This window comes from Mobula birostris, chromosome 7 (assembly GCF_030028105.1).
Source record: "Mobula birostris isolate sMobBir1 chromosome 7, sMobBir1.hap1, whole genome shotgun sequence".
NCBI lineage: Eukaryota > Metazoa > Chordata > Chondrichthyes > Myliobatiformes > Myliobatidae > Mobula > Mobula birostris.
The window spans coordinates 130101863-130390220 of record NC_092376.1 but is presented as its reverse complement, the minus strand read 5'-3'; the positions used below and the strand labels follow the sequence as shown (position 1 = coordinate 130390220).

Below are 288358 nucleotides of genomic sequence, written 5' to 3'. Positions count from 1 at the left end.
CAAGTAACACCAGTTTGGAAGACTGCACATTAAGCATGCTAATTGGTAGCAGGTGAGGTATCATGACTGGGTATAAAAGTAACGTCCATCAAAGGCTCAGTCTTTGCAAGCAAGGATGGGTCGTGGCTCACCCCTTTGTGCCAAAATTCATGAGAGAATTGTTAGTCAGTTCAAAAGGAACATTTCTCAATGCAAGATTGCAGAGAATTCAGGTCTTTCAACATCTACAGTACATAATATTGTGAAAAGATTCAGAGAATTCAGAGACATCTCAGTGCGTGAAGGGCAAGGTTGGAAACCACTGTTGAATGCGCATGATCTTCGAGCCCTCAGGCGGCACTGCCTAAGAAACCGTCATGCTACTGCGACAATTATAGCCAACTGGGCTCGGGAGTACTTCGGAAAACCATTGTCACCCAACTAGTCCGTCGCGGCATCCAGAAATGCAACTTGAAACTGTATTACACAAGGAGGAAGCCATACATCAACTCTATGCAGAAACGCCGGTGAGTTCTCTGGGCCTGAGCTCATCTCAGATGGGCCGAAAGACTGTGGAACCGTGTGCTGTGGTCAGATGAGTCCACATTTCAGCTAGTTTTCGGAAAAAACGGGCGTCGAGTTCTCCGTGCCAAAAATGAAAACGACCATCCAGATTGTTATCAGCAAAAGGTGCAAAAGCCAGCATCTGTGATGGAATGGGGGTGCATCAGTGCCCACGGCATGGGTGAGTTGCATGTATGTGAAGGTACCATTGACTCTGAGACATATATTAGGATTTTAGAGAGACATATGTTGCTATCAAGGCGACGTCTCTTCCCAGGACGTCCATGCTTATTTCAGCAGGACAATGCCAGACCACATTCTGCACGAGCTACAACAGCGTGGCTTAGTAGACACAGAGTGCGTGTGCTTGACTGGCCTGCTGCCGGTCCAGATCTATCTCCTATTGAAAATGTATGGCGCATCATGAAGAAGAGAATCAGAAAACGGAGGCCACGGACTGTTATGCAGCTGAAGCCTTATATCAAGCAAGAATGGACAAAATTTCCAATTGCAAATCTACTACAATTAGTATCCTCAGTTCCAAAATGATTAAAAAGTGTTATTAAAAGGAAAGGTGATGTAACACAACGCTAAACACGCCTCTGTCCCAACTTTTGTTGAGTGTGTTGCAGCCATCAAATTCTAAGTTTGTGTAAATTTACAAAATACAATTAAGTTGGTCAGTAAGACTATTGAAAATCTTTTCTTTGTACTTTTGTCAGTTAAATAAAGGTTCACTTGAATTAAGATATCACAGATTTTTGTTTTTATTGCATTTTGGAAAATATCCCAACTTTTCTGGAAATGGGGTTTGTAGAAGGAATAAGATCATGTTCAGGATGATATGATCAGGAATAAGATATCTTTCATAAACCCACTGATTCTCACAGCTACCTGACCTATACCTTTTCCCACCCTATCTCTTGTAAAAATGCCATCCCCTTCCCTTAATTCCTCCATCTCCACCACATCTGCTCTCAGAAAGAGGTTTTTCATTCCAGAACTAATGAGGTGTCCTCCACCATGTCCACATGTTGTGTTGAGGCTGCATCTCTTCCATTTCACGCAGGTGAATGCTTTCCTGATGTCATTGATTATTGATTACCTGACTGGCAGACTACAGTACGTGTGCTTGCAACACTGTGTGTCCAACAGAGTGATCAGCAGCACTGGGGCTCCACAGGGGACTGTCTTGTCTCCCTTTCTCTTCACCATTTACACCTCGGACTTCAACTACTGCACAGTCTTGTCATCTTCAGAAGTTTTCTGATGACTCTGCCATAGTTGGATGCATCAGCAAGGGAGATGAGGCTGAGTACAGGGCTACGGTAGGAAACTTTGTCACATGGCGTGAGCAGAATTATCTGCAGCTTAATGTGAAAAAGACTAAGGAGCTGGTGGTGGACCTGAGGAGGGCTAAGGCGCCAGTGACCCCTGTTTCCATCCAGGGGGTCAGTGTGGACATGGTGGAGGATTACAGATACCTGGGGATACGAATTGACAATAAACTGGACTGGTCAAAGAACACTGAGGCTGTCTACAAGAAGGGTCAGAGCCATCTCTATTTCCTGAGGAGACTGAGGTCCTTTAACATCTGTCAGACGATGCTGAGGATGTTCTATGAGTTTGTGGTGGCCAGTGCTATCATGTTTGCTGTTGTGTGCTGGTGCAGCAGGCTGAGGGTAGCAGAAACCAACAGAATCAACAAACCCATTCGTAAGGCCAGTGATGTTGTGGGGATGGAACTGGACTCTCTAACGGTGGTGTCTGAAAAGAGGATGCTGTGCAAGTTGCATGCCATCTTGGACAATGTCTCCAATCCACTACATAATGTACTGGTTGGGCACAGGAGTACATTCAGCCAGAGACTCATTCCACCGAGATGCAACACTGAGCGTCATAGGAAGTCATTCCTGCCTGTGGCCATCAAACTTTACAACTCCTCCCTTGGAGGGTCAGACACCCTGAGCCAATAGGCTGGTCCTGGACTTATTTCCTGGCATAACTTACATATTACTATTTAATTATTTATGGTTTTATATTGCTATATTTATACTTTATTCTTGGTTGGTGCAACTGTAACAGAAACCAATTTCCCTCGGGACCAATAAAGTATGACTATGACTATGACTATGTCTGCGCTCATCCATCCACCCTACTACCCCATCAGCATCTGCATCCAGCACATAATTCCCCAGAACTTTCGCCATTTCCAATGGGATCCCACCACCAAGCACATCTTTCACTCCCCCCATTTTCTTTCCCAGGGATCACTCTCTACGTGACTCCCTTGTTCATTCATCCCTCTCGAATGATCTCCTTCCTAGCACATATCCTTGCAAGCCGAACAAGTGACATACCTGCCTCTATACCTCCTTCCTCAGTAACATTCAAGGCCCTAAATCGCCCTTCCAGATGAGGCAACATTTCACTTATGAGTCTGTTGGGGTCATCTACTGTATCCGGTGCTCCTGATGTGGCCTCCTGTGTATCTGTGAGACCTGACATAGATTGGGAGACTGCTTTGCCAAGCATCTACTCTCCATCCGCCAGAAAAAGTGGGATCTCCCGGTGACCACCCATTTCAATTCTACTTCCCACTGCCATTCCGACATGTCAGTCCATGACCTCCTCTATTGGCATGATGAAGCCACACTCAGGTTGGAGGAGCAAAACCTTATATTCCATCTGGATAGCCTCCAACATGATGGCATGAATATCAATTTCTTGAACTGCCAGTAATTGCACCCCCTCACCATTCTCCATTCCCATTTCCCTCTCACCTTACCTCCTTCCCTGTCCATCACCTCCCTCTGGTGCTCCTCCCCCTTCCATTACTTCCATGGTCTTCTGTCCTCTCCTATCAGATTCCCCCTTCTCCAGCCCTTTATCTCTTTCACCAATTGACTTCCCAGCTCTTCACTTCATCGCTCCCCCTCTTCCAGTTTCACCTATCACAAAATACCTTGTACTTCTTCCTCCCCTCCTCACACTTTCTTACTCTGGCTTCTCATCTCTTTTTTTCCAGTACTGATGAAGGGTTTCGGCCTGAAACATTGACTGTTTACTCTTTTTCAGAGATGCTGTCTGGCCTACTGAGTTCCTTCAGCATTTTGTGTGTGTTGCAGATTTTCTCTTGCTTGTGATGGAAATATCTGATTAGTTACTATTTTATTTAACTGATGTTTGCAAACTATAGCCATCTTCATTTCATATAAACACATTTTAATCTTCGCATCAGTAACTATAGCTTAAGTATTTATTCAGCAGTCCATTAAACTAACAAAGGCTAGAATATTTTCTTAAGTAAATGGCACAGAGAAAGCCAACTATAAATGATTTAACCTCCTGTTTTCTATTTAAAGCTATTCCACAAAATTGCATAAAAAGCCACTTCATCTTGCAAATGGGAAAGGTCTTTCAATTTTAATTACTTTTACTTACATTGATTAAATAAAGTCATGAATTAAGTTTAATTTATCTTCACATTTTGGGGAAAGGTAACTTGTTGTATATTGGCTATTTACGTTTGAAAACAGTAACATCTCAATCAATGAAAGGTTATATAGAAAATTATAACAATCAAATGCCTATTTCTAATTTTGTATAGATTGTCAGGTTAATAATAAAGTAGTTACCAACTATTCCCAAAGAAAACAGGTTATTAGAATATTTTAGGAGAAATTTCGATGTCTAGCTAAATGTAAATATAATATCTGAACGGAACAAAATTAATTTGCCTTGGTTTCTTCTACTGCTGGCTTCCTTCTGTGTGGGCGTTTTTCTTTAATAGTTTGGTAAAATCTACCCACACTACATCCACGGTTTTAGGTATTCATAGTGACAGACCCACCAGCTAAAGTAAGGAAGCATATACATTACAATCTGAAAAGATAATGAAATAGAGTTTTCTCCTTGTGATGAAGCTACCATTGTTTGATTTTGAGTGATTATCACTAGATGGCAAACTCATAGATAAAATGGTATTTCCTTTCATAAGAGATAAAAAAAAAGTAACTGGGGCAACAGAACAAGAGCATAACAATGCGGCTGGCCTGGAAATTATTTTATATATTCTAGTGTTTTTACAATACACAGAAAAATTAGAAACACCATCTACTTTGTGAGTAAGTACTACATTTCCATATATTGTGACCTAGTCCATTGTAAGTACCTCAAAGTTGCAGAGCACATGCAGGAATACTAATTGTCAAGCAAGGCATCAGCGATGATTGCTGCACATTTTTTTCCAGCTCTACACAGGTTGTAACTGGATGGTTAAGGTTTGCTGCTGCAATTAGTAAGGTTAAGGTTCTAATTACGCAACTGTTGTTCCTGAAAGATCCTTTTCTCTTCAGATCCTCAATGTTCTTCTTGGCAATCCTTTACAATTCAAGAGTAGCTTGCTTCTACTCCAGTTCTCTGTTTCTGTGTGGTTGCTGAACCAATGTGGTCTTGACAGACAGGGCTTAAAGTAGAGCAGGAGGGTGATTTAAGGGGTGACACACTCCTGCCATTTATGCTCTGCTTCTGAGGGCTCTTGACAATGGAATGCAATTCCAATCCAAATGTTCTTTTCTTATTTTGAGAGATCTTATGACTGAGTGGGACTGCTATATTTTCTCAAAAATACTTTAAAAACATCTTCTTTGAACCTTTTCCTGGGGTCGGATTGGAACAGACTGTCTGTTTTGGGAGTCTGGTATGAGACTTGCAATGACATGGGTTGCATATTAGAGATGACAGTGAAATCAAAACTCTGAGTCTTGGAACTTTGTCCATGGAGAGGACTGCAACAATAGTTGGCATTTCCTATCAATCGTTTTGGGGAAAGTTGCAGTAATAGGATTGGCAGCAGCTTATCAGAGCTCTGAAGTGTTCCCCGCATGTTGTCCAGTCTCAAGGTATAAAGAGGCACAGTTTCCTTTTGTCCAGTTGATTTTGAGGATTCTGTCTGGTTTGAGGTCTTGATTTTCAAACAGTGCTTTCTTTAGATAGCTAAAAGCTATACCATCATACTCAAGGTAACTGTGAACTTTATTACTAATACCTGTCTTCATTGATAAATAGCTCCAGAGATATGGTCCCTATTTTCCTAGGTCTCTTTGTAGACCTTCATAGTAAATCTTCATTGTGCAGTAGGAATAGATTGCTGAGGACTTTTGTTTTGTGGGTGATTAGTGCACGGTCCCTCCTCTGGTATTCTTGAGTAAATAAGTTGATCATTTGGAATTGATTTTTTGACTGTTCATAGCCCTAAAGAGATAGAGCATGGAAGCCAGCCCTCTAGCCTGCCATGCCACCCATCATCATCATCAAGTGCCATGCACAGTTTGAGCTTTGACTGCCACGGCCCACACACTCCTGTCTTGGGTCAAGTAGATCAGTTCATTGGTATTCATTTCCAGTTCTCTGGCTGCTGTCTCCATCATCATTTGTCTTTGTCTTCCTCTTGCTTTCTTTCCCATAATTACCATGCATCCTAACTCCTCTTTCCTAATCACATGTCCAATGAAGTCACATTGCCTTTTCATGATCTCTATCATTATTCCTCTTTTTGTGTTTGCTCTGTTCAGACATCCTCGTTAGATATTCGTTTCGTCCATGATATTCTTTGCATCCTCCTCAAAAACCACATCTCTGCTGCTACAATTCGTTTCCTCATGTTACTAGATATTGTCCAACATTCTGAGCCATATAACATAACTGGATAAACATAACATTTCAGTACTCTGAGGCGGGTTGTCATGCCTAGTTTAGTATTGGTCAGTATACACTTCATTCTGGTAAAGGTGTCTTTTGCCATCCCTATTCTTCTTTTGATGTCCAAATTGCACCTGCCATCTGATGTCACCCAGCTTCCTAAGTAGCAAAAGTTCTGTACTTGTTTTATGTCTTCCCCATTTATTCTCAGCCTGCAGATAGGATTCTCCTTCTTTTTGGATATCACCATACATTCTGTCTTTTTGCAATTGATAGGTAGACCCATTTTTGCACTTTCTTCAACAATTATATCAATTAAGTTTCGTAGTTCTTCCTCCGTACTTGCAATTAACAAATTATTGATGTTTTCACCGCCAACTTTGATTCTCAAGATGTCTCTTACTTCTTGTAATATTGTTTCACTGTACACATTAAATAAATCAGGGGAGAAAACATACCCTTGTCTAACGGCGAATCCGGCAGGTTCTGTAACTGAACTTATGACAGAGAAGGCAGATGAGCTAGGACCTCAAATGTCAATGGCTATAGTATAGGCGGATGAACATTTGGGAAGAGAAATGGCGATTTCTTTAGTTTGCTCAACGGTAGGCAACAGCAAACCACCATTGCTATTTGCTAAGAAAACCATGGTCAAACTCACAAAATGTATCACACAACAACAGCATCAAGAGGATCTTCAAGACAACTCTGAAGATGTTTCGCTCAGTAGGGTTGATTCTGGTCAGCAGGGGATCCCCGACTGTCATCAATCTACTGCTCATAAAATTCAAGTAACACAAAAGAAAAGGATTGCCACTTGGAATGTAAGGACCCTATATCAAGCAGGAAGATTAGACAATGTGATAAATGAAATGAAAAGACTAAAGATTAACATCTTGGGAATTAGCGAAGTTTGTTGGATGGGTGCTGGAACATGTCAGATTAGAAATAAAACACTAATTTATTCTTGAGGAACATCCCATACTAATGGAATAGGAATTCTTATGGATGAAAAGATGGCAAAATGTGTTTTAGGACATTGGGCAATATCAGAAAGAGTGCTCCTTGTTAGATTCAGAGGACAGCCATAGATTTAGCAATTATACAGGTATATGCACCAACAACAGATGGAACAAATGAGGATATAGATAAATTCTATGAAGAGCTTGAACAAGCAAAGGATGGATGCAAATCTCAAGATATTGTTATTGTCATGGGAGATCTAAATGCTGAAGCAGGACAAGGTGCTGATGGAAATATCATAGGAAAATTTGGACTAGGGGAAAGAAATGAAAGAGGTGAGAAATGGGTAGAATGGTGCAAGATGGGTAAGCAGGTCATTATGAATACCTACTTTAAAAACCATCCAAGACACTAGTGGACCTGGAAAAGTCCAGGTGATAACACTAGAAATCAAATTGACTTTATTATTATGCCAACCATACTTAACTATTTTTACAATACTCCTACCCCTCCACACATTCCCATAAACGGTCCCTCGCCCAGATTCTCCTACTCATATACATTTGAAGGGTAATTTACAGTGACCAATTAAGCTTCAACTTGCATGTCTTTGGAATACAGGAGAAAACCCACCAGGTTGCAGGGAGAATGTGCAAGTTCTCCATTGAAAGCTCACAAGTGTGGGGTCAAACCTGAGTCACTACAGCCATGTGCCAATGGGTCTATTAGCTGCACCATTGGACCACACAGGGATTATGTGCACTGGAGCTAGGTAACTGAGATTGGGTTGATCTTGGCTCTGGACTGATGGCAAACTAGTTTGAACAACCTCCCATTTATTCTGGAAATTAGATCTAATTCTGCAGGAGCCTTGTTTGGAAAAGTAAGTGCAGCACTGCTGTCAGACAAATTGATTGAATTGTTGGGCCAAAGATGCAGGAGAGTGCAAGCAAGCAGTGGGTGGAAAATGAGGAGGAGGCCAATCTGGGAGATAAAGGCTAGGGACCCAAGAGTGGGAGGAGAAAGGGACTAAGAAAGATAGGAACCAGCAAAGATGGAGTCAGGAGGAAGGGCAACTGAGGAAATGCTAAAACTGAGTGAGGCAAGTTGGAGACTGGAGAAAAAGGGAGAGGGGACTGAAGGAGGGAGCGTATCAGGTAGAATGAGACAAGGGAGGGCAGCCAAGAAAGACAGTGAGTGGGCAAGGTCAGGCATGTATGCGTCACAAGATTAATAATCTGCTGACTCGTCACTATATTCTCCCACACTTGTGATCAATCTCCATTTCCTCCTGAATGACTTCCATGGCCCTTCCAAACTCTCCCTCCGCATGCACTGCTCTCTACCTGCATGCACTCCATCAATCTCCCTACAATCTTTTCTGGTACTCCTGAACTCCTCCTTTACACCATCAAATTTCACTTTGGCAATATTTCAATTTCTTCGCTGATCACTCTTAGTGCTCAATTCCCTGCTCACTTGGCTGCACTGCCCAGCTCCCTTTATTTTCTCATTTTCCAATCACCTATCCTGCTCCATCCCCATAATCTCACCTATACTTTCATGGTTCTATTCTTCCCTCTCCTTGGGTTGTTACTACAAGATCTTGCATGAGGTCTGTGATAAATTAAGGAGGGGCCAGAACTACTTGTTCAAGGTAGTGACGTAATGGGTGTTGTGTCTGTAAGTCTATCATCCCCTCGCAGATTGACTTCACTCCTGGTATAGTGTCCATTCAGTGGATGAAAGCCCATAAAGAATTTCGAATTCATAGAACCTGTCAACAAAATAATTGGCCCAAACACATTACACAAAGAATTTAAAATAAAGTACTCTGGCAGAATATTTAATACCAAATCCTTCTGTCATCACATTTACATCAGGCAGAACCATCTTAAAAGAGACAGTTTACTACTATGTTGTATAATGGACTGACAATAAATACATTTACTTTATTATTTCTCCATTATCATTTTACACATTACGAGGCAAATTTCAGAGCAGCCTGGGAAACAGAGCTACAAAATGTGTGAACAAAGGATATCTCTGGAGAAGCTATATTAAGCTGTTGGCAAGAAGTGCAGATGTTGTGGCTGGAGCTGCCTCTGATCACCCTGTGTCTGAGAAATGGCTTTTGTGCTTTCTTTGCTTTCAGTAATTAAGAAAAGGCCAACAGCAGACAAACTTCCCAGCAAAATCAAGCTGAGCTTTGGAGAATACTTCTTAATTTGGAGTTTTGACTCCAGTGGGACAGGATTCAAAACAATCATGCCTGAATATGCTAAATGAGGAATCATATTTAGAGTGCCATTTAATAATAAACACTTTATTAAATACTTGAAATTCTTCTACAACAATGGCTAAGCAATGTTTAGTTGTTGCAAAGTAAACCATATAAATTGCTGTTGTGCACATAAAGCTGTGGATTTATAATATATCATCAGCAGGTCATGTATGGTATTGTTCATGTTGAACCAATGAACTTAAGGAATTGGCATGCTGTGTCATCAGTATTATCAATATTGGAAATGACTTGAAAGTATTCAATTTCATTATGTTTGCAATTTTCATGTAATATGCATTAGTTTGACAATGCTTCAGGAGTTTTTTTTACACATAAACAAGAAGCAGAAATCCATCCTCTGAATGTAGTCACTTTATTTTCCTTATTCTTTTGATCATTATGTGCCATGTTGTATGATGTGGGCAATTATGGTCCTCCCATGACCATGATTGTTCTTGGCAAATTTTCTACCGAAATGGTTTGCCTTATCTTCTTCAAGGCAGTGTCTTTACAAGAGCAGTGACCCCAGCTATTATCAATATTCTTCAGAGATTTTCTGCCTGGCGTCAGTGATCGCACAACCAGGACATGTGATATGCTCTATCTGCCCATAGAGTGACCCACCACCTGGCTTCATGTGACCCTGATGGGGGGAGAGACTAAGCAGGTGCTACACCTTGCCCAAGGGTGACCTGCAGGCTAGCAGAGGGAAGAAACTCCTTACACCTCCTTTGGTAGAGACATAGCTCCACCTGGCCACCCGCGTCCACTGGACTCGAGCAAGCAAGAACAAAATGTACTCGGCTCTTTTTATCTGTAAAGCATCAGTAACCTCAATATCTTACTTCCCAGCAGAAAGCAAACAATAACATGTATTAGAATCTAGAATGTTTAGATAGATCCTAAACCATCTAATTATTTCAAGTAACACCACATTGATATTTTGATTTGTTTAGACAGGAATAACTAGTTCCAAGCTATTCCTCCGCAATAAAGAAAAACTATACAGTATACAACCATGGTTGTATAGTGTATGGTGAATCCTCAGGTTATCTATTATCTCTTTCACACAAAAATCTAATCGACTGGGCTCTTATTCTGAATTAGGACCACCTATATACCCTTTCTTCACATCTGCATACACAAGATTATAATGTAGCAGTCAATAAATAGCATTTAAAATCTTAGTGTGCCCCTTCCCAAACATATGTTATTTCCTGCATAAGCCGCTCATCAGCAGTAAACACAAGGTTGCAATTCCTGAGCTATTTCAAAGCATCCTCAGAGTACCATTTCTAAACAGTGCAGCTAGGTGGCAATCAACTAATTTGACTTCATTGCACCTCCTTGCTCAGATCGATATCACTCAAAAATCTAAACATTGCAAGTAGGCATTGATTACGCATTCTGAACTATCAATAGGAAATATACACAAGCATAAGCAAATTATTATTATTGGTCTATTTCGTAAAACTGTTGTTAGTATCTTCATTCTAGATTCTGTGAGTTCCAGGAATAATGGTTCATTGCCTCAGCCATAGGTAATCCAGCGCAGTTTTGACTTTGTTTCTGTGGTTGCATTAAATGTCATATCTTAGTGAGGACATCATTATAAATTTGCAGATGTTGCTAAAATTTAATTTCATATAATTCAGTGCTAATACAGTAAATCTGATTCTGAAATTCCACTTGAAGAACTAGAAATCACTAGCTGGTTATGATTTCCTGCTGAGAAACCTTTCCCTCCTCCAAATCTTATCCTGCTCAGCATGCCTAATGATTATTCCAGACATACAAGAGTTTAAAGTTCAAGGTAAATTTATTATCAAGTAAATTTATTGTCACCATATACAACCCTGAAATTAATTTTCCTGTGGGCATGCTCAATAAATCCAAACAAAAATAACCATAACAGAATCAGTGAAAAGTCTCATCAGCTTGGGTGCACAACCAGTGTGCAAAAGACAACAAAATGTGCAAATACAAAAAGAAAGGTTAAAATAATAAGATATATAATTAAGCAATCAATACCAAGAACAAGAGATAAAGGCTCCTGTATCTACTTCCTGATGGCAGCAGTGAGAAGCAAACATGTTCTCACTGATGGGGTCCCTATTTATGGATGCTGCTTTCCTGCGACAGCATTTCATGTAGATGTGCTCAATGGTGGGGATGGCTTTACCCATGATAGACTGGGCTGTATCCATTATTTTTTGTGGGATTTTCTGTTCAAGGGCATTGGTGTTTCCATACCAAGCTGTAATGCAGCCAGTCAATACACTCTCCACTACACATCTACAGAAGTTTGTCAAAGTTTTAGATGTCATGCCAAATCTTCGCAAATTCTAAGGAAGTAGAAGTACTGCTGTACTTTGTAATTGCACTTACATGCTGGGCCCAGGGCAGATGCTCTGAAGTAATAACACTAAGGAATTTAAAGTTGTTGACCCTCTCCACATTTGAGCCTCGGATGAAGACTGCCTCATGGACCTTTGGTTTCCTTCTCCTAAAGTCAATAATTAGCTCCTTGCAGACATTGAGTAAGAAAGAGATTGTTGTTATGGGACCACTCAGATTTTCAATCTCCCTCCTATATGCTGATTTATCACCACCTTTGATTCAGTCTACAACAGTAGTGTAGTCAGCAGACTTGAATATGGCATTGGAGCTGTGTTTAGCTGTAGAGTTATAAGTGTGAAGTGAGTGGAGCAGCCTTGTGCAAACAGCCTTGTGGTGCACTTGTGTGGATGGAGATCGTGGAGTAGATGCTGTTGCCAACCCAAACGAAGTTGGGACTGCAAGTGAGGAAATTGAGGATTGAATTGCGCAAAGTAATATTGAGGCCAAGATCTTGGATGATGACATTGAATGCTGAGCTGTAGTCAATAAAAATCAGCAGATATATGCACCTCTGTTGTCCAATGTCCCACAGTTGAGTGAAGAGCCAAAGAAATGGCATCTGCTGAGGACCTGGTGCTCCTGTAGACAAATTGACATGGATCCAAATCGCATCTCAGTCAGGAGCTGATAAGTATTATCATCAGCTTCTCAAAACACTTCATCACTGTGGATGTAAGTGCTACTGGGTGATAGTCATTGAGGCAGGTCACCACATTCTTCTTAGGCAGTAGTAGAATTGAAGCCTGCTTGAAGCAGGTCGGTACCTCAGACTACCAAAGTGAGAGGCTAAAGATCATTGTGAACACTCCAGCCAGTTTATCAACACAGGCCTTCAGTACTTGGCCAGATACCCTGTCTGGGCCAGATGTTTTTTGTGAGTTCACCCTCCTGAAGGCAGCTTGCATGTCAGCCTCAGAGACTGAAATCACGGGATCATGGGGAGCTATGGGAGTTTGTGACGATTCCTCCATGGTTTGACAGTCAGTGAACATAGAAGGCATTGAGCTCATCTGGAATCAAAGTCCTGTTGTCACCTATGTCGCTTGATTTAACTTTATAAGAGGTGATAATATTCAAGCCCTGCCACAACTGTTGAGCATCCTTCATTGATTCAAGTTTGCTCTGAAATTGTCACCTTGCCCATGAGATGGCTTTCTGGAGCTCATACTGGACCTCTTGTAACTTTCCTGGTCACTATACTTGAATGCCTCAGATCTGGCCATCAGCAGATTGTGGATCTCATGGTTTATCCAGAGCTTCTGGTTGGCGAAGACTCTGAATGATTTTGTGGGGACACATTCACCTACAACTGTTTTGAATAAAATCCATGACAACCATTCATTCAGATCCACAGATGAGTCCTTGAACACAGCCCAATCCACTGACTCAAAGCAATCCCAATCCACTATTCTGCCTCCCATGACCACCTATTTTTCCTAATTTCTGGAGCTTTGCTCTTTATCCTTTGCCTGCATGCAGATAGGAGAAGGACAGTCAAGTGATCCGATTTACCGAAATGTGATCTCAGCATGGAACGGTAGGCACTGCATATCTTAGTATAACGGTGGTCTAGTCCGTTGGGACCTATGGTGCTACAGGGTATATGCTGATAGTAATTGGGCAGGGTCTTCTTCAAACAAGTGTGATTGACGTCCCCGACTATGATTTGAAATGCGTCAGGATAGACTGTTTTTCATTTGGAGATGGCATAGCGGCACCTGCTATGAGCTGCTTATGAATTTCTGCATATCTAGAAAGAATTACATATTTGTAAAATAGCATTATAAATATTTGTAAAAGGCATTACATGTTTTTAAAAAATCATTCCCACTGCAAAACAAAAGCAAACATCATCCTTCCTTCTGGTATGATAGTATTGGATTCACTGATTTCAAAGCCCTAAGTACATAAGGAGAATTTAAGCCCTCTCTGAAATAGGCATCTATGAGTATCCTCACTATAGGGAGGCTATACTGTATCAACCTACTCTGTAACAACTAACTTGCTTCCCTGTCTAATCTCTGCAGTGAGCTCTTGCTGCCAGTACCACTGTTTGAGAGGTAGGTCCCCCCTTCTTACCAAGGAGGAGAAACTTAAAGCTATTGTAAAATGATTTTATTTTTAATGATCCACATTTAAATTTAGACAAATAGTTCTTAATACACATTTAAAACTCATAGAGGATTTCTAACTGATAAAAGATTTATAAACTACAAAGGATTTCTCATTACAGGTACAATTCTTATATACAAAAAGAACGTACTAACGAGTTGCAGACTAACAAGTCATCTGTCACAGAAACCAATGGTTGAGGAATAAATTCTGTTTTCTCTTTCTGTCATTCCCCTTGTCCTTCCTAAATCACCAATGTTTTCTATTATTTATGTTGTTCTGCTACTAGTTGACATTATCTGCAAGTGATGTTTTTCAGTTACCTTTGCTGGGACAAAGTAATTCACACAGATGGTCTAATAATGTCTGGGGATAGAGGTCCCCAACACTCAAAATTCATGCTGAGGGCATCCCAACTATTGATTGATCATTGATACCTATGACCATGTTTGATGTGCTAAGTGACAATATCATTTTGGTCTGCAAGCCTCTTTGAACTCTGTCACAATGATGCAAATAACTTAGCCGGTGGTGGTGGTCCATGTTGCATGGGGTGTCCAGAGAGGCGTAGCACCTCTGGTGAAAGGGCTTGTCATGTCCATTTTAGGTTAGCTCACTCACCCTTGTTCCCCACCAGATATTCAGCTGTCACCTGTGGCAACAAATTCTACAGATTCACCACTCTATGGCTAAAGAAATTCCTCCTCATCTCTGTCCTAAAAGGATGCTCCTCTCTTCTGAGGTTGTGTCCTCAGGTCTCAGACCTTCTCACTATAGAAAACATCCTCTCCACATTCACTCTATCAAGGCCTTTCACCATTTAATAGGCTTCAATTAGGTCATCTTCAACCTTCTAAATTCCAGTTAATGCAGGCCCAGAGCTATAAAATGCTCTTTGTATGACAAGCTGTTCAATCCCGGAATCACTTTGTGACCCTCCTTTGAACCCTCTCCAGTGTCAGTACATCCTTTCTAAGATAAGGGGCCCAAAACTGCTTGCGATACTCCAAGCGAGCCCTCACTAATCCTTTATTAAGACTCAATATTACATCCTTGCTTTTATATTCTAGTCCTCTTGAAATGAATGTTAAAATTGCATTTGCCTTCCTCAGCACAGGCTTAACCTACAAGTTGGTCTTTAGGGAATCCTGTACAAGGATGACCAAGTCGCTTTGTGCCTCAGATTTTTAAATTTCTCTCCATTTAGAAAATGATCTACCCTTTCATTTCTTCCACCGAAGTGCATGATCATATACTTCCTGACATCTGCCACTTCTTTGTCCATTCTTCTAATCTGTTTAAGTCCTTCTGTAGCCTCTCTATTTCCTCAAAACTACCTGCCCCTCCACCTCTCTTTGTATCACCTGCAAATTTTGCAACAAAGCCATCAATTCTGTCATCCAAATCATTGACATATGACGTAAAAAGAAGTGGTCCCAACACAGACCCCATGGAACACCAATAATCACTGGCAACCTACCAGAAAAGGCTCCCTTTACTCCTTCTCTTTGCCTCCTTCCAATCAGCCACTGCTTTATCTATGCTAGAACCTTTCCTGTAATCCTGTTGGCTCTTATTTTGTTAAGCAGCCTTGTGTGCAGCACATTGTCAAAGGCTTTCTGAAAATCCAAGTACAGAACATCCACCAATTCTCCTTTATCTATCCTTCTTATTATTTCTTCAAAGAATTTTAACAGATTTGCCTGGGAAGATTTTCCCTTGAGGAAACCATGCTGACTATGGCCTAGTTTATCATATGCCTCCAGGTACCCCGAAACCACATCCTTAACAATTGACTCCAACATCTTCTCAACCACTGAGGTCAAACTAATTGGTCTATAATTTCCTTTCTTCTGCCTTTCTCCTTCTTGAAGAGAAGAGTGACATTTGCAGTTTTCCAGTCAATTGTAGGCCAATTAACCCCATTGTGTTCTGTTGATTAAACATTTGTCAACAAGACCTCACAGTATACTTGTTTACAACAGAAGCTGGGTAAGTAATCTCGGTTTGAAGTTTAATTTTGTCACAAACAACTCTGATCAGTCTGTAGGCAAAGTATTTACTCGGGTAACATTTCTTGTATAACTCACACCACAATACTGTGTATACAATTCAAGCAAGTTATGAAGAACCCCAAAAATAGTATTAACAATTCTGATGCATTAAAATATAAATAAATGCCTGATTTTTTTAAATAAACCTTCTGATAAAATTATGTGTTCAAATACTCAGGTACAATAAATTTCCCATTACCAGCAGTGAGCCTCAATTCATTAGGTGAATGTTTTTGGAAATATCCTTAAAATGTGAAATTTCAAACAAATTATTTTCTTCAAATTCCCACCTTTATTAATCCAAAAGTTCTTTCTCTTTCTTTTTCTTTCTGTGCTTGATTAATCTGTAAACTCACCTGCTCTAATTAGTATTTCCTTTTAAGTAGTTGGATTCGGTTATTATCGTTCAACCTGATCAGTCAAATAGACAATCCTGTTCACACAGACCTCAGGTACACTGTAGAGGGCGCCACCTCATTCCCTCCTCAAGGCTGTCAAAGTGCTTGAATCTTACTTTAATTACTTAGGTACTTTAGTCTTTTTTTCCAATTTATTTTGATATTTTACCCTCTATATACACTTCCATGTTTTTAACTTTTAATTGAATCAAATTATAATAAAGAATTCTGAACATCTGAGAAGAATTAAGCATTTTAAGTATTTGAAAGCCTCTGAAAGTTCCATTTAAGCCAAGAGCTACTGCTTGTTTTTACTTCCCTTTGTTGTGGGCTGGATTTCTTTGAACCCCTTGTAAATGCATCACCGCACATGGGGTTCTCTCACTGTAGAAGAAGTGGGTTTCATCACTACAGGTACCTTCCAATTTACCACAAGATCCATGATGTGGTAAATTTAAATATTCTTGGTTGGTGCAACTGTAACGAAACCCAATTTCCCTCGGGAACAATAAAGTATGTCTATCTATCTACCTATGTAGAGAAATAAGTATTCTCGTTCATAATATTTGTTTTTGAAAAGCTTCAGGGAATAACTTTACCTTTAGCCATTAACACTGAAAACTTGAAGTCAGCTCAACAACACGTTTACAGGTGAAGCCAACAGGTAGTAATATTAAAGTCACCAGAATAGAGAAACACATTCTTAAGCCCTTTATGTCCATAAACGATCATCATGTAGGTTTCTATGACAATCCCAGTTATGAATATTTGAATATTATCTCTAAAATTTATTACTAACAATTACAGATATATTGTCTTCTCCCAGTGTCTATTTTATAAATTCTTCTCCACTCCACAGAAAAACAATATCACCCAATTCCAACTAAGCAGTGAGGTCATTTGGAGTATAGGTCAATTCTTTCTTCTAAATTATCTATGGGGTGTATTTAATTGATGCCTTCTGCAGACACAGTGATATAATTGAGGTTTGCAACCTTGACTTTTATGTTGATGCACATTGCAGCTGGAGAAATCAGTGTCATCTTTCATGCCAGATCGGTTTCTGTTTTCCATGTTATGTTAATTGTTGAATAGATATGCCTGCTTTTTCCATTGCTCGCTCTTGCAGATGAATGTGTATACAAATGCTCTTTCACAAAGCATCTTGACTGCCTTTCCAAAAGCCAGCCAGTCACCATCCTATTGACGCCAGTGACTAATGAAGGTCTGTTGCTGTGGCAGAGAGTCAGCTATTGCGTTTATATATAAACAGATCACTGTTCTGAAAAAGCACATTACCAGTTCCTTGAGTCTTAGAATGTCTTTCTTTCTCAAAATCAATCTAATTATGTACTGATCTTTCTCCATGAAACAACAATTTAGCAGTTTTCACTGTGTGGTAATTAGTATTTAAAGTTGAACTGAAATAGTATGATTTAAATGACAACCATTCACATTACAAATCTACACAATGGTACTATAGCAACAAAACCAAAATAATCACCAGCAAGTTTACAATATTGACATTCCAAGACCTTGGTGGAAATCTAATTCATCCAAACTGAACAATGAGGTGTGGTTCAATCTCTGTATACTGTGTAATTTTTACAAGCATTATGGGCGTTGCTGAGACATTTATCAATGTACAAAATAGTTATAAAGTTATCCTGCCCATTCCTCCCCTCCACCTTCCAGCATTCACACAAAAGAGTTAAACATGGTCTCTGGGGCAAACGAGTAACCATGTCCATATTACAGACAAAAAATATGTCTCTATTTCAGCATCTCTTCAGAACTGATTCCTTGAGAATAACAAAATAAACATTAATTTTTCTCCTAACAAAAAGGCAGCATGTCTCTGATTTTTAGAGAATGGTTTACTGCATTACACAAAGACTGATTGTAGATGCAGTCTGTTTAGGTACACACTTGTGAAGTGGAGCTGTTCTAAAATAAGGTGGGCACACTTCACCCTTAGTTACTAGAAAAGTACTTCAATCTATTCCTGCGTATGCTTCTCTTTCCAATAGCATGTTTACACAACTGAGGAGTCATATTTCTGTGGGCTCTTTTGTGACTCACGCTGTGTTAGGCAAGCGAAAAAGAAGGCAAGAGAAATTATTCTGAATTTGCGTGATCTGCGTCTCAGTCATTCCTGCAGGTAATCACCTCTTCCAAAACCACTCATTTGTACAAAATGGGACCAAAGAATTCCCAGGTTAGGGAATTAATTGAGCAGTTAGTGCTCAGGATTAGAGTAAATATATTTGTTGACTGACTAGAAGAAGCAGTATGTCCTTGGAACCTCAATCCTGAGTTCTGACAAAGAATCTCACAGTATAAGCGTGTTGGAAAATCATCTTGCTTGTTAGTCAGTCTGCATCTATTCAAAATTTCATAATGGAGGGTCTTCAGTGTAATGTTCATTTCTTCTCATTCTCTGCAGGTCCCACTATCAGTGTCCAAGATGTGCCCATGGAGGAACAGTGCCCATGAGAAATATTTAAACTGAGAAACCTCTCCCTGACCCTTGCCTACTGTAACACAATAGGAAGTAGCGATTTCTGATATATGGGTCCCAACAACCAAATTGTGGTGAAAAGGGCAAAGTTTTGCTCAAAATTCATGCAACACGCCTTATAGTTGCATCGCCAATTAACATGGATGAAATTCAATGGCTTGCGATGGATGGGTGATCCTGATTGAAATAATGCCATTTGGTTTAGCAGAAATCTGTGCTGGCATGAGAAAGGAACTGGAGTCAAAAACAAAAGAAGCACAATAGTGGCTTACAAAAACAGTGCAGATGAGAGCCTTGACTCTAACTGTCGACTGTTCATTCTCCTCCATAGATGCCGCCTGACCTCTGAGTCCCTCCAGCACCTTGTTTGTGGATTCCAAGAACGTTGTTTATGTATGACTCCACGTCTAAACAAAAAGCAAGGCTTTATCTGAGAACTTGTTGTTGTCTCAAACAGACAGACATGACAATCTCAATTACAAGAAGTATTATTATTTCAAGAGATGAACATCTGACTGCACATTATAGTATGGTGCCTTCTGAAATGTTACTGTTCAGTTGTTTCATTCTTTGCTTCCTAACTGTTGTCCCTTCAAAGCATAGTCATTTTATTGGTCACTTTATTTGTCTTTCTCTGCTAAAGTCCAATCAAAAGCAGCTATATTGCTGCTTCTCTGCATCCCCAAAGTGCACAAGCTATATCTCTCACGTTTGTCAGAGAGAATTGAATAGGCCGCTGTGAGCACTGAACTTGTATTCACATAAGGAAAGCTAACCTCCAGTGATCTTGGTGTTATTCCTCCATCTTAACACTGAGATTCCTGATCTTGCAAACACTGATTTCAAATTATTACCAAATGCTCAGAAAGAAAATTCAATTAAATGCAATAATGGTGAACGTGTCTCTCCAGAGCACATTACTTGGACTTATCAAACTTGTGGAAAGTAGGTATGGGTTGGAATGGGCTTCCAACTTTTAACAATTTAATCAGTGCATCACTCAGCCTTCTCATTTCCTGTCAACTGAGATATTAAATTCTATTCCCCCCTGCATTACCCCACCATCCTTCAATGTTTAGAATTGAAGAAGAAAAAAGGAGCCAAGAGTAACACACACAAAATGCTGGAGAAACTCAATAAGTCAGGCAGCATCTAATTATGGGAATAAACAGTTCACATTTTGGGCCGAGATCCTTCATCACGACCAAGAAAGAAGCCAAGAATCTAGCATCAATGTACTGAGCACCTACCAGGAGCAGTGATTTAACTGCATGAACACTTACCAAGGAAGTACAAACAATATCATTCTTGTTCTATTAGTTTTGATATAGACTAATATAGTTTTGTCATAGTCCATGTAGGAAAGACTGCAAATTATTCCATTATATTTGGGGCATATTTCTAAGACAATATACTTTAAAGAAGACAAGGAAATTGTCCACACCAATCTAGTAATGAACCCCAGTTAGTTAAAAATATGATAGGGAAGGAGGGTCTTGCATATAGATATAATGGTACGATTGTATTAATATTAAATTTGGCAGGAAAAGGCCAGTGCTAAATCAAAGTTATAAATTTAAGAGCAGCAAACTTTATAAGACTTAAGGGTCAAACCACTGTCAGTAGATGAGTTAAATTGTTAATGGGTAAACCTACAGACAAACACATGGAAATGTTTCAAGGAGTATCTAGTTTAATTCAAAACTAGTGTCTAATCATAGAAGGCAAAGTTTTCTTGTGTAATTAAGCAACCCTGGTTAACAACTGAGGTAAGAGACAAGATTTACATAAGTACAAGGAAATGTGGAGAGGTTTGAACAAAATGATACTGAGGTAAGAGACTAAAAGACAAGATTTACATAAGTACAAGGAAGTGTGGGAATCAACAAATCTGAAGAGGTTTGAAATGAACTAATAACTGTTGCAAAGGGGGAAACCTATGCCAGTCACAATTAACTTTCATATGAAGAACACTTGTAAAAATTAAAGGAAACAGCAAAAGCTTTAATAAATATATTTTGAGTAAAAATTAGTTCAAAAGAACACAGGTGAATTATGAATCGATGCAGTTGAAAATATAATAACCATTAATAAACAGAGAGCAGCTTAATGATAAAATTTCTATTTGTTGTCATGGCTGAACTAGAGTGCGGGTATTTAGTGGTTACTCAATGGAATTTTTTTTAAAAATGAGGAAAACAATAAAGAATTAGAAGAAACCATGGTGTTCGCCAGTTGGTGAACATTGTTGTTACAGTGGTTGCTGGCAGGACTGAACGCAGGTGCAAAAGAACAACAGACTCTGTCACAGTGAGCACTGGCAACGACTCAACCCAGGTGTGGAGGAACAAAAGACTCCCATGTAGAGGTAGGAACAAAAGGTTATACATAGCAATTCCAACAGAGCATTAATAGCAAGGCTCGGTGACACCACAAGACAAATCATTCTCCACTAAATCACTACCCAAGAGTCCCCTTTAAGTAATCACAGAATGTGGGGAAACGCATGCCAGTCAGAATTAACTTGAGTAGATTAAACAGAAAGCACAAGGGCTCAATGATTCTTGTTAAGATAATTAGTAAATACCGGTGCTCAAGAAACCCAGAAGCCCAATGCTCAAAAGCAATTGAGGTAGTTGACTTGAATAATTCCTGGGGAAGTCAATGTAAGATTAACCAATGCCCCAATCACTATAATATGGGAAATGTAACAAACATATGCAACTTACTGATTTAAATAAATGAGACATCCAGCTGTTTCACCACTTTAGTGTTCATTTGTCACATTCATCAGCATGAGTCCTGATATCATTAAAGGGGAAGTGTATTGTGACTGGCATGGGAACTGATTTTTTTCTCAAGAGTGAAATTGTCCCACAATTCTATGAAGAATAGCTAAGCTAGAACATTTGCAAAGATTTCTAATAATGTGTTGAAAGGGATGAAGGAGAAATGTCTTCTATCCACATGGAGGCCAGGAGGATCTCCAATCAGATGTTTAAGAGTAGTGAGAAGGTGTTGCACAAACGTCAAAACCAGAAACCTGATGCAGCACAGAGAGGAGCTTAATGATATCACACAGGTTGCCAAATAAAGCAAGTTGCTCTTCAAATAGAGTCTTGGAGCTGTAATGTGTCCTTCATGCCATCCAATATGCCTATCTATGCTACTCCAATGTTCTTGGATTCAGTCCATATCTCCCTGTTCCTTTCCTTCCATGCATTTGTCCATATGCTTTATAAATGCTATTACTTTACCTGTCTCCACCAACTCCTGTGCTAGTTTGTTCAATATAATCTCCACCCTCTGTATGAAAAGCTTGACCCTCAGATCTCCTTTGAATATTTCCTGTCCCAACTTAAACCTAGTTTTAGATTCCCCTACTCTTTCAAAAATACTGTGACCTTATGTGTCCGTCATAATTTTATGAACGTCCATTAAAGTCACTCCTCAATCTCCTGTGCTCCCAACTGAGCCAATCTTTCTTGGTAACTAAAGCTCTCCATTCCAGGCAACAACCTAGTGAATCTCTTCTGCACTTGTTCTAACACTGCCACATCATTTGTACAGTGTGGTGACCAGGCCTACAGCAAAATTCCCAGCGTGGTGACCAGGCCTACAGCAAAATTCCCAGTGTGGCCTAACTAATGTCTTTTACAGCTGGAATGTGATGTCCCAGTTCTTATACTCAATATACCTTATTCACCCATATCACCATATCCAGAGCACTAAAAACCTTAATGCCCCTCTGTACATCAAAGCTTCTAAGTTTCCTGCTATTTCTTGTATATGGTATTTCCAGTATTAGATGACTTAGATAGAGTGGATGTGGAGATGATGTTTTCAATAGTGGGGGAGTCTAGGACCCGAAAGCACAGCATCAGAATACAAGGATGTTCCCTTAAAGCAAAGATGAGGAGGAAATTCTTTGGTCAGAGTGTGGTGAATCTGTAGAATTCATTGCCACAAATGGCTGTGGAGGCCAGTTACTGGGTACATTTAAAAGAGGAGTTGTTGGGTTCTTGATTAGTAAGGATACCAAAGGTTATGGGAAGAAGGCAGAAGAACAGTGTTGAGAGGGGAAATCAATCAGCCATGATAAAACTGTGGAGTAGTCTCGATGGGCTCCTATGTCTTATGGTCTAATGACCAATGACCCAAAATATAATAACTTACCAACTGAAGACTGGCTCTGCATAATGCTCAACTTATTCCTTGCCCATCACTAATCTGTGGACAATCCCCAACAGATAACAGCTTGGTTCAGATGCTTTACTATTTTCTCACATGCTCAGCACTACCATGAGCTTCACATCCACAGTTCTTGTACTATTAACAACAGGATCCAAAATAATACTCACTGGCAGATTTTTCTTTCTATTGCAGCAAATTTGTCCCACAGTTGGAAGCATTAACATCTTCTCAGAGTACCCGCTTGTCTTAACCCCAGGAAGATGATTATGATGGCCATCATTTGGATGCTGAATTTTTAGGGAGGTGATGAGGTTGAAACTAATCTTCCTCCTCACATCCTGGATCCTTCTCATGCGTTGTCTCTTCAGACACCACATTCAAATACTGTATGCACAAACGCAGCAATATTTTGTCTATGTGAACATTCCAAAAGCAACACTATATCCTGCACAGAGAAAATTAGACCTGACTAGACTTGTTTATCCCGTCGAGTTTCTGTTCCTAAGATTGGGCATAAATAAGACTTCCATGCATTGTACGTCCATGTCTAAATTCTTATGGGTTCCAGATGTTTTGTTTCAACCTGTTACAATTAAAAATGAGGCTGAACTATTGTACAATAATTCTGGCTACATTCCATATCATTTTTCTTACACCATTGTGATCATTTCCTCTAGTGAAATCTTTTGTTTCTTTTACTTTTGTTAGATTAGTCCTGTTCTGTGTTATTTTAAACAAAAATGTTGCATTTCATTTTTGTTACCATTTACTTATCATTGCTACAGTCAGTGTATTTTATTATTTCAATACTGGTTGTCACAGAAGCTTTTAATTCACTTGCTATAAAGTGACAAATTCAAGTGAAAATACCATTAATATGGTATATCAATATAGTATGTCCCAAATTTGCACATAATATGTAGTATTTGGTGGTTCCTTCAGCAGGAGCTCAACTAACACTTTTCATCTTCAGTATTTTATGTTGCAAATGCATTGTTACACTGGACAGTGCATCTACAGATCTGTGATTGTGCAGCCCTATTAACAAACATACAATTTGTAGAATTACCTGTAGTCCAGTAGGGCAAATCCACCTGCCTTACTCTAACACTCCTCCTGCTTGTCCCAAGGTACTTGATATACATAATAAATCTTCTGTTTCTTACAAGCTCCGCAGTTATCTTCCCCACACATTACTTAATTTCTTCCTCCACCACTTAACGAACCTTCAGGTCAATGTTAAACAATACTGTGGCAGAAGCTGTGCTTTCTGAATTTTTATTTCCTTAAAATCTGTGTGTGGTTCCTTAAGGTTGTCATAATCGGAGGGGGTAGTGGGGATAAGCTCGACTACCTGTTAACCGTTCCCAGTAGCATGCATCTCAAATAGCCTCTGACAACCAAGTCCAGTTCCTGGCCTTCATGTGTGGCTTAGCTATGAAGAACCATTTCTACTGCCAGGAGAAGGCGCAAAGGCTTTTAAAACCAGACACTTCAGGCAGATAGTGCTTGTTAGCTGTAGTTGGCAGCTCGTCTAGGAGAAGGAAAACTCTGATCTCAAACCTCTGCTGCCTTGCGGCTATATCCACTCATGGGGAAGGCTTCAGGAGTAAATCCTGCTTAAAAGAACTTGGAGCTGGAGTCCCTAGGGTAGACCTATGTTGAGTTCAACAATGAATAGCAACTCCTACGACACCGCTAGTGCCAAAAGGTATCTGTCTCTGCCATTCCTTTGGTTCATCAGCTGTATGGGGAGGGGAAGCCTGCAGCACGGGCAACAGCTTGCTCCATATCGTACTGGCCTGGCTTGCGTATTTACTGAGCATAACTATCTAGGAGGCGACATCCATGGCTGACCCCGACCAGCAGAAGCCTCTCAAAATCTGTGCCAATTTATTCCACTTAACAAATGTGAAATTTCCTTTAAAGTAACGGAATTATGAAGTAAAACATAATAAATTGTATTTGCTTTCAGTTTAGCGCAAGTGCAAGGACGTATCATTTTTTCTCGGGTTGCTTTCTGGCAGTTTTGGTGTAGAGTAAAAGAAGGCATAACTTACAAGTCAGTCCAAAGACGCTGCATTACTCACTAAACAACTACAGACAGCATAGAATTTTGTGGATTAAGGTAGCTCTAACAGTATAATTCTTCTGAAATATCAGGGCACCTCATATAGAAAAGGTACCAGAATTTAAAACTAAGATCTGTCAAGGTCAAAAGTTTCAAAAAAGTTCAAAGGTTCGTTTACTTTCAAAGTATTTATGCAATATATAGCTCTTAGATTCCTCTTCTCCACATTGCCATGATACAAAGAAAACTACAGAAGTAAATTCAAAGACAAAAACAGCAAACCCACCACACCCCCGCACGAGAAAGAAGAATGGCAACACAAACATCAGCCCTCCTTAATCCCTCCTCCCTGTACAAAATGCAGCAAGAACATGGGCCCCTCATTCCTCCCTCCATGCAACAAAAGCACAACAAGAACATCTACAGCCTTCCAAACCTCCCTCTCCTCACACAGAAAAAAAACAAGAAAGAATGGGCGACAGCGTAGAATACAAAAACCATAAGACTGACAAAGTCTGTAGTCCAAATCCATGGACACAGAACCTTGGTAACATCCTCTGACATCATGGAAAGAGACAGACACAGCTCGAGCACAGAGGCCAATCCTCCAAGCACAGCGATGGGCTACACAGTAAAGCCTATGGCAGCAGAGGGATCAAAAGGCAGGTAGTCAGCTCTGAACCTTCAGTCACCTTCTGCATTTGCCTCGATGTTTCAGTCTTCCTTGTCGCTTTAATCAGCGATTAATGGAGGCTTTAATCAGGGAAATAGAGTCATCATCAGCTCGCATCCTGTCTCAAAGTTTCTTTGCCTCGAGGCGTCAAAGGTTCAAGCTTGCTTCCCGGAGATGGCAATTACTCAATCAGTCTCCAAGCTGCAAGTATCATGGTCAAATATCTGAAAACAACATTGTAAGATGCAAGGATCTTTTAATCAAATAATCATAAAGGCCAACAATCTAGGTGGTGGAGTGACATTTGGAAGTAAATATACAATTTGAAGTGAGAAAAAAGATTATCTGAAAAGATTATGTGCCAGAATTCACTGATGTTTCCATTCACATCAAAGGAAATTTGCAACAATGGAAACATTTCTTCGAGTGATAAAAACAGAATGTGCTGATAACACTCAGCAAGTCAAACAGTACCTGTTGGTAGTGGCACAGAGTTAACATTTCATGTGGATGCCTTTTCACCAGAACTGGAAATATTTGAATGTGCAATAGAAGTCTTTACTGTGGAAGACACTAGCAGTATGCCTGATGTTGTAGTAGGTGAAGGAAGAGAGGTGGGTGCAGTTACTGTTACAAGAGAGAAGGTGCTCAAAAAGCTGTAAGACTTAAAGGTACATAAGTCACCCAGACCAGATGAACTGCACCCTAAGGTTCTGAAAGAGTTAGCATTAGAGATTGTGGTGGCACTAGAAATGATCTTTCAAAAATCATTGGTCTCTGGAATGGTGCCAGAAGACTGGATAATTACAAATGTCACTTCACTCTTTAAGAAAGGAGGAAGGCAGCAGAAAGGAAATTATATCCAGTTAGCCTGACTTCAGTGGTTGAGAAGATGGTCGAGTCAATTGTTAAAGAGTATTTGGTGACACTGGACAAAATTGTACAAAGTCAGCATGGTTTCCTTCAGGGAAATTCCTGCCTGACGAACCTGGCAGAATTTTTTGAGGAGATTACAAGTAGGATAGATAAAGGGAATGTATTGGATGTTGTATATTTGGACTTTCAGAAGACCTTTGACAAGGTACCACACATGAGGCGGCTTACCAAGTTAAGAGCCCATGATATTACAGGAAAGTTACTAACATGGTTCGGGCATTAGCTGATTGGTAGGAGGCAGAAAATAGGAATAAAAGGATCCTTTTCTGGTTGGCTGCCAGTTACTGGTAGTGTTCTGCAGGGGTCGGTGTTTGGACCACTTCTTTTTATGCTGTATATAAATGATTTAGATAATGGAATAGATGGCTTTTTTGCCAGATTTGCAGATGATACGAAGATTGGTGAAGGGGAAAGTAGTGTTGAGGAAACAGATAGGATGCAGAAGGACTTGGACAGATTAGGAAAATGGGCAAGAAAGTGGCAAATAAAATACAGTGTTGGAAAATGTATGGTCATGCACTTTGATAATAGAAATAAATGTGCGGACTATTTCCTAAACAGGGAGAAAATCCAAAACTCTAAGATGCAGACAGACTTGGGAGTCCTGGTGCAGAACACCCTAAAGGTTAACTTGCAGGTTGAGTCGTTGGTGAGGAAGGCAAATGCCATGTTGGCATTCCTTTTAAGAGGTCTAGAATACAAGGGCAAGGATGCAATGCTGAGGCTTTATAAGGCATTGATGAGGCCTCATCTTGTGTATTGTGAACAGTTTTGGGCCCCTCATCTTAGAAAAGATGTGCTGGCATTGGAGAAGGTCCAGAGGAGGTTCACAAGGATGATTCCAGGAATGAAAGGGTTATCATACGAGGAATGTTTGATGACTCTGGTCTGTACTCGCCAGAATTCAGAGGGATGGGAGGGGGGGATCACATTGAATCCTTTCGAATGTTGAAAGGCCTAGACAGAGTAGATGTGGAAAGGATGTTTCCCATGGTGGGAGAGTCTAGGACAAGAGGGCACAGCCTCAGGATAGAGGGACGTCCATTCAAAACAGAGATGCAGTGAAATTTCTTTTGCCAGAGGGTGGTGAATTTGTGGAATTTGTTGCCACGTGCAGCTGTGGATGCCAGGTCATTGGATGTATTTAATGCAGAGATTGATACGTTCTTGATTGGACATAGCATCAAAGGTTATGGTGAGAAGGCTGGGAAATGGGTTTGGGGACGAGAAAAAAGAGGATCAGCCATGATTGATTGGCGGAGCAGACTCGATGGACCAGATGACCTAATTCTGCACCTATGTCTTATGGTCTTATTGTCTAAAAGCAGAGGGGAAATCTACAATGAAGTTATATAGGAGAGACACATTAAATAAAAGAAATAGCAGCACAAGATAATCAAAATGCTGTACAAACATTAAAATTATCAAGGAAACTGGAAGGGATGCTGGAAGTTTAGAATTGAAATGCTTATTATTTTCCACACAGAAAGTATGTTTGGGCTCTGGTTATTAAGAAGGAGGAAAATAAAACAAAAGGGGCATTGCATCTCCTGCATTTGGCTTGGGGAGTGTAGTGAATACTGTTGGAGATGGCCAAGTGCATCTCTTGGTATTTCAGAATGTTGAAAAGACAGTTGGGAGTAAGATACTGTGGAGGGGTGTCATATTGGAAATAACAAAAACTGAAGGAGGGAAGGAAAATGATCCATTGAACGCGAAAGTTAATGAAATGAAAACTAATGACAAGTGAACCCTATTTTCATTATGGGAGAGGGGGAGGGGGTGAGAGCAAAAGTGCATTTAGTGGAACAGAGATGGCTATCATCTATAGGGAAGAGAAAGGAAAGCAGACTGGAAAGACTGGCACAGAATTAGCAGAATGGGCGCAGAATGGAGAAATTAAAAGGAACCATAGAGTCATACAGAGTAATATAGGACAGAAACAGGCCCCACAAGCTGACCAACGTGTCCAGCTAAGCAAGTTCCACTTGCCCACATTTGGCCATATCCTTTCCTATCCATAAACCTTCCCATCCATATCTGTAAAGTCCTAGTCCTCACGGAAGCATGGTAGATGGAAAGATATTATGAAAAGCTGTATGAATCTGTGGGCTTGTGGGAGATACTGGTCACTAACCCATTGCATGGAACAGAGGTAGGGAAGTCAGAAAGTAAAGCAAATTATTAACAACGTGAAGGTGAGAACAGAGTGGAAAGTATAACTTTCAATAAAGTTCTGTGAAAAGGGGAGAAGGAATGGACACAAGTAAGCCTGAAAATATTTCTCATACCACAAAAAGAAAAGAGGATAAATTGCAAACAACAGGAATTCTGCAGATCTTGGTGCTGGTGAACACAGCAGGCCAGGCAGCATCTCTAGGAAGAGGTACAGTCGACGTTTCAGGCCGAGACCCTTCGTCAGGACTAACTGAAGGAAGAGTTAGTAACAGATTTGAAAGTGGGAGGGGGAGGGGGAGATCCAAAATGATAGGAGAAGACAGGAGGAGGAGGGATGGAGCCAAGAGCTGGACAGGTGATTGGCAAAAGGGATACGAGAGGATCATGGGACAGGAGGCCCAGGGAGAAAGACAAGGGTGGGGGGGGGGGAACCCAAAGGATGGGCAAGGGGTATAGTCAGAGGGACAGAGGGAGAAAAAGGAGAGTGAGAGAAAGAATGTGTGTATAAAAATAAATAACGGATGGGGTACGAGGGGGAGGTGGGGCATCAGCGGAAGTTAGAGAAGTCAATGTTCATGCCTTCAGGTTGGAGGCTATCCAGATGGAATATAAGGTGTTGTTCCTCCAACTTGAGTGTGGCTTCATCTTTACAGTAGAGGAGGCCGTGGATAGACATGTCAGAATGGGAATGGGATGTGGAATTAAAATGTGTGGCCACTGGGAGATCCTGCTTTCTCTGGCTGACAGAGCGTAGGTGTTCAGCAAAGCGGTCTCCCAGTCTGCGTCGGGTCCCACCAATATATAGAAGGCCACATCGGGAGCACCGGACGCAGTATATCACCCCAGCCGACTCACAGGTGAAGTGTCACCTCACCTGGAAGGACTGTCAGGAGAAATTGGTTCCATTTGTGCCATACCAACACTCCTTATTTGGGGAAGTGAGTGGATGCAAAGAAGTTATTTACTGTGAGATGGAATTCATCTGTGCAGATGGAGGGTAGTTGTAGAAATACCATGGGCCTCTGCTCAGAGAAGTAAAGGGGCCTCCAGTCTCTGCTGGGAGATGGCGGTATAAAGATAATTGGTAAAATGTGGTAAGAGTGATAGGTGAAAGGTTACTAAACCAGAAACTCAAATCAATTACAATGGCACAGATTTCAGAAGTATATTTCATATAGGGAAAAGGAGATTTGCTATCTGGATTCGGCGGCGTCTGTGGTGAGGAAGGCAAATGCAATGTCGGCATTCATTTTAAGGAGTCTAGAAAATAAAAGCAAAGATGTAATGCTGAGGTTTTATAAAGCAGTGTGAGTCCTCTCTAAAATGGTGAGCAGTTTTGGGCCCCTTATCTAAGAAAGGATGTGATGGCATTGGAGAGGATTCAAAGGAGGTTCACAAAAATAATTCCAGGATAGAAAGGCTTTTCGTATGAAGAGTGTTTGATGGCTCTAGGTCTGTACTCACTGGAATTCAGAACAATGAGGGCTGACCTCATTGAAACCTATCGAATGTTGAAGGAGTGGACATGGAGGTGACGTTTCCTGTTGTGGGGACCACAGAGGAAGCAGCCTTAGAATAAAGGGACATCTTTTTAGAACGGAGATGAGGAGGAATTCCTTTAGCCAAACAGCAGTGAATCTGTGGAATTTGGTGCCACGGGTGGCTGTGGAGGCCAAGACCCTGGGTATGTTTAACACAGAGTTTGATAGATTCTTGATTAGTCAGTGCTTGAAGGAATATGGAGAGAAAGCAGGAGATTGGGGCTAAGAAAGATAATGGATCAGCCAAGGTGAAATGGTGGAGCAAACTCGATAGACAAAATGGCCTAATTCTGCTCCTATAGCTTATGGTCTTATGATTGAGAACTGGCTTGCCGGCAAAAGACAGAGGGTAATGTTTGAAAGGGCTTATTCTAGCTTGAGGTCTGTGATTAGTGGTGTTCTGCAGGACCTGTGCTGTTTGTAATGCTGTGGACAGCATAGATGGCCAGCAAAGAATACAGAGTAACATTGATCAGTTGCAGATATGGGTAGAGCAATGGCAGATGGAGTTTAACCCTGTCAAATGTAAACATTTGCACCCTGGTAGGTCAAATGTAAAGAGACAGTATATTGTTAACTGCAAGACCAATAACAGTGTTCATGAGCTGAGGGTTCCTGGGGTCCAACTTCATAGCTGCCTGAAAGTGGCTACACAGGTTGATAGGGTGCTTAAGAATGCATATGACATGCTTGTCTTCATTAGTCGAGGCATTGAGTTCAAAAGTCAGGAAGTTACGTTGCAGCTTTATGAAGAACAAGATAAGCCGGATCCGGAGCATTGCATACAGTTTTGGTTGCCCCAGTATAGGAAGGACGTTGAGGCTTTGGAGAGGGTGCAGAAGTGGTTTGCCTGGATGAGAAGCACATGTGCTATAACAAGAGGTTGGATAAACTTGGACTGGTTTCCTTGGAAGGGCAGAGATTGAAGGGAGATCTGATAGAGGTTTATAAAATTAAGAGAGGCATAGACAGAATAGATAGGCAGTATCTTTTTCCCAGGGTTGAAATTTCTATAACCAGAGGCCATGCATTTAAGGTGAGAGGGAGCAATTTAAAGAAGGTGTCAGGGGTTTTCACATAGTGAGTGGTGGGTGCCTGGAATGCACTGCCTGGGGTGGTGGTAGAGGCAGATGCATTAGAGATTTCTCAGAGATGTTTAGACAGATACATGAATGTGAGGAAAATAGAAGATTATGGACATTGTGTGGGCTACGAGGATTAGACAAATTGGCCATTTGATTACTAATTTATTTGTCTTGGCTTAACATTGTAGGCCGAAGGGTCTGTTCCTGTGCTGTACTGTTCTATGTTCTATGTGCTCTGAGATTGGACAAGGAGTGAAGAGCAAAAGCACAATGAGGAATAAGTTTTTCAAGCTAAGATAGGGTTGAAATAATGAGTCTATCCAGACAGACCTCTTTCCTGATCTTAAAGGGTTGGTAGACGGAGACTGTGGATGTTTAGAGAGCTATGAGGTTAAAGATTTTGATCCACAATATAATACAATAAAAACACTTGTGAACCAAAGCAGCTAAAGATTGAACTGGAGTTCTGAAGAAAGGCCATTGAAATGAAAAGTTAACTACTTCTTTTTCCACAAAAGCTGCCAAACCTGCTGATTATCTGCAGGATTTTCTGTTTCTATTTCAGACTTAGAGTACCTGCAGTGTCGTGCTTTTCCAGTAAAAGAAAAAAACAGGCTAAAAAAAAATCAGCAGTATATGAATGAAGACTTACTATAAATATACAAGAAAATTACATATGTTTAGAGAACAGTCAGTCATCTCTGAAGTACAAATTTTGATAAAACAAAACTAGATAAAACAAATAAGATACAAACTTGCAAGTCAACAAAACAAAATAAATAAACCATGTTGCTGCATTTTCTTTTCAAGTCAAGGTCGATGATCCCATACAAATGGATAGATTGTTGTGTAACAGGCAGTCAGATCACTTGGTTTCCAGCCTCTAGCTTGCTTCCCGTTTAAATCTTACAGCACAGTCAGGGAGGACTGAAGACCAAGGGCCCGATAGCATTTGCTTACTCTTGCAGTTTTAATAGTTCACCATAGCTCATTTTGGTAAAATTGAGAAAACCCTTGAGGCAGAGTTGGTAAAAGTGATATGTTGCGGTTTATGATCCACCACATTGAAGAGGTCATCAATATTATACCCCAGATTGAAGTCATTGCAATGCAAGGGGAAAATGACCACAATATCCAAGATTTAGAATCAAAAGCTAAGAGTTAGGCACATACAACAGGAATTCTGTAGATGCTGGAAATTCAAGCAACACACATCAAAGTTGCTGGTGAACGCAGCAGGCCAGGCAGCATCTCTAGGAAGAGGTACAGTCGACGTTTCAGGCCGAGACCCTTCGTCAGGACTAACTGAAGGAAGAGTGAGTAAGAGATTTGAAAGTGGGAGGGGGAGGAGGAGGGGGGGCTCTTACTATCTCTTCCTTCAGTTAGTCCTGACGAAGGGTCTCGGCCTGAAACGTCGACTGTACCTGTTCCTAGAGGTGCTGCCTGGCCTGCTGCATTCACCAGCAACTTTGATGTGAGTTAGGCACATAATTTCAATGGGGTTAATGTGAATGAATTTGCCATGGAAATGAATTGTTTGGGAGTGATTGTCCAGGTTTAGAATAAAGCACCAGTGTACATCAGCAATTCTCTGCAGGTCGCAGGAAATTATACCATTTTTCCTCTTAAATATACTCCTTTTAAACTACTTTTGCTGCAGTCTGCAGGATGCAAATTTCTTCTTAACGATGTACTACGAAACTACATCAATGATCTCCAGATCTCACATTTGATGGTTAAATGTGGAACAGTTAAGCACAGCACATTTAAGGGTCAATGTCAAGGCTGAATCTGTGGCAGGAGAGGCGGGGTTCAAGCGTGGGGGGTGGGGGAGGGGTGAGGCCCCCTCTTCTGAGCATCTTGTTGGCAAATGTACAGTCACTTGAAAAATAAGATTGACTGTATCAGAGGCAGATGAGGCTGATCTCAACTGCTCATTGCATTGAGACCTGGTTAACAGCAAACATGCCACATGCAGCTATCTGACCAGAAGGGTTTATGACTTTCAGAATGGATCAAACCTCGAGTTCTGGTAAGGCAGAAGGTGGAGGCACAGGCTTCTTAGTCAATTCTTGTTGGTGCATGGACATTGGAGTTATGTCAACTTCTTGTTCCCATGACTTTGAGCAATTAGCGATTAAATGTAGACCATCCTACTTGCCTGAAGAGTTCTCGTCGTGATCCTGACCACAGATTACATATCACCATCAGCCAATTATAAGCAAGCACAACACTGTCTATAAACAAGAAACAGCCCATCCCAACACATTTTAAATTATAGTTGCTGGCTTTAACCAGGCCTGTTTGAAGAAAACACTGCCTATTTATCACCAGCATATAAACGGTAGCATCAGAGGTCCTAACACACCAGATCATTGCTGCACTACAATAAGGATTCCCTATCGTCCCTTCCCAAGAGCACATTTTGGCAAGTTGGATCATTTGGCTGTACTCCTGCTACCTGCATACAGACAGAGCCTATAGAGCATGGCTCCAGAGATCGAGACAGCTAAGGGGTGACCGTGGGAGGCTGTAAAACAGTTATAGGCTTGCCTTGAGTCGGTGGATTGGGTCGTGTTCAAGAACTCACCTGAGGTCCTGAATGACTGCACCAGGGTCATAACAGACTTTTTTAAAACAGCTGTGGATGAGTGCTTTCCTACAAAATCATTCAGGGTTTTCCCCAGTCAGAAGCCTTGGATGAATAATGAAATCCGGAATCTGCTGAGGGCCAGATCAGAGTCATTCAAGTCTGGAGATCAAGAATGTTACAAGAGGTGCAGGTATGATATCTGGAAAACCATTTCACGAGTGAAGTGGAGATTCCACTAGACTGAAATCAATGAGGGATGCTCGACAGCTGTGGCAGGGTTTGATTGCCATAACCTCCTACAAAGTTAAATCTTGTGACTTAGGGGACAGCAGAGCTTCACTTCCAGATGAGCTTCAATGCCTTCTATGCTCATTTGACCACTAGAACAGGGAGGAAACATAGTGCACCCTCATGTCCCCTGATGAGCCTTGGTCTCAGTATCTGAAGACAATGTGCAGGCTGCCTTCAAGAGAGTGAATCCAAGGAAAGCATCCAGTCCAGACAGAGTACCTGGCCAAGTACTGAAGACCTGTGCCAACCAACTGGTTGGCGTATTCACGGATATCTTCAACCTCTTGCTCCAGTAGTGTGTGGTACCTATCTGCTTCGAGCAGGCTTCAGTCATACCGGTGCCTAAGACGAGTGTGGTAACCTATATAAATGACTATCATCCAGTTGCACTTACATCCACAGTGATGAAGTGTTTTGCGAGGATGGTGTTGAAGAATATCAGCTCTGAAAGTCTGAAAGTTGACCTGGATCTGCTCCAATTTGTCTACTGAAGCAATATGTCTACAGCAGATGCCATCCCATTGGCCCTACACACAACTCTGTAACATCTGGACAGCAAAGATGCATACAACAGGATGCTCTTTATCAATTACAGCTCGGCATTTAACACATCATCCCTTCAAGGCTAATCAGTAAACTCCAAGAACTGAGCCTCAATACCCCCTTGTGTATTTGGGTACTGGAATTCCTCACTTGTAGACCCCAGTCGGTTCAGATTGGCAAAAACACCTCCTTCACAATCTCAATCAGCATAGGAGCAATGTAGGGATGTGCACTTAGCCCCCTGCTCTACTTGCTCTACACCTATGTGGGTAAGTACAGCTCCAACACCACATACAAGTTTGCTGATGACACCACTGTTGTGGGCTGTATCAAAGGGGGTGATGAATCAGCATACAGGAGGGAGATTGAAAATTTGGCTGAGTGGTGTAATAACAGCAACCTCTCACTCAATGTCAATACGACCAAGGAACTGATTGTAGACTTCAGGAAACCAGAGATCCATGAGCCAGTAATCATCGGAAGATCAGAAGTGGAGATGGTCAGTAACTTTAAATTCCTAGGTGTCACTATCTCAGAAGGCCTGTTCTGGACCCATCACATAAATATTATTGCCAAGAAATCACGACAGCGCGTCTACTTCCTCAGGAGTCTGCGGAGGTTTGGCATGTTATCAAAAACCTTGGCAAACTTCTATAGATGTGTGGTGGAAAGTGTGTTGACTGGCTAGATTATGACCTGGTTTGAGAACAGCACTGCCTTTGAACAGAAAATCCTGCAAAAGGTAGTGGATTCAGTCCAGTACATCACGGGTAAAACCGTCCCACCATTGAGCACACCTCCCTGAGACATTGCCATAGAAAAGCAGCATCCATCATCAAAGATCCTCACCACCCAGGCCATGCTTTTTTCTCACTGCTGCCGTCAGGCCTTTGAACAAAAGGGTTAACTACACTCATTTAAGGTTCTGTTATGTTGTTATTTCATGCTCATTACTTATTGCTATTTATTTATTATCTGCATTTTCATGGACTGTTTACAGTTTACACTTCCTGATGTTTGCAGTTACTATTCTACAGATGTGCTAAGTATGATTGCAGACAAAGAATTTCAGGGTTGTATGTGGTGACATGTATGCACTCTGATAATAAATTTTCCTTTGAACTTTGAACATCTTAGTTACAACATAACAGTACAAACTTAACTTCAAATTTAAAAGCAGCAAAATATATTTAATATCCAGAAGCCCAGAATAAATCAGTCGGACCCTTTCAGTTAGGAAGTAAAACTGAAAAAACTGACCTCTGCCGATCCTGTGATGGAAAAAGAGAAAAAGGGATTTTCTTCTAGTTGAGCATGAGAACATGCACATCACAAAGTGGTCCAGATTTTCCAGAATAATCACTGACAGTGTTCAACATCATTACCTTGCATAACTGACTGCAATTTCTGCAGTTCCAAACACACATACAGTACAAGGAAGTGGAAATCCAGAAATTACTGACAATGATTCACCATTAAGAAGACTGTGCTGCAAATTTAGATTCCATGTGAAGCTTACTGTGGGAGGGAGACCTTGGGTGGTCTACATTTGCATTCTTTACTGGTAATGAAATTCTGAGCCAAACCAAATAGGTACACAGAGAATTTTCCCTTTGATATGAATGGAAACAAATATCCTTACGTGAGAATTAGTGATGTGAAAAGATTCTTAGGTACTTTATTGTTTTAATCATAAATGTTTTTTTACAGACTTTTAAATTTCAAATTTGTTTGCAATTTTGTTGATTTTTCTAAACAATTTTGAATGCTTAAAACCGTTTGGACACGGATCTAGTGCTGTCCTGGTATATATAATGAATAAAGTCTTCTCAGGCTTCCAGCCAGACACAGGTATCGATTATAACCAACATTTTGATGACAAACTCTGCCATCTGTTTCAGGGATGATGTCCGGGCATGTCTAGTGGTATTTATACCCCTGTAGTCCATACCTCCTGATTGGTTAGTCCTCATCCAATCAGGTTTCCTCTCTCTCACCTTGTTCACAATCGAATTCCAGTTCCCACTTAGAGCGAGACCTTGTCTTAGTTAAAATTTCTTTCCCCTAGTTTTATTTCAATGGCTTCCTATAACAGGCAGTCCCAAAAGCTATTGGTGCACCACAGTAGTTTTGTGCCATCAAGGTTAATCCTATGGTCATTGTGAATGCAGTGTCCTGGTACCACCGATTTCCCTGGCTAACCCACCATGCGACCGATTTGGCAATACATGCTGCTCTGCATTCACAGGGCATCCTGTAAACTCTTGCCAAACTGGGTCCCAGGTCATCTTTGACTAGCATAAGCTGTGACTTGAGCTTCCTTACGGGTTTGTAGGTGGTATTAATTCAGTATTTCTTCAGGATCCCGGTGATCCTTCCAGAAATCGGGGATATACAGGATAGAAAGGTGGTAGCGATGGGCTCCTCCTCATTGTTAGGTTTCCTAGTTTTTCTGTCAGCCCCTTTAAGGGCCACAATTGATTTCTTTCACCTTGTAGCCATTCTGAGGAATGTTGTGCGTAATTATCTTATTTCCTCGGGGAAACTCTCCAGGTCCAAAATAGGTTTTGCATAGTTAATCAAAGTAGAAGGAACCGCTCTACATTGGGAGGTGTGTCGGTGACTGTTATTGTTGAGGTATAAGTCTGTGTGAGTGGGTTTCTGATGGATGCCAAGTCCGAGGTTACCATTTGGTTTCTGTCGTATTAGAATGCCCAGGAATGGGAGGCAACCATTCTTCTGCAACTCCATCGCAAATTGAATGTTTGGATGTATGCTGTTCAGATGTTCGTGGAACTGTTGGAGTGCATGGAGACCATGAGGCCACACTACAACGGTGTCATCAACACATCTGAAGAAGCATTTGGAGCACAAGGGGATGAACTCAGAGCCCTCTCCTCAAAGTCCTCCATGTAGAAATTAGCAACAGTCACTGACAGGGGCAATCCCATGGCCACTCCATCTGTTTGTTCATAGTAGTTCCACTTATAGAGGAAGTACGTTGATTTAAAGGCGTGTTCAAAAAGGTCAATGGTACTCTTCACACATCTTAATTGCAAGAGGACCAACTGTCCTTAATAGGTACTCTTGTGAACAGGGTCACCATTATGTCCCTTGGGGTCAGCTGGATGTTGGTTATGGCTTTTATGAAGTCAGTCAAATGGAGACAGTATGGTCGTTAGGTGCTTAGAGAGGTAGTAAGTTGGAGAATCTATCACATCGATAATAGGCCTTGGGGGGTTGGGGGGGAACCCTCCTTGTGTGTCTTGGGGAGCCCATAAAGTCTTAACCTGGGGCAGAACTGTCTTGCATATGTCTGTTGCATTACATTACCATTATCCATTACATTAGATCTGCTCTGGACATCAATGCGAACAGACAACTGTCCCTTCACCTGGAATTGGCAGCCCTCTTGACTCCTAGTCATTGGGAGTACATTAACTGGTCTAACGCTGCCCAAGGTGAACTAATTTCATGAAGGAACACTGTGAGGCAGGTCAGGAAAGATAACAAGTTATCCCAACAAGGTGCAGCCATCCCACCATTGGACCCAGAAAGGATTGTCATCAATCAAACTGTTCAAAGCATTCACAAGGTGACTAGATCAGTCCTCAACAAGGGGCTAGAGAATGCTTCAGTCCCCAGAGCTATGCCTTATTAGGACTACATTGGAGTAGAGAAAGCAATCCAAAAACTGCCACCAGATACCCCGGAGGAGGTAAGGAAATAGGTCTGCATTGCCTTCAGAACAGCCCTTTTGACAAATCTGAACATTCAAAAGCAGTCACTGGCCCTTCAGGAACTACGGCAAAACCCAGCCATCATTATTTTACCAGTGGACAAAGGAAATGTGATGGTCCTGATGTTCTCAGAGGAATACCACAGGGAAGTCCAACAGATTCTGAATGATTCTGCTTACAGATTTCTAAAGTCGGATCTCACGAATTTGATTGTGAGGATGACCTCTGCTTTACTGAAGAAATCCGGACTGCCAGCAGACATATGCTAAGCACTCCAACAGTTCCACGACCACCTGAACAGCATACATCCAAACATTCACTTTACGATGGAGATGGAAAAGAATGACTGCCTCCCGTTCCTGGACATCCTGATATGGCGCAAACCAGACGGCAACCTTGGGCATGGCACCTGTTCAAAGCCCACTCACGTGGACTGGTACCCCAACAATAACAGCCACCATCACACCTCCCAATGTAGAGTGGTTCCTTCTACTTTGATTAACTGTGTGAAAAGTATTTTGGACCCAGAGAATCTAATCTAATCTAATCTAATCTCCACGAGGAAGTAAAATGATTATGCATGACATTCCTACAGAATGATTACAAGGTGAAGGAAATCAATCAGTCCCTTAAGAGGGCTGGCAGAAAAACCAGGAAACTTAACAACGAGGAGGAACCTGTTGTTACCACCTGTCTTCCCAATATTTCCACGGTTTCCGGAAAGATCACCAGGATCCTGAAGAAATTGCGGATTAATACCATCCACAAGCCCATAAGGAAGCTCAAGTCACAGCTTATGTAAGTCAAGTATGACCAGGACGACTGGGGTTTGCAGGATTCCCTGTGAATGAGGAGCAGCTTATATTGGCCAGACAGGACGCACAATGGAAACATACATCAAGGAGCACAGGGAGTGTTTGGGTTACACAGAAAAATCGGTGATAGCAGAACACTGCATTCGCAATGGCCATAGAACCAGCTTCAACGATACAAAACTACTGTGCCATGCCAGTGGCTTTGGGACCACCTGGTAATGGAAACCATTGAAATAAAACTAGTGGAAAGGAATTTTAACAAAGATGAAGGTCTCGTTCTAAGTAAGAACTGGAATTCTGTTGTAAACAAGGTGGGAGAGTGGAAACCTAATTGGATGAGTACTAACCAATCAGGAAGGATGGACTATGGCGGTATAAATAACACCAGACTAGACATGCCCAGGCATCATCTCCGAGGAAGATGGCAGAATGTGTCAATGAATCTTTGGTTATAATCAATACCTATATCTGGCTGGAATCCTGAGGAGAGTTTATTTGTTTGGACATGTTTTGTGTTTCATTGTTGTTGAGTCTTTTTTTGTGAGTTTTAAAATATCTTCTAATACTAAAATTCATTTTTGCTTTGACCAGTCCATGTGATGTTGAATTTCATGCAAAAAAATTCCTCCAAGTGCAGTACCTCATCACAGAGAATTTCCCAGCACCCTCACACCAACATATATGATAATTCTAATGTAAAGCAGTTCTCCCCATGTTTGCAACCATATTGGTGGATAAAGTGAAGGCAAATACTGTTGGTCATTATAAAACTATTTTATTAGCCTTGACAATTATTCTTTTGTATCTTCTCAATAGTTTTTTCTGTCTATATACACAGTGCCACACTATAGGAAGGATATTGTTATGCAGGAGTGAGTAATGACTAGGATATTATCTAGACTTGAGGACTTTAGTTATGAAGGCTGACTGGATAGGTTGACCTTATTTTCTCTGGAATAAAGGAGACTGAAGAGTGATGTGATAGAGATGTATGAAATTATAAGAAGCATAGATAGTGTAGACAGTCAGAATATTTTTTCTCATAGTAGGCGCACCAAAAACAAGAATGCACAGGGTTAAGGTAAGAAAAAAGCATCTTTAAAGAGGATTTGAGGGGCAAGATTTTTTTATATCGAGTGTGAAACTCACTACCAAAGGAGTTAATGGAGTCAAATACAATCATTAGATTAAGAGACATTTAGACATCCACTTAAAGAGGCAATGCGTAGAAGGACATGGATGTAATGGAGACAAACATAATTAATGTAGATGGCCAAAAGGGTCAGTATGGATGTTGTGGGCTGAAGGGCCTGGTTCTGTGCTGTAAAACGCTGACTCTATGCTACAAATACTTTAACTATCCTTCAAAATCAATGGTGTCATATTTTCCTTATCTATTGTGTTTTGCAAACTAACTTATCCATTTTGGGCCCTTCAAAACCTCCTCCTTCCAAGACTCAGTAGATTTAAATAGTACAAGGACCACCAATCTAAGGTTCCATCATAGAGGTCCTAGATGTGAGGAAAGATTATCAAAATGATGGCTTTTGGGGTCGAAGGGATATTATTTCATTGAGGTACAAGACTGCAAAACTATTAGAAATGGTATAGCTACTAATTAATTTAATCTATAGAAACAAAGGGCAGAGTTTTAAATAAATAAAGATCTTTACACTTGACAAGCATATTATTTCTATTACACAAAAGAATTTCGTTCTAGTATTTAATTTTTAAAAATGTAAATATATATTGTCCACATAAAGGATTAAACCAAAGTATGTACCTAAACTTTTCATTGGACTAGTACTTTTGAATGATACTTTTAGCTTGACAGTTAATTTATGAATATATTACATTTAATTCGCTCAAAAGGAAAAATATTTGCATTTCAAAATGGCACTAGTATTTTGGGGTATACACAGCAATTAAATGAAACCGCCTCTGTTGTATGTTTAGTGTTTGCAGAACTAGAAATGAACTGTCAACAAATATAATTAAATAAAACTATATTTCAAAATTATTTCTGTGCAAGGAAGTTCAATCTGGAAATATTTTCAAATATGTTATTTGTTCTTTTCAGTGTCCGGCTGATAGCTAGCATATTAAAAATGCTGTATAGACTTCCTGCTATCTAATTTAACCATCTTCCCAGCACCCATTCTGAAAATAAAGAGTCAACAAATGGAGATGACTAGACAGAAAAACAACTCTGTTTATTTGCCTGGAATCCTCAACTCTATTATGGCATAATCAGGAGTCGCAGTCTGAGCTATCATTTCATTATCAAGATCAGTTGGAAGGCTAGTAATTTACCAAAGCATGAAAAAACTGCAACTATTCAATGCAACGTGTCTTGAACCTATCCAATGCATATGTACTCTAAGGTCTGTGTCAGCAAGCTCAAACCTGCATATAGCTCAGGTGTGGCCAACCTTTTACATTTCATGCGTCAATTTTTTCACTCCTGGGTTCAGATGCGATTTTTCTCACACACGAGTTCTGTATTAACATAGTTTTACAGGAATTGAATGGGGATACAAGAGTTGTATGGCGCAAAAAATTGACGCATGGAATGTAAAAGGTTGGCCACCCCGATATAGCTGAACAAAACAGTAAAAGTAAGTAAGTATTAGGAGACAGAAACTAGTCTGAAAATCAGGATTATAATCATCTATTTTTCTTGTTTTTTTCCCAAGGTCTACAGGAGGGATTGTGAATCATCCTCATCAGATCAACTGCTCACAGAAATTCATCTCATAACCTCCACTTGAGACTTGATAACTTGGCAGCTACAAATAATGGGTCGACATCAGAACCAGTTTCTGCATAAGCCAATATCAACCAAGGCTGTGCGATTACTATGACACATTTTTCAATCACTTTCACTACAATACTTCAGTATGAATGGGGCAACTTGATAGGACTAATGGGAAACTGTTCAACCTATGTTGCCTCCAACCCAAAAAAATATCAACCAAACTTTCTGGTTGATCTTGGTAAGCATGAACTACTTTGCATATCTTGCGAGCCACATCTTAATGAAAATAAACATTAATGTCAAAATTCAACATTGCCTCTCGTGTGCCAACACAGACTTTTCTCTGACTGAGGAAAAGCGTGCTTTAAAATGAAACCTCAAACTCTGCACAAAGCATGAGACAGAGGTGATCACTACCCTTCTGTAGGTTAGTAAGACTTGAATTATCTATGGCAGACATTTCAAAGCACATAAAGGAAACCATCAACACTGTCTCCATAAATTCCTCCAAATACACTGGAAAGACTAACAAAAATCAACATTCTCTGGCAAGCCAGCATCTCTAGCATCAAGGCCTTATTTGCACTCTGCCAGATCCATTAAGCAGGCAACATGTTTACGTTTCTGGATACCACACTCCCAAAACAGTCGCTATTTTGAGTTGTCATGAGAAGCAATTGCTAGATGGACAAAGGAAAACATTCAAGAATGCGCTTCAACCATCCTTAAAATATCTCACTGTCCCTGGAAATCCCTGACTGATGACTAAAGTGAAATAGAGATATTTCAGATTGCATTGAAAACCATGTATTGGGAGTGCACAACACATCATTGTAAATGATGGGAGGATTGCAAATAAAATACATATCCATCCAGTCAGGCATGTTTAGGTGCCAAGTTGGCCTCTTTGGTCACCACAAAACGCACAGAAGGAGAGTGGGAACAAGTCATCCTCATTCTCAAAGGACAGCATTAGATAAAAGACAGAAAGTAGGCAGCAGAAGTATTCAGACTTTTGGAGATGTTTGTTATACTCAAGCTAATAAAATTTGACTACTTTCTACAGGAAATATACCCTGGGCGCAAGCAGATTCAATGGAAATTACACATGTGTAAGAGTTGTTAACAGTGTAATGAGAACAGGCCACATAATGGGAACAGAATGTGTTTAAAAATAATTTTGAGAGTCAATGCTACATTGCAAGTAAATTGCCTGTAGTCTCAATTTCCTCTGCATTCACAGGCATGGACAAAAAACATCCCAGTTAAACTTGTGAGAGTGCATGGTGGGGGTGGGGGGATGTGCAGGGAGCCAGGGAGTTTTCTTTAATTGATCAAAATGGACTTCATCCTTCCCTGAGAAGTCCCAGTTTTACCTGGTGTCAACATTTTTGCTTGTAGTCAGAATTTTCTATTGCACAAGGCCAGATATTTCTGACATAAACAAAGCATTTATTTGGATCTACAAGAAGTACAACAGACTTTAACCCTACAGCTATCATTTTGCTCATGTTACTTTCAGATGTTTGAAACTGTTTTAACTTCATACAGATTTTGTTTTCTTAAGATCAAACTATTTTAAAAGGATATGGACATTTTTAAATGGATCTGCATTCTGTTGTTAAATTGATATACTGCCAAAAATATTGCTCTTAGATATTCTTTCTGCCTTGCTAAAGAACTACATCTACTGACTTGAACATAACATACATCTTTACATTTATAGCCAATTAAAAACAACATATTTAATTTATCTGATTGGCATCGATAAGATTCTTTACAATGCAAATAAGTGTAATTGCCAAAAAGAAATTGATCCGAGGCTAAGATAGATTTTCCTACCTAAAAAATTCAGAGAGTTTGGTGGAATTTTAAAAAAAGACAAGTTAAGTAACAAAAATCTAAAAACAAAATACAGTAGACTGTGGTAATCTGCCTGTCAGGTAAATGCTGGAAATAGTCAATGGATCAAGCAGCATTTATTGAGAAAAAGGATAATAAATACTTCAAGTCATCACAAATATAAGGCAAAATTGGAGCAGGGAAAATGAGGAGGGACAGAGAGTACAGAAAGGAGGAAAAGAGGAGAAAATAGAAAGCAGAGTGCTTCCCACCATTATTCCATCCCAAAAACATCTAAACTCATAATCCCTCTGGAATAACCCCTCAATCAGATGGACTGGAGAGCTCGGCACGTAGCCATTGGGGAGAAGGAAGATAAAGATATGACATATCAAATCTGTAACAGAAATAGTCTCTGTAATTCATTTGCTTTATCCTCAAATAAATGGACATACTGAGAAATTGACTCTGAAGTCTATGTTGTTAAATAATTTTATTTTACAGTATTTTTTTCCAAATTAAGATCAGGAATCAGAAGCTATTATATTACTTTCCATTGAGTTCTGAATTCATGCTGATTAATTCCCCAAATCATTTCTACATATTATCTTTTTCTGCTTTACACAAGGTTTTAAGGTGCCTACCTGAGATATTTTAGTGAAACCTTTGAGGATGGTGGAGATTCATCAAACAAACCTAGACACTGTCACTGTGGATCTCAGTTCTCGTACCCTTATCTTCCTTTGACAGGGCTCCTGGACACATTCATGTGCTGACACTGAAAGCGATCTCCCTTCTCATGGGCTCATTAACAGTATGATGAGAGGTAGGATCTTGTGCTCATATCTATTGTTTGCAGAATTTGTGGTTTTTTTCTCTTTCTCTGCACATTGGGTGTTACTTTTTACTTACTTACTTACTTAGTTAAATTGGGTTCTTTTGGGTTCCTTCCCTGCTTTATGGCTACCTCTGAGCAAGTAAATCTCAAGGTTGTATAGTTTATACATGCTTTGATAACAAATGTAATTGATTCTTGAATTTTGAAATTTATTGACTACCAGTTTGGTTGCGAGCAAATTAAGACATGGAAGACTGTGAAAATATTATATTGAGGCATCCATTAGGCCATTGCAAATGTTATGTTATCAATAACTTTAATATCCTTCTTCGGTATCTTGCTGCCACACTTCTACATGAAGTCGTTGATGACTAGTGTATGTTTTTTAAAGCTAAGCCCATAAATATGAATGTTTTTCCAACTTTTGTGAAGCTATCCATGTTCCAATGCTAAATGTACATATTTAGTAACGCTAAGTTAAAAAGTTTTTGACTGGCTATATATATATAGTACATTTTTTTCCAAGATGGCGCCAGCGAACAATGATTCCTCAGGTGACATCTTTCAGTTAGTCAATTTTTTCACCTTTCCTACACCTTTTACTTATTGTTTTTACCCTAATCATGTTTCAGAAACTGTTGGAGCCTGTGACTTATGGACTGGAATTCAGTCGAGTGATCTAGCGCTTTGCTGTTCCCAAGAAAATTCCAGGAGAGGACTACAAGAATGAGCTGTTCTGAGCAGGAGATCAGGGTCAGGGCATGGAGCCATGACCAACAACATTTCTCACTGATTGAAGCATCAAGGAAGACTGAAACATCGAGGCAAATGCGGAGGAGGCTGGATTGGCGGTCACCCTTAACAGGGTGGGCCGGGGTCTGAGAGGCCGCGATGGGCCGGAGGTTGCACCCCACGGGAGGCCATGTTGGGCCAGAGGTCACTTCCCACTGGTAGCCATGTCAGGCCGGAGGTTGGGAGGCCATTTCTCGGTGGATGAAGGCTTCACGGATGGATGGAGTTCGTGTTGTTGATCTTCTCGTTGCTGACAGAGGATATTTTCGAAATTCAGAGACAAATGTGCTTATCCATGTGGACTGTAGTTTATATTAGTCTCCTTCAGTTATCTGTGTTTTCCTTCATGTTGCCAACTTGTTTTTGGGGTGAGGGAGGGGTTGGTATTTGATGATATTGTCGCTGTTTTCTTTGCATGGGAGGAGCTTGCGGGTTAGGGATGTGATGTTTTAACTGCTGTGTCCAGATGGGTGATCTGTTAGTTTTTGTGCGAGGAAGAGTTTGGTGGGGGGGGGGGTGGGTTGGGGTTTGCGAGTTTTGTTTCTTTTTCTTTTTCATGTCGGGGGGGGGTCCTCAATGACTTCCATGGTTTTTCTGTATTTTATGGCTACCTAGAGAAGACGAATCTCAGAGTTGTAATCTGCATCCATACTTTGATAGTAAAATAAAACTTTGAACCTTGATAGCTAGGATGCCTAAGACTTTGCACAATGCTGTGTATTATATTTTTCGAGTTACCAAATAACACATAATCTGACTTGTCACTTTAATCAGTGCAGAAAAATGAAGCTGAGCATGGGCTTGTTCTCCACTCTTGGGCGTTGATGTGGTGTTCACCCCCAGCGATGGCTGTACCTGCATCCTTAAAAATCAAGCTCGCTGAATCCTTCACGAGATCACTAGTTTGTTTAGATGATTCAAAAGTACATTTCTTACAGGAAATTACAGGCTGCAGATTGCAGTGATCATAATTTAGAAGTATACCTGGTAGAGTATCTAGTAGTTTTGTGAACATCACCATATGGTATAGTGCCATCATGGATAACCACCCCAATGCCATCTTGGGTAAAGCTTCAATTGCCTGTCTGTTCCTTTAAAATATTTCCTTCATGTTCCAAGCTATTTCAAAGGATGTTAAAACCGCAGAAGTATGTTTATACGTTTAAATGACCACAAGCTTCTTAGAAAAATACAAAGATTTAATTAAATTTCATTTAAAATGTTTCACAATTCCATGAAGAGGAATGCCACTTCCACGTATTATTGCTACAAAGTTGTTACAACACTTCAGTACTTTGTGGCAGCTTGTGCTGTGTTGAAAGTTTCGTTCTCAGCTTCAGTCACCTGCCTCTATAAACTGTTTCTGTTCTCAGCGTCCAAGAGCAATAGAAGTTCATTGTTTTTTTGGCAGATGACTCACAATCATACCATCACCTGTCGCTGGCCAGTTATATGTCATACATAATTACCAATGTCATTGACCTCCATAGATGAATATTGGATAAGATATATCCAATGTTGTATATGCCCTACATAAGTTGAACTTCTTCCCATTCACTTTGTCCTTTCGTTTAATAAATGTGGCATTGACGAAAATGTTATTAATCCATGGGACTTTCCACCTACGTCCACTCTTGGCGAAGGTTTTATTTTGCTCTTGAGCTGCTTCTGTTACCCAAGAGACACCAAAAGAAGCAATAAAACAACAGGAATTCTGCAGATGCTGGAAATTCAAGCAACACACATCAAAGTTGCTGGTGAACGCAGCAGGCCAGGCAGCGTCTGTAGGAAGAGTTGCAGTCGACGTTTCAGGCCGAGACCCTTCATCAGGACAAAGAAGCAATAACCAGTTTACTTCCGATACCAATATCTTTTCCTTCCTTCTGCAAATGCTACGCCATTCAGAAGATAAATTACTGATCTGACTTCTCCATACTGTTATTGCTGATTTATCTTTGGGCTGTTCTAACACAATGGTGCTCAAGAGCACCTGTAACTGATTTGCATTGACAGTACAGTACTTGTACAAAGGCATGCCTCAACAAATTATTGAAATCAGACAATTGTCCATGTTAGGACAACTAAAAGTTTTTTTTTGAACTGAAGAAGGTGTATCAGTTGGTAATCATTTTTTTTTTTACTATTTGACATTTGACTATTTTACAATTGCTATTTTTATCCGCAAAGGTTAAAGCATTTTTTGTCTTCTTTAAAATGGAAGCTAATTTAATTAAATAATCTAGCTAAGTAACAGGGAATTTAATTTTAAACTATCTTCAATGTAAACCTACAGAACTATTAAAACCTTTATGTTATGAATCATCAGAATAGGAAAGACACATAACATTAGACTTAACTTCAGGTCTAGTCTGTGCTGCATTTAAAATAAAATTACAAGTCTGGTGTTCACAGGGATTTACAATATATAATCAATTCTTTGTTTTTTATTTTTAAGTTTCAATTCATACATGACACTATTTAAAGTATTGCATATAGGCCTATTATCGTGCTAATAATGGTTATGGAGTGCATGTGACAAATCCACAATGTGCAATGCCAGCAACACAGCCATCAAAAATGGAATTGTTTGAAATCCCGGAAAATTTTCATTGGAGAATTCAAAATGGATGAATTGGTTAATAACTTAATGCCAGAGCTTCTTTTTTCATGTGAATAGATTGGTAATGCAAAAATAATAATATTGTAAAATATGACTTGTTTTTAAACTTTGATTTATCTCTCGGAATGTTGACACCACAGTTATTTTACTTGGACAAATTCAATGCTCCAGAACTCAAATCAGCAAAACCCTCAGCTTGAGACAAATTTCAAAACAACAACTTTAATCATTTTTAATTGGGCAACACTGTATTTTTTTAATCTTAATTTTAATTATTTGAAGGAAATTATCAGATAATTACTTCAATGCACAGAGTATTAGAAGAGGAAGTTCTAAAACTATCTCTGACTATGCTGTGTTGCATTGTACCCTAGCAACATACAATGAGCTCAAGTGCAGACTGGAGAAAAGAGAAAAGTTTGGTTTGCAATTTTTGTATGGTAATGTGCAGCATCCAATTGTCCTGCTGGATGAGGGCTTCAGCCTTGATGGTCAACTCATGTTCATTATGTTAGGAACAGGTCAGGAGGCCCACTGTGACATGTCTCTGCATACTTTCTGCCGATGGAGGCAATAGACTAAGAAGGCCTCTGTTTCCAAAGGAAATTTAACTTATCCAGCTAAGCAATTTGCTTCTCCTCTCCTGTTTGGTGCCCTCCTGAATGATCAGTCTCCAACAGTCAGAGCCAATGCCCACCAAATTCATGGGGTCAGTTTACTTGAATGAAATTCTGTCTGTGATACTTAGATAGCTTGCTTCTATAAAACCTGCTTTTCATTATCTGAAAGATGTGGTGAGCAACCCTGAAGAATGCATAGGAACATTTGCTAAATGTTGCCACACAGAAGAGGTCAAGTGACATCTGCTCTCCTGTCCTGCCACCTCCTTAATTTCACAAGCGATTGACATGGGAACACTTGGTAATGTTTCTCCATTTTGTTCTTTTTAGAATAAGAAGTGAGCTCATACCTCCCTCACCCCAAGAAAGGACACAGCCAAGAAGTATCACCTCAGATTTCCTGTCAATCATCTCTGAAGAAGAAAAGGTTTGGAAATATTCCAAAATACATCAAGTATTTATAAATTAGTGAGGACAGCTCATCTTCATTTGCCTGCAAAATATCTTTACTGTGTTGGCATTTTAAATAAACAACTGCATATGAAAAATTCACCAATTCTGTCCCTTCCCCACTAATTGTGTATTTTGAGAATTCCACAGTTAGCCATGGACCCTGGATGAGTTCACACGAAAATTTCCATTGCTGTACCCTGGAGAGCATTCAACTGCCTGCATCACCATCTGGTATGTGGGGGACACTGCATAGGATCAAAGTAAGCTGCAGAGAGTCGTAAACTTAGTCAGCTCCATCATGAGCACTAGCCTCTACAGTATCCAGATCATTTTCAAGGAGCGATGCCTGAAAAAGGTGACGTCCGTCATTTCGGACCCCACCACCCAGGTCATGCCTTGTTTTCATTGCTATCATGTTGAAGGAGGTACAGGAGCCTGAAGGCACACACTCAAACAGCTTCTTCCCCTCTGTCTTCTGATTTCTGAATGGACATTGAACCCATGAACACTAGCTCACTACATTTTTTATTTCTATTTTTGCACAACTCATTTAATTTAACTGTTTAATATATATATTTTCTTACTGTTATTCACAGTATGTTATTATTAGGTATTGCATTGTACTGCTGCAAAGACAACAAAGTTTACTACGTATGCCAGTGATATTATCTGAAACCTGTTTCTGATTCTGATTCAAATTCTCCCTCAACAAGAGGAAGACTTTGTCAGTGCACAGGAAGTCAACTGGTGACCATCCTGCTGATATTACCACCTTCTGGCACCAACAGTATACCAGGCAAGGGACTGAAAACCTGTGCCATACAATTGGATCTGGTATTGAATGATATCTTCAATCTCTCAGTGCTGCAACCATATGTTCCATCTTGTTTCAAAAGAGCACTACTCATACTGGTGTCCAAGAGCAGTGCAAGCTGCTTCAATGACTTTCACCTGGTTGCACTCCTATCTACTGAGATGAAGCGCTTTGATAGGCTAGTCTTAGCAAGAATTAACTCCTGCCACTGCAATTTGCTTACTATCATAAGGGTTCAGAGGAGGTTCACAAGGATGATTCCGGGAATGAAAGGGTTATCATACAAGGAACATTTGTTAGCTCAGGGCTTGTACCCACTTGAATTTAGAAGGATGAGGGGGATCTCATTAAAACCTTCCGAATGTTGAAAGGCCTAGACGGAGTAGATGTGGAAAGGATGTTTCCCATGGTGGGGGAGTCTAGGACAAGGGGGCATAGCCTCAGGATAAAGGAATGTCCATTTAAAACAGAGAAGAAGAGAAATTTCTTTAGCCAGAGGGTGGTGAATTTGTGGAATTTATTACCGCAAGCAGCTGTGGAGGCCAGGTCTTGGGTGCATTTAAGGCAGAGCTTGATAGGTTCTTGTTTGGACACAGCATCAAAGATTATGGGAAGAAGTCTGGGGAGTGGGACTGAGGACGGGAAATAAGGATCAGCTGTGATTGAATGGCAGAACAGACTTGATGGGCCAAATGGCCTAATGCAGCTCCTATGTCTTATAACAGATCTATAGCGGATGCAATCTCACTGGCTCTTCACACAGCCTTGAACCAGCTATTCAACAGCAATACCTGCATCAGGCTGCTGTTTATTGATTACAGCTCACATTATCATCATCATCATCTCCTCAGTACTAATCAATAAGCTTCAAAACCTGTGCCTCTGTACCTCTCTCTGCATCTGGATCCTTGACCTCCTCATCAGGAGATGACTGTCAGTGTAGATCAAACTTAACATCTCTTCCTCACTGACAATCAACTCAGGCAAACCTCAAGGATGCGTGCTTAGCCTGCTACTCTACTCTCTGTACACTAATGACTGTGTAGCTAGGCACAGTTCAAACAGCATCTATAAATTAGTTGATGACAAAATTGCTATTGGCAGAATCCCAGGTGGTGACAAGGAGGTGCAGAGGAGTGGGATAGATTGGCTGGTTGAGTGGTGCTGCAACAATAACCTTTCACTCAACATCAATAAGACCAAGAAATTAATTGTGGACTTCAGGAAGGGAAGTCAAGGGAACACACACCGGTCCACATTGAGGGGTCAACAGTGGAAGGACGAACAATTTTGAGTTCCTGGGTGTCAGAATCTCTGAAGATCTACCCTGGTCCCAACATATTGATGAATTGTGAATAAGGCACACCAGGGGCTATATTTCATTAGGAGTTTGAGGAGATTTGTTATGTCACCAAAGACTCAAACAAATTTCTACAGATGCGCCGTGGAGAGTTGTATCACTCTCAAGTTTGGAGACACCACTGCACAGGATTGATAAAAGCTACAGAGGATTGTAAACTCAGCCAACTCCATCAAGGGCACTAGTGTCTCCACCATCGAGAACATATTCAAAAGGTGTTGCTTCAAGAAGGCAGCGTCCATTATTAAGGACCATCACCATTCAGGACATGCCCTCTTTTCATTTCTACCATCAGGGAAAAGGTACAGGAGCCTGAAAAATAAACACACAACATTTTAGCTTCTTCCCCTCTATCATCAGATTTCTGAATGGACAATGAACTTACAACAACCAACAACCTTTGTCAGGATGAAGGGTCTCGGCCCAAAACATCAACTGTACCTCATCCTAGAGATACTGCCTGGCCTGCTGCGTTCACCAGCAACTTTTATGTGTGTTGCTTGAAATTCCAGCATCTGCAGATTTCCTCGTGTTTGCGTTCATTATTTTGCTCTCTGTTTTGCCCTACTCATTTATTTTCATATTTCTTATGGTACCTTATAGTAATTTATAATGTGTTAGACTGCACTACAACTGCAAAATAACACATTTCATGATACACGTCAGTGATAAAAAGAACATTTCTGATTCTGACCACCCAGTAGCTAGTTCACCATGCAGATTATCTTTGGGAATATGCCAAACCAAAGCAAAATTTATTGGTTTAGTATCTATCCTCGGCCCTCTTCTGCTATTCCCCACTCTGGCCTCTCGCCTCTCCTCCTCACCTGCCTATCACCTCCCCTGGTGCCCCCCTTTCTACCCTTTTTCTCATGGTCCTTTCTCCTCTCCTATTAGATTCCCTCTTCTCCAGTCCCTTACCTTTCCCACCTGTCTGACTTCACCTACCACCTTCTAACTATCCTCCTTCCCCTCCTCCCACCTTTTTACTCTGTTATTTTCCCCTTTCCTTTCCAATCCTGAAGGAGGGTCTCGGCCTGAAACACCGACTGTTTAGCTACTTCCAAAGATGCTGCCTGACCTGCTGAGTTTCTCCAGCATTTTGTGAGTGTTTCTCTTTATACATAATATTCTTTTTTTAAATTTATTTAGAGATACAGTATGGTAACAGCCTCCTCCAGCCCAATGAGCCCACACTGCTAATTACACCCATCTGACCAATGAACCTACTAACCCATATGTCTTTAGACTGTGGGAGGAAACTGGAGCACCTGGAGGAAACCCACACAGTCACAGGGAAACAAGGGGCATCTGCCAAACTGAGAATTGATATGTCACTGAAGACACTCGCAGACGTGGACAGATGTGATGTGGAGAGGATTCTAACTGGTTGCATCACTGCCTGGTATGGAGCAGCAACCGCACAGGATCGGAAAAAAGCTGCATAAAGTTGTAAACTCAGCTAGTTCCATCTTGGGCACTAGCATCCAGGACACTTTCAAAAGGCGACGCCTCAAAAAGGTGGCATCCATAATTAAGGACCCGTATCACACAGGACATGCCCTCTTTTCATTGCTAACATCAAGGAGGATGTACAGGAGTCTGAAGACATAGGCTCAATATTTCAGGAACAACTTCATCTCCTCTGCCGACAGAGTTCTAAGTGGAAAGTGAACCCATGTACACGTCCTCTGTTTTCTTTCCTCTCTTTTTGCACTAGTTATTTAATTTAATTTATATATACAGTATATATACTTCTTATAGTGGTTTATAATTTTTATTATTATGTATTCAAATAACAAGCCATGGGTAACAAAGGACATTAAGGACATCCTGAACACTAAAAAGAGGGCGTTTAGAGATGGAAATAGGGAGGAGCTGAGGGCAATACAGAGTGACCTGAAAGCCAGGATCAGGGAGGCTAAAGACAGGTACAGGAGGAAGCTTGAGTGGAAACTCCAGCAGAACAACATGAGAGAGGTCTGGAGGGGGATGAGGACCATCACTGGACAGGGCCAACGAACTTAACCTGTTCTTGAACAGATTTGACATTGTGACCCCTGCCCATCCCCCACATGAGTCATCTGTTGTCTGCCCCCAATCAACACATATTCCACTTTCCCCTCCTACTCCTCCTCACAGTCCCCCACCCTGCTCTCATGACTATACCCCTTCCCCACACGAAACCACCACAGTGGGCTTCACAGCTGAACAGCTGAGAAGACAGTTGATACGTCTCAACCCAAGCAAGGCTGCAGGCCTGGATGGCGTCAGTACCAGGGTGTTCAAAGCCTGTGCCCCTCAGCTATGTGGAGTACTTTGCCATGTATTCAACCTGAGCCTGAGGCTCTGGAGTGTTCCTGTGCTGTGGAAGACATCCTGCTTCGTCCCTGTGCCGAAGACGCTGCGCCCCAGCGGCCTCAATGACTACAGACCGGTGGCATTGACCTCCCACATCATGAAGCCCCTGGAGAGATTTGCTCTGGAGCTGCTCCGGCCTATGGTCAGGCCATAATTAGATCCCCTCCAGTTCGCCTACCAGCCCCGACTAGGAGTTGAGGATGCCATCGTCTACCTGCTGAACCGTGTCTACGCCCACCTGGTCAAGCCAGCGAGCACTGTGAGGGTCATGTTTTTTGACTTCTCCAGTGCGTTCAACACCATCCACCCTGCTCTGCTGGAGGAGAAGCTGACAGCAATGCAGGTGGATACTTTCCTGGTGTCATGGATTCTTGATTACGTGACTGGCAGACCACAGTACATGTGCTTGCAACAGTGTGTGTTCGACAGAGTGATCAGCAGCACTGGGGCTCCACAGGGGACTGTCTTGTCTCCCTTTCTCTTCACCATTTACACCTTGGACTTCAACTACTGCACAGAGTCTTGTCATCTTCAGAAGTTTTCTGATGACTCTGCCATAGTTGGATGCATCAGCAAGGGAGATGAAGCTGAGTACAGGGCTACGGTAGGAAACTTTGTCACATGGTGTGAGCAGAATTATCTGCAGCTTAATGTGAAAAAGACTAAGGACCTGGTGGTAGACCTGAGGAGGGCTAAGGTACCGGTGACCCCTGTTTCCATCCAGGGGGTTAGGGTGGACATGGTGGAGGATTACAGATACCTGGGGTTACGAATTGACAATAAACTAGACTGGTCAAAGAACACTGAGGCTGTCTACAAGAAGGGTCAGAGCCATCTCTATTTCCTGAGGAGACTGAGGTCCTTTAACATCTGCCGGACGATGCTGAGGATGTTCTATGAGTCTGTGGTGGCCAGTGCTATCATGTTTGCTGTTGTGTGCTGGGGCAGCAGGCTGAGGGTAGCAGACACCAACAGAATCAACAAACTCATTCGTAAGGCCAGTGATGTTGTAAGGATGGAACTGGACTCTCTGAAGGTGGTGTCTGAAAAGAGGATGCTGTCCAAGTTGCATGCCATCTTGGACAATGTCTCCCATCCACTACATAATGTATTGGTTGGGCACAGGAGTACATTCAGCCAGAGACTCATTCCACCGAGATGCAACACAGAGAGTCATAGGAAGTCATTCCTGCCTGTGGCCATCAAACTTTACAACTCCTCCCTTGGAGGGTCAGACACCCTGAGCAAATAGGCTGGTCCTGGACTTATTTCCTGGCATAATTTAGATATTACTATTTAACTATTTATGGTTTTATTACTATTTATTATTTATGGAGCAACTGTAATGAAAATCCAATTTCCCCCGGGATCAATAAAGTATGACTATGACTATGATTATGACTATTGCACTGTACTGCTGCTGCAGAACAACAACGTTCATGACGTATAGCAGTGATATTATATCTGATTCTGATTCATATTAAGGTGCACCCAATTCTAAAAGTGGTCTTGGACTTCAGGTAAATGCATTCAGCTAATATCAGATAGAGGGAAATCATCCTCTGAGGCTTCGGCCATGGTAAGTAAGTCAACTGCATTGTGAAACTCCTCCACTGTGGTTCAGTATTTAGCTCTGATGCGACAGCTAGTCTCTTTTTCTGTTTAGATCCTTCTCAGTGGTGATATTTTCCATAGAGAACAGGTCAAGGCTGCATTCCAGCCTCTCCCATCTATTTAGTGCAATTGGTAATAACCTCTCCTGCCTCTGTTTTGCATGATGCTGCTTTCTCTGCTGTCACCTTTTGGCTTCTGATCCCACCATGCATGCATCTTCCATACCTGTGTCAGAGAACAACTAGATGCTCACTGGCATAGTGCCTGGCAGTCTATTGGACTTCAATCTGACCGGTTCTTATTGCAGAGTCTTCTTATTTGAGTTCTGCATGTAGTTCTTGAGAGCAGATCATTTTGCTTCAGTGACAGGTTCAATGACAGGGATGTTGGCCTTGAACCAGTCAGAATACTTCCTTTCCTGTTTCACATCTGTTGAGATGGCAGGGTTGCATATAGTGCTATCAGCTAAATTCCAATTTACTTATACACTCTCCACAGCAATGCCAGAGAGAGCTTGTTCAGTGGAATCCAGGAACCGTTAATTCTTATCCAGCAGGCTGTATGGCTAATTTTGATGCAGAGAAGGCCAGACAAGGCATTTTTGAGGATGTTGTGAAGAATGACACCTCTGAAATCCAAAAATGCACACATTAACAATTTAAGAATTTTATTTCTATTGAATACAAGTAATATTTTCCATATTCCTTGTTTCCTTTTGGGAGAGGGAGACCATACGGCCAATCAAGTCTTTGCCAGATCACAGAGCATTCCTATTTCCCCACTAATTTTCACTGCAACTTAATCTTCCTACATTCCGATCAGTTTCCCCCAGACCCTACCCCTTTTCAGCACAATAGGGGCAATCTACAGTGACTAATTAACCTACCAAACAGCATAGCTTTGGATGCCAGAACTAGAGCACCTGAAAAATCCTGTGCCATCATGGAGAACATAGAAAAGACATATAATAAGGGCAATGTTACAACAGTGATGGGGGATTTCAATATGAGATTGAGAATAATCAAGTTGTTGCTAGATCCCAAGAGAGGGAATTTGTAGAATGCCTATCAGAAGCCTATTTAGAGCAGCTTGTGGTTGAGTCCACTAGGGGAAATGCAATTCTGGATTGGGTGTTGTGTAAGGAAACAGATTTGATTAGGGAACCTAAGGTAAAGAAACCCTTAGGAGGAAGTGATCATAATATGATAGAATTCACCCTGCAGTCTGAGAGGATGAAGCTAAAGTCAGTATTACAGTGGAGTAAAGGGATTACAGAGGTATTTGAGAGGAGTTGGCTAAAGTTGATTGGAAGGGTACACAAGCAGGGATGACGGCAAAACAGCAATGGCTGACATTTCTGAAGGCAACTCAGAAGGCACAGGATAGGTACATCACAAAAATGAAGAAATATTCTAAAGGCAACTGTGGACTGAAGCTAGAGGATTGGGAAGCTTTTAAAAATCAAAAGAAGGCAATTAAGAAAGAAATAAGGAGAGAAAAGGTAAAATATTAAGGTAAGCTAGCCAATAATATAAAAGAGAATACCTAAAGTATTTTCAGATATTGTGAAGAGTCAAAGGAAGCCAAGAATGGATATTAGATGGCTGAAAATTGATGCTAGAGAAGTATATTGGGGAACAAAGAAATCGCAGATGAACTTGATAAGTATTTTGCTTCAGTCTTCACAGTGGAAGACACTAGCAGTATGCCACAGATTCAAGTGTTGGGGCAGGAGTGAGTATAGCTGTTATTACTAAGGAGAAGGTGCGTAGGAAGCTGCAAGGCCTGAAGGTAGATAACTCACCTGGACCAGATGGACCACATCCCAGTGTCCTGAAAGAGCTAGCTGAAGAGATTGTGGAGGCATGAGTGATGATCTTTCAAGAATTCTGGAATGTTTCCAGAGGACTGGGAAAATTGCATATGTCACTCCGCTCTTTAAGAAGGAAGGGAGGCAGATGAAACAAAATGCTAGCCAGTTAGCCTGACCTCAGTGTTTGGGAAGATGTTGAAGTCCATTATTAATGATGAGGTTTCAGAGTATTGGAGGCATATGATAAATCAGGCCAAAGTCAGTATGGTTTCCTTAAGGTAAAATCTTGCCTGAAAAATCTATTGGAATTATTTAAGGAAATAACAGGCAGTATTGACAAGGGAGAGTCAATGGATATTGTTTATTTGGATTTTCAAAAGGTCTCTGATAACGTGCAGCACACGAGGCTGCTTAACAAGATAAAAGCCCATGGTATTGCAGGAAAGATACAAGCATAAATAGAAAATTGGTTGACTGACAGGAGAAAAGTGGGAATAAAAGGGACCTATTCTGTTTGGCTGCTGGTGACTAGTGATATTCCATAGAGGGTGAGTATTTGGATGCTGGAATTGATGGCTGTGTGGCCATGTTTGCAGTTGATACAAAGATAAGTGGGGAGGAAGGTAGTGTTGAGGAAGCAGGGAGTCTGCAGATGGAATTAGACAGATTGGGAGATTGGGCAAAACAGTGGCAGATGGAATATTGTCTAGGAAAATGCATAATCATGCACTTTGGTAGTAGGATTAAAGGCGTAGACTTTTCTAAATGGGGAGAAAAATCAAAAATCAGAGGTGCAAAGAGACATCGGGGTCCTTGTGCAGGATTCCCTAAAGGTTTTAACTTGCAGGTTGATTCAGTGGTAAGGAATGCAAATGCAACGTTCGTACTCATTTCAAGAGGAGTGGAATCAAGGTGCAAGAAAAATGTTGAGGCTTTAGAAGGCATTGGTCAGACTACACAGAGTATTGTGAGCAGTTTTGGGCCCCTTATCTAGGAAAGGAAGTGCTGGCATTGGAGAGTGTCCAGATGAGGTTCACAAGAATGATTCTGGGAACAAAAGGGTTAACATATGAGGAATATTTTATGGCTCTGGGCACTGTACTCACAGGAGCTTAGGAGAATGAGGAAGGGATCTCACTGAAACCTATTAAAGATTGAAAGCCCTAGGTACAGGGGATGTGGAAGCATGTTTTCTATAGTGGGTGAACCTTAGGCCAAAGGGCACAACTTCAGAATTAGAACAGGGGTGATGTGGAATTTCTTTACCCAAAGGATGGTGAATCTGTGTAAGTTATTTCCATGGACAGCTATGAATGCAAAGCCATAGAGGATATTTAAAGCGGAGATTGATAGAGTCTTGATTAGTCTGGGTGTCAAAAGCTATGGGGGGAAGGAATGCTTACCATTCCATGCCTGGACTGCATTTTAGGGAATCTGATCACTTGGCTTTCCTTGCCTGCCTACATACAGACAGAGGCTAAAGAGCAAATCTTGCGAGATCCGGACAACAAAGAGGTTACTGTGGGAGGCAGAGGAGTGGCTGTGGAATTGCTGGACTGGGCTGTGTGTAAGGACTCATCAAAGGATCTGAATGAATACACCATGGTTGTCAGGGACTTTATAAAAACAGTTGTAGATGAATATGTACCCACAAAATCACTCAGAGACTTCCAGACTAGAAGATCTGGAAGAACCATGAGTTCCGGAACCTGCTGGGAGCCATTTCAGTGGCATTCAGTTCTGGTGACCAAGTAATATTCAAGAAGTTCAGGTATGATCTCTAGAAAGCCATCTCACACATGTAGTGGCAATTCCAGAATAACATTGAATCACTGAAGGTTGATCAACAGCTGGGGCAGAGCTTGAATGCTATTACCTCTTACATAGTAAAACCAAGTGACAGAAATGACAACAAAGCTTGATGCCTTCTAAGCTTGTTTTGACTGTCAAAATATGGAGAAACTTCCACAAACTCCAACAACCCCCGGTGACCCTGTGATTTCAGTCTCAGAGACCGACATGAGAGCACCCTCAGGATGGTGAACCCAAAGAAAGCATCCAGCCAAGATGGGATACCTGGCTGAGTACTGAAGATTCGTACTGATCAACTGGCAAGAGTGTTCACCAATATCTTTAACCTCTCATCTCAGCAGTCTGAGGTATCTATTGGCCTAACATAGGGCCAACTGACTGCCTCTTTGAGCTCATCTGCAGAAACAGCTTAAATTCCTCTCTTTAATGTCTCCCTTTTCACTTTTCAAGGTGGCTGGGGTTCTATCGAGGTTCCTGACTTGCAATGGCACTCAAAACTGCATTTTCTTCACAACAACGAGTTCCCGTTCTTCGAGCTCACCAACCAACCAGCCATTTTCCGACATTTTCCAGGCACGGCATGGAAGATGCAAGGGAGCTTCCTTGCATGGACCTGTGGACGACCGATTGCAGGCCCCTACTGCTGACTGAGGCATTGCAGGAGAAGGAACGTCAGAATTTCACAGCAGCTGATGAACGGACGGAGGTCTCTGTAGTCAAACGACCGCTCTCTCTCTCTCTCGATGGTGGGAAGAGTTTGCTATCGATTCTCGAGTCAGAGAATCTCGGAATAAAAAGCGACACCGCAGACTGTAACATTTTAACAGTGACTGTTGGTCTCCCCTTTCGCTGGAAAACGTGTGACATCTCTCTGTCCCTTGTTAGTGAGAGGAAGATACTGTGGCATGTCAAACTGTCAGCTGACAATAGTTTTTGTTGACTGCAAATCATGGTCTCCTTTTGGGTGCTTTGCTGTTGAATTGTGGGTAGGGGACAATGACACTTTTTGCTGAAAAATGGTGGATCGAGGGGTGAGGGTTGATGCTTTGCTGCTGCTTGCGTGGAGGAGAGGAGAGGGGGTCTCAGAGTTCTACCATTTTTCTGTCAGTCATTCTTTTGGGGTTCCTCTGTTTTTCCATAGATGTCTGCAAAGACCAAGTATTTCAGGTTGTATACTGTATACATTCTCTGATAATAAACAGGACCATTTGAACGATATGCTTCAAGCAGGCTTCAATTATATCAGTGGCCAGGAAAAACATGGTAACCTGCCTCAATGACTATCATCCAGTAGCACTTGCATCTAATATGATGAAGTACTTTGAGAGGTTGATGATGAAACATATCAACACCTGCCTGAGAAGTGACTTGAAACCTTTCCAATTTGCCTACAATCACAACAGTTCCACAGCAGATGCCACTTCATTGGCTCCTCATTCAACCTTGGAAAGCCTGGACAGCAAAGCTGCATACATCAGGATGCTCTTTATCGACTGGAGCTTGGCATTCAATACTATCATCCCATCAGAACTAATCAATAATCATCAAGACCTAGGCCTCAATATCTCCTTGTGCAATGGAATCCTCGATTTTATCACTTGCAGACCCCAGTCAATTTGGATTGGCAACATCTGCTCCACAATCTCCAACCGTACAGGTGCAACACAAGACTGTATGCTTGGCAAAGCTCACTTTATAGCAATGACTATGAGGCTAAGCACAGCTCTAATGCCATATTTATGTTTGCCGACCACTCCACTGTCATTGACCGAATCAAAGGTGGTGACAAATCAGCATATAAGAGGGAAACTAAAAATCTGGCTGAGTGGTGCCCCAACAACAACCTCTCCCTCAATGTCAGCAAGACCAAGGACATTGTTATTGACTTGAAGAAGCAGAAACCCGAAGTCCATGATCTAGTTCTCAGCAGGGGATCGGAAGTGGAGAGAGTCAGCAACTTTAAATTCGTCAGTGTTATTGCTTCAGAGGATCTGTCCTGGGTCGAGCACATAAGTGCCATTATGAAAAAAGCACGAAGGTATCTCTACTTCCTTAGAAGTATGTCACCTAAAATGTTGACAACCTTCTATAGATGTGTGGTGAAGAGTATATTGACTGGCTGCATCACGGCCTGATATGGAAACACTAATGCCCTTGAGCAGAAAAACCTAGAAAAAGTAGTGGATATGGCCCAGTCCTTCATGGGTAAAGCTATCCTCCCATTGAGCACATCTACACAGAGCACTGTTGCAGGAGAGCGGCATCCATCAACAAGGACCCCCACAACTTAGGCCATGCTCTCTTCTTGCAACTGCCTTCAGGAAGAAGGTACAGGAGCCTCAGGGCCCTCACCACGAGGTTCAGAAACAATTATTATCCCTCTCTTGAACCAGAGGGGAAAACTTCACTCACCCCATCACTGAACTGTCCCCACATCCTATGGACTTACTTTCAAGGACACTTCATCTCATGTTTTCAACACCTATTATATAATTATTATTTTTCATTTTCTTTTGTATTTCCACTTTAGTTGTTTGTCTTGTTGGGTCTGGTGTTCCAATGATTCTATAGTAATTGGATTTATTGTGTTTGCCTGCAAGAAAATGAATCTCAATATTGTCTATGGTGACATATATGTATTTTGATAATAAATTTACTTTGAACTTTGAAGCCAGCCATAATTTTTCCTTTTGTGTAAGTAGAAGAATGTTGCATTGCACAGCATGTTGGTCTGGTTGATAAGCAAAGCAGGTAAAAAAACCACATTCACTAGAATTTTTCTTAACTCTTAATACAAGTAGTGGAGGGTGAGAGAGAAGGTAGGGTCTCCTATACTATTAAAACAATTGAATGGCAAGTAATCAAAATACAATAGGCAGAGCCTTATACTCTCCATACTCTCCATACCCGGTCACCACCCATGGTTCTTGTAATGTGTGTAGTATTGAGGCCTTGAGTTCAATTAGGCCTCCAAATGTGCAGAATATATGTTCTGTCATGAGAAATGACTGGGTCGTGGGCATAAGCAGAAGACTGCTTAAAAACTAATTATTTCTATGCTATTATCAGTTGCACAGTGTTCCCTTTCCTCTGTTTGTGTCACAGTTCCGACCGTTAATTCCCCATTTCCTCCTAATTTCCTTTGATGGCGGCACACCTGGTTTTCATCAAGACCTGCAGCATAAGAACCCTGGCTTTGCACCCACTAGTTGCCAGATTGTTTTTTTTTGTCAGTGTGGTAATTAACGTTTCCCAGCCGCTTAAGATTGTGTGTACCAAGATTTACCTGTGAAACTCAGTCTCTCCGTGTCAAGATAAGTATTCTAAGTTTTACTTCAGCATCGAGGGTTACCTGTGTAACTCCGTCTCTCCGTGCTATGAAAAGTTTTGTCTGCCGTTTTCTCTTCTACGCTCCTTGTCAAGATAAGTTCTGCTTGCCTCCTGCTTTCCTGCACTCCCTCCTGTTTGCCGTTCAACGCCCATGCCCGCATCTGCATCCTAACTCAATCTCCTTGTCTGTGTCCTGCATTTGGGTTCGCCTCGCTCCCTGCAACAGAACGATCTGGCCACCAAGGATCCAGCGGACACGAATACCCTTCAACAAGCCCCCTCCAGCCAAGGTATACAGGGACAGCATGACCAACTCCTCCGGCAGGTCATAGAGAACCTCTGTTCCCTGTCTGCTCACGTCACACAGATCGGTGATCAGGTGGACCGTGTATCCACTCATTTTACTCAACCCACTCCTGGAACCCTGTCTAACCAGCCCAGACAGCCTGTAGCAGCAACCCCCCATGTGTCAGCAACATCCCTGCCAAGACAGCCTCACGTACCTGAACCGGAGCATTACGCTGGAGCTTTGGGGAAGTGCCGGGCCTTCCTTCTTCAGTGCTCCTTGGTGTTCAAACAGCAGTCATCCATGTACTCCACAGATAAGTCAAAGATTGCTTATATCATGGGGTTGTTGCAGGGAAGTGCATTAGTGTGGGCCACAGCTGTTTGGATAACCAACCAGATATCTGCTCTTTCTTCGCCACCTTTATCGCGGAAATGAGAAAGATCTTTGACCACCCTGTCCGTGGTAAAGAGGCCGCTGAGCGTCTACTCACTCTCCGCCAGGGCTTACGCAGTGTTGCCGAATATTCTGTGGAGTTCCGGACGTTAGTGTCCAACTCGGTGTGGAACGATAAGGCACTCCAACGGTACTTCGGAATGGTCTCAGCGACACGGTGAAAGACAAGTTGGCAGCAAGAGACGACACCGACAGCCTGGATTTCCTGATCTCCCTAGCCACCAGGTTGGACAGTCGCCTCTGAGAATGCCTCAGAGAAAGAACAGATCGCCCACCACCTTTGGCCACTCCTCGGCACTCATTACCGCCTCCCGCCAGATCAAGCCTCTCTCCTCCTACTGCACCCCGAGTAGGTCCCAGCCCTGTCGTTTCCACTGCCCCGGGAGAGGAACCCATGCAGCTGGGATGGAACCGCCTTTCTCCTGCTGAACGACTCCAGAGAATGAGAGCGGGTGAGTGTCTATATTGCAGCCAGTCCGGTCACTTCCTTGCCACCTGTCCCTTCGGCCAAAAGGGAAGGCTCACCAGTAGCAGGAGGGACCCTGGTGAGTCAGACAACATTCCCTTCCGTACCCCGACCCCGGATGCAGCTTCAAGCCACTTTGTGTTACAACCAACAGTCCCTGCCTCTGTTGGCACTAGTGGATTCCGGCGCTGAGGGAAACTTCTTGGGTGAAAACTTAGCCTTCCAAGCCGGAATTCCTCGTGAGCAATTGAGTACCCCCCGGATGCCCGGGCACTGGAAATTAGACTCCTGGCCCGAGTTATGCACTGCACAGAACCCCTGCCTCTCCTTCTCTCCAGAAACCATCGGAAACAGGTACGATTCAATTTAATTTCCTCTCCTCAAGCCCCTATAGTTCTTGGTTACCCCTGGTTAAGCCGTCATGACCCCCACATTGACTGGTCCACCAGGAAGATAGTCAGCTGGAGTTTGTTCTGTCATTCCACTTGTCTACAATCAACCCCTTCCCCAGTGGGGGTCACCACGACCTCGTCCGCCTCTGAACTCCCTGACTTATCCAAGGTTCCAGTAGAGTATCACGATCTGGGAGAAGTGCTTAGCAAGCAACGGGCTCTTTCCCTGCCTCCACACCGCCTTTACGATTGCACAATTGACCTTCTCCCCGGAGCCTTTCTACCCACCAGTCGGCTGTACAACCTGTCCCGACCAGAAAGGGAAGCAATGGAGGCTTACCTAAATGACTTTCCCGTGGCTGGCATTATCCGACCCTCATCTTCCCCTGTAGGCGCAGGTTTCTTCTTTGTGGGGAAGAAAGACGGCTCACTGCACCCCTGCATTGACTACCGTGGCCTGAACAACATCACCATAAAGAATAAGTATCCCCTGCCCCTTATCAACTCTGCTTTCGAGCCCCTTCACGGAGCCACAATTTTCTCTAGTTGGACCTGCGGAATGTCTATCACTTGGTCAGGATAAGGGAGGGAGATGAATGGAAATCAGCTTTTAGCACCCCCTCAGTCATTTCGAATATCTGGTCATGCCATTTGGTCTCACCAATGCCCCCATTGCCTTCCAAACCCTGGCAAACTACGTCCTCAGGGACCTTATTAACGTTTCATTTTTGTTTATTTGGACAACATCCTAATCTTCTCCTGTAGTCTCCAGGAACACACCCACCGTGTCCCTCAGGTTCTTCAGAGGCTTTTGGAGAACAAGTTATTCGTTAAGGCAGAGAAGTGCGAGTTCCATGCCTGTTCTGTCAGTTTCCTGGGGTACATCTTTGAGAGCGGGCAAGTGAGGGTGGATCCCGAAAAGATCCGGGCAGTGGCAGAGTGGTCAAAACCCACGACGCTCAAACAACTCCAGCAATTTCTGGTGTTCGCCAACTTCTACCGTCACTTCATCAGGGACTACAGCCGGGTGGCAGCATCCCTTACTCAGCTCACCTCTCCTGCGACCCCTTTCCACTGGACCCCCAAAGCGGACTCAGCCTTCTCAGAGCTGAAGAGGTGTTTCACCTCCACTCCCATCCTGGTCCAACCTGACCCCTCTCACCAATTCATTGTGGAAGTCGACACCTCCAACTCTGGGGGTGAGAGTAGTCCTCTCCCAACACTCCGTCCCAGACCGAAAGCTCCATCCCTGAGTCTTCTCCTCTCGCCGTCTGTCCCCTGTTGAATGGAACTACGATGTTGGGAACCAGGAGTTGCCAGCCGTCAAACTCACCTTGGAGGAGTGGAGGCACTGGCTGGGGAGAGCTGAACATCCATTCATCGTGGATGGACCATAAGAACCTGGCATACATCCAAACCGCTAAATGCCTGAAGTCCTGCCTAGCCTGTTGGGCACTATTTTTTGGCCGTTTCAATTTCACCTTCACCTATCATCCTGGTTCCAAGAACGTGAAGCCAGATGCTCTCTCTCGTCAATACGTCCCCGAGGAGGGTCCTTCCAACCTTGATACCATCCTGCCACCATCCTGTGTTGTGGCTGCCCTCACCTGGGAGAACGAATCCATAGTCAAAAAGGCCCAACGGACCCAACCTGACCCAGGCAATGGACCCCCCAATCACCTCTTCGTGCCTGACTCTGTTCGGTCTCAGGTTCTCCAGTGGGGGGGCACACTTCTCGTTTCGCCTGCCTTCCCAGAATCTATCGAACTCTCTCCCTTCTGAAGCGACATATCTGGTGGACCACCATGAATGCTGACACTTGCTCCTTCGTCTCTGCCTGTTCTGAGTGTGCCCGCGGAAAAGGCTCCCATTGACCACCTGCTGGGTTGCTTCATCCCCTGCCTGTCCCTGGCCGCCCTTGGTCCCACATTGCTCTGGATTTCATCACTGGACTACCCCCTTCACATGGTAACACTGCTGTACTCACCGTGGTGGACCATTTCTCCAAAGCTGTGCTCTTCATAGCCTTTCCCAAATTCCCTACAGCCTGTGAAACAGCCAACCTCCTTGTCCATCACGTCTTCCGCCTTCATGGAATTCCCTCTGACATTGTTTCTGACCGGGGCCCCCAATTCATCTCTCAATTCTGGAAATCCTCTGTCAAGCCCTTGGAGCCTCAGTAAGTCTGTCTTCTGGTTTCCATGCACAGACTAACGGTCAAACAGAACGAGCAAACCAGGATTTGGAAGCAGCACTGCGCTGCATATCCACCAACAGCCCATCATCCTGGAGCACCCATCTCACTTGGGTAGAGTATGCCCACAACTCCCTGTCAGCACCGCCACTGGAATGTCTCCCTTTGAATGCTCCCTCGGCTATCAACCCCCTCTGTTTCCTGCCCATGAAGACAACATTGCTGTGCCCTCAGTTCAGGCCCATCTCCACCGGTGCCGCGAGGTCTGTAAGGATGCACCACTCAGCTGACCGCAACCAAAGGATTGCTGATCACCATCGAATCCCTACGCCAAACTATCGGCCTGGTCAGAAGGTTTGGCTCTCTTCAAAAGACATCCCCCTCAAGAATGAATCCAAGAAACTCACCCCTCGTTACCTCGGACCGTTCGAAATTGAGAGCATCATCAACCCCTCAGTGGTCAAACTCAAACTGCCCAGATCCATGCACATTCATCCCACGTTCCACATCTTCCAAATGAAACCTGTGTCTGTCAGCCCTCTGTGCCCTCCTGCTGAACCTTTTCCACCCACCCGGGTCATTGAGGACAACCCAGCTTACACCGTCCAGCAAATACTGGATGTGTGCTTCCGAGGCAGGGGTCTCCAGTACCTGGTTGATTGAGAGGGATACGATCCTGAGGTGCACACCTGGATTCCCTGCTCCTTCATCTTGGACCCTTCCCTCATCCGAGATTTCCATCGAGACAAGCCGGGGAAGCTTGGTGGTTTGCCTGGAGCTCCCGTTGGGGGTGGGTACTATTACGGTCCCAACTATTAATTCCCTATTTCCTCCTAATTTCCTTTGATGGTGGCACACCTGGTTTTCATCAAGACCTGCAGCATAAGAAACCCGGCTTTGCACCCACTAGTTGCCAGATTGTTGGTTTTGCCAGTGTGGTAATTAACGTTTCCCTTAGGATTGTGTGTTCTAAGTTTTGCTTCAGTACCGAGATTTATCTGTGAAACTCAGTCTCTCCGTGTCAAGATAAGTATTCTAAGTTGTACTTCAGCACCGAGGTTTAGCTGTGTAACTCCGTCTCCCTGTGCTTTTCTTAAAAAGTTTTCTCTGCTGTTTTCCCTTCTGCACTCTGTGTCAAGATAAGTTCTGCCTGCCTCCTGCTTTCCTGCACTCCTTCCTGTTAGCCGTTCAACGCTCACGCCGTGTCTGCATCCTAACTCAACCTCTGTGCCTGTGTCCTGCATTTGGGTTCACCTCATTCCTTGCAACAGTTTGACTCTCACTATTGTTCATTTCTTCCAGATAAACGAAAGTCCTTCATATTTCTTTGCTTGCTTTCAACTACAATTTTCTCCACTTTGCAATGGTGTGATCATGCAATACTGGTATTTGTTTGGAGACTACTTCTAAAGCTAAACTAGCACACAAACCAGCACTTTAGAGGTAGAGTAGTGTTCTTATTAATATCGTGATAAATTCGTGGCTGTAAATGAACTCAAGAATTTAAGCCACTTACTAAAGAAGCTCTTGTCTTTCATGTTTTTAAAAAGGATGGAATATTGAAGGATGTATGTTGCCTGAGAATTTCTTCATGACTTCTCTCTAAGATATCACAAAGAGAAGTGAAATTTTTCTGCTGTGATGTCCCACCAAACGGACATTGGGTGATTGCTTCTTAAGTTGCTGACTCACCTTCTGGTATCCTTTTTGGCTATATACAAGTGTTTAGTATGGGGAATCCAATGACTGCTGGATCCAAAAGGTCTCTTATTTTTGTGTGTTAACCTCCATGAAAAACGTTGTGTTCTTTAGGGGGCATCAGTGTTTTTATAAGTTGTTGTTGAATATAATATGCAAAGCAGAATAACATATGACAATAACTTATAGTTACAAAATACCTTCTGGAATCAAAATATCCTAAGATATTTCATAAGAACATTACTAAACAAAATTTGACACAGAGCAATATCAGGAATTAGTAAAAGAGATGACAAGATATTTGGGGAAAGTGCTAGGTGTTAAAGTAAAGCTTAAAGAACTAAATGAGGTGAAGATAGGAAAAGATGGAAGAAAGGAGTTACAAAACTTAGAAGTTACTCAAATGAAGTCATGATCATAATTGGTGGAGTAATTGAAATCAGGGGTGTACATAATCCAAGAAGGGGAAGAATACAGTATTCTCAAGAACTAATGGGTTTGGAGAAGTTTATTGGAATAGTCAGCCAAAAGATGATGGGTCTCACTTAAAATTGTTTATTCCCTTTCATAGATGCTGCCTCACCTGCTGAATTCCTCCAGCATTTTGTGGGTGTATGTCAAAAGCAATATAGAGATTTTAACACAAGTTACTATTAAATAGTAGTTTTCTATTAAAATAGTAGGAGCAAGAGTAGGTTAGACAGCATATGGGTAATCTATACAATGGGATTTTGCATATAAATCAGAATTCAGGTCACAGCGTGGGAGTTTGGCTGATGGAAACTAACCAGAGGACCAATGAAGTAGTCGAGATTCAAGTTATAGCAATTATAAAAAAAGGTTTTTAGCAGCAGATGGGTTGAACAGGATCCCCTCATAATCTATGCACATGCCTGGTTTTAGCATAAATTTTTCTATGCATATATGTATATTACCTTGCATTCTTTAATGCATCTAACTCGGTTATTTTCATCTCCAGGTGACCAATGAGTTAAAATGAATCCACAATATGAAATGAAAGCAGAAATACTACGAGCATACAGTAATTCAGGCAATAGTTATGGAGAGAAGCATTGGATTAATGTTTCAGGTCAATGACATCTTACCAGAACACAAAACATAAGCTGACTGTAACATTACTTTCATAAACTTTTGAGATGTGACAATTTAAAAATTATTGTAATGGGGCAAACTGTGATACAAATAAGTTTTTATTTTTAATTGTTCAGAATATTTGTTATTCTTGAAGATATGGAGATAAAACTCTGAAGAAGGCCTTGCTGGCATTACCATTCGTAAATAAAATATTGAAGGTGAAGGTTTCTGTTCATCCAATATTACTGAGTAGTGAAGGTCAAAAATGCTTTTCTCCAGTTTTGCTCCCTGTGAAGATTTTGCGCAGAGACACTCAGATGTACATTCAGAATGATGGATGATGCATGCAGAGCGCAGTTTCAAATACTCACTCTTCTTACTTCCTGAAAAGAAACAAGGATGTACCTTCAACAATTTTGTTGAAAGACATTGTGGAGACATTTCATTGTAAATATTTTCTTGCATTCAGTTGAAAGCCTGCAGTCAAATAAACAAAAGATTTGGTGCTGTTTGAGACTTCATTGTCCATTTTCAACAGTTTTTCTCCTGCATTCTATTTCTGTAAGCACCTCAGTTGATACCTAGTGCAACGTTAATATGCAACAGCAGTGTCCATTCCTCGGGGTGTATGACTCATCTTTGTAAGAGCTCAAGATGGTTATTGCAAGCCTGTCTCTCACTATGAGCTGCAATGTACAGTACATCCTGTTTTAGAATATACACATTAAAACTGAACTAGCTTTGCTGCTGCATTGAGAAATTCATGAAAGTGATAGCAAAGTGACAGTTGAAAGTTGAAAGAAACCACTAACATTTCAAGAGAGGCTTACGTCTTGAGTCTGATCAAAGCTACACCTAGGGAACTGTTATGACAGGAAGATTGAGAGAGATTGTGAGAGAGAGAGAGAGAGAGAGGGGGAGAGAGATTGTGTGTGTGTGAGAAAGAGATATTTAGAAAAGAGCTCTATGTGAAAGAGGAACATTAAGGAAGTCAAGTACAAATTCTATCCTACGCCGCAAGTCTTTGCAAACATTTAAAAATCCCTTTGTACCTGGCAGATGGATTTCCCCTTCTTTGCTTCCATAAATTTACTAGAAACTTTATTCACATCGAGAGAGAGAAGCCCTGTATAAATTCACCCAGAGAAGTTTTCAAACTGTCTGAATATTCTCAATTTTTGACAGGAATTCTCCCCTTCAGATATGGTAATCCTGGAAGGTGATTAATGAGAGACTTATTTGCCTTTCTGCACAAGCGATGCAAATTATTGGAATTACTATATGAGGAATTTCTGATCCAAATGGCAAATAATGACTGCTACAATAATCAAAGCTGAAACTGGAATTTACAGTATTATATAGATGGTGTTCATCACCGATACGATGAAAACAACTCAAGAAAGTTCAGCGAGGTCAATGGCATTGACTTTCCATCGTTCAGTGTGACTTTTGCTTGTGGTGTGTGTGATATCCTGTTGAAGGACATCTCCTGGTCCAAGATAGCCAGGCAGGCATCCACCTACCTGTTCTGCATGTGGACATGGGATATCACACTCGTGCATAACACAAACTTTTGTAGATGTACTCTCCAAAATGGGTTTTAGAGAGGGAATCAAAAACTAGATTTAATTGCTCTACATGGTGCAATTTAAGTCAATGGGTGTGAGACAGTTTCCTCTTTCCCCAGGAAGGATAAGAGCATAAGAGGGGTGACGTTGCCAGGCAGTGGAAGCACAGAAGTCAATACCTCTGTGAAACATCATCATGGATGATGTCACCATTTTCTGCTTGCATCCACTCTCAGTGTGTATATGGATTAGCATCTGCAACCAGTTCCATTCAGCATTGGAGCCAGGTTGAACCACACAAAGATCGAGGCCATGCTCTCTGGGAACTGTTCTGACCAACCCAATTCCCCCTTCACCATTAGGCCCAATTAACTGAAGGTGCTGGAGATCTGGTTCAGTGGGACAGAGGCGTAACAAGAATTGACTGGGGTGGATTTGGAAGGTAAAACAAAATGTGGGTTTATAGAAATGGTGTTCTCTGTCAATAACTGTGAAGAACTTGGTCAACAGGTGTGAATTCTCTCAGGGTGGGGGTACTTGGCAAAGGCGTGGTCTGGTCTATACTCCTCTGCCAACGTAACTAGTCAGTGCTGCGTAAGTTAGGCATGGTCCCTTGACCACATAAGGCTACAGTCTGCTGAATGTTGTTGTACTACCTATCCATCATGGAAAAGTTCTTTCAAGTAAACACCCTTGTCCACAAGTTTGTCAGGCAGTGGCCATTACAGGAAGTACTGCAGAAATCGCATGACAGGGTCACTATGGATTCTTTGGGTTTGTTCTCTGAGTATATTTCCAAACCGTATAGCAAGATGCCTCATCACCAAATTTGACCAACAGGCACCAAGACCTCACTTAGGTAGTGATGAACCTTGCTCTCACAGTCAGAGCTTTCATTTACAAACAACATATCAACCACAATATACACTGCCCTCAGGCTGGCTGCAGTGGGGAAGAATTGATCACCTGTTTATTTGCAGACTGTATTTTCTGAGGGAGTATGGAGATGGATGTAAGGGTCTGTTCCGAATTCATCCCCAGCAGTCACGTAACAGAGGATGCTCTGATCTATAGGCAGACGTCATGTACCGCTCCTGCTGAACAATGTGTACACCTAGCCCATGCTGAGCAGGAGGCTGGCTGTCCTCCAGCAGTTCCTGCCACTGCTGGCAGTGTCCCAACAAGTCGTTCAGCCTGGTGACCTCAACTGCATGGATGCGGCTGGACAATCTGGTAGTGCTGACAGGGGACTGGGCAGCAGAGGTGTCCATACTCCCAGTGAATAACACAGAACACAAATAAAGAACAGTACAATGCAGGAACAGGCCTTTTCGCCCACAATGTTGTGTTGGGTTGGGCTAATTAATTTGGTAATCAAATGCTCAACTAAATGAATCCCTTCTGATTACACGTTATCCATATCATTTTATTTCCTGCACGTTCATGTGCCTATCTCAGGGGCTCCTGAACAACTCTAGTGTACTTGCTTTCACCACCACCCGAGGCAGCACATTACAGGTACTCGGCACTATCTGTGTAAGCAAAACAAGTCCCACACATCTCCTTTGTACTTACCCCTTCTCACCTTAAAAGCATTACCTCAAGTATTAGACATTTCAACCCTACCTAAAAGATGCGAATCGTCTGTTCTATTTGTTGCTCTCAGAATCTCATAAACCTCTATCAGATCATCCCTCAGCCTCTGCCGCTCCCAATAAAACAACCCAAACTTGCCAAACCTCCCTTATAGCATATGTGCTCTAATCCAGGTAGTAGCTGGTAAACCTTTTCTGCACCCTCCCCAAAACCCCGATATCTTTCCTAGCTCCAAGGAGAAAGAGCTGTTGCAGGGAAACAGCATGCATCATTTAGGATCCTCGCTAATCAGGCTATGCTTTCCACTCACTGCTGCCATCAGGAAGGTGGTACAGGAGGCTTAGGTCCTGCACCACCAGATACTGTCTCTCAACCATGAGGGCCCTGAACTAGAGTAAGTACATCACTCATCCAACACGGAATTGATTCCACAACCTATGGAGTCATTTTCAAGGACTCTGCAACTCATGTTCTCAATATTAATTAATTATTGTTGTTTTGTTTCTCCTTTTGTATTTGCATAATTTATCGTCTTTTCCACGTTGCTTGTTTGTCAGTCTTTGTTTGTGTTCAGTTTTTCATTGATTCTATTGTGTTTCATTGTATTTACTGTGAACTCCTGGAAGAAAAGGAATTTCCGGTTAGTATATGGTGACATGTATGTATTTTGATAATAAATTCACTTTGAACTTTGAAAGTTTTTTTTGAGGGATAATAACTGTCCCTGAACCTGGTGGTGTGAGTTCTCAGGCTCCTGTAGCTTCTTCCTGATGGCAGCAGCGAGAAAAGAGCATGTCCAGCATGATTGTGGTCCCTGATGATAGATGTTACTTTCCTGTGACAACTTTTCATGCACATATGCTCACTTATAGGGAGGCCTGTACCTGTGATCGACTGGGCCATATCTATTACTTTTTGTAAAGTTTTCCATTCAAGGGCATTGGTGTTTCCAAACCAGGCTGTGATGCAGCCAGTCAATATACTCTGCACCACACATCAATAGGAATTTGTCAAAGTTTTAGATGTCATGCCAAATCTTAGCAAACTCCAATGGAATTAGAGGCGCTGCTGTGCTTTCTTCATAATTGTACTTACGTGCTGGGTCCAGGACAGGTCCTCCAAAATAATAACACCAAGGAACTTAAAGTTGCTGACCCTCTCCAATTCTGATCATACAATGAGATCTGGCTCAAGGACCTCTGTTTTCCTCCTCTTGAAGTCAATAATCAGCTCCTTGGTTTTGCTGACATTTAGTGATAGGTTATTGTAATGGCACCACTCAGTCAGGTTTTCAGTCTCCCTCCTTTATGCTGTTTCATCACACCACCTTTGATTTGGCTGAAGACAGTGGTGTCATCAGCAAAGCTGAATATAGCATGGGAGCTCTGCTTCTTCACACAGTCATAAATGTAAAGTGCGTAGAGAAGGAGGCTAAGCACACAACCTTGTGGTACACCTGTGTGCACTGATGGAGATCATGAAGGTGATGTTATTGCCAATCCGAACTGACTGGGGTTTACAAATGAGGAAACCAAGTGTCCAGTTGTACTAGCAGATATTGAGACCAACGTCTTGGAGCTTATTGGTTAGTTTTGAGGGAATAATGGTCATTGAATGCTGAACTGTAGTTGCAAGGAACATCCTAATGTATGCATCTTTGATGTCCAGATGTTCCAAGGTTGAGTGAAGAGCCCATAAGATGGCATCTGCTGTGGACCTGTTGCTTGAGTAGGCAAATTGGATTTGTCATTAACAGTGTATTGTCTCTTTACATTTTATCTCCCAAAGGGAAGCATTTACATTTGCCTGGGTTAAAGTCCATCTACATTTCTCCACCCATATCTATATTTGATCTATATACCTCTGCATCATTTGGCAGTCTTCTACATTATCTACAATATCACCAGCAAACTTACTAATTCACATTATATACAGTATATGTTTTCCATGCATTTTAATCTTTTGGATGAGCTCCCATGAGAGACCTATTCCAACAATTTACTAAAATCCATGTAAGTAACATCAGCGGCTATACCTTCATCAATCATTTTCATCAGCTTCTCAAAAATCTCAATCACGTTAGTAAGAAATGACTTGCCCTGCACAATGCCATGCTGACTGTCCCTAAGTAGACCATAGTTTTCCAAAGTTTCATGAATCACATCCCTAATAATTATCTTCAGGTCGGTCCCTACCACTGATGCGAGACCCATTAGTACATAGCTTCCAGGATTAACCCTATTTCTTTTTTTGAATAATGGAACAACATTAGCTACTCACTAGTCCTCTGGGACTTCAGTCCCAACAATCTCATCATTTGCCTCTCTTAAAACATGGGGTGCATTCCATCAGGTTCTGGATGCTTATCTGTGAGGGAGTATTCTGGAGTTAAGTGAATATGGCAGATATTAATTCAGGTGGGAACCAGTCTTCAGTTCTGAATGTGGATTGTAAATTGCAAGCAACAAATTGAAGTTAAAACCATGCTTTTGGATTGTCTGTGGAGCATAGGCTGTCCACAGATGATAAGATATAGTTTGCAAAATGGTGACCATGAGATGTTTGCACTTGCATTAGCAAAACGTTAAGACAATGGGGGTTAAGTTAATTGGCTTGCATCGAACAAAGCAACATGCACCTCCAACGGGATCCCACCACTAAGCACATCTTTCCCTCCCCCCCCTGCATTCCACAGGGATCGCTCCCTACACAACTCCCTTGTCCATTCGTCCCCCCCATCCCTCCCCACTGATCTCCCTCCTGGCACTTATCCGTGTAAGCGGAACAAGTGCTACACATGCCCTTACACTTCCTCCCTTACCACCATTCAGGGCCCCAAACAGTCCTTCCAGGTGAGACAACACTTCACCTGTGAGTTGACTGGGGTGATATACTGCGTCCGGTGCTCCCGATGTGGCCTTTTATATATTGGCGAGACCCGACGCAGACTGGGAGACCGCTTTGCTGAACATCTACGCTCTGTCCGCCAGAGAAAGCAGGATCTCCCAGTGGCCACACATTTTAATTCCACATCCCATTCCCATTCTGACATGTCTATCCACGGCCTCCTCTACTGTAAAGATGAAGCCACACTCAGGTTGGAGGAACAACACCTTATATTCCGTCTGGGCAGCCTCCAACCTGATGGCATGAACATCGACTTCTCTAACTTCCGCTAGGCCCCACCTCCCCCTCGTACCCCATCTGTTACTTATTTTTATGCACACATTCTTTCTCTCACTCTCCTTTTTCTCCCTCTGTCCCTCTGAATATACCTCTTGCCCATCCTCTGGGTTCCCCCCCCCCCGCTTGTCTTTCCTCCTGGACCTCCTGTCCCATGATCCTCTCGTATCCCCTTTTGCCAATCACCTGTCTGGCTCTTGGCTCCATCCCTCCCCCTCCTGTCTTCTCCTATCATTTTGGATCTCCCCCTCCCCCTCCAACTTTCAAATCCCTTACTCACTCTTCCTTCAGTTAGTCCTGACGAAGGGTCTCGGCCTGAAACGTCGACTGCACCTCTTCCTAGAGATGCTGCCTGGCCTGCTGCGTTCACCAGCAACTTTGATGTGTGTTGCTTGAATTTCCAGCAACTGCAGAATTCCTGTTGTATGCCTATGTTATTGTGACTGAGTACAAGCAGGCAGACCAGGCTGATGTTGTCATTTAGCATGTCAAACCTGGTCACAGGTATAGTTGCAATCAATATCTGGTCTAATGTGTACTGTGGCGTCTGCATCTCTGTCTTCAGAAGTTTTTAGGATATTTGTGTCATCGGGGTGTTTGAACATTCAGAGGTGTCTCCCTCTGTAGATATGTAATTCAAAGGAAGCATTGTCAATCCAAAATATTGGAGCAAATTATGTCATTGTAATTGTTAAGATTGTATTGAATCACCTACTGTTACTTTTGATCTTATGGGCATAAAAACTTGGTGTAATTTTTGATTTGAAAGTGTCTACTGAGAGTGTCTCCAGAAGAATGCCTGCTTCATGTGATGAAAAAAGTCTTCTATATCAGCAGCTTTAGTGTCTCTCAGGTGACTTTGATCACAGTCACAACAATATCTACCTTAATATTCTTTAAGAGACCCAACACTCTCTCCTTTATCTCAAAATGCCTGAGAATATTAGCACCCTCCACACTAATCTCCCTATCCCCTATTGTCCTTCTCCATCATAAATACTGATGCAAAGTTACTCATTTAGGACTTCGCCCACATCCTTTGTCTCCAAGCACATGTTCCCTCCTTTATCTTTTGGTGGTCCTATCCACTCCCTTGGACTAGATAGACCAAAGGGCCACTTTCTATGGTCTAATTTTCTATGACTCTATAATGAAATATGCATACTTCAACCTATCCATCTCATTGTGTCTATTATCTTGCTCTTATTTGTTCTGACTTGACTTTACCTTCCTCTCAATTCCCTCCACTTTCTGTCCTGGTGCTTTGGTTCACTAGTTGAAGCACTCCCAAGTAAGTATCGGAAGAATCAGAATCAGAATCAGGTTTATTATCACCGGCATGTGACGTGAAATTTGTTAACTTAGCAGCAGCAGTTCAATGCAATACATAATCTAGCAGAGAAAAAAAATATATTAAAAAAAATAATAATAATGATAAATAAACAAGTAAATCAATTACATATATTGAATAGATTAAAAATATGCAAAAATAGAAATATTGTATATTAAAAAAAAGTGAGGTAGTGTCCAAAGATTCAGTGTCCATTTAGGAATTGGATGGCAGAGGGGAAGAAGCTGTTCCTGAATCGCTGAGTGTGTGGCTTCAGGCTTCTGTGCCTCCTACAATAGGCAATAGACAATAGGTGCAGGAGTAGACCATTTGGCCCTTCGAGCCAGCACTGCCATTCACTGTAAACATGGCTGATCATCCACTATCAGTATCCAGTTCCTGCCTTATCCCCATAACCTTTGATTCCGTTATCTTTAAGAGCTCTATCCATCTCTTTCTTGAAAGCATCCAGAAACTTGGCCTCCACTGCCTTCTGGGGCAGAGCATTTCATATATCCACCACTCTCTGGGTGGAAAAGTGTTTCCTCAACTCCATTCTAAATGGCCTACCCCTAATTCTTAAACTGTGGCCTCTGGTTCTGGACTCACCCATCAGCAGGAACGTGCTTCCTGCCTGCAGCATGTCCAATCCCTTAATAATCTTACATGTTTCAATAAGATCCCCTCTCAGCCTTCTAAATTCCAGAGTATACAAGCCCAGTTGCTCCAATCTTTCAATATATAACAGTCCCGCCATCCCAGGAATTAACCTTGTGAACCTACGCTGCACTCCCTCAATAGCAAGAATGTCCTTCCTCAAAGTTGGAGAACAAAACTGCACACAGTACTCCAGGTGTGGCCTCACCAGGGCCCTGTACAGCTGCAGAAGGACCTCTTTGCTCTTATACTCAATTCCCCTTGTTACGAAGGCCAGCATGCCATTAGCTCTCTTCACTGCCTGCTGTACTTGCATGCTTGCTTTCAGTGACTGATGTACAAGAACACCAAGATCTCATTGTGCTTCCCCTTTTCCTAACTGGACGCCATTTACATAATAACCTGCCTTCCCGTTCTTACCACCAAAGTGGATAACCTCACATTTATCCACATTAAACTGCATCTGCCATGCATCTGCCCACTCACCCAGCCTGTCCAAGTCACCCTGCATTCTCATAACATTCTCCTCACATTTCACACTGCCACCCAGCTTTGTGTCATCGGTAAATTTGCTAATGTTACTTTTAATTCCCACATCTAAATCATTAATATATAGTAAACACTTGCGGTCCCAGCACTGAACCCTGCGGTACCCCACTGGTCACCGCCTGCCATTCGGAAAGGGACCCATTATCGCTACTCTTTGTTTTCTGTCAGCCAGTCAATTTTCAATCCATGTCAGTACTCTGCCCTCAATACCATGTGCCCTAATTTTGCCCACTAATCTCTTATGTGGGACTTTATCAAAGGTTTTTCTGAAAGTCCAGGTACACTACATCCACTGGCTCTCCCTTGTCCATTTTCATAGTTACATCCTCAAAAAATTCCAGAAGATTAGTCAAGCACGATTTCCCCTTCGTAAATCCATGCTGACTCAGACCGATACTGTTACTGCTATCCAGATGTGTCGTAATTTCATCTTTTATAATTGACTCCAGCATCTTTCCCACCACTGACGTCAGGCTAACCAGTCTATAATTCCCTGTTTTCTCTCTTCCTCCCTTCTTGAAGGGAGGGACAACATTAGCCACCCTCCAATCCACAGGAACTGATCCTGAATCTATAGAACATTGGAAAATGATTACCAATGTGTCCACGATTTCTAAAGCCACCTCCTTAAGTACCCTGGGATGCAGACCATCAGGTCCCGGGGACTTATCAGCCTTCAGACCTAACAGCCTATCCAACATCATTTCCTGCCTAATATAAATTTCCTTCAATTCATCCATTACCCTAGGTCCTTTGGCCACTATTACATTTGGGAGATTGTTTGTGTCTTCCCTAGTGAAGACAGATCCAAAGTACCTGTTCAACTCATCTGCCATTTCCTTGTTCCCCATAATAAATTCACCCGCTTCTGTCTTCAAGGGCCCAATTTTGGTCTTAACTATTTTTTTCCTTTTCACATACCTAAAGAAACTTTTACTATTCTCATTTATATTCTTGGCTAGTTTACCTTCGTACCTCATTTTTTCTCCGCATATTGCCTTTTTAGTTGCCTTCTGTTGCTCTTTAAAGGTTTCCCAATCCTCCAGCTTCCCACTCATCTTTGCTATGTTATACTTCTTTTTTATTTTTATACTGTCCATTACTTCCCTTGTCAGCCACGGCCTCCCCTTACTCCCCTTAGGATCTTTCTTCCTCTTTGGAATGAACTGATCCTGCACCCTCTGCATTATTCCCAGAAACACTTGCCACTGCTGTTCCACTGTCATCCCTGCTAGGGTATTGTTCCATTGAACTTTGGCCGGCTCTTCCCTCATAGCACCATAGTTCCCTTTGTTCAACTGTAATACTGACACTTCCGAGTTTCCCTTCTCCCTCTCAAATTGTAGATTAAAACTTATCATATTATGGTCACTACCTCCTAATGGCTCCTTTACCTCGAGGTCCCTGATCAAATCCAGTTCATTGCACAACACTAAATCTAGAATTGTGTTCTCTCTGGTAGGCTCCAGTACAAGCTGTTCTAAGAATCCATCTCGGAGAGACTCCACAATCTCCCTTTCTTGGGGTCCAGTACCAATCTGATTCCTCCAGTCTACCTGCATGTTGAAGTCCCCCATAACAACCGTAGCATTACTTTTGCGACATGCCAATTTTAACTCTTGATTCATCTTACACCCTACATCCAGACTAGTGTTTGGGGGCCTGTAGATAACACCCATTAGGGTCTTTCTACCCTTAGAATTTCTCAGGGTACCCATCTACCTGATAGTAACAGTGAGAAAAGGGCATGCCCTGGGTGCTGGAGGTCCTTAATAATGGACAATGCCTTTCTGAGACACCGCTCCCCCAAGATGTCCTGGGTACTTTGTAGACTAGTACCCAGGATGGAGCTGACTAGATTTACAACCTTCTGCAGCCTCTTTCGGTCCTGCACCATACCAAACAGTGATGCAGCCTGTCAGAGTGTTCTCCATGGTACAACTATAGAAGTTTTTGAGTTATAGAAGTTGTTGGTTTTTTTTTACCAACAAACCTCCTGGTTAGGATATTGGTTCTCCTCTAGTTAAGGTGCAACCATTTCTTCTTGTACAGGTCACCTCAGCCCCAGAGGTTCCAAAGATCCTAGAACTTGAAACCCTGTCCCCTTGACCCGTTCCTCAGCCACACATTTCTTTGTTCTATTCTTCTATTCCTGTTCTACCTAGTACATTGCAATGGAGTAGTACAGAGATTATTACCTTTGAGATTCTGCTTTTCAGGCTATTTTCTAATTCCCTATATCCACAATGCAGGACCTTTTCCCCATTTCTACCTATGTCATCATTTCAATGTGCACCACAACCATTTGCTGCTCATTTCCCCCCTTGTTCTATAGCTGCTCAAAGATATCCTTGATCCTGGCATCTGAGAGGAAACATACCATCTTGTAATATCTTTTGTGGTCACAGAATCTCCTCTTGATTCCTCTATCAAGTCTCCTATCACTGTTGTTCTGCCTGACCTTTTCCTTCCCTGCTGAGCCTCAGAACTGGCTGCTCATACTGTACCAAGAGATAATCTTGCCCAACAGTATCCAAAGGTGTATACATGTTGCTGAGAGGAATGGCTCTTCCCCTTAGCTCTCCGGGTTGTCATTTAATTATGTGCAGCCTGTACCTGAGAAGTGACCACCTCATTAAAATTGTTATTTATGATGAATCAGCATCCCAAATGATTCTAAGTACATCCAACTCCAGGTTCTTCACAAGGTTAGCCAGGAACTGCAACTGGGTGCACTTTCTGCAAGGTGAGGTCTCCAGGGAGACTGGCAGTCTCCTTGATCTCCCACACAATGCAGAAGGAATATACCACTGCCCTAACTGATACAAAGATGCACAGTTGTGAGATACCTTCAGCACCCCTGAAGTAACTCAGTAATTGAGAAGAACTTGGTCATCCCAGGGCTGCTGCATTTGGTGCAAGTGTGGCCTCTTTCCTCTGCCTCAATAATCGCGCAGGCTATCTTCCATTTTACCTGGCGATTCAAGATGTTGGTCCTGATGGGCCATAATGTGCAAGTTCACAGATAATAGGGGCAAAAGTGTACCCAATATTATCCTCATTGTTATCACCCTGTGTGAGCCTGTTTCAGGATGTGTGAGGAGCTCAGATCAGATGGAACTATCCGTCACTACATGCTGAGGTTCTATGTATCCCTGATATTGTGGAGGGTAGTCCTGGCCCGGTTAGTGCGCAATATCTCAGTCAGTATCGTGGAAGATTTCTTCCAGGCAAACACGTTTGACCAGAAGTCAATCAGGCACTGGCTAGCATGGAACATCCTGCAGATGGTGCAGAGTAGGGACACTGTTGGGTGTTTGCTTGAGTAACCTATCCAAAGCATCTGGCAGAATGCCTCATCACGAGAATTCACTAACAAACACCAAGACCTTGCTTGGGTGACAGTGAGGGGGGCTCTCAGAATCAGATCCTTTCTGTACGGTCAAAATAGCATTATTATGGTATGCTGCCCTTAGGACAGCTGTAGTGGTGAAGAGACATTGACCCACCACTTTGCAGACAGTGGATTTACTAAGTGTGTGGAGAATCTCCTTGTCTCAGTTTATCCCAAGCAGCTGTGTAACGGAGGACTCACTGATCTACGGGCTGTTCACAGGGGCATGCATTAAGACAGACACCAAGTGGTAGTGGAAAATTGTAAATTCAATGCAACACACTCTTTAATCTGCCGGAATTTGTTGGTCCTCCGGCACATCGAGATGTCCATAATGGAATGCACAGCACATGCTGAAGCTTGGTGCAGGCAATGCAGAGGCTCTATGGGTGGAGTACCTCAGCCTAGGTTCTTGTCACTACCACACATGGAGGGACTGTCGGTGGGGGGCGCGGGAAGGCGGCACGGGGGTGGGTGGGTGCAGTATCACTCCAGGGAGCCACATGAATGGCAATGGTTTAAAAAGCAGTTAGCACTTGTAGAAGGCGTATACCTGTTTTCTATCTGTATTGTATTCTGTGTTGCACACTCATTATGTTTATTATGGTAGTTAGTCATGTGGGTGGGGGCGTGGTAAAAGCAAAGGGTTTAGTAATGTATTCATACCAGGGGCCAAATCTGACTCGTGACAACTGCAGGCTCACATTCAGATATTTTACCATTCACTAGCTCCAAAGTATCTTTTGCAGTAAAATATTTTATGCAATCTCATACCATTGCATTCAATGGGTGGAGAACTGTAGGCCTTGGAAGCACAGCTAATGAGACATCTGAGATCTCTGTTTATATAGAGGAGTGAAATTTAGTAAAAGGGTTGTAGAGAGAATTGTGAAGTGAGGGTGGAATCAGAAAGAGAACCAAGACCTTGAAATGATGATGAAAACTGAAAAGGTGTGTGCTAAAGGACTGGGGGAGTTGATAATGGGGGATAGAACAGGGATAGTTGGGACAGAATGTGGAGCAATGGATAAGCAGAGAAGAAAATTAAAAAGCGTATTTACCAGATACATAATGCAGATTGCTTGGCAGAGCCCTTAGGTTGTGCTATAATTAGTAATGGCTTCAGCACTTTGGTTTTGTGTCCTCAGTGAACCTCAATATGCAACAGAATTAAATTTAAATTAATGTGTATACCATGTCTGTATTTGACTATGCTCCCTGTTACATCTTATCCATTGCAGCGGTGGCAGATGTTTTGGCCCAAGATGTTCTGCTCTGACCCAAGAATGGTCTTCCAAGCACAGAAGCTGAGTGAGACCAACTTCATGCAAAAGGTTCAGGAGAGAGGGGTTGTTCAGTGGTAATCATAACTCAATTCAATGTTAATAAAAATTCAATTGCGTCTCATTCAATGAGACATTAAAATGTATAAGATGTTCACGTCTAATTATCAGTTTACTGCTCACTGGATGTGCAGCTTCTGCAACAATGCACTCTGTTGATTACCAGGGAGTCAGCATCAGTAACTTCCAGCACTTAGTTTCTGACAAGCTAACATCAAACTATACTGTTCATTTTAGACGGTCGTGATTGTGAGAACTGATGACTTTACCAAACACACATCTGCAAATTTAGAACCAAAGTTATATAAAGTAGAAAGTTTAGTGTGATTAGCACCTGCTGTGAAAGGGTCCTCCTACTGACTTACAGACAAATGTCCACCTTATGCTTAGAAAATTATGAGCCCTAAGATAACAAGTGTTAGCAGTTGGTTGTTGGAATTTGTGCAAATAAACACATACTCACAATGGTTTCTTTGAATGGGTTGCAGAGAGGCAAATGGTTCCTTTTGAAGTTTGGATTGTCAACTCTGGTCAAATTCTTTGAGGGATCAGCATAGAACTGTTTTTCTTATCTACTTGGGAAACAAAATTGCTCTATGTATTATTTTAAATTATTGTTCATTGCCTCTTATAATTTTTCTCCTGGACTGTTTGCATTAGTATCCTTGAAAGAAGTCTTGAATTCATGGTGAGGACCAGCTGGATAGATAGCAATCCAAGCTGAAGCTTAATACTTGTTCATTGTGTTGCAACATATGTACTTGACTTGGTAAGCGTTCCGAACCAAATTGAGTCCTTAGATCTAAATCCCTGGAGGAGCCCAGAGTAAGCCTAAAGCCTCAGTATTCAGTTCATCATATTAGCATGGCAAATCACCACAAAGTTCGCAGACATGAAGCACAGCCACCAGGGGCTGTGTTACAGCATTAATGCCGTGGAGGGAGAAGCCCCCAGATTATCTGGGCCAGCGTTTCAATTGTCCAAACCTCGCACTAGGACTCGGCTCCACTGCCAGTGAATCGTTCCAGGCCTAGATTTCGCTGCTGAAGGAGCTGTTCTCGACCTCTCCAAATCGGCTCAGCAACCAGAACAATCAAACCTGGTCTGACTCTGGACACCCTGCCTTTACAGTCTGCATGGGCTGGCATTTGGATTTTCCGAAGAGTGTATTGTGCTTCACATCAGGATCTGGTCCTTGCCACCGTGAATCACTCCAGGCCTTGTAGACACCTCCCATTGGCTCGCTTCAGACTGTCGAAGAAGCCATTCTCGCCTCTTCAATTCGGCTCGGTGTTTAGAGCGATCCATCCTCAGACCCAGGTTGGTTCGATAGGCATCAGAGCTCCTCTGACTTGTCTTCCCGGCCTAGAATCATTCACTCCTAATAGCACGGCTCCAACTCCAATTGCATTGATTTTGCAGCACACTAGCAGGGCACATCCTGCGAATATGCTTTGCCTTCGCGTGCTCCTTCATTGTTTACGGTGATAGCTTACCATAATTTACTTTAAAAAAAGTGTTATTAAGAATGGCTTTAATTGAATTCCTTTGCTTTCAAATTACCAGTAAGCTGTTACTGTCTTCAGTAGCACCATCTTAAACCGGAAGCTTTAATGAACTAACTTTTCAGCATTAATAATTTTAATAGCTCAACAAAAAATTTCTTGTATAAAGGAAATAAAAGTACTTAAAGGAATAAGTAGGTGTGTTTGGAGGCTCTTAGTCATTTTCCAAATACAAATCAACTGAAGCATGAGATTAGAGGTTGTCCAATGAGGAAAAATTAAGTTTTGATTCGCTGGAGATCAGAAGAATAAGTTTCTGACAGGTAGAAACAGAGGGTGTTCCCCTTGGTTAGAGAGTGAAGTATTAAGTTCAAAGTTCAAGTTTATTATCAAAGTATATATATCAATACAACCTTGAGGTTCTCCTTCATTCAGGCAAAACAAACATCTGCAAAAAAATCATGCAAATAATAAAAAAGTAAGGAAATAACGGACCAAACATGAACAGAGTACTCGGATATGAGCCCACAGCAATGGAGCCAATTCAACACTGCAGCTGGTCCAGGCTCGGTGCTGAGGTGAATGCAGACGGCTGCAGGCCACAGCTACAGAGTCAGTTCAGTGCTGAGGTGAGTAAGACCTCACGGAGTAGTGAGCTGAACACCGGTGCACCCTTCGCCCTCGGCCTCGATACCTTAATCTTTTAAATCTGGCTTGGTACTTAAATCATCAACTCATTTTCTGCTCTTGGGCACGGGCCCTGGCACTTCAGACTGGCTGTTTCAGTCCGGCCCAAAATCCACTCCAGTGACGGCCACCACGGCCATGCCTGCGCTGCCAAGGGTCCAGTTCACCAAAGCCTTCAGGATGCCACAAAAAAAAAATCGCAAAAAAAAAATAAGGAGGCCACATTTAGGACTACCAGGAGGAATATCTTCACACAAAAGGATTGATTCATTGAAATTCTCTACATTAGGGGGTTTTTGACCTGTGTATATAAATGTGTGTCTTACAAAACTATGTGCACCTAAAGAACTGTCTGTGCCATGCTAGATCAGACAACACCATCAAGTGAAAGGTTACTAATTGTTCTAGTTTGAAGCTATTGCATTAAACATGAAAGAGCCTGTAGCTATTTCCTGGCATCAAGATTGCAACATTGCTACCTCAGCAGCAAAACCACGATCCAGTACAAGGTTGATAGATTAATATAGATCAGAGATCTCCAAGTGATGGTGATATGCAGTAAATGTGGGGAATATATCAGTAACGATGATACACTTGAATAGACTCTGGCATTTACTCTGCATATGGAAAAACTGGGAACAGTCGTGAAGAGAAACAATAACATTGAAGTCTAAGGGGAGGACATGGAAGAGAGTAATAGGGACACACATAGGAAGAGAAGGGTAACATCATTGCTGGTAGCAAGCAGGTAATTCTAGTAGTGCCATAAGCTACAGAGAGAAAGAAACATGTGAGTCACGTGAAAACCTTGAAGGTACATTTTAAACTTACACCACTAGGGTTTTATGAGATCTACGAGTTTGCAACTCTGATACGGACCAAAGGAAATGGCTGCTGAATATATGATCAAGCTGGAGACAATGACATAGAAGTAATTTCCAGAGCTTTATAGATTTTCGATTAGTTAGCAAATGAGAGAATCCAAACAAGATTATTCAATACAACTGTCACAAGGAAGCATACACAATAGTGACTGTAATGAAAAATACATTTCATAATGTAGCTGTTTTGTTCAGGACATGATTCCGAGATGCAAGCAGAGACAAGTCCACAGAGATAGAAGTAATGGGATGGTCTTCATCCATGCAGCGTGATCATATTGATTCTACATTGGGCTTGGCAGGAAGCCGGTGGTCACATGAATATAAAACGCAAGAAGTCTGCAAGGTATTTGGGTGAAGAGGGTAAAAGGTCTTGCTGTGAATCTTATGGTAAATATCAAAATGCCCATTCAGGCGAGCCTCTTGTTATATGTAACACAGGGTAGAGCATATTGCACAGGCACTTAGATTGAATAAGGAGCAACTTTAAGTATGTGCATTGAAGCTACAGCATGTCAGTATGTTGGGGACTGAGGAAGATGAGGACCAACATTGGAAGTAATTCAACCAGTTTCATTTCGTGGTGGAGCATCACTGCAGCTGGACCCACCAAATTATGGGGAAAGCTTGGCTGTGGAGGGACTTGGTTCCAGTTACCTATAATAGATATGTGCCAAGGGCACATTCCAGCTATCACATGCATGAATTAGATCATTCAAATGCGGTACGACCTGTTTGAAAGGATTGTATGCTTTTCAAAGTAAAACATTTTAGAAACCACTTATGCTTCAGAGAGAACTGATCCCACCCAAATAGACCAGTCACCTGTTCACAAATAAAGGTAGACCAGGATAACAGGCTACAGCAGTTATAAAATACTACTGGAAAACAATGGTTGAATGATGATTATGCAGCTACCTTGGATAGTGGGAGAAAGTTGATCTAGATGATTAGGCAATGAATGAGAAATTGTAGTCTCAAAAGTATTTATAGTTACCAAGGTAGAAGTAGCAGCACACTGGCATCATAGCTATTTCATCATGAGTAGGCAAGTGGATTATGCATCACCATGGGACAGAAATGCCAAAGCTGATGGTATTCAATACAGAAGTACTTGCAAAGAGAATCATGTAGTTGAAAAACAGACCTGCAAGGTAGAAAGCTAGAAAGAGAAGTAGACCATGGTGAGGTATCCTGGGGTGGGTTGTTCTGAGTTGTGTCCGGTGAATACAGTCTATCATCGCAAACAACAGGAATTCTGCAGATGCTGGAAATTCAAGCAGCACACATCAAAGTTGCCGGTGAACGCAGTAGGCCAGGCAGCATCTCTGGAAGAGGAACAGTCGACGTTTCAGACCGAGACCCTTCGTCAGGACTAACTGGACTAACAGTCTATCATCATAGCCTGAGTCAAAGGTACCACATAAACATTGAGCTGGCTGTTGCAGATCAATGGGACTAATACAAACCTCGATGGCAAGCACTTCAGGGGAGCAGTCCGTAATCTGTTGGAACAGAATTAGAACGTCATTCCACAAGAGTTTCAGCACAACAGCTACACCATTTAAAAAGTCCATAAACAAGGTAAGAATCACAAGGTTAATGAGGTCCAGGAGTAATACCAATTAAATCTGGCACAGAAACTATTGATGTAGGAAATGAGCATTGTGTTCTGGATAAGAACAGAGTCTGCAGGACTTTTATTATTTTCAGAAGTGCTGAATGACCTCTATCACAGACTGAGATGGATGCTTTAAGAAAGGATTGCTTTGCAACACACAGCTTGCCCGAGATGTGAGATGCCACTGCAGATATAAACTTACAGAGAGTGGCAAGAAAACTGATAACGGACGAAGACAGAAATAAGAGCTTTGGAGATGATCCAGAAAGGGAAAATCTGAGATGCTTTGTACTTAAAAAAAACAACGGAAAAAATTGGAAAGATCCAGTAAGTCGGAGTGGGAGTCAGGTTGCAAGATAGAATAAAAATAAATGCAAAAATTAGACAGCCTTAAGAAGCAACTAAAGTAGAGTTTGTTATTATTGAGTACTCTGTGTTTTGAAATGTACTATATACACTGTGTTGTTCAGATTGATACTGGTAGGTGTTAAGTTTTATTTAAATAGTTCGCAGTTTACAGATGATACCAGGAAGATGATGCTTACGTCATAAATGTCATTCTACATATATTTAGTCCATCTGAAAACCAATCTCCCTTCTGTTGTGTTTGCTGATACGTTCCCTTGCCTCAATAACCAGCCAACATGATCTAGGACCCTTCCCAGCCTGTTCATTCTCCCTTCTTCCCTTTTCTATCAGACAGAAAGTACAAAGGCTTGAGAGCATATACCACCAGAATCAAAGGCAGCTTCATTCCTGCTATTGTCAGACTCTAGAATGGGCTTTTCATGTGCTAAAAGATGCAGTCTGCATCTCTCAAACTACCTCGCTGCGTTTCTTGCACTATCTGTTTACCTGGTGCTGAAGCCGTGGGCCTGCTCCGAGCTTTGTGTCTGAGGACTCACTTTCGTCCTAAATGCTATTTGCTTACCTTTATTGTTTGCATGATTTTTTCCCTTTCTCTCTCTCTGCACATTGGGTATGTATCCATCTTCTTTTTACTAAATGTGTTACTTGGGCTCCTTGCTTTGTGGCTGCCTGTAAGGAGACAAATCTCAAGGTTGTATAATGCATACATACTTTGAATATAAATGTACTTTGAACTTTGTACTTTCTCTGTAACTGTAAACTGAATACTGCATTCTGATTTCCTTTTTACTTCCTCTTTGTACTTACAATGATCTGTCTGGATGGCATGCAAACAAAAGTTTTACATTGTATATTGGTACATGTGATCAATAGAACTTAATAATAATAATCAATAGTAATACCATACAAGTAGGGGAATGTTGAAGCCACAAGTGCTAAGCAGGAAGTAGGACTAGATTTTCCTGAGGCTCAACTAAACAAGTAATCAATTAGAATTATCGGAGCCTGCAGTGGATACTTCAGAGTTGTCAAGAACAGTTTACAGTGAAGAATTCAATGAACAAAGACGTGCAGTAATCAAATAAATTTGTGATTATATATTGATGAAAATATTTAATTGGATCTTATCATCTGTGCAAGGCTTGTATTTTAATCTGCAGCATTAAAAACTGATTATACCAAGTGATATGAATTTTGATATATTGTACTAGATACATCATTCAGAACTAAAGGAGACAGATTAATTTATAGCAATTGCACTTCAGACCATGAACACTCAAACATCAGAAATTGAACTGCAGTAGGAAGACCTCACCACTGTTCCCTCTATGCGTGGTTGCTCAGTAACTGAAATGCTCCCATGCACATAGCCTTTGTTGCTGTGCAGCTGGAATTTCCTTTTATTTAATGTTTTATTAAAGTGACATGCAATTTTCAGGCCGTGTACAAATTTCCTGCTCAGAGCAATAGTTGGTCTGTGCAACTGTACAAAAAAATTAGAGGGAACATTGAACCTTACATATAAGGTTAAAGAGTGAGCTCAGAGATATTATTGTTTCATTCACTGAAGCATACAAGAGAATGGGACTTACTCTTGATATCCACAAGCCGTGGGTTCACTAACGATCTGTTCTTCCTACATCATGTGGCCTACAGCAATGAAGATTGATGGCACGATTCTAGAAAACATGGACCCCTACCCACATCTTGGAAGTTTTCACTTAGTAAAGTAGACATTAATAATATAATAGACCAGCACAGCCTTTGGTAAACTGAGGACCTAGCAAAACACTAACCAGGCAGCAATGATCCTTGTCATCCTATATGCTTCTCTGACCTGGACTACATACAACAGGCATCAGAAAGCACTGGTAAAAGACTACCAACGTGTCTCTGTAATGTCCTTTAAATTCAAGCCGACTAATGCTAGCATCTATTCCCTGGCCAACATCCCTAGAATCACGTTCTGTGTCAGGCAGGACTTCTTACTAATATAGTTAATGCTAGACTCCTGAAGCAGTTACTCTATTTTGAACTCTGTTGTGGAAGGGGATTTGCAGACAATTGAGAAAAAGGTTCAAGGAAATGTTCAATCCTCCTTGAAGAAGTGCAGACTATCCACAGACTTCAAGGAAACTGTGGCCCGTGACTGTTCAAAGTGAAGTAATGCTTTCTAGATGGCATTGTGAACCTGGAGGCCATGGGATGGGAACTTACAGAAGCCTTGCTTAAGTAGCAGACTAAGCCAACCACCTCCCAACTTGCTACCCATCCATCCTGTCAATCACTTCCTGTCCCTTCTGAGGGAAAGTCAGCCAACTTATTTAGTGTATTCAGAAAGGTGTTTTTATTTCTTTAAAAGATGTAGAAGAAATCAAAGGCTATGAGGAAAATAGAGTGAGAGGGAAGATCAGCTATTTGATCAAAATGCAGAGTAAGCTTCAAAGACCATGTAATCTACTCTTGTTCCTGTTTCCTATGTTATTATATGTTTAGGTCACTAAGCTCAGAATGTTCTAGCAATTGAGATCCTCAGAGTTCATGCAAATACATTTGGGTTGAACTCCTTCACATAATAAGGGTAACGCCCACTAAAAATTATACTCTTTTAGATTATGACAAATATCTCAATGTTGAAAATTAGTCTAAACAGGCATTTGGTTTTGTTGTGAGGTAAGTAATACAGTAAAAATTTACATAAAGGATTAATAGAATATATGTTTCTGAAAAAATCCATCAAAGAGCTGACTGAACAAAAAAAGACAACAAAAGTGTCTCTACTCACTTTACTGTGACAAATATGAAGATGATGTAACACTACGTGATTGAAATCTATGACTAGACAATTTCCTCACTTGCAGACCCCAGTCAGAATGGACTGGCAACAGAATCTACTCCACAATCACCATCAGCACAGGTGCACCATAAGTGCTGAGCACCACCCCCACCCCCACCCCACCCACCACACTGTTCTGCTCACTTTTCATTTATGACTTTGAGGCTAAGCACAGCCCCAATTAAGTTTGTTGATGACACCACTGTTGTCAGTCGAGTCAAAGGGAGTGACAAATTAGTATATAGGAGGGAGACTGAAAATCTGGGTGAATTGTGCCACAACAACAATCTCTCACACAACATCAGCAAAACCAAAAAGCTGATTATTGACTACCGGAGGAAGAAACCGGGGGTCTATGATCTGGTCCTCATTAGAAGATTGGAGGTTGAGAGGGTCAGTAAGTTTAAATTCCTTGGCATTATTATACATCTACAAGGAGCACCGCTGTCGTCACTTATCTTCAAGGACCCCATCATCCAGGCCATGCTCTCTTCTCTCTGCTGCCATTAGGAAGGACGTACAGGAGCCCTAGGTCCCATATCACAAGGTTCATGAACAGTTACAACAGCTGCAAATATGGATAATTTCATTCACCTCAAAACTTAACTGATTTCACAACCTATAGACTCCCTTTCAAGGACTCTGCTCCTCATGTTCTCAATATTATTTATTTAGTTATATATTATTATTTGTTTTTTTTCTATTCTGCCTTCTTTTGCACAGTGGTGGTTTATCAGTCTTAGTGTGTAATTTTTAATTTTTTCATTGATTCTATTACATTTCTTTGTTCTACTGTGAATGCCTGCAAGAAAATGCATCTTCGGGCAGTATATGACGACATATACAGTATGTACAATGATAATTTACTTTGAAATTTGAGAATGAAACTGTTGCTTATTTCCCATTTTTATTTCCCCCTAAAGCTTGGTTTTTCTATTTCTTTGTCTTCTTTCATCTATTGCTTCTTTTGCACTAACCATAACTATTTAAAATTATCTGGACTGTTATCTGCAAAGCAATCTTCAAAGAATAAAATATTGCAGAAGCTGGAAATGTGAACTAGAAGCAGAAAATAGTAGTTGATTTAATATTGTTACAAGTCCTGAGATTCAGTAAAATCTTATTTTTGCATAGTATGCAAGTATGCATAGTATTTCTATAGTATGCAAACATATCATTCCATGCTCATCAAGACAAGACAAAGGGGGTAAATGAGAATGCAGAATATTCTGATGAATGGGGCTACATTGACCACTCTGCAATTTCTTGCGGTCTTGGGCAAGATAGTTGCTATACCAGACTGGGATGCATCCAAGTAGAATGTTTTCTATGGTACATCTGTAAAAGTAAAAATGTCGAGAGGCACAATAGTATGTTTTCTTGGTTCTTGCCTCTACGTGGATAGACCATAAATCCTTGAAACAATTAGCAAGTCAGGTGCCAATTAGTGAGAAACAGAGCTATTGTTTCAGACCAATCCTCTTCCCCCGTTCAGTAAATTATGCCTACTAGTAGATGGAGCAAATTTTCTTTTATTTATTATTAATATTCTGGTATTTATTCTGAAATCTAAATCTGATGTTTGCCCACCCCAGTTTTATGCAGTAAATTTATGGAAGCAATATTTGATAGAGAACTTCAAAAATATTGTAGATATTAATAATGAAAGATAGTTAAAATACTTGCAAAATTTACAACATATCTTATAAAATTTGGTAAGAAATTATATCTCCAAAAGGTCAATCTAATTACACAATTGTTTGTAATGCATCTATGAATTAGACAGGTATAATGATAATATAAAAGTACTTTTTTATATTTAATCACATAGAATATTTTGTAACATTTGTTTATATTTCTTTCATCTCTTACATGTATAGCACAGTTGTTGAAGCTGTCAGTTAAGCAACACTCTCCAAGGATATTTTTAGTTTTTTTATATATAAAGGCCCAGTGACTGACATCTGAACAAATGAAGGCTTGCTGTGGTCTTGGTTGGCTGACATTGGCTACAATGTTGAGGTCAACATCAAAGTACCACATGGACTTTCTGCCGTGACCCATTGTAAATATCAGCTTCTTCAGCATTCTGATACCTCAATATGTTTAACATCTTCCAAAACTTATTGCAAATGTTGATTTATATATTTTAATTTTAGTCTATCACCTCAAAAATTACTACTTGAAAATTTGAAGTGTGTGGATGCTAGCTTTATGAAATAACATTCTCAGTAGTTACAACTAATCAGTTCTTTCCTTCCAGTGTCACTTTTTCAAGGTCTTTGATCTGAAATGTTCGGTGCAGCATGGTAGCATCGTGGTTAGTGCAATGCTATTAAGGCGCCGGTGAACCAGTTTCAATTCCCACTACCGTCTGTAAGCAATTTGTGCTGTGTGGGTTTCTTCCGGGTGCTCTGGTTTCCTCCCACATTCCTAAGACATACAAGTTGGTAGGATAGTTAGTCACATGGGTGTAATGGGGCGGCATGGGCTCATTGGGCTGGAAGTGGCTGTTATTGTGCTGTATCTCTAACACAAAACATTAATTGTTTCCCTTTCTACTGATGCTGTCTGATCTGCCAAATGTTGCCAGAATTTTCTGTTTTTTATTTCCTCTGCAACCTCTTGCCGTAGTGTACTCTGGAGGTCATGGAGGAAGTGAATTGAGTACCAGATTCACTCTGGTAGAGGGGGAGATAATCAGCGATAGTGCTGGGTAAGTGAGGAGAAGGTCAATGTGTTGATAGGATCATGATAGAAGATTTCACCTGTGGAGTCGATGATAAGGTTTTGTAACTAAGTGGGGACAGAGGTTTGTTCAAGAATATTATCTGAGGATATGGTCAGGGTGATGATCAAAGAGGTTTATGGAGAGGATCAGAGGGACCATCAGGGGCTTGATGACCATAAACATTCAGGAATAGAGGGGTAAGGATCATTATCTTCGAATTGTCTCCATTCTTTCACTGCAGTGCAGGAGCCAATAGCTTTCACACTGAACACCTGCAAGGTAACAGTCCTTTACCCGTGTATTACCATTACACATCAATGCATCCCAACCATCAATATTCAGGATGAGTCCCTGGATAACTAGTGTCACCAGGCTTACCTCAGTAGCTATCTTTGAGCAAGATCAGCATCTACCACTCCTTTCAATGCACTGACGCAGCTTTTGATCACTTGAGAGAAAGTGCATTTCCAGAGCAAGATCTGAAAGTCAGCACCAGGCTGATGGTCTACTGAGTGACTCCCATTCTCCTGTATGCTTTGGAGCCATACATGCCTGTAGTAGATATGATTTGAGCACCGAAGAGACATTACAAATATTGTTTTTGCAAAATCTTCTCTATCTACTAGCAGAATTGCTGAACAAATACCAGTATATTTTCCCAGGCCAACACTCCTGGGATCAATACTTTTTATCACCCTCAACTAGTTTTGATGGACAGGCCATTTCCTCCACGTGCTAAACACTCGATTTCTGAAACAAGTAATTTGAACCCCATTATAATATTCAGACAGACTGAGAAAATATTTCAAGAATGTTTTCAGGGAATGCCTCTCTGATGGAAATAAGCGCAAAGTTTAAAGTACATTTATTATCAAAGTACATATATGTCACCATATACAATCCTGAGATTCATTTTTGTGTTGGTATACCCAATAAATACATAATAGAATAATGACCATAATAGAATCAATGAAATTCCACACCAACTTGGGAGTTCAATCAGTGTGCAAAAGACAACAAACTGCGGAAATACAAAAAGAAATATATAATGATTATAAATAAATAAGCAATAAATATCACAAACATGAGATGAAGAGTCCTTGTAAATGAGTCCATAGATTGTGGGAACGTTTCAATGATGGGGCAAGTGAAGTTATCTGTTTCTGTTCAAAACCTGATGGTTAAGAGGCAATAACTGTTCCTGAACCTGGCGGTGTGAGTCCCAAGGCTTCTGTACCTTCTTCCCGAGGGTATCAGTGAGGAGAGACCATGATCTGGGGTTTGCGGGTTTCTGATGATGAATGCTGCTTTCCTGCAACAATGCTCCACGTAGATGTGCTGAATGGTGGAGAGGGCTTTACCCATGAAGGGCAAGGTAATATCAGCTATTTTTGTAGGGATATTCCATTCAAGGGCATTGGTATTTCCATACCAGGCTGTGATGCAGCCAGTCAATATACTCTCCACCACACATGTATAGAAGTTTGTCAAAGTTTTAGATGTCATGCTGAAACTTTGCAAACTCTGAAAGAAGCAGAGGTGCTGCTGTGCTTTCCTTGTAATTGTACTTATGTGCTGGGCCCAGCAGAGGTCCTCCAAAATAATAACACTGAGGAATTTAAAGTTGGTGACCCTCTCCAGCTCTGATCCTCCAGTGAGTTCTGGCTTATGGCCCTTTGGTTTCCTTCTGCTACAGTCAATACTCAGCTCTTTAGTCTTGCTGACATTGAGCAGGGTTGTTGTGATGGCACCACTCAGCCAGATTTTCATTCTCCATCCTAAATGTTGCTTTATCACCACCTTTGATTGGCCACGGCAGCAGTGTCATCAGCAAATTTAAATATGACATCGTTGCTGTGCTTAGCTACACAGTCATCAGTGTAAACTGAGTAGAGCAGGAGACTAAGCACACAGCCTTGTGGTTCACCTGTGCTGATGGAGATCCTGGAGGAGATGTTGTTGCCAATCTGAACTGACTGGGTCTGCAAGTGAGGAAATTGAGGATCTAATTGCTTAAGGAGGTATTGAGGCCAAGGTCTTGAAGCTTATTAATTAGTTTTGAGAGGATGATGGTAGTAAATGCTAAGCTGGAGTTAACAAAGAACCTCCCGATGTATGCATTTTTGCTGTCTAGATGTTCAGTGTTGAGTAGAGAGCCAATGAGATAACATCCACTGTGGACCTTTTGCGCCAGTAGGCACATAGGAACAGATCCAAGTCACTTCTCAGGCAGGAGTTGGTATATTTTATCACCAACCTCTCAAACACGTCATTACTGTGGATATAAGTGCTACTGGACAATAGTCATTGATGGAAAGTACAAACAATGGAAGAATCACACAGAAATCCATTAAAAAATCCACTTATTCTTCCAGTCTAGCATCACCTCTATCATCTGTAGCAGATACTATGTAGGACTCATGAGTCACTTCAAAACCCACAAAGGTTCTGTCTAAGATAGAGTGTGAGATAATTTATTAAGTAACTTAAAATAATGAAAACTGAAGTGTCCAGATAGCAGTTTCTTCCACACCCATTTCACCATATTTTCCAATTGTACTCTTTGGAAGTCTGAAATATAGCTTGTCTTTGTGTGCAAAAGGTGTGTTTATGTTTGTTGAATAACAAGTTGATCGACACACCCTCCTCCATGCAAAATAGGTATTTTGGATATCTCCAAAATGCGTTTGCTATTATATGATAGCCCTAACAAAGTATACACCCAAAGTAGAAACACAAAGTTCTCTAAATGTTCAACTATGTATGTAGAGAGAAATTGTCTGTTATTACTCTAGATTGGCAGTTTTTTTTAAAACTATAATTCAGACCTTTTATAGTATGCTGATGAAAGGCCACAGATTTGAAATGTTAACATTGTCTCTACTCCAAAGTTCGTGCCTGTTCTGAGTATTTAACAGCATTTTATTTCAACATCCACATCTGAAGGGATCTACCATTACTGGCCTATAATTTCGGATATATAGTTTATCTCTGACCATCAACACACAAATTCTGAACCTTCAGTCAAACGGAATTTTGTATTGCGTGCATCTAACGTCAGCTTAAATTGCTCTTTAAAATAATTTTCAACATGTCTGAAGGTTGAAATTCTAATTGAGTACATTCTTTATGGAACAGTTTATATTTTGCCACAGTGATGTTAACTTAATCAGTTTTACCTATTTAATTTTAAATAGGATCATTCATCTTTTCTTGTCATTTGAAGCCAATGAGATGTCTGCATTGTCTACAGGGTGCCCAACAACCAAAGTCCTTTCGTTTTCTGAAAGAGTATTTTAATTAAACTTTTGGATACCAGATTTATCTATTACCCTATAATCTGAAGTCTTGCACTGCCCTTTTAAAGATCAAGTGACTCGAAAAGGGGGTGATTACGAAAAATAATATGCAGTGTTTAAATCCTTATTTCATCTCGAGCGATTGCCTAAAAAGATTTTTGTTTTTGCTCCATTTGCTTTAAAGCAATAACAGAACTTTAAAATAATATTTAATTCTCCCTCCATAATTTTCTTTATCTTATTTCCTGTTCAGTTAAAAAAAGCTATCCGTTTTCTTTATTTTGAACTGTTGCTCGTACTTTAAAGGGAGACACCTACTGATGTATGTATTATCTTCACTTGATAATCCGAGAACATAAAGTGTTCACTAGTGTGACAGTTAGAATACTCTTGTACTTTCACCCGTAGAACGCGACCCTGATTCGCGATATCAGAGAAAACAACTGTTCACTTCCATCCGGTAATAAACTAGTTTGCTTTTTAGGAAACCAGCACCAACGAATCCCAGCCTGCTAAGTAGGGACCACCTCCCCCAGCGCAGTGTTGCATTTACGCGAGCAGGGCTTGCAGTACCGCTACTGTCCACCCACCATGGCCAGGGGCAGCGGTGAGCCCGATCTGCCGGCGAAGTGAGGATCGCAGCAACTGTGTCACACAGCGCGGGAAGATGGCGGATTGCTCGCTCATAGATGAAGACTTCTCCTCATTCGTCTTCAATTATCTGACAGAAAACGCAGAGTCTCAGGTAAGAAGCCACGCTCAGCCGGCTACATGCTTGGCCACGCACCTTCGCTCACAAGCTAGATGGCAGCGCTGCTCCTCCGTGCGGATGCCGATGCTCGAGCCGCAGCTTGTGCATTGCCGGTCTCTGGAAAGTCATGTGTATGTAGCGGCGGCGAGCGGAGCACCGGCTTCACGTGGAGCTGGCGCTCGGAACTCCACCGGCTCGCGCGAACGACCGCCGAGCGCTGCCGGGGCGCCGTTTGCTACATTTGTTAATACATTGTTGTAAGTGTCACTGCACGGGCTGGCTTCCTTCCTTCATTCATTCCGCACACGTGGGTGCCCAAAGTTATAGGAAATAGCTCATATTCTTCTTTCGGTGGGGCACTGATTTGTACCAAGATGCGTGTGCAGTACGGGCACCAGAACAAAATCAACTCCTACTTCATGCCTTTAAAAAATCTGCCGATCAAAGCCATGCTAAAGTCAAGTAGAAAGGGGGAAATTAACAATTTGTGTTTCCTCTTTGTGGTTAATTGGACCCTCGTGTATTATTTTCACAATTGTTTCAAAACAGTGGATCAGATTGATTTAGCAGTGTGGTTGCGTAACGCGGTATATTTCTTACACAACATTTATGATTGGATCTTAAGAAGATGGGATACAGCAGCAAACTCGGGTTGCAGCCACTTTACAATTGGTGACATGTCTCTTTTTCTGTCCAAACTCGCATCGTTTTCTTTAAGTGCCGTACTGTGAACATCAACGGGGTTTCATATCAGGCACACAAACCGTACTTTCCCATTCTCAGCATGTTGCATAATGTACCTAGCAGCAACTTAGTTTCTTAAATGCGTATTTTTTTTAAAAAAATGATGTAAATGTTTACGCAAGGGAGTTTTTATTTATGTTTTAATCGAAAACATTTACCTAGCTACCGTAAGAAATTAAGATATGCTAATCATGTGTAGTATATCGTTTCATATCATTAAAACTGTAACTGCCGATGATGTACATTGCGTAAGGAATGCGAGCATGGGTTATGAAACAGTTTGATAGTGTCACATGAGAGCTTGCTGCACCGACGAGTGCTGACGTCTCTGCTTTACTACTGGGAGCTGAGAATGAACCCGATGCCACTGCATTTCTGGCACCACACGCTGCGCATCTCAAGTAGTGTGGCCATATAACGCGTACTTTCCAGTGACATGAAAGCAAACCTCTTATTTTGATTGTAGGATGTAACTACGTACGGCAATGCCAGGTGATCGCGCTTGACTATAGTCAGGCAAACTTGTGCTTGCAGTTTTTATAGGTCCTGCGAAACAGCAACGCTCTTTGCGAAATGAAGGCAAAGAACTGCATTCCCATAATATGAAATTGTTTTGGCATGTTTTAACTTTATAAGGTGCGGTCCGAAACAATTATTATACAGTATTACGAGAAGGTTTGCGAAAGCTTTTTAATGGGTCACCTCAGTGTGACCCTTGACACTGCCATCTAGTGTTACAGTTATATTTGGATGAGGCTGCATCTGGATTGTAGCAGCAGCTGAGAAAAGCAACGGCAAGTCTTGAAACAATCACGCTAATATACACATGATGTGTGGCCACAGTAACAAAGCAGGTTGGGCAAGTTCAATTTAAAGAATGTGCTTGGATGGAAAAGATTGGAAAATTACACTTTTCTGTTTGGCATTGGTGAAATAGAGGATAGTGTTTAGCTTTGAAATAAAAAAAAGAAAAAATATTTTATTAGTAAGACTCTTCAATAGGAAATATATTATCTTTGGTGATCTTTAAATCTGCTGAAGTGGAAAGAAGAGTCTTGGCTCCTTCCATATTCGTAAACAACTTCTCATAACCCAAGAAATATCCATTAGTAATGACAAGCCTGGAATTCTCAAAAAGAATCGTTCAGTGTTGATGTTTGAGTGAACCTGTGGGAAATACCTAGAGGTACCAAGTTCAAGTTTAATTGTCATTCAACCATACATGATTTCCCATGAATACAGCCAAACAAAACAGCGTTACACTGGGGCCAAGGTGCAAAACACTGTACCAACTGTCATTCACACACACATAGTGCAAGGAACATATAGCACATCTAAGATATCAGTAAAATACAGTCTCACTAAAAAATATGGTCCAAGACCCTGAGTCCATGAATATTGCAGCACTCTGCAGTCAAACATCTTGTCCTCTGCTGAGCGAACACTGGGGGGCAGCACTGACTCCAGCTTGAATGCTGCACCACACGGCCTCTGGTGGAGTGCACAGACTCCAATGCCTCTCTCCTGGGTGGCTGTAAACAGGCAACACCGTGGCTTGAGGCCTAGTCCTTGCTGTGACTGGGGCTGCATAGCTCCCCTGCCATCCACCAGTAAATCAGTGAACTGGACTTACAGCATTCTACATTAACAATGGCCAATGTAATGTGATGTAAAACTTGGCCTGAACAGAGCTTTGGCAGAATTAATCAGTTTCTTTATTGATATCACTCCCCAACCAAAATCAGGCCTCTTTCTCATGGACTATTAAAAATCTCTCTTCCATAGCCCATAACTAATAGTGGCCCAATTGTGCACAGCCTGTTTCTATCTCTCTCAAACAGGATTTCTCTGATAAATCCATTCTTTCTGCTTCTTCTTGTCTGGCTGAAATTATCTCCTCAGAGCTTCACTCCCCTTTTCTGGACATTTCCCACTTACATCTGTGACTCCTTCCATAATTGCAACAGTTTACAATTCCTTAGTCCCAACCATCTCATCTATATCATAGCTGCCCAGTCTTGCCACATGTCCTCCCTCAGCACAGGTTTACAGTGTCACATTGTGGATTAGTTTGTAAGGTGCTACTTTCACAGGCACACAATTTTAATCAAAGCTCTTGAGTTTTATTCTGTATACCAAATAATTAAAAAGGACCGATGATTGTGACTTCAGAGGTGAGTAGCTTGCATCATTTGCTATCATGACGTGGTTGAACAGTGGCCTTAAACTCCAATACTGCTGCAAGCAGGAATGCACACAGAAAATGTTAGAGTTATCATGTCAGGTATCATAGTGGAGAAAGAAACAGCTAATAATTTGAAAAGATTATTGGGCTTCTCTGCTTTCATCTGCTTCCTGACTTGCTGGGTATCTACATTTCCTCCTTTCTCCACATACACAGTCTCTTCAGTGCTTTGCTTTTGATATCACACACAGTGATTGTGGGAGGGGCTATGATCCAACAGTTCTGGGGTTAGGACAGATACCCAATTTACAGTAGTAAGTGTGATGAGAAAAATCATTCAAGACATCACAGCCCCTTCTTTTCTTCATTGTATTTGCTGAGTTTCTTCCCTTGGAGTCCTGCTTGATGGCGCAATAACATCAGCTCCGGACTCCGGAGCGAAGGTTCCCGAGTTCGAATCCAAGTCGGGTTGAGCGTCGAGCTAGCAACTTGGCCTCATTAAAAACAAGAATAGCTTGCTACAGAAACACTGTCATGACGGTGCACCGTTAACTCCACTGCCGAGTTAAGGGCTATTCTTCTTCTTCCTTTGGAGGGTGAGGTCCCTACACTTGGAAGCTTGCACTGCTTGGAATAATATGAAGCTTTGCTGCTGCATTCATGAATTATAAAAGTGACCATATTCCTCTGCTTGTATGATCTTTGCTTGGAAACAGAAAAGTAACAGTAAATCAAACCTTGCCATGGCCTAAGGAACTCCAGATATAAATGTCTAATCAGGGGTTCCCAACCTTTTTTATGCCAGGACCAATACTATTAAGCAAAGGGGTCTGTTTACCCCAGGTTGGCAAGCCCTGGTCTAAATACTTATGTTAACACAGATCAGCTTAAAAGGAATGAATGAAATTAGATTCTGTTTTTGAAGTGGGCTGCAATGGAGATTTTTACAGATCTGGATTCATCGTTCTTTTCCATTATTAAAACCACTATTCTCCCTAAAGAAATACCCTTATTCTGTATGTTCTCAAGCTGGAGTTATGTGAACAAGATACAGACTCATCCTTGAATAGTGTCTCTAATATTACAGGAGATGCCGGACCCTTGGCTGGAAATAGGGAAACAAATAGATTATATGAGTTTACAGTTGTAAAGAGAGAACAAACAAGCTTCAGTTGGAAGTTTGAATAAGATAGAGATGGTTTGAAAAGAGAGTCCATGGATGTGATAGCTCACATTCTTTTACATCCATGGTGGAGCAGAGTGGAAAACTCACAGCTTCAAGAACAGAGTGTTTGCGCTGAAACGTGCGGTCAGTGATACCCGGTAAACGAGGGTGTGATGGTGAAGAGGTCCTGTGGGTGTCACAGGTGCAATAAGTGTCTGGAACCTAGTACAACATTGTGTATCACAATGGAGTTCTCACTTACACTTGTACTTAGAGAACGCTATGTGACCATTGCAATGAAGAGTAAATTTATTATGAGGACATTGACTGTCATCTCCGTAAAATTTATATGATCCTTTGGCTTAGCAGTTGCACTGACAACCAGTAGGTGTAACCTTTCATCACATTGAGGACACTTGCTCTGTGATACAAAGTATTGATCAGATTGCTAGTAGAATCTGTATGAAATTACACTAACTACAGGTTAGTTAAGACACAAGGAATCAATAGGCAGCAGCTATGTCCTGCTGAAAGGTGACTTCCTGTATCCTAATAGTGCAAACAGAAAATGCTAAAGGACTTGGTTCAGCTGAAGTACAGATGTATATCATACTTTATAGCAGGTATTACTGCAGAATAAAATTGTTTCACCACAGTTAGCAAGTTCCCTGCTTGCCTTACTTACTTTGTGTAAAAAGCAAAAACTGGATCTATTGTATACTCCACCAGTAGGGGGTCTCGAACTTGTAGTAATACATAAGGTTTATTATGTAATCTGTTTAAAAAGGCATGCAGGTGTGGTCATCACCAGATGTTATATTCTTGAGTCATATTGGAAAATTGTAGAAATGTTTTGAAACTTGATTTTTTTCCCCGCACCCCCCATTCCAGTTAAACAATTGCTTGTTTTCTTTACCTGTGCATATTTAAGGTTATCTTTTTGTCTTGAGTGGCAGGGTTTTTTTTTAATCTATCATATTATTAAAATATTTTTACCATAATAATTGATGTAGTATTTAGTAGGAAAGCTCAGAAACATGCACCTCAGATAAACAACCAATACACCCACTGCTGGCATATTTGTAGAATGCAAATGAAAGTGATCGAAAGAAGGAATGAAAAATAATTAATTTATTTATCAAATCATTTACAACTTTCATTATGGCTGAACTTTGCTTCGAAGTCCAAAAAATGCAAATGACTATCTCCATGTGGAGCTTGTCATATCAGTCATTTGATATTCCCTCCAGTCCTATGGTTTTGGTGAATTTTTGAAGACTTGCGATGCTGGATGCTGGATTCTGCCTTTCATCTAATCTAAAACCAAACATCTCTGTCAGTTTGCTCAAGGAGCCAGTGCAGCAGGATAATGGAAGTGACATGGTGTGTTTCTATTTAGACAGCAGCTTGCATTTAATAGTGATGTTGAGTACACGTATCATGGTTTAGCCCAGGTGAAGTGGTGTTGCAGTACCATTGATGAGGTATATAATTTTGTGCCATTGAAGCAGTAATCTGTGACATTGGTCTTTGACAAATTGTAGAGTCTTGTTTTAGAAACATGGAGCACCACAGCACAGAAACAGGCCTTTCAGCCCATCTAGTCTGTGCCAACCTATCGACCTATCAACCTGCACCCAGACCATAGCCTTCAATACCCCTCTCATCCGTGTACCTATCCAAACTAGAAGTGTTGCAATTGAACCTGTATCTATTACATCCATTAGCAGCTCATTCCACAATTGCACCACCTGTAAGTGAAGATGTTTCCCCTAAGGTTCCTGTTAAATATTTCACTCTAAACCCATGACCTCTACTTTTAGTCTCACTGAACCTGAGGGGAGAAAAGCCTGCATTCATTTACCTCATCTATACCCCTCATAATTTTGTATACCACTGTCAAATCTCCCATCATTTTAATTCCACTTCCCACTCTCATTCCGACATGTCAGTCCATGGCCACCTGTACTGTTGCGATGAGGCCACACTCAGGTTGGAGGAGCAACACCTTGTATTCCTTCTGGGTAGCCTCCAAGTTGATGGCCTGAACATCGATTTCTTGAACTTCCAGTAATTCAGTTCCCCCCCTCCACCACCATTCCCCATTCCCATTTCCCTCTTTCACCTTATCTCCATGGCCTTCTATCTTCCCCTTTCAGTATCCCCCTTCTCCAGCCCTGTATCTCTTTCACCAATCAAATTCTCAACTCCTTACTACACACCTCCCCACAGTTTCACCTATCACCTTGTGTATCTTACTCCCCTCCGCCCACCTTCTCACTCCGACTCCTCAGAATTTTTTCCAGGCCCGAAACGTCGACTGTACTCTCCCATAAATGCTGCCTAGCCTGCTGAATTCCTCCAGCGTTTTGTGTGCGTGTTGCTTGGATTTTCAGCATCTGTGTGTTTTCTCCTGTTTGTGATTGGTTCCCTCATTGTCGTACACTCCAGGAAATAAAATTCTGGCCTCTTCAACCTTTCCCAATAACTCCAGTACCCAAGTCCCAGCAACAACCTTGCCAATTCCCTCTTCACTCTTTAAATATTTTAAGGAAGTCAAGCCACTTAATGTAATTTGCTTTAAAGTGTGGCTAGTTCAAAGTGTGGGAACACACAGTGACACCCTGCTTGTTAATTTGTGCTTTTCATTTCTTGCTTTAATGTGGCCCTTCTAAAGTTCTCTTGATGAAGGCAGCCATTGTACACTAAGACTTGCACTTGTCTCAAGCTTACTAATTTGGAAATATAATGTGTCATGAGGTTATATTTTGCAAAATACCATTGTCACATTTTAATTCTTAGAAGGACAACTACATGTCTATGTTTCACTTCAGTTTTAACATTCTTTAGGCAATACTAAAAATGTTAATGTTGTGAAATGCAGTTTGAAACTATCGTAGAGCTTTATCAATACACTGAAAGACAGATTTCATAGGTTAGAGAGATAATGGTCTATTATATGTTGTTAGATATTCTTCAAACAAACTGTAATGCATAACTTATCTCATTTAAAAAAAGTTTATTCAGAAAAGATTCCACATATGGTAGTAGCTGATGCAATTTCTAAGAAGCTTGAGCAATTCTTAGTCTAAGAATTCTAAGGCAATTATGTTTTCTGTGTGGTAACACGAGCAGGATAAAGTATAGCTAATTGAATCTCTGTGTTTTTCTCTCTCTTCCTGTAAACCTTAATGAAACAGTGAAGACTTATTTGTGGAAGGAAAAGATCAACTTTTCTTTGAAGTCTTATGTTTAAAGTACCAAATGTCAGTGGCAGAAGTTGGGGAAGAGGAAGTTACCAGTGAACTTGTCCCCTTTGTGCATGTTAGTGTAATGACAATACAACAAGAATTCTGGGAGTTCTTAATACCGCAGGCATGTTTTGATAAATACCGAGGCCCCAGAAATGAGAGTAGGGCCTGGAAGCCCTCTCTGTAGCTTTCCTGAAGAAGAGATAAAGCCAGTTCCGTCGGTGAGCTACAAAATCTGGGAAGGCACTTGCATCCTGCAGCCCTAAATATCTTGAACAACGTCATGTGTAACATTTCCCGTCCAATCACGTGTTGTTAAAGAGAAGTAGAAATAGTGGGGTAAAAACCTAGCCTAATTGAACAAACACTAAGAAATATTTCTCTGATCAAGAAAAGTCCAGGAGGTTACATTGTCTTTCATTTACATTATTAGTCACTTCTTGAATAAAATTACATTTTTCTCAGGTGTAGCTCTTTGAATATACCAATACTATTCCAATCTGGACTCCATTTCAATCATATTTCCCAAAGTCCATATTTTTTTAAATAAGATCAAGGATACCTGTCTGGGTAATGAAATTTTTTTACTTTTTAACATTTGATTATAAAGTCTGCACTGCAGCCTTTTATAAGAAATATATAAATAATTTGGCTTATGTAATCAACTTTCCAAAAATAATGGGAACTCAACTTTTCTTCTCCTGAAAAGCTGCTATCAAAGGAATATAGATCATTTGTTGTACCAGGTTTGAATAAGATTGGCCTGTAGTTTCTTACAGAAGTGACTGTGATAGTGTGCGTTAACTAGTGAATCATTTGTGTTGGACCAATTCACATATCCCCATTTCTGTTTGGTTTGCTTCTGGCATTCAGTACAGTGGGTGCTGTGGTATGAGCATGTGACTGACAACTCCTTTAGTTTGGAAGTTTGTGCTCAGCTGTGTTGCATTAGTGTTCTGTAAACAGTTTGACAATGTGGCATACTTGGCTGGAGCTCATGCTTATTCCATATATGATCTGACAGACCAAGGAATCCTAGATATCCTCAGAAAATTCTTTGTCTAGCTTGTCTCCATTTTTGGTTGTTGTTCAACATACTTCCTTTTACAGTGCTTAAACTTCCTTGTATAACTCCCTACATGTACTTTTATGTTAAAAACTATAAAAACAAGCCTAACCCTTCTCCCATTTCCAGCCCTCCTCCTCTTGGATATCCCACGCTGATTCTCTGCCTTCACTGGACCTTTTCATCTCTAAATGCTGATGAGCCATCAACTGGCTCAACTTCAGCACTCTGCACTCCTCCTCGAACCTTGTTGCTCTCTGAATGCATTGCTGTGCACTCTCTCTGCACCAATCCAAAGCCTACTATCAAACCCGCAGACAAAGGGGCCGCTATTTTAGTGGCAGACTGCCCTCTATCTTGCTGAGGCCAGGTAGCAACTCTCAAACACCTCCTCCTATCAAACACCTCCTCCTACCTAACCCTGGAAGAGGACACCATTTTGGACCATTAGAAAACTGTCTCTGATACCATCACTGACCTGATCAACTCTAGGGAACTCCCATTACTGCCATCATAGTTCCCTTACCCCGTACTGCTTGTTTCTACTTCCTACCCAAGATCCACAAGCCTGACTGTCCAGGTAGGTTCATTGACTCTGCCTGCTCCTGCCCCACTGAACCCATGCCCTCGCACCTCAAATCCATTCTATCCCCATTGGTTCAGCCCCTTCCCACCTACATCTGTGACATTTCTCAGGCTCACAGTCTCCTCAATAGCTCTCAATTCCCTGGCCTTGGCCATCTCATTTTCACCATGGATGTTCAGTCCCTATACACCTTTATCCCCCATCAAGAAGGCCTCAAAGCTCTCTGCTTCTTTTTCAATAAAAGAACCAAACAGATCCCCTCCACCACCACTCTCTGAAACACAGAACTGATCCTCACCCTCAACAATTTCTCCTTCAGCCTTTCCCACTTTCTCCAGACTCAAGGGGTTGCCATGGGCACCTGCATGGTCCCAGCTATGCCAGCCTATCCATTGGCTACCTAGAACAATCTATGTTCCTAGCCTTCCCTAGTAATGCTCCCCAACTCTTCCTCCACTGCATTGACTACTGATTTGCTGCGGTTTCATGCACTCATGCTAAGCTCATCGCTTTCATCAACTTTGCCTTTAAGTTAAACTCTGCTCTTAAATTTACTTGGTCCACTTCTAACATCTCCCTCCCCTTCCTCGATCTCTCTGTCTCCATCTTTGGAGGCAAACTGTTGATCAACAGTGTTTATAAACTTACCGATTCGCATGGCTATCTTGAATGTACATCTTCCCTGTCTCCTGTAAAAGTGCTATTCCTTTTCTCAGTTTCTTTATCTCCACTTCATCTGTTTCCAGGATGAGGCTTTTCTTTCCAAGAAATCAGAGACGTCCTCCTCATTCAAGGAATGGGGTTTCCCTTCCACCACCATTGATACTGCCCTAGCCTGCACCTCCTCCATTTCCCAGACATCCACACTCATCTCTTCTTCTTGCTGCCTCAATAGTGACAGTTCTTTTTGTCCATATCTACCACCCCAGCAGCCTCCATATCCAACATATCATTCTCCGCAGCTTTCACCATCTTCAAAGGGATCCAACCACCAAACGCATCTTTACCTTCCCCAATTCTCCGCTTTCTGTGGGGATCGCTCCCTCTGTGATTCCCTTGCCCATTCGTACCTCCCCACTAATCTCCCTCCAAGCACTTATGCTTGCAAGCAGCCAAAGTGCTACACCTGCCCATTCACCTCCGCCCTTACCTCCATTCAGGGCCCCAAACAGTCCTTCCAAGAGAGGCATACTTCACCAGCAAATCTGTTAAGGGTCATCTTATATCTGGTACTCCCAATGTGGCCTCCTCTACATTAATGAGACCCATAATAAATTGAGGGAATATTTCTTCGAGCACCTTCACTCCTGTTGGTTCAGTCCCTTCCCGCCTACCGACACTCTCATGTGCGCAGTCTCCCCAATAGCTTTCATTTCTCTGGCCTTGACCATCTCATTTTCACCATTTTTGGAAAGGGTTTGGAAATTGTCAGGTGAGGAAATATAGACAGGCCGGGAGGACTCCATATACCATGCATATATGAAGTATATGAGGTTGCAACTGCTGATGGAATATCTGAAGGGGCTGCTCCTCAGGTTTTGGTTACATTTCCAGCCGCTTGCTGCGTATATATGGGCGCCCGGTAAGGAAGGGAGCGGGTCGCGAGGAAGATTTAATCAACACACATCAAAGTTGCTGGTGAATGCAGCAGGCCAGGCAGCAAGAGGTACAGTCAATGTTTCGGGCCGAGACCTCTCGTCAAGACTAACCAAAGGAAGAGCTAGCAAGAGATTTGAAAGTGGGAGGGGGAGGGGGAGATCCAAAATGATAGCAGAAGACAGGAGGGGGAGGGATGGAGCCAAGAGCTGGACAATTGGCAAAAGGGATATGAGGGGATCATGGGACAGGAGGCCCAGGGAGAAGGAAAGGGGGGAGGGGGGGAAAACCCAGAGGATGGGCAAGGGGTATATTCAGAGGGACAGAGGGAGAAAAAAGGGAGAGAGAGAGAGAGAGAGAGAGAGAGAAAGGAATGTGTATATATAAATAAATAATGGATGGGGTACGAGGGGGAGGTGGGGCATTAGCAGAAGTTAGGGAAGTCAATGTTCATGCCATCAGGTTGGAGGCTACCCAGACGGAATATAAGGTGTTCCTCCAACCTGAGTGTGGCTTCATCTTTACAGTAGAGGAGGCCATGGACAGACATATCAGAATGAGAATGGGATGTGGAATTAAAATGTGTGGCCACTCAGAAATCCTGCTTTCTCTGCGGACAGAGCGTAGGTGTTCAGCAAAACGACCTCCCAGTCTGCGTCGGGTATCGCCAATATATAAAAGGCCACATCAGGAGCACCGGACGCAGTATATCACACCAGGTGAAGTGTTGCCTCATCTGGAAGGACTGCCTGGGGCCCTGAATGGTGGTAAGGGAGGAAGTGTAAGGGCATGTGTAGCACTTGTTCTGCTTACAAGGATAAGTGCCAGGAGGGAGATCAGTGGGGAGGGATGGGGGGAACGAATGGACAAGGGAGTCGCGTAGGGAGCGATCCCTGCGGAAAGCAGAGGGGGGAGGGAAAGATGTACTTGATGGTGGGATCCCATTGGAGGTGGCGGAAGTTACGGAGAATAATATGTTGGACCCGGAGGCTGGTGGGGTGGTAAGTGAGGACCAGGGGAACCCTATTCCTAGTGGGGTGGCGGGAGGATGGAGTGAGAGCAGATGTGCGTGAAAAGGGGGAGATGCGTTTGAGAGCAGAATTGATGATGGAGGAAGGGAAGCCCCTTTTTTTAAAAAAGGAGGACATCTCCCTCGTCCTGGAATGAAAAGCCTCATCCTGAGAGCAGATGTGGCGGAGACGGAGGAGTTGCGAGAAGGGGATGGCATTTTTGCGAGAGACAGGGTGAGAAGAGGAATAGTCCAGATAGCTGTGAGAGTCCGTAGGCTTATAGTAGACATCAGTAGATAAGCCGTCTCCAGAGATAGAGACAGAAAGATCTCGAAAGGGAAGGGAGGTGTCGGAAATGGACCAGGTAAACTTGAGGGCAGGGTGAAAGTTAGAGGTAAAGTTAATGAAGTCAACGAGCTCAGCATGCATGCAGGAAGCAGCGCCAATGCAGTCGTCGATATAACGAAGGAAAAGTGGGGGACAGATACCAGAATAGGTTTGGAATATAGATTGTTCCACAAAGCCAACAAAAAGGCAGGCATAGCTCGGACCCATATGACTTGTTTGTTTTAACACAAGTGGCTAAAAATGAACTGTTGCTCCTTCATTTCTTCAAGCAATGAAGAATAGTTTGTTTGCTTATATCTGAATTGTTTTAGAAAAAAATTCTTAAGATTTTGGTTTTGCTCAAGTTTTTAAAAATAATTATCTACTTTCAAGTACTGGGCTCCATGACCAAATCTGTATGTGAAATACAAACACCTACTCCTGTGTATTTTTAAACAATACTGTGGAAAGCACTATTGTGATACACAGATGTGAGAATTATTACAGTTAACATTCAGTCTAGGATATTTTAAAGGACGGATAGTGACTGAAGATGTGTTAAAATTGTCTAAGGGCCAGGAACAAATGCTACAAAAATTGAGTTCAATTTTAAGTAAAATTTTGTATTTGTTGATGTAACAGTGATGCTGCATTCCAAGTATCATCTGTGAATTATTGTTCAGAAGCCTGAGGTATAATTTTAATTTATGTAAATTTCATGTCATTCTTAAGATTATTTAATAATAAAATGTTAGTTGTCACTACAATTGTTTCATCTTATCAGCTTCTATCTGGTTATAACTGACAGAATGTTGCACTGTCGCATACTTTAGTGTTTGGTAAGCTTTCATTGTACTATAGGTTTCCCCCGCCATCTGAAGGTAGAGCGTTCCTATGAAATGGTTCATAAGCCGAAATGCCGTAAAGCGAAGAAGCAATTCCCATTTATCTTTATGGGAAAATTTTGCGAACATTCGCAGACCCAAAAATAACCTACCAAATCGGCCCAAATAACACATAAAACCTAAAATAACAGTAACATATAGTAAGAGCAGGAATGATGTGATAAATACACAGCCTATATAAAGTAGAAATACTTTTCCACAATCATTACTGAACTGTTCTCCGTAGCGAAAATCTCACACAAGCGCCGTCGGCAGAAAATCTCACGCAAGCGCTGTTGGCATAAACACGCTCTCCAGTAACCTTTAAGCTATGAAGCTGCCAAATCTACCAAATAACACGTAAAAATACACAGCCTATATAAAGTAGAAATAATGTATGTACAGTGTAGTATCACTTACCGGAATTGAGAAGACAGCACCGAGGACGCTGATGATGGTGTGTTAGGCTGAGTCGGAGTTTGGGTGGTGCAGTGGCCCCCACCCTCCAGGCCGCCGAGTGATACATTGCCGCGAAACGTGCAGGGGTGCAGCGGTAGCCGGGAGGCACACAGCACATCCTTAAGAAGAAAGCTGAAATAAACATGCTAATTAATTAGGTGCCGCCTGGCATGTAATTGTCGGCCCAGATCAGTGCCAATTTCCGACTGCGTCGTCTCTGATCTGGGCTGACAATTACGTGTCGGCAGTACCTAATTAATTAGCATGTTTATTTCAGCTTTTTTCCTAAAGATGTTCTGTGTGCCTCCCGGCTACCGTTGCATTCTCCGCAAATCGGTATCTGTCCGTGGCCTGGGGGTTGGGGTGGTGTGGCACTGGGGTGTCATCTCGTCATCATCTGTTTCCAATAGGGCAGGCAGGTCATCTTCTATCTCTGCCCGCCTTGATGCCGAAGGTCGAGGTTCGTCGTCTGCTGTGGCTGACGTGGAAGGCTTGCTTGACTGCTGAGCCTCGCGCATTTTTCTGTCACACAGTTCTTTGTAAGGACTCAAACCATCCTGCAAATATCACCTAAACTGACGTACCCTTTCAAAATTAAAGTCGTACTTTATCATTACTCATTCGGTTTCAATTGTTATCCTTTTTTCTTCCAATTGCATCAGCTCTTCATCTATCAGATCTTGGTCATGGGATGCCAAAACCTCTTCAACATCATGTTCGTCCGCTTCCACAAGCCAAACTCACTTTGTCCTTACTTCGTTCACCACGATCAAAACACTTAATTATGTCTAGTTTTACGCTAAGCGTAACACCCTTATGAGCTCTTTTAGGCTTTTCCAATACCATAGAGCTCATCCTGCTAACGACTGCTCACAGGCACGTGTTTAAGCAATGCTGGTGAGAATGCAGTTCCGAATCCGGGGGAGAGTGGCTGCTCGGGGTGTGCATTGCCTTTTATCGCGCGCTGATTTCTTTCGTAACAGTGAAAACACCTTCTGAAAGCGAAAACAGGGTACTAATGTAGGTCTTTTGTAACAGTGAGGTTTCGTAAAGCGAACGTTCGAAAAGCGGGGGACACCTGTATTGATATTGTAAAAATTTGTTACCATGGTTTTCACGAAGTAATGTTTACTCCCTACAAAATTCAGAATTTTGGAAAACATGACAATATTATTGTACCTGCTTTTGTTTGTTTGTTTCTGATGCATTCACTAAAAACATGCTAGCTGTTCTAAGATTCTTCCTTCCAGTATGCTCAGAGATGGACCAAAGAGCTGAATTCCCATAGAGTGGTCAGAGTGACTTGGCATTAAGGCAGCTTTTGATTGGAGTGTGGCAACTGGTAAAACTGAAGTAAGTGGGCATGAAAGGGTAAATGCTCCATTGACTGGAGTCATACCTTACACAGAGAAAGATAGCTATGGTTACTTGATGTGAATCATCCCAGCCTTAGCATGTGGTAGCAGCTGTCGTAGACACTGCAGTCTTCAGCTGCTTATTCAGTGAGCTTGCTTCCATCATGAATTCACTGAAGAATTGCAGAATATTCAATAAATAAAGTTGTGCATGCTTGTGTGCTTTAAGACCGAGACAACATGCAGTCATGGAGGAGTACTTTGTGGCTTATGTTCCAGGCAATGATCATCTCTAATGGGGAGAATCTAACTGCATACCCCTGAAAATTAATGCATTGCACTTGTCGAGTTTTCCACTGTTAAAATCCTGGGTTGTCATTATTGTCCCAAAGTTTAACTGGACCAGCTGCATAAATGCTAAGGCAGTAGAGCAGGTCAGCTGACTATGCTGCGGTAAGTGACATTCCTCCTGACTCGTTGAACTCTTTCTGCCACCTCCAAGTGAGGAGCGTATGAAATACCCTCCATTTGTAGAGATAAGTGCAATTCAAAAATATTTTAAAAGCTTTGCACCAGGCAGGACAAGCTGCTGGTTTGATTGGCATCCTGTATCTTACTAATACCATGAGACATTTAAAGGGTAATTAATGATAGTAGAAATATGCCATTGACCAACTGGAATGAAATTATTTCATATGTAATTCTTTATTACCTGCAGTTATATGCAATTGCTATTGCTGATACTTTAGATTTTAGACAGACCTTTGAGATAAAAATCCATTGTTTAACCTACTTCGCTGGTTTTTTTTTTGGGATGTGTTGAGCAAAAATGGGTCAATATTTCAAGCCACATTGTATTTAAAACTCATCCATAAATATTTCCCTTTCTGTTTGACACTATTATGATATATTTCTTATTTTTAACATTTAGTTTAAGATATGAAACTGCTTTGAAGTCTGTGCAAAATGTAAATTACAATCAAGATGTTGTGTTTCACACATGTAAGCTGGCACCAGTTTTCTGCTTTCCATCTGTAGAATTATGCTGCATTTACTCTGTGGTCCAGTCAAGTATAAAGTCAGCAACTTGTCACAAAGGAGGTAATGTGCATAAATCTGTTCAAACACCTCAACCCTAAATAACTTGCTTCATAAATGTTAAGCAGCTTAATTGTACCAATGTTGTAGAGAAACACGGTGAGAGTAACCAGTTCTTTGATCGTGTTCCGAACTCCATACTTTGTGTTTGATCCGAATCCTTTAATCCCTTAATGGAAAAATTGTGGTAATCTCACTCTTAAAATTTTCGTGTAATCCAATACTTCAAGATATCAATTATCCTTAAAGTAAAAATATGCTCCAGGTTTTGAATAGCCTGTCAATATATGAAGAACATCATAAAGAAATACAGGAATGGAATTCAATCCTGCATCTGGACTACTATTCAGTTAGATCAAGGATAATATTTGCCTCAGCACCATTTCCTGTACTTATCCCTTGGTCTCCTTGATGTCGCAATATCTACTTGATGCAGCAAGTCCCTATGAAAGTTCGCTCATCCATTTCCACCGATACTCACTTGTCTAAGGTTGTAGAAGGTACATTTGTCCCTACGCCTTCTCATTCACCTCTATTCCTTGACATAAACAGCCCTTCCAGGTCAGGTAAAGATTTGCTTGCACCTCTTTCCACCTCGTCTACTGCATTTGGTGCTCTCAATGTTTCCTCCTCTGCATCAACAAGACTAAGCGTAGATAAGTGACTGTTTTGAGAACACAGTGGCTATCTTGAGCTCCCGGTTACATGCTATTTCAACTCCTCCGCTCATTCCCACACTAGTCTGTTGTTCCTCATCTTTCTCCATGGGCAGAGAGAGAAGTCAAAAGCAAACAAGAAGAGCAATATCTTGTGTTCCCTGTGGGGTTTATAGCCAATAGTATGAACATTGAATTTACCAGTTTTGGTTAACCTGCATCCTTGTGTTCCTTTCTCCTTCTGATTGGTTCTCCCACACATTCTTTTTCCAATTGTCCCAGCCTGTTTTCCAGATTTGTTCCCCTTCCTCCCCTGCATGCATTTCCCCATTATCCTTTCTTAGCTGTCGGATTCTTGCAGACTCTTGCTTTTGTTTAGCATTTTCCATCCTGGGTCTTTTAACGCTACGTCCATCTTCTCCTAACTTGGCTCCATCTGCCCCCTTCCTCTCTTTCTGTCTCCTTACCTTTCTCCACCTTTCACCCACCAGTTGTTGTCTCCCAATTTCACACCTCTCCTCCGCTGGCTTCATCTACCTATCATCATCTTCACTCGGTTCCACATTTGGCCTACCAGCTCTGGTCTCACCCTTCCCTCTCACTCCTTTATGCTGGTTAACTTCTCTCCGCACCTTCAGTCTTGATGAATTGCCTAGACACTGAAATGTTGACCATCCTTCTACCTTCACAGTTGCAACCTGGCCCATTGAATTCCTCTGGTTTTTTCTTTCGTTTTTCTTTTGCTTCAGAGTACAGAGTCTGCAGTACAGTGTCTCTACTTAAAAAATGCTTCACACTTAAAAATATTTTCAGGTGGCTTCATATTTTCCGCATCATATTCTTTTGCCCACTCACACAGCTTGTCTATCTTCCTTCTGTATCCTCTTCACAACCCACATTCCTACCGAGTTTTGTTACATAGGAAAACTTGGATTTATTACACTTAATCTCTTGAAGCTAGTGACTAATATAGATTGTCAACAGCTGGGAGTCCAGTACCAATCTCTGCGCTGTCAACCACCCACAACCTTACTACCCAGAATAACCCATTCATACATTTTGCCTGGAGTCATCCCATCTTTAGTCTATGTCATTATATCACCACTATCCACTTCAATTCTGTTTTCTAACCTCTTGTTTGGCACTTTATTTATTATAATTATTCTGAGATACAGTGCAGAATAGGCCCTTCCGGCACGAGTCGCACTGCCCACCTATTCAACCCTAGCCTAATCACTAGACAATTTACAATGACCAATTGGTCTACTAACAGGTCCGCCTTTGGATTGCGGGAGGAAACTGGATCACCCAGAGGATCCATGCGCTCATGGGAAGCATATGCAACCTTCTTACAGATGATTTGGAATTGAACCCCTGACTCTGACACCCCAAGCTGTAAGAGCGTTGCAAACTGCTATGCTGCTGTGGTGCCCATGTACCATGCAATCTCAAAAACAACCCATAGATTTGTCAAGCATAATTTAATTTTCACAAGACAGCGTTGACTTTGCACGATTCTATTATTATTTTCTCAATACCTTCTGCTTGTTTAATCAATTTTCCTCACAAATGAGTTTAGGCCAATTGCTTGTAGTCCCCTGTTTTCCATCTGCCTTTTTTCTTAAGTGGTGGGGTTGCATTTGTCACCTTCAGTTTGCGAGAAACATTCTAAAATCTATAGAATTTTGACAGACACTAGGCTGTACAAGTACTATTTGTATAGCCACCTTTTTCAGAACTTTGGGTTGCCGGTCATTGGGTCCTGGGGATTTATCATTTTTTCTGTCCAATTAATTTTTCGAATACTTTCTTATTTGCTACTGTTAACTTCAGTCAGCTCCTCGATCACACTGAGCTGTTGTTCTCCAATTTCTCTGCGTGATTTTCTGTGTCTTCTATGGAAAGAGACATAAACTATTTGTTCCAGTTCACTTACGTTTTCTTATTCCTCAATATACTAACTTCCATTTCATTCTGGAAGAGATTTGCATTAACTGCTGATCTGTTTTTGTTTAAATCTATCAATACTACTTCTGTCTATTTTTATATTTCTCACTTCGATATTCTTATATTTTACTTCCCATTTTCTTATTAATATCTTGGTCCTCGCCAAATTCTGAAAATAGTCAAAACTCACGTTTTTTTTGAAACATTGTAAGCTTTTTCCATTGATTCAAAACTTTGTTTAACTTTTGTTAGCCAGCTGGACCACTTTTACTGTAAAGTTTTTGTGCCTTTAAGGGAAATATATTTGTTCCAGACTACTTGAATTGTGTTCCCATTGTTCATTTACTTTCATATTATTAATGAGGTTTTTTAATCCGACTCTTTCCTCATACCTTTGTAGTTTCTTCTGTATAGATTTCGTTTAATTTTCAAGAGTCACATTCAATCTTTATATGAACTTACATCATATTTTATCCCTACTTTTCTAAGAAAAGAGCTCTTCCTGTTTCATTAGAATAAAGGCAGAGGTTTATCTTTCAATAGTGATGATAACAAAGGCAGTTTTGGAATAAAAATGGAATATACTGAGTACAGACAACAGGAATTCTGCAGATGCTGGAAATTCAAGCAACACACATAAAAGTTGCTGGTGAACGCAGCAGGCCAGGCAGCATCTGTAGGAAGAGGTGCAGTCGATGTTTCAGGCCGAGACCCTTCGTCAGGACTAACTGAAGGAAGAGTGAGTAAGGGATTTGAAAGTTGGAGGGGGAGGGATGGAGCCAAGAGCTGGACAGGTGATAGGCAAAAGGGATACGAGAGGATCATGGGACAGGAGGTCCGGGAAGAAAGACAAGGGGGTGGGACCCAGAGGATAGGCAGGAGGTATATTCAGAGGGACAGAGGGAGAAAAAGGAGAGTGAGAGGAAGAATGTGTATATAAAAATAAGTAACAGATGGGGTACAAGGGGGAGGTGGGGCATTAGGGGAAGTTAGAGAAGTCGATGTTCATGCCATCAGGTTGGAGGCTTCCCAGGTGGAATATAAGGTGTTGTTCCTCCAACCTCTGCACCTCTTCCTAGAGATGCTGCCTGGCCTGCTGCGTTTGCACCTCTTCCTAGAGATGCTGCCTGGCCTGCTGCGTTGCACCTCTTCCTAGAGATTCTTCCTAGAGATGCTGCCTGGCCTGCTGCGTTCACCAGCAACTTTTATGTACTCTGTCCGCCAGAGAAAGCAGGATCTCCCAGTGGCCATACATTTTAATTCCACATCCCATTCCCATTCTGACATGTCTAGCCACGGCCTCCTCTACTGTAAAGATAAGCCACACTCAGGTTGGAGGAACAACACCTTATATTCCGTCTGGGTAGCCTCCAACCTGATGGCATGAACATTGACTTCTCTAACTTCCGCTAATGCCCCACCTCCCCCTCGTACCCCATCTGTTGCTTATTTTTATACACACATTCTTTCTCTCACTCTCCTTTTTCTCCCTCTGCACCTCTGAATATACCCCTTGCCCACCCTCTGGTTCCCCCCCCCCCCGTCTTTCTTTCCGGACCTCCTGTCCCATGATCCTCTCGTATCCCTTTTGCCTATCACCTGTCCAGCTCTTGGCTCCATCCCTCCCCCTCCTGTCTTCTCCTATCATTTTGGATCTCCCCCTCCCCCTCCAACTTTCATATTCCTTCCTCACTCTTCCTTCAGTTAGTCCTGACGAAGGGTCTCGGCCTGAAACGTCGACTGCACCTCTTCCTAGAGATGCTGCCTGGCCTGCTGTGTTCACCAGCAACTTTGATGTATACTGAGTACAGGTTTCCCCCGCCATCCGAAGGTAGAGCGTTCCTATGAAACGGTTCGTAAACCGAAATGTCGTAAAGTGAAGAAGCAATTACTATTTATTTATATAGGAAAATTTTGTGAGCGTTCGCAGACCCAAAAATATCGTACCAACTCATGCCAAATAACACATAAAACCTAAAATAACAGTAACATATAGTAAAAGCAGGAATGATATGATAAATACACAGCCTATATAAAGTAGAAATACTTTTCCACAATCATTACTGAACTATTCTCCGTAGCGAAAATCTCACATAAGCGCCGTCGGCAGAAAATCTCACACAAGCGCTGTTGGCAGAAACACGGCGCAAGCGCTCTCCAGTAACCTTTAAACTATGAAGCTGCCAAATCATACCAAATAACACGTAAAAATACACAGCCAATATAAAGTAGAAATAATGTATGTACACTGTAGTGTCACTTACCGGAATCGGGACAGCGCCGAGCACACTGATGTTGGTGTGTTAGACTGAGTCGTTGCAGGTTGGGTGGTGCAGTGGCCCCCATCCTCCGGGCTGCCGACCGATACATTGCCGCGAAACATGCAGGGGTGCAGTGGTATCTGGGAGGCACCCAGCACATCTTTTAAAAAAAATCCGAAATAAACATGCTAATTAATTAGGTGCTGCCCGGCACATAATTGTTGGCCCAGATCAGTGCCGATTTCCGATTGCGTCGTCTCTGATCTGGGCCGACAATTACGTGTCGGCGGCACCTAATTAATTAGCATGTTTATTTTGGATTTTTTTCTTAAAGATGTGCTGTGTGCCTCCCGGCTACTGTTGAATTCTCTGCGAATCGGTATCTGGGTATCTGTCCGTGCCCTGGGGGTTGGGGTGGTGGGACACTGGGGTGTCATCTCGTCATCGTCTGTTTCTATTAGAGCAGACAGCTCATCTTCTCCTATCTTTGCCCGTCTCGATGTCGAAGGTCGAGGTTCGTCGTCTGCTGTGGCTGATGTGGAAGGCTTGCTTGACTGCTGAGCCTCACGTATTTTTCTATCACACTGTTCTTTGTAAGGACTCAAACCATCCTGCAGATATCCCCTAAACCGACGTACCCTTTCAAAATTAAAGTCATACTTTATCATTACTCATTCGGTTTTGATTGTTATCCTTTTTTCTTCCAATTGCATCAGCTCTTCATCTGTCAGTTCTTGGTCATGGGTTGCCAAAACCTCTTCAACATCATGTTCATCAGCTTCCACAAGCCAAACTCACGTTGTCCTTGCTTCGTTCACCACGATCAAAAGGCTTAATTATGTCTAGTTTTACGCTAAGTGTAACACCCTTACAAGCTCTTTTAGGCTTTTCCGATACCTTAGAACTCATCTTGCTAATGGCTGCTCACAGACACGTGTTTAAACAATGCCGGCGAGATTGCAGTTCGGAATCCGGGGAGAACGGCTGCTCGGGGCGCGCGCTGCCTTTTATCGCGCACTGATTTTTTCACGTGCTGATTTTTTATCGTGCGCTGCTTTTTTTTCGTAACAGTGAAAACACCTTATGAAAGCGAAAACAGGGTACTAATGTAGGTCTTTCGTAACAGTGAGGTTTCGTAAAGCGAACGTTCGAAAAGCGGGGGACACCTGTATTAGGTTAGAGAGCATCAGCTGTGAGGGAGCAGTTTATATTTTAAATAGTGCCACTTTAAATTAAGTTGGTGCATCATACTTTTGAGAGAAATATGATGTGAACTACTCTTATTACCAAGAATTCTATTTTGTCACAAGAAGAACTTGTTGGTGGGACCAGGGATTGGCAGATACGAAACATTGTTTGTAGAGGATATTATCACAATGGTGAAGATGTGCCTAAATGTCCTAAATATCAAATGGTTACTTTGGTATCGGAATTTTTCATTGCTGGCTTCCAATGTATGAATTATGATTAATATATAAACACAGTGTGAAGGGTGATGGGGAAAAAGGAATGGTGTTTCTCTCTGTTGTGTCCTTTGGAGTCAGGCCAGAGTCTCACCTATAAGAAATTTTGTTCATTAAAGAATTTTTTCTCGTTTGGAAACGTTAATAGGGAAGGTCTTGCTCATGCAAAATTTGAGGGATAATCGAGTATTTGCATCTATTTGGCGAGGGGAAACTTATTGGTGTTATTTATGGCTTTCATTGATTACTACCTGTGAATTACCAGCCATTAAAGAAATAGGATTTTATTACACATTTTATGTGCAATTGTTCCGTCACAGTGATCCAACTGTTAAATTTTTATAGGTATTTAGATGACTCAATTTAATATCTCCATGTTTGTAAGTATCTTTATATGGCATATTAATTTTATAATACCTTTCGTATTATATTTCAGATATTTAATATAATCTTTCAGATGAAATGCTGAAAGTAGTAAACAGCTGTGTAACATTAGCTGTGGTATCAGTTGAATCTACAGCATGCTCATTTTAAGTTTGTTTACTTGATATAAAAGGTTAAGATAAAGTATTTTTTTAGGGATGGTGTTGTTACTTGTGGGTGCAGGGTTGGAGATATATCTGTACCAAGGGTATCTTACCCCTGCTAGTCTGCGGGTCACCCTTGGCCAAGAAGTAACACCGTCCTAGCCCTCCCATTCATGGTCACGGGAAGCTATGGGAGCACGTGGTGGATGGTCGCATGAGCAGCTGGTGCATATCAGAAGTCCTGGTTATGGGACCACAATCTCTGAAGAGTATTGTAAAGACACTGCCCAGAAGAAGGCAGTGGCAAAGCACTTCTGTAGGATTTGCCCAGAACGCTCATGGTCATGGACCATGATCACCCATGTTGTATGAGATGGTGCATAATGATGGTGTAGTTACTCGTAATCTATCCTAATTAACAAACAAAATGGAAACATTTTCAAAGTCTCAGAATTGATTTGTGAAGATTGTAATATAGTTTCCTGTCTTGGGAAAATTTCACTGACTCATGTGCTTAAAAACCTAATCTTGGAGATTAATTGTGTCTGTCAGTGATGATTGCAAATTTTCTTTAAGAATAAAGCAGCATTCTAGCTTCTGTTACACATTTTTGGTTGATGTGATGGGATTTAATGCATACTGTTTGCTTTTGAGCTAAATCTCTTGTGACCTGCTGTGCTTGATGGTGGTGACTTCTAATTTTTGGATTTTTGTACTTGGAGCTGAGGGAAAGGTTTTAAAACCAAAATAGTTCTGGAGATCTGCTGATGTGAAGAGTCAACATTATCTGCGACAGAACAACCCCAGGTATTAAGGTTTAAATGTGATTGGACAAGCTAATTTTCTCATAGTTTTTTAAGCTATTGACTAAAATGCTTCAGGAAGTATAAAGTATTTGGAAAATACATGGTAAAATGCTTTGTAATGAACAGTGTGGTACATTGAATTATACACACTATTCATAAAACATAGAAACAATTAAATTTATGTCTCATCATGTCTAGCATACTATTCAATAAAACTGTAGCTTATGTTACATTTCCATATATTACTGTTATTCCTTGATTACTTTGCTGTCCAAAAGATTTTAGCTCTAAGTAGACTCATTGACTGAGAATCCTGAGTATGAGATTTCCCTTTGGAAAGAATGCTCTCTCAAAGAGCACATGAAAAATGATAAGATATTTTTTGCTGTTATTTTAAGAAGGATGTTGAATTGGGAATTGGAAGCCTTTCATAAGCTTCAGGTATTGCTGTGGATTCTTGTACATAGTTGAGTAGAGATAATTGTCATGGCTCATCAAACTTTTTCCTCTGTACTGCACTGAATTCTCAGACTATCAGAATATATAATAACACCCTCTCCCTCAGAAGCAAAAGTATTGGAAACCGAGTCTCAGCGGAGAAGAAATATTTAGAAAATTGCATTTTAATAGCTAGAAGAGCTATGATCAATATTTATGAAAGAACAAACTGGAACTCTGATTAAGTTCCTGGAAATATCCTACAGGCCTGATAACATCTGTAAAGAGAGAAACAAAGTACCGAAGAAGAATTATTGAGCTGAAGCTGCCTAACCTGCTGATCTTTCCAGTGCTTTCTGGTTTAAGTTGGCATTCATTTTTTGTTTGCTCTTTGCAACTTAGCAAGTTGTAATGAACAGTGGTCTGAACAGTGATGCCAGAGCAGCATAGCAGTTGGTGCATTGCTATTAAAGTTTGGGTCGTCAGGGTTTGGAGCTCAATCCTGTTGCCCTCTATAAGGAGTTTGTACATTCTTCCCATGAAATGCATGGGGTTTCTCCGGGTGCTATGGTTTCCTCCCATAGTCCAAAGACATACCAGATACTAGATAATTGGTCATTGTAAATTGTCCCATGATTAAGTTAGGGTTAAATTAAGGGTTGTTGGGGTTGCTTGGTAGTGTGGCTCGAAGGGCCAGAAGGGCCTATTCAGTGCTGTATCTCTAAATAATTAATATTTTTTCTTGTGTTGATCTATGATTCTCGCTGGCTGCTTTTTGAATGTCATGCCTGCATCTATGGACCATTACCTGATTGACGTCATTAAGAGAGCCAAGAAAATGCTGAGACAGCCGCTTAATTAGCTTCAGCTGAAATACGGGCCGTACCTGTTCCATCTGTTCACATTAATGGTGCTTAAATTGATAATGTTTTGTCTTGTAATTGCCATTAATAAAAATGTCAGTGGACCATCAAGTAAGAAAAGAAAAATACAGCATCAGAAATAGTATAATCGCATAATAGCTACAGCATGAAAGGAGGCTATATGCCTAGTTGATTCCACACCTGCTCTGTGCTAGAGCAATTCACTAGATCCATATCCCCAACCCTCCCATATCTCTGCACGTTCTTTCCTTTCTGTTGGTTAACTCGGTTCCCCTTTGATTGCTTCATTGAATGTGACTGCAAAGCCATATATCAAAAATGCTACCTTGAAAATATTAAGGAGATTTTATTGATCATATTTTATTGAGGAGATTCGATGTAAACAGAGGAAATAGTGGACTTTAAACAATAGTGTATCATAATCACTGGATGTGCAAAAAAAAAGATCTAATAGAATCCAGCATTTTAGATTGAATTTGATCTTCTAAAATCTCACTATTGCCCATTTAAAAAAAAAAAAAAAAATTTTATTAGTATTTTTCTATTATCATTTCCTGGGTGCCAGCACCTGCCATGCTCCCAACATCCCTCCAACCCCATCAGCTTTTTTTTTTCTCTTGCATTCTGTATAAAAATCTTTATTACTATCAAACTGTATTCTGTGATTCATTCAAACAACGTGTAAACTCAGATACTGCAAATATCAGATTTTCACTTAACGTGTTTTCAAGTATTTTCAATAGACAGTGAGGTGAATGAAGTGTATGATTTTTATGGGTTCCCTATAGTAATATTTCCAATTATATCCCACCAATTGCCCTTTATTTCTTAATCTCTGCCCTGAGCCATAATTCAACATTTCTGAACTTTTGAAGCAGATCACTTGCAAACCAATGTTGTGCCTCTTTTTTTCTTCCTGAAAAATTAGAAATCAATGACCTGCAAAAGTGAAAATGAGGTCAAAATTAACTAAAAGGTGAATATAATTTGAACTTACAAAAATAGCCACTGATTTTAGTTCAGTTAAAATTTATGGTTCAGATTTCTGGATTCATTTTTGTGAGCTTGTTCGGAAGAGGCAGGAACCAAAAAACAGCGATACTGTAGTGTTATGAGTTTTACAAGTGACCAGAGATCAGCATTATCACTTTTGAAATGTGTTATTTTTAGAAAGTATTATAGCAAGAATAGCATGTATCAGTGGAATATTTGAGGCCTATTCTCTCTGATTTGAGTCTAGATAGATTCTCCATTATGAGATTGTAGATCTCAATGGGGTCCCAAGCTGTTTTCTTTCTTTAAAATAAAGTATTCCCCAGTACGTCATCTGAATATAACATTATTGCAGACAGGTATATAGCCTTTCAATTCACTAAATCACTAGAGAACAGAAAGAATTATGGAGGAATTTTATTCTTGTTTTTTTAATACTATATAGTTAACTTCATAGTTAAATTTAACTTTGTAACAGCATTATGAAGGACCCCACGCACCCCTTATGCAAACTCTTCTCCCTCCTGCCATCTGCCAAAAGGCACCAAAGTATTTTGGCTCTCACGACCAGACTATGTAACAGTTTCTTCCTCCCAAGTTATCTGACTCGTCACCACCCAGCCTGGACTGACTCCAATTTACTGCCCTCTACTGTGCCTATTGTCTTGTTTATTATTTATTGTAATGCCTGCACTGTTTTGTGCACTTTATGCAGTCCTGGGTAGGTCTGTAGTCTAGTGGAGTTTTGTGTTGTTTTACATAGTTCAGTGTAGTTTTTGTATTGTTCATGTAGCACCATGGTCCTGAAAAACGTTGTCTTGTTTTTAACTGTGTACTGTACCAGCAGTTATGGTCGAAATGACAATAAAAAGTGACTTGACTTGACTTGCACTTTGAGGGCAGCTTCTCATTGTATGGTGTTTCCAAAGTTTAGTTGCATTGAAATTAATTTGCAGCTGCTACTGTGATTTGCATTTTGTGTCAACAGTCAAAGACATATTTTACTCTTTGCTCTTCTAAGGTCATAAACAATCTTTCAACATATACATATATCCAGGCATCAAAAAGCAAATACTTTGATGTATTTGTTTCCATATCATACATAAATATTAATAAAAGCTATTGTATGTATGCATGTGGGAGAAGAAATTAATTTCTGTTCCTCCATAAAACAAACATTGCCTTGCTATTTGTTTCTTGAGTGGCAGAAGTGACTGAGAAGAGTTTGGTGGTTGACTGTTTCAGTTGTAAAGTTAATATTTGAAATGCAGTATTATTTTTGAATTTTGAGTGGATTATTGCTCAAATAAGTGATTAAGAAGGCCAAAGGTTATGATGTATCTTTAGAGATCAGGATCAAGGAGAATCACATGGTATTTTATACTTAGATTAAGGAAATTAAGATAACTAGAGAGAGAGTAGGGTTACTCAAGAAGGGAATTTGTGCTTGAAGTCAGAATAAGTGGCTGAGGTGCTAGCTGAGTATTTTGTGGCGATATTTCCTGAGGACAAGGATTTGTAGAATAGTGAAAGCAGAGTCAGGCATGCTAATGTGCTGAGACAGTTCGTGATTAAGGAAGAGGTATTGCTGGGTGTTCTGAAAAGCATTAAGGTGGTTAAGTCCCCAGGACCCGATGGCATGTATCCCAGAATAGATGGTTTCTAAATACAGATAGGAGAAATGTAAAAATTACTGTAAATGCTATCTGAAAGGTCAAAGTAAATTTATTATCAAAGTACATATATGTCAGCATATACAACCCTGAGATTCATTTTCTTGTGGACATGTGCAATAAATCCATAAAAGATTATTAACCCTAATAGAATCAATGAAAGGCTGTACCAACTTGGTCTTTCAACCAGCGTCCAAAAGACAACGATCTGTGAAAATGCATAAATAAATAAACAAACAAACAAGCAAGCAAGCAAGCAATAAGTTTTGAGAACGTGAGATGAAGGGTCCTTGAAAGTGAGTCCATAGGTTGTGGGAACATTTCAATGAAGGAGCAACTGATGTTGAGTTAAGTTATCCCTTTTGATTCAAGAGTCTGATGGTTGAGGGGTATTAACTGTTTCTGAACCTGGTGATGTGAGTACTGAGGCTCTTACATTCTTTCTGATGGCAGCAACAAGAAGAGAGCATGACTTGGGTGGTGGTAGTCCCTGATTATGGATGCTGGTTTCCTGCAGCAAGGCTTCATGTAGATGTGGTCAATGGTGGAGAGGGCTTTACCTGTAAAGGACTGGACTGTATCCACTACTTTTTGTCAGATTTTCCCTTCAAGGGTACTAGTGTTTCCATACCAGGCTGTGATTCAGCCAGTTAATATACTCTTTACCACACATCTATAGAAGCTTGTTGAAGTTTTAGATGTCATGCCTAAACTTTGCAAACTCTTAAGGAAGTAGAGATGCTGCTGTGCTTTCTTCATGATTGCACTTATGTGCTGGGCCATGACAGGTGCTCCAAAGTGATAACACTGAGGAATTTAAAGTACAAGTTCAAGTTCAATTTTATTGTCATTCAACTATACACATGTATACCACCAAGCAAGACACCGTTCTTCCAAACCAAGTTGTGCAACACAGTACATATAACTCACATACATAACACATAATGTAATATTACCACAAATAAACTAACAAATAATACGGTGCATGTTTAGAAAGTAAACAGTATAACGCCTCTGGTGCTGCTTATGTGATGAGACCTGGATGGTGTCAGGGAGTTTGGTAGTCTTACGGCCTGGGCGAAGAAGGTGTTTCTCATCCTAACGGTTCTTGTCCCAGTGCTACAGTACCTCCTACCTGATGGTAGGTATCAGAGATTGTTGGATGAATGGGAGGGACCATTGACCATGCTAAGGACCCTGTGTGTACAGTGCTCCTGATAAATACAGTGCCTTGAAAAAATATTGAACTCCCAACCCTTTGTTCACATAAAAGAATTTTGATCAATTTAGCTGAGAATCTTTGCTTGTGAATCACATGCTCCTTTTTTCACTGTAGAGCCGAAGAACAGAGAAAATTATAAAGCATGAGAAACTAAAACTTCAAAAGTATTCATCCCCCTTTGCTCTGTACTTGGTTGAACCACCTCTCACAGTTATTATAGCCAGTAGTCTTTTTGGATAAGTGCTATTAGCTTTGCACAATGTGATGGAGCAAGATTTGCCCATTTTTCCTTGCAAAATTGCTCAAGCAGTGCCAGATTAGTTGGGGAGTGTAGGGGGCCACATTCTGAGGTCATGCCAGAGATGTTCGATGGGGTTAAAGGCAAGACTCTGACTGGGTCGCTCAAGGATATTAATTTTCTACATTTGAAGCCACTCCACAGTTGCTCTGGCAGTGTGCTTTGGGTCATTGCGCTGCTGAAAGATGAGCTTCCTCCCCAGTTTAAGCTTTCTGGCAGAGGCTGGCTGATTTTATCCAGGATCTCTCTCTATTTAGCAGCATTCATCTTGCCATCAATCCTGACCAGATTTCCAGTCCTTGCTGCTGAAAAGCATTCCCATAACATGATGCTACCTCCACTATACAATAGGGATGGTGTTACCTGGATGATATGCAGTATTAGATGTGTGGCACGTGTACCACTTTTTAAAAAAAGAACATCCTTGCCCATAAAGACTTTGCAAAGCTTCACTTAGAAGATACTGTAAAGATGTGGAAGAAGGTCTTGTGGGTGGATGATTCTAAAGTGGTACTTTTGGCCTCAGCATTAAGCTTTGAATTTGAACCAGTTTGGTAGATGGGGCATTTTTTTCACACAATGGATATTCAGAATCACCATCATCTTTTACTGTTGAAATCTGGCAGAATTCTTTCTCATAATTATGGAAGCAGTACTTTCAGCTCAGGAGACAGTGTGGATTTTGGAAAGTCTTATTATTTGAATAGAGATATTCAGCTACAAGTAAACTTGTTGAATGTGAGGATCAGAGTCAGTCTATGAGAGCAGGAGTGTTGCTGTCCCAGACTAAGTCAGTATTGCTCCATAATGCTTACCCTCATATATACATTTCTGCAAAGGATTTTATCTTCAGTGATAATTGAGATGTCAACCCAGAGTGAGCTCAAGAAAAGTAGGTATTTTTTTTCTGTGCAAACACGAGGAATACTGCAGATGCTGGAAATTCAAGCAACACACATCAAAGGTGCTGGTGAACGCAGCAGGCCAGGCAGCAACTTTGATGTGTGTTGCTATTTTTTTCTGTATTTTTTGCATTTTCACTGAGTTCCTTTGAACTGAAATTTCTTACACAAATGCAGTTGACTAAGAGTAGTTTCTACCTCAAAATCTTTAGTTATTTGAGTAAATCTGGTTTTTATAGTTTTTCAGGTTTGTTGAAACTACATAAGTGCAGGAAAAATCCTCCTTTCATGTCAGTCCATGGCCTCCTCTTGTGCCAAAGTGCATAGCTTCCAACCTGATGGCATGAATGTCGGTTTTTCCTTCTGGTTAGGACAATCTCTTCTCCCCCACCCCCACAGCCCTCTTCCTCTATTCCCCACTTTGACCTTTTACCTCTTCTCACCTGCCTATCATTTCCCCTGGGTCCCTTTCTCCTTCCCTTTCTCCTGTGGTCCACTCTTCTTTTCTGTCAGATTCCTTCTTCTCCCACCTTTGACCTTTGCAACCCACCTGCATTCTCTTGTCACCATCCAGCTAGCCTCCTTCCCCTCACGCACCTTTTTTTTATTCTGGCATCTTCCCTATTCCTACTGAGTACTGATGAAGGGTCCCAACCTGAAACATTGACTGTTTATTCATCTTTCTAGATTCTCCCAGCATTTTGTGTGCGTTGCTTTGGATTTCCAGCATATGCAGACTTCCTCATGTTGATGATTACAACCTCCTTTCATAATTTGTTTTTATTAGCAAATAAAAATTTCACTGTGGAGCTTTAAATTCATTGAGCTTGGATAAGACCATAAGACATAGGAGCAGAATTAGCCATTCAGCCCATCGAGTCTGCTCCACCATTCCACCATAACTGATCCTGGATCCCACTCAAACCCATATTGCTTTCTCGCAATATCCTTTGATGCCCTGACCAATCAGAAAGCAATCTACTTTTGCCTTAAATATACCCACCAACTTGACCTTGGCCTCCACTGCAGTGTGGCAGAACATTCCACAGGTTCTGTACTCTCTGGCTTTAAAAAAAAATCCTCCTTACCCCTGTTCTTAAAAAAGATTGCCCCTCAGTTTTGAGGCTATGCCCACTAGTTCTGGATCTCCCCACCACACAAAGCATCCTCTCCACCTCCACCCTATCTAGTCCTTTCAACATTTGGATAATTGGTGGTAGAAGCAAAAATAAATGGAGTCAGGTGTTCTTGCTTTGTTATTTTTGGGACATTATAATATATACAGTACCTGCTGACCTTCTCTTCTGAAATTCTGGAAACAAATTTGAATTTGGAGGTAAAGGAAATCCGAATTCAGAGACAAAATGCTATGATACAGGGGATGAGCCACTACCCCAGAGTATTTTGTGCTGATGTTTTACTTTTCGTTGGGTTTTATATGGCACGTGCAAAGCACCAGCTGTAGTGCAGCGGAAGGTAAAGCTTTGTGCAAATAAGTAGTATTTATTTTGGAGTGCGCGCTGGAATTACTGAGATTTCTATAAAAAAGCTTGAATATTTTTGTATATATTTAGTGGCTGACATGTTTTACCACTTAAGTGTCATCACTTCATTAGTATTGAGGATTTCCAATGTGACTAATGGATTTTTTTGTTAATTGAGTTTTAATCTATTTATTCAATACTGAATATTCACTCCAAAGTTAGTTGTTAATTTTTTTTGAGCTGAATAGTGAAAACCTGCATGTTAATGTGTGCAGTATCTCTCTCTATTTCAGTATATCATGCTCATCACATAGATTTTGAACAGAAATATTAGAGAATGTGTATTACTTTCCCCTGATTAAAGAAGTGTCATGACTCAAAATGCCAGCTTTGAGGAGTATTGAAAGAATCAAACTCAATCAAGCCACAATGGTATAATATCTGCATTATTTTGACCGGGTTTCTTCTTGCTAATAAAAATACTGGACGGGATTTAGAAGTTTTTATTTTGAGAGATTTTCATTTTTAATTTTGTCTGTCATCGAAGAGTGCAAAATATTATGGACCAATGACAGATGATGCTGTATCTAGACCAGCACTGTGATTTCAAAATAGCTTTTTGCCATCTCAAGGTCACCTGGTGATTGGATTATGACAGCAACAATAATGTAAGTATTTTAAATGACTGCAATTTACAAACTCTAAGGGGAATGCTAAGTAATGCATTACAATGTTGGTTGAAATTAGAACTTGAATATCTTATATTTTATATCACACAGTTCTCAAAAGAAAGCACTAACTTTTGCTTACAAAGTGTCTGTTGCAAACTTTAATCTTTTAAGTGAAATTAAATACAGGTGATTTGTACTTTGTTGTAATTGTATCTTTCAGTTAGCCTTTGCTTCATCCTTTGTCTGTGATTTTATTAATCAGTTCCTCTATTGATTATATACACTGGCTAATCTTATTGTATAAATGTTGTATTATGCATGCTGATCAAAACCCATGCAGCCAAAATGTTCATAAAACCAAGATTTCTTTGCTTTAATAATATGACTATTCCACTGCAGAAATAACTGAATTCAGTGAATCGATTTTTCTGTGAGATTGGCAAAATGCTTTACGCACAGTACTCTACAGTAAATTTACTTGCAACACTGTTATCACAAATACTAACTGGTTATTAAATGATTCAATTAAATAAGTTCCTCTGAAGTTGTATGATACCATCATTTGCATTTACATTGTATATTACATTGTACTGAAATATTATTTGACTTAAAATTATAAGTATGCATTCTTATTTTTTTATCATATTTTCATGGATTTGTCAATGGCTCAGGATAGATATGAATTATTTTGGGGAATAAACCCATCAGCTGTCATATTACGCAAGGACAGGAAGAAAACACTCTCTCCAGAGAGGTAAGATTGGAATTAGGTAATTCATCGAAATAAATATATAAAGGTTGGTGCAGATACAAATTTATATACAGAGAGGAGGATGTTCAGTACTCTCGAAAAAGTATAGCAGGGGAAAGCAGATACATTCATTAGTGGTTTAACTTTTATTTTATAAAAGTAAAAAATATGGATTTGGTGATCGAAAGGAGCCAAACATAGAAAAAGCAAAATTTGCTTTAGTTGCACTGAGATATTATCAGTAAATAGTTGCAATAAGTAGTGCAATAAATAGTTCAAGTTTAATTGTCATTCAATCATACACATGGATATAGCCAAACGAAATAGCATTTTATCTGGGGCCAAGCTGCACAACAGAGTACCAACAGTCACACACAGTAAGTCTTGAGTGGAAGTAAGAAAGAAAATAATCCTTCAGATTAATGGCATGAGGAGAGATGTGCTTTTCAGCAAATTTTGTTGGGAGTAGTATTATCTACCAGTTACAAAAAATGTTGTGGACAAGTTAATCAGATATATTATCTCAAAATTTGAGCATGTTACTAAATTCCATCAGTGTGAGGTGATGCAGTTTTGGCAGGTGAAATGAATGTGTTCAGTTCCAGGAGAAGCTGATGCTGTGCAGGCCATGCAACCAGCCTGAGATGCCATTAGGGGCCAGAGTTAACTGCACGCAGAGTAACCATGCTTTCAGCAACTGACCCGACCAATTCAGTGTTTCCTTCACCGTCAGGTCTGATTACTTGTAGGTGCTGGGGATCTGGTTTGGAAGGGCTGAGGCAAAGAACAAGAATTGGCTGGAGTGTTGTGAATTATGGGCGTGGCCCTGTTGCTGTGCTGTGTCCCAGTCAGCTGTGGAAAAGTTCTTCTGGACCAACACATTTGACCACAAGTCCATCAGGCATGGAATGACTTGCTGATGCTACAGGGAGGACCTGATAACGTAGTGGGGTGGTTCCTTGAGCGGACTGTTGAAACAATAAGTCAGAATGCCTCATCGCCACTCCTCAGCAATAGGCACTAAGACCTTGCCAGGCTGGTGGTGAGAGGAGCCTTCCCAGTCAAACTGTAGTAGGGAAGAGACAGGTGCTCACCTCTTTGCAGACTGTGGGTTTGTGAACAAAGACGCAAGGGCTTGTATCATGGTTTATCCCAAGCAGCTGCATGACAGAGGACACTCTGACCTTTGGGCTGTTCCCAGGAACATCAAGGGCAGTTGGCTGATCATCAACTTGGTGAAGGACTTCTTTGGTCTTCTGCCCAAACGTTGTTGGTCTGCCAGCACACCGAGGAGTCTGTGGAGGAATTCTGCTGACTATCACATTCCAGATGTGCTGATGGGATGCACTGAACCTTGGTGGGAGCCTCTGCAAGGGATTGATGAAAAGGACCAGAATGTAGGGTTCTTCTGCTACTGGAGAGAGAGTCCATTGTGTTACTCTGGATTTCTATTTCTGTTTTTTCCCTGTCTGCAGTTTAATAATTTATTCACATTCATTGAGTGACAATAGTTAATTTAAAAGTCATGTTTTATCAGTTCTGTTGAATGTTTAGGCAATTTCTATTCAAAAAGATAAGTTTCTTTTTTCAGTGAAGTTACTTTTTCAGATTGCTGTGGAAAAGAGAAAGTTATTCCCACGTGTGGAGTGAAAAAGAGCATAAGTCCCTTTAATTTGAATGTAATTTGCTAACTAGCCCCATCCATCTCCCCATCTTCCCTGCTCCCCATCCCACCTCATACCCACCTGTAGCCCCTTCCCCAAACCAGGTTATGGCTGCTTTGCTTTAGTAGCATTAATTTTAATCTGCATTATGTTTTGAGCAATCAAAAGAAAATAAATTGTAATTTAATGTAATCTTATTTTATTTTAAGTTTTCAATTATATTACTGGCTGAATCACTGAGAGTTTTAGTTTCATATGCAGTTGCAGCTAATATCTAACCATGAAAGGCTGCTCTGGCATTGACTGTAACCTGCTTTGGCATGGTCCCAAAGAACATGATCTGAGTCTCTAGGCCACATAGTCAGCTGATTGCTTCAGTCATTGTGATTCCTATAAAGCTTATTCATCTGATTACTTATATGGTATCTAAGGATCAGAGATTTAGAGGAATCTTTATTTGCATGTTGCACAGACATCTGAACCAGTGAGTAGAGAGGCACAATATTAATACTCAGGATCTACATTTGCACAGAGAAACACATCCTGGGTATTCCTTCAGTTAGTCCTGACGAAGGGTCTCGGCCTGAAACGTCGACTGCACCTCTTCCTAGAGATGCTGCCTGGCCTGCTGCGTTCACCAGCAACTTTTATGTGTGTTGCTGGGTATTCCTTCTTTTCTACCCAGCTTTGTTTTTGGGCATTTAATTCTTCATATACTGTACATCCAGTGATGGGTGTATTGTCTTCAGTGCTCAATGCCACTGCAATAGTCCATGAATAATATTTATGGTATCTTTGGTTGCTTGTTGAATCATTGTTATTCTGTCTCTGCTCAGTGCTGGACCTTTTGAAAATCACTTCAACTTTTCCAAACCCCCTTGCTCAATATTTTAACCTTGCAAAGTTTTTCTTTCCAAGTATCAAGCCAGTTCTCTTTCTAAGGATATTATTGATTTGCTTCCACAGCCTGATCATGGTGATTTGTTTCAAAAGAGAATCAATTCTTCTCACCCCTTATCAAGTCGGACAGCATCTATGGAGTGGAATGAACAGTCAATATCTTTGCTTGAGATCCTTCATTAGGATAACACACAAAATGCTGGAGGAACTCAGCAGGTCAGACAGCATCTATGGAAAATAGTACAGTTGATGTTTTGGGCCGTGACCCTTCATCAGAATCCGGAACATCGACTGTTTTACTCTTTTTCATAGATGCTGCCTGGCCTGCTGAGTTCCTCCAGAATTTTGTGTGTGTTGATTGTGTTTCAGCATCTGCAGATTTTTTCATGTTTGTCCTTCATCAGGATGATAAAGTCATGATAGTTGTCAACTATGGATTCTCATCCACAGATGTCTGATCTCCTGCGTTCCTCCAGCATGTCGTTTCTGTTGTTCAAGATATCCAGCGTCTGCAGAATCTAAAAGCAGACACGAGGAAATCTGCAGATGCTGGAAATTCAAGCAACGCACACAAAATATGCTGGTGGAACGCAGCAGGCCAAGCAGCATCTCTAGGAAGAGGTACATTCGACGGGGGATCTCCCCCTCCCCTTCCCACTTTCAAATCTATTACTATCTCTTTCAGTTAGTCCTGATGAAGGGTCTCAACTGAAGTGTCGAATGTACCTCTTCCTAGAGATGCTGCCTGGACTGCTGCATTCCACCAGCATTTTTTGTGTGTTTTGTCTGCAGAATCTGTTGTGTTTATGATTTGCTCCTTGTACTTCTAGTTCAGAATCAGGTTGAATAGCATTGCTATAAGTCAAAAAAAATTGTAGTTTTGGGGCAGCAGCAGTACCTTGCAATACAAATAAAAAACTATAAATGACATTAAGAAGTACATATAAAAATAAATGGTTCAAAAAGAGAGCAAAAAAAAAAGAAAAAAAAACTCAGTGAGGTAGTGTTCATGGGTTCATTGTCCATTCAGAAATGTGATGATGGAGGGAAAACTTTGAGTGTGTGTCTTCAGTCTCCAGTAGCAAAGAGTGGCATGCCCTCGGTAATGGGGCTCCTTAATGCCAGATGCCTTTTGAAGGTATCCTTGTTGCTGCGGAGGCTAGTGCCCTTTGTGCAACTGGCTGAGCTTACAGCTTTCTGCAGCTTTTTCCGATCCTGTGCAGTGGCCTGCCCATGCCTGATAGAGATGCAACCTGTTGAATTACTCTCCATGGTACATCTTTAGAAATTTGCGAGACTTGTTGTGGTGACATATCAAATCTCCTCAAGCTCCTAATGAAATATAGTAATTTGTAATTTTCTTTATAGTTGCCTCAATATTTTGGGCCCAAGAGAGATCTTCAGTGATGTTGACACCCAGGAACTTGAAACTGCTCACCCTTTCCACTTCTGTTCCCTCATTGAGGACTGATGTGTGTTCTCTCAACTTCCCCTTCCTGAAGTCCACAATTACTTCCTTAGTCACACACTGACATTGAGTGCAAGGTTGTTGCTGTGACATCACTCAACCAGTTGATCTATCTCGCTCCTGTAGACCATCTCATTACCATCTGAAATTCTGCCTACAATAGTTGGTTCATTTGCAAATTTATAGATGGCATTTGAGCTGTGCCTAGCAACACAGTCATGGGTGTACACAGAGTAGAGCAGTGGGCTAAGCATGTGTCCTTGAGGTGTTCTGGTATCGATTGCCAGCGAGGAGGAGATTTTATTAATGATCCGGACTGATAGTGGTCTCTCGGTGAGGAAGTCAGGGATCCAGTTGTGGAAGGAGGTACAGAGAGCTTGGTTTTGGAGCTTGTTGATTAGAACTGAGGGTATGATGGTGTTGAACGCAGAGCTGTAACCAATAAAAGCAGCCTGACGTAGGTATTGCTATTGTCCCCCACCCCCCACCCTGGTCAGCCGGACCGCAAGAATATTGTCAATATTAAACCAGTCCGCAGTGCAAAAAAGGTTGGGGACCCCTGCTGTAGACCTATTGCCACAAATTGCAAGGGGTCTGGTCTAGGTCCTTGCTTAGGTGGGAGTTGATTCTGACCATGACCAACCTCTCAAAGCACTTCATCACAGTGGATGTAAATGCAACTGGGCAATAGTCGTTGAGGCAGCTCAACCTGCTGTTCTTGGGCACTAGTATGATCGTTGCTCTTTTGAAGCTGGTAGAAACCTCTCTGTCAGCAGCAATGAGAGAATGCAAGTGTTCTTGAATACTCCCACCTGTTGGTTGACAAGGTTTTCAGGGCCCGACACCTTGCAAGGAAGTGTTCACCCTCTTGAAAGATGTTCTGACTTTAGCCTATAAGACAAATCCCAGGGTCACCAGATGCTGCAGAGATTCACATAGGTGTAGTTTTATTCTCCCTTTTAAAGTGTGCATAAAAGGCATTGAGCTCATCTGGGAGTGATGTTAGGTTTCCCCTTTTAGGAAGCAATGGCCTGCAAGCCATGTCTGAGCTGATGTGTATCTGGTTCCATCTTGTTTTCGCACTTTTAAAATAGTCTTCCTGAACTTGAATGGTTGTGTATGACTGGTCTTGAATACCACAGGTCTAGCCCTCAGCAGACTATGAATCCCCTGGTTCTTCCACAACTTTTGGTTTGGGGATGCCTGGTGTGTTTTTGAAGGCACACACTGAAGTACAACCAGATGATTGAACTTTCCAAAGTGTGGGTGTGGGATGACACACTAAGCATTTTTGACAGTGTTGCAACAGTGGGTGAGTGTTGTGGCTCCTCTAGTTCCATAGGTGATATGTTGATGACAGTTGGTCAGAGAATTCTTCAAGCCTACCTGGTTGAAATCTCCTGCGATGATAGGGAAGGCATCAGGGTGTGCATTTTCATGCCTGCTGATTACAGAGCTTAGTTCCCCCAGTGCCCGTCTGATGTTGGCATAAGGTGAAATGTCCACTGGTACCAGGATGATTGTGGAAAACTCCCTTGGTTGATAAAGTGGATGACATTTGACTTCTAGGTGTTCCAGGTTGAGTGAGCAGGACTGATACAGAAATGTAACATCTGTGCACCATTATGAATTAATCATAAAGCATGGCACATCTCCCCTACCTTTAGAAGGCTGAGATGTCTTTACAGAGAATGGTAAAGCCATGGGACTGCAGCGCTGAATTGGAAATGGCAGTGGTTAGCCATGTTCCCATGAAGCAAAGTACATTGCAGTCCTGATGTTCTCTGGTACTGCATTCTTTTTCCAATTACCTTAAACCCATTTACATTCCACGACACTTCTGTTGAAGTTTGTCAGATTTTTTTAGATGCATGCCAAATCTTTGCAAATTTCTCTAAGAAGTTAGAGACGCTGCTGTGCTTCCTTTGGAATTGCACTTGTGTGCTAGGCCTCAGACAGATTCCCTGAAATGCTAAAGGAATTTAAAGTTGCTGATCCTCTCCACCTCTGATCCTCTGATGAGACCCCTGGTTTCTTCCTCCTGAAGTCAATAATCAGTTCTTTGGTCTTCCTGACGTTGAGTGAGAGGTTGTTGATGGTAACACCTCTCAGCCGGACTTAATGCCAATGAAAATTGTTACTCCCTATTTCCGCTTTCAAAATCTGTCTTAACTTTGAATACTTCTGTTAATTGTTTCCTTAATCTTCTCTGCTCTGGTAATTTAACTGAATTTCTGATAGTGAAGATATTTTGAGATTTGTATGATGCTGACAAATGTGAATATGTTAGAAAGAGGAAATGGTGTCATTTATAAAGCAGTATTTTTTAAATATCCTGAATTGACTGCTGTGTTAAAAGTCATTTCAAAAACATGACTGCCCTAGAATTTTGTATCTGTCAGAATACATTTCCTGTATGTATTTCCTGTGTACACTTCCTACACTATTTCTCTGTTTGTCATTGATTTCTTCAATCATTTACTTGGGAATGATTTTAGTTTTAGATGGCTTAGAAGGTGAAAATATAGCAGACTGACTATAAATTAATGTTCCTCTGAAATTGTCTTGTTTAAGATTCTATAGAATATAAATTTTTGGTAGAATTATGGATGAAAACAATCATGTACATCAAACTTAATCTCATTACAGTCTGGTTTTAAAATCTAATCTGAAGAACAGCTTGCTCTTGTATTAGACATGCCATCATTTATTTAATGGTGAATCAAAGGTGATGCCGAATCAGCATATAAGAGGGAGATTGAAAATCTGACTAAGTGGTGACACAAAACAATCTCTCACTCAATGTCAGCAAGACCAAAGGACTGATTATTGACTAAAGGAGGAGGAAGCCAGAGGTCCATGAGCCAGTCCTGATCAGGGAATCAGAGATGGAGAGGGTCAGCAACTTTAAATTCCACGGCATTTTGGAGGATCTGTTCTAAGCCCAGCACATAAGTGCAATTATGAAGAAAGCACCACAGTGCCTCTACTTTCTTAGAAGTTTGTGAGGATATGGCATGTTATCTAAAACTTTGATTAACTTCTATAGATTTGTGGTGGAGAGTATGACTGGTTGCATCATAGTCTGCTATGGCAGGGGTCCCCAACCTTTTTTGCACCGCGGACCGGTTTATTATTGACAATATTCTTGCGGACCGGCCGACCTGGGGGGGAGGGGGGTAGGGTTGCCAACAGACAAGAGTAGCAGTCACATATGTTGTGTTTACCCCAAGAAAGACTATCATGACCCTGAAGCCTTGCGCAGGCACCTGTATGCGCATGCGTGTACATGCCAATTTTTTTTTAATACAAATCGTTTTTGGCGATTCTGTTCGGGGGGTGGGTGCGGTGGTGTTAATCACGACCGGAATATAGGCGATAAGTGGCTAATACACTCAATTTCGTTTCTAAAAGGGTTTATCTAACAAATTTAATATTAAACACACAGCGCATATTTTCCTCGCATGAATATAGTGAAGGTCAATTATAAGTCAATAGCATCATAACATTTTAAGTAACGTTTGGATATTAAACACACAGCACATATTTTCCCCATATGAACATATAAAATCATTGCAACACACCAATATCACTGAATCAGTGGGAGCCCTGGGCTTGTTTCCCTGCAACAAGACGGTGCCATCGAGGGGTGATGGGAGACAGCGATACTCGAAGGGGGTTCCTTGTGTCCAGTCTATTCCGCAATTTAGTTTTCATTGCATTCATTGCAGAAAACCCCGCTTTGCAGAGGTATTTTGGAAATGGAAGCAACATTTTCGGTGTTTCGTGGCTATCTCAGGATATCTAGCCTTGACTTTGATCCAGAATGCCGGCAGAGATGTTATGTCAAACATATTTTTCAGCCTGTCGTCATCTGCAAGCTCGAGGAGTTGATCTTCTTCCCACGCTGACATGGATGACGTGTGTGTAATGACGTCACGTGCGTTCAAGTTCCAACAGTGGACGTGACAGGGAATGAGGAAGGGTGCAGCTGACTCATATCGTTACATATCGCCAAAGCATATCGTTTCCTCGCGGCCCGGTAGCACATGCTTTGCAGCCCGGTACCGATCCGCCGCCCAGTGGTTGGGGACTGCTGTGCTATGAAACACCAATGCCCTTGAACAGAATATTCTACAAAAAATAATGGATATAGCCCAGTCCATCATGGGTAAAGCCCTCCCCACCAATTGAGCATATCTACACGAAATGCTGTCACAGGAAAGCAGCATTCATCATCAAAGATCCCACCATCAACATGCTCTCTTCTCACTGTTGCCATCAGGAAGGAGGTCCAGGAGCCTCAGGACTCACACCAACAGGTTCAGGAACAGTTATTACCCTTCAACCATCAGGCTCCTGCACCCTAGGGGATAACTTTACTCCACTTCACTCACTCATCACTGAATTGTTCCCCAAAGCCTAAGGACTCAATTTCAAGGACTCTTCTTCTCATGTTCTTGATACTCATTTTGTATGTATTTGGGTATTATTATTTCTTTTTTTCTTTCTGTATTTGCACAGTTTGTTGTCTTTTGTACAGTGATTATTTGCCCATCCTGTTGGGGGCAGTCTTTCATTGATTCTATTGTGTTTCTTGTATTTACTGTGAATGCCCACAAGATAATGAGCTTACCTTGAACTTTATTCTTCTTAAGAAGGAATGGGGTGAATAGATTTTTACCACTTCTGTTCTACGTATGCAGAGTTTTCAGGAATCTGAGGCAACTCTCTGACCTCATGACCAAATTTTATCACTCATCAGTCATTTATATTTAGTTTCTGTTATAAAATGTAATATATTTAAATCTGAATGAAATAAGAATAATTTTATCTGTATAAATGGAAGTTCAGTGTGAAGAGGTGTGGCCTGACTTGCATATTCTGTATTTAACTTGGATTTCCAGCATCCCAGTTTTCTTTTTGAGTTTTACTTGTTTTGCAGCTTCACCGTGATGAGCTGAGAGTATGAATTTGAGAGGGTGTTCTGCTACAAGGGCTTGGCATTATCTTCACCTCAGTACCCAATATTACTCTTCAAATCAGGATCTTTAGCAATAAAAATCCTAGCTGATATTTTTGATCTACTAGTCTGTCAAACATAGATTCTATTTCATTCATATTTAATGAAATGTAATGATGAAATGTGCACCTGCCTAATTTTTATAATTGGTAGCATATGACATCTTAAAGAGAGGTTCACTGTACAACATTTGTTAGATTATCACTGGGTATTAACTCTAGAATAGGCTTGTCAAGCCCTGTCACAATAAATCTTCAGGATTTGTGAAATATTTGGATTAAATTCAAGTTCAACTTTTCAGTTGTTCCACTATATTCATGTGTACCACTAAATGAAACAATGTTCCTCCAGATCAAGTTGTACAACACAGCACACGCACAACACGTAAAGTAAGATTGCCTCAAATAAATTAACAAATAATAAAATACATTCCGGAAGATTAACATTTATCATAAGGTACATTTATGACACACGTTTGAAAAGTTAACAGTATAATGTGACTAGCGCTTCATATGTGTTGAGACTTAGATGGTGGCAGAGGGTTTAGAAGTCTCATGGCCTGGGGTAAGAAGTTGTTTCCCTTTCAAACAGTCCTTGTCTTAATAATATGGTAACACACACAAAGGTGCTGGAGGAACTCAGCAGGCCAGACGGCATCTATGGAAAAGAGCAAATAGTCAACATTTCATGTTGAGGACCTCCTGCCTGATGGTAGGGGGTCAAAGAGACTGTGGGATAGATGGGAATGATCATTGGCAATTCTAAGGGCCCTGCATCTACAGCACTCCTGATAAATATCTTTTATGGGTGGAAAAGATTTCCCATTCCTCTTCCCACTACAATCATTTGATAACTTATCTAAGATGCATAAAATGGACAAATTGGCAATCACTGGACAGTACTGGCAAGCACCGAAGCCATTATATCTCTCTAAAAGATGGTAATAATGAGTTTGTATGTTTTGCCAAGCTAATCTACATTTACTACATCATTTTCTATATTTTGTATACTTTGGCACTATCCTTATTGCTGATTAAATTTTATTTGGACACTATGCATGAATTTTTAATGCACTTTTTGTTTCTGGTGGATTTGAGTGGGCATCAGGGAGGAAAACATTGGCACTTTGCAAGACATATGCGACACTGGGTGAATTTTTTTTTAAACCAAATTATTGTTCTGATCACCTCTTTGAAGATTATTTCAGCTTCAATTTTGGATTCAATATACTATTTTCTTAACTTCCTAAGTATTGTATTCTGCCATCAATAGTAAGATTTATTGTCCTGTGCTTGAGGAAAAGTGACAATTTGCGTGCTCTGTAATCATGTCTCTCCTTTGTGTTGGATTGCTAAAGTGAATCCTTCAGAATAAAACTTGTTCAGCTAGTATGAGTTGTGGGAAGACTTTTCAGTGCACTTAAAGTGCAAGAGTTTCATCCACTGTGTGTAATTAAATGCAAACAATAATACAAAAAATATTCTAGTTGCATGCCCTGTACAGTATACATAAACCTGCAGCCCGCCTGCATTTCATCTGTGGCTTAAGAAACGTGCTCTGGGTGCTTCAGGTTTTCCATTTTTGAATTGGAATTTGACACTTGGAATGCTTCAAATCTGAGATTCAGCACTCTTGTTATCCATTAAGAAAAAGGAAATATGTATTACTAGGAAATAAGCTAATTTATAAACAGGTTAAGAACATAAAGCAGTGGTCCCCAACCACCGGGCCGTGGACCGGTACTGGGCCGCAAAGCATGTGCTACTGGGCCGAGAGGAAACAATATGATTTGGCGATATGTAACGATATGGGTCAGCTGCACCTTTCCTCTTTCCCTGTCACACCCACTGTTGGAACTTGAACGCATGCGAGGTCATTACCCACGTGTCATCCATGTCAGCGCGGGAAGAAGATCAGCTCCTCGAGCTTGCAAATGACGGTGGGCTGAAAAGTATGTTTGACATAACATCTCTGCTGGCATTCTGGATCATAGTCAAAGCTGAATATCCTGAGATAGCCACGAAAGCATTGAAAACGTTACTTCCATTTCCAAAATATCTCTGCGAAGCGGGCTTTTCTGCAATGAATGCAACGAAAACTAAATTGCGGAATAGACTGGACACAAGGAACCCCCTTCGAGTATCGCTGTCTCCCATCACCCCTCGATGGGACTGTCTTGTTGCAGGGAAACAAGCCACTGATTAAGTGATATTCCCCCCCCCCCCCCACACCGTTCAGCCGGTCCTCAAGAATATTGTCAATATTAAACCGGTCCGTGGTGCAAAAAAGGTTGGGGACCCCTGACATAAAGCATAGAACAGTAAACACAGTACAGGCCCTTTGATCCACGATGAGCTTTTAACTTATTCCAAGATCAATCTAACTTTTCCCTCCCACATAGCTCTCCATTTTTCTTTCATCCATGTGTCTGTTAAAATGTCCCATGGCAGAACGTTCCAAGCACTTATCATTCTCTGAGTGTGGAAAAAAAAAAAAATTGATTTATAAAACTACCTCAGATATCCCCACCCCTATACTTTCCTCCAAATGTCTTAAAAGTTATGCACCCTTGCATTAGTCATATCTGTCCTGGGGGGAAGTCTCTGATTATCCACAAACACAAGAGATTCTGCAGTTGCTAGTAATCCAGAGCAACACACACTCACACACACGTGCTGGAGGAACTCAGCAGATCAGGCAGCATCTATGGAGAAAGTTTAAAGTTTGAAGAAGGAAAGGAAAGGAGTCCTGATGAAGGGCCTCAGCCACCAGAGACAACCCTAAGATTTGTTTTCTTGTAGGCATACTCAATAAATCCATTAACTATAATAAAATCAACAAAATACTGCACCCAACAGGGCAGATAAACAGTGTGCAATAGACAACAACCGTGCAAATACAAAATAAAACAAATAATAATAATGAACAAATAAGCAATAAATAACAAGAGCATGAGAGGGACGAGTACTTGAAATTGAGTCCATAGGTTATGGGAACAGTTCAGTGATGGGGTGAGTGAAGTTATCCCCTCTGGTTCAATCACCTCCCTGCTTCTCACTTCATACACCATCCCCCACTCGCCTACCTTCTCCCTCACCTGGCTTCATCTATCACCTGCCAGTTTGTACTTCTTCCCCTCCCCTCACCTCTATTTCTAGCTTCTGTCCCCTTCCTTTCCAGTCTGATGAAAGGTGTCAGCCTGGAACATAGACTGTTTTTCCCTCTCCATAGATACTGTCTAGCTTGCTGAGTTTCTCCAGCATTTTGTGTGCGTTACTTTGGCTGTCCTCTCTATCTTTGCCTTTTATCAACTGGTACACCAGATTACAAGAGAATATTCTTGGGGGATCATCTAATGAGCCCTTTTGGGTAGAGCTTGGAAATAGGAATGGGATGGTCACCTTGGTAGGGCTATATTAGAGACGACCTCCCTCCCCACACCCTCACCTCCCCACCCCCAATAGTGAGCAGGAACCTGAGGAGTAGATGTGTTGGAAAATTGCACGTAGTTGTGAGAATGGTAGGGTAGTACTAGTGGGAGATGTCACTTTTCCCTTATTGTTTGGGCCAATGCAAAGGGCTCGTATGAATGATAATTTGTGCAGTATGTTTACGATCATTTCCTCACACAGTATATAGAAGAACCTACTCAGGAGGGAGCAATACTGGACCTCATCTTAGGAAATGAGTTGGGCCAAATAACTGAAGAGGCAGTTGGGGAGCACTTTGGGTCTAGTGATCAAATTCTATAAGCGGTAGAAAGGTTAAAGAAAAAGATAGAGCACATCTACAGGTTAAAGTCCTGAACTGTAATTGGCAGGGCCAATTTTGAGGGCATTTGGCAGGATATAGATAGGGTTGACTAGGCGACTGTATTTAATGGTTTTGGAACAGTTCTCAAATTGGAGGCTTTTGAAAAGGCCGTACCACGAATTAAGACCATAAGCTATAGGAGTAGAATTAGGCCATTTGGCCCATTGACTCTGCTCCAGGGGCAGCATGTTCCTGTAAGAGTGAAGTATAGGTATACCGAGTTCAGGGAACCCCGCCTGACGAGAAATTATGAGGACCTAGCCAAGAAAAAGATGGAAATATTCAGCATATTTGGGCAGCTGGATACAAATGAATTCCTTGATGGATAAAAAAATTGTTTAAGAGCAGGCTTAAGAGAGAAATCAGGAGAGAAAGAAAAGAGTACGAGGTGGATTTGACAGGCAGGGTTAAAGATAATCCCAAGAAAATTTTCACTAGGGAAAGACTAGCTCTTAAAGGCCATCAAGCACTGCCTATATTTGGAACTGCAGGAGATACAAGAGATGCCTGATACCTTTTTCTCCTCAGTGTTTATTAAGGAGAATATAATGGATGCCAAAGAAATGAGGGTACTAAAAGGCGAAGTCATGGAATATATGTATGTTATGAGGAGGGAAGATTTGCTGCCTTGAAATGCATTGGGGGGGCAAATCCCCATGGCTTGATCAAGTATACCCTTGGATCTTATGGGAGTCTAGGAAAGTAACTGCAGGGGCCCTTCAGATATTCGCTTCATCATCATTAGCCACTGGTGAAGTTCCAAAAGACTGGAGAGTGTCTAATTTTCCATTGGTCAAGAAGGAGAGGAAGGACAGGCCAGGAAACTACAGGCAAGTGATCCTGACTTCATTTGTAGGGAAGTCACTAGAGGAATTCTAATGGACATGACTTGCCACCTCTTGGATTGTCAAGGCCTGAAGTGGAAGAGTTGGCAAGATTTTGTGTGTCGGAAGTCATGTCTGATGAATCTTTTGGAATGCTTCCAAGAGGTAACTAAGGGATAGATAAAGGTAGGGCAATGAATGTTGTCTATATGGACTTGTAATGAAAAGGTCCCATGTGGCAGGCTGATCCTGAGGGTTAGATTGCGTTGGATTCAGAATTGGCTTAATGATAGGAAGCAGAGTTTGAAACTCTAATTTTCCAACTGGAGCCCTGTGACAAGTGGGGTGCCCTGGAGATTAGTGTTGAGACTTCTGTTATTTATTATTTATGTAACTAATTTGGATGTGATGATACTAAATGTTTCTCAACTTAAACCTTATGAACCTGCATTTCCTCTCAGTACATCAGTTTAAAATGCCAGACCTAATGAATAAATGTAACCTGCTAATTTTCCAAGTTGAAGACTGCAAAGGTGTTCATAGCACCTGTAACATTGGCACCTCAGTGCCAGTTGCTAGTGACCAAACTTCGTTCTCTAAAACGATGTGAATTCCGTTCATCTAGAAGTAAAATCCACATGATATTCGCCATGTAACAAGTCATGGAGAAATGCAGAAAGTATCATCAATCATAGATGGATTTTTTGACCACAGTGCCTTTCATTTTGACAACTGAGAACAGTTGTGGAGAATCCTTCTTGTATTTGTTCATGCTAAATATGTGGCTTTCAAAGCAAAACTGCTGTATCAAAATCATAGTCTATACGTGAAATGCAGTTAACATTGGTCATTTGGACTAATAATGCACTTATTTCTTCTGTCCTTGTAATGGGGGCATCTTAAAGAAATCAAATGCCCAGTCTAATCACATGATTAGTATGATTCTGTTGTAATCAGACTTTTAAATTAATAACGTAAACAGGAGGAATTCTGCAGATGCTGGAAATTCAAGCAACACACATCAAATTTGCTGGTGAATGTAGCAGGCCAGGCAGCATCTCTAGGAAGAGGTACAGTCGATGTTTTGGGCTGAGACCCTTCGTCAAGACTAACTGAAGGAAGAGCTAGTAAGAGATTTGAAAGTGGGAGGGGGAGGGGGAGATCCAAAATGATAGGAGCAGACAGGAGGGGGAGGGATGGAGCCAAGAGCTGGACAGGTGATTGGCAAAAGGGATATGAGAGGATCATGGGACAGGAGGACCAGGGAGAAGGAAAAGGGGGAGGGGGGAAAAAGCCCAGAGGATGAGCAAGGGGTACAGTGAGAGGGACAGAGGGAGAAAAAGGAGAGAGAGAGAGAGAAATAATATGTGTATATAAATAAATAACGGATGGGGTACAAGGGGGAGGTGGGGCATTAGCGGAAGTTTGAGAAGTCAATGTTCATGCCATCAGGTTGGAGGCTACCCAAACGGAATAACGTCGACTGTACCTCTTCCTAGAGATGCTGCCTGGCCTGCTGCGTTCACCAGCAACTTTGATGTGTTGTTTTAAATTAATAGCTATTTTTGTACTTAAAATCCTTGAACATTGTTCCAACCATGTAATCTTATGAGGTATAATTAGGAAGCATTTAATATGATATTGTGTACCCACCTGCATGGAGACTGACAGGTACCGCAGCAGGGGCAATTCAGGTTATTGTTGCAAATTATGAGAAGAATCCAAAACATCATTTCAAAGACAATGAATACAGAGGAATATCACTTTAATTGCAAAATTTCCAGTAAATTGTAGAAAATTAATTGATATTTGGCACCAGTTTACACTTCAAATTGTATCACAGTAAAGTTGCTACAAGGTTGATTTCTGAATGGAGCATTTCAAAGTACAGGATTTGGTTAATTTTTAATATCTTTTATGTGATCTTAGATTGATTCCTGGAAGTTAGAGGTTTGGAGAGATTACATCATACAGCATTGCAGGAAAACCTTGAACCTTTTCTAAGGAATAAATTTTCTAGTACTTATCTGGAACAAAATGCCAAAACAAAGATTGTTGAAATGGCTGTACCGTAATCTAAATAATGAATTATGATAAAAAGACTAGCTTAAGCATTTACATTTTGCTGAAGTTTATTTGATTTTGTTTGCAGTTGCATTCAAAGGTTCATTGAAAGATTTGGAGTTCAATCAGCACTGATATAAGCTCCAATAAAGCATTTTTTAATCGGTTATCAGTGTTTTACTGCATTATAATTGTAAGGTTGTAGTACAAAAGGGTAAATTATCACATAAATGAACATGAACCAGGCTTGCTTATTTAGATTACTCTATCTTCTAGGGAGAAATGTTTCAGAGAGCATTACTGGCAATAAAAGGCTCACTTACAGACGCTTGGTGTACTATGGAATGGGAACTTGGAGATACATATTTGACTGTTGGCAGACCATTGTCACCTGAAGCATTAAACATTACAGGGATTTTTAATCTCAGAAGTACATGAGTCATAGTTAAAATTTACTAGTTTCTGAAATTTGTGATATGCCTCTTAACATAATCAGAAATGGGTTCCTTTATATGGTAAACCAAAACTGAAAAATATATTGTTACTGTTTGTTTGTGGGTTAAACATTTAGTTTTTTACCAAATGGCTACCCAACTGGGTTTATTTAGTGTTGGAAAAAAATGTTTGAACTATAATGGAGATATAAAAGGGCAATATTAGAGACATTTGGCAGTGAACAGAATTGAAAATGTATATATTATAGGATGCTTTACAACTGCATAATACAACCCAAGAAAGGAACCTAAACAGAAGATATTGGTAGATGTAGCATACAATAGAACATATTACATAGTCACTTGTTTTAAATATGACATACAGAAGAACATATTATGTAGTCACCTGTTTTTAGTATATCCCTACACACTATGAGTCTTTGTTCTCAGTTGTCATTTAATAATAAACCTAGTCAGAGCTTTAAGGTGCTAGTATAATTGAAGAATATATGGAAGCCATCTACCAGTTGAATTGCAGTGAGTCTGGAGTTGACTGAAGTTCACTATATTGCAAGCTACCCTAGGGCATACTCCAATAGAAATGATTTGCACCCCACTGTGTAAGTGGGATAAGGCTGTGTGCTTCGTTCTGAACATCAGGTGATAATCATTTCATTACACTGTAAGTCAGAATGTGACTTTAATCTGCCAGTCTTTACACTACTTAACAAAAGCTGAATGTAAACAGTGCAGAATGGTATACTGACCTATATAGTGTAAGTGTCCTAGGTCAGAAATTTAATACAGGGTTAACCCTGGTAGATTATCTGATGAGCCTGACAGAATAACTGAGTGATAGACAGTCATGTATTCTTAGGTGTGTTACTGCAGAAGTGAAACAATTTGTCTGTTTCTTTTATGTAGGCTCTCAAGTAGGCCATTCCTGCTTATTGTACCTCTTCTGGCTTTCTGTTAACCCCATGGCTAATCTCCAGCTCAATTCCATTTTCTTTTCTTATCTTTTGAAAACTTACCTGACAAAATCCTGTGGATTTCGGTCATAAAACATTCGCTTAAATTAATGTCCGCAGCCTTTTAAAGACAGAAATATTGTTTTTATTAAAATTTTACCTTGATTTTACACTTAAAGATATGTGCTATAATGCAAAGGGTAATGCACCCTTGTTCTGGATTTCCTTCTCAGAAGAAAGAATCAGTCAATCACCGCTCATACTATTTACATTCAGAAGCATCCAAGCCAGTTTTATGCACACTGCTTTCATAAATTAACTCTTTAAGCTCAAATAGCAGTTTGGTAAATCTGTTCTCTATGCCCTCAAGGCTAAAACACTCTTACTGGGAATACAGTGCTCTGGTCCCTTGTACAGTATTAAGTTCAAAGTTCAGTGTAGATTTACTGTCATCGTATACAACTCTGAGCATTGTTTTCTTACGGTCATACTTAGTAAATCGAAGAACCATAATAGAATCAATGAAAGAGCGCACCTAACAGGGCAGACAAATGACCAATGTGCAAATGCAAAAGAAAGAAAGAATAACAATAAATAAATAAGCAAAAAAGTATTGTGAACACGAGATGAAGAGTCCTTGAAAATGAGTGCATAGGATGTGGAAACTGTTCAGTGATGGGTCAAAGGAAGCTGAATAAAGTTATCCCCATTGATTCAAAAGCCCGAAGGTTGAGGGGTAATAACAGTGGTGAGAATCCTGAGGCTCGTGCACTTTCTTCCTGATGGCAGCAGTGAGAAGAGAGCATGACCTGGGTGTTGGGAATCTTTAATGATGGACATTTCTTTCTTGCGACAGCACTCTGTATAGATGTGCTCAGTTGTGGGAGAGCTTTACTCATGATCCATTGGGCTGTACCCACTACTTTTTGATAGGCTTTTCTGTTCAAGGGCACTGGTGTTTCCATACCAGGCTGTGATGCAACCAGTCAATCTACTCTCCATCACACATCTATTGAAGTTTGTCAAATTTCGGATGTCATGCTGAATTTCCGTAAACTTCTAAGGAAGTAGAAGCACTGCTATGCTTGCTTTGTAATTGCATGTGCATGCTGAGCCCACAAATGCACATAAGAAGAATACAAAAAACCATGCAAGCTGGCTTAACAGTTGGTCTGGAAATAGTTAATTTGATGAGGGGGTGATTGGGTCTTTAACACTATTAAAACACAGTTGTTTCAGATAGTGCCTAGTGACAAATGCATGTCAGAACAACTTGACCTACTTGATATATGACTTGCAATTTACATTGAAAAGCATTCAAACTGGTTGTAGTAAAGGAGTGCATCATCCCACTTGTACCTAATGCCGAAACTGCATCATCTGTGCAAGTACGGTTCACACCCACAAATATGAAGTTGAATTCTTGCAATTCAACCAGAAAATCATCATAGGCATATTCCTCTTTTTAAAATCACTATTTTTTTTTTGTTTTGCAGACGTATTGCATGTATAACTAGCCTTGTTTGAATTTCTTAACATCTCGTATGAAAAGATGTCTCTTAAACATTTTTGGGGTAGAATGGAAAAGGGAATATAAAACATGATTATTCAGAAATTATTTGTTTCACTGCCAGTCGTGAACCAGCTGATGTAGGCTTGGCCCATCCATAAAGTTTTGGATGATTTTGCATCTTCCAAGAATGAAAGGCGTTATGATTGGGATACTGGAAAATTACAGGAACAGTTGTATGTGATGACAGTATTCTGCAGTCAATCAGTTAGAAGTAGGAGCATGTGGGGAAGATACAGAAGAAACTGTTTATGTTGTCCCCTTGGCATCGTTGGAATACTGTACAAGATGCTAAGGGTGTACATTTATGGAAAATAGTTTCTTAGTAGCCTATACAGACCATTCCACAACTCCATTTGCTCTCTGCATTCAGAATGAAATAGACATCTGTTTCCTTGTATTTAATTAAAAGCTAGTGTTCGGAAACTGTATGGCGTTCCCAGGGAGTACTTTCAGGAAATTTTAAGTCGACAACATAAAAATGGTGGAATTCAGATGTACCTGGACAAACTGAAGTAATGCAGGTCACAAAGTCGTGTGGGAAGACCAGTTTAAAAAGCAGAACTTGTTCAAAATTGGTGTCACTTTGAAATAGGAAATTTAATATTTGAGTATCTTCAAGTGCATATTTACTTCATTAATACTGCTGTTCAAACACAGTAAAACAGAAAATTCAGAAGACTGCCAGGCTCCTTTCATTGCAATACAGCCTTTATTATATAATAGCAGTGACTCAGAATTATATAAGTAGTGTTATTGTAGAAAAGAATCATAAGGCATGTCACACGGATGCAAGGTAAAAATAGCCAAGCTAAAAAAGAATTTGTAGGAGAGGTGCCCAAAAACGGCCAGAAGTGATGGCTTTTAAATGAAAGGAAGGTGGAGCAACAGACTGGCTTAATGAGCAGAGTGTGAAATTTGAAAGCAAGGCTGCCATTCATAATGCAGTGAAGAAGGGAGTCGCAGTCAAAAAGAAGACATTGGAGCTGGAATTGCAACTTCTCTCATAAACTTATAGGGAGGAATGAATCTATAAATAGATGCACTATGGAACTGAGTAGTAGAGGTCACTTTTACTGAGGAAATATTATGCAAACTATTAAAAAAAGACTATTTTCTAACTGTGATGTAGATTAAGCCTACTGATTTTTATTGATGTGTACACTTTTCAGAATCAGCTTTATTATCGTGACATGAAATTTGTTAACTTAGTAGCAGCAGTTCACTGCAATATGTAATACAGAAGATAAATAATAAAAAGGAAATAAGTAAATCTTCAGTATACTTTATACAGTATACATATATTGAATAGATTAAAAATTGTGCAAAAACAGAAATACTATATTTTTTTTTAAAGTGAGGTAGTGTCTAAGGGTTCAATATCCATTTAAGAATCGGATGGCAGAGGGGAAGAAGCTGTTCCTGAATTGCTGAGTGTGTGCCTTCAGGCTTCTGTACCTCCTACTTGATGGTAACAGTGAGAAGAGGGCATGCCTTGGGTGCTGGAAGTCCTTAATAATGGACGTTGCCTTTCTGAGACACCATTACTTGAAGATATCCTGGGTACTTTGTAGGCTAGTACCCAAGATGGAGCTGATTAAATTTACAACCCTCTGCAGCTTCTTTTGGTGCTGTGCAGTAGTCCCCCCCATACCTGTCAGTGATGTAGCCTGTCAGAATGCTCTCCATGGTATATCTACAGAAATTTTTGAATGTATATGTTGACATACTAAATCTCTTCAAACTGTTGAGACCAGGTTAGATCCTCAGAGATCTTGACACCCAAAAACTTGAAGCTGCTCACACTCTCCACTTCTGATCCCTCTATGAGGATTGGTATGTGTTCCTTCGTCTTACCCTTCCGGAAGTCCGCAACCAACTCTTTCGTCTTAGTGATATTGAGTGCCAGGTTGTTGCTGTGGCACCACTCCACTAGTTGGCATATCTCACTCCTGTACACCCTCTCATCACCACCTGAGATTCCACCAACAATGGTTGTATCGTCAGCAAATTTATAGATAGTATTTGAGCTGTGCCTAGCCACACAGTCATGGGTATATAGGGAGTAGAGCAGTGGGCTAAACACACACCCCTGAGGTGCACCAGTGTTGATCGTCAGCGAGGAGGAGATGTTATCACCAATCTGCACAGATTGTGGTCTCCAGTTAGGAAGTCAAGGATCAAATTGCAGAGGGAAGTACAGAGACCCAGGTTCTGCAACTTCTCAATCAGGATTGTGGGAATGATGGTATTAAATGCTGAGCAATAGTCGATGAATGGCATCGTGACATAGGTGTTTGCGTTGTCCAGGTGGACTAAAGCCACATGAAGAGCCATTGAGATTGCATCTACCGTTGACCTATTGTGACGATAGGCAAATTGCAATGGCTCCAGGTCCTTGCTGAGACAAGTGTTCATTCTAGTCATGACCAACCTCTCAAAGCATTTCATCATTGTAGATGTGAGTGTTACTGGGCGATGGTCATTAAGGCAGCTCACATTCTTCTTCTTAGGCACTGGTATAATTGTTGCCTTTTTGAAGCAAGTGGGAAATTCTGCTGTAACAGTGAGAGGTTGAAAATGACCTTGAATACTCCCACCAGTTGGTTGGCACAGGTTTTCAGAGCCTTACGAGATACTCCATCAGGGACCTTCGGCGTTGTGAGGGTTCACTCTCTTTAAAGACAGTCTAACATTGGCCTCTGAGACAGAGATCACAGGGTCATCAAGTGCAGCAGGGATCTTCACAGCTGTAGTTGTATCTTCCCTTTTCAAAGGCGGGCATAGAAGGCATTGAGTTCATCTGGTAGTGAAACATCGATGCCATTCATGATACTGGGTTTCGCTTTGTAGGCAATAATGTCTTGCAAGCCCTGCCAGAGTTGTTGTGCATCCAGTGTTGCCTCCAACCTCATTCGAAATTGTCTCTTTGCCTTTGAAATAGCCCTCTGCAGATCATACCTGGTTTTCTGGTACAGGCCTGGATCGCCAGACTTGAATGCCACAGATCTAGCCTTCAGCAGATGACGTACATCCTGGTTCATCCACAGCTTTTGGTTTGGGAATGTACAGTAAGTCTTTGTACGCACACATTCATCCACACAGGTTTTAATGAAGTCGGTAACTGCAGCATACGCATCCGGGTTCGAAGATGAATCCCTGAATACAGTCCAGTCCACCAATTCAAAACAGTCCTCTAGCCAGTCCTGTGCTTCCCTTGTCCATACCTTCTTGGCCTCACTACTGCTGCTGTAGTCTTCGGTCTCCGCCCATAGTCAGGGAGTAGAAGTACAGCCAGGTGATTAGACTTCCCAAAGTGAGGGCGTGGAATAGCACAGTAGGCATTCTTGATGGTGGTGTAACAATGGTCCAGTGTGTTGTTTCCTCTGGTATTGCAAGTGATCTGTTGATGGTTATTGCTTAGTGATTTTTTCCAGACTAGTCTGGTTAAAATCTCCCAAAACAATGGTGAAGCATTAGGATGCATTGTTTCATGCATGTTGATCCCATTGCTCAGATCATGTAAAGCCTGCTTGACATTGGACTGAGGTGAAATGTAAACTGTTACCAAAATGACCTCAGAGAACTCCCATGATAGGTAAAATGGATGGCACTTAACTGCTAGATATTCCAGGTCTGGTGAGCAGAATTGAGACAGTGCTGATATACTTGTGCACCAGGAAGAGTTGTTCCTGAGGCATTATCCACCACCTCTGCTTTTGTGAGACTCTGTAGATCTATCCTGATGGTGTATAGTAAACCCGTTGATCTGAATCGCTGCATCCGGAACGGAAAGGGTTAATCAGGATTCCGTGAAACAAAGAACCCACGCGGTCCTAATGTCCCTCTGATTTGGCACCCTAGCTCTGAGAGCATTGATTTTATTCACCAGAGACTGCACGTTTGCCAGCAAGATAGTCAGTATTAGGAGTTTAAAACCCCATTTCCTTAAACAGACTTGTAACCCCAATCTACAGCCACGCTTCCTCCGTGGGTGCTTCCGTCTACAATCAGAGTTGTTTCCGTCAGTTTTAAGCAGTGATACTTTGTTTAAATGCATTAAGACATCTTTGTTGACTGTGTTGACCTTGGAAGCAGTTGTGCTTTATAGCTGTATCAGGCTGAAAGGAGGATATTTAATCATATACATTGAGAGTTTCTCGAGTTGCCCCTAAGCACCCCAGAAGTAAATCCGGGGTAGTGAAGCTTCGCTGCCACTCATACTATTGGGTTTCACTTTGTAGGAAGTAATGTCCTGCAGTCCCTGCCAGAGTTGCTGTGCATCTGATGTTGCCTCCAGCCTCATTCAGAATTAATTGTCTTTTGGCTCTTGAAACGCCCTCCACAAGTCATACCTGATTTTCTTGTACAGACCTGGGTCACCAGACTTAAGTGTCACAGATCTAGCCCTCAGCAGATGATGTACCTCCTGTTCATCCACAGCTTTTTGTTTGGGAATGTACAGCAAGTTTTCAGAAGCACACACTTATCCACACAGGTTTTAATGAAGTCGGTAACAACTGCGGCATATTCATCCAGATTCAAAGATGAATCCCTGAATGCAGTCCAGTCCACCATTTCAAAGCAGTCCTGTAGCCACTCCTGTGCTTCCCGTATCCATACCTTCTTGATCCTCCTTACTTTTGCTGCAGTTTTCGGTCTCTGCCTAGACTCGGGGAGTACAGCCAGGTGATCAGACTTCCCGAATAGCATGGTAGGCATTCTTGATGGTGGTGTAACAATGGTCCAGTGTGTTGTTTCCTCTGGTATTGCGAGTGATCTGTTGATGGTAATTACTTAGTGATTTTTTTTTCAGACTGGCCTTGTTAAAATCTCCCAGAATAATGGTGAAGGCGTTGGGGTGCAGTGTTTCGTGCAGGTTGATCCCATTGCTCAGATCTAAAGCCTGCTTGATATTTTGGCCTGAGGTGGAATGGAAACTGCTACCAAAATGACCCCAGGGAACTCCTGTGGTAGGTAAAAATGGATGACACTTTACTGCTAGATATTCCAGATCGGGTGAGCAGAATTGGGACAGCGCTGATATATTTGTGCACCAAGAAGAGTTGATCAAGAGGCATACTCCTCCACCTCTGCTTTTGAGAGACTCTATAGATCTATCCTGATGGTGTATAGTAAACCCATCAATCTGAATTGCTGCATCCGGTACGGAAGGGGTTAACCAGGATTCTGTGATCCTTCCATGCGATTTTCTCCAGTCCCACCAGAAGTTCTTTGAATTGCCCATCATTAAAATGGAAAGCATTCAAGGATGCTGTTCAACATTTTCTTGGCAACTGGAGAGCACCAACAACATGCTTCAAGCATACAAGACCATGAAGTGCAACATGTCACTTAAGTCCTACTGAAGGGTATCGGCTCCAAACATTAACTGTGCTTTTTTCCATTGATGTGTGCCTTTGTCACAGTTTCATGTTTTCCCGGGTATCAGGCAGACCACCTCTTTTTGTACCCAATAATCAACTCGCAGAACAGCCACTATGAGTTCCACGGTGGCAAGAGATAAACAGGAGCAGAGAGGAAATGTTTAAAAAATGTCTTGAAGATTCACCGACTTACTCATTGAAATTTCTGACCGTAGATTATTTAATATTGAGTAGCAGCTTCCATTACTACATGGAAATTCTTGAGTTTCTTCATGGTGACCATTTGAAGATACAGTGAAAATAATGGAAAGAATGCACCACCTCCAAATTATCCACCCACATGACCAGTCAAGCACCTTGCGCTCTATCTAAAGCATAGGTTGCTGGGCTGATGTGACATTGTCAGTGACATCAGAACCCATGGAATTTCCCAAAACAAGGCAAACACCTCATTCTGAAATGCTAGAAGTTCTAGTTTTCAGTTTCAACTAACCCACCACCCCATGTTCTTTTCCCAGTCTGACTGGTCCACATAGACCCTCTCCCTCTTTTCCTTTGTTCATTTTTTCTATAACCCATTCTCTTGTTGCCTATGTCATCACCCTGCCACACCTGTTCTTTCTGCCCATCATGTATATACCTTTCTACTTGGGTTTCTTCTCCCTTGGTTCACCTTTCCTATCTCCTACACCACCTGGTTCCATCTACTCATCATCCCTCCATTACCTGGTTCCATGTTTCACCTACTGGCTTCTGCTTTCACCCTTTCCTCATCCACTTTGCTCCATCCTTCTCATTTTTTCATCTTATTTTTCCATCTATCACCTTTGTCTCAACAACTAACTTCCCTCACTGCCACTTGTCACCTTCTTTTCATCAGTTTCTACCTGTCATCTACCATTCTTGTGTCTCACCCCTCCTACATTCTGGCTATCTTCCTTCTGCACTTTTGGGCATTTTGCTGGGCCTCAATCTGAAATGTCAACCATCTCTTTGCTTCCACAAATGCTGCTCAAGCTGCTAAATTCTTTTAGCAGTTTATCTTGCGCTCCAGAGTTCTGCAATCTGCAATAGTTTATATTTCAAGTTACTGTGAAGGTTTACCTGAAAAAAGATTTTGGGCAATAGGGTCTATAACATTAGATATCAAATGTGAACTAGGAGTCCGCAGCTTTACACTCTGTTAATCTAATCTGCTTGCAGAATTTCAGGAATGTGTTAAATTTAAGAGGGGCCATGTGGAATTATAGTTGCAAGAAGATTTGTTAATGAGATGCATGCAGCTGTGCTCAGAATAATTCTTCCCCTTCTTCTTTCACTGATTTATCTTTTACCAGTTTGCAACAGCTGACAAAGATTTGACCTTTTCACTTCAAAGCAAATTTAATGTGCCAGACAATAGTTTACTCATATTTGTCACTTACTACTGTGGTTAATAAATAGAAAGATCGCATTTAAACGTATATTTAAAGATTCAGAAAGTCATATAGCAGAGCAACAGGCCTATCAGATCAGCATGTCCATGCTCAACAAGGTGTCTTCCTGAATAAATCCATTTGTCTTCTGTTTTTCTGTATCCCTCTTAACCTTTCCTATTCGCTGACCTATCCAAATTTCTTTCAAGTATAAGTTGTACCTACCTTCTATCATATTCTGGTAGCTTTTCTCATATACACACCACCCCTCTGCATGGAAAAAGTTGCCTGCTGATCGCCGTTAAATCTTTCTCTCTCAAAGCCCTTCCAGATGCAACCCAACTAGAGTTTTTATAAAGCTGCAACTTCTATTTGTAACCCTGAAATCTCCCTGTTGTACAACGCTCCTCAGGCCCTTTCGTTTGTTATATAAGTTGTGCCCAAAGTGCATTACATTTGCATAAATGTTCTCGTTGCTTAAACCACATGGAGCTCAGTAGGTAAAGGATTAACAAGCTCATTCTTTCACTCTGAACTGTCTGCAAATAACACTGAACAGCAAATTTTTTCTGAAGTGTTTTCTCCTCTGAATTTTTTTTGTTTATAATAGACTGCTTGAAGCTGAACACATATAATTTCAGACTACTTGTTTCATGTAGGGATTTGGAGAAACAAGAAATTAACTTTTTTTGAAATAATAAGTTTAATTGGATAAGGGTGCTGATGCTTTGCAATGGTTCAACTAAACTAAAAATGTTTTGTTGATAATGTTTGTTTTTACTCAGTGTATGAGGCTTCTCACTTGTGTCCAACAATAATCAGCCAGCATTGATGGATTCCAGTTGCCCTGATACCGTTTTTCCGTGACTGCAATGTCCTCATGAAACCTTTCACCATGCTTATTACAGATAGTACTAAGATTTGCAGCGAAGAACTCTAAATGGGAATGCAGAAAAGGAATCTTTAGTGACATGCAAGAGAAAATCTGCAGATGTTGGGAATTCAAGCAACACACACAAAATGCTGGAGGAACTCAGCAGGCCAGGCAGCATCAATGGAAAAAAGTGCAGTCAATGTTTTGGGCCAATGCCCTTCAGCAGGACTTTAGTGATGTGTTGCACTTCATGGTTTTGTATGCTTGAAGCATGTTGTTGGTGCACTGTCGTTGCCAAGAAAATTTTGAACAGCATCCTTGAATGCCTTCCATGCGGTTTTCTGCAGTCCCAACAGAAGTTCTTCGAATTGCCCGTCATTGATGACCTGTTTGATTTGTCAACCAACAAAAATGCCTTCCTTAATCTTGGCATTAGTTTTTCTGATTTGAATTATGAATTGAAATAACAAATATAGACAATTTCAAAAAATGGTGCGTGATAGGGAAATTTCATGGTGGTTTTCATTATCAGCAGCCCAAAATCCATAAGATACACCCAAAAGTATTCAGAAAGCAAAACCTCTGCTCTCCAATGTAATAAGCTAACCTGCCTTTTTTCTTGTTTAAATGCTTCATTTGTCCATCTCTTATACCCAACAATTCACTGGAGTTTAAAACAGAATGGGGTGTTAAGTCAATCCTACTCAACTGCCTGACAGGTGGGTTTAGATGAGAATAACTGCTGCTGTGTTTGATCGTTCTAATTAAGTTCACCATAACTTAATTATGATATAATTAAGCACAGTATGGTAGCGTAGCAGTTAGCACAACCCTATACAATGCCAACGATCACCGATCGGGGTTCAAATCCTGCCACTATCTGTGAGGAGTTTTGACTTTCTCTCCATAACTACATGGGTCTCCTTAGGATCCTCCGATTTCCTCTCAGTATCAGGTTTGGGGTAGTTGTGGGCTTACTACGTTGGCACCGGAAGCATGGTGACACTTGTGGGCTGCCCCAGCACATCCTTAGACTGTTGATCGTTGATGCAAATGATGCATGTTTCGATGTAGGTGTGACAAAGAAAGCTAATCTTTATCCCTAAGCTCAATGAGTGGCATTGATCTTTCTGCTTGGTAATTTGCTGTTCTGTGTGCTTAGAAATTAGGTGAAAAGCTTTTGATTTTACTTTATGTTGGTCAGGCACAAGTAGTAGTGTGGAATCAAATCAAATTAAATTCATGTTTAGTTATCATTCAGCCATACACGAATACAGCCGGATGAAACCGCGTTCCTCTGGGGCCAAGGGGTAAAACATACACAGCACATTCAAAAAAGCGAGCAAAAAAAAGAACATAGTCACATAAAAAAATGCATGTATAGTCCAAGACGCTGAGCGACATGCCCTGCAAATTGACTGTACAGATTCCTGCCAGTGCGTAGCCACTGCAATCCAGTCTGTCATTCCTCCGATCAAACACTGGAGGTCAGCAACAACAAGAGACCAGCCCCCAACCAAGCACAGACGCCACACTACACCGCTTGCGGGGTTGCCCCTTCTGGACTGCAGCAACAGGCAAGCACACGGCTTGAGGCCTAGTCCCCACTGCAACCGAGGTCACACAGCTCCCGCGGCGACTGTCGCACCACCAAGCAAGGGAAATACGCCTGTAGCATCTTACATTATCAACGTCCAGCAGGGTTTTACGATTGCAAGAGAAATGACTGAGCCAATCACTCATGGTTTCACTGCACACTGCCCTCGTGCACTAACCCTGATGCCTTTGAGTGGTGAGCAGTTCCTCCGAATCTAATCTCACTCCTCTGACACGCTGGCAGGCTACTGCAACACCCTGGACACCCCGGCTGGCTCCTGCAATCAGCGAGCAGCTCACTCATGGGGTAGACACACAGCAGCTGAATTTCTTGAGACCCAGCATCATATTGTACTAGTAAATAACACATTTTATATTAAAAAAAAAAGTAAGCACCTTTGGTTGGCCCTTAAGAGGCTGCTACACCCAGGTGCACCACCATCTTACTGGAATGGATGTCATGATAGATTATTGACTGGTTAGTGCATAGGATGTGGATCATGTTGTGGGAAATGAGATATCTTTCCTTTTATTTCTAAATGCACGGTCACCCACTGCCCACCTTGCTTATGCCCAGACTTTCTATGTCACTAAATGCTTTCAGTTTCTCAAGAGAGCACCCATTATTCTCACAGCAGTCATTTATCCATCTAATATTTTTTCATTACATCATTCTCTTTTTGTGTGTGTGTGTGTGTATTTCTCTCCTTCCCATTCTTTTAGTAACTTTTTACATTTTCTGACAGAGAGGCTATATCTGACACAACCAATCTCTTCTACTCATTAAAACAAATTTAACTAGGGAATATTTCCATCATGTTTCTTTTATTTTCTGTTCTCAGTGACTCTGCGTTCAGAGTAAAATAACCTACTTGTAACATCATTATGATCAGCTTGTTAATGTTTGGGATATTGATTCTTATTGCTTCATCTGAATGTTTTGATAGTTTTACCATCACCAAATTGTCCAATTTTCCCTGTCTTTCACCTATAATGCAATACAGATGGAAGGATTGTTTGACCACAACCAATCAATAATTGCGCAGAATCACCAACATGGAATAGAACAAATCTTTGTTGTGAGGCAGTGATTCTCTCATCAAAAAATAATCAGCTAACTTTTAAAATAAACAAAATGATGCAGTTACTGAACACAGAAGCAAAAACAAACTGCTGGAAATAACCCAATGAATGGGAGTAGCAATGTGCTCATATTTTTCAAGTGAACCTTCTCAGAGTTTCTTCATTTTCTGATTTTGTTTTGAATTCTGGAGTTAGACTATAGTTTGATCTGACTTACATGTGCGCATAGCTGCTCCCTGACAAGCTAATTATGTCAGTATTCATATCTCTTGACTCTTCTAGTGACTATGATGTCTTAAACCAATGTAAAGCTGGATATTAGTAAATGCAGTAAATTAGAAAGAAAAATTGAGAAATCACACAGATTTAAGGATGTATTTGCATGTGTTAATTTATTTATCCTGTCCTGTCAAAGCTGGAAAATAATTTGCCTCAGGCTATTTAGTGATAGTTCTTTTGCAGTGTTTTATATTTTAGATCTTAATATGCAATTCTTTCTAAACAGCGAGCACTTGCCACTGCTTTCAGTTTACTCCTGAGAAAAAGTGAACTTGTCTGAAACAATTGGCAAGGGATAAGTTGCAGATAAATGTAGAATACCTCAGTGAATCTGGAATTGTGCTGAGTGCACTTGTGATTGTATCACATGCGCATACTGGCTCACAACCAATTTGGGACTCCATCCATGTCAGTAATTTACCCCTGACTGTCCTTTCTGCTATATATAGTAAAATTTTCAGCATCCAACAAGAACACCAGTCAATGTTAGTGCTGAAGAACAACCTTTCTTTTCCCCAGTGTTGCATCTAAAGACAAAGATAATAAATACAAGCATGCATTCAACTATTTAAAATCAAACTCTCATGATATAATTGCATCTAGCGTCATTCAACCCAGGAAGATAGATGCATCTACTTTGTAACAATTGAACTCAGACACGTCAGCAGTTTTAGAATTGGCATTCCATCGTTCCGCAGTAGGAATTTCACACTCATTTTTTCAAAGATGAATTCCCAATACGGAATTCTGTGGATCTGACAAATGGAGTTGCTATATTTAGACATGCCTTGATTTTTCAGCAAAACTATTATTAGTTTTCAGCTTCAATCTAGATTTATGTCATTAAGTGCACTTGCTCCAGCTGCTGCTGACACGAATTTCAAGGAAGGATTGACCTTATTGTAGTCCCAAATTTAAATAATAATCTTAACATTTAAAAATGCTTTTTGCAATATATATTTCTTTTCTAAATTGCAGTATGTGCAAAATTAAAGAAGTTACCCTTCTTCCATTCAATAATTTCTTTTACTATTGAACATTATGCATCAAGTGATGATTTCAAGATTTTGGCCTAATTGGTTTGCCTCATTATGCGTAAAATATTTAAGGATGGACCCATTTTTATGAAGTACATACGAGGTGACTGAGGGTGAAATCCCATAATCAACAATGTAGTAATGACAGAGAATTTTACTCATTAGGGTGATTGAAGGATAAATATCAACTGGGACCCTGAGAAGATTTCTTCTGCTAATGCTTTACAGCATTAGCAATCATCGATCGGGGTTCGATTCCCACCACTGCCAGTTAGGAGGTTGTATGTTTTCCCTGTGACCATGTGGGTTTCCTTCGGGTGCTCTGATCTTCTCCCACATTCCAGAGATGTACAGTTTGAGTTAGTGAGTTGTGGACAAGCTATGTTGCTGCAGGAAGCATGGTGGCACTTGCAAGTATGCTACAAGGCTAGATTGAACTGTACTGACCTGAACTGAAAATGGCTTGTCTGTTTTGATGACTTGTTGTTTAGTGTTTTATATTCAGTTTTTTTTGCTGTGGCAGTTTTGATGTTTTCTTTGAACAGGTTCTATGATTTTCTTTCTTTCTTTCATGGCTGCCTGTAGGAAGACAAATTTCAGGGTTGTATACTGAATGAATACGTACTTTGATAATAAATGTACTTGTATTTTTTAAATTTCGATTTGATAATCTTTTTTCTTTGAGTGTCATGGGGTCATAAGGCAATCTGGGAAAATGTGATGGAGCCTCAGTTAACAACTACTCCAGGATATTGTACTTTTGAAAGTGCACCATGTCAGGCCGTAGACTGCATTGGACCCGGAAGGTGGCTCTTGAGTACAATGAAAGGCAAGCATTAAATACTAACTAGACTTATCAGCTCTAGTAATACTATGCAAGTTTTTTTTTATTGTTAATAACTTAATTTTGTATTCAGTTCTCTTTGGTAAGACTTGGAATTGTACTTTCTGACTCTATGAGACAACCACAGCTGATATATTTGATACATTCGCAGGTACGAGCTTCTCAGCAGGACTTATGAAGCTTTGATCTTCGGTCACCAATGCAAATAGAAAAGCATGCATTCTGCTTTTGTTTGACTTGCTGGTCTAACTGCAAAATGAAAGGCTTAGGGAAGTGGTAAAGAAACTTCTTAGCCTTTGACATTGGGGGAGAAAAATTGTTTTAAGAAAGTTTTATTAATCTAATAGAGCCATGTGCAAGACTGTTAGCAAATAAATATTGAAACAGATTTTGTCATAACAATAGAACAGGTTTGAAATTTACAGAAGTCCAGACAGCATGATTGAAGATAGAAACAGTTAATGTTTTAAGTCTGAAGTGATAGAATTGAAGACAATTAAATAATAAAATGTTTGTCTTCACATGAAGAACAACTTTTCAATAATAATATAAAAATATGAAATGTTATTTTAAGGATGCTCTGCACATATTAGATATCCATGGACAGGTTTGCTGTCAACTTGATGCTGAGCTGGATAAACATCCTTCATGTATTTGTTGTAATCCAATTCAGGAAAGGTTTAATCAATGTAAACCTGTATCAATGTATTGAATTAAAGGTGATGTAATCTGCTATACCCAGAGCACAGTATCACATTTTCAATTCAGTCAGCAATTACCGTTAAAGTAAATGAACAACTTGGAAGTTACATACATTGAGACTACAGCATTTGCATAGTTATACATGTACAAAATTAGAGTAAACTGAGACCTTTAAAAAAAGACATTTTGCCATATCTGGAAAGATATATTAACATGTTGCCAAAGTATTGTAAGATGAAATGTCAACATTTTTAATTTATTTTGAATATTGCCTTTGTGATTTTGCTATTTTTCACAATTAGTGTTACTGTTTCTCATGATGTGCAATTAAAATGCATGTTAACTACTAATGGTTCAGTTAATGAACACACTTTATCAAGGCTACAGGTGGTGCATTTGCTCTGTATAATTGAGCAGGTCATGATTCACTGGCATTTTTAGAATATTTTGGTGAAGTGAAAAAAATTGATAACTTACTAAGCAACATAGGAGCACATTTGAGAAGGTAGCTTATTAACTCACTGAGCACCCCGCTGAATAATGTAATTGTTAAAATTATTGCTGACGTGTCACTTTCACACTGAATAATTGTTGTATTGATGATTACAGGCAATTAAAAATATTCTTGAATTCTTCCTGAAGGTAAAGATTAACTTTATTTATTGCATGTCCATCGAAATGTACAGTGAAATGTATCTTTTGCATTAAATCAAATCACCGAGGACTGTGCTGAGCAGCCTGCAAGTGTTGCCACTTCTCTAGCACCAGCATAGTATGCCCACAACTCACTAACCCTAACCCATACAGCATTGTGCAAAGGTCTTTGTCACCCTAGATTTTTAACATGAATTTTATCTTAAATGTTTATTATTTTTTTGCCTTCTGCATCAGTGTGTCAATAGAAAAGAGCAAATTTCCAAACATTAATTTTCCAAAAAATTAAATGTTACAGAGAATTGTTTGTATTTCATTAAAGAAATTAATATATTAAGTAACAGACCACTTTTCAAATAAAAACTTGATTATTTTGTAGATATACAGCCCAGTGCATGATTAAACGAAGATAAACAGATGCTAATGATCAATGACATAATGAGTTGAATAAATTACACTGATTAACTGAAACAGAAACGGGTGTAGAAGGAATCAAACTGGGCGAAGGACAATCAAACTAAAAGCTGAAGGTGTGGCAGTTTGTGACTCTAACCTTCAAATCATTAATTCTTATACCATGGCAAAATTCAGCATGGCAACAAGACACAGGGTGGTCACCTTGCATCAGCAAGCTCTCTCCAAGCAGAAATTTCATGGCAGACAGGAGTTCCAAGATGTGCTGTCCAAGCTCTTCTGAAGAAGCGCAAAGAAACGGGCAAGACTAAGGACCAGAAACGCAGTGGTCAGCCTCGGAAACTGAGTGCAGCATTTGAGAAATATATCAAACTGACGACCCTTCTAAATCAGAAGTAGTTCAGCGCTGCTAACAGCTCTGAACTCATATAAAACACTGGAACCCACTTGTACCCCTCTATAGACTGGAGAAGTCTTGTCAGAAGTGGTCTTTATGGAGGAGTTGCTGCCAAAAAGCCATTCCTCTGAAGTGGAAATGAAGCCAGAGACTAAGCTATGCACAAAGCCATTAGGACTGCGGTGCTGGACAATGGTACCAAGAGCAAATGATGCATTTCACTGTACATTTTGAAGTTTCGGTTTACATGCAATAGATAAAGCTGATCTTTTTCTTTAGGAAGAATTGAAGAATATTTTTATTTGCCTGTAATCATCAATAGAAGTAAGCCCAATCTTGTCCTAAACCAGTGACTACATGTGTATTCATTCAACTGCAATTCCTAAAACAACGCTGGAATTTTCTGACTCACATATTTCTTGAGGGGTCAGAAAATATTGGCAATATATATTCTTGGCATAAAGATTGCAAAAAACCATAACGATTTGTTGGTGCAACTGAGATGTTTACTTGCTTGGTATGGTTGATAAGTGACAAACACATTGCACTAGGTCTGGAGCTACATCAAGGCTCTGCTAGGTAATATAAGCCAGTAAATGCCAGAAGTACTCAACAGATCAAGCAGCATCCCTGGAGGACAAAAGAAGGAGCCAATGTTTCATGTTAAATAGTCCTCAGCAGAACCTGCAAAGTGTGAAAACAACTGTGTTTTAAGTTTCAGGGAAGGATGTGTGAAACGAACAGATGGAATGCCAGTGTCAGTGTGCCGACCAAAGTTATGAAGCTAACAATTGCTTTAAAAAGCAGTTAGAGATGGAAGAGGTAATTTAAAAAAAATTGGAAACTGAAAAAGATGGCCATATCTGGGGAGTAAAGGAAATGGTGGTTACCAGAAGCTGAAATGATCAGGACTTAATGTTGACAATGCATCTAGAATGATGATGCGATGCTGTTTCTTGGAGCATATCCTCGATATCACTGATACAGGAGGCCAAAAATAAAGAGGTCAGTGTGGGCCAGATTGGTTGGTTTCCATCTCTGAAGAACAAGTGCGAAACAGATAGGCTTTTAATAGCTTCTCTCTCTTCCTCAGTATTATCCACCAGTTTTCCCTTTTGTATGTGATTTGGCTTCTGGTGCAATTCCATTGGCATGCACGTCTCACATATTTGTGAAAATAGTAGCAACGACTCAGGTATGATAGCAGAAAAATGGAGCATTTATGCTGCAATTTTCATGCGTGTATTATCATGGTTACCATTAATAATGAACTTACAAATTTAAGTATCAAGTCCGTAGTGGTGGAATTTGAACTTGTATACAAATGGTCACTGAATCGTAGTCTAGTAACTAAACTACACTGTTTTGTTCTAAGTTACAGTCCCTCACAATGTATTCAGCCCAGAATACTTTGTTCACGTAAATGAGTACCATAACCAGGGATTTTAATCAAATTAACTGAGAATTTTTATTTGTGATTCACATGCTCCTTTTTACACAGTAGAGACCAAAAAATGGACAATTCTCAAGCATGAAAAAGTAAGAATTTAAAAGCTGAAATGTCAGCAGCTTATCCCCATTCATACCCCTTTGCTTATTTGAACCACCTCTTGCACCTATTATAGCCAGTAGTCTTTTAGGATAAGTGTCTATTGGCTTTGCACAATGTGATAGAGCAAGATTTGGCTACTTCTCCTTGTAAAATTGCTTAGGCTGTGCCCGGTTAGTAAGAGAGCAGCAGAGGACTGCAATCTTGTGGTCTTGCTAGAGATGTTCGATGGGGTTAAGGTCAGGACTGAGTGACATTGTGTGGCTCCTGACTGGTCCACTCAAAGACATCAATGTTTGTCTGTTGAAGCTATTCCATGGTTGCTCTGGCAGTGTGCTTTGGATCGTTGTCAAGCAGAAAGACGAACTTCCTCCCCAGCTAATGCTTTCTGGCAGAGCTAGCAGATTTTTATCTATGGTCTCTCTGTATTTTAAACCGGCTGGTGGCGTAGTGGCATCAGTGCCGGACTTCGGAGTGAAGGCTCCTGAGTTCGAATCCAGCTGGCTCCCCTGGCACGCATTCCATCCGTGCTAGGTTGAGTGTCGAGCTAGCAACTCGACCTCGTAAAAAAGAAATTGCCTGCTACAGAAACATCAACAGCAAAAAGTTGATGGCCTATGCTCCTGGTGAGTTTAAAAGACAATTTCCTTTTCCTTTCCTCTCTATATTTTACAGCATTCATCTTCTCATCAATCCTGACCAGATTTACAGTCCCTGCTACTGAAAAGCATGATGCTACCTCCAGCATATTTACACAGTGTTACCTAGCTGAAGCGCAATATTAAGATTTACACCATATGTATTGCTTTAGTGTTGAGGTCAAAAATTTCCACTTTAGTCTCACCCAACCACAAGACCTTCTTCTAGATTTTTACAGTACCTTCTACATGATGCTCTGCAAGATATTTAAGATATTTACAGGCAAGGATATTGTTATTTTTTTTTAGCCAGGGCTTCTTCCTTGCTACTCTTCCATAAGTACTCTTTTTGTGCAAGGCCTTGGAAATTGTGGAGCCACGAGCTTCATCTCGAGCTTCAGCCACTGACTACGGCATCTCACCCAGAGTGACTGTTGACCTCACAGTAGCCTCTCTTACAAGTGCAATTCTTCGGCGACTAAGTTTAGAGGGGCAGACTGACCCAGGCAGTGTGGCTGTGGTTTAATAATTTTTCTACTTTTGAACAATGGTTTTGTACCCTTCCCCAGATTTGTGCTTCTCTATTATCACTTCCCTGACTTGTCTTGAATGCTCTTTTGTCTTCATTTTGGTTTGGTCTGTTGAAAATCTACCAGACTGTTGGATCTTGCAGAGAGAGGGTGTATTTATTCTTGTGAATGCATGGAAAACAGGTGATCCTCAAATTTTCTTCATTAATAAATTGGATGACTTGATAGGTAAAGCTACTGAGGAAAGTCAGCGTAGTAATTACAAAAGGAATGAATACATTTTCAGCCTCACAATTGTGATTTGATTTTTTGTAAGTTGTTGATGAGTTTTGGCATTTTTCTTTTGATTTGACAGGATAAATAATGTTTTGAAGATTAGCTCAAAAATCGTACTTCAATATATTTTAAATTTAGAAAATGAGGCAGTAAAATGTGAAAATAGTTGTGGGAATTGAATGTTTTTTCAAGGCACCGTAAATGTTGTAATTTGTTTATTTTAATTGCACAGAAAATGAAAGGAAAGATAAGGTATACAAACAACATGCAAAATAAAATAGCTTCTAATAAGTTATGAAATAAAGTATGTATCTTCAGATGATGGATGACATTGTTTTACAGTCTGAGTTTGCAAACTGGCAGTATTTTCTGTGCACTCATTAACTAGGAAACATGTCCTTGAAGTGGTATCCTTAAAGCGTGACTTGGAGGTTGGAGGAATTGATCCAGAACTACCCAGACAAAACTTTTCTGTACCTTATGCTTAACCGGTGAATGTTTCCTTTTGCCTCGCCCTGATGTGAAATGAATTCACCTTTTTAAAGTGGTTTTTATATATTGTATTGTTTTGTTTTTTGAAAATGCTTTGAGTCTGGAAAGCATGGTAGTAACTTGAAATTATAAATAGTTCATATTACTATACAGTTCATATGCAATAAGACAATAATTATAGATAAACTTTGAATAATTTTCTGTTTCTTGAACTTCCTGCATGAATACCCCTGGTCATAAAGAACAAGGAACCATGTTGAGAGCCAGTTAAGAAGCGTAAATCTATAAATCACTGCCAACCAGCCCCTCCACCACTATCTTTTTGACAAATTTAGGGGTGGAGAAAAGCTTTTCATGTAGTCATAGAGAAATACAGCATGTAAAAAGACCCTTGTTGTTTAGTACACTATCTGAATCAGGTTTATTAGCACTGACATATGTCATGAAATTTGTTGTTTTGTGGCAGCACTACAGCAGAAAACATGAAAGCTATGTTACAATAAGAAATATAAAAAGAAAGAAAGAAATACGTAGTGTGAAAAGTCGGGTAGTGTCATGGGCTTATTATGGTCCATTCAAAAATCTGATTGTGGAACAGAAGAAGCTGTTCTGAAAACATGGAGTTTTTGTTGTCATTGCTCTGTCCCTCCTCCCTGATGATAGCAATGAGATGAAAGAACGAGGGTCCCTAATCATGGATGCTGCTTTCTTGAGGCATCGCCTTTTGAAGAAGTCCCCCATGGTAGGGATGTGAGTACGCATGATGGAGCTGGCTGAGTTTACAATGGTCCTCCATGGCTATTCCCAGTCCTGTGCATTGAGGCCTCCATACCCGACGGTGATGCATCCAGTCAAAATACTCTCCATGGTGCATCCATAGAAATTTGGTGACATACCAAGTCGTCTCAAACCCCTTATGAAGTAGAGCTGTTGACATGTCTTCCTTATGAACGCATCACTGTGTTGGAACTAGGGTGTATCTTCAGAGCTGTTGACAACAAGGAACTTGAAGTTGCTCGCTTTTTCCCTTGCTGGCCTCTCAGTGAAGACTGTTATGTGTTCTCTTAACTTCTCCTTCCTGAAGAACAATCAGTTCCTTGGTCTTACATTGAATGCAAGGCTGTTGTCTGGGTGTTCCAAGGCCAAGTGGAGAGCCAGTGAGACTAGATCTGCTATAGACCTATTGTGCTGGTAAATGAATTGCAGTAGGTCCAGGTCTTTGCTTAGGCAGGAGTTAATTCTAGCCATGACCAACATCTCAAAGCAATTCATCACAGTAAGTGTGAGTGCTACTGAGCAATAGTCATTAAGGCAGCTCACCCTTCTCTTCTTGAGCTCCGGTGTGATTGATGCACTTTTGAAGCAGATACGAATCTCCGAATGCAGCAGCAAGAAATTGAAGATGTCCTTGAACACTTCAGACAGTTGGTTGGCACAGATTTTCAGTGCCCTGCCAAGTAAACCATTGGGCCTGGCTCCTTGCAATGCTTCATCCTCCTGAATGTTGTTCTGACGTCAGCTTCTGAGAAATATGTCACAGGTTTGCCAGATTGCCAGATGCTGCAGGGATTCACACAGGTATAGTTCTATTCTCCCTTTCAAAGTGTGTATAAAAGGTGTACAGCTCAGCGGGGAGAATGAAGCATCGCAGCCATTTGTACCAGGTATCAGCCATCCACTTACACATTCTGATCAGCCTCTCTCTTATTCTATCACTCACATGCACACTAGGGAGAATTCTCTTAATCTACCCACTAGAGCTCCTTTGGACCTTGTGAGGAGACCGCAGTATTTAGAGGAACCCCATGCAGTCACAGTGAAAACATGCATACTCCACTTAGACTGAATTGAAATTCAGCACTGAAACCTGCAGTTAAAGGCTTTACTAGCTGTACTAATGCGATCTTGGGGTTTACCTTTCCTCTATGGGGAAAAAAAATCAATTGATTCAAATTTTGAAACCTATGTTACAATTATATATTTTCAAGATAAGTAAAATATAAACCACCGGGAAACAGCTGACATCAACCAGTCATGCTTTGAAAAATAAACATAAAATTCTACCAAGACTCAACCATCAAAAAACAAGCAAAGCAACCAACCAACAAAAAGAGATAACTATGCTGTATTGAGATGTTCCCACAAGCAATGATCTTATTTTGAGGACTACTTATTCTGTTATTTCATGTTCTCGTTGTTTATTGTTATTTATGTATATTTATATTTGCAGTTTGTTGTCTTCTGCACTCTAGTTGATCTTTCATTGATCCTGTTACTATTCTATAGATTTGCTGAGTATGCCTGCATGAAAATGACACTCAGGATTGTACGTGGTGACATGTATGTACTCTGATAATAACATTTACTTTGAACTTTGACTAATTCCATTAGACAAATGTACCAACGTACAAGTTGCAAAAATGTACATGTCTCCCCCTTTGTTTTCTCCTTAGTCTCTAACAAAAATCTCCAGGAAGTACACTTGTATAACAGTTGTTGCAAATAAGCTGAAATTTGATTGTTAAATATGGTGAAGAGGTATATTATATATTTAAAAAGGTAATCTGTTTGCTCTGAGATTAAGATATAATACTAGTAGAAATAAATATGTGAATATCTATAAAATAGTATTGGCATGAAGTATTGCCTTCTGATGATTATTTCATTTCATTATGAGTAAGCTATTAACATTTTCATCAATGCCAATAGCAAATGAATTCAACTGACTAATAATGGCATTGATTCTAATCTGGACAACTGGGCATTGAACTTAATGTCTCATGTAAAATTCAAGCCATACTCTTTTAGATTCATGCTTGAAATACACCTCAGTTATTGCAGCAGCAAATCATATAATCCATTTGGTAATAACAATCATGTAGAGAATCATCTGGAATCATAAATGTTATAGTGATATAACTCATCTAATTTGGAAAGTGTCGGATATAGAACATGGATAAAAATTGAAAAAGCTTTGTTGACATGGTGGGATGGTAACTTATTGTAGTCTTTTATGCTTTTGAAACTGTGGGAAAATGGTATGTTTTTAATGCCAAATTGAAGGACATATGGTCAAATTGCCTGAAAGTTATGCCCTGCTTGTAGGATGAAAGGAGAGGGGTACATTTAGGGATTTTGTTTTTAAATAATGCAAGGTTGGAGGTTATTGCAGAGATGAATTTAAGGTATATTCAGTGTATAGGTGTAGGTTAGTGAGAAGAAAATGCTGGAAACGTGGTTTTCTACAGTATAGAATGTTGTGACTAAGTTTGCATACATTAGATTAAATGGGATTGATAAATGGAAGGAAATTGGGCAAATTGAATTTGAAGGAAACAGAATTGTGAATGGGACTAGCCCAAGTGATGGATGTTGTAGAAGTGTTCATATATTATATAATAATATATATAATAATAGACAAGAAGTGATGATTGAAGCTTTTTCATGTCTGACTGAGCATGAATGAAAGTTAAAGGATGTAAATAAATTTTGTTGTAGGGGTTTGGAAATGAGAATACCAGTCCCGATATTTAGGATTTTAAAAGTATTATTGTAATAATTTGGTAACGTGGGGTGCGTGGCCAAATGGTTGGGGCTTTGGACTAAGGATCTGAAGGCCGTGAGTTCAAGCCCCAGCTGAGGCTGCGTGTTGTGTCCTCGAGCAAGGCACTTAACCACACATTGCTCCAGTCCACCCAGCTAAAAATGGGTACCGGCAAAATGCTGGGGGTTAACCTCGTGATAGACTGGCGTCCTATCTGGGGGAGAGTCTTGTACTCTCAGTCTCTTCACGCCACGGAAATTGGCATAAGCACCGGCCTGATGAGCCTATAAGGCTCGGGATAGACTTTAGCTTTTAACTAATTTAGTAATGGCAGAGCAATGTTAGCTGAGGAGTTGCGGACATAACTATGACCAGCACTTTATACTAATTGATATTGAGAAGTCCTTTTCCATTTATTAGTGCTATCAACCTATTTTTTTTAAAGAGAAAAACTTCTGAAATCTTGGATATTTAAGCATAAATGGATTGGGCAATTATTGGCTGGGCATGATTGCACTTTAAACATTTTCATATTGGTTTTAATAAAGTGGTTATTTTCTCCTGAGATTTAATAAAGTGGTGGATTGGAGAATTTTTTTTACACTGTTCATCCAAACTGTGAAAATACCACTTATCGTAATTGCACTATTGGGAATTGCGAAGCTTACTATGGTTTTATGTAGTAAATGAGAAAATGGTGAAATGGCACTTCAAATTAAACCTGGATAAAGGAACAAAAGCACAATTTTTTAGGAAAATTTAACTTGGTGTTTGAAACTTCTTTCTCATAAAAGTAATTAATGTGTAATGGGCTTCTGGTAGGTAGTAGAAACAAAGCCTTAGGTTGCAATTGGATCTTCGGCTATCTGCCCTCTTTCTTTTCAGTCCTGATGAAATGTCGACCAGAAATGTCAATTGTCCATTTCCCTCTTGTGTGTTGCTCCAGTCTTCCAACATCTAGAGTCTCTCTTGTGATACAAATGGTTGCACAATTTTTTTTGTGTGAATCAATAAGCAAGACTAATCTAAGTCAATCTTTATTAATCTTGTGAACTGCAATGACTTGGCAGTATATATACTACAGAAACTCTATATGGTGTTAACGCAAGCCAACTAATCAATTTCCTGACTTTTTACATGCATTGTTATGGTAATGGTAAGTAAATTTTCTAGTTGTATATTGTAAAAGTGTCAAGCCCCCAACCCTTTGTTCACATAAATGAGTAGTACAACCAGGAATTTTGATTAATTTAACTGAGAATTTTTATTAGTGATTCTCATGCTCCTGTTTTCACAGTCAAACTCCATAAACTGAAAAGATCGTAAAACATAAAAAAAACTAAAAATTCAAACACTGAAATGTCAGCAGTTCAAAAGTATTCAATCCCCCTTTTCTCAGTACTTAGCTAAGCCACCTCTTGCAGCTATTATACCCAGTAGTCTTTTTGGATAAGTCTCTGTTAACCTTGCACAATGTGATGGAGCAAGATCTGCCCATTCCTCCTTGCAAAATCGCTCATACTGTGCCAGGTTAGTTGGGGAGCAGCAGTGGACAGCAATCCTGAGGTCTTCCCAGAGGTGTCTGACTAGGCCTCAAATTTCTTTATTTGAAGCCACTCCATGGTTGTTCCAGCAGTGTGCTTTGGGTCGTTGTCCTGCCAAAAGACTTCCTCCCCAGTTTAAGCTTCCTGGAAGAGGCTAGCGGGTTTTAATTCATGATCTCTCTGTATTTTTGAAGCATTCATATTCCCATCAGTCCTGACCAGATTTCCAGTCCCTTCTGCTGAAAAGCATCCCCATAGCATGATGCTACCTCCACCATACTTTACAGTAGGGATGGTGATACCTGGCTGATGCACAGTGTTAACTTTACTCTACGTGTACCACTTAGTGTCGTGGCTAAAGTATTCCATCTGACCACAAGACCTTCTTCCATAACTTTACAGTATCAGTGCCGTTTTTCAAAGTTTTTACAGGCAAGGATGTGCTTTTTTTTTCTACCCATATCTTCTTCCTTGCCACTCTTCCATAAATAACCTTTTTGTGCAAGGCCTTAGAGACTGTGGAGCCATGAATTTCATCTAGTTGCAGCCACTGACTTGTGCAGCTCATAACAAGTGCCATTCTTTTCCAGTGATTGGGCAGCCTGACCTAGGCAGTGTGGCAGTGGTTTAATATTTTTTTCATTTTTTTGTGATGGACTGCACTGAGCTCCAAGGTATATTTGGTGCCTCTGAGATGGTCTTGTACCCTTCTCTAGATTTGTGCTTCTCTATTATTATTTCCCCAACTTGTCTTGAATGCTCTTTTGGCTTCATCATGGTTTGTCTGTTGAAGATCTACGATACTGTTGGACCTTACAGAGAGAGAGGGTATTTATTCTTAAGAATTAATTGAAAGCAGTTGATCTTCCAAGTTTCTACATCAACAAATATGGTGGATTGGTGAGGTAATACCACATATTGCATTTGAGGAAAGTTGACTATTAATGGCAAAGGGGATGAATACGTTTTCAGCCTCACAATTTTGGTTTTTAATTTTTAGTAACTTGTTGACAGATTTTGGAATTTTTCTTTAGATTTGACCTGATGCACAATATTCTGTAGATTAGCTCAAAAATTCTACTTCAAAATATTTTACGTTTAGAAAATAAGACAGTAAAATGTGAAAATGGTTGTGGAGGTTGAATACTTTTTCAAAGCACTGTAACTCTAATGATTATGTCCTGCTAATTAAATTTAAACTTCTGACATAGACATTGGGTTTGGAAATGTCAACATCAGCACATTTCACTTCACAACCTTCTATCAGTTTGCCATAAAGAGTAAATATGGATTGCATTGAGTAAACAACAAACATTAGACACCATACACGGGTAACAGACAGGTTCACTTTTCAAAGCTGTCCTAGTGTGGCTTTCGCTCGTAAGCCAGAAGATATGCAAAAACCGCCTGTAATGGTAACCATACCACCACAATATTATGATGCATGGCATCAAAATCACAAAAGACTGATCAGAAAGGACTGTCACTAAAAAAAAGAGAGAAGGATATCATGTAGCAATTTTGAGGAACAAAAGTAAGTTAGACATTTGAATGTCACAATATACTGGGAGCTTGTTTGTCTATAGTGGGTGTCCATATGTGGACAGATGTAGCGTATAGAAAACTTTATTGTAAAATATTTTATTTTCTTCTGAATTATTTTCATGATTTAATCCAGGTTTATCCTGTCCACTAATTTTGTCTTTTATTTTTGGTTTCTAAAATATTTGCATTTCTTTTAAGGTTGGTTTCCCAAGATATTTTTCAACCTGAGTATGGAAAATATCAGAACAGTAAATTGCAGTAAAATATAGTTTATTTCCAGCAAGTGATATATTTGGAGAATGACGCAGTTTTCCATCTATTTTTCCATCTTCAGGTTTCTCATAAATTCATTTTGTAGTTTCTATCTTATTGATTGCTGCAGTGTGATTACTCTGAGTTCAGTTTCAATAGTACTTAAACACCAGCATCTGAGTTACGAATAATAAAAACACTGGCTGAATTTCCTGTTTCTCTCAGGAGCACGGGGATTAATTGTAACATCCTTTGTTTTATCTTTACTAAAGTGCACAGATTCACTTCAGTATGAGAGAACTACCAGTGCTGTTTAGCCAGCAGCTCATAATATGGTGCAGTAGACTATCAAGTGATATCTTTTGATTATAGCTTCATTATCATTAGGGCCAGTTTTGCGGTTCAGTCTGCATAATCTATATGTGTGCTTTTGATAAACATCTGGATAATTTGATTATTCTTTGTAGTCCCTCGAGATATAGGTGAAGCCTATAAGTTAGTAAGTTAATTATTTAGCAGGTATGAAGACATAGTAAACATGGATGCTACAGAGGACTGCACTTAGCTTAATTTTCTATGACAGGCAAAAGCTTTATTATGCATTGATAGTGGTAAGTGCATAGTAATGCTCAAACCTAACAACAGTAATATCATTTATCCTTCATATAAAATATGCACTTAGTCTGATCTGAAATTATGACCCAATATTTATGAGAGTAACAGAACTCAAATACTGTTCGTACATGAGGCATTTCAGCTGAAGGAAGATATGCAGCTAAATATAAATAATCCATAAATTGTTGGCTGAGGTAAATTTGTTAAATTAGTAATTTGGTTTATTGTTGCCTTATGCACACCATTCATACAGTTCAATTCATTAGAATAAAACACTGAGGTAGTACAAGGTAAAGCAATAACAGTGCAGATTAAAGAGTTAACGGTTACAGAGGAAGTGCCCTGCATGTATATACTAAGGTGTAAGGTCATAGAGGTATTGATGTCAAGAGTCCATGTTATCAATCTTATTAGCCATTCAATAGACTTATAACAGTGGGATAGAAACGGCTTTGAGGCTGGTGGTGTATGCTTTCAGGTTTCTCTATCTTCTGTGGGACGGAAGAGGGGAGAAGAAACAATGGCTGGGTTGGGTGGCGTTTTTGATTATGCTGGCTGCTTTACTGAGACCGTGAGAAGTGTAGACAAAGTCTTCGGAGGGAGGCTGGTTTCTGCGATACAGTGAACTGTGTCCACAACTCGGGTTACATGCGGTCAAGGACAGAGCAGTTTCCCCACACCATGCCATGATGAATCCAAATAGGATGTTTTCGATGTGCATCAATAAAAATTGGTGAGGGTCAAAAGGGACATGCCAAATTTCTTTCTCCTCCTGGGTAAGTAGAGATGCTGGTGAGCTTTCTTGTCAATAGCATCAATGTTCTTGGATCCGGACAGGCTATTGGTGATGTTCACCCCTAGGAACTTGAAGCTCTCAACCCTCTACTTCAGAACTGTTAATTTAAATAGCAGCAAATGCACCACGTCACTTCCTGAAGTTAGTGACCAACTCTTTTGATTTTCTGACATTGAGGGAATGGTTATTATCATGACACCTTTCACAGGGCTTTCTGTAGACTAACTCGTCATTCATTTAGATGTCTCCCGCTGTGGAGGTATTATCTGTAAACTTGTAGATGAAGTTCGAACAGAATCTGCCCACACAGACCTGAGAGTTTAGGGAGTAGGCCAGAGGGCTGAGAAGGTGTTGAGCTCTAGGTCTAGGGGTTTGGAGATCAGTTTGCTAGGAATTGTAGCATTCAAGGCGGTGCTGTAGTCTAGAAACAGTAGCAATAATGTAGGTGTCTTTGCTGTCCAGATGCTGCAGTAATGCGTGAAGGAGCATGGAGCTGGCATCAGATGTAGACCTGTTTCAGTGGTAGGTGAATTGCATTGTGTCAGGGTAGTCTGAAAGGCTGGAGTTGATGTGTGCCATGACCAGACTTTTCATGATGGTGGATGGCAGAGCCACTGGATGGTAGTCTTTAAGGCACATTACCTTATTTTTCGCAGATAGCAGGATGATAGTGATCTTCTTAAAGCAGCGAGGAAACAGAAGGTTAAAAATGCCTGTCATTACCCCTGCCAGCTGATCCGTGCAGAATCTTAAGTATACGGCCAGGAATACTATTTGGGCCAGATGCTTCTGCAGCTTCACTCTCCAGAAGACTGATCTTGTGTCCCCAACATTGACTGTGGGTTCAGGTGCATTGGAGTCTGTCAGGACGTGTGGTAATAATCTGTTCCCCTTCTATTCGAAATGTCGATTAAGCACTGGGAAGGAATGTGCTGTTGTCAGTAATGCTGCCTGACTTTGTTTTGGAGCCCATTATAGAATGCAAGCCCTGCTACAATTGATCACTGTCTGGGGCTCAATTTTGGACTGGTATCCTTTACAGCCTTACAGAGATTCTTTGTAAAGGTCAGGGTCACCTGGCTTGAACACCACTGTAATAGACTTCAGTAGGAAGTGGATCTCCTAGTTCATCCATGGTTTCTAGTTTGCGAATGCCTAGATTGTTCTATTTGTTACACAGTCCTCAACACACTTGCTGATAAAATCCGCAATGATGGCAAAATATACAGGTAGGCTAGCTGCTGAGTCTTTGAACTTTGACCAGTTACTGACCCAAAGCAGTGGCATAGAATCTTATCTGTTTATTCAGACCAACACAGTAAGATTTAATGTACTGGCTCCTCACCTTTCAGCACCTGTTTTTATGCAGGGAAAATGTGCGCAGTCTGGTGGACTAATTCACTGAAGTATAATCAAGGGTGGCTGAGGGACGTCTTTTCATGGGCATCTGAGAATCTAAAAGCATGTCACTTAATTTTCCCTCATTCTTCAAAACTGCAGCAAATACAAGTCCAATTAGTCCAACCTTCTCTTAAAAGACAACTCATCTATTCCAGATATTAGTCAAATTTTTTTTTTTTGAAATACTTCTGATGTATTAGCATCCTTCCCAAAATTAGAATACCACTAATTTTCACAGAACTCCAGATTTGGTCTGACCAATGAATTCTTAGCTGAAGCACATAATCTCTTTACATTTTTATTCAGTTCCTCTATATTAGTCTTTATTACAGCAAAGAACCTCTGGCACTGATCTCCAATTGTTCATCTTTTAGTTGAGTGAGATTTTTTTTAGGTTAGATTATGAGGACACGCAGTCCTCTTTTATTGTCATTTAGTAATGCATGCATTAAGAAATGATACAAAGTTCCTCTGGTGTGATATTACAGAAACACAAGACAGACCAAGACTGAAAAACTGACAAAAACTACATAATTATAACATATAGTTATAACAGTGCACGCAATACCGTAACTTGATGAAGAACAGGCCATGGGCACGGTAAAAAAAGTTCAAAGTCTCTCAAAAGTCCCATCATCTCACGCAGACGGGAGAAGGAAGAAAACTCTCTTCCTGCCATGAGCTACCAGTGCCGCAAACTTGCCGATGCAGCATCCTGGAAGCACCCGACCACAGTCCGATTCTGAGTCATCCGAAAACTTAGAGCCTCCGACCAGCCCTCCGACACTGAGCACCAAGCACCACCTCTGCCAAGCGCTTCGACCCCGGCCCCGGCCGCCAGCAACAGGCAAAGCCGAGGATTCGGGGCCTTTCCTCTGGAGATTCTCGATCGCACAGTGACAGCGGCAGCGAACCGGGCATTTCAGAAGTTTCTCTAGGTGTTTCTCCGTGCTTCTCACGTCTGTCTCCATCAAATCAGAAGTGCGCATGGCCCCTGTTTGACAAATATGATATCATTTCACTGGAGAGGCCACGCGCACTGTGTTGCGCCGCCGTCTTCTCCTCCTGCCTCTTTTCAAAATTTTTTAAATAGTGCCTGGATTTTCATGAGAAATACTAACAATTCCACATGAAACAGCTACCATTATTATCTGTAGCTGTCAGGAAGTTCAGAACTCCTGAAGAAGCCTCTGTGAGGATAATCCACTATACTCTGACCTTGGATTCTTCATGAAATTCTATTATGTTGGGAAATTTGCCTGCCCTCAGAACCAGTGCCGGTTTAAGACCGTTGGAGGTTCAATAACTCCTGTTCATTTTCATGGAGAAGAAGAGCTGTCAGATAGAGAGGTAAATTTGTAATGATTTGCATTTTTCTGGATTATTTGAATTTGATAGCTTTTAAATGTTTTTAATAATTTTCTATATTATGTCTCAGTATTACTGAATATTAGAGTTTTTGAATCTGTCTGAGATTCACAAATAATTAAAGTTGTTTGACAATGTTGATAAGTGGTTCATTTAATAGAGGAACAGACTTGCCTGAAAGGGTACTTCATTTTGTTGGAACAGCCTTTGAAACCAATGGTCAATAGAGATATGAATTGAATATTGTATTTATACCTACATTTTGTACTGTAATGTAATCTCCATAAACTAAACTTCATTTATTTATCTGTATTATGGTGCATTTCATTTACTGTTAATTGGAACATATGACTGGGAGCAGAATTATACCATTCAGCCTTTCAAGTGTTCTGTGCAATTTATCATGGCTGATTTATTATTCTCTCTCAAATCTTATTCTCCTGCCTACTTCCTGTAATCTTTGGCAGGATCCATTACTAATCAAATTCTGCTTTAGTTATACCCAATAACTAGGTTCTATAGCAGTCTGTGGCAATGAATTCCAAAGGTTCACTACTCTGACTAAAGAAATACCTCCTCATCACTATTCGAACTTCACCAATAACCCAAAATCTATTTTGGTATCAACTTTAGCTATTTCAGTGGCCATATCATTATTATTTCTAATTTTCAAATGCTGATGCCATGTGGGTAAACACCCAGTCCATGAAAAACTAAAACAGGAAGATTTTTTTCTCTTTGGATCCATAGGCTGGAACTTCACAGCTTTTTACTGGATGAAATATTCTGGTCTTGACCTGTTAACCTGGATTTGTTTTTTACTGATGGTGCTTGCCAGAAAGCACTTCTTTTTTGAGGACAGCCAAATGAACTGATTGCCCTTCCCTGGTGAACATTTAATAGCATGGAGTGGGTTCTAAGTAGAGTGTGTGCTTATCCCAAGCTCCTATCCATAGAAATCACTGTACCCCTCAGATTTTCAGTACAAATCCAAATATTGTCACTTGTAGAAGTTCTCTGATGACTCTGCGGTGGCTGGGTGTATCAGAGATGGACAGGAGTCGAAGTACAGAGGACTGGTGGAGTGGTGTGGAAGGAATCATCTGCTCCTGAATGTGGCAAAAATCAGGGAGATGGTGATTAATTTTAGAAGAAAGAGGGCTATTATGAGTCCTGTATACATTCTGGGAGAAGTTTGCAGTGGTGGAGGAGTACAAATACTTGGGTGTTCACCTCGACAACAGGCTTGACTGGAAAACTAACAACAAGGTTGTTTAGACTATTTTCTAAAGAAGGTGAGATCCCTCAATGTATGCAGCAGGATATTGTAGATCTTTTACCAGTCTGTTGCAGTGAGTACAGTCTTTTTTGCAGCTTTATGTTGGAAGCAGCATCGGTGCTGGTGATGCAAAAAGACTAAATAAACTCATCAAAATAACTGGATCCGTCCTTGGCTGCAACCCGAACTCTCTTGAGTTAGTGGTGGAGAGGAGGTCACTATGTAAACTGTTATCTATTATGAACAATCGGGCACATCCCCTCTATGGCCTACTGAATAAGCAGTGGAACATCCTTTCGAACAGACTCATTCAGCTCTGCTGTCACAAGGATTACTACAAAAAATCTTTCCTTTCAAATGCAATAATCATATACAACAGTTCATCTCTGTGTGACAGGAGAACCCACATCATTTTACAATAGTCTCTGTTTTATTATTTCATACATTACTATTGCTCATTATTGCAGGTAGTGCACATTGGCACATTATTATTGTGGGTGTTATTATTCTGTACTTTATATTAGCTAAGTCTGCACACTGCTAAGTGTTTTTAAATGTTGCTGCTGTAACTCGGGATCAATAAAGTATTTAGTATTATTATTTTATAACTTTTGACAGCTTAAAGACTATAAGTAAAATATAACATTTTTGAAATTTGCATTGCAAACTAGTGCATAATTAAAATAAAGTAAAATAAATAAAAATGCTAACCTTTATCCACAATAAACTTGAATACATTCCAATTTATTGGGGTGCATTCAGCTGAATGGATGCACCATTTATACGCCAGCCCTCCCAGGAACCCAGAGGGGTGTGGATGCAGTTCACTGATCCACTGCTGGATTTGATGTTGAATCTGGACAGTCAGATGCACCAGCATTCATAATGTCTTGGACTTGCACATTTGATGGACATCCTTGTAACGTACAAAGAGTTTCGGAAGTAGCTACTAACCAGCATAATTGGTCCATCATAATCATTCTACAATTTAGAACTGATTCTATCTTTTCTTCCACTTGAGGTTAATCAATTGTGCTGATAGATTTAAAATTCTTTTATTATCTTTCTTGAGTAACGTGTATTACTTTGTGCGGAAGACTAGATATGGCCTGCTTTATCTTATTTTAAAATGTCTGTTCCTTAGTGCAGACCACTATAAAGCCATTTCATTTGATTTTGGACCTAACTCTACTAGAATGCTCTTTTCTGACTGTCAATATTTTTATTCTTTTATTAACCAATTAACTTGAAACAAGCAACATATCAATGGTTCAGTGTAATGCTTCAGTCACTGTAAGGCAGATTTTTGATTATCAGTGTCAAAACTTTCAGTGTTTTAGCCATTAATCCATTGATATTAAAATATTCTCCTTGAAGCATTTTAGTACTCAGGGTCCACTCAAACAATAACATTGCATAAAGAAGCTTAACAGTGTAGTGCCACAAACTGAATATTATAGTTGGGGTAAGGATTTCAAAATGAATATTAATATTACTAAACAGATTACATTTTGCTGATGTATCGTTTTCCTTTACCTTTTTGATAAATTTCCAAATATTTTTTGCTCTGTTTTTCAGAGGTTCTTTAATTATTACCCAGCCAGGAAAGATCGAGTGGAAATATTTGTCAGATTTACTGCTGATTCAGTGGCAACATTCTAGATACTGACATTAAAAACGTTGAGCTATCAGCATTGGTTTCTTGTACGTGGGCATCCAGAAATAGTGTAGTTAACTCTGCTCTCTTCAAATGAGAAAACCATGATTGTTAATCAGGTTTAGACAATTAGATGGGAGCAGTTTGTTTATATTTTTGTCCAAACCAGCATTTGTGCCTTTGTAATCATAGAGCTTATTAATGTAGAAGGTAAATAAATCATTAACATTTAAATTTGGCAGCACATTCTACTTTAAAATCAGATGAAGGTGCACTCTGTATGTGACCTGATTCACTAATGAACAAGATGGTCTAGTTACATCAGTTTACATGGATTAGTTGAAGTGTTACACGTCCTCCCCAGCTTATGAACACTCATCTTGCGTGCAGGTTGTATATACGACAGAGTGCTTGGGAGATCAGTGGGATGGATTGCCCAGTTGCTCTTCTGTCATTTGGGAGTTCCACAGTCACATTTCTGACTTGTGCTTGGGCTATAAACGGTTCACAGTAATGGACCCCTGCTATAAACTGGGAAGAAACTGTAGTAATTTTATTGTGGATTATGCATTCCCTATAAACAATCTGTCTACATGTTCATGAGATGCCACAACAAATAATAGCCCCGTATATTCTGAATACCTATGATGAACATTTTTGTAAGTGGCACAGTTACTTCATTGTTTTGATTAAACATTTTTCTGGAATTTTACTGACCATGTGTTTCACTCTAGTACCCACTTATCCTGCATTTATCTAGTTGCAACTATGAGATTGAGTTTGCTTGCTCTGAACCCTAATGTTTTCTTTAAATTTAAAAAAAAATCTAATATTGTTAAGCACAGTTATAAATATTTAAAATCCTTGCTGCCAATAATTAAAATAAATGTAACTCATTTCAGCTGTAAAACACAATTAAAATGAATGAGCTAGTGGTCCTGGGCCAGTTTTAACTTCATTCAAGGTCTATAAGAAGATTCCACAGCCTAAGCAGTATACTGTACATAGTGTTGGAGCAAACTGAAAAATTCCCATTAGGAATCTGTCACCACATTTAAGAATTCCATATCTAGGTACACATCTGCTAGTCCTGAATTTACTTGCATTTAAAGATTAGTTTTATTTAGCAGATGTATACTGAAACTTTAAAACATACAGTGGAAGGCATTGTTTGTGTCAAATCAAATCAGCGAGGATTGTGCTGGGTAGCCTGCTAATGCAGCCATGCTTCTGGCACTAACATAGCACGCCCACAAATCACCAACCCTAACTGTATGTCTTTGGAGCATAGGAAGAAAGCAGAGCACCTGTAGGAAGTCCATGCAGTCACGGGGAGAACATACAGATTCCTTACAAGCAGCGACGGCAGTTGAACCCCCATCGGTGATCATTGCCGCTATTCACAGAGGTGAAAGCCATCAATTTGTCATCGAACTTCCAGCAACTTAACTGAAAGATTGCGTAACATTCAGCATGGTCCTGAGTAATTATTCTTTGTGATCCCACCAGACAAGATGACGTTTGCAATAAATCCAAATTGCCTGATAGCTGACACAGAACTTTGTCGGTGCATAAATGACTGATTGTTGTTTCATGGTGAGGATGTTCTTCAACTGGAACGGGACCTTGCATACTCTGGCATAGGATGCAGTCTGTGAATAAATCAAGATTTTCAGTTTAATGGATAACAGTTAATTTATGGGAATTGGCTTTTTGACTATTGTAATTTTGCTCAAGGTGTCATTTTATGAGGAATTCAGTGGTTGGATCATGATACAGATTGAGAAGGGGTTTATTTTGCTGCAAATTATTTCTACCTTTGGGCAAGAGGTCATATTCTCCAAGGAGAAAAAGCGAAAATATTATTTCCATAAACTTTGATTATAACAGGAACATATCAGTGGAAGGTTTAATAGTTTCATGCTATTACTTAATGACAGGTATTTTGAATAACAGGATAAAACACGATAGTATTTTACTAATGAAATGATTACCCTGTAGATTACAATAGCACATAGCCAACTGCCACCTAATATAAAATGTGAAGGGCTCCTAATGCAATAATATTTCTGTAAAATAACAGAAAAAACATCCTCCAGCGTTGCATTCTTAACTCACAGTGGCACTATTATCTTTTTTCACGCCTGAAAAGTGTCAAGGGCTGCCACAGTATCATTTTCATTCTCTGGAAGAACTTAGTTTGTCAGTTCAAAAAATGCAGTAGCATGGCATATTAAAAAAATTAATAATTACAATTTTAAAAAAGACTTTTACTCAGAAAATAATATTATAATTAATAAAAATCAATTTTAAAAAAAGGTCTGGATATTGGAAATCTGTAACAGCCCGAAGGAGAGAGATCAAGTTAATTTTCAGTAAGAGAGAGGATGGGTAGGGTGTGCAGAACTAAGGGAACATCTGTGATAGGAATTTTAAATCAATCACTTTACCCCATCATATCACAGACACTCCCTTTATTCTGAATGTATGACTATTGGTACTTTGTGACTGTGACTAAGTCACTGGAGAAACGTGACAGTCTTTGCCATGACATTCTTTACCAAGTAAGACATTCTTTTGGAGAGTAGGTTGAGTCTCCCAAACTCAAAGTACATTAAGATTTTATACATTTAACAGTTGATGATTGAATACTTTTTCAAAAACTACATTTATATCATTTAGCTTAATATTTTTTGTCCAGCAAGTAGTCCCGCTGAAATACATATTTACCGAGCAAGCACGTTATAACTGACAAGATACTTTTGAATGTTCAGACACCTTTGCTGGGAGAGAATAATTGGCACAGATGGTCTAATGCTTTTGAGGACAGAGAAGCAGGCGCTAAAGTTAAGTGTTGTATGGGCTGAGTGAGTACACAAATATCCCAGTAATTGATAGAGCAAGTATGCCTCTGACCATGTTTGATATGGTATCTGACAGAATTTAGTTTAGTCTGGCAGCCCGCCTTGATTTCTGGAAGGAGGGTGCAAAATTACTTAGTTGTAGATGTCTTTGAATTAGGCCAATGATCATAGATCCATTGCCTTATGTTAGGCTGATGCAGACAAGAATGCCTCATAATGTCAGTTTACAAACCAGATCTTGAACAGCTTGCCATCTGCTGTGGGTAAGCGACCTGTGCTCTGTAGATACCTTTTAAGTTCAAATATATTTTAAAAATTGCTGGAGGAACTCAGCAGGCCAGACGGCATCTAAGGAGAGAAATGAACAGTCATTGCCTCAGACCGAGACCCTTCATCAGGATGAATAACAAAGAGGGCAGACCAAGGTGGGAGGAGAGGAACATGAGCTGGTGGATGATAAGTACATCAAGGTGAATGAAGGAAACAGGTAGGTGGGGATGGGAAATGGGACTGATGTGAGAAGCTGGGAGGTGATAGGAAGAAGTGGCAAAGAGCCAAAAAAGATGGAATCCGACAGGAGTGGACTGTGAGCCATGGATTGGGGAATGAGAGGGAAGTCAGTGTGGAAGATGGGTAGGTCATGAGGACAGAGATGGAAAAGAGAAAGGGTAATGAGGCCAGAGGGATAAGAAAAAACAAAAAGGGAAATAAGAAGGGAATGGTTTCAAGGAGTTAGAGAAATCAATGTCAATGCCTTCAGGTTGGAGATTACCAACACAAAATATGTACTGTTGTTCCTCCAATCTGAGTCTAGCCTCAATTTAACTACAGAGTATGCCATGGACAGACATGCCAGTGTGGGAATGGCAAGTGGAATAAAAATGACTGGAAACTGGGAGATCCAGACTGTTATATTAGACGAAGCAAAATAATCAGTTTCAAAAATGATTACTGTTTTTACTTAACATTTAAGCAAGTTTTTTTAAAGACCAGTTGGCTATTGTTTGCATTGGTATCTGCTGCTCCTATTGTGAAACACCTAAAAGATGTCCCATGCCGTACAGCTCCACTTTGTATCAGTGTTGGATGGGCAAGGCCAATATATGAAGAAATCATGTGGCAGCAATAAGAAATATCAAATGAGTAAAGTTCAAGAATTGGAGAAATGGGAGCAGGTGTAGGTCACATGACACTTCATTCAGAATGTACCGCTATTAAGAATATGGCTAAACTAATCCTTATTTAAACTTTAATGTCTGTGACCCGTTACTCTTGATTTCAGCTCAAAATCGGACATATTTAGTGATTCAGTCTTCGGAGCTCTCTGGAGTACAGAATTTGAAAGAGGCATGACAAATTGAAGTAGATTATTTCTTGTCTGTGGCGTACATGAGTGACCTGCTATTCCCCTCTATCCAGCTCCCTCTAGACGCAGAAACCTAACTTAACCTAAAAGGTTCCTGAAGAGATGACCAGTTGAGTGATGTCCACACTTGCAACCCAATGAGCCCATACCAGCCATCAAGCATCCATTTCTAAACTAACTCCATCTGGCCATTTTATTCTTGCCCCCATGTCCCCCAAATTCTACCTTTTACCTACCCACTAGGGATATTTGCAGAGACCAATTAATCTACCAGCATTTTGGGATCTGAGAAGAAGTTGGGGCAGTTGGAGGAAACACAGTACCAGAAGTTAGAATTCAACTGGAGTCATTGAAGCTCTGAGGCAACCATATCATCCCAGGAATAGTGCTACTGCTGGTTTCAAAGAATGTACTTCCATCCTTGAATAAGGAGATTAAAATAACATGCATTGTTCCAGGTGTGTACCCATCGATGTCTTTTACAATTGTACCAAGAATTCTCTATGTTTATATTCTATCCCCTTTGCAATAAAGGCCAACACCTTATTTGCCTTTCTAAGTTTTTTCTGTCCTACATGCAGAAAGATAACCAGTTCTTTCTATACTTCAGCATTATATTGTCTCTTTTCACTTAAATAATGTTCTGCTTTTTTATTGTTTACTACCAAATTTGGCTAAAATATTCTCAGTGCTTACACCTAAGTGAAAAATATAATAAATAGCTAATGTCCCAACATTGAACCCTTTCGCACTCCAGTAATTACAGAATTCTGTCCTGGAAATGATCACTGTTTTGTTAGTTCACCAATCCTCTCTCAGGCTAACATATTATCACAAATTCTGCAAACACTTACTTCTGAAAATCCAGATAGGCTACTTCAATCAGATCCCCCATATTTGTCCTATCTTTTGCATCTCAATGTTCCTTGACTTTAATCTGTGGCTCAATACTGCACATTTATTATATACAATGCTAAAGATCTGAGCTTCTGTGATTCTGCTGGTTTGTATGGTATTTTGAATTCCAGCTATTGTATGTTGCAGTCTTTGTAGTGTTCTGCATGATTACAGTTATTTGATCCACATTATATTGAATTCATACAACATTGTAATTATACAAAATCAATATAATGTAGATGTAGTGAATGTACTCTGTGTCCCTTGAGATGCAACGAATTTGCATTTGAAGTGTTTTAAAAAATGCAACATTGCTTATGCAATACAACACAAAAAAGTCAATAGTTTTGATCCAGTGGAGGCTTTTGAGTTTCTAGAGTTTGTAGATGCTTACATGGACTTACATTTGCATTTTAAGTATACATTTGATTCTGGTTAATTAGGACATCAGTTAATCTGGGCAGCCACTTATTTGGGACAACTCTTAAAGGAAAAAACAATAAAAGAAAATAGTCAGGATTTGCTTTGTTTATTTGGGACATTACGCCGTTTAATTTGGACAGGAGACTGTTGCTGAATAATTTCTAACTAGCGTCAGTCGCATGAAGTTGTGTGGCCACTAGACACTACACCATGCTTAAATCATAGTTTTTAAATAGCCTCAGTTGTATGTGTTTGTATTTAAAAAGCAATAATATTTGTCAATGATAGCTTGGGAGAAATAAACAGTAAGACTGTTTAGAACTGTTTTACTCATTGAGGTTTGCAGATGCTAGAAACAACCAGGAATAAAAATGAAATGATTTTTCCATTTCAACAAGTTAGGACCTATGAAGAGTTTGAAGGTACCAACCAATAATCATCTTGAATGGTACAATGAAAATGAAGATTTAGATGATACAATCATGGAAAGTGTTGTATGAAGACAGTCCATTACCTGTACTAGGTGTCTGCTGATTTTGTTCATTTGTAGTCAATCAAACAAACACAGCCCTGTACACCGGATGACTTCCTCTGTCAAGAACTATTAGGAATTAATATACTGTAGTAGTACTGTAGTACTACACTTATGGTACTGCAGTAGAATTAGTACTGTCCTAATTTGTTTTCTATTTCATTTAAATAAATAATTTGTTACTCAGTTAAATAGTAGTTTGTCTTTTTTATACCACTTTAACTATTTACATGAAACTTCGGCCAATTGGGGCAGCCACTTAATTGGGCCAAAATGGTCCCAATGTGTCCCAAATAACCAGAATCCATTATTATCAAAAGCACACGGGGGTGATAAAACAGAAAGCAATGTATGTTACGTTGGTTGTGAACCACACTTCTGTTTTAAAATTCTTTCTACTTTAACTAATTGTTGTCTTTACTCTAACAGTAATTTTAGGAAGTTTCAGGAGGCTTGTCAATGAGGATCTTGAATAATGAGAATTCACCTTGTTTTGAATTCATTGTACATATTTATCGACACACATTGCAAATGGGTGTTGTTTTATAGAATCCACAGAAACCACATTCAACTGACTGATGGGGGAGAAAAGTCACTTTATGAAAACAGATCACAGACCAGATATGTTAATCTTCGCTGGCTTTGCATTTTGGATACCTCACTTAGGATTTTGTAATTATATTTCCACAGTAAATCTTTGTGTTTTGATAGCATATTACAATTCGTAACCATGTAGACATAAATTAAGTGGATTCCATTTAATTGGGCCATCAGTTAATTGGGGCAGCCACTTATTTGGGGCAAAGAGCAGAAATTAATCGAGAAAATAGGCAGGATTCCCTTTGTTTATTTGGGACACTATGCTGTTTAATTGGGACAGGAGACCTGCCAATGCTGTCAGCTACATATACCTGTGTGGCCGTTAGACATTACACTGTGTTTAGAGTGAACCGTTTTTAAATAGCATCAGTGGCGTGTGCTTGTGTTATCCATCTGGGCCAACGGACGCCAATTCAGAATGCAATGAATTTTGACAATGTCGTGTTTATTTTGACTTCAAAAAATTTTAGACCTTTGTTAAGGTGCCACAAAAAGATCTGACACTAGCGGAAAAAAATTATCCTACTGGTCCAAATTAAAAGCCATCTGCTCAAGACCACTCATCGTCAGCTGTCAGAGATAACTGGATTTTATGCAGATGATATCTAACATGGCGATGAAACAGGACCTTTTATCATGCTATGTTGAACAGTTCCCTTTGCTAAAAACATGCAACAAGATCATCTTCGAAGAAAGCAATGGACTGCATAACTGTACTACATTGTTCAAACATGTCAGGAACTGATGAAAAGGAATTGTTGGTTATTAGGGAAAACACTAAGCCTCGATGCTTTAAGGGACTAAGGCTGGATAGTTTACCAATCTGCCCTAGGTGTTGGCACTGATTTTGTTAATTTACAGTCAATCAAAAGAATACAGCACTGTACACTGGATGAATTCCTCTGTTAATAACTATTAAGGGCTAATACACAATTTTATAGTACTGCAGTAGTATTGGTAGTGTTATAATTTGTTACTCAGGTAAACAGTATTTTGCCTTTTTTATACCTTTTCAACTAGTTCCGTGAAACTTTGGCTAATTGAAGCAGCTGCTTAATTGGACCAAATTGTACTGGTCCTAATGTGTCCTAATTAACCAGAATCTACTGCATTGTAGCACATTATAATAACCTACTCAAAATATAGCATTCGTGAAGCTCAGCATCCAGGCAAATTTGAGGGTTCATGTCATTTTGTGCAGGATTATAGGCCTAGAAATTCTTCATCAGGATCGATGTGCCTCTTCAACAAAGGGTTCCCAACAGCTATGTTCTGTTGTGACTTAATTTTGAAAATATGCTAGTAGCAGCCTGTTTGGAGAGGACATAATAAAAGGAAATAATCCCTGGCTTTACAAATTATGGTGCTGAAATTTTTTTAAAAAGGTGAATTTTTTTAGATTATGAGGACACGTAGTCCCCTTTTATTGTCATTTAGTAATGCATGCATTAAGAAATGATACAATGTTCCTCCAGTATGATATCACAGAAACACAGGACAGACCAAGACTAAAACTGACAAAAACCACATAATTATAACATATAGTTACAACAGTGCAAAGCAATACTGTAATTTGATAAAGAGCAGACCATGGGCATGGTAAAAAAACGTCTCAAAGTCTCTCGAAAGTCCCAACATCTCACGCAGACAGTAGAAGGGAGAAACTCTCCCCACCATGAGCCTCCAGCGCCACAAACTTGCCGATGCAGCATCCTGGAAGCACCTGACCGCAGCCAACCCTGAGTCCGTCTGAAAACTTCGAGCCTCCGACCAGCTCTCCGACACCGAGCACCATCTCTGCCGAGCGCTTTGACCTCGCCCCGGCTGCCGAGCAACAAGCAAAGCCGAGGACTCGGGGCCTTCCCCTCCGGAGATTTCAGATCACACAGTAGCAGCAGCAGCGAAACAGGCATTTCAGAAGTTTCACCAGATGTTCCTCCGTGCTCTCGCATCTGTCTCCATTAAATCAGAATTGTGCACAAACAAATAACAGATATTCATCACTGTAGTGGCTGCGCGCTGCACTGCGCCGCACCGCCATCTTTTCAGTTTGGAAGGGATTCAATGAAAGGCAGTTGGATTGAGGAAATTAAATCTGCAAAGACATAATGAGAAATTGAAAATGTGTGATAAACCCATTGACTCACAGTTTCAATAGCAAAAATACATCCCCATAAGCTGGAAATCCATAGCATAGTAGGCAGCAACTGGAGAGAAATGAGTCAGTGGTCATTCATTAGAACTGGTTAGTGCTGGTGTTGGAGATTTGATATCTAAACAGAAAATGCTGGAAATACTCAGCATTTGCAGAGAGATGAACAGGGTTACTCTATTCACCAGTTTTGACTTTTCATCAGGTGCTGCTAGGTGGGCTGAATGATGAATATGTATGTGTGCCTCAATACTCACTAATCAAGGAATATTGATAATAGCGATGTGCTGGACACTTCACAACACTGTTCTGTCACCCACATTGGAGAAACAAGTCTGACCGCTCACCTCTCTGAATTAGGAGTTTCAGTTCCACACAGTCTATCTGTTATTCTGTCTCCGTGAATCTTGATGATCAGAAAGTGGAAGCAATGAATGCATTTCATGTGATCCAAAGGAATTGAAACTTATCACGAATTATATAAATTACCCATGCATATACGCTTATGCAATGACCATTGAATACAGTTCAGTTTCACTAGAAGTCTTGTATGATGCAGCATCTGTGGCTTCAGCAGGCAGGGTTGCTCAGATCCTAAAACACTCTTGAGAAATAGTACCTAAGTGGTTTGGGTTTTGAAATCCACCATAGCCTGTTCTACTTGCACGTATCAGAGACAGATATGACTGCTGAGACACTAGGCAGAATGCGAGTTACTAATAGAGGTTGGGAAATTGAAGGGAAATGGGTGAGAAATAAAATTCCTTGATCAGAGTTCCATTTCCCTGTTGGCATTGCTATAGACTATTGGATCTCTGAATCATCTCTTGTACCACCAATTTCTAAAGAATATAGGCAAAGTCTGCTTCATATCTCCTCGCACAACAAGGTCTACTATTCCCGGGATCAATTTGGAAGTGAGCCTATGTTAGCTATATCCTTTCAAAGACGGGAAACAAGTCTACATACTCTATTCCAAATGTAGTTTCATCAAAGCCTTATATAATTGCAGTGTTGCTTTTATATTAATTTCAAAATAAGGACAATTGCTACTCAATGCACAGTTCCTGCAAGTTAACTTTCAGTGATTCAGCCATAAGACATAGGAGCAGGATTAGGCCATTCAGCCCGTCAAATCTGCTCCACCATTTCATCATGGCTGATCGATTTCCCTCTCACCCCCATTCTCCTGCCTTCTCCCCATAACCTTTCACACCCTGACTATTCAAGAACCTATCCACCTCCGCCTTAAATACACTCAATGACTGAGCCTCCACAGCTGCCTGTGGCAACGAATTTCACAAATTTGCTACCCTCTGTCCATAGAAATTCCTCCTCATCATCATTCTAAATGGATACCCCTCTATCTGAGTCTTTACCCTCTGGTCCTGGACTCCCCCACCATAGGAAACATCCTCTCCACATCCACTGTTTCCAGGCCTTCCAACATTCAAAATGGGTTTCAGTGAGGTTCCCCCTCATTTTTCTGAATTCCAGTGAATACAGGGCCAGAGCCATCAATCGCTCCTCATACAATAAGCCTATCTTTCCCAGAATCATTCTTGAGAACTTCCTCTGAACCCTCACCAACGTCAGCTCATCCTTTCTTAAATAAGGGGCCCACAATTCACTATGCTCGCAATACTCCAAGTGAGACCTCACCAGTGCCTTATAAAGCCTCAGCATTACATCCTTGTTCTATATTCTAGTCCTCTCGAAATGAAAACTAACATTGCATTTTCCTTCCTCACCATTGGCTCAACCTGCAAGTTAACCTGCATGAGGAGCCCAAATCCCTTTGTACCTCAAATATTTTAATTTTCTGCCAGTTTAGAAGATTGTCCATGCTCTTACTCCTACCAAAGTGCATGACCATACACTTCTCAAAACTGTATTCCATCTGCCACTTCTTTGCCCATTCTCCTAATGTCTTTCTGCAGCCTGTCTGCTTCCTCAACATTACCTGCCCCTCTCTATGTTTGTATTGTCTGCAAACTTTGCCACAAAGCCACACACCTACATACAATAGGAAATTTAGAATTGCCAATTCAGCTGCTGTCTTGTACCATCTGGCATGTGGGAGGAAAGCAAACACCCGGCAGAAACTCACATGGTCATGTACATACACCACACCAGAGGACAAACCTTTCAGATGGATGGGACTAGTTCTAGAATCAGTTTAGGTGAATGACAATGACCTGACCACTACCTGCGTAGTCACCTTTCCCTAAACATTGCAATGCAGTCACCTGGTCCTGGCAGTTATCAGCTTTCAGTCTCATCATTGTTATCCAGACCTAAACTGCTTTTCCTATTGGGTTATGTGTCTTAATGGGATGTATAGTTACTATAAATTATAGCCTTTACTTGCTGTCATACCTTTTAATTTCCTAATATATCTTTGCCAATTTCTGCCTCATATCTATCCAGATTGCTTTGTTTATGTTTTAAGATTTAACTAAATCTTTTTATCTTCATGTAAAATTCAGTAATTTCCAAAGGCTTGGAACATGCTGCTCATTCCCCATGTGGACCTCTCTGCTCTCACTGCAAGAGCACACGGTGAACTAATCCTCCAGTCAGATTATCTCACAATCTGTTCCAAAAGTACACTGGTAGTGGACTCTGACTTGCAGCCAGCTGAGTTTGGTCAGAATTGCACCATCTGACGCAGGATCTCTACTCTCTTTGCTGTCCCTGCCAACTGATCATGTGTTCTTGTAATGTGTGGTACACTGTTGAAAACCCAGCCATTTCTGTCATTGGATCTACATGTAGCAGAACCAAGTTATTAGGTGGGGGTAGCATGCTAGGCTGAAGTTAAATGCTAGTATACCCTTAGAGTGGCTTACTTTCCCTGAGAAGGAGCCATTGTCATTATCGTGCTTTGATTGGCTCGTGAACCCCTGATAAGACGGGGGGAGAGGTGATAACATAAGTTATATTTAAGTATATTTCAGGTTATCATTTTTTTCTTTCAATAGTGACTTAAAGTCATTTTAATTGAGAGCAGTAAACAATGGTGTTGATGAGCCACCACCTTCTCATTACTCAACAAATCCTCTCCTCCTTCCTCTTGCTATCTCCTCTCCCCTTTCTCCTTTCACCTTGACCCTCAGCTTCTTGGAATTAGCTTTTTATGCATTCAGCTTTAACATTTATATTTACAGCGAAACATACAGTGAGGTGTGTCGTTTTAGCAACCAACACATCCAAGGATGTGCTGGGGGCAGTCTGTAATTATCGGACACAAATTCCAGTGCATTAAAATGTTATTAAATGTTCCTGTATTTAAACTGCACCATGTACCCCATCCAATAAACCTTTTGGCTGATAAAGACTTTTGTATTAATATGTTACATTTTGTAGGTTTACATTAATTCATTACGACATAGCCGTTAGGCAGTAATTAAGAGTATAGAACAGTGAAGTATAGTACAAGTCTTTTTAACTTTTTAAGATCCTTTTAACTCTTCCCTCCCACATAAACCTCCATTTTTCTTTCATTGATGTGCCTTTCTAACAGTCTCCTAAATATCCCTAATGTATCTGCTTCTACCACCACCCCAGCAGTGCATTCAAAGCACTTAACACTCTCTGAGTAATATTAAATATATAAGAAATGTGTTAATGACTTTAGCCACACAAGATTAACAATTAAGTTGCACCTTTTCGTCCAAGTTCAAATTGTTTCTTCACCCCACCCCCCTGTAATTTCACAGTGAGGTGTATTGAGTCATGGTCTTTGCATTTCATTTCACTTTTCACCTGCACTCTGCAAATGATGGGGAGCAGGAAGAGAAGGGGTAAGGATATGGGCGAAGGAGACTGGGTCAGCCATTAGGGGAAGACAGATCAATTGAAAGGGAAGCTTTCCAGATTTTGCTTTATCATTTCTGAAGGGACCAATTCATCAAATGTTTTATACAACAAAGATGTTTGATGTCCACACAATAATAAAAATGTCTGATTGAAGCTTTGATATGTTTATTGCCAGGTATATGGGCTCACTGTTTAACTGATGGTTGCACTTGCGTGCAGTAAAAATCAATTCAAGGGGGTAGAATTTAAAATAGCATTCATAACTTTACCAAAAGAATGACGGAAGTTATTTGATTAAGGCAGGGATCAACCAGACATGTTTTAAACTATTTTAAAACTTATAATCCAGTACCTTTATAGTGATAAAGCATATTGTTTGTTATAGACAATCAGCAATAGGCAGTGAGATTTTAACAAGTGAAATTGTTATATAAAAGATTAGATGATCAATTGTGTATGAATGCATGGATTAGAGGATCACAGCAGCTGCATTTTTGATAGAATTGAATCCTACACAAACTTTAGTGGAGTAGTCATAGTCATGTCCAATGCCAGCTATGAAATTGTTTCTTCTTTAATAAGACACTATACAATAAATGATGGACTGAGTGAAACCACATACTAACTTATAACTGATTTGGTTTCTGAAAGACCAACATCTGTTGTCAAGAGCTTAATAGTTTCAATTTTGGTTCATTTGAAATTGATATGATTGAATGGTCTTAACTCTATTGCAATCACTTCAAGTTAAGATAACTAAAAACTGCACATTTCATCAATTAATTAGTATCTAGGAATGATCTTATTTGCATTAATCGATGCATAGATTGTAGTTTAGTACCTAGGAATAATCTTATTTGTATGAATAGTTGCAAGGATTGGGTTTCAATAACTAAAATGCATTATTGTTGATAGGAATTTAAGCATTCTTAATTAGGTATTGGGATTGATTTTTCACTTGTATTATAAAATAAATTGAATTAGTTAAAAACACTTGCTTTTTTTTTGAAATGGTAGTCATCTCGACAGTTTAAAATGTGTTCTTAGTATACTGTAAGTCCATACACAGTACCTCATTAAACTAGAACAGCCATCAGCTATAAATGGAATGCAACTAGCTTGATGCAATCAATATTGCATAAGCCTAGTAGCTCGTTTTACTGTGTATATGCGGGCTGTTGATCCCTGGAGCACACATAAATTGAAGATGTTTGTTCTAGAGATGAACTGCCCAAAGTATAAATTGATATCTTAACACATGTTATATCAACAAAAATTTAATTAAAAAGTTTCAAGCCTGCAAAGACTTTTAGCAAAGACTTTTAGGAAAGACAAAGACGTGTATTGGATGTAAAAACACTAAGCATCTCAATCAACAGTGCAATTCAGAACTTCCCGTAGTTCTGTCATTGCCTGCCTGATTATTAATGCAGTACTCTAGAATGCATCTCAAAATATAGTAACATAATAGATATTTGCTTCTCTTCACATATTTTCAGATTTCTGTGATTCCTATTTCTATTCCTACAGAGAGAACGCAATTCTAGATTTAGTGTTGTGCAATGAACCGGATTTGATCAGGGACCTTGAGGTAAAGGAGCCATTAGGAGGTAGTGACCATAATATGATAAGTTTTAGTCTACAATTTGAGAGGGAGAAGGGAAACTCGGAAGTGTCAATATTACAGTTGAACAAAGGGAACTATGGTGCTATGAGGGAAGAGCCGGCCAAAGTTCAATGGAACAATACCCTAGCAGGGATGACAGTGGAACAGCAGTGGCAAGTATTTCTGGGAATAATGTGGAAGATGCAGGATCAGTTCGTTCCAAAGAGGAAGAAAGATCCTAAGGGGAGTAAGGGGAGGCCGTGGCTGACAAGAGAAGTAATGGACAGTATAAAAATAAAAGAGAAGTATAACATAGCAAACACGAGTGGGAAGCCATTGGATTGGGAAACTTTTAAAGAGCAACAGAAGGTAACAAAAAAGGCAATAGGCGGAGAAAAAAGGTAAACTAGCCAAGAATATAAAGGAGGATAGTAAAAGCTTTATTAGGTATGTGAAAAGGAAAAAAAATAGTTAAGACCAAAATTGGGCCCTTGAAGACAGAAACGGGTGAATTTATTATGGGGAACAAGGAAATGGCGGATGAGTTGAACAGGTACTTTGGATCTGTCTTCACTAGGGAAGACACAAACAATCTCCCAGATATAAAAGTGGCCAAAGGACCTAGGGTAATGGATGAACTGAAGGAAATTTATATTAGGCAGGAAATGGTGTTGGATAGACTGTTGGATCTGAAGGCTGATAAGTCCCTGGGACCTGATGGTCTGCATCCCAGGGTACTTAAGGAGGTGGCTTTAGAAATCGTGGATGCATTGGTAATCATTTTCCAATGTTCTATAGATTCAGGATCAGTTCCTGTGGATTGGAGGGTGGCTAATGTTGTCCTTCTCTTCAAGAAGGGAGGAAGAGAGAAAACAGGGAATTATAGACCAGTTAGCCTGACGTCGGTGGTGGGAAAGATGCTGGAGTCAATTATAAATGATGAAATTACGACACATCTGGATAGCAGTAACAGGATCGGTCTGAGTCAGCATGGATTTACGAAGGGGAAATCGTGCTTGACTAATCTTCTGGAGTTTTTTGAGGATGTAACTATGAAAATGGACAAGGGAGAGCCAGTAGATGTAGTGTACCTGGACTTTCAGAAAGCCTTTGATAAAGTCCCACATAAGAAATTAGTGGGCAAAATTAGGGCACATGGTATTGGGGGCAGAGTACTGACATGGACTGAAAATTGGCTGGCTGACAGAAAACAAAGAGTAGCGATTAATGGGTCCCTTTCGGAATGGTAGGCGGTGACCAGTGGGGTACCGCAGGGTTCAGTGCTGGGACCGCAGCTGTTTACAATATATATTAATGATTTAGATGAGGGAATTAAAAGTAACATTAGCAAACTTGCCGATGACACAAAGCTGGGTGGCAGTGTGAAATGTGGGGAGGATGTTGTGAGAATGCAGGGTGACTTGGACAGGCTGGGTGAGTGGGCAGATGCAGTTTAATGTGGATAAATGTGAGGTTATCCACTTTGGCGGTAAGAACAGGAAGACATTATTATTTAAATGGAGTCAAATTAGGAAAAAGGGAAGTACAACGAGATCTAGGTGTTCTTGTACATCAGTCGCTGAAAGCAAGCATGCAACTACAGCAAGCAGTGAAGAAAGCTAATGGCATGCTGGCCTTCATAACAAGGGGAATTGAGTATAAGAGCAAAGAGGTCCTTCTGCAGCTGTACAGGGCCCTGGTGAGGCCACACCTGGAGTACTGTGTGCAGTTTTGTTCTCCAAATTTGAGGAGGACATTCTTGCTATTGAGGGAGTGCAGCGTAGGTTCACAAGGTTAATTCCCGGGATGGCAGGACTGTCATATGTCGAAAGATTGGAGCGACTGGGCTTGTATACTCTGGAATTTAGAAGGCTGAGAGGGGATCTTATAAGATCAGTAAGGGATTGGACATGCTGGAGGCAGGAAGCATGTTCCCGCTGATGGGTGAGTCCAGAACCAGAGGCCACAGTTTAAGAATTAGGGGTAGGCCATTTAGAATGGAGTTGAGGAAAAACTTTTTCACCAGTGAGTGGTGGATATATGAAATGCTCTGCCCCAGAAGGCTGTGGAGGCCAAGTCTCTGGATGCTTTCAAGAAAGAGATGGATAGAGCTCTTAAATTTAGCGGAATCAAAGGTTATGGGGATAAGGCAGGAACTGGATACTGATTGTGGATGATCAGCCATGATCACAGTGAATGGCAGTGCTGGCTTGAATGGCCTACTCCTGCACCTATTGTCTATTTGCTACACATTTTAGATATATTAAGTAATAAAACAAATGTGCCTTGAATTAATCAATGCATGCAGTACAGTAATTGAATTTTTTTGTAAACTTAAGAAGATATGCTGCCTATGCCTTGAAAATGACATAAATCTTGTCAGTTATATTGGATATTAAACATCTGTCAGAAAAGAGTTTGACTGAAATCAAGCTTTGAAGATGTTATCTTTGCAAGTAGCTATTCTGCGCTATGGTTGTATTTCTTTTAAAGCTGGTTCAATTCTGTTTCAGTTTATTTTTGTTTGCTGATTACGTACCATGATGCCATTTCATTTGGGAAAAAGATTCTTTGAAGTAGATAAAGATGGGATTCATCATAACCCTGTTAATGTTTAAGCTCTTTTCTTCACTGTTGCAAAACAAAGTCCAAAGCTTCCCAAGCATTCTAATTCTGTAATCAATGGAATGATACCATGTAACACAAAAATCAGTAGCAACGACATCATGCATAAATCTGGGTTGTTTATTAAATATAGCGTGTTGAATTGATAATGGCATAAGCAGCAGTTTCTGACACAAACAGACAACCCACCTCTCTCGGAGGTTCCGGGAGTCTCCCGCATGTTGATAGTGGCTCCTTGATGCCCGCAAATTATATACAATGTCCCGGAAATCTATTTTTTTTGTGTGTGTGTGAGATATATAGATGGCAGAGTGCTCCAAAAAAAGAAAATATTAAATGTACTTCACCCCAGACTACACTAAAGTGTATACCTGCCTAATAGGGGTCAAAAATAATGACAGTGTTGCTCTCTGCACTGTTTGCAACAGTGACTTTCTATTGCCCATGGTGGGTTAAGACTGTAAAAGACATGTTGAGGTGAGTTTAACAGGTGTCATTCGTTCATTAGCATAGCTAACGTTATTTAAGCTAGCTGGCCAGCTGCTAAGGAGCTACTCTATTGCAGACATCCCAGCTCTCCCGGAAGTTCTGGGAGTCTCCCGCAAATTGATGGTGCTGCCTCCCTGAAATGAGTATTGCAGGGTGGGATGTCTGCACAAAGGTGAAACATGGAAATATCCACGTCAGAAGTTTCAACTTTGAGATACAAACAAGAGAAAATCTGCAGATGCTGGAAATCCAAGCAACACACACAAAACGCTGGTCAAACACTGTACTTTTTATTTCCATAGTTGCTGCCTGGCCTGCTGAGTTCTTCCAGCATTTTGTGTTTGTGAATTTTGAGATAGACTTTTATTAGGTGAAAGTGTCAATAATGAAGAAGAAGCAAAGATGGATAAATACACTTGAGGTACAGGTTAGTGATTATATAATGAATGTTCCAACAAGCTTGAGTGGCTGATTATCCATGTTCCTGTACAGGTTTCCCCCACCATCCGAAGGTAGAGCGTTCCTATGAAACGGTTCGTAAGCCAAAATGTCGTAAAGCAAAGAAGCAATTACCATTTATTTATATAGGAAAATTTTGTGAGCGTTCGCAGACCCAAAAATAACCTACCAAATCATGCCAAATAACACATGAAACTTAAAATAACAGTAACTTATAGTAAAAGCAGGAATGATATGATAAATACACAGCCTATATAAAGTAGAAATACTTTTCCACAATCATTACTGCACTGTTCTCCGTGGCGAAAATCTGACACAGGCGCTGTCGGCAGAAAATCTCACACAAGCGCTGTTGGCAAAAGCACGGTGCAAGCGCTCTCCAGTAATCTTTAAGCTATGAAGCTGCCAAATCATACCAAATAACACGTAAAAATACACAGCCTATATAAAGTAGAAATAATGTATGTACAGTGTAGTAGTATCACTTACAGGAATTGGGAAGACAGCACACACTGATGATGGTCGTTAGACTGAGTCGTCACAGGTTGGCTGGTGCAGTGGCCCCCACCCTCCAGGCCGCTGACCGATACATTGCCGCAAGGCATGCAGAGGTCCAGCGGTAGCCAGGAGGCACACAGCACATCTTTAAGAAAAAAGCTGAAATAAACATGCTAATTAATTAGGTGCTGCCCAGCATGTAATTGTCGGCCCAGATCAGTGCCGATTGCATTGCCTTTGACCTGGGCCAACATTTACATGTGGAGCGGTACCTAATTAATTAGCACGTTTATTTTGGCTTTTTTCTTAAAGATGTGCTGTGTGCCTCCCGGCTACTGCTGAATTCTCTGCGAATCGGTACAGTATCTGTCTGCGGCCTGGGTGTTGGAGTGGTGGGACACTGGGGTGTCATCTTGTCGTCTGTTTCCATTAGAGCAGGGAGCTCGTCTTCTCCTATGACTGCCCACCTCGATGTCGAAGGTCGAGGTTCGTCGTCTGCTGTTGCTGATGTGGAAGGCTTGCTTGACTGCTGAGCCTCGCGCATTTTTCTATCATACAGTTCTTTGTAAGGACTCAAACCATCTTCCACATATCCCCTAAACCTACGTACTCTTTCAAAATTAAAGTCATTCTTTATCATTGCAGTGAAAATCTCACGTAGTTGCTTCACTTTCGCTACTGCATTCGGTTTCGATTGTTATCCTTTCCTCTTCCAATTGCATCAGCCCTTCATCTATCAGTTCTTGGTCACAGGATGCCAAAACCTCTTCAACATCATCTTCGTCAGCTTCCACAAGCCAAACACACTTAGTCCTTACTTCGTTCACCACGATCAAAAGGCTTAATTATGTCTAGTTTTATGCTAAGTGTAACACCCTTACGAGCTCTTTTAGGCTTTTCCAACACCATAGAACTCATCTTGCAAACAGCTGCTCACAGGCACGTGTTAAAGCAATGCCGTTCCGAATTCGGGAGAGAGCGGCTGCTCCGGGCGCGCGCTGTCTTTTATCGCGTGCTGATTTTTTTTCGCACGCTTTTTTTCGTAACAGTAAAAACACCTTCTGAAAGCGAAAACAGTGTACTAATGTAGGTCTTTCGTAACAGTGAGGTTTCGTAAAGCAAACGTCCGAAAAACAGGGGACACCTGTACTCACATTATCTCTGTGATTAGAGCATAAACAGTTATTACACTAAGAATATTCAGTCATTGGATAACCATAGAAGGAATTGTATGGTAGTTCCGTCAGATGTTTGTTTGAGACATCTATCCCTTTGCACAGCTGTGATTATCAGTTGTTCACATAAGAAACCCTCAGGTCATACAGATAAATGTAAAATAACACTTTCATTACGTATCTTTTTCAGCACTCAGTCTGTCACCAGTGTTACATTTCCTGAGAAGTATTGTTAATTAACTGAAATATCAGGGATGATTTCATGCTTATTATCATATCCACCTGGAAATGGATGGAGATATTTTGATACAGGTTGATATAAAATTTCAACTTGTTAAAAGAGCAAACTCAGGTGAATTCAAGCCAACTAGCCATAGCTCAAATGCTTAGCTTGTTCCCTTTCAAAAGTAATTTTTGTTACAAGTTAAGTAGGTTTGTTCCATCAGATGTTTTATCTGAGTTATACTGGTTTTATTTTGCTTATCTTTCTCTTCTTAAAACTTGCAAAAAATGACTATGTACCATGTTGCGTGTTTTTCCCCCATCTGATTTTGTAAGTAATGCCAATGTGACAGTAATGTAGAAATTACATTTACCAAAGAGAAAATGTTCTGTTATAGCTTTGCTCTTCAAGTCTCAGATGGATATTCAGACGATGCAGCATAGGCACAAGTTCTGTGAGCATCTTATTATCCTCTTCAGCAGAATCTCAGTATTGAAGATGACTTTCTTCCACTTTGGTTTTGTTGCATTGAAGCCACTGTGGGACCACAGAGTCTTCTAAAGGTGGGTTGGGCAAGTGGCAATGACAAAATGCTTCCCAAATCTCTGCTATGGTTCCAATATCATACTTATGGGATATATTGTCACTCAATTTGCAAGGTAGGGTACATCCACAAAATTGCTCCTATTACTTACAAGTGCATTCTTTTTTTTTATTAGGGTTAGGGTTATGGTTTGCAGCTGAACAGCTTTTCAATTCTGAAAACAAAGTTTGGTTATCAAAACCGCAGTATGTTCTTAATCTGTTTTCAAGAGTTCTGCAGATATATACATTACAGTAGTTTGTGAGCTTGTTTTTTTCAGGTAATTGAGCAAGCAAGGTTTTATGCTGAATCTTGAATATTGTTACAGCACATCCTGCTTGCTGAATAAACAGTCAGAATAGTTAATTGAAGCCATATTAAAAGCAGTCACTCGACGAGGTTTGATTCAATTCTGGTTCAGAGAGTTTGCAGAGTCCATCAGAACTGAAAGCCATTGTCATAAATGAGCTGTTCAACTGAACTACCTCGCGATAGACTGGCGTCCTATCCGGGAGTGAGTCTCGTACTCTCAGTCGCTTCATGCCACGGAAACCAGCATAAGCACCGACCCGATGGTCCACAAGGTTCGTGACAGACTTCAATCTTTAATCAGCTGAACTAAAGCATGCAGTTGTAGACTTCAGTTCATCTGTGGTATGTCAGCATCGAGACTTGAATTGATGTGTTTCACTTTAATGCACTCAGCACTAGGAAAATGTTGTTAGCTTTTTGCCACCAGAAGTGTCTTTGGAAGGCAAGATTTTTGGCCAAACTTAATACTGAATAAGCAGGAAGAATCAGGTTGAGAGCAATTGCTGGAAGCTTTGTGACTGGCCCTGTTTGGATGAAGACCTTGAATCATTGGTAGGACAACTGTCGCAAGAATTGGACAGGATCTCAGAAATATGGCATAAATACCAGGAACTATCTCAACTCTATAAAACTTTCAGGCAATAGTCTATTGGCCTCTTCTATTTGTTTTATTTGTTGTAGAACATGGTTCATTCTAGTAGTCAAGATATAATCACTTTTATTACCAAATTATGGAATTGATTTATTTTAGTTCCCATTCTGTTTGTGTATACTCCCAAATACTTCCTCCGAAAATCTAGTTTTCTTCTGTAATGGTAGCAGTTAACAGTTCAAAGTTCAAAGTAAATTTATTATAAATAATACTGAGAACATAAGTTGTAGAGTCCTTGTAAGTGAATCCATAGTTTGTAGAATCAGTTCAGAGTTGAGGTGAGTGAAGTTATCCATGCTGATTTAGGAACCTGATGGTTGAAGGGTAATAACTGTTCCTGAACCTGGTGGTGTGGGACCCAAGACTCCTGTACCTCCTTCTGGATGGCACCAGTGAGAAGAGAGCATGGCCTAATGGTGGGGGTCTGCTTCCTTGTAGATGTGTTCAATGGTGGGGAGAGCTTTGTCTGTGTTATACTGGGCTCTGTCCACCACTTTTCTTTAGGCTTTTCTGTGCACCAGGCCATGATGTAACCAGTTTGGAAACTCTCCACTAGGCATCTATAGTTTGTCAATGTTTTTATTTTATTTAGTGTTACAATGCAGAATAGGCCCTTCCAACCCTTTAAACAGTGCCACCCCAGCAACCCCCGACTACCCTAATTTAACCTTAACGTAATCACTGGACAATTTACAGTGACCAATTAACCTAAGAGATATGTCTTTGGATTGTGACAAGAAACCAGAGCACCCTGAGAAAACTCACACATTCCACGGGGAGTACAGACTCCTTCCAGTGGATGCCAGGATTGAACTCTGACTTCCAGAGCTGTAACAGCATTGTGCTAACCATTACTCTACTGTGGTTTTTGATGACATGTCAAACCTGTGCTAACTTCTAACAATGTAGGGACATTATCGGCACAAACAAGAGAAAATCTGCAGATCCTGAAAGTCCAAGCAACACACACAAAATGCTGGAGGGACTCAGCAGGCAAGGCAGCATCTATGGATAAAAAAAATTTCCATGGAGACATTGTCATATCTCCTTTCTGATGGCCCTTAAGTGCTGGTTCAGGACAGATCCTCTGATATGATAACACCAAGATAATTAAATTTGTTGACCCTTTTCCATCTGATCCCCTAATGAGGACTGGCTAATGGACGTCCATTTCCTTCATCCTGTACTTGATAATCAGCACTTTGGTTTTGCTATTGTTGAGTGAGTGGTTGTTGATGTGGCACCACAAGCAGATCATCTTGGTTGCAAAGGAAATAGTCCACTCATTTCAGGATTACATCTTTAAATGGCTAGACTCTATTTTGTGTATGAATAGAGTTCTTCATATGTGTTGATGGTCTAGTAATACTATCTGCATCAGCATTCAGTGCTGCATATGCATGGAGAGTCCAAACTTTGAAATACTTCTGATCCAATTTAACCCCTAGTACAAGTCTTGCAAAATAGATAATGGATAACATGGCAATTAGCATGATCTTATTACAGCTCAGAGTTCAGAGTTCAATTCCAGCATCCCCTAAGAAGTTTGTACAAGCTACCCATGAGCATGTGGGTTTCTTCCAGTTATTCCAGTTTTCTCCCACGATCCAAGGATGTTCCGGTTGGTAGGTTAATTAGTCATTGTAAATCATCTTGTGATTAGGCCGGAGTTAAATAGGTGGGCGGCTGGGTGGTGCCGGAAGGGCCCATTCTCGCTGTAACTCTAAAATAAAATAAATAAAGATATTATCGTTAACAAGAGAAAATCTGCAGATGCTGGAAAAATCCAAGCACCACAACACAAAATGGTGGAGGAACTCAGCAGGCCAGGCAGCACCTATAGAAAAGAGTACAGTCAACGTTTCAGGCCGAGATACTTCGGCAAGACTGGAGAAAAAAGCTGAGGTGTAAATTTAAAAGGTGGGGGAGGGCAGAGAGGAACACCAGGTGATGGGTGAGACCAGGAGGGGGAGGGATGAAGTAAACCAGGGGTCCCCAACCTTTTTTGCACCGTGGACCAGTTTAATATTGACAATATTGGCCGACCGTGGGCGGGGGGGGGTGGCGGGTGGGATGTTCAAGTAGAGTTAAACTCAGCTCAACATGTCTTTTACAATTAGGATTGCCAACTTTCTCACTCCCAAATAAGGGACAAAAGTAGTAGTCAAATCCCAGGACACTTTATCCCAGGATAGACTACCATGACTATGAAGTCTTGCGCAGGCACCTGTGTGCGCATGTGTGATGTGCGCATGCGCATACGTGCTAATTTCTTTCCCCATAAATCGGTTTTGCCTTCATCTTCCGACTATACTGTACGTACATAATTTCTACTTTAAATAGGCTGTGTATTTATCATATCATTCCTACTTTTACTATATGTTAGTATTATTTATTTTCGGTTTTATGTGTTATTTGTTATGACTTGTTAGGTTTTTTTTGGGTCCGGGAATGCTCAAAAAATTTTCCCATATAAATTAATGGTAATTGCTTCTTTGCTTCACGCCATTTCAGCACGAAAGGTTTCATAAGAACTCTCTACCTTAGCGGGGGAAATACGGGACAAACCAATTTAGCCCAATATACGGGATGTCCCGGCAAATACGGGACAGTTGGCAATCCTATGTTCAAGTTCAACAGTGTGTGACAGGGAATGAGGAAAGGTGCTGCTGCTCGTATTGTTTCAGTGGTTGGGGACCACTGAAGTAAAGAGCTGGGAAGTTGATTGGTGACAGAGATACAGGGCTGGAGAAGGGGGAGTCTGATAGAAGAGGATAGAAGGTGGTGCAAGAAAGAAAAGGGGGGAGGAGCACCAGAGGGAGATGATGGGAGGGAAAGTAGATAAGGTGAGAGAAGGAAAATGGTATGGGGAATGGTGAATGGGGAGGGAGGGGGCATTACCAAAAGTTCAAAAAATCAATGATATTGTCATTTACAGCTTGATGTAGTATGATGTTTCTGTTCTCCACAGAGATACATCACACTCTTTTATGTGCCTTAACCCTAATCACTTTTGGTGAGGCCTAAGTCATTGATTTTCTCAAGCATGTTGCATTTTGTTCTGGGTGTTTCAGTTTATCTAGTGTGCAAGGTTAATTTACACTTGCAATGGATTAACTTTATATTGAGCCTAATTCAATGTGCACTTTGTACCTTATTGTGCCACTCTGTCTACGAACAATTCAATTTACATTTCCAACAGTGTCAAAGTACAAAAAGTATTTTTCCAAACCAGCATAAGTTGGCTAAGTTAGATTAAAGTTTACCTGTTTGCTTTGTGATGGATGAGCTTTACTCTTTGTCTGTTGTGTTGCATATCATTCACCCCAATGTATATAAAAACTTTGCAAAGTTAGTTTTCGGTTTTGCAATATCAATGATATCTAGCTGAATTTGCTTGTGTAAGTGTCTTGACTTGTTATCATGCAGTCTGCAGCAGCATCAGTTTGCAAGTTGTTAATCAACACTTTTACTCAGAAGTCTGATTGCTACTGCAAAAGTTTATGACATAAATACTATACAATCCCACTTCCCCCATTGTCTAAATCAGTCTGAAAACAATAAAATCCTCTTATCTGATCTCAATTTGAATTGGCACAGTGATTGCTATTGTTACTTGTTTTGGCCTTGGATCTTTAGACTGCCTAAAGTGACCACTCTATTAGGTACTCAGAATACGGTGTTATCAGCAGGTCGGGCAGCATCCGTGAATTTTTCCACGGATGCTGTCCGACCCGCTGAGTTCCTCCAGCATGTTATGCGTGTTGCCTTGGCCCCAGCATCTGCAGAGTATTTTGTGTTTACAGTGTTGTCAATATCTGGCAAGACAATGGTAACATATGGATACTGGAGTGATGACAATTGACTGAAATGGTCTCACCAATACACTTCAGATTTGATTTCATCTTCATCTTCTTTAACTTTGCTAAGGCTGACTGTGGTTTTGCTGGTTACTTCTGGTGGGCAAAATCCTGACATTTCCGATTGCCATTTTCATTGACGTGGCAATTTTATATGTCAGTTTTTATGTTGGCTTTTGTGTGCACAAGAGCTTTGACAAAATATTTGTAAATACTTACCTGTTATGGCTAAAACTTTCCTCCTTTTGTGGCCCCCATTGATCCATCACGTTTTATTCCATGTGCAATTCCCAGCTTTCCCAGATTCCTACATTCATTTCCTAGCTTGAAAGACTGGTGCAAATGTGCCATTGGATTTGAACAGGAGAATCAGATTTATGTATCATATGTGTATCAAAGCATACAATTGCCCGGCCAAACTTAAGAAATCTTATTTGGGTGGATGCTGCACGATGTGTCCCCTGTTACAAATCAGTACCATGAAATAACAGATAGTACACAGTATGTGATTAAACGATTGAGCTTTATAATTCTTAATTTGACTACATGGTTAGTAAAGAAACAGTCTAATCAGCACCATTGGAGCTCACGGGTCCATTCATTTGTTCCCCATCGACCTCCAAGCATAGCCGACCTCGGACCCTCACTCCTCCTCCACTCCGTCCGAAGGTCTACCAACTCTCTCCATTCACGTCTTCTCTCCTCACCTCTCCTCGGCAAAAGACCGCAAAATCCCTGCTCCCAGACACACAAGAAAGAACAGCATCCCTCTCAATGGATAGCACACATTCCAAAGCCCCCTTTATCTCTAGTCATAACCCAAACATTGCTGCTACAGAGAAGCAATTACCTTAGCAGTGAAACATTACAGAGAGGCTATTACATTAGCAGTGAAAACTTACAGCATGTTACACAGTGAAATAAGTTGTTTGTGTTAACAATCAACATACCCGACGATGTGCTGGGAACAGCCCACAAGTGTCACCACACAATTTTGGCGTCCACATAGGATGCCCACAATGTACAGCAGAATAATTCAACAATAAGACCAAGACAGCATCAACAAATCAAGCCCTTTTCCCACGCATCCACTCACACAAACAGATGGATTTACCTTGACCAGACTCTCAGACTAGCAGATATCAGGTTTCCAACTTTGGACTTCACTAACCTCTGGGTTTGACTTCCGGACTTCCATGGACCTCTAATCAGCCCTTGTGACTCCTTTGGGCCTCTAGCAAATGCAGCAAGTTCTGTCCTCGATCTTCATGCTTCTATCAGAGCTCACTGAACTCTGGACTTTTGACCTTTGACATTGCCCTTTGGACTTCACCAATGTTTGGGTATCAACTCCAGGACTCTCCAATCCTGCGTTTGACTTTCAAGCCTCAACTTCCGAACTCACACAGAACTTCGATCCTAGTGACCTGTGGGTCACCAGCCACATGGTTCTTGCCTGTATAGACCTCCAATCCAGGAACCCATCAATCTGGAGGTCTTTGGTCTCCTCAACACCTGTTGACCTGAGCTCGAAGATTGCTGATCTTCCCCAGAAAATTCAATGACCTGGGCTAGAACTGCTGCCCAGATTCTTCATTCACTGCCCCTGACTTTTCTCTCTCTCTCATCACTGTTCCTAAACCCTAACCTGTCCCCTAACTCCCTCATTGTTCTCAAAACAATCCCTATGAGCCTAAAAGAAAATCTATGCCTGAGCCACAATATCGGTGGACATTGCAGCTCAGCATCTTGGTTGGTTGACCGAAAACCAGTTGGTTAGATCCAATAGTTGAAGGGATATAAATATTGCAGAGCCACTTCTTAATTCTGTATTTATTTATTTCATTGATTTAAATAAAGGAGTTGTATTGATTGGAGCACTGCTTTAAGTTGTATTTCAACCAGTTGTAACATCATTCTTTTCCTTCATGTTCTGTAACAGTTTAATTTCCAGTTCATGAAGCTATAATGAAATATGTGTTATTAACAAGCATTTATTAAAAATCTATTTAGACAAAAAATTGCTGAAGGTTACTGAATGTGACTAGGTCCATTTGTCACTGTGGTGTGCTTTACCATCTGGTCAGGATTTTTACTGAGAAAGCCAGGTGGTCACTTCATGCTTTCTGTATCTCTTTTAATTGAAAAATGGTCAAAATAAGAATGTTGAGGGAAGGAATAAGGTCCTCTTGCTGTTCCTAGAATTTCTTCATTTTAGTTTATTCGTAGAACTTTGGACAGATGAAATTAAATTTAGGCTTCTCATCAAACCAGGCTTTACAGAACAACATGTGGTTTTCACCTTTCATGGCTTTGTGATGTCCATGATGTGTCTTAATAGTTCATGCTCATTTTCTTTAACTTTTGTCAGTGCAAATACAATTTGAAAACAGTTTAGCATTAACTTTGGCATCAATATTTAAAAAGACAATCAAAAACTGGGTGTGAATTGAAGTGCATTCACTTCTGCTCTTTTTTGTACCATTGCTGAAGAGCAAATTTGTTCCCATTATGATTAATAGACATCCTTTTACTCCAAGATATGTTTCATCTTAGGACATTATTTAAAAGATATGGCCCCAGCTCCAATAACCTCTCTTACTGAATTTTAATGGCAGTGCTCTTTTGACTGCAGAAGTTGACATCAGATTCAAGGTTGTTAATAAAGTATTTTAAGATTCCTGAATGAGTTGTTGCGGTTTACTTTTTATATTTTTACTCACAGTTGAGTTGACACCAAAGATTGGCACGATCAGAAACAAGGTTTGTTGCCTTGTCTGTTTTGTTAAGGTTGCATTTTCATTCCTGTAGGAGCATTTACTTCATCTAATTGCTCAACATTTATCAGGAATACTTATCCTTATCAGTCCTATTCAGCAGTTGTGTAGTACATGGAATATATATCCACTTTTATGATTATTTTATGATGCATTATGTCTGTGAAACCGAAGAACAGTCGAGGTATGAACGAGACTATTAAAAGTTCCAAGTCCAAATGATAGTAGGTTCAGTCAATAATGAAATAACTTAGTGGCATCTCAAGAAAAGAAGATAAATCATTTATGTGGATGGCTGTCATTGCAAATTAAATGTACCATATAGGGATTGAAAGGATCTAAAAAACGAAACATGATCTAAAAAACTTACAAAATAATTATTTTCTCTCTTCCTTGTGGTATTCATAATGCAGGTAGAAAAGAAATAACTTATGAAGTAAAATAGCCAGAATTTCATGAATAGAATAAATACTAATAATATTATATTAATTATTAACCATGCCATATACTTCAAGATTAACTGGACACAACCATAGGATTTTAAGGGTCACTAAAATTATTAACTCTGCAGAGCATTTTGATGAATGTTTATCAAGCACCCAACTTCTTTTATCAATATTTATTATTGAGAAGAATGTGAAACTAAAATAAAAAATTTACATTTAGATAGTGCCCCTTGTGCCCTCAGAATATCCTGGAGCACTTCACGGTGCAGCTTAAATCCATAGCTTTTCTGCTCAGAGGCAAGAGATTTACCAAGGATTCTTGCAGCACAAAGAATGTTTTTAATAATAGAAAAGTTTCAAATCTTGTTATATTGATGCCACATTATTAGTATTTAAAACGGGGGGGGGGGGGGACCTTTCTACATTCAGTTGTATCGCCAGAAACCAGATTGTGGTCATATCTCACTGGTACCTCTGTTGCAACTGAGAAGTAGAATATGAGATTAGCCAATGTACATTGTTTAAAGAACTCATTCTTTGACTTAAGAAAGTTACCCTTTTCTTCAAAAAATCTTGAATATTTTAAGCGTAGCCTTGATGCTTACATGCATAAATGACAAGAAGACTCTCAGTGTATTACGACCTCCATTGTACTAATTATGCCACATCACTTCAGTATGGCATCCCATCATTTTGTTGGCTTTTATTTTTACATCACACTTGGTGAAAATAGACTTAATATTGAGATTTTATTTTTCTGTTGTCATTCTATTCATATTTCACAACTATATTTTGTGAAAACTATTTCAAACTGATTCGACCAGATTTGGCCAACTTATTGGAACTTTATATGAGGAAGGAGACAAAGTACATTTATGACCAAGATTGTAACTATGTGTTGCAATTTTGTAAAGTATTGCACGCTGTGGTGCACTGAACTTTGATCTCATTCATAATTTAGATACCAAGGTCCTTCGCAGTATTACTCAATTTGAATCCATTATTGCGGCTTAAATTAATGCTAAGTTCTTAAGTTGCAGTTGATTACTGGAAGACTTGTGCTATTGAGCAACTGATACAGATCTATGGTAAATTTATTGGGAAGTAGGTTAATTGTAAAATAAACTGAACATATCTCTGCAAATTTCAGATTATCACAATTTTTCCACTCGCCAGCTACTGTATAGTTTAAATGTAGCTTATAGTTATAGTTTCTGAACATAACAGTATTTTTTACAGCAAGTAGTTTCTCAACAAACATTACTCAAACAAAAATGTCCAGTTTTTAATTAGATTGAAAATATTTTGTCGATTCATAGAGAACTACAGTACAGAAACAGGCCCTTTGGTCCATCTAGTCCTTGCCAAAATATTATTCTGACTAATCCCATTGATTTGCACCCAGGCCCTGGCCCTCCATACAATGGATTTATAAATTCTTAGGCTACATCCATAGTAGACCAGATAATTTTGAAAACGGCGGTTTTGAGTAAAAACAACAGGTGTGCACACTACGTGTTTTTCAAAATATCTCTGTCCACACCAAAACGGATATTTGGGCGAATCTACTCCTACTGGGCATGCACAGACACATCTACAGAAAACTAGCGAAGAGGAACGGTATAATATTTACATTTCTGTGGCGGCGTTGTGCTATTTCCATTGAGTAAAACTAGAGTACCAATAACAACAGCGAAAGAAAGTTTTGAACAATGTCTTTGAGGAATACAGAGAAAACCTCCGCTGGAAAAATCAGACCGGACTTCTTTGTTTAGACAGACAATGAACTCGAGCTGTTTCTGCGAGTTACAAATGACTACAAAGTCAGCAAAGCAGTAGAGATGTTTAATTCCAAACAAACTATTAACGTAGACAATAAAGTAAACAACACACACATGAAGCCGTCCTCTACCCAAGATCAACAAGAGAGTGGAATCTTCTGCTGCCAGACCTGCACAGTATTTCTGACATTAATATTTTTAAAGATAGACTCAATCAAATCAATTTAGGGGATCTAGTCCAAAAAGCTCACTTTACAATTTAACTCTCACGCCATTCACACCGACTGCGCGTTATAACAGCCGTCCGACAGTGCTTGCGCACTACCAAGCAGAAAAAGCATTGTTGTTGTGATGTTGTCATGACAACATTTTTAAATCTCTCCGTTTACCCCGTCCTCACTACAACGTGAAGCAATCGTTTTCAAATTTACACACTCTGGAGACTGTTTTCGAAAATCTCCATTTTCGGGGGATGAAAATGCCATTTCAGTGTGGACGGAGGATCAAAACGAGGAGAAAAACCTTCGTTTTCAAAATTATCTGGCATAGTGTGGACGTAGCCTTAGACTATAGATACTTGCACTATGTTTTATCAGGAATGAAGCCTATTCATAGCTCATTGTTCTAATAGCCAGCTTCACCCAGAATTTATTGAGTTAAAGACAAATTCAGAAGTGCTTGCATCTGTGTAAACAATTTTAACTTGTTTTATGCTTTCTGATTTTCAGTCAGTTTTAAAAAATCATTAAATTGGATATTGTGATTCCTATGATGGTGAGCTAAACAAGAATCTTTTGCATAATCTGAGATTTCTGGGTAGACAATGTCCCCTTCCATTGGTACACAGTGGACATAGAATAATGGATTGTCTCTGCACACACCTGATTTAGAGTCATAGAAATCTACAACCCAGAAACAGGCCCTTCAATCCATCTAGTCTGTACAGAGCCATTAATCTGTCTATTCCCATCAACTTGCACCCAGACCATAGCTCTCCAGGCCTCTTTCATTCATGTACCTATCCAAATTTCTCTTAAATGTTGAAAGCAAACCCATATCCACCACTTGCAATGATAGCCCATTGTACGCTCTCACCACTCTCTGTGAAGAAGTTCTCCCTCATGTTCCCCTTAAGTATTTCACCTGTCACACTTAACCCATGACCTCTATTGCAGGCTCACTCAACCTCAGTGTAAAAAGCCTGTTTGCATTAACCATGTCTATACCCCTCATAGTTTTGTAAACCTCTATCAAATCTCATCTTAATCTTCTATGTTCTATGGAATAAAGCCCTAACCTATTCAACCTTTCCCCATAACTCGGGTCCTCAAGTCCTGGCAATGTCCTTATGAATTTTTGCTGCATTCTTTCAATCTTGTTTACATCTTTCCTGTAGGTATGTGTCCAAAATTGCGCACAATACTCCAAATTAGGGCTCACCAACAACTTATACAATTACAAATTTTAAAGTAAATTTATTCTCAAAGTAAATATATGTCACCATATACAGTCCTGAAATTCATTGTCTTGTGGCATACTCAATAAATCTATAGATTAATAACCACAACAGGATCAGTGAAAGACTGCAGAAACTTGGGTGTTCAACCACTATGCAAATACAAAAAGAAAGAAACAATAATAATAAATAAATAAATAAATAAATAAATAAGCAAGCAAGCAAGAAATATTGAGAGCATGCAATGAAGAGTCCTTCAAAGTAAGTCCATAGGGTTGTGGGAACATTTCAGTGATGGGACAAGTGAGGTTGAGTAAAGTTGTCCACTTTGGCTCAAGAGCCTGATGATTGAGGGATGATATATATTCCTGAACCTGGTGGTGTGAATCCTGAGGCTCCTGTACCTTCTTCCTTTTTGTAGGATTTTCAGTTCAATGGCATTGCTGTTCCATTACCAAGCTGTGATACAGCCAGACAATATACTCTCCAACACTCATCTGTAGAAGTTTGTCGAAGTTTTAGATATCATGCTGAATCTTTGCAAACTCCTGAGGAAGGAGTTATGTTGAAATTTGATTTCAGCTTAACGACCCAACTCCTGCACTCAGTATTTTGATTTATGATGGCCAATGTGCCAAAAGCTTTCTTTTTGGCCCTGTCTAGCTGTTATGCTGCTTTCAAAGAATTATGGAAATGCATTCCCAGATCCTGCTGTTCTACCACAGTCCCCAGTGCCCTACTGCTCACTGTGTAAGACCCACCCTGGTTGGTCCTCCCACAGTGCAACGCCTCACACTTGTCTGCATTAAATTCCATCAGTCATTTTTCAGCCTATTTTTCTAGCTGGTGCAGATCCCGCTGCAGGTTTTGGTAGTCTTCCTTGCTGCCCACTGCACCCCTGAACTTGGTGTCCTCTGCAATTTGTTGATCCAGTTTACCAATGATTCAGATCATTGATATAGATGGCAAACAACAATGGACGCAGTACCAATCCCTGCTGCACACCACTAGACATAGGCCTCGAGTCAGAAAGGCAACCATCTACAACCACTTTCTGATTTTGTCAGCGAAGCCAATGTCTAATCCAATGTACTACCTCGTCATGAATGCCAAGCAACTGAACTTTCTTGACCAACTTCCTATTCGGGACCTTGTCAAAGGCCTTTCATATCCATGTAGACGTCATCCATTGCTTTGCCTTTCCTGGTAACTTCCTTGAAAAACTGTATATGATTGTTTAGACACAACTTGCCGCACACAAAGTCATGTTGACTAACCCTAATCAGTCCCTGTTTATCCAGATATCTATATATTCAGTCCCTTAGAATACCTTCCAATAACTTTCCCACTATGGATGTCAGGTTCACTGCCCTATAATTTCCTAGCTTCTTCTGAGAGCCTTCCTTAAACAGTGGAACAGCATTGGCTATCCTGCAATCCTCCAGCACCTTGCCCGTGGTTAAGGATGTTTTAAATATGTCTGCTAGGGCCCCTGCAATTTCATGACTACTCCTGGTAACCCATTCTAGGCAGCTACCACACCCTGCGTTAAAATAATCTTCCACAAGGGCACAGTCTGATTTTAGCTTCCTAAACTTTATATTTGCTTCTTTTTTCCCTCCAAACTTAATTTAGGACATCGTGGGTCATCCATGCTTCCTTTACCTCATCGTCTTATTCTTATCCCTTACTGGAACATGCCTTGGTCTTCAAACAACTCTGACATGTCCACAATGGACATGTCCAACAGCAGCTGCTGTCAATCAACCTTCTGTCTTATCCTGACATAATTTTCCCTCTCCCAATTTATTACCTTTCTGCAAGATCCAATTATACCCTTATTAATAAGTATGTTAAAATATAATGAGTTGTGGTCACTATTCCCAAATTGTTCACCTGCAGTGAGGTTTCTCACCTGGCCTGACTTATTTACCAAAAGTAAATCCAGTATGTTCTCTCCTCTCGATGGACTCTCGACATACTATTTCAAGAACTCCTCTTGAATGCACTGAAGAAATCCTGCCCCATCTAAGCTGCTTGTATCAGGGAAGTTAAAGTTCCACCACTATGACAATTCTGTTTTTCCTGCACCTTTCCATAAATCTACCTACTAACCTATTCCTTCACCTCTTTGCAATTATTGGAAGGCCTACAGTCTAATCAATCTGTGTAATTGCATCTATCCTATTTCTGAGTTCAACTCATATTGCCTCCATGGATGAGCCCTCCCACGTGTCCTTCCTGAGTACTCCTGTAACATGCTCCCTTTATCAATTGCGCATCCTCTCTACCACTTTTTAAACCCCCCTCTATCAAGTCTAAAACAATGAATCACAGAAATGTTTGCTACCAGTCCTATCCCTCACAAAAGCATGTCTGTAATGGCAACAACTTCATAATTCCAGGTACCGATCCAGGCTTTAAGTTCATTCTCCATTGTCATAACAGTCCCAGCATTGAAATAAACACACCAGCCCATCAGTCACACCATCTTTATTGGGCTGTCATGCTGTCCCTCCTCTTAGTCTTTACTTGTCATACTGCCTTTCTTGGCCTCAATCCTATTACATGTTTTCCTACTCTTGAGGTTCCAATCCCCGAATTTAAAACTTCTAACTCCCACTCTTGCTTAAAACTTTCCCAAGTAGCACCTTCTGTTGAGGGTATTGGTTCCCACCAGTTCAGACACAAGACCTGTTTGTGCAGGTCTTGTCTGCCCTGGAAGCAAATTCAATGATCCATCAATCTGAAGCCCACCCTCCTGCATTAGCTCCTTAGCCATGAATCAAGCTGCTGTATGTACCTGTTTCTCACCTCACTAGCATGTGGTACTGGTACTAATTCCTGCTAGCTTTCTACCTTGCTCCCTAAAATTCAGCTTGCAGGACATCATCCCTGTTCCTACCTATGCCATTGGTACCTATATGAACCACGACCTTTGGCTGCTCACCCTCTTTTTTCAGGACGTCCTGTGCCCACTGCAAGATATTCTTGATTCTGGCACCAGGGTGGCAACACCGCATCCAGATGTCTCACATGTTATATATTTTTTAATGAAACTAAAGTAATTAGGGTCCTGATGAAACATCGACTGTACCCTTTTCCATAGATGCTGCCTGGCCTGTCCAGCCTTTTTTATGTGTTGCTTTGGATTAAGAGCATCTACAGATTTTCTCTTGTTTGTGGGAGTACTCAGACAACATGGAACTAACTCTGTTGAGTATTGTTTACTGGTCAGTGAATTCAGCCATTCAAGATTAATTGACCAACCCCCAAACTGTCCATGTGTGTAAATGTCAAATTATTATTAGATAAGGATGCTGCCAATGTCTTGTAAAACTATTAGAGTGGTTTTATATTCTACGCTGTGATATAAAAATATAAATTATTTTAATTATAATGTCGGAGTTCCAAACAGGATTATGTCAAACCAAGCTATATATACTGAAACCTTTGGCACAGTGAAGGGAAATCTGAAGAAGATCAAAGTAAACTGCGAATGTTTGAAATACAAAAGAATATTCTGAAATACAGCAGGTCAGGCAGCATCTATGGAAAGAGGAACAGAACTAGCATTTCATGTCAAAGACCCTTCATCAGAAAGGTGAAGGTGTAGCTATAATAGAGAAAAAAATAACTCGCTTAAAGCTCACATTTTACAGTATATTGACTTGAATTAGAAGTCCAAGAATATCTCAGTAAGAGGCTTTCCAACTGACCTTCAGTCATAGAGGATTTCTATGACTATTACCTCATTCTCCTCACAGGTGAGGGAATGTCACCAGGACTCACTCTTACTAACTATACAATTTGTGTAGAATGTTCTCCCCTTTGCGCTGTTAGTTATAAACAAACATTTGGAGAAGAAGAGATTTGCAAATATAAATTAGTACTTCCCAGACTTGGAACTTGCATCTAGAGTTGCTCAATTCACCATGATGGTAAGGCTCTGTAAGAAATATCATATCTATATCATTAGTATCAAGAAACATAGTGGTCCTTATCACAATACTTAAGAGGTGGGAGGGGGAGCACAGAAACAATGGAAGAACTCCAACAGTCAGGCAGCATCTGTGGAAAGATAAAAAAAAACAGTCAGTGTTTTGGGCCAGGGACTCTTCCTTAGAGCTGAGGGAAGCCATAGGAAATCACTTCTGAAGGAAACTGCTGTATTCAAGTTCAGCTTGATGTCATTCAACCGTAACATGTATTCCACCAAATGAAACAATGTTCTTCCAGGTCAAGGTGCACAACACAGTCTATATAACTCACACACATAACACATAAAGTAATATCACAAATAAATTAGCAACTAAGGTGTATAAACGATACAAGTTTAAAAAGAAAAGAGTGTAGCAATACTTGTGCTTCATACATGGTGAGACTTGGGTGTTCAGTAGCCTTACGGCCTAGGATTAAGAATCTGTTTGCCATCCTAATAGTTCTTGTCCTAATGCTATGTTACCTCCCGCCTGATGGTAGTTGTTCAGGTAGATTGTTGGATGGATGGGAGGGATCATTGACAATGCTAAGGGCCCTGTGTACACAGCGCTCCTGATAAATATCTATACTGGGTGGAAGAGAGACCTCGATAACCCTCTCAGCAATCCTTGCATCATTTGTCAAGACTTGCAGTCAGATATCTTGCAATTCCCATACCAGACAATGAGACAGCTGGTCAAGACACTCGCGATGGCGCTCCTGTAAAAATTGGATAAAATGAGAAGGAGCCTCACTTGCCTCAATCTCCTCAGGAAGTGGAGATGCTGCTGTGCTTTCTTGACCAGAAAGGTGATGTTGAGGGACCAGCTGAGATCATCTGTTATGTGCGCTCCTAGAAACTTAGTGCTCCTAACTGTCCAAAGAGGAGTCATGTGTGTGCAGTGAGGAGCGGTCAGCCTGCAGCTTCCTAAAGACCACAATGTTTTTGTCTTTGGTCTGGAGTTGAGACTCAAGTTGTGCTCACGCCATTCTACAAGGCGCTCTTCTGTAAGCCATCTTGTTGATGAGGCCAACTGCTGTTGTGTCATCAGCGAACTTGATGATTCAGTTTGACCTGGATCTAGCTGTGCGGTCATGTGTCAGCAGTAGGCTGAGCACGCAGCCCTGGGGAAGCACTGGTGCTCAGTGTGATGGAGCTAGGGATGTTCCTGCAGGCACAGACTAACTGTGGTCTCTCTGTTAAGAAATCTAGGATCCAGTTACAGCAGGCAGTGTTGAGACCCAATGAGGACTCTTCCTTCAATTTGAAAAACAACTTACCAATTAGTACTTTTATCTCTCCTGGCCCGTTTATATCCATATTATCTATGATAATTTATCCTTTTCAATTCTGCTAACATTTATTATGTAGAACCTACTAAGGCCAATATTAAATTTCATGTTCACTGCATCACTTGCAATACTTCATCTATCATTTCTGCTACTTCACCAAAGAACTTGAGCAAATCAATAAAACACATTTTGTTTGTAACAATTCTCTGCTGGCTTCCATCATTTCACAAATGGTTTTCCAAGCGCCAGTTAATTTAGTCCAACATGAATGTCTAAAGTTTCTTCTGCCCCGAATGGAGGTTATTAGCCTAATAGGTGAATTGTTTCTTTCATTTATTTTAGAGCAGTAGTATAAACTAGGCAGTGATTCAGATGTCAGTTGTTGCCTTCTAATTTTGAAGCACAGTTGGAACAAAAGGAAAAGAGGACAATACCATATGTGCACAGAAGTTAATTGCACAGGAGTAGTTTTCATAACAACAGCTGAAGGCCTGTTATTGTGGTTGCTACAGCAACTTCTTTGTGAAGATTTCCTTGGGCGTTAAATTATTTCCAATATGACTTCAGTAAGGAAGACTGCAAAAGAACTCCAAGATGTAGGCAGGTTAAACGAACAGGCCGTCAGGTGAAACGTGCTATTTAATGTGGTTGAGATACATTTTACACAGAACAGGAATTGGTGAAAAGCTGCTGAAAGTTGAAACAGGTTTTATTGATATCAAGTATCATTGGTTGAATTATGAACAGTTATGCCATAATTCAATTTGCCCCATTTGCCCCAATGAATCCATGCCAACTCTGTGCAAGGAAAAATTAGTTGTTTCCTTTTTACTGCCAACCCCATCATACAATAGCCCAACAGATTCATTTTAGTTCCAAGTACTGTGGATTCTGGGTAATTGCGACACATTGGGGCCAGTACATTTTGGCCCAATTAAGTGACTGCCCCTATTATCCAAAGTTTCATCGAAATAGCTAAAAAAGTATAAAAACACAACTGTCTTCATTGGAACCAAATACAATACTGGTATTATCTTACGAGTCTCTAATTAGAGCTGTTTTAATAATGAGAAAAGAATAATGACTGCTTCCTCTTTTTAGTGAGTCATTAACATATTCATCAAGAGTTTCTGCTAAATCTCTTTAGGTCGGAAATTAATAGAATGTGGAAAGCTTTGCCAGAACAAGTTGAGGCAGAACTGTCCTCTCAAAAGAAATTTGAATAAATATCTGAGCAAGGGGCAGTTCCATACAGAAAGAAAAAAAATTGTGCACTTAGTTTGGAAGGCTGTAGCAAAGAGCAAGCACATACACAATTCTGTGGGTAAACATCTGGAGTTCGATTGTGGAAAGGTCATCACTCCAGCCATTGAATCACAAATGCTTTTGCAATATCCACAGGCTGGGAATTGGTCAGATTTATTTGTGAGAATTGCACTTTATTTCCTGCACAATGAAAGACTGCAGGATATTAAGAATACTAGGAAATTAACATTCGATTTGCAAAAGTAGTAATATATGCTTCATACAATTCAACTTCAGAAGGGCTTTATTTGTTGCAAAATAATTTGCAATGTCCTATGGCAATGAATAGTACATGATTTTCAGCTAGCACAGTTGATGCATTTCTGTTCATTAGATGGCAGCCTGCTTTGTGGATGTGTCCTACTTGCAGGTTTTTCCATAGATGAAGCAGTTCTGTCGCTCTTTAACTAACAATGAAATCACAGGTGGTAAGCGGTGCTGTTACTCAGGTTGGCAATCATTCATAATGGCGCTGCGTATCACACGTGCACTAGAATTTTTTTTTGAGTGCCCTGGAAAGATTCAGTATTTTAGCAATTTCAGTCATTTAGACTGAACAATATCAGTTCCTTAAAGCTGAAACTTTCGTTATGAACATCATCTTTAGAAACTAGCACTTGGATTTTTACTAAGGTGGAAATCTAACTAGGCACAAGCCAGTGCAATACCACTACCGAAATAAATTTTATGCAAAGATAATTTCTTCTACGTTTTGGCTCCCTCACCAATACCTACCCTCCTACCCATAGCTCAGTCTCCTACCCATGGCATTCTACGGAAAGTCAAAAATGCAACAACTGGCACTTTATTTTTTTTAAACACTTTTTCTATCCAAGGCCCAAATATGTACAACACTTGTTGCAAGTGAAACAGTGGTTTACTTGTGCTGCGTTCAACTCATTTATTAGTTGTTAACAAAGTGATCTGTTTTTCATTGAAGTGTATTACTGGATTCAGCATCTGAGTTGAATGGCTTCAGATAACAATCTTCCCCTTACATTTATTTTGTTCTGTTTACATCTCCTAGTACCACTGCTTCTTTGTCCTTAAATCTCATTTGTTTTCCAACCAGTCGTGGAGATCTCACCTCCCCTTTGTTCTTTCCTTCCCCTTTGATTTAAAGATAGTCAAACACTGGAGATTAGCTTTGTTTGCCACATTTACATTGAGACAACAAAACATAGAGTGAAACACTGTTGAAGGATGTGCTGGGGGCATTCCACAAGCCTCACCATGCTTCTAGCACCAACATAGGATGCCCACAATTTACTAACCTTAACCTGTACAGCTTTGGAATTTGAAAAGAAACCGGATGACCCGGAAGAAACACACACAATCATGGATAGAACATACAACCTCCTTATAGACAGTGGAAGGAATTGAACCTCCATTGTGATCACTGGCACTATAAAGTGTTAGTTACACTAGCCACTAAACTATTGTACTGCCTATGTCATCTTTCCTAGTTTGTTCCATCTCTTAATTTACCCAATCTTGATGAAAAGTCATTGACTTTGCTTCGTTCGCCAATAGATATTCCTTTGCAGACTGTGCATTTTCAGTTCCTGCTGTGTTAATTTATAACCTTCAGAACCCATCGTATTTTGCCTTTGTACTAATTTATGAAAAACTGGAGAATTGCTGGTTGACAATTTGGCCATCTGTTATAAGATTTAATCGGCAAGGATTTTTTTGGAGTGCCCAGACCAACATGGGTCCTCTGAGAGTGATATATCTGAGGATTGATTTGATTCATTCACTTTATCCAATTTGGAAAAAGGAGTATAGAATCTCAGGGGTAATGTTAACAAGATGGCTCCATTGGACAGGCCAGGTTATTCATATGACTGACACTCTATTCTCAGTTGTGTCAGGGAGAGTATATCCAAGCAGGCATAGGAAAATCTCATCGTTGTCCTTAAAACATTGAAAATATGCAGCATCCACATTCATTCCTGTGGTGTTCTGGAATTAGCTGTTCAAAGTGAAGAAGAAACATTTGGGATGGCACTGAAACCCTCAAATCCATGAAGCCCAGTGTAAATAACAGGAGTGCAACAGCTAACAATTTATCTGCATAAAGCACCTCTTGCTTCAACTGTGGCACAGTCTGCAGGATTGTGATGACATCATCAGCCACCTCAGAAACCAAAGAATTGGGGAAGTAAATCATTATTGATCCATTGGGACTCCCTAAGTGAAGGAAGAGTAGTTAAAACACTACACTGCTGCATTTTAGAATTAGCAGTAAAATTCCAATAATCCTGTATTTAATTGTTTGGAAATTCTGATGATTTGGTTGGTTTGGCATATGGCTCACTCACTTCTCCAGAATGCCAACCCAGAACTGGATTGTGAGTGATGTGCAAGCAGAGCTGGGGGGGTTTAAGGTTTTGCCGGGGTTAGTGTCAAGCCTCTGTTGTGTGACCAGAGCTACGGTACATGTTGGAACACTGACGGTCAATCTGAAACATTATCGCTAAATCTTGCAAGATGAATCTCACCGGATTCTAAGTCCCTCTTAAACATTTGCAATTCACTAAAAAATTATATTACTACCTGACACATTTAATAAACATAGAGCATAGAATAAAATAAAAGTGTAACATCCAATATTCTGGATCCAGTAGTCAGCATCATGAAAATCACAAGTTTTTCACAATATTTTTCGTGTTATTCTGTATTTTGTGGAATTATTGTCAGTACTTGGTATTTATTTTTAATAATCATGGCACATTATGGTCAGACATAAATGATTTGGAAAGAATCATGATTGAGTCATCCTTTGTGTGGGAGGTAACCAGAATTTTCCAATGCTCAACAAATGATTAAATTTTGATCTTTTTAGCACTATCAGTAAGGAGCAATAGGGAGTAAAGACTGCTTTTCCAGAATGTTGTGGCACTACAGGAGCCTCCGCTCCCACACCAGCAGGCACAGGAAGAGCTTCTTCCCTGAGGCTGTGACCCTGGAATCTCACATCACAGCGCTAAGCAGTATTGCACCCATACTGTACTGTCTTAAGTATTTTTATATTTGTGTGCTGTAGCACTTACTTTTTATTCGCTGTTATTTTGTAAGTAACACTATTCTTTGCATTTCTGGTTAGATGCTAACTGCATTTCGTTGGTTTTGTATTTGTACTCAGCACAATGACAATAAAGTTTAATCTAATCTAATTTAAAGCAAAAAGTTTGCGGTAAGGTGAGAAAGGTTTGCATTGGCAAGAGTTATTCGGAGCCTGAACCAGAGACCCTGCATTAATAGCTCAAAAACTAAAGATCTGAGTTTTACAGAATGTAATAAGAGCAACAATATTCTCAAAGCTTTTGATAATGCTGGATATTTATGCAATATTCAAAGTTAGCAATTGAGAGAGTGCAGCCTAGGAATCAATCTGAAGGCAGATTTGTTGTCTGAGGAGACATTAGGTAGAATATGCCTGTATTCTTTTGAGTTTGCAAGGTTATTTAATTGAAACTTGCAAAATTCCTATGGAGCTAGAAATATGAGATGCAGAGTTGATGTTTCCCCTGACTAGCGTATCCTTTTTAAAAAAAAGAGTACCACAATCTTAAAATGAAGGATAGGTCATTCAGGACAGAGATGGAAAGAAATGTCTTTGGTGATAAATGTATGAAAATCAACACCAAGAGAACTGGAATGTTAGTCAAGACGTATCTTAAAGACAGAATTGAATGGATTTTTAAATATTCTGGGAATTAGGGAATATTGGATTTATGCGGTAAAGTGGTATCAAGGTCAAATATTAGCCATAATGACAGAGCATGTCTGAGGAATTGAATGGCTGACTTTATTTCCATTTATTTCCATTTTTTTCACATTCACGATTGTTTACTCTGAGCACCAGTATTGCTTTAATTATTACTTTATTAAGTTCCTGTGAATTTCTAAGCCTAATCTTAATATATATGCTTATAAGGAAATAAATATCAAGAGATCTGACCCTAGATTTTTACCTTTACTGTGTTCATTTCCTTGAAAGTGAAAATCATTTCAGTTTATTCATAAAGGCTATGTAGTTACCATGTGCTGTTCAGAGTCTATTCATTTTTAATTCGTTTAATAAGATCCAAATCTGGTCAGGAAGATTTTGAAAGTGAAAAGAATCAAATTGGCTGTATATTACAGAAATGCAAATCTGCTTACAGCACCAAATAAAATAATGGGGATGAAAGGTACCCCGGAGATGTATTTCATATTCCTAAGTGAAAGCTCTTGGAGGGGCTACTGTAGTTAAAGTACTGCAGACTTGTGATGCAGGTAGCAGCAGTCATGATACATGAAGGAAATGCTACCTTAGAAGAAGCTTTGATGTTGAGAAAGTGATAGAGAATTAAGAGCTTTTACTTGTCAACAATACCAGCTGTATGCCTGCAGTGTGATAACAAGATTGCTACCCAAAACTTTAAAGGAAACTCATTCAGGTTAATTACTGGTATCTGAAATGTGACTTCCACCAAACTTCTGAAATTAATTACGAGCTCAGAGATATTTTTAAAGGCCTCCAGTGAACTGATTGGAAGAACTGAAGTAGACAAACAAAATGAATTTAAATTGATTTGACTTTTAAATGTTTTATTTAAAGTGTAACTGAATCCTTACATTTTGTAGGCTGCTGTGACCAGAATATTTTCTTATACTTCACACAGCAGAACAAACCTTTAGGGTGATAACAGACATCCCACCCTACAAAAACTCATTTCAAGGAGGTAGCACCATCAATTTGCGGGAGACTCCCGGAACTTGCGGGAGAGGTGGGATATCTACAATAGAGTAGCTCCTTAGCAGCTAGCCAGCTAGTTTAAATAATGTTAGATATGCTAATGAATGAATGATACCTGTTAAACTCACCTCAACATGTCTTTTACAGCCTTAACCCCCCATGGGCAATAGAAAAGTCACTGTTGCAAACAGTGCAACGAGCAACACAGTCATTATTTTTGACCCTTATTAGGCAGGAGTACACTGGGGTAGTCTGGGGTGACGTACATTTTATATTTTCTTTTCTTGGAACATTCTGCCATGGTGCGCGCGCGCTCTCTCTCGTGGTCGCTCTCGCGCTTGCTCTTTCTCACGCGCGCACTCTCACTCGTGTGGTTTCTCTCGTGCTCGCTCTCTATCTCTCTCTCTTGTGGTCGCTCTCGCTCTCGTGGTCTCTCTCGCGCTTGCAGTCTCTCTTGCTCTCAAAAAATTGGATTTCCGGGACATTCTATATAATTTGCGGGCATCAGGGAGCCACTATTAATATGCGGGAGACTCCCAGAACTCCCGGGAGAGGTGGGATGTCTGCAATAATGTGTTTAAAATGTTCACTGGGATATTTGTTTACACTTTTTCTTCAATGCTTTTGTCATTCAAAGATTGTCTGATGCCTGTTGAGAAGCATTCTTCGCTATTATGGTTGGAATCATACCCCGCACACCCTATAGACATGGGTTCACATTTGATCACAGATGTTAACTATGTTTACACATCCTCCATGTGACTGCATTAGGTTCACAGATCCTCCAGTTTTCTTCCACACCTCAAAGACATCCTGGAAAGTTATTTGGTTTTTGTAAATGGCCCCTAACATATGTGAGTGGCAGGAAAATTGGGAAGGGTGTTATTTATGAACAGGTAGGAGGGAATAAATTATGGGGAAAGAAGTGGGGGAAATCAATTGATAGGAGTGCTCTTAGAGCTGACATGGAGTTGATATCAAGCATTACTGTTGTCTTTCTACAAACCATGAGGTAATCATTAATCAATTGATTTTGAGTCTTCAAGTCATCCAAGAGTCCTTTTATGCATTAACCCTGAGATTGTGTCACTTTTAAGTGACAATATGTGTATATTATAATGTTTTTATAAGCAGTCAAATAGAGTAGAATCAAGAGCAAGCTTGAATTGTGGCGTTATTCAGGCACAGCATATATGCATCCCTAATGGAGCAAGGAGTAGTCTGGGGATTAACAAGATGTGTTAGTTGGGACACGAGGCATTCATTTTAATACTTCTCTGGCTTTGGAATCCAACAGTTATGGGCTCAAGGCATCAATTATTGTGCATTTTTGGTAATATGGTGAACTATTTAAGGGGCTGGATTTCCTTTTTTAAGAGACAATAATGCCAGATGTCAAAATAGAGTATTTTTTCCTGACACTCATTGGTTGGTTTGATCAATTGAACTTGCTTGCCTTCATTACCTACAGGGATCATGATCGAGGTCAAATATCATTTCCCAGATGCCAAATAAACACACACGTTAATAAGATTCATGAAGTTCAAAACATATCTTGCACTAACAAGAGAAAATCTGCAGATGCTGGAAATCCAAGCAACACACACAAGATGCTGGAGCAACTCAGTAGGCCAGGCAGCACCTATGGAAAAAGTACAGTCGATGATTTGGGCCAAGACCCTTCGGCAGGACCACTTGCACTGTTCAGACACCATATTTTTACATCCTATAAAGTAATATTGAAGAGCCCAAGAACAGATTGTGTATATTTTTGTAGTTCAAATGCATTGTTTGTCTGTACATATAGCTATGTAATTATATAGCATCTTTCATTCTTCTAGGACAGACAATTTCATCTCACAGTGAATGGTTTTTTTTATTGAACTGGCATCAATGTTCTTTTATCAGCCAAATACAATAGCTAGTTTATGAACGTTAAGGTTGTTCTGCCCCCAAGTGAGTCAGGTAGCCAGTTGATTTGTTTACTGGTGCTGTTTTAGCAAGAGCGCTGGGCAGAAAAAAAGTTGAAAAACTGTTATTTATTTATATTTTTATAATGGGTAAGATTGTAAAGCCGCCAGCAAACAGATGTATTAAGAGTAAAAGGATCAGAGTGGTCGGCTGTGTGCAGAACCAAAAGAAACGGGGGAGATCTTAAATAGGGCTTTTGTGTCTGTATTTACCAAGGAAACTGGCATGAAGTCTATGGAATTAAGGGAAACAAGTAGTGAGATCATAGAAACTGTACAGATTGAAAAGGAGGAGGTGCTTGCTATCTTGAGGCAAATTAAAGTGGATAAATCCCCAGGACCTGACAGGGTATTCCCTCGGACCTTGAAGGAGACTAGTGTAGAAATTGCAGGGGCCCTGGCAGATATATTTAAAATGTCGGTGTCTACGGGTGAGGTGCTGGAGGATTGGAGAGTGGCTCATGTTGTTCCATTGTTTAAAAAAGGATCGATAAGTAATCCGGGAAATTATAGGCTGCTAAGTTTGACATCGGTAGTGGGTAAGTTATTGGCGGGAGTACTAAGAGACAGAATCTACAAGCATTTGGATAGACAGGGACTTATTAGGGAGAGTCAACATGGCTTTGTGCGCGGTAGGTCATGTTTGACCAATCTATTGGAGTTTTTCGAGGAGGTTACCAGGAAGGTGGATGAAGGGAAGGCAGTGGATGTTGTCTACATGGACTTCAGTAAGGCCTTTGACAAGGTCCCGCATGGGAGGTTAGTTAGGAAAATTCAGTTGCTAGGTATACATGGAGTGGTGGTAAGTTGGATTAGACATTGGCTCAATGGAAGAAGCCAAAGAGTGGTAGTAGAGAATTTCTTCTCAGAGTGGAGGCCTGTGACTAGTAGTGTGCCACAGGGATCAGTGCTGGGTCCATTGTTATTCGTCATCTATATCAATGATCTGGATGATAATGTAGTAAATTGGATCAGCAAATTTGCTGATGATGCAAAGATTGGAGGTGTAGTGGACAGTGAGGAAGGTTTTCAAAGCTTGCAAGAGGGACTTGGACCAGCTGGAAAAATGGGCTGAAAAATGGCAAATGGAGTTTAATACAGACAAGTGTGAGGTATTGCACTTTGGAGGGACAAACCAAGGTAGAACATACAGGGTAAATGGTAAGGCACTGAGGAGTGCAGTAGAACAGAGGGATCTGGGAATACAGATACAAAATTCCCTAAAAGTGGCGTCACAGTTAGATAGGGTCGTAAAGAAAGCTTTTGGTACATTGGCCTTTATTAATCAAAGTATTGAGTATAAGAGCTGGAATGTTATGATGAGGTTGTATAAGGCATTGGTGAGGCCGAATCTGGAGTATTGTGTTTAGTTTTGGTCACCATATGACAGGATGGTTAATAATAAGGTTGAAAGAGTGCAGAGAAGGTTTATGAGGATGTCGCCAGGACTTGAGAAACTGAGTTACAGAGAAAGGTTGAAAAGGTTAGGACTTTATTCCCTGGAGCGTAGAAGAATGAGGGGAGATTTGATAGAGGTATATAAAATTATGATGGGTATAGATAGAGTGAATGCAAGCAGGCTTTTTCCACTGAGGCAAGGGGAGAAAAAAAACAGAGGACATGGGTTAAGGGTGAGGGAGGAAAAGTTTAAAGGGAACATTGGGGGGGCTTCATCACACAGAGAGTGCTGGGAGTATGGAATGAGCTGCCAGACAAGGTGGTAAATGCGGGTTCTTTTTAAACACTTAAGAATAAATTGGACAGATACATGGATGGGAGGTGTATGGAGGGATATGGTCTGTGTGCAGGTCAGTGGGACTAGGCAGAAAATAGTTTGGCACAACCAAGAAGGGCCAAAAGGCCTGTTTCTGTGCTGTAGTTTTTCTATGGTTTCAAACATTACCTAAGACTACAAAATGATTGTCCAATGTTTGACATAATCTCCAGAATATTTCAAACCTTGTCCTTTCTGGAAATAGTTTCCTATCCATTAAAGGCATTTAAACACCCTTGTTATTTTTTGTAGACAACTTTATTTGGATAGAATTGTGATACTATGCCTAATATGAAAGGAGAAAAGTCATGAAAAAACTTTGTCTCTGTTTACTTTAGCATCAAATTTACAGTCACTGTAATAAACCAGCTATTAGGGTATGTAGTTATGTGAAGATGATACTTACATCCATGACTGAGGTTTAAAGCAGCCTAACTCTGCCTTTATTTCTTTTGCAGTATGGTCTTGTGGCTGGTGAGGACTGCTTGTATTCAGATTTTCCAGAAATTGACCTCTCCCAGCTGGATGTGACTGACCTTGATTCAGTAAACTGCCTTAGTGAACTCCATTGGGACAATGACCAAACAGAAATAAGTTCCAGCCAGTATAGTACAGATGATTCTGAGCTTTTTGAAGTAAGTATGCATTTGAATTTTCCTGCCAAGTTATGCTAAGCAACCTTATAGTGAAAATAAACCCTCGTGGCTGTGAAACCAAAGGACCGAAGTATTTTGCTATGACAGTCATATTGATGTGCAGGTTGGTTAACTCGTGACCTTCTACAGGTGCGCAGTGGAAAGCTTCCTAACATGCTGTGTGGTGTAGAAGCTGCACTGCAGTGGAAACGAGAGCTCCACAACGGACAGTTAAAACTGCGCAACGCGTCAGTGGCAGCTGCCTACCCACCCTCAAGGAAATATATACAGAAAGGTGCCAGGATAAAGGCCAATGGTGTCATGGAGGATCACACCCACCCAGCTCATGCACTGTTTGCTCACTCCCATTAGGGAAGAAGTTGCGCAGTATCCATACCAGGACCATCAGACTCAAAAACCGTTCCAAGCTGTCGGGCAGATCAACACCACCACATCACACACCCCCACACCCCACAACAGCTACCCACCACCTCCTCTACTTTATCATTTCCTGTCAGAGTCACCTTATGTACAGATACTCCTGCACGTAGTGTCCCTTTCTGTACATACCATCAGTCTGTTATGGTGTTTCTTTTAATGCTGCATCAGATCCTGAGTAACAATCATTTAATTTTCTTTTACACTTGTGAACACGAAGAATGACAATAAACAATCTTGAATCTTGAATAAATTGCTACTTGGTTTAGGTTAATGGGAAACAGAATTAAAGATAAATTGATGGGCATTTGTAAGAGAAAATAAGTTGCAGGGGTGCAGGGGAAGATCAACAATGGGTTACTAAAGTGTGAATATAAAATTTTGCATTCCATGTATTAAATAAGGGAAAAGGAAAAGTTCAATAATTGTGTAGTCGTCAGACCCAGAACTCAGTACTAGACAAAGGTCAAGGTAACAATATAAATAAAATTAATTTTGTTAATAATTAAAGTCAAAACAGAATCATAGTTGATTATTCTTGCTCAATTAATCTTTATTCTCATCCTGATTTACTTATTTACCCAGTTATCAGTCACCAAGCCCTGTCCTCATTGTAGCAAAGAAATTTGAAGAACATTCAGAATAGGTTCTGAAACAATTTTAAGCTAAAGAGTCTTACTATAGTAGAACTGGAGTGTTGGTGTAACCATTTGGAATGGGTTCTAAAAAGAAGATGCTCATTATTCAGCAACCTTTTATTTTTCCCTTTCCCTGCATATCGTGTTTCCCCTCTCACCATCCCAAACCCATGACCTCTGTCACCTGCAAGGACACCGGAAGCATGGGAACACCACTACTTCCCAAGGCACCCTCTGGTTCTCACGGAAAATTCATCGCTGTTTCTTCATCATTACGAGATCTTAAAAAACTCTTGCCCAACAGAGGGTTAGAGACTCTGCCAGCCCCATCACAGGCACAATCAGAATCAGGTTTAATATCACTGGCATATGTCAGGCAGGTTGTTGTTTTGTGGCAGCAGTACATTGCAATACATAAGAATAAAAACTATAAATTACAATTTTAAAAATATATATATAATTAATAAATTAATTAATACAAATAAATTAAATAAACAGTCCAAAAAGAGAGGGAGCAAATATTGAGGAAGTGTTCATAGGTTCATTTTCCATTCAGAAATTCTGATGGCAGAGGGCAAGAGCTATTCCTGAAATGTTGAGTGTGTGTCTTGAGGCTCCTGTACCACTTCCTTGATGGTAGCAATGGAAAAAAAGGCATGTTCTGGGTAATAAGGGTCCTTAATGATGTATGCCATCTTTTTGAGACATCACCTCTCAGTGTTCTGGATGCTAGGAAGGCTAGTCCCCATGATGGAGCTGGCTGAGTTTACAACTTACGGCCACTTTTTCTGATCCTGTGCTGGGGACCTTCCATACTAGACAGTGAAGTAACCAATTCGAATACTCTCCACAGTACAGCAGTAGAAATTTGTGAGTGTCTTTGGTAACCAGTCCATCACAGGTAAACCCCTCCCCACCAGTGAGCAGATCTGCACAAAGCATTGTTGCAGGAAAACAGCATTCATCATGAAGGACCCTTCCCAAGACCCATTGGCATGCTCACTTCTCACAGCTGACATCAGGAGGAAGGTACAGGAGCCTCAGGACTCTCACCACCAGGTTCAGGGACAGTTATTACCCCTCAACCATCAGGCTCCTGAACAAAAGGGGATAACTTCACTCAACTTCTTTGCCCCATGACTGGAAGTTTTTTTAGCAGCAGAGACTGGAAATCTAGTCAAGATTGATGGGAAGATGGAAGCTGGTAAATACAGAGTGATCATGGATCAAATCTTACAACTCTACCGGAAAGCTTAAACTGGTGAGGAAGTTTGTCTTTTGGCAGGACAACAACTCAAAGCACACTCCCAGAGCAACCATGGAGTGGCTTCAGTGAAGAAAATTGATGACCTTGAGTATTCCATTCAGAGTCCTGACCTTAACCTGATTGGACATCTCTGTCACGACCTCAAGATTGCTGTAACTGCTGCTCCCCAACTAACCTGGCACAGCTTGAGAAATTTTGCAAGGAGAAATGGGCAAATCTTGCTGTATCACATTGTGCTAAACTAATAGAGACTTATCCAAAAAGACTACTGGCTGTAATAGTTGTGAGTGGTGGTTCAACTAAGTACTGAGCAAAATGGAGTGAATACTTTCAAACTTATGACATTTCAGGATTTGAATTTTTAGTGTTCATGTTTTACAATTTTCCTTGTTTTGGGTCTCTACTGTGAAAAGAGGAGCATATGCTTCACAAATAAAAATTCTCAGTTAAATTGACCTAAATCCATGGTTGTAATACCCATTTATGTGAATGAAGGGTTGGGGTCTGAATACTTATCATCTTGAGGATAGGTGGATATAAACTTTGAGGTTTATCTTATCCTCTGTACCACTTGGTATCTCTCATTTGATTTGCATTTCCTTGTGCTTAAGCCAAATGAATCACCTCTCACTTCAGGGAATTGCATTTTCTTTGCCAGTGTTCCTGCCCAGCTGGGCAGACTGTCTAATATCTTGTGCAAGCAAAGGCTTTCCTCCTCCATGCCAACCGCACAGTCAGGTTTTATTCCTGTCTCCTACGTAAGTTCAGATCATGAACATAAAGAAACCAAGAGACTGACTGCTGAGCCTTGTGAAACACTGCTGGTAAGAGGCCTCAAATCAAATAAACACTTGTTAACCATTGGTCCTTAGTTCCTGCCACAGAGCGGTTTCAGATCCAATTTGGCATGCTCTCTTGATTCATGTGGACCTTCAGTTTTTTGCACAGGCTGTCATGCAGTTCTTTAAATGCAGATAGATGACAGTAAGCACACTATACACACTGACACTCCTTGTTACCACCTTAAGTTAGTTGGTTAAACATGATCCTACCTTACAAATTTCACCAATTAAGTGAACTTCAAAAAAAAACAGCTGTTTTGAAAATCTGAAATAGGACAGAAAATGCTGGAAACACTCAGCAGGCTTGAGTCTTTTTGTGGGAAGAAGAATGAAGCTGTTGATTCAGGTCCAAGATCTTTCCTCAGAACAGGGTGTTGAGCCTCATTTGTAACACAATTAGGCAATAGATCAATAGGTCAGAGTGAGAGGGGATGAAGAATTAAACAGAAAGCCCTGCAGACTGAACACTGAGGTTGTGCAAAGCGATCACCCAACCTGCCATTGGCTTCATTGGAACCAAGGGAGGATGCATTGCCTCACCAGGAAAATATTTAATTTTCTTCTTTTTAACTGCTGCACATTATAACCCCTCCCTTTTGAAAAAGCAGCCTCAAGGTGTACATAACCTTATCCATGTCCTCTGCTTCCTCACATAGGATACCATTTTGGTCTTTTATAAGCACTATCTATATACATATGGATTTTCTTTGATTTTACTTCCAGGTGTCCTCACTTTACTTTCTTATCAAGGCTTTCTGAAGGATTGAACTCAGCATATCTGATGCCGGTTTCTCTTTTTGTTTCTGCCTTCTCTTCCTTTTGCACTTTATCAACCAAGGGATTTCAGCTCAGCAGACTCACCCTGTTGTCGGACAATGGTTAATCTGAATTCCATGAATCGTCTCCTTCATTAGCTCCATTGCTTTGAGATTGATTTATTTTCAGGTCCTGAGTTCCAATAAAGTTCCAGTAAAACTGGCCTCATCCAAATTTAGAAGTGTTACTGTTAATTTACATTTGTCCTTTTCTTCACTATTCTAAATCTAGCAAGATGTTGAGCATGGCTCTATATAAAACCTAAATCCAGTAGGATATCAGAATTACATAATGTCGTCATTCACATCTGGGAAGAGGGGAATATTCCAGATGACCTCAGAGGTGCCATAGTCTTCAAGAAAGGAGATGAGACAACTCCTATCTGCCACAGCGGAATTCATCGCTAGGGTGTTCCACAACTGGTTCCATACAAAGGCTGCACAGCTTCTTTTGTAATGTGAATTATTTCCAGCTAGAGGGACTGTGGGTGGAGAAAAAAGTATAGGAATCCTTACCAGACACAATACTTGGGCTTTTTAAATCTCACCAAAACCTTTGACTTCAATCAGTTGGGAGGTACTATAGAACATCCTCCTTAAATTTGATTGCACATGGAAGTTCATCTCCATCTTGCCATTGCTCCATGCCTGTCATGATAGCAACCAATGGCTCTATAGAACAGATAATCCAATCTTCAGAAATAACCGGAAGCTGTTCAACTTGTAGTGAAAGGTTCGTTTATTATCAAAGTATACAACTCTGAAATTCTTCTCCAGATAGCCACGAAACCAAGAAAGAAAAAACTGGCAGCACAATCATCATCATCAACCACAAAATCTTTTGTCCTGTCACAAAAAAACTTAACAAAAATGGAACAGGCATAACAACCCTCAATTCCCCCTCCCCTGCACACACACAAAAAAAGAGATCTCAAGAGCCACCTCTTGGTGAAGGCAATTATTGATGATGAAGTTGAGAACTGCCTTCATAACACAAGCACAACCTCTGTTCATTTGAGGAAAAGGATATTTGATGATCATGACCTCAAATTTGGCATAAAAGCCACAATCTATTGACCAGCATTGATCACCATGGTTCTAAATGATTCTGAGATCTGGATTACCAAGAAGCTGGAAAAATACTACCACTGTTGTCTCCACAAATGCTCCAACTAAACAAACTGATGTCAGTGTTCTTTCCTCAGCAAATATCACCAGTTTTGTGAGCGTATAGTTACAAAAAAAAAATCAGCTAAATAAGACAGGCCATGTTGCGGACATCCAGACTTCCAATTCTTCCTAATTCTTTTCTGAATTATTCTCTGTCATGGGAAGAGATCTGCAGATAGGCAAAGTAACAAATCGAAAGGTGCAGTCAAAGTCACCATGGAGAAATGTATTATTTTTTGTTTCCTGTGATTCTGTGGCCAATGACCACTCAAAGTGGAATAAGATCATTCAAATGATCATAAGATCATTCAAAGTGGTACTAAGAACTTCAGTTTGAACCATCGTGAGCATATAGAAACTGTATAAACAGAGGAAACACGCAGTCTGTCAAACTGCCCACTCCGTCACCACCCGTCCAGTGTTTGGAAGAGTCCATGGGTCCCACATTTGCTGTCTAGCCACAAAATGAGTGGGACATTTCCTCAATCTCCAAAGGCTACAAGGAAACATCACTTTGCTTTTATGAAGTTATCTTCTCCAGAAGGACTGCAGTAGTTCAAGTAGGCAGCTCACCATCTGAAGAGCGATAATTATTATCATGTTAGTGACATACACATCCCATGAGTGAATTAAAGTAAAACTGCTCACACAATGCTTCCCAATTCCTGATGACATTTTTGTCTCATTGCATCTAACTCTTCAGACATGTCGTAGTAAACCATCCTGACACTTAACGGACAGGATTTTCAGCAACAAGTTTTCAGTGTCTCCCACTTAATTGAAATTCTCTCTGCAATGTGGATGGTGTACTCACCACCAGAAGAATGTTCAGAGGAGTTGGCATATTGGCATGACAGACAGCACAAGGCACGGCCTATCTTCCATTACTGTTAATTGTCAAGCAACTGGCCAAACGTGTTCAATGAAGTGTGTAAAAGATCAAGAACAGCCTGAAAATATGATGCCAACCTGCTGACGCTTCATGCATCTTAATTAGCAGAAGTAGCATGTTGCCAAAATGAATATAGATGCATTAAATCGCATGCATCTATATTCATTAAATTTTATGCATGATTTGTGCAAAATTTCATTGCATAACCAGTAGATCTAAACAAGGCTGTACAATCCTGCTATACAGAGCTGTGAATTATTTGTTTTGAGCTGCTCCTTGTTCACTAATCCTGTTCCCATTCCAATGAGACCCCTTCCCATCACAAAACTGGACTGGGTACATTACAGTTTTGAAACACCTTAACTTCTGCTGTCATTTTTCTGGCACCATTCAGATACATGAAGATGTCAATAATGTGTGTGTGTGTGGCATTCATTTAAATGCTAATCTTGCAGAAATTGGATCCAAATGTTGCAATCTACCAACTTCATTTTTTATTCGTTGTAGCAAGGAACAGACCCTACTGTAAATTAAGATGCATTGAGCAAGTTAAAATGTCCTGATTGATAGATTAACAATTTGGATACAGCCATTTCTGTGTGTTTCAATCACAGATGTGACTAATAATGCTTACATCATCTCTGTTTTATGCAACTCAATACAACCGACATAATAAAGATGATTTCATAATACTGGGAAGTTGGATGATCCAAGGCCCTGTACCAGCATAGAGTCATAGAATTATACAACACAGAAATGGGCCTTTTGGCCCACCTTGTCTATGTTAGTCCTTTTGCCCATTTAAGCTAATCCCATATTCAAAGGATTCAAAGTATACTTAATATCAAAGTACGTATGCAGTATACAACCCTGAGAGTCATCTTCCCTTTCAATATTTTTATTAGTTTCTGCATAAAAGAATACAGAGTACAAGAAAGTATATATAACAGTTTAAAAAAAACAACTCAATTACATTATATCTATTCATAATAACAATCTCATTACCCTGTATTCATGTAGGTTAGTCAAAGTTATATTGAAATATACTATATTATTACAAAAAAAATCTAACCCTTACCAAGACCGAAGCTGTTTATTAAGGAGAAAAAGAGGTAAAATACCTTCTCATATAATAAAAATTAATAATAGCCAACATCTATAATTAAACAATGAATTGAGGGTTTCAGAACCGGTCCTCACAATGTTTGAAAGTCTTGATGAGATTCATAAATTGAACAATGAATCTTCTCTAAATCTAAGCATGACATAACATCGCATAACCATTGAGCATGAGTAGGAGGAGAAACATTTTTCCATTTAAACAAAAGAGCCCTCCTAGCTATAAGAGAGCTAAAGGCCAAAATATGTAAATCTGATGTCTTCAACTTGTTATCTTGTCCAGCAACAATACCGAATAGGGCTGCCAGAGGATTAGGCTTAAAATTGACTTTGAAAAGTAAAGGAAAAGTTTGAAAAACTTCCTTCCAATATTTTTCAAGACATGGACAAGTCCAAAACATATGAATTAATGAAGCTTTTCCATTATTGTGTATGTCACAGTAGGGAGATATATCCGATTAAAAACGAGATGGCTTATCTTTAGTCATACGGACTCTATGTACCACCTTAAATTGTGTGAGGGAATGGCGAGCACATAGCGATGATGTATTAACTAGTTTAAAAATTTCATTCCAAGTTTCCTCAGATATTGATGTCTGTAAGTCTTGTTCCCAGAGATTCTTAATTTTGTCTAAAGGAACATTCCTCGTCTCCAGTAACATACCATAAATATTAGATATTGAACCATTATGAAAAGGTGTCAAATTAAAAATTACGTCTAGTAAGTTCTTATCTGAGCTTATAGGAAATGTGCATAATTGAGATCTTAGAAAGTCTCTGATTTGTAGATATCTGAAAAAGTGAGTTTTGGGTAAGCTATATTTAGCTGACAATTGTTCAAGTGAAAAAAAAGATTTCCTCCAACAAACAGATCCCAAAAACATGTAATACCCAACCTGTCCCATTTTTAAAAAATTAAATCAGTCATGGGGGGTTTAAAAAAATAACTAGAATAAATGGGACTAGAAAGGGAAAATCTCAATAAACCAAAATGTTTTCTAAATTGTATCCAGATCCTCAGAGTATGTTTAACTATTAAATTATCTGTTAGTTTACTTACAAATAAAGGAAGTGAAGATTCAAGAAGAGAAATAATAGAAAATTTATTAACAGAATTAGCTTCTAAAGAAACCCAAAACAGACAGTCGACACGATTAATATAATATATTCAAAATGTCAGATATCGTATATTAACTGCCCAGCAATAAAACCTAAAATTAGGTAAGGCTAAAACTCCAGACTTCTTAGGTTTTTTAGAGTCATCTACCCCACAGACAGCCATGAAACAAAGAAAACCATGAAACCTGTTCAAATAAAATCATCAACCTCCCCATGTGCAAAAAAACAAATCTCACAAACAGCAGTAAAAAAAAACGAGCGAAGACACAGACTATAAAGCACAAAATCAAAATGCAGATTTAACTTCAGCCCAGTGTTTGTTATCTGCAGGCCACCCCAATTCAAAAATGGCCCAAAAAATAGCACCCACAAAAAAGGAGCAACCAGAAACTAGAACACATCATAAGCATGATTTTAAAGTCCGCAATCCTCAAACCGCATCGATTAAACCTTGCTCCGGCACCATCCACAGACAGCATCAAGGGAGGGAGAGAGAGAGATCACTCATCAAAGGACCTTCCTTCAGGAGCAGCAAGCGTCAGGGGGAGAGAGAGACCATCACACGCTGACAACCTCCTTGGGCAGCAGCCTGCGAGACACTGATAGATGGTACTGAATGCTCGCTCGACCTCCGCACTTGCCCCGATTTCAGTCTTCCTCGGCGCTTCAGTCGGCGAGCGATGGAGTCGATCATGGGCTCGTGCCCCGTCTCCAAGATTCATGGCCTCCAGGCCGTATACTTTGTTGCAGGCACGTGGAACCCTCTCGGAGACAACAAAGCACCAGATTGCCTGAAAACACCCTGCCAGAATGTTTTATAATAGGCTCTAACAGTAGCAGAACCACATCTGAAATAAAAAGAAGATTTAAAAGAAGTGAATCGAGTGCCATGTGACCTGTCTTGAGGATGCCGCCTTTGGTAGTATTGTTCGCTGGTACCATCTTCTTCCAAACACACCCACTCTTTCAAAGCCTTGTCCATTCAGGTGTCTATATAACTGTCTCTTAAATATATTTGGCAATATCAGCATGCTGATATTGCCAAATATATTATATGCATGGTTTCTGAAAAAGATTGATGCTGAATTAGTGGATTGGCACTATGTTCTATAATCCTGCTGCGCGAGGTTATGATAGATTTCTTTTGACCTACCCCATATGCACAAGTGTAATGTGTATTGCAGTGAGATTCACTCCCACCACAAATTTGGGCCAAGCACTTAAATATATTGCACCCATTTTATTTCCAATTCCCATTCCCATTCTGATATGTCCATCCGTGGCCTCCACCGCTGATATGATGAGACCACGTTTAGGTTGGAGGAACAGCACCTTATATTCTGTTTCGGTAGCCTCCAACCTGATGGCATGAACATCGATTTCTCGAACCTCCAGTAGTGTCCCCCAACCACCCCCCTCCCCTTCTTCATTTCCCTTGCCCGCCCGTCGCCTCCCTCTGGTGCTCCTTCCCCCTTTTTCTTTCTTTCATGGCCTTCTGTCACTTTCACCAATCAACTTCCCAGCTCTTTACTTCATTCCTCCAGGTTTCACCCATCACCTGCTGGTTCTCTCTTCCCTCCCCCTCCCCTCCCCGCCCCCACCTTTTAAATCTACTCCTCAGCTTTTTGTCTCCAGTCCTGCCAAAGGGTTTCGGTTCGAAACGTCAACTGTATACTTTTCCATAGATGCTGCCTGGCCTGCTGAATTCCTCCAACATTTTATATGTCTTCCTCGGATTTCCAGCATCTGCAGGTTTTCTCTTGTTTGTGATTTAAATATATTTTGATTGTGCCTGACTCCAACAATCATCTCTGGTGGCATGTTCCAAATATCAATCAATCTCTATGTACAGTATATTAAAAAAATCCTCTCAAAACCCTGTAAAATATCTTCCTCTTGCTTTCAACCTACGCCATTTTGCTTTGCATACTACTATCATGGGAAAAAAGATTCTAATTATCTACTATACCTATCTGTGAGATCACTCCTCAAACTCCATTACTGCATTGAAAACAAACTAAGCCTTTACAATGTCTCCCCATTACTAATAACATCCCATCCAGGCAATACCTTGATTACTCTCCTCTGCGACTTCTCCAGCACCATCACATCCTTCCTGAATCGTGGCGGTCAGAACTGTGTGCAATTTGGACCAAACAATCCAAAGTGTTTAACTCAAACACGCAAAGTCTAACTAGCGTTTTGTAAAATGTTAAAAGAAATAGTGATAGCACAAATCGGGATATCAAGAAGCTTAGAGATCCTTTCTCTTTCATATGGCGAATAAGTGATGCTGTGGTGAATCCTGTATATGTCACATATTGTGGCTGTGCATCAGATGAAGGTGTTAGTGAATGAAATGCTATTCAGCAGGTTGTTTTCCTATGAATGATGTGACTCTTCATTAATATTGTTGCTACTGATCTCATGCAGACTAGTGTCACACACTAAACTTAGAACTTTATAGCAAAATAAAGTCCTGATCTTTATCTAGTGTCCATGGCATTTATGGAGCGTTTTCTAGTCCATGGCAAATGCTCATCAGTCAAGTCTGCTACTTTCAGGCCTTTCAGCAGGTGTTCACTTGCATATATTTGAAATGAAGCCATGAAACTTCAGTGATTCGGTGTTAACTTTGAAGTGGTTTGAAGCTGAATTCTCTTGCTACCACGCCTCACTCAGACCAGGTCCACTTGTATCCCACTGTGCTCACAACTTACTGGATCTGCCAGTGAAGCAGATCGGATCCTGGTTTGGTGAGAGAGGATTGATTGAAGTACTCAAGGCTGATGCAGGACACTTGAAGGTTATGTGGAGCAGTTGGGAATGTGGAGTAGAGGTCAAGCATCACCTTATTAACTGGACATTCAAAGCCTATTCCTTCTTACTTTGCATCCAGTTGAACTGACTGATTCTGCATGACTTCTTGGCTTGTCAGCTTTGATACCAGTCTTTCAGAGCTCATATAGACAGCAGAGACCTAAGTTGGAGCTTGCAAGCTCTCAAATCCAGAAATATGGATTTGATTCCTACCTCAGGTCCTATCTACTTGGAGTTTACAGACTCACTTCTTGACCATACATTCTTACTTTGGATGTTCTCCCTAGCTTCCAGATCCCAAAGAGATGATGGGAGGCTAATCAGTGAGCATAGATTAGTATTGTTTAAAGATAAAAGGACCAGACAGGAGTTTATCGGTATACGAGAAAGAATACACTGCAGAAATACAGAGAAATAAGGACATGGGGCATGGACAGAACAAAAGGAGCCATTCAGTGGGCTGAATGGCTCCTTTTGTTCTGGTATCAGACTTCTCAGGTTCATTTATATTCGTGTACTGCTTACAAATCTTGATTCGGTGCTTAAGTTATGGTTATGTGGACTTCCCATTTTAACTCTTGTGGGTTTTTTTGTGATTTAATACTACCAAATGGCTTACATGCATCCCACTTTACGGGAGAGCTACATGTGGGCAAGAATGAACTGAATTTCCCTCCTTGAAGGTGTTTGAACCAGGTGAAATTTTGCCTTCATAATGACTTAAAAACACTACTCTTCTTTGTTAAGATTATATTTTTCTTAAGTGTAATCCTCAAACAGAAAAATGAAGGGTGACTTCATTGAAACTTATCAAATAGTGAAAGGCCTTGATAGAGCGGATGTGGTGAGGATGTTTCCTATGGAAGGAGAGTCGAAGACCAGAGGACACATCCCCACAATGGCAGGGCGTCCTTTTAGAGCAGAGATGAGGAAGAATTTCTATAGCCAGAGTGATGAATCTGTGGAATCCTTTGACACAGGCAGCTGTGGAGACCAAGTCTTTATGTATATTTAAGACAAAGGTTGATAGATTCTTGATTGGTCAGGGCTTGAAGCGGTATGGGGAGAAGCCAGGAGGTTGAGGCTGAGAAGAAAGTTAGAATAGACATGATGAAATAGCAGAGCAGACTCAATGGGCCAAATGGCCTAATTCTGCTCCTATGTCTTTTGGTTTTTTTCAAGTTGCTTTTAATCTAATTTCCCTGGATTATTTGTCTAGAACTCTGGATTATTTTCCAGAAGCGTAACTATCATGCTGCCATGTACTTTTTTTTAATTAGTCAAGAACTTCTGTAGCCATACAAGCAATTTACTGTTTTGACACAAGAAGAGTAGCAGCAAAGCAGTAGTCTCAATCAGTGTAAATCTATGACAAGTAATTGCTGTATTTTCAGGAGCATGCTTTCAATTTCAAGCAGCTTCTCTTGAGTTTTATTTCCTGTCAGGAACCACAAGAGCAAAGATTTGGTGGGCAGTTGTTGTATTATTGTCAACCTGCATTAATATTTTTAAAAGACTGTATATGTGCCCTTCTCCCACCAAGCAACAGATTGGAATGTTTGTAGAAAATTACATTCCTCAGAATTCAAATCCCAAGAATGTTCATTGTGCCAGAAATTCATCAACCTGTTTTAGTTGGCTTATAGAAGAGGGAATAAAACATAAGATTTTATATTCTCAGAACTGGGGAATCAAGATCTTTGAAAATATGTACAGTATAATCCTATTATCTACTTTTATATCGTAGACTATAGAAGAAGAAAACGAGGCCTTGCTGGCTGCTCTCACTGAGACATTGGACGACATCCAAGTAGATGATGTGAGCCTGTCAGCATTCAAGGAACTCACAGATGGAGTTGTGACTGATTTGTTGGAAACTGCCTCTTTACTAACACCAGATGGCAGTCCCCCCACCACAAAGGCTGATGAACCATCTCTAGTAAGAATCCTTGCTACTGTTTAAAAGGAATTGGATGAGCCTCTGGTTACCCGCTGCATGGGTATAATGTAGGCAAAATAAGGTCTGAATTTTTTTAATTTTCAGGTTTAAAAATAGCAAGATAAGCTAGTTTCTTTTTTTTTTGTTTCTTGTAAAGTTGCATGTAACGTTAATCACATCTGATATTAAATAGATGGCTGAAATTAAAAGTGCATGGTTAGAGTGAGATAAAAATGTGTGCCTTTCATTTAAAAATGTTACAAGCAATGGCAGCATTTTTTTCAAATAATCTTTCAGCTAATATGTTTCTATTGTCTCCCTCATAACCATCTGTGTTTTGTCATAAACAACTAATCTGAACTCAGATACTCAGTTCCCTTTTACTCCTCACTATACTCCAACTACCTTTCACCTGTTGTTTCTCTTTAGCAATCACACAAGGTTGTAAAAACTCTCAACAACTGTACCTAACATATTCAACTAATTGTGTATCACCAAAACAGTCTTGGCAGCCTATTGCAATTTGGTGTGAGACCATTTTCATAGCAGTTAGGTTATCCTTCCTTCCCCTTCTCCTACATAATATCTCAATATCCATTTCTATGCCAGAAGAAGAGCATTGTATATTCCATCAATTATTTTCAGGTTTGGAAAATTGAAAATAATGTTCACGTGGTATAGTTAATTATTTGAATGGTGTGATTTTTTAAAATTATTTGCCATTAAAGTAGCTAAGATCTTGCATCAATGATTCATCTACATTCTCTTTGTATTTAATCACATTTAGCGTTTGTCTCATTCATAATGAGAAAAATTTGACTATTCATTTACTTTTTTTCCAATATGAACTTCTGTGCCAATTTTTTTTACATCAGAAATAACCTGTGGATGGTTCTTAAGAAAAAAGTTATTCTGACAAATTAATCAAAATCTGAAGTAACTAGTCTTTGCAAAATAAAAATAACTGCATTGGATTCTTAACAAAGCAAGTTGAATTATATGATTCAGATAATACTATTAACAATTATGCCAACAGTTTGCATTCTGTCATCTGAAACATAAAATCAGATTAGTTTTTATAATACTTCCTGGTGTCTGTTATTATTTATCATATATACTGTTTCAGTTTTATTCTGTTTTTGATCAGGTTTTGTATCAGGAGCAGCTGTCAGTACAGACGCCAACTGTCAGTGTGTTTCATGTCTTTGATGTGCTTTGACGTTGATACGAGAGGATTACTGCGGGTTTTTTAAGACATGCTCTGCAGTCAGTCTCTGCATAGTATATATTATAAATATCTGACACCAAGAAGGTCTGAAGCATTATGCACACTTTTTAAAAGATTTATGCTTAAGTGGAGTAATATTTTGGCATGTATTTTTTGATAGTTAAAGAAACTGCTTCTGGCTCCACAAAATGCGCAGTTAAACTATGAACGGCAAAAAGAGAGCAACAAAGCACGCCATGCATCCAGTAACCAAAAGTCAAAATCACATCGTTCTTCTTTCAAGGTATTCTCATCATGAACATTGCACATAGCATAATTACTTATAAATATGACCAACAGTTGTTTGTCTTTTCACGAGTTACAAAAACAATTATTCACTTAAAATTATTGTCAAGGCAAATGGATTAAGAGTGCTTTTCTATATATATTCATGCATATGGAGAATAGTCATTTAAGTGAGTTAACGGATTATATTTATTACATTAGAAACTGCATCACTTGCATTGTCATCATGAAGAATGGAGGAAATTTTAGGGGGAAATGGTAGTTTTTTTTATGTAATGACCTGTTTCACCTTTACTATACTCTGTAATCCTTTCTTTGTTTTGTTAAAAAAAGGGGGACGGCCCACAGGGCAGTAAGCCACACAGCACCTGTCAGCGTCAGCATCGACCGTTCACAGAATTGCACAAGCACCTGACTTCAACTGAATGCCCTCCCTTGTTTAAAACAGATGATTCCAATATCACTTATAAAGACCAAAGCAATCCAGTGTGGACTTCACAGTATCATCAGTCACATCACCAGCAAGGTGAGAGTGAGGATGACGGTGATGTTGATGATGATTGTGTTAATGGTGGTGCTAACAAAGAATTGGATTGCTTCAATGATGGGAATGGGGAACACAAACAAGGACACCGCATTCTGCAAAATGGTGCTTCTTGCAGTGCGTCCGTTAAGTCTGAAGATACAGTTGCATCAGCAAAGAACAATTGGATTAAAAATTCTCAGTTTACCACAGAAGCAGAATTGTGTTCAGTAGTTGAGCTTATTAAATATATGCATACCTATTGCCTTCCGCCTAGAAAATATCCACTAGTCACAACTCAGCAAGCTGATAGTGACAATACCAGTAACAAAAAGCAAACAAACAAATGCCCTTTGCAGAAGTTTATTCACCCCAGTATAGAAAAGCAGAAACTATCAAATTCCTTAAAGTTAACCATCGGTTCTAGGCAAGGAAGGAACACTCCAGATTTGTGCAAGAGGAATGTAAAAAAGCTTACCAAAATTTCCATACTGAGAGAGCTATTGGAAAAAAGTATTGCAGTAGATGTGAGCAAGCCTTATAGACTTCACAATCCTTTATATCCTATACTTGGTTGCACTCTTTCACCTGATAATAGTCAGACTAATCTTCCTCAGATGGTGGCAAATCATGAAGGTGATAGTGCTTACAATACTGAAACCCTAAACAGTACAATGAAAAAGGACAGAAAGAAATGTTGCAAGAACAAGGCTCCTAAAATGGGGGAAACAGGAAAACAACAAGAAAATACATGCCTTACAGTTCGACGTTCATTGAGATTGTACCCTCATGTTAGTGGGATCCTTAGCATTGATTTAGAGCCAGCTTCAGCTGGGACTTTAACAAGAGTAAATTTGGAGGGAACACCAAAGAAATCAGAGTCGTCAGATGTGCAGATGAGATTTGAGAGGGAGGAGGATGAACAAGTAGCAGAAATTGAGATAGATTATTCTGGACAGCAACTCTGTGGCAGTGGTACGCACATTATTCCCGATGACCAGCGGTGTCTGCAATCCTGTAATCGAGTGCAATGGACTGAGGAGAACAACAATGAAGAAAGTTCGTTTACTACTGACCTTCCTGCAGTTTCCATGGTTCCATGCTCTAATGTAGTTGAGGACAACCGAGCCTTCACTGCACAGGACTTCCCATTAAATGAAACCAAGATGCAAGAAAACAAGACTAGCAGAAAGCTAGGTAATCCTGTTTAGCTTCTCTGCTTCATTCTCTTTAATAATTACACGACTATGCCCCTAAGCCACTTTTAAAGCTTATTATGGAATTCCTTCCGTCTTTTGGAAAATTACATTCATTCTCATTAATTCAAGAGTGAATGCTTATAATCATCTTCAACACTTTATTCTCACTGTTTTATTACCTTTCACAAGAGACATTTCTCTGCTGATTACTACTTACAATGATTCTATTGGCCTTTGCTTGTTAATTTTTCCTTTTCTGTAGTGGGAATAGAGAACGGCCTTCATAAACTAAAGGATTTCATCTTATTTCAGGATGTCAATTTGTTGCCTTCTTCTGAAAAAAAAACGAGTTTATTTAAAATAACTACAATCCTTTGTTAATAGTTATTTTAGCTATTCACTATAGAAGTGCTAGAAATTGTAACCAAAGTTTACCTCTTGTATCTATTTAAACAATATTATGGGATATATTTTGAAAAGGCTTTCACCTCACTTCCAGGTTCCTGCATCTCCCTTATTAAATTCCTTCCAGTACTTTTTAAAGTAAACATTTTCATATTGGAAAGATTGCCTCAAATTAGCAAAGCATGAACTGATCAACATCAATTTTAATAAAAATTGGGATGGAAGAATTTAACCCTTATATTTTTCTCGGATGATAATATCATATGTTTGGCTTATCAGGTCCAGTGTTTTCATTTACTCTGAAACAGTTATCCAAATCCAGATTCTATAATGCAGAGATGCAAAGAACTTGTGTAGCAATTGACAGAGAATGTACCAGAACGTAAAGTCTAATGCCAGCAGCCATTTTCTTGTTTGTTCTGGCATTTCATATGTTGGTTAAAACCCATGCAGTTTACGTTTCCATTCATTGTCTGAAAATAATGAGGAATAAGCAGTTTAAAGTAGCCCTAATAATTTTAACATGATTGTATAATCACTTGTATGCCTCATAATGTAGCAATGCATGCTGGGAGTTTGTGTCAGTAAAAATCTACCTTGTATTCAGTGTTCAGAGGGTGAATTTGTTTTTAACTTTTACGGAAGTGCCAAAAAGTGTTATGGATGCTTGCAATAAATTATTAGTTATCCTTTATAGCTCAAGAATAATTAGGAATATCTTTTTTGCTACAAGCGAATGCTTTTAATTTATTTCTATTCCTATATCTACCCCAGCTCTACAGTGTGTTTTAATGTGTCTTAAAATTGTTTCTATTTCCCTTTTGTGCCTGTACTGTGTCTGTTTTGTTCTTAACTCAAACTCTGTTCTGGGACTTACTCCAAATCTGAAAATTTTCATCATCTATTACAAATAATAATACTCAAAAATTTGAATACTTTACAGAATAACAACACATTATTCTGTATAATTGACACTTTATCAATGTCTATCTCTTTTGCAGCTAAGCCAACAAGTTTGTTACTTAGTCCAGAGTCTGAAAGGTAGGTGGTGCATTTTCTTTTATCCGCATTAGATAAATATAAAATACAGCCTGGTTATTAAAGTGGCCCCAACCACCATCTCCATTAACCCTTAATCATTTAAAGCCTTTTTTTTTGTAACACCATAGCAAGCTTTTCTAATTTGCATATTTGATATTTAACTTAGAGTGACTACAGTTTAATTCATCCTATACTTTATATTTTCAGTGACTGCAAAGAGTCTCCACTTGAGAACAGACCTTTTGAACAAGTGCTGAGCGTAGAACTGTGTGGAACTGCTGGTAAGCATCTGATCTGAGTTTGATACAATTAGCAACTGCTACCCTCACTGATTCAGGAAGGAGAAGTAGACTGAAAGGTTTCTCATTGACATCTGTTTTCGGCCAAGAAAATATTACTTAGAGGCAACACAAACACGAGAAAATCTACAGATGCTGTAAGTCTAAACAACATACACAAAATAGTGAAGCAACTCATCAGGCCAGGCAGCATCGATGGAAAAGAGTAAACAGTCGACATTTTGGGGGACCATAAGACATAGGAGCAGAATTAGGCCATTCAGCCCATCGAGTCTGCTCCGCTACTCCATTTTGGCTGATCCCAGATTCCACTCAACCCCATACACTTGCCTTCTCGCCATATTGTTTGATGCCCTGACCAATGAGGAAACAATCAATGTCCATCCTAAATATACCCAAGGACAAAAAAAAAAATACCCAAGGACTTGGCCTCCACCACAGTCTGTGGCAGAACATTCCACAGATTTGCTGCTCTCTGGCTAAAAATTTCCTCCTTACCTCTGTTCTAAAAAGTCACCCCTCAATTTATAGGCTTTGCCCTCTAATTCTGGATTCGCCCCACCGGAGGAAACATCCTCTCCACATCCACCCTATCTCGTCCTTTCAACAAATCGTAGGTTTCCATGAGACCTCCATGCATTCTTGTGGCCTGACTCAGCATTATCTCTTTGATTTTATATTCTATTCTCCTTGAAATAAATACCAACATTGTATTTGCCTTTTTTACTCTGGACTCAACCTGTAAGTTAACCTTCTGGGAGACCTGCACAAGGATTCCCAAGTTCCTCTGCACCTCTGATGCTTGAACCTTCACCCCATTTAGATAATATTCTGCACTATGGTTCCTTTTACCAAAATGCATTATCGTACATTTCCCAACACTGTATTCCATATGCCAGTTTTTTGCCCATACTTCCAATTTGTCTAAGTTCTTCTGCATTTGTATGCTTCCTCAGCACTATGTACGCCTCTGTTTATCTTTCTATCATCTGCAAACTTTGCCACAAAGCCATCAATTCTATCATCCAAATCATTGACAAATAATGTGAAAAGTCGTGGTTCCAATGCTGACCCTCGAGGATCACCACTAGTCACTGGCAGCCAACTAGAAAAGGCCGCTTTTATTCCCACTCACTGCCGCCTGCCTGTCAGCCATTCCTCTATCCATGCCAGTACTTTTCCTGTAATGCCATAGGATTTTATCTTGTTAAGCAACCCCTTGTGTGGCACCTTATCAAATGCCTTCTGAAAATCCAAGAAAATGGCATTCACTGCCTCTCCTTTGTCCACCCTGCTTGTTACTTTCTCGAAGGACTCTATAACAGATTTCTCAGGCAAGTTTTCACTTTCTGAAACCATGCTGACGTTGACTTGTTTTATCATTAGTCTCCAAATACCCCGAAACCTCATCCTTAATAATAGACTCCAACACTTTCCCTACCACTGGGCTTAGATTAACTGTCCTATAATTTCCTGTCTTTTGCCTTCCTCCCTTCTTAAAAAGTGGGGTGACACTTGCAATCTTCCAGTCCTCCAGGACCATGCCAGAATCAAGTGATTCTCGGAAGGTCATGAACAATTCATCCGTTATTTCTTCAGCAACCTCTCTCAGGACTCTGGGATGTAGTCTGTCCGGTCCAGGTGACATATCCAGCTTAAGACCTTTGAGTTTGCCTAGCACTTTTTCCTTTGTAATAGTAATGGCATTCTTACGGACCTGTAGCACACTGCTAGTGTCTTCCACAGTGAAAACAGATGCAAAGTACCTATTAAGTTCATCTGCCATTTCTTTCTCCCCCATTACTACGTCACCAGCATCATTTTCAAGTGGTCCAATATCAATGCTCACCTCCCTTTTACTCTTTATATAACTGGAAAAAATTTAATGTCCTGCTTTATATTATTGGCTAGTTTGCCCTCATATTTCATCTTTTCCCTTATGGCTTTTTTGTTGCCTTTAGTTGGATTTTAAAAGCTTCCAAATCATCCAACTTCCCATTCGCTTTTATTCCCACTCCCTAAATGCCCTTTCCTTGGCTTCTATGCAGTACTCAGCTTCCCTTGTTTGCCATGCTTGCTTACCATGCCATTTAAGAACTTCTTCCTCTGTGGGACATGTCTATCCTGCACCTTGTGAACTATTCCCAAAAACTTCAGCCATCTCTGCTCTGTCGACATCCCACTGATATCCTCCTCCAATCCACTTGGGCAAGCTCCTCTCTCATCCCTCTGTAATTCCCTTTATTCCACTGTGATACTGATACATCTGATTTCTGCTTTTCCCTCTCAAATTGCAGTATAAATTCAATCACTGCCTCCTGAATGTTTCTTTATATTAAGCTCCCTAATAAAATCTGAGTTATTACACAACACTCAATCTAAGAAAGCCTTTCCCCAAGTAGGCTCAAGCACAAGCTGCTCTAAGAAGATATCTCGTAGGCATTCAACAGATTCCCTCTCTTGTAATCCACACCTATCTGATTTTCCCAGTTCGCTTGCATATTGAAGTTCCCTATTACAATTGCATCATTACCCTTAATACATGCCTTTTCCAGCTCTCTTTGCAATCTCAACCCCACATCTTGGCTACTACTTGGAGGCATATATATGATTCCCATAATGCCTTTTTTTTTACCCTTGCAGTTTCTTAACTCCACCCACAAAGATTTAACATTCTTTGACCCTATGTCACTTCTTTCTAAATATGTAATTCCAGCACTTACCGACAGAGCCACGCCACCACCTATGCCTTCCTGCCTGTCCTTTCGATACAAAGTATATTCTTTGATGTTAAGTTCCCAACTACAGTCTTCTTTCAGCCACGACTCAGTGATGCCCACAACGTAATGCTGACCAATCTGTAACTGCACCACAAGTTCGTCCACCTTATTTCGAATGCTACGTGCATTTAAATACAGCACCTTCGGTCCTGCATTCTTTGCCCTTTTGAATTTTTCCTCTGTAGTACAATTTAACTCTTTGCTCTGTCAGGACTGATGAAGGGTCTTGGCCCAAGTCGTTGACTGTTTACTTTTTTCCATAGATGCTACTAGGTTTGCTGAGTTTCTCCAGTATATTCTGTGTGTAATTTACAGGTAGCTTTGAATTTCAAAGACAAGGAGAAAAGCAGTTCCTTATATTCATAGAAATGTTCCAATTGATTAAGCTTGTTAAATATCTGATGAGAGGAGAAAATAATATTGTGAGCTTGTGCTGGAATATGCTTTATCTGTCTTAATGCATCACAGTAAATAACTCAATTCTTTAGTAAATACTTTGTGTTTCGCTTTTTCCTGAATCTGCTGTGAGCCAGGTGGCATTGTGATAGTGTGATCAACATGATAATTTCCCACATAATTTACAGTTTTAAAATGTTATTAAGAGTAGATGTTGAAGGTAGCCTAAATTTAACAAAAAGCTGCAGATAGGAATTTAAATAAATGAACTTTGTTTTTAAAGAAAAATGGGATGCAGTAATAGGCTGCTTAGGTGGTGAATAGTCATGTTGTGTAACTATTCACAGGGCTGCAGAGACAGAACAGGAGAATTCATAGCATGGCCCTGGCAGTCTATCTGATAGAATATATTCCTTAGCCATTTCATTATAAAAAAAAACTTTGTGACATCAAAAAACAAGCAGAAAAATAAACAAGGGCTCCACATTGAACACGCAGATAAATACTTCAATGTTGAAAATAGATCTGCTTTCAGATGATACTCTTGCCTTTGGTCATCCAGTGTGCAAATTCCACCTATTACCTTTCAAAATGAGTGGGTATAACATATGGTTAGTAATTTGTAAGAGATAACTGGACATTCCTTAAGATCACAAAAATGAAAATAAAGTTAGGACAGGACAGCAACACATTATGTGTTCTTCCTCTTTCATAGGTTGAAAGAATTTAATAGTTGTCAGATTTTTGGTCTGAAGTGACGACATGTATATTTCTTTGTCTTTGATATTGGCAGTAACCTCAAAATTGTGTTGCAGTGAACACTAAAATAGCAACATTCAGCGCTCCCTAAGTAATTATATTTTCTTCATACCTGAACTCCATTCTATCCCACTCGGTTCAGTCTCTCCATACCTACATCAGCAACACTTCTCATGCTCTCGAACTCCTCACTAACTTTCAATTCTCTAGCCTTGACTGCCTCATTTTCACATGGATATCCAGTCCCTGTACACTTCTATCCCCTAACAAGAAGGCCTTAAAGCTCCCTGCTTCTTTCTCAATAAAAGAACCAATTAGTTCCCCTTCATCACCAGAACTGGTCCTCACTCTCAACAATTTTTCCTTCAGCTCCTCCCACTTTCTCCAATCGCAAGGGGTAGCCATGGGCATCTGCGTGGGCCCCAGCTATGCCTGCCTTTTTAATATGTAGAACAATCCATGTTCCAAGCCTTCCCCAGTAATGCTCCCCAACTCTTCCTCCACTATTTCGATGACTGCATTGGTGCTGCTTCATGCACCCATGCTGAGCACATCAATTTCATCAACTTTTCCTCCAACTTCCATCTTGCCCTTAAATTCACTTGGTCCATTGTGACACCTCTCTCCCCTTTCTTGACTCTCTGTAGACCAACACCTTTTCTATGCCTACCAATTCCCACGATTATGTTGATTATACCTCTTCCCACCCAGTCTCCTGTAAAAATGCCATTCCCTTTTCTCAGTTCCTTCATCTCCATTGCATCTGTTCCCAGGATGTGCCTTTCCTTTTCAGGGCATCAGGGATGTCATCCTTCTTCAAAGGACAGGGTTTCCCTTCACCATTGATGCTGACCTCCTCTATTTCCTGAACATTCACTCTCACTCATTTTCTTGCTGTCTGAACAGTGATCAGTGTTTCTCTTGTCCTTACCCACCAGTCCATGAGACTCTGCATCTAGCACATCATTCTGTGCAACGTCCGCCATCTCCAAAGGGGTCGTACCACCAAACATACCGTTACTCCCCCCTCACCCTCTCTGCTTTCTGCAGGGATCACTCCCTCTGTGATCCCCTTGTCCATTCATCCATCCGACGCTTATCCCTGCAAGTGGCCAGAGTGCTACACCTGCCCATTCACCTCCTCCCTCACCTTCACTCAGGGCCCTAGGTGTGTCCTGATACAGCCTCCTGTACGTTGATGAGACCCGTTGTAAATTGGGGGACCACTTTGTCGAGAGCTTCCACTCTGACAAAAGGGGAGCTTCCCAGTGGCCAAATATTTTTTTTGCATGTGTGTGAGGCTGTGCGTATGCATGAGTGCCTGTGCGTCTGCCTGCGTCCGTGATGTCTTTTTCATGGCTTTTACAAGGCGCGGAGCGAGAGAGAGATTGTGTGGCGTGCCACTCCTCACACAGACATTTTCACAATATTTTTCTCTTTATTTTATGAGGTCGAGTTGCGCTCTCGACACTCAACCTGGCACGGATGGAAAGCGTACTTGGGAGCGGACCCGACTGGTTTCGAACCCGGGAACCTCTGCTGCCGGGTCCAGCGCCGATGTCATTGCACCACCAGCCAGACCGTGGCCAAACATTTTAATTCCAATTCCCATTCCCATTCCGACATATCGGACCATGGCCTCCTCTTGTGCCACGATTATGACACCCTTGGTGGAGGAACAATACCTTATATTACGTCTGGGTACCCTCCAACCTTATGGCATGATTATTGATTTCCCCTTCCAGTACAAAATACTTCCCTCTCCCATGCCTCTTTTTCTATTCCACACACTGTCCACTTACTTCTTCTGCCCTGGCTATCACTTCCTCCTGGGTCCCCTCCTCTTTCCCTTTTGCCCATGGACAACACTCCTCTCCTGTCGGATTAGGTTCTCTCCAGTTCTTTAATTTTCCAACCCACCTTCTAGCTATCTTCCTTCCCCTCCCCCCACCTTTTCATTCTGGCATCTGCTCCTTACTTTCCAGTCCTGAAGAAGATTCTCAGGTGAAAACGTCAACTGTTTATTCAGTTCCGTAGATGCTGCCTGACCTGTTAGGTTCCTCCAGCATTTTCTGTGTATTGCTTTGGATTTCCAGCATCTATGGAATTTCTTGTGTTATGATTTTATTCATAAATTTATTTAAATTACTCCTGACTGATTCAGTTATATTTAGAATACTCTGATTTATTTTGAATGTCTACATCATGCGAACTGAGAAGGCTAAAGGGGAGCCACTGTAAGGCATTCTTTTCATAGCTTTGTCAGGTCTTCAATGCATATGTGTTGTGAACAGAATATAAGTGCGTGAACTGCTGGTAGTTTACCTAAAGACACAGACAGAATATTGGATTTCTTTTTTAAGTGGCATGCCAGTTTACTGCAGCTTAAAGCTTTTACATTATGTTGTTTTCTGTTAGTTTTATTCAATAAATATTAATAATAAAGTTTAGATTGATTTCTAATATGCTTTTCCTATCTGAAGGAGACAATTTCAGTAGGGAGCAGTGAGAACAGGACTAAATAAATGTATTATCAGAAGTTATGTCCAATATTGATCCTGTACTGATGCCGTGCTGCATGGGAGTTTGGGGGGAACAGCGGTGGGGAGGAGGGATTTAAACTAGAGTGGCAGAGGAATGGGAACCAAAGCGCCAGAACAGAAAGTGGAGAACAGGTTGTGGAGAAAGATGCTGTTAAGCATACATAGAAAGTCAGGAATCAAACGGTTGAGCAGGGTGGGACTACTATTCTGAGCTGCGTATATTTCAACGTAACGGGTATTGTTGGAAAGGCAGATTTGCTTAGGATCAGCACTTGGAATTATGATATTATAGCCATTAGAGGGACTTGGTTGCAGGACGGGCAGCTCAGTGTTCCAGGATTCCATTGTTTTAGATGTGAAGGAATGAGGAGTGGGGCGATTAAAGGGGGAGGGGTGGCATTACTAGCCAGGGAAAATGTCACGACAGTGCTCAGACAGGACAAACGAGAGTTTGTCTAGTGAGGCATTATGGGTAGAATTGAGGAATAAGAAAGGTATTGACCACATTAATGGGATTATAACAATCCGTGGGATTTAGAGGAGCAATCCTAAATAGAGATTACAGAAAGTTACAAGAAAATACGGTTGACAGTAGGTGATTTTAACTTTCCACATATTGACAGGGTCTCCCATACTGTAAATGAGCTGGATTGGAAACAGTTTGTCAAATGTATTCAGGAAGGTATCCTTAATGAGCACATAGAATTCCAAGATTGAAAGAGTGTGGTACTGTATCGCCTATTAGGGAATGAGACAGGATAGCTGACAGAAGTTTGTGTAGGGGAACACTTTGCATCTAGTGATCATAATGCCATTAGGTTAGAGGTAATTATGGAAATTTCTGGTTGAAGATGGCAGTCGTGAAACACAGTGATGCCTTACTGACAGGAAATAGAAATACTAACTACTGTATTAATCACACTTTTTCTGGACAACAATCATTGCAATCAATAGCCTGTAACTTCTCTTTTGGAGTTGAGCTTTTGAATTCCTGGCATGAGCTGGCATTTTTGCAATATGGACTGAAGTGTTGAAGGTGAGGGGGCAGTTATGGCTTGGTTTGTACAGGCTGAATCAAGGCAATGGGCCCTTGTCCGATTTAAGCACCGGACCAGATTAGAAAAGTCAGGGTATCGGGGCCGGAGGTGAAGGACGGGCTGGTCGGCAAGGTTTTCTCATCTCTGCGGTGGACTAAGGCTGTGCCCTGTAAGTAACAGGTTCCTGGGCCAGCTGCAAAGATGACTGGCTTTCGTGAACTTTACTTCTGAATGTTATTTGCTTACTTTTTATTGTTTGAATGACTTGTTTTTTGCACATTGTGTGTTTGACGGTCTTCATTTTTAATGGGTTTTATTGGGTTTCTTTGTTTTGTGGCTGCCTGTAAGGAGACAAATCTTCAGGTTATATATAGTATACATACGTTGATATTAAATGCACTTTGAACTTTGAAAGGTAGGTCTGGTCCTCATGTTCTTATTCCACACCAGAGAAATGCCAATTTTGACAGTATCAGAAAGGATCTTGCAAACGTGTGTTGGGAAAGGTTGTTTACTGGTAAAGGTGGACTTGGTCAGTAGGAGGCCTTCCAAAAGTGAAATTTTGAGAGTACAGAGCTTGTATATTCCTGTCAGAATAAAAGGTTAAGATAGCAGGTTTATGAAACTTTGGTTTATGAGAGATATTGAGGCCCTGTTTAAGAAAAAGGAGGAGGTGCATAACAAGTGTTGGCAGGTAGGAACAAATGAGGTACGTGAGTATAAAAAAATGCATAAAAAGTGTAATCAGTGTACTTAAGAAGGTAATCAGGAGAGCTAACAGAAGGCATGAGGTTGCTGTAGCAGACTAGGTGAAGGAGAATTCTAAGGGCTTCTACAGATATACTAAGAGCAAGCGGATAGCAAGGAACAGAATTGATACTCTGGAAGATCTGAGTGGTAGTCTATGCATGGAGTCGAGAGAGATGAGGGAGTTATTAAATAGACTTTTTTGTATCTATATTTATTCTGGAGATGGACATATAGTCTATGTAAGTGAGGCAAAGCAGTAGAAGGTCATGGGCCCTTTTACAGATTACAGAGGAGGAGGTGTTTGCTGTCGTGAGGGAAATTATGGTGGATAAATCCCCAGGGCCTGACAGGGCCGTGGACCCGTGGGAGGTTAGTAGGGAAATTCCAGGGGAACCAGCAGAGATACTTAGCCAGGGGTGAGGTGCCGGAGGATTGGGGGATAGCTAATGTTGTTCTGTTGTTTAAGAAAGGCTCCAAGAATAAGCCAGGAAATTATAGGCCGGCGAGCCTGTCATCAGTAGTATGAAAGTTATTGGAGTGTATTGTAAGGGACCGCATGTATAAATATGTTGATAGTTGGTGACTGATTAGGGATAGTAACATGGCTTTGTGCATGCTAGGTTGTGTCTAACTAATCTTATAGGGTTTTTTGAGGAAGTTACTGAGAAAGTTGATGAAGGCAAGGCAGTGGACGTTGTCTACATGGACATGCAACGCTCTTGACAAGGTTCCCCGTGGAAGGGTGGTCAAGACGCTCCAATTGCTTGGCATTCAAGATGAGGTCATAAATTGGATTAGACATTGGTATGCGAGAGAAGCCACAGAGTGGTAGTAGGTGGTTGCCTCTCTGACTGTTCTTGCCTATCACCATTTAATGTGTCTTAATTCCATATTATTATTGTCAGATCCTTGTCTTTATGTTCAAAAATAATAATTATTTAATGAAAATCGATGTTAATCACTCTTCTTGCAGGACTTACACCTCCAACTACACCGCCACACAAAACGACCCGAGATGATCCTTTCAAGACAGCAATAAAAATAGATTCATCTGTTGACAACACAATTAATGAATTACCAACAAAGAATCATTGGAGTTCTTTATCAAAAAGTCTTGTCAATAAACACCCCGAGCAAACTGAGCTGTATGCTTACCTTAGCAAAGCCACCGTTGCCCCAGTTCAGATTGAAGGCAAGAAAGCTAAAAGGTCATATACCAGATGCTTTGGTGACCACGACTATTGCCAATTGTACAGGTCAGAAACTGAAACTGAAAAAAATGTTCTGAGACTTTATGAACTTCCAAACTCTAGTAGCCATCAAGATGGAAAGGAAACATATGATGATTATTCACTTTGCAGTGATAAGAAGCAGAAGATGTCTCCTATTCCAAGTCAAGGACCTAATGGTAAGAGAGTGGAGATAAGTAAAAAGCTTTCCATTCTGAGCAGCAATAAAAAACCAATGAGAGACCAAGAGATAAGAGCCAAATTATTCAAACATTTTGGTTATCCGGAAGAAGCCATTACGGATGAGGTGGAACAAGATGCACTTGAAGGCAATAATTATGGCCCTAATGAATGCTGCAATCATTCTGGTGTAAAGTTGCTAACAGGGATGAAAAATTCTGGGACTAATTCTCCAGATCAATCACTGTCTATTTCCTTGCATATGAATGCCCAATCACTGCCAAAGGACTCTTTGCATGCGCAAGAACATCAGTTAGATGACGAAGGAACGAAGCCTAGCTCTAACCAACAGCACAAAGTAACTTCTGGATTTCCTCATACACAATCTCAATCTCCAGTGAAAAGGGAATCTTCCAGGTAGGTCATTGACAAGTGAGTAAAGAAATAAAGTTGTAAGCAAGAACTGGTAATTGCATCATGAACTTCTGACTTGACCGTAGCCTTCCTTCAGTCATCCCCAGCCTTCGCTCTAACCTTCTTCAATTTCCAGAGATATTTTAAATGGTGTATTGTAGAGTTAGACATCGTTTCCAATAACAAAACCTGTCAGAAAAGATGGACTGAATGAGGGAGATGTTTAGCCATGAAGGAATACCTAGCCTGTAGTTTGGCTGCCTGTGTAAAGGAACAACCTCACACAACCTGTAGTGCCTCTCGGGTAGGAGTAACAGGAAAAGGAGTTTAATATTGATCTCAAATTTGATTGCAAATTTGTTGTAATGGAGGAAACCTGGCAGCAACTGTAAATGCAGTTCAATAGAAAAATGTGTAAGTAACTACCAATAATTTTCTGCTGCTGCTCAGTCTGCTCTGAGTTGTAGCCTTTTCCTGTATATACAGTGGATTTTGGTTATTTGGGATACATCAGGACTAGTACATATTGGCCCAATTAAGCAGTTGCCCCAATTGGCTGAAGTTTGATAGAAATACTTTAAAAAAGGGTATTAAAAAAGACCAGCTATCATTTAACTGAGTAGCAAATTATGTAATTAATTAAAATACGGAATAAATTAGAACACTTCCAAAACTATTCTAGAATTATAAAACTGAGTATTAGCTACTAAAGTTATCGATGGAGGAATTCATTCAGTGTATGCTAACATGTTCTTTTGATTGACTATAACTGAACAAAATCAGCGCAGACAACTAGTGCAGATAGTGGGCTGTTTTTAAACAGTGCTTTTGATTATTGCATCCTCCAGATCTTCATTTTAATTGTAACATTCAAGATGATTGTCAATATCTTCAAATACTTGTTGAAGTAGTAAAATTGTTTCATTTTCTCCCTGGACATTTCTGGCATTTCCTAGGCTGCATGCTTGAAACCACGGTGAGCAAAACGGTTCTGTATCAGTTTATTGTAGTGCAGTTAGTGATTGCCAAGTATGATATTGTGGGCACCTCTGAATCGTGGCTGAAAGGTCAAAGTTGGGAGCTTAACGCCCAACAATACAAAGGACACAGGCAGGTAGGCATGGTTCTGCTGGTAAAAAATGCAATAAAATCTTAGAAAGAGGTGACATAGGATCAGAAGATGTAGAAACCTTGTGAGTAGGGTTAAGAAACTGCAAGGGTAAACAGACCCTGATAGGAGTTATATACAGGCCTCCAAACGGGAGCCAGGATGTGGCCTACAAATTACAACAGGAGGTAGAAAGGGCAATGTTGTGATAATCATGTGAGATTTCAATATGTAGATAGATTGGGAAAATCTGGTTGGTACCGGATCACAAGTTAGGGGATTCGTAGAATGCCCATAAGAAGGCCTTTTAGAGCAGCTTGTGGTCGAGCCCATTTGGGGAGCTGCAATTCCAGATTGGGTGTTAGGTAATGAACCACATTTGATTAGGGAGCTTAAGGTTTATTTTAACCTTTAGGAGGAAACGTTCATAATAAGATAGAATTCACTCTGCGGTTCAAGAAAGAGGAGCTAAAATCAGATGTATTGGTATTATAGTGGAGTAAATGGAATTACAGAATTACAGGGAGGTTTTTGCCAAAGTTGATTGGAAGGGGACACTAGCAGGGATTTTGGCAGAACAGCAATGGCTGGTGTTTTTGGGGAAATTCAGAAGGTGCAGGAAAGATGGATTGCAAAGATGAAGTATTATAAAGACAGGGGAAGTCAAATACAGCATTAAAGCAAAAGAGAAAGCATATAGTATGGCAAAAATTAGTGGGAAGTTAGAGGTTTGGGAAGCTTTTAGAAAACAATAGAAGACATAAAAAGAGAAAAGATGAAATATGAAGATCAGCTAGTCAATAATATAAAAGAAGAAACAAAAAGTTTTTTTTCTCAGCTACATAAAAGTAAAAAAAAAAGACGAGAGGATATCGGACCACTGGAAAATTACGCTGGAGAGGTAGTACTGAGGGACAAAGAAATGGAGGACGAACTTAGTAAGTATTTTGCATCAGTCTTCACTATGGAAGACACAGGCAGAATACCAGAAATGTGAGAGCCTCAGGGGGCAGAAGTGAGTGTTGTTGCTATTACTAAGGAGAAGGTGCTCGGGAAACTGAAAAGTGTGAGGTAGATAAGTCACCTGGAACAGATGGACTACACCCCAGAGTTCTGAAAGAGGTAGCTGAAGAGATTGTGGGAGGCATTCGTAGTGATCTTTCAAAAATCACTAGATTCTGGAATAGTTCCTGATCTGGACAATTGCAAATGTCCATTCTTTAAGAAGTAAGGAAGGCAAAAGAAAGTATCATCTAGTTAGCCTGACTTCAGTGGTTGGAAAGGTGTTGGAATCTGTATTAAGGATGAGGTTTCAGGCTACTTAGATGAACAAGATGGTTTTCAAAAGGGAAAACCTAGCCTGACAAATCTGTTGGATTTCTTTGAGGAAATAATAGACAGGATAGACAAAGGAGAGTCAGTAGATGTTATTAATTTGGACATTCAAAAGGCTTTTGACAAGGTGCTACACGTGATGCTGCTTAACAAGATAAGAGCTCATGATATCACAGGAAAGGTACTAGCATGGACAGAAGATTGGCTGTCTGGCAAAAGAGAGGGAATAAAGGGGGTCACTTTACTGGTTGGCTGCCGGAGACTAAAGGGGCGATGTTGGGACAGCTTCTTATCATGTTGTATGTCAGTGACTTGGATGGAACAATTGATGGCTTTGTTGCCAAGTTTGCGGATGATACGAAGGAGGGGCAGCTTGTGTTGAGGAAGCAGGGTGTCTGCAGATTGGGGGAATGGGCAAAGAAGTGGTAGATGGAATATAGCATAGGAAATTCAAAAATTAGATTTGAAAAGGGATTTAGATTTCTTAAGGTTGAGGCATTAGTAAGGAAGCCAGATGCAGTGTTAGCATCCACTTCAAGAGGACTAGAATACAAAAGCAAGGATATAATGCTGAGGCCTTATGAGGCATTGGTCAGACTGCACTTGGAGTATTGCGAGCAGTTTCGTGCCCCTGATCTAAGGTAGCGCGTGCTGGCATTGGAGAAGGTCCAGAAGAGGTTCGCAAGAATGACCCCGGGAATGAAAGAGTTAACACATGAGGAACATTGGCTCTGGGTCTCTACTTGCTGAAGTTTAGAACAACAAGGGAGGGGGAGGGGCTCATTGAAACCTATCAAATATTAAAAAGCCTAAATAGACTGGACGTAGAGAGGATGTTTCCTATAGTGAGAGAGTCTAGAACCAGTGGGCACAGCCTCATAATTGAGGGATGGCCATTTAGAACAGAAATGAGGAAAATTTCTTTAGCCAGAGGATGATGAATCTGTGGAATTCATTGCTACAGAAGGCTGTGCAGGCCAAGTCACTAGGTATATTTAAGGCAGAGGCTGATAAGTTCAAAGTAAATATACATCTTGATTAATCGGGGTGACAAAGCTTACGAGGAGAAGGTTGGAGAATGGGGTTAAGAAGGATAGTAAGTCAACCATGATGGAATGGCGGAGCAGAACTGATGAATTTAATGGCCTAATTCTGCTCCTGTGTTATGGTCTTACAGTCGTATACTCGCTAACTCACTGCTGATTGAACGCAAATACACCAGTGACACTACTTAGAAACTGTTTTAAGCATGGTGCAGTGTCTGATGGCCACATGACATGCACGCCACTGATGGTCGTTGGAAAATGTTTGGCATTGGTCTCCTGCCCCAAGTAAGCTGCATGGTGTCCAAATACAGGCAGAGAAACCCAGCTATTTTCTCAATTTGTTTCTCTTCCTTAAGAGTTGTCCCAAATAAACAGCTGCCCCGTTTAACTGATGGCTTAATTAACCAGAATCCGCTGTATTTCATCAGTGAGTTGATGAAAACTTTAGCAATAATTCTGACCAAAAAATCCTGAATGTATTCAGCTTCATATAATATGTATCTTGCATTTCTCCTTAATGAAAACACTGGTCCAAATGGTCTTATCTTAGCTTTTTAAACAATAATTTTCTTAAAAAGAAATTTCAGATGTATTTGAAATAATTGATCTTTTTATAAAGTTTGTTTGATATTCCACGTAATCTCATGCAAAAGAGCAACACATATTTGAGATTGATATAAGGAGAATCTTTTTAATGCTGCACTTGGTTCGAATATGAAATAATGTAATTTCAGAAGTGATGGAAGCAAGTTTCATTATGGACTTCAAGAGGAAATCAGATAAGTATATATCGAAAGAAAAATTGTAAGGCTATGGAGAAAAGGGCTGGTTTAGTTGAGAACCGAAGAGTTGCTTTGTAGGGAACTAGTGTAGACATATGGCCTTCTACACTGTAATCATTTATAGCTATGCAGTTTTAAAATTAAGTAAAAGTTAGTTCTTTCTATTATTGTTTGCTTTCTGAGAAAATTTTTCAATGTAATTGATTGGCTGCCAGACATGTCTGTTGACGTCATAGGTGCCACCGACAAATGATGTCAGGGAAGATGATATCCACACCACAGAGATTATTGGATTGTTGTGGGCAGTGTTTTTCAAAGTCAGGGACAAGTGCAATTGCTTCACTACTGAGCAGAAATTGTAGGCTCTTACAGCAATTTATCATTGTAAATGCCTTTCTTTGCACTATCCATAAATGTAACCAGTGTTATAGTTATTTAAGATGAAAAGCCTCTGCGAGACAGTTGAAATAGGGCTTTTCAATTAAATTAGAAATAGAATATAGTGAACTATCTATCGTTTATAAATATATGTAATGTCTGTCATGCCCAACTGGATTCTGTTAGCATGTTTTTAATGATACAATATTCATCAAATCACCTGTTCAAGATGTTAAGTCTCTTTATTTTTCCTATTTTCCCTTTCTCTAACTTCAGCTGAGATATATTTCCAGCAATACTTAATACATGCAGCTTTTGCCCGTAAGATATGTCTTTGTTTAGAAGATGGATTCTGCCATTTGTTAAAACATGAAAAGCATTATAATTGAACCTACTGCTTAATTCATGTTTTTAGCACCAGGGTTTCAGAGGATGGATAAGCACTGATTCTTATCATTTCCACCTCCTCCAGCCAGTTCCCAAACCCTACACCTAGTCTGTGTGGGGAGCCAAGAAAAATATAGCCAAGTAATTAACTTGTCACTTGGATACAAAGAATGCATTAAATGTAGATCCTGTATTTAACCCCAATCTACTGCATAATATTGTAACTAACTTGTTGGTTTTCATTAAATTGCCACTAGTGGTAGTGTAGTTAAGTATCTTTGCTTGTCACTATGGTGGGCAAATTATATCTTATAATGTATTTGATGTGCTACCTTTGGTAAACGGATTAAGCACCTGGGAATTGGTTCCATGCGACAGGGTGTTGGATCCAACTGTTTAATTCTTAGATTAGACTGTTTAATTTATAATTGATTTGCAGTTTAACATTACTGCTTGTATTTTATACAGTTACTTATATACCAGTAACTGCTTACTATGCTTCTCAGTGATTATAGGATGTATATGCAAGTTTAGTATGCCTTTAGTTGTTATATAGTATATAATTATGGAAAGCTCTGTAAGCTTCTTTGTACTGCATTATTTGATTAATGATTTTTCTCATTGGTTAACTCTGATCTATAAATATGAATGGAATTTTTCCTTATCTCTGTCCTATAAATATAGCTGACTACAAGGCAGTGCCACCTTCTTAGCTTCTTAGCTTTTCCTTCACTTACTAGATCACTATCATTTGTCTCAAATTTTGTCTGAAATTTGTCTCAAATTTTCTCAAATTTTCTCAAATTTGTCTCAAATTTTCTTTGTTCTATCAACGTTTAATAAAACGACTGTGAAGCAACAAGTTTTGTGCCTCTTTCCTGATTTCCAAAAGAAGCTCAGACTCCAACAAAGGCCATTCATCTGCCAGTACTATGACAAGGCTACCAACTCTTATAAAGATTATCAGTAATTTATTTGTGTACGGATGTTAAACTTGCCGCTGGCTGAAAATATTTTTATTGTGAACATTCCACAGGAATGCCAGGCATGACAAATGTTTATACGGGAGGCAAATTTGGAATGGTGAGGACTTTGAAAATGCTAACCGAAGGGATAGAAGGAATAAAGCCATGGTAGGTCAATCAAAGAAGAGAAAATTGGATCTAATACTGGAGTCTTACTTTAATTATGGTCTACTGGGTGCTTTAAATGTGTCTCTAAGATGACAGAAAGAGTAAAATAATTTGCAACTGCAAAGACTGATTGAGCTGAATATTTCTCCATTACATTGTAAGGAGGGAGAACAGCAGAAAAGTGTGTGGGGGGGGGGAGGGGATCATTTGTCAAAATCTGCCAATCTATTCCTATCACCACTTCAGTTTTCCTTCCTTAAGATCTCAACCTGTCCATTTTCCTATTTTATTCTGCCAATCACACTAGCCCTCTCTCGTCCCTTCTGCATCCGCCCAATGTTTCAAAGGTAAATCGTCATGAATCACTCTGACATTCTACTTGACCCCTCACCTTAGGTGCGTATTTCACCATCTCAATTTTCCTGTCAGGCAGCAGTAAACACAGGTGCACACTTAGTTCCCTAACCCAAACAGGAAGATTATTCTGTGTTATGGTAGGCTTGGAGCACTGTAGGAATCTCCTTTGTTGCCTCAAAATAATCTATATAATCTAGAGGGTTTGAAGGTAGAATGGAAACTTGTCTAATATGGAATCTGACTTCACACTGGTCCTTTGCTGACAGGTTTCTAACCCAGAAAACTTATTATTAGGCATGGGTTCCAGCTGGACAGGCTATAGAACCAGGACAAGAGGTGTGATCTGATTGCCAACCAGGGTGGAAGAATAGTAGTCCTATCCCAGAGAAACATGTGTCATTCCCTGATCCCAAGGCGTCTGTGATTCATAACCCAGAGTCTAGAAGAATGGGGGCATGTGAGCTGGCTCTTACCTTCTCTATGAAGCTGTCCTTGCTTCTCTTCACCTGCCAAGCTCCTTGATGCCCGTGAAAGCGATCATATCACCTTAAACCTGGAAAGCAGATTAAATCAGAAATTGACAGCCTCCCTTAAAACCTGACATTTCATCTCATGCAAATCAGTGAGTGAACTGCCTCTTAAACCTGGAATTTAGTAGGTTAGAGGTTGTTTGAGTTGGGGTTCAGGTTTTAATACTCACATTTTAAATAGTAAGAGTATGCCTGATCATCTAAAAGACAATATGAACTTTGATTTTAAATCTCAATCCTGCTACATTTTCCTATCACGTTTGTTTTTAATATTGTATACTTACAGGAACTATTCTGTGAAATTGACCATGATCTTTTCATCTACTTCAGAATGGGAAAAAAAGACTTTCAAAGTTATATTTACTTTACATTTGATGAGAAGCATAAATATTTATTAAATTTGATATTCTCAACAGTGCTCAGCCTGAGTTGCATTAGGTTTACTGTCTCTAATTAAAGCAAGGTTACCAAGTCTACTAATAACAAGAAGGACTGTACTGTACTCATTTCCCTTGCCTAAGGAGGATTTACGCTCGGGGCCTCTGTTGCTAAAATCCTGTGCATCAATGGTTCGCAGCTTTAACCTTAGCACTGGCAAGAGATGTGTTGCCTGTAGATAGTAACTAGCTTTGTCACTCATTTAGTTTTTGCCCATATTCATAATTAATGTATTAGTGCTGAACAAATTCATTCATGACATTTAAGGACAGTTTTACTGCTCTTGGCTTTAGTCAAAATATATTTTCAAAAATATTTCTTGGATAAGCAGAAGTTTCATAAGACCTTATGTAATAGGAGCAGAATTAGACCATTTGGCCCATCAAGTCTTGCTTTCTCCCCATATCCCTTTGTGCCCTGACAAATCAAGAATTTATCAACCTCTGCCTTAAATATACCCAATGACTTGCCCTCACCAGTGGCAACATATTCTCTCTGGCTAAAGGAATTCCTCCTCATCTCCGTTCTAGAAGGACATCCCTCTATTTTGAGGCTGTGTCCTCTGGTCTTGGACTCACCCACTATAGGAAACATCCTCTCCACATACACTTCATCCTCACCCACTATAGGAAACATCCTCTTCACATACACTCCATCCTCACCTGCTATAGGAAACATCCTCTTCACATACACTCCATCCTCACCTGCTATAGGAAACATCCTCTCCACATACACTTCATCCTCACCCACTATAGGAAACATCCTCTTCACATACACTCCATCCTCACCTGCTATAGGAAACATCCTCTCCACATACACTCCACCCTCACCCGCTATAGGAAACATCCTCTCCACATACACTCCACCCTCACCCGCTATAGGAAACATCCTCTCCACATACACTCCACCCTCACCCGCTATAGGAAACATCCTCTCCACATACACTCCACCCTCACCCGCTATAGGAAACATCCTCTCCACATACACTCCACCCTCACCCGCTATAGGAAACATCCTCTCCACATACACTGCATCCTCACCCGCTATAGGAAACATCCTCTCCACATACACTCCACCCTCACCCGCTATAGGAAACATCCTCTCCACATACACTCCACCCTCACCCGCTATAGGAAACATCCTCTCCACATACACTGCATCCTCACCCGCTATAGGAAACATCCTCTCCACATACACTCCATCGAGGACTTTCAACATTCGGTAGGTTTCAATGAGGTCACCTCTCATTCTTGTGAATTCCCTGAGTAGTGAGCCAGAGCCATCAAATGCTGAGATGTTTTTAAATTCTGTTTAACAGTATAAGAACTGAATTCTGAACATAGGTTTTTCATTAGTCATTTTGATATTACTTCTGTCTAAACCTGCAAAGAATCATACATTCTAATCTAAAAACTACCAGGCAATGACATCAAATAAGCTGATACATTGTCACGACGATAATTCTTCAAAAATAGCTTTGGGTTATAAACCAGTGACTTGAAATGGGTTTTATAATTTATAGTCCAGCTGTTCCTTTGTTTACATAGGTGTCATAAATATATTAAAGCAGAAGTGTTGATATCACAAAACTGATTATTCATTTCAGGGTAGTCACAGCATGTGTCCTGAGAGAAAAATGTGGCAGGTTGAAGAGTTTAGGTAATTTATCTTTAATATAGACATAAAAGTTAAACAATGGCATTTAACATTTCTAGTTGACAATAATAGGAACTTTCATTTGTGTTTAGCTTTAAAGAATCAGAAACAGGTTTCATATCACCGGCATATGTCAAGTATAGGAAAGATTTTGAGATGGAAGGCTATGCCTTTGACCCAAGCAGTTCTGTAGGAGGTGCAGGGTTAAAATTGTCTTCAACAAGAAGCCAGAATCAGAGAGTGGATGGTATGGGGAATAAAACAATTAAGAAACTGGAACAAAATTGGGCCATTCAGCCCATCATATCTACTTTCCCATTTGATCATGGCTGATTTATATTCCCTCTCAAACACACTCTCCTGCCTTCTTCCCATAACCTTTAACACCCATACTAATGAAATACCTATCAACTTCTGCTTTAAGTATATCTAACGACTTGGCCTCCACAGCCATTTGTGATATTGAGGTGATCAGAACCAATCTGAATTAAGAAATGACAGTGATGGCATTTACACCAAAGTCCACAGAAACACTCTGCTTTTTATAGGCAATTTCATACAGGAATTAGAGCTAATTATTCTAATTTTTTCTTCACTGTGACACATTCTCCTTTACCTTTTCCAACAGATTCCTCTTGTGTTTCTGGCATTCCTCAGTTCCCCCCCCCCCCCATATTTCAATTTTAGCATTGAATCATTTTACCCCTCAGTTTAATTTGGCTTCTCTCTTCCTCTCAATTCATCTATCCAGGCCAGCATATATATGCATGATTATATTGAACAGGCAGTCTTGAAGGGCCAATGTCCTACTCCTGCTCCTGTATGATTGTGTGTTATCCACCAGCAGCTTGACAACAATTCTTTATCCACTATTTTACTGGAAGTGTGCTTAAAATACATAATTTTAAATAGGCATAACGATATCATATAAGCATGTTAAAAGTTCCTGTCCAAATATCATCAGTAATATCATATTACACAAACAACAGGTGCCTAGAGGTGACTTAGGGGATAAAATCCCATCCTTAATCAAGAATTCTCTGATGGTTGCAAATTCCTTAATCTTTAGTTCATGACTTCATTTAAAATTTACCATTAAATAGCTGCTCTGTAATAATATTTTATCCAGAAGAAACCTTTATGAAAGTCACCTTTTTCCATATGCTGTCCATTTTCAATAATTGGTTATTAATTAAAATAATATTGCACTGTTTATAGTAACTTGGGCCATTCCAAATCTATAGGTTATTTCTGAGCCACCCATATCCATTGCAGAAAGATCAATACATCTTGTATTTATATACTGCTTTAACAAAGTATAGTATTCCCAGACAATTTTGTGAGAACAGAGTTCAGATGTTGTGAACAGCATGTACACACTGTATGTGCTAAAAATGTATGCTATTAATAGGCGTGCAATAAATAATTGATTTAAAGCACCACAGAAAGGGGAAGTGAATAACCGAAGGAGATTTTACAAATGGATTCGAATTATATTTATTTGTTCAGGATGAGTGCCGTTTTATCTATATCGGAAAGCTAGCCTGCAATGTAACTCCAGCAGAGCTAAAGCGTCGTTTTGAAATTTTTGGAGAGATCGAAGAATGCAAACTATTTGCTCAAGATAAGGGGTAAGCATTAATTAAGAATATGAAACGTTCAAATGAATCTCATATTTTCAGGTAATGTCCATTTTTAATTAAGTGCACTAATGCGTTGTTTTAAATGCAGTGTTAAGTACGGATTTATTGCATATCGCTATAGTGAGGATGCTGCTTCTGCTCTCAAGAATGGACATAAATTGCAGAGACGGAGTGAGCCTGCATTGCATTTATATTGTGGAGGGCTCAGACAATTCTGCAAAGCCAATTACACTGATCTGGGTAAGGAACTTGCATTTTACTCTCTGTAGATTTCAGCGTTTCAGCTCTGTCGATAATACTGTTTTATGGTGTTGATCGGTACAAAGTGGAAACCGTATCTTATTGAACAATGCATCATTTTTTCTTTTACATTCACAACAATTCACTGTTGGTGTTCCATGTGCTTAAGTTTTCCGGGTAAAGTGCACATGGAGGCTACCAGCGCTCTCCTGCCAGAGCTAACCTTTTCCTGCATTCAGAGCTTTTATACATTTTATGTGCACTTGTATGCCACTCAGCGTGATCCCACAGAATGCTGATTCATTGTAACTCTCATGGTCCTCAGAGGTACTTACATCTTTGTATTAAAAAAAAGCTATCTACTTGGGCTGTGAACCAATGCACTACCAAAAAATTCCTGGCATGTCCCCCCCACTGCTGTGCTGGGAAGCCAAGTGTGGGGGAGCTGGCACAAATCCAGCAATGAATTACACAGTGGCTTAATGTAGGGAGGCTTCCTGCTCTTGTTGGATGTGATAGAAGCCACTGTCTCCCCCTCTTTTTTGAATGCACAACAATGGCGTCCCCAGAGATTTCTCTGAGGTAACAAGCTCAATGGCCAGTAAACGACATTAATTGTGTTACCATAGAGAAATTTCCAGGTGGATTTCTGGCAAGTTCCTGGCACAGCAGTACTGTTGATAGTGCATCTCTGTCTCTGTAATGCAATAATAACCCTGTTAGCACTGATTCTGTTAACAAATTGGAAACACATCCTGCCCAACCAGTGAGATATCATGTTTATTTTTAACTTTGACTTCCTTGTAGTGTGCCTCTCCCTTATTTTCCAAAAATTCTAGGTAATCCCAGTATCTTAATTTATCTAACCAGGAATATTTCTCCTAAATACATATCAAATCTAGAAATACTGCAACTCGTATGCTTCATTTTTGTGAAATAATTCTGCTTCCTAGCTTTTGCCAATGGGCTCTTGAAGTTTGCATGTTCAGAACGCTTGTATAGCAAAAGCTTTAACAAGTAAAAGTTTACTGGAATGCAAATTTTTGCCTTTAGATTTGGTTTAGCATTCAATGGATGTTTTATGCATACTTTGCAGAAATAGCTTATGCATACTTGAATAAGTTTTGACTACACCAGCATCACTAACAAATCCTTTGACAGAAAAGAGTGATCAAAACCATTATGTATTGAAATTCTTCTGAATACATAGAGGGACTGAAATCCTGAATTGCAATTTTCTATATAAAAATGTAATGCATAGAAATAATGTAATATGGCCCAGAAGAAAATAATACTAAATGTTCATTAAAGTGCTTATTTTGTAAAGCAGAAGTAAATACAAAACTAAAAAAAAATCTTGGTTAATTTTAGATCCCAGTGCAGAAGACCTGGATCCTTCTCCAATGAAAAGCAAGTATGACACTATGGATTTTGACAGCTTGTTGAAAGAGGCACAGGGAAGCCTGACTAGGTAACAGCCTTACATCTATTGCCTGCAGAGGATGCCACAATACCTCAATCAAGGCACTTTTCATTTGTTTACCTCTGTCCATTAGAACAGGACACTCATCCTTTAACAGTGAAATCAAAATGAAGTTTACATGAACTAAGCTGCTTCTGTCTGTGATTCTTCGGTAGATGTCAAATGTCACAAGTTTGGGCAGTCTAGTAGAACTACTGCTCACTGGTTGTTGTGTTCCCATAAGTAACCATAAAACAATAGTGGAGTTGCAGCTGTGTTCACCAATTTTAATGTCTGTAGTTTGGGATACAGTGTTAGTATAATGGGAATTGGGGTTAAACACTCGGGTATTTTACGTGTTTTATGTGCTGCATTTTAAAATGTAATAGTTTACATGTATTGAAGCATTTTCTGTTGTAATTTATTGTGTGCTTCCATTGTTTCAACTATGCACTGTAACTGTAGCCTTGCCTTTTCAGTCCTGAAATTTCCTAACCAGAAATGTTTACATGTAATATTATAGAATTTACTATCATTATAGTGAACTAACATATCTAGATTGACAGAGCTGTACTGTAAGTCATTGAATAAGTGCATATCAAGAAAAATTTATAACTGGGTGCATGGGTGATTATTCCATTAATTGGTGGGATCATCAGAATGTTATAACTAGCTGATGAAAGTAGATTATTCTAAAATCATACACTGATGAAGTTGTTTTATTATTTAAGTATGTTCAGTACGTATGTGTGTGATTAATTTAAAATGTGTAAGTGGGAAGGTATGGGGAGTTCAGATAAAGTTTGATTATTTCTTTCAACTTTTTTAATTTTTGGAATACCTAACTTGATTCATTACTGTTTTATAATTAGATTTTTTCAGGCAGTTAAAGTACAGTTCACTTTTGGTAATCTAATGTGTTTTATTTATGATCTTAAAATGGAAACATTGGAACCTTATACCTTTCCACATCAGCTGTAAGTGTGATTCAATAAGGCTCTAGCTCCCAAGCAAATGGCATATTATGTATTTTTAAATCATATCTTATAGTTTCTTAGAGAGTAATTCAAATCACAGACTGTATTAAACATAATATTTTAATGTCTTGTAAATATGTTGAAACCCCCTCAAAGCCCCGTCAGTGCACTTGTTTACATTAATAAAATCGCAGAATGTAACACATTCTTTTAACAATTGTATTTTATTTATTTTTCAGTATTTCAATGATTTGCCACTGAATAAAAATAGCAATAAAACAATGTAGGAATGGATTTTTTTTGTAATTGTTTATTCTAACTCAACAAAATTACATCCTGTAATTGAAGGAGAAAGTAGGTGATAAGTTAATATTTGTCCTCTGACAATGAGAAAATTTGGGATAGTTGCATACTAATTTAAATTTCTCATCTTTCTATTTGAATATCCATAAGGTTTATGCAGTTTAACTTTCACACACTATACCAACATAATCTGCAGCAGTAATTTCCCAATAAGATGTACACAAGATGATGATGGTTGTTATTTTGGAATGTCCTTCATGCACAGGAAAGCCTGAACACCTGTGTAACGACTTTCCATTTTCAATTTATCTTTTTTTTTCATGGATAAAAGCACATGTGAAAAGAATACTTGACTGCAGTTTCTAATTTATAGTCAGTTAAAAAAAAATGGCAAGACAAGGGGTTGTCTGAATGATTACTCTAGAGCAGAATTGCCAATCTCTTTTGCCATGAGGTTTAGATGGGATGGAGTTTGTTAGATGTGTTCAGGAAGGTTTCTTGCAGTTAAGCCTACAAGAAGAGAGGCTGTACTTGATCAGATATTGGGAAATGAACCTGGTCAGGTGTCGGATCTCTCAGTGGGAGAGCACTTTGGAGATAGTGATCACAATTCTATCTCCTTTACCATAGCATTGGAGATGGATGGGAACAGACAAGTTAGGAAAGCGTTTAATTGGAGTAAGGGGAAATATGAGACTATCAGGCAGGAACTTGAAGCATAAATGGGGAACAGATGTTCTCAGGGAAATGAACGGAAGAAATGTGGCAAATGTTCAGGGGATATTTGCATGGAGTTCTGCACAGGTACGTTCCAATGAGACAGGGAAAGGATGGTAGGGTACAAGAACGGTGGTGTACAATAGCTGTTGTAAATCTATTCGAAAAAAAAAAGAAGCGCTTACGAAAGGTTCTTAAAAACTAGGTGATGATAGTGATCTGCAAGATTATAAGGCTAGCAGGAAGGTGCTTAAGAAAGAAATTAGGAGAGCCAGAAGGGGCCATGAGAAGGCCTTGGCGGACAGGATTAAGGAAAACTCCAAGGCATTCTACAAGTATGTGAACAGCAAGAGGATAAGACGTGAAAGAATAGGACCAATCAAGTGTGACAGTGGAAAAGTGTGTATGGAACAGGAGGAGATTGCAGAACAACGTCAGTGAATACTTTGCTTCAGTATTCACTATGGAAAAAGATCTTGGTGATTGTAAGGATGACTTACAGCCGACTGAAAAGCTTGAGCATGTAGATATTAAGAAAGAGGATGTGCTGGAGCTTTTGGAAAGCATGAAGTTGGATAAGTCACTGGGACCAGACGAGATGTACTCCAGGCTACTGTGGGGGGGGGGGGGGGCAAGGGAGGAGATTGCTGAGCCTCTGGCGATTATCTTTGCATCATCAATGGAGACAGAGAGGTTCCAGAAGATTGGGGGGTTGCAGATGTTGTTCCATTATTCAAGAAAGGGAGTAGAGATAGCCCAGGAAATTATAGTCCAGTGAGTCTTAATTCACTGGTTGGTAAGTTGATGGGGAAGATCCTGAGAGGCAGGATTTATGAACATTTGGTGAGGCATAATAGAATTAGGGATAGTCAGCATGGCTTTGTCAAAGGCAGGTTGTGCCTTACGAGCCTGATTGAATTTTTTAAGGATGTGACTAAACACATTGATGAAGGTAGAGCAGTAGATATGGATATCAGCAAGGCATTTGACAAGTTACCTCATGCAAGGCTTATTGAGAAAGTAAGGAGGCATGGGATCCAAGGGAACACTGCTTTGTGGATCCAGAACTGGCTTGCCCACAGAAAGCAAAGAGTGGTTGTAGATGGGTCATATTCTGCATGAAGGTCAGTGACCAGTGGTGTGCCTCAGGGATCTGTTCTGGGACCCCTACTCTTCATGATTTTTATAAATGACCTGGATGAGAAAGTGGAGGGATGGGTTAGTAAATATGCTGATGACACAAAGGTTAGGGGTGTTGCGGATAATGAGGACGGCTGTCAGAGGTTACAGCAGGACATTGATAGGAAGCAAAACTGGGCTGAGAAGTGGCAGATGGAGTTCAACCCAGATAAGTGTAAGGTGGTTCATTTTGGTAGGTCAAATATTGTGGCAGAATATAGTATTAATGGTAAGACTCCTGGCATTGTGGAGGATCAGAGGGATCTTGGGGTCCGAGTCCACAAGACACTCAAAGCTGCTGTGCAGGTTGACTCTGCGGTTAAGAAGGCATACGATGCATTGGCCATCATCAATCATGGAATTGAGTTTAAGAGTCAAGCGGTAAAGTTGCAGTTGTATTGGACCCTGGTCAGACCCCACTTGCTCAGTTCTGGTCACCTCACTACAGGAAGGATGTAGAAACCATAGAAAGGGTGCAGAGGAGATTTACAAGGATGTTGCCTGGATTGGGGAGCATGTCTTATGAGAATAGGTTGAGTGACCTCGGCCTTTTTTCCTTGAAACAACGGAAGATGAGAGGTGACCTGATAGAGGTGTATAAGATGACGAGAGGTATTGATCATGTGGATAGTCAGAGGCTTTTTCCCAGGGCTGAAATGGCTAACACGAGAGGGCACAGTTATAAGGTGCTTGGAAGTAGGTACAGAGGAGATGTCAGGGGTAACTTTTTATGCATAGAGTGGTGAGTGCGTGGACTAGGCTGCCGGCAATGGTGGTGGAGACGGATACAATAGGATCTTTTAAGAGACTCCTGGACAGGTACATGGAGCTCAGAAAAATAGAGGGCTATGGGTAAACCTAGGTAATTTCTAAGGTAAGGACATGTTCAATACAGCTTTGTGGGCCAAAGGGCCTGTATTGTGCTGTAGGTTTTCTATGTTTCTAACATTAAGCAAGTTAGGAATCCTTGGTCCAAACTAGTAATGGTTCAAGATATGGGAAAATAATGGTATGAGCCGCTCAACCATATGTTCAAAAATACTTTGTTCATATCTTCGATAGAAATTGATGAGAAGTCTCAAAAACTGATAAGATATGAGGAATTTTGACCAAGAAGATCAGTGCTTTGAAATTTATCAACAGTACTTATAAGACTCCTTCTTATCAGAAATGGTCATGATTTAATCCTACCCCTCCTTGAATCATGCTAATGGTGATGATACATTCCCCTCTCCCTTTTCCTCTGTTCCCCATTCTGACCTTTTACCTCTTCTCAGCTAACTATTACTTCCCCCTGGGTCCCCTCCTCCTTACTGTTCTCCTATGGTCTACTCTCCTCTCCTACCAGATTCTTTCTTCTCCGACCCTTGACCTTTCCCACCCACCTGGCTTCATCTCTCACCATCCAGCTAGCATCCTTCCCCTCCTCCCACCTTTTTATTCTGGCATCTTCCCCCTTCCTTCTCAGTCCTAAAGAAGGGTCTCAGCCTGAAACTTCGACTGTTTATTCAATTCCATAGCTGCTGCCTGACTGGCTAAGTTCCTCTTGCATTTCGTCTGTGTTGCTTTGAATTTCCAGCATCTGCAGAATTTCTCGTGTTTATGGTGAGGATACATTTACACTTATTTTTAATTTGTGGTGGAATGTAAGTAATGCTGAGTTCATATGCTTGGGAAATACAAAATCCAACATTGCAAAACACCAGCAAGAGAAAATCTGCAGATGCTGGAATTCAAAGTAATACACACAAAATGCTGGAAGAACTCAGCAGGCCAGGCAGCATCGATGGAAAAGAGTAAACAGTCGACATTTCAGTCCGAGACTGGGCCCAAAATATCAACTGTTTACTCTTTTCCATGTATCCAACATTTTGTGTGTATTACCTTGCAAAACACTTGGACCAAAAAATACAAATTGTCAAAGCGTTTTTCATTAAGGCCTGGTGCTTTGCAATGTGTATTGAATGCCATTTCTGAAGCTGGCCTTTATTCATCATTGTCATGGCTGTGCATACACAGCTTTTGAATGCTGAGAGTACCACTCTTTATCATCACATCTGTGTTCTGCCATTTGCTTTGCTTTATGACTAGGACCAGATTGGATTCAGCAAAGAGAAAGGGTAAGTATATATAGATCTCAGAGTTATTCAGTAACTCTGAATGGGAGTAAGTCAGAGTTCCATATTAGCAATATTTGAAAGGTTGAACATAGAGAGTTGGAGATTAGGAGGTTTTAAGATACCATTGAAACTGACAGCTAATACCTTCATACATTAAGTTCATTTCAAAATAGGTGGAACAATTCAACTGCAGGAGCTTCCTACCCTTCCAGCACATTACTGAAAGCATTATGCAATGTAATTGAAAGTACATTTTGATCACATGGTTTGAAGTCCTGACCTTTTGCGGGAAGGCAGGAACAGAATGAAGCTCTTAAGATTACATCTCCGATGGCCATATCTCAATAGCGAGAGTTATTTCCACTATTTTGGATTAACTGCAGTTTTGTATTGCAGAGAAACTACAGAGCTAGTGAGTTGTATGAAATGCCCATGTAACATTGACTATCTTCAGATAATAACTTTCTTTTAGCTGAAGGCCTGCTCAAAAACAAAATAAATTGACTGAGCTTTTCAACATTAAAACAGTGACTACATTTAAAATGGATTCAATGTTCAAACTAAATTTATTATCAAAGTACATAGATGTCACCATATACAATCCAGCAATTCATTTACTTTGGGGGCATATTCAATAAATACATAATAGAATAATAACCATAATAGAATCAATGAAAGAGCACACCAACTTGGCATTCAACCACTGTGCAAAACACAACAAACTGCAAATACAAAAAGAAAATAATAAAAATTAATTAATTAATTAATTAATAAGCAATAGATATCAAAAACAAGAGATGAAAAGTCCTTGAAAGTGAGTCTATAGGTTGTAGGAACATTTTGGGTGGTGAGGCAAGTAAAGTTGAGTGAAGTTATCCTCTTTGGTTCAAGAGGCTGATAGTTGAGGGGTAATAACTGTTGCTGAACCTGATGGTGTGGGTCCTGAGGGTCCTGTGTCGTCTTCCTGATGACGGCAGCGAGAAGACAGCATGACGTGGGTGGTAGAGGCCCCTGTTGATGGATGCTGCTTTCCTGCAACAATGCTCCGTGTAGATGTGCTCAATGGTGGGGCAGGCTTTCCCCATGATGGATTGGACCGTATCCACTTCTTTTTGTAGGATTTTCCATTCAAGGCATTGGTGTTTCCATACCAGGCTGTGATGCAGCCAGTCAGTACACTCTCCATCACGCATCTATAGAAGCTTGTCAAGGTTTTCGATGTCATTCCAAATCTTCACAAACTCCTAATGAAGCGTTGCCTTGCTTTCTTTGTAATTGCACTTATGTGCTGTGTCCAGAGCAGGTCCTCTGAAATGATAACACTAAGGAATATAAAGTTGCTGACCCTCCCCACCTCTGATCCTCCAAAGAGGTCTGGCTGTTGGACCTTTGGTTTCATCCTACTGAAGTCAATAATCTGCTCCTTGGTCTTGCTGACATTGAGTAAGAAGTTGTTGTGGCACCACTCAGCCACATTTTCAGTCTCAGCCTATGACAAGTGGCATCATCAGCAAACTTGAATATGGCATCGGAGCTGTGTTCAGCCACACTCATAAGTAAAACGAGTAGAGTAGGGTGCTAAGCACACAGTCTTGTGGTGCGCCTGTACTAATGGAGATTGTGGCGAAGTTTTTGCTAATGTGAAGTGACTGGGATCTGTAAGTGAGGAAATCAAGGATCCAGTTGCACAGGGAGGTATTGAGGTCTTGAAGTTTATCAGTTAGTTTTAGGGAATGAATAGCATTGAATACAGAGCTGTTGTCAATAAAGAGCATTCTGATGTGTGTGCTTTGCTGTCCAGATGTTCCAGGGTTGAGTGAAGAGCCAATGTGGACTTGTTGCGCCTGTAGGGAAATTGAAGTGGATCTGGCAAGACTTAATGTGTTTCATCACCAACCTCTCAAAACGCTTCATCACAGTGGATGTAAGTGCTACTGGATGATAGTCACTGGGGCAGATTACCACATTTTTCTTAGGCACCGGTATAATTAAAGCCTGTTTGGAGCAGGGGGGTACCTCAGACAGCCGAAGCAAGTGATTAGGTATCTCAGTGAACACTGCAGCCAGTTGATCAGCACAGGGTCTTTAATACTTGGCCAGTTATCCATTCTGGGCTGGATGCTTTTCATGAGTTCACCTTTCTGAAGGCTGCTCGCATACCAGCCTTAAAGGCTAAAATTACATGATCATCAGGGGCTGTGTGAGTTTGTGATGATTCTTCCTTGTTTTAGTGGTCAAAGGAAGCATAGAAGGCATGGAGCTCATCTGAAAACAAAACCCTGTTGTCACCTATGTTGCTTGATTTTACTTTATAAGAGGTGATAGCATTCAAGCTCTCCCACAACCATCGAGTATCCTTCGTTGGTTCGAGTTTAGTCCAGAATTGCCACTTTACCCGTGAGATAGCTTTCCGGAGATCATACCTGGACCTCTTGTAACTTTCTTGGTCATCTGAGTTGAATGCCTTTGATTTGGCTCTCAGCAGATTGCAGATCTCATGGTTCATCCAGGGCTTCTGAGTGGGGAAATCTCTGAAGGATTTTGTGGGGACGCACTCGTCATGCTGATTCATTGACAATAAGGATATTTGTGACTCTGAAGCCATGAAAGATGGTGAATAAATGAACGTTTTTTTTTCATTGATCTATCCACATCCAAAATACACTTATTTTGGGAAAAGATGGGAAAATATTTTTTTTCATTTTTACTGGATTGGTCATATACAAAACAATCTGCAGCTGTACAGTGTGGATCATGCTTTATGTTCTACCTCCCATTTGTGGTTGTGTCAGGGACCACCATGCCTTGTGCAATCATCATTCCAGGCAACACTGAAAAATGTTAATGAGTGCTTTTATCTGGAAATCCTGAAAAGTCCAATTACTGTGAAGTTAAAGAATGACTTGACCTGAAGTAAAACAATTTTCCACATATGAAGTATTGATTTTTGGCAAGGTTTTTTTTCCTAACACTTTTCCCAATGGAAATGACATTGACAGTAAAACAACAAACAAAACGAGTCCACAATGAGATTTTACTGGTCTGAAAAACTACTTGCTTACCAAACAACCACTTACTTTGCAACCTGTTACTCCCGAAACTGATAGTTAAATGACCAGCTGCATTTTTTTGTCCTAGTGATCTAACATGTAGCCTCTCTTTCATTGACTCTCAATCTTTCCAGATTGTTACTCTGGCATCTCAGTGTCAACTTTTTTATTACTATGTTATGGAGGTCACTCAAATTCTGTTCTCAAGGAACAGAATTTCTATTTTGCTTTCAGCTCACAGGAGCAGGCAGAAACATTCAAGCATCTGACTGCATTGCAAGCTTTCCCAAAGTGCAGCTCTCCATAAATTGCTCTCATACCCTTACAGCAAATTCCCGGTGACTTCCTACAGAGTACTATCTCCCAGGAGGGTCTCATGGCTGGCTAAATTCTTGGCAGAGACAGGGCTTGCACCTTATTGAAGGCTAAGTAACTCAGGATCAGTGTGATATGAACTGTCCAAGGGATTGCTGAAGAATTTCCAGAATGGGGCAGTGGGTGGAAACATATAATTACATTGCTTCTAGATGCCTATGTTTGGAGCACTTTTAATGGGCCACCTGGCCTTTTCCAGCTCATCATTTCTCTATGTTCATTTTTCTGCTATCAACTGATTACATCCCAATAAGTCTGCACAGATTGTCACATTGATTAATCCTCTTGTGTCACTATCAGCATGCATTATAGAAACAAAATGAACTGGCAGCAATTGTTGGCACAGAAACAACCCTGAACCTACTTACGTAGATGGCACAGAGAAAAGTGGCCATATGGCCTGCTGATGAAATTCACACGAGACTCCTCCCATTCTAAATACCTAATCCCACTCCGTCCATGAACCACCTGATGGCTCCAGCGCGAAGGGGAATATTTAGCCCATTCCCAATTAGTCCTCATAACCCCGCAAATTATTTTCTTTCAGATATCTATCCAGCTCCCTTTTGAACACTAATACTAAATCTGCCTTCACTACTATTCATTGCAAACCATAACTACTCATAGTTTAAAAAAAGAATATCCTGCTGTCACATTGCGTTCTATTTTCATTCTACCTCACCTAGTTCTTGAACCTAAACCAATGAGAATAGTGTTTTCTTTAATGCTTTGTATATATCCTTGGTGATTTTAAATAATTTATCAGATCCTCTCGTAACTTTGTCGGTTTTCCAGAGATAGGCAAAATACTTCTGGTTTATAATGGTTTATAGTAACTTCCTTGATCTTGTATATTACGCTTCCATTTATACAGTGCCTGTAATAAGTATTCACCCCCCCCCCCCACCCCGGAAGTTTTCATGTTTTATTGTTTTACAACATTGAATCACAGTGGATTTAATTTGGCTTTTTTTGACACTGATCAACAGAAAAAGATGTTCATGTCAAAGTGAAAGATGTTCATGTCAAATATAAAACATAAAATTGATGGTATAAATATTCGTCCCCCTTTAATATGACACACCAAATCATCACTGGTGCAACCAGTGGTTTTAGAAGTCACATACTGTAATTAGTTAAATGGAGATCCCCTACATGCAGCCAAGGTGTTTCAATTCATTGTAGTAAAAATACACCTGTATCTGAAGGGTCCAACTGCAGGTGAGTCAGTATCCTGACAATAACTACACTATATAGGCAAAAGAATGTTCCAAGCAATTCTGCAAAAAGTTATTGGAAAACACGAATCAAGAGATGCAAGAAAATTTCAAGTCACTGAATATCCCTTGGGATACAATTAAGTCAATCATCAAGAAATGGAAAGAGTATGGCACAGCTGTAAATCTGCCTAGAGCAGGCCATCCTCAAAAACTGAGTGACTGTGCAAGAAGGGGACTAGTGAGGGAGCCACCAAAAGACCTATGACAGCTCTGGAGGAGTTACAAGCTTCAGTGGCTGAGATGCAAGAGTCGACGCATAAAACAACCATTGCCCAGGTGCTTCACTAGTTGCAGCTTCATGGGAGAGTGGCAAAGAGAAAGCCACTGTTTAAAAAAAATCACGTAAAATCTTGGCTAGAGTTTACCAGAAGGCATGTGGGAGACTCTGAAGTCAGCTGGAAGAAGGTTCTATGATCTGGTGAAACCAAAATTGAGCTCTTTGGCTATCAGACTAAATGCTATGTTTGGCGTAAGCCAGACACTGCACATCAAAAACACACCATCCCTAGTGTGAAGCATGGCAGTGGCTGCGTCACACTGTGGGGATGCCTCACTGCAGCAGACACTGGAAGGCTTGTGAAGGTAGAGGGTAAAATGAATGCAGCAAAGCACAGGGAAATCCTGGAGGAAAACCTTATGCAATCTGCAAGAGAACTGTGACTTGGGAGATTTGTTTTCCAGCAAGACAATGACCCCAAGCATAAAGCCAATGCTACACAGGAATGGCTTAAAAACAACAAAATTAATGTCCTGGAGTGACCAAGTCAGAGTCCAGACCTCAATCCAACTGAGAATTTGTGGCTGGAATTGAAAGGGCTGTTCACTCATGATCCCTATGCAATCTGACAGAGCTTGAACAGTTGTGTAAAGAAGAATGGGGGAAATTTACAGTGTCCAGATGTGCAAAGTTGATAGAGACCTATCCACACAGGTTCAAGACTGTAATTACTACATCTCCTAAATACTGACTTGAAGAGGGTGTTTACTTATATAATGAATTATTTTGTGTTTTATATTTATAATTAATTTAGATCACTTTGTGGAGATCTGTTTTCACTTTGATATGAAAGAGTCTTTTTCTGTTGGTCAGTGTCAAAAAAGGCGAATTAAGTCCTCTCACAAACAAGAGAAAAATTGCAGTTGCTGGAAATCCACCACAAAATGCTGGAGGAACTCAGCAGGCCAGGCAGCATCTATAGAAGAGAGTACAGACAATATTTCAGGCTGACACCCTTCAGCAGGACTGGAGAAAAAAAGATGAGGAGTAGATTTAAAAGGTGGGGAAGTGGAGGGAGAAACACAAAGTGATTGGTGAAACTGTGAGGGGGAGAGGTGAAATGAAGACCTGGGAAGCTGATTGGTGAAAGAGCTACAGGGCAGAAGAAGGGGGAATCTAATAGGAGAGGACAGGATGTGATGGAAGAAAGAAAAGGGGCAATGAGCACCAGAGGGAGGCGATGGGAAGGCAAGGAGATAAGGTGAGAGAGAGAAAACAGGATGGGGAATGCTGAAGTGTATGGGCATTACCAGAAGTTCGAGAAATTGATGTTCAGGCCGTCAGGTTACCCAGATGGAATATAAGGTGTTATTCTTCCAACCTGGGTGTGGCCTCATCGCAACAGTCAAGAAGACCATGGATTGACATACCGGAATTGGAACGGGAAGTGGAATTAAAATGGGTGGTCACTGGGAGATCCCACTTCTGCCACTATGATTCAGTGTTGTAAAACAATAAAAAGTGAAAACTTCCAAGGGGGATGAATACTTTTTATAGACACTGAATATCCCAGCTGCTCTATGCTGTTATATTAACCACTTTGTCAGCCTGTCCTGACACTTTCAATGAACAATGCATATAAATCCCTAAATCATTTTGACTTTCTACCCCATTGTGAAATGTATCCTCTATACAGCCTCTTCTCGTTCTTCCTATTAAAATAAATAGGTCACATTTTTTCAGCATTAAGTTTCATCTTATACCCATCTACCCATGCTCCAAAAAATTTTAAGTTTCATTAAGATTTGTGTAATTAATATTTGGCTAATATTGTAAATACTTTATTTGAGAGGGCATATTCATTACAGGTTATATGTAAAAATATGTGAATTGCATACGTCATGATGCTTCCACGTGATAAGAGAAAACAAAACTAAAGCCCTTTCTCCTGGCTCCAGTACTTTCCTTTCAATTTATTTTATGTTTTGGAGTTATAGTCACGATAAGGAAAGGATTAAATGAGCCCAAGATGACTAAGTACCTGCTGAAGTGCAGCGAGTTGTTTGAATTTTTTTAAAAGCACAGCAAAATGTTTGAGCTAAAAAGAAATCACAGCATGTATTCTTTGGAAGGGAAGAGATAATTGAGTTAAAAAAAGCAAAAAAAATAGTCAGATTTACGGGTTCATAAATAGTGAGTACTGGGTGATAATAAATTTCAACAAAAGAAGAGCAGAAAAGGCTGGCTACATCAGAAATATTGATGTGTTCGGTTACACGCAAAAACTGGGTGATTGAGCAGTAGTTTAAAGCCAATGAAATAGCCAATGAGAAATGAGTACCAGTTTTCTGAGTGCATTGGATTTAACAGCATACAATTTGCTTAGAAACGTAACTGCTCCAACCAAACCAGCCTAGATGAGCTTTGCTGATATTGTAGGGTAACGTAATTGAGAGAAATGTACGTAATTCACAACCACCAACAGAGTTGGGATTTCATTTTCAGCAGCTGGTCTGACATGATGACTTTTTTACATAAAGAGTTTTTAGTGTGATTTTGTGTGTAGATTTTGGAGTTCCATAAAATTTTTATGGATTTCATTAAACATAAAACGCCTCACTGTTTTTTTATTTGTGAAAACCTACATTGGTGACCCCGATGCTCTAGGACGGAGTTATTGAACATGGCAGTCAATGCAGTCACTATTAAAGGGGAGCAAAATACCATTGCTTGGTTCATACAAGCTGAGGCCCAGTTCACTCTGCGAGAAATCACCGCAGACGACACCAAATTCTACTTTGTGGTAAGGTTGCTCAGCAGTTTCATGGCACTGAGTGGTGAGTCTTCTTGAACACCGGGCCTGAGCACGATAAATACTGATCGCTGAAAACTCACCTTGTACAGTCTTTTGGACTATCGGAGTCTGAGCATGCCAGACAATTGCTTGCCTTCCCAGTCTTGGCGATGTTAGGCCTTCAGATCTAATGCAGCACATGCTGTCACTCCTGGGAAATCACCAAACTTGTGTTATTTTAAAGAACTCTTCATGCAGTAAATGCCTGATCAAATTCATATAGCCCTCACTAATGCACCCGTGTTGGACTACAAGGACCTTGCTAAAATGGCTGATAGCCTCCACTCAGCCAGGCAGCAATGCATCATTCCTCCGCTACTACTGGCCCGCCAGTCCATGCCCGCGTGGACAGACTGGACCCAAAAAGTTGGCAAACCTGAAGGCTGAATTTGCAAACATGGAAAGACTTGGAATTGTACACCAGTCGAATAGCTTGACCATTTATCAACAGAACTAGGTTGGGAAACTCACTACGCAACCCATACTTAATCAAAGCTCACACTTACTCTCTGCACAAACAACAATATAACTATGTTGACCTGGGCCTACAACCTAGAACATGAATTCTACTCTTCCCTCTGTACCAATACTCACTCAGACCACTTTTCCAATTTATAGCACCAAAGTAGGGGATCTCTATTGGCCAGGCAATCGCTCGTTTCTTCTCCCAACCCCTGGTGTGGGGGTTCTCCTTTGAGATGGTGATTCCCTGGTATTATTGCTCATAGCACAATCAAAAAAATTTCCACTTTTATATTCATTTCTTATGAATTCAAATGTAGCATTCCAGTGTCATTGGCTGTAGGTTACGTGTCTGACCTTTAACACCTTTTTATTGGCTCTGCTCCAGGCCAACATCCATCAATGCCCTCTTCCCAGCAAGTGACAATCAGTAATTCATGGCTGTCTGTTCTCAGTCAGTGCAAGCTTGATTCACGCAAAACAAATACTGACCTCAACAGTCGAAAATCTGCATGTTATATCCAACCAAAGAACTTCTGATTCGGAAATGATCTCTAGTCCAGCAGATTACCTGAAGCATCATTGTGTCTTTTTTAAAACAATGATCAAGCCAAGCAACTATCACACAAAATGGAGGACATAAAACACTTCCACAAAATGGCAGCATCCATCTCCAAGCACATGGCAGGAACAAAGACGATTGATCTGTCTGCTTCTGTTGCCCTATTCGAATTTGGCATCTTTTTCCATATTTTAAATCTGCCATGGCCAACATCTCCCACCTTTTGATGCACAGAAAACTCTGGGGATCACACATCTGTCTATATGCCTGAGTGAATATAGCACAAAAGGAACACCTGCATTCATAACTACATCAAATAATACAGTTAAGGATTTGAAAATGTCATCAATACAAAACATGAAGACATATGATAAAAATGTACCTATTCTCATACCATATATCAAGGCATATAACTGCAATCAATAATACTTAAACACAACATCATGGCATGAAAACAACCAAATTCACCAAACAGAGATTTGGAGTGGCCTGTAGCATGCAAACACATTAAGTTATTGAAGTTGCCATAAAAATCACTGGGGAAAAATACTCTGGATAACCAAGAGCAAAGCAACAATAACATGTGAAGTAATACACATCCAAGGACGTGCATTAACATTTAAATCCCAGTTCCAATCTTCGCTCTCAAAAGGGATGGATTCTGCAAAAGATCATTAGCTAAACCCACATGATCATACCATTGTTTAATACCAGTTCCAATATGGTAAATAACTCTATTCCATGCTGCCGTAAAATGAAATATTCTGCTGCTATTGACAGATAAGATAGAGAGAGAATAATCATAAGAAACAAACCCACAATCTGTTAACCCACTCTTAATAAAATCCTCTTGATAAACCCAATATTCTTCTCAATGAAAAGAACCAAATTTACTCCCTTTGTAGGTCCATATCTCATCACACAACAAAAGGCTAGCGACAGTTGGTATTGTGATGGTTGTAGTATCAGTTGTCATTCACACCATAGAATAAAGGTATATATGTAAAATCTTAGAGCTCTAAAGCCACTAGTTTTGAGTTACCTGGGGCACATGATAATCCATAATCTTATATCTGATTTGATTCCACACCATTACATTCACAGTAAAACATGATGTCACATATTTACTCTGGTAGTCTCACCTTTTCTCCATATCACTGTTATTCAACCACAAATGTCAACAGACAATCTGTCTCATTTCCTTTACTCAACTTCATCTCAGTCCTTCACAAGTTGTTCATAGTGCATGCAGTCTTCAGTAGAGCCTTCGACCATCATAAGGCCATTCATCGGTAGTATTCCAACACTAATCATTCCTGAACACCTGTAAAAACATCAAGAGCAGTTTCTGTACGTATCTAATTATCTGATACCTCCTCTAAATTCAAGGTGTCTATTCCCCATTGCATTTCCTGAATATCTGGTAATGAATGCAGTCTCCCATCTGCTTCTCTCTTCTATTGTCTTTGCTTTGGCTTAGGTGATTGTAAAGATTGCCCAGTCTTAACTCTCCCTTCTTGATACTAAGTATAAAGTGGACTATCCTTAACCTGCATTTACAAACTAATGGTCGCCAAACTCACTGAGGATACAACTCCTTCATCCTCTTCATCGTCGATTGCCTGAAAAATAAACCAAAGAGCATTATCACTTTCGTCCAGAGCATCCCATTGACAATGTGCCTTATGGACCTCAACTACTAGAGAACATTGACTATCTGCAAGGGATTTAAGGTGGTTAATATGAAATCATCCTAACTTATTTGGAGCAGTCTGGATCTGATAAGCTGATGACTCTGTCAACAACATCATATGGTCCCTCAAATCTTGGAGATGTAAAAGGAGCTGGCTAAAGAACTGAGATCACAACCTTCTGTCCTTTCTCCAACTCCCTAGGTTTTGTTCACATATCAAAATAAGCTTTACTTTGCTGTTTCTTCCATCCCATATTAAGGGCTGTGACATAATGGGCTTCCCTAATAGTGTTGATTAATTGCTGCACCCATTTGTCCTTTACAATACCACCATACTCAGGCACTGAGTAATCTAGGCCTACCAGGAATTCTAACCTCTCATTTCCCTCCTAGTCATCACCTTAAAAGGAGTAAAACCAGTAGAAGAAACTTTGGTAGTATGAAGTATCGTAAGGATGTAGGGTAACACAGTGACCCATGTGGTCCTATGCAACTTGGCCATTTTAGTTAATATTGTCTTCAAAGTCCTGTTCATCCTTTCAATAATTTCACTGGATTGAGGTCGATAAAGGATATGAAACCACTGCTTTACCCCAAACAGTCTCATCAGATCTTGCATCACCTCTGTGGTGAAATGAGGAACTTGATCTGATTCTAAACTCTTTGGCAATCCCCAATGAGTAAAGACTCTCTCGAACAAAATCCTAGCTGTTACCTTAGTGGCGTTATTTCTAGTTGGAAAAGCTTCTACCCGCTTGGTGAAGGTATCTACTATCACAAAGATATAGTCCAGTCCTCCAAGGGGTTGGAGGTAAAGGTCCTACAAAATCAATCTGCAAGTTAACCCAGGGTCCTTCTACAGACCATGTGTGTCTTAAAACTGCTTTTCTTCCGGTTTATCTGGGTTATACTGGGCACAAATCAAACAATTCTTACAATAATCTCCTCGCATCTTTGGTCACCAACACTGATTCTTCAATTCTCCCATAATTCTGTCTGCTCCTTGATGCCCAGAGATGTTATGCTACCAATACATCTTCTGGTTTCTTTTACTTCCTGGCACCTCAAATCTACTGTTATCAAGTACAATCCCATTCTGTACCTGTATTCCTGGATATTTTGCATACTGTTCAAAATTTTCCCCTCTCGGTACCTTTACTAACTTCTGAACCTTTTGCCATACCTTAACTAACTCTACAGGTATATTGTTTGCTGGTTTCTTTGTCATCATTCCTTCTAGATCCGGATTCCATATCATCCTGCATTCCACTCCTAATTTGACTAACTCAGCCTTTCTGTTCCCCTTTACATGAGCTTTACTCCATGTGTTTCCTCTTGCCTTCTCAAATATATACTTCACCAAGAATGCTGATGGTAAAGGTTTATCATCTGCTGACATATAACCTCTCGCTTCCCATAGTGGTAAATATTCAGTCAAACTATTACAAACATACGTACTATCTGAGTTTATGATTGCTCCCGAAGGAGACCTGTCTGGATGGCTGACAACGAAAGCTGCAGCAGCAAGCACTGCCACTTGTGCACTCATTGTTGCAGGTAACTTGACTGCAATACTTTTGATCTCTACTCCTTCCTCATCTTCTACATAAATACCACATCCAGTAAGTCTCTCTCCATCCTGACCTGATGAAAATGGCCCATTCTGTACTTGTACTACTGTCACCTGGCACTCATGAGGTTCACGCGGATGAGTTAGATTATCAGCAAGTATATGGTTGTACTGGTAACTCTTTTAACTGCAACATTACAACCCTGTCCATCAGAATAGTTGAGTTTGATTGACTATTCCATCCTTGATACAGCTATCAAGTAAAATCTGAATTGGAGTATGCTCTGTTAAAATGGCTAATGGATTGTTCGGCTTCTGTCTGTCTCGAAGGACAATGAGTGATGATGATGACCACCACAAGCCTGGGCAGAAGGTATGGAGATCCTGAAATACCCAGTCGCCGAGATCCCCCTCTCAGCCTCACCAGTGAGGTCCAAAGGAAAGCTTTTGAAGCAATACGTTTGGCACCACCTTGGCTGCAGGAGCTGCCGGAAGGATATTCAATGACATCCAACCCCCTTAGGGGCTCCACTCTGCGTCTGCTGTCTGGGTTTACTCCCGTGGCCTTTATCTCTCCCGAGGATGCCCACAAGGCAGTTGGGCTATTTAGCCACAACTGGGAACCTGGTTCACGAATGCCAGAATGTGTCCACACGCCGGTGGGCCTGTGTGCTATGTGTATAGGGACTAGACCTCTTTCCTGTCCTCTGTAGTTCAGCCTGAGTCCAAAAGGAGTTCAGTTTCCATATGTCACTGGTGAGGAGGCACTGCACAGGGCTTACTTTTGGCAGGGAGAGACTTACACTCTTGGCCCCACCTTTTCACAAGACTGCTAACCAGCAGTGGAAGCTGAACATGAGAGTGACAAGCACTACCCACCGCACTACCACACTAGACGCATCACAACAACCATTTTAATGGATTAAGCCCTGCAATACAAACGAAATGTGTAACTGCCCAAAACACTGATAGTGGATGATGCTCACATGTTGTATATCCTTGCTTTGCCAGTGTGAGCATTTGAGATGCATATGTCACTGGTTCCAGTCGACCGATTGTCTCCCGGAGTAACACAGCTGATATCCTGTTACTCGTGGCCGCCACCTCCAGAGAGAATGGCTCGGAAGGATTTGGGGTCATAAGGGCAGGTGCTTCTGCAAGGCTGGTTTTAAGATCTAGTGATCTGATTTCTATTCCCAAGGTACACCTTTCTTCAGGAGCTCCATAAGTGGGTAACCTTTGGTGGCAAAGATATCTATGTGGTCTCTACAATACCCCACCAAACCAACAAATGACGTCAATCCTCTCACGTCAGTGGGGTGTTGTAGTTTTGCTTCTACATCCACACCCTGCTTATCAACCTCTCATCTCCCAGGGCTTATGACCACTCCCAAGTAACTAACCTGCCGCTTCATGATTTAAGCCTTTTTAGAATCAGCCTTCAAACCCATCTTCTGTAACAATTGCAGTAGTTCTTTAAGTAACTCATAATGCTCATCCTAGGTTTCTGTCTGTAACAATAAATCATCTACATATTGAATTAAACACTGGAGAGTTGAAAAAGCTTTCAGCCCATTTGCCAACCATTGATGGAAAATGTAGGGTGAATTATGAAACCCTTGTGGCAAAATTGTCCTTGTATACAGTTGTTCTTTCCAACTGAAAACAAATCTATATTGACACTCTCTTTTCAATGGAACAGATGAAAATCCATTACTTATATTCAGTACTATGAATCACTTTGTCACAATATTCTGCTTAATCATAGTCTCTGGACTTTAAACTACAGTAGAGGCAGTTAAAGGGGTCACTGTATTCAATTCCCACCAATTTATGGTAAGTCTCCAACTTCCATTGGATTTCTGAACTGGCCAGATGGGTGAATTATTTGTAAATGCTATTTCTCGCAGAACTCCGTGTT

The 288358-nt window shown here is 40.4% G+C and overlaps 1 protein-coding gene across 2 annotated transcripts; it reads left to right on the top strand.

The window, feature by feature from the left end:
* Positions 1–97373: 97373 nt before the first annotated feature.
* LOC140200431 (peroxisome proliferator-activated receptor gamma coactivator 1-alpha-like) lies at positions 97374–269239 on the top strand. 2 transcript variants are annotated; one of them, XM_072263741.1, is made up of 12 exons: positions 97374–97546; positions 228280–228456; positions 241324–241515; positions 242904–243026; positions 243362–244748; positions 246157–246196; positions 246404–246477; positions 255734–256586; positions 262656–262752; positions 267243–267364; positions 267465–267616; positions 268988–269239. In XM_072263741.1, exons 1-12 carry the CDS (start codon positions 97469–97471, stop codon positions 269089–269091), a joined length of 3399 nt encoding a protein of 1132 aa, XP_072119842.1. In that variant the 5' UTR covers positions 97374–97468; the 3' UTR covers positions 269092–269239. The 2 variants fall into 2 exon arrangements, with proteins under 2 accessions (XP_072119842.1, XP_072119843.1); XM_072263742.1 differs by having other exon boundaries at positions 97381–97546; positions 243362–243554.
* The last annotated feature ends 19119 nt before the right edge of the window (positions 269240–288358 follow it).

What these genes read in the sequence shown, in the direction of transcription:
- LOC140200431 (XM_072263741.1), top strand. Translation starts at nt 97,469, where the DNA reads ATGGCGGATTGCTCGCTCATAGATGAAGACTTCTCCTCATTCGTCTTC. An exon ending in ATGATTCTGAGCTTTTTGAA is followed by an intron (nt 228,457 to 241,323) that starts GTAAGTATGCAT and finishes TTTATATCGTAG; the next exon opens with ACTATAGAAGAAGAAAACGA. An exon ending in GTGAAAAGGGAATCTTCCAG is followed by an intron (nt 256,587 to 262,655) that starts GTAGGTCATTGA and finishes AACATTCCACAG; the next exon opens with GAATGCCAGGCATGACAAAT.